Source organism: Falco rusticolus, chromosome Z, assembly GCF_015220075.1.
Source record: "Falco rusticolus isolate bFalRus1 chromosome Z, bFalRus1.pri, whole genome shotgun sequence".
Classification (NCBI taxonomy): domain Eukaryota; kingdom Metazoa; phylum Chordata; class Aves; order Falconiformes; family Falconidae; genus Falco; species Falco rusticolus.
In genome coordinates, this window is record NC_051210.1 from 78557038 (window position 1) to 78845395 (window position 288358).

Sequence of the window (288358 nt, forward strand, 5' to 3'; positions counted from 1 at the left end):
TTGCAGCACCTCTCTTCCTTCACCTGAAAGCCCCTTGCAGTGGCTCTGTAGATGCATGAGCTTAGAGAGAGATCAATATATCTGTAAATACCCTGGGATGGAACTGGTTTTGCTGAAAATGTAGCTTATAAAGCATATTCAGCTATCTATGAATATAGTTTTTTTTTTTTTTTAAAAATTACAGATTGAGGGTTTTATATCCTGACATTTGGGGCCCACAAGGCAATTTAATAGCTGACAGAGATCCCCTAGTCAAAAGATATGGTGAAAACTAGTGACAGGGATAAAATTAAAATTCCCAGCTTCTCCCATCCTCACAGACACAGAGAAATGTTTATGTGGGGCCAGGAAAGAAATATGTTGCAGCCTATGGAAACAATCAGCAACCATATATTTCACGTGTATTTTATAACATATGCCATACAGCATTTGTCACAGGTCCCTTGTACCGTAGTCAGAGTACAAAGTAAAGGGAAAGGGAAATATATTACCTTTCAAGTAGTTATTTCCATGTAATTGTCTGGTCTCAGCCAAAGTCTCCATCAGATAAAACCCACCAAATTTGCCATTGATCAAAGTCTCTTCAAGAGGCAATGCTATATTCAACATTGATCTTCCATTGATTTGGTGTTATTTAAAGGCAGCTACATTTAAGCCAGCATTTCAGACAGAACCAAGTTTATTTGGCCTCTTAATAAATTACAGGGAATAAAGAAACTCTGTTAATCAAAGTCAGCTCTATTCTTAAAAACAAGCCCAGAACTGTTGTCAAACGAGACACTGGTAAGATGTTCCAAACACGTTTTGAACAAGGTAGCTCTTTCTCAATGTTGAAACCTTGTTTATATTTTTATGAAGACATTTGTTTTTGCTATCAAGAAACCATGAAGGAAGAAATGGATGTAGTACAATATATACAGAAAAATCATGGAGTTAGACATCTCTTCTCTTTTACCTCCTCCATAAATATAAACCATCAGATAATATAAACCAATTCATGTGATGTACTGTGAGTCAGGTGCTATTAGAGTCAAAGGTGTTATCTGCCTTAGTAAACAGCTGCAATAATCTATAGCCTAATACACTGTAAACCATGGTAATAGATAAGAAGAAAGTCAGAAATATGTCTTACAAATAGTCTCTACTGTTTATTTGAGTTTTCAGGGAATAACATGGAAATCTTTTCCTACCCCATTACAACTCAAGGGGTGATTTACATTTCAACCTGTGCAAATTAAGAAAAGGAAATAACTGTTTAAAAAACATAAAGAAGTAACAGTCTGGAGAATTCAGTTTCTCTCAGAACGGTTTCCCTAATAACTCATCCTTTATGATACTAATAAACCAAAAACAAGGGGGAAGGGAATGACAAAGTTTCTTTTCCACCCATTAAATTTGAGGGAAGAGAAACAATACATTTAGAATCAAATTCTAAACTAGATATCCATAGAGACCAATACCGGCAGTTGCTGCATATTGGAATTAGGACTTTCTGATTCAGCAGCCTTGTGGAAGCTTCTCCTGACACTGTATTGGTGCCCCAGGTATTTATCCTATACATCCAATATACTGACAAGCAATCAAAGGACTAACAACGATTCACCTGGTGAAAAAGTGAAGCTGCTAGTGCAGCACACCCTAGCTAATCCTGATTTTTACATCCAAAGCTTTCCATTACCTGTAACCTGAACTGTTTCCATTTATTGATAGAAGGACATCTAGTGTTCTAAGCATTTATAATAATTTGGACAACACCCACAATTGTATCAGATATAGAAGACGTGTTTAAACACTAAATCAGGCATCTGGTTGTATCAGAGAGAGCCTAGTACAACTAAAAAGCTTAGGAATATTTGATCAAAAAAACCCCCAACAACCTCAAACCAAAACTAGGCTTCAAGAATAAATTGCACAAGACCAGACTCAAAGGTTTCATGTATGTTTTTTTAACACATTGTTTTAATTACATTTTTTTTCCCCACCTTCATTTATATATTCTCCAGTCCATTCAGTAAAATTCTGTATTTACATTTCAGTTCTTCAATGTGCACATCTTGCAGCATACACTTTCCTGAAATATAGGCAACTCTTATCAGTGGTTTCTTGTAATAATTTGAAAATGAACATGTTGAGCAGTTCTGGTACATTTCTTAGCTGTGATCCCTTTTTTATGAGTCCACTTTACCTGTCTAATATATTTTTAGAAGTTTTGTACCCTCTTCTCTTCCTGGTAATTCTTATATCTTTCATATAGCTGAAGTTAGGCTCACAAGATCGCTATTTCCTGCATAATCCCTTATTCCCTTTGAAGTATGCCTCAAAAGAGCTCAACATAATGTTACTGAGGATACCTAAGAGCAAACTAGCAAGAGGTTAACACATTGAAGTATGGTGGGACTTATGGGGGTGGGGGCGGGGTGTCACAGACATGGCTACAGAAAGGAAGGGCTACATTTGGATTGAATTCAGTGAAAAGAGAAGCTAAAATTGCAAGCAGATGGTTCTTCTTTTTTTTTTTTTTTTAACTGTAAGTCCAAATGACAGAGAACAGCATTCTCACTACAGTTCTGTTCCATGGTACTTCAGAGAATTATTAAGGCTCAGGGATGCAGAACATCTCTGAATATGGTATCTTTCATCCTACCTTTACCCAAGATAAAAAGAAGATTCTGCTGAGACTTTGACACATTCACATCACTTTGTATAATTGTAGAGACATCACTTTTAATTATCCATTTAATTATGCTTTTTTTGGTTTGGTTTGGTTTGTGTTTTTTTTTTGTTTGTTTTTTTGTTCTCAAGTAGGGGCACGTGGCTGTGACCAAAAAAGCCAAAACACCATAGAAAATGCTAGTTAAGACACTTTCTGATAGGAAGAGGAAAACCCCCATCATTATTTCTATTTGGCTTTCCAAATCCAATTGCAAAATAAGAAAATAAAATTAATAATCAGACAATTCATCTAAGGATCCACATTGCATCAGAGATCTATGAATGGATCTGGAGGCTTATTCCTTGCTAATTGGCCTGTGATGCTGTTGATCATTCATAAATATTTGTGGATATTGACCTTAACCATTTTTGATGTACGTTCTCATGATGTCCCATTTGGCCTAGCTTTGGTGAGTGTTGCAGCAGGACTTCTCAATAAGCGTGATTATGTTTGGTTGTCCATGGTACTTTCTTCTCAAACTGAGTTAAGAAACATAGAGAATACTTTCAGCGTCATGTTATGATTTATATATTGTTGTTTGAGATTTTGAACTGATAGCTGTTTTTTTTTCAGTTACATTTGATTTTAATAATAGTTGTTCAAACTTTTTTGTTGTTAAGCAACAACAAAAGTGATGCCTTAGTGCCACAAAAGCACCCCAAACCTGTGTGAGGTGCTATGACGCACAGTTCGAGCAGCATGCTCTGGAGAGACCCAGCTCTGAGCAGTCACTCTTCACTAATCAGCCTGGAGCAATTTAAAACACCCGTTATGGTGTGCAATACCAGTAACTCAAGATATTTAACCAAAAATGAAAAAAAATAAATGTTTAATCTTCACAAAAGAGAGAGATAATTAGTTACTATACATATTTTGTACAGCCATGTACTTTACAAAAGTGGTCCCTTTTGGACTGGAGGGTTCGGGTCCTTTCTTTTTATTTTGTTTTGGTTTTAAACTCAGAGTTCTCCAACCCAGTCCCAGTATACAGATAGCAGAGTTTTACACGTCCACAGGTAAAACGCAAAACAAATGATGCCTGGATTCTCAAATGATGCTATACGTGACTGTCTATCCTGCCAGCCCTTATAAATCCTTAACAAAGGGCCTTATAAAGACTAAATAGGCAGTTGAAATATTCATATACTTCATGGCTACTTTATTCTCTTATGGTCAAACTGCACAGAAATTGCCTATGTTTGTCTTTCTGGTTCAAAGTCAAAGTAAAAAAAAGAATAATAAAAAAAGAAAAATTGCCAAATTGCTTATCCCTGCCTGTCATATCAAACCCAACACTGAATTTGTTAACACAGAAATGAAAGCTTTCATCATCTTTCCACTTATTTTTCATTTCTTACAATTTCTGAAAGCCTCATCAGTTCATTTCTATTTATATTTAACAATGGTGGCTAAACTTTTAGGGAAAAAAAATCAGTTTATATAGGAAGGAATCATACAGTTTACTAGCATTTCATCTGGCAGGGACACCAAGCCATTGAGACAGCCAGCAGCTATTGAACGTGGTGAGGTTATAGTGGTGGGCCAAGAAACCAAAAGACCAATGAATGTGGTGAGCAGATGGTGAGTGAATCTCCCACACAGGTCATGCAAGGCAACTAATCTTGTCAACAAGCTTCTTCACAATTATTAAAACGATCTCTGTTTGTGACTACTAATTTCACCAACGACATTCACCCTGCATACCAAAAAAGGAAGGCCAGCATAAACACTAAACCCAAAGCTGTATGTAATGCCCTGGATAATCACAATTCACATTTCAGTCTTTTTAAGAGATATCTATTCACTGCTTTGAGTGGATTAAGGTTTTGTTGGGTTGTACGGTGTAGGCTGCCGGAGTCTGATCTTTCTGGCTGCTTCCACAGTGTTGTATGGGTGAAATGTCACAAGGATCCTTGATGCCTGCTTTTCCTGGCTGTTTGCATATGTTTAATAGGGTCTGGTTCATTTCCGATTCCTGACTGCAGTTTATTAGCTTTGCCATGAAGATTAAAATGTGAGGGAAATTCGTTAGAGCAGATGTGTTTGTTGAAAGAAAATGTCTGTCTTCCTGTTTTGCTCCCCTTGCTGGCCCAAAACCATAGATTTACAGGAATTTTTTAGGGAACACCAGGGAAATTAGATTGAAATATTTATAACTGACTTAGAATAATTGGTTGATTTAGAGGTAACGGGAAAGTTATCCCTTCTGTTTTTACACTATAACATGGAATGTCCTCACTGTGACAACCATTTTATATTCAGAAAAAATGCAGTCTTAGCAGATGACGGAAGACAGTGTCCACACCTAAGTATTTCATTTCAGTGTGCCACTGGACTGATTTTCTCTTTTTTGCTAAAGACTTCAACTCTGATTTTTCATGTAAATTATGTATATGACAAAAATGAAATTTCTTGAGTACCTCATATAAAAAACATGTAAATTAAATTGTTGTTGTTAGTGACCTCCTCTCTCTTCCTATTTCTAATTTTGGTATTGGAGGTGAAATGTTTAATTTTTGAATGTTTTATTCTTGTCTTCATTAGCATCTTCTGTGCAGTGATAGTGTATCAGCTGCTCTAGAGAAAGGCTTGACACACATGGCCTTGCTTGAAAAACTTGTAAAGTTGATAGCCAAAATGAACAGCTGATGTGTGAACACAAGAAATACCATTGGAGTTAAGGAGTCACAGATTGGTAGCTTCTCTCTGTCTTTACTTTAAGGAGACAAAAAAAAAATAATAGATCTACTCTTACAATTTCTAAACATTCCTTTAAGGATAGAATTGAGGAAGAAAGGACGTTGAAATTATTCACAATCAATGACTAAAGTGAAATAGGTGTCCATCTAGTTATAAAATGGCCTGAACCTTCAACGGATAAATTTTAAATTTATTTTTCCAGCTGAGGTCATATCAAACTCATATAACTGATAAAAGTGATCCCAGCAGAGTTTTTACCTTACCACTCTGAATAATCTACTTTCTTCCCTGTAGAATTTTTGTTACTGTATCTTGGAAAAAAGCCTCAAAATTAAAAAAAAAAAAAAAGAAAGAAAAAAAAAAGAAATAAAAGCTCTCTTGGATTTGACATAGAGTAATTACTTTTAATAACCAATGTAAATCATCACAGATTCTTGATTCAATATAGTGACTTCTGATTTACTTTGCGTGACTGATGGAGGAATCAGGCCAACTGCACTGCACTTTAAAAGGGCAGCGGTTTAATTTTCATAAGTAAAATAAAGGGATGCCTAAGAAGCAGCTGCAATTCTTTATTTCTGGGTGTTTGTGGGGAGGCACAAGGAACTATACAAATGTTGCAGTGTAAACCAGTCTGATGGATTGCTGGTGTAGAGTGCCCTTAATGTGAGATGTTCAGCTTTGCATCTCCCCTGCTCATACGTTACCAGTAACTTGGTTTTATGCTTCATTATTAATCTGTAAACTGTCTGCAGAACAACAGGAGACGAATGTCCAGGCTGAAATGGGCGGGGGTAGTCATTGATCAAACTGCCTAAGACAGTTCCCATTGATTTCTTGAAGATATGCATCCCTACAGGTCTGCATTAATATGGGAATGTATTTTGCATTGAAAAAAAAAAAGGAAAAAAAAATCCCATGGTTTTGAGTTTTGCTTAGAAGGTAGAAGATTTTATAACTATCTGTATATTGTAGTTTGTTTTATTGGTTACGTTGACATCAGTAAGTTCTCGGGACTTGGCTGCTAGCACCTTTTTAATTGTGGGTAAAAAAGACTGAACAGAACAGTGACTATACTGTTTGTAAGTGAAGAATGTAGATGATTGTTTTCATGTCTCTGAAAACAAGCTTCCAAAGGCCAGCATTTTATTGTAATGATGCAAATATAATGACTCAAATATTTGGACGAGTAGGCTATATAACTCATCAACCTCTACGTCTGTGAACATTTGTATATTATATGGGTAGACCATGATACAAATAGGTGTGGTTTTCTCCTGACAACATGTTCTCTTCATCAGGGAAAAACACCACCGCCCCACCACCCCACCATTTAAAGGATTTTGCTGGGACATTTTCCAGCTGTTACCTTTACTTTAAAAACAAAACCACAAAAAACCCCAAACAAAACCACCCACCCACCCACCCACCAACCAACCAAAAGAAAAGAAAACAAAAACCCACCTCCCACCCACCCACCCCCTCCCCCCCCCCCAAAAAAAAAAAAAAAAAAAAAAAGAAGAACAAATTTTGAAAAATATACTGAATTTGACTTAAAAGATGTCCAGGTTGGTTTCAATAGAGAGAGGTGTGTGTATATATGTGCATATGTGTGTATGTGTACACACACACACACATACATATAGTCATAGTATGATGAATTATCGAGAATTAGCTCTGCAGATTAATTCTGATGAAAAAACATTGAACAAGATTAATTAATTTTGTGGTACTCTTCATTTCTGTCTCTTGGCGATATCTAATTGGGGGTTTGATACAAAGGTGGAACAGAAGAAGTTAAATATTTCTCATCAAAATTTTATGACTTGCCATGTTGTACACACCCTCAAATTCTGAGGCATGAGGAATGTTAATAGGTGACAGAGATGGTAACTAGTGCCTTTGCAAAGTTCCTCCAGTCCACTCTACATGAAACATGAACCTATTATACCTTTTTATAAGGATTTCTCTTCTATGACTTTTCACCATTCTTTCCATCTGAACCAAAGTCAATTTAGGTAGAAGAATATGGAAAGCCATGTAAGAATTTCCTAGCATGGAAGGAAATTTACATGTTTTCTATACAAGAACTAACCATCATGGATCATATTAATGGTAGTGAGGAATACGGGGTGTGTTGATGTTATGATGCCACTTCCATCTTCCATTTCTTCCTCTTCAGCAGCTTTTTTAATTCATAATTTACTAGAAATAAAGATTTCAGCTTTGCCTTGCAGCATTGATCTGAAGGATAGCTGAACCAATTATTAAAACATTGAGCCTTCTGAGCCAAGGAAATAATCAAAATTCCAATTAATGCTGTTGCAGCATTACACTATTGTCATAGTAACAGTGGAGTGAAAGTTTACATCAAAAGCCTTGTTAGGAAGTGCCAGTCTAAAAGCAATCAAATCCCTGGGAAAGCATTCAGAAGTTCAAAAGAAAGTAATGAAAGAGGCCTTTAGGATGTAATTTCATTGACAGTTATTCTTAGTTAATAGAGGCAACCCAACCAGGGTCTTCTGTTACAAGGGAGCTCAGTGGTTAAAACAAAGATATTAGAGCAATAGCACTAAGATTAACTAAAACAAAGGTACACTGTGCAGAAACACCAAAGCACAAATTTGTGTTTGTGAAAGGTAAATCCACAAAACAGTAACTGCATTAGGAAGCTTCTGGAAAAAATGTTGAAAAAATGGGTAGGTAACTTGGGCTCAGAACACGTAGGAGAGAGGACTTCCAGGCTCTTGGAGATTGACCAAGTGTTTTAAATGCTGAGGTGAATGGTCCTTGCCTTGTGACCCGTGTATAATAAGCTGTTTGGCAGACCGTCTGATCTGTCTTGAGGGCACAGAGGGAGGTTAAAAATACCAAAAAAAAAAAATTGAACCAAACTGGGTGAGCACATTCTGATGTTGGGGGCATGCTAGCTTTTATGTGATTGTGAAATTAAGGACTGTGAAGTAAATGTATTTTCCTGTTTTATGTTTTCTGTGGGGTTTTGGTGGGGAAGTGGATTGTTGTTGATTACAGTTTGAAAGCAGCTAAAAGCCCACAAGAGAAGCTGTTCTTTCATCGCATTCCAGGAAAAGATAGAGGCATTGTCATAAAGATGGATATTCTCATGAGATTTCTTCCGCTGGCATGAAGGGAAGAAAAAAAAACCCACAAAACCAACGCTGCAGGATCAGAAATTCATTCCAATATCTCGTAAGCTCACTAGGCTGCCAGATTCAAACTGAGATAGAAGTCTTGATTTGCAATCTAACAAAAAAACTTAGTTCTTATTTGGAATCAAATTTAGACTCTGGTCAAATTTTGCAAGCTTGGACAGCAAAAACCAAGGACATGCCACATACTGAAATAATCATTGGTCACATCCCCAGTATGTGCAATGCAGTCCTGTCAAACCAAAAGCAGACAAGAAAGAATAGCAGATGTGAACTCACATTTAAAAGCGGAAAAGAGGAGTTGTGAGTCTTGGGAGGAAAGGGGGGTGTAAGAGATTCAGGTAATGTTCTTTTGATCTTCTCTCACTCCTCTATTTCACGTTCATCATTAATGCCTTCACAGAGGGAAGGAAAGAAGGAAAATCAGGTAATTAGTTACACATGTACTTTGATCAGTATTGCGTTTTTCTTTTTCAAGTTGTTTGCCAAAGTGCTCAGAGACAAAAGGTATGGTTTCATATCTGGCAATTGTTCAGTCAAGCACATTCCCAGGAATGTTTCCATAATCTTCACATTTAATCCTGTACTTCTTTAATGACAACTTAAAGGTGATTTGGACTTGGTTTGAATTCCACATCATCAATGCTTTCTCTCTGGTAGAGTTTCTGTGTTTCCATGTCCTTGATCTTAAGCCACTGCACACAGGTATGTAACCGGCATGCTTTTGCAGAAGGTCTGGAGAGATAAATAAATGGTGAGTAACTTGAAAATGTAGAATTAGATTTAGAATTCTGTTTAGTGGCTAGATGTTGACTTTTGAAAAAGGGGGAAAACTTTCTTTCCTGCTGGTAGCAGCTGGTGCTATACATTGTGCCTTGTGAAGGGACATAGTGCTTGTCATACAGATAGGGGCCCCATCACATCTTCAGCTTATCATATCCTCCCTTTAGCATTCAACAGGAGAGAGGTAAAAGAAATGAGTGGGGAAATATTTCTGTAAAAGCCTTTTACCTCAGATATTCTGCGGCCGTGAGCCATTTTTAGGCTAGTGTTGGCATTGAAATTAGGGTATGACCTACAGCAGGGCATGGCTGTACCCATTCAGCTGCTATCTGGAAGGGGAAGGGGAGCTATACAGCCTCAAATCTCTCGAGCGTGTGCAGCTTTGGTTTTGCCCTTCCCTCCAGCTGCAGGCAGGAAGCTGATGGGCTGGTGAGATGAGACACGGGTCATTTCCCTTCACATCCTGGCTGGGGGCAGCTTTTGAAATTGGGGTTGTGTGTTAACTATGACAATTCTCTATAGGAACTTTTACTGGAACTTTAAAAATGTGCCCTGTAATAGCCTCAGACAGCAGTCAGCACGGGTCTGGCTTTATGATCCTTTTCCTTTCCATCACAGGGTCCCAGGACACCTGTCCATAGAGCTCCTTGTAGTTTCTATAACTAATGAGGTTGTGGAGCACAACAGAACAGCATAGGTCACTCACTACCAACAGTATGACAAGTGTTGGTTCTGTATAAATTACCTTGTAGATACGTTTTGTAGAATATTTCATTATTTTTCGTGGCAGCTTCAATAGCAGTGGTATGGGACACATCTCCCATTAGCAGTGGACAATATATTTTCTTGTCAGTTAATCTTGAAAGCTGGCTACCGTTCGTCAAAAAAGCTGGATCTTTCATTTCCTTCTAATAAATACTTCACACTAAACGTGTTACTGCTAGAGAGATGTCAGTAAGGGAATGCTTATCTTCACATTTTCCTTGTGGCCTATGACAAAAATCTTTTCTGTAGTGGATGCAAAAAGAGAATAAGAGAGGCAATGGGAGTAAAATATGGAAAGGTCAAATCAAGTGTTAGGTGAATAGACCCCTGAAAAGCCAAATCTCCTGTAGACAACACAAGGACTGGAAGACTCCAAGACCTGGAAGAAAACAAAGAATATGATTCAGTGGCAAACCCAAAAATATCTGAAGAACAGAAGTATGCAAAGTATTAGTATCTCCTTGAATATTTTGTGAATCTTCTAGGATGCTTAGTCTTTTCCAAGTGCTTTATAACCCATCGGTCTGTGTAAAGTGTGAGTATTTAATCCCGGCATAATTACGTGCTTTAAAAGACAGTTATTGGAGACCTTTATGTTACCTATTTGGTAACATAAATGTGTAGGCCAGAGGAATGACCTACTATTTCTTTTGCATCATTATTTTTTGCAGCTTCTTACAAAGAATTAACCCTTTTAGATGTGCTGCATACATTTCGGTTTCATCTTGCACGCAGAAAAATAGCACAGCAGCAGCTTGTGTTATATTTATTCCAAGCAATTATCATGCAGCTGCCGTATGAGTACTGAGAACACAGACTCGTCAAAAATTGAAGTACATGAAGGAAAATACACAGGACTGCTACAAAAATGGTTGTGAGGAAGTGGTGAGTGGAAGAGTGAGAAGAAGCAGGCTTAGGGTGTTTATTTGCTTTTTGCTTAAAACATTTTGAAGATCAGAGATTCATGGAGGTTTCTAAAGAAATGAACCTGAAGATCATTTACTCTGCAAAGCAAGATTTCAGCTAGTAACTTCTTATTGACTGAATCCCGTTTTTCCACTTACCCTCCACCAGGAAAAAGCAGGTTTAGAACCTTTCTTAGCTGAAAATTCTGAAAGGCTCCAGAGAACCAGCTCTCCCTGGTCATGGCCAGTAACCAGCTCAATCCTCTCACAAGCCAAGCCCTGTGCCTTCCACGTCTCTAGCGTGTCCATCTATCGCAGCGCAGACCTCCATCCCTTCCAGCTAACCTGTGGTGCAAACCTCGGTGGTTCAGAGGGGAGATGTTGATGTGTTTGCATCTCAACTCTTTTACAGGTTGAGGAAATCACTTAGCCTTTCTACGCCTCTTTGTCCCTGATGATGGAGATAAAATCTCTGGTTACTTCTGCACTTTTTCTGGCCCATATCACATTTATATAAATGCTTAGGCTGAGTTGCTTATCAGTGATAAAATGGTACTTTCCAAATGAGGCCAATTCCAGTGTCAGAGGTCCTTGGTGAACTGTTGTACAGGTATTGATGAGGGAGTGAGGTGAACAGGGATATATGGTGTATACTGAACCTCAGAAGTTCAGAAGCTCCTTAATTGAAGAGGTTTTAGGTATGTTTTAAGCCCTTTTAAAGCCCATTGATACTTTTAAGGAAAATAAAAGTGAAATTTCAAACTGCTGCAATGTATCTGCCTGTCTATCTGTGTGTTGGTTCTACGTTACCATCCGATCACAGTATCTGAACAGTTTTCACACATGAAAAATAATAATAATGATGATTAAAAAAAATAATCAATAACAGTGGTGTTACCTCTCCCTGCCTGTGCTGGATTTCCTCCTTTTCGCTCCTTCTCTTAGGCTGGCTTTGAGTTTGTCACCTCCATGCTGTGAGCATCACCGCCACCCGTTAGCTAGCTCAGCTGAGGCAAGGAAACCATTCCACTTGGAATCAAGGCCCAGCAAGTGCCATTTATCCTTTTTATTGCCACCACCGTGTACCCTGCAGAGATGCAAAAGTCCGACTTGCCTGCGCTGGGCAGTTTGGGTGGATGGAAATCGATATCTGTGGTGCAGGAGGTCTGTGTCCTGCCAGGATAACATGTCCTGGGGGAAAGGACAACCAATACCTACACCTGTGGCTTTGCACCACGCCAGGGATGGTTTTATCTGCTCTGTTTGACTTCAGTCACCTGTTGAGCCTGAGCAGCCTGAAGTTCTTGTTGTTTTTCAGTTTTCCTTTCTCTCTCCCTCTCTTTTTTATTTATTTTTTTCTTCTTTTTTTTTCCTCCCCCCAAGCTCTCCTGACTTTTGAATTCTCTCTGTGTGCAATGGGGGCGGTGGTGTGAGTTGCTCAGAGAATAATTATCCTTGCTGAGACCTGAGGAGGCAATTCATCATGTCAGGCTAACAATGGCTGCAGATAGCACAAGGAAGCCTACAGAGCTAAGCATTTAAAACTAAGCGCAGAGTGCACTGAATTTCCCTGGTGAATATAGAATTTGAGGTCATTATCTCACATTTTTTGCTGAATATCAGTGGACGTATTTTGAGAGTAACAGATGCATCATTTTGGCTTTATTTCCATCTACCAGTAACACAGAGGATTTATGGCTATTTCACAGAGCCTACCAAGCAGTGCTATGCATAGTATCAAATAGCCTTTTTGCTAAATTTTTGCTTGCCTTGGGGATATGTGTAATTACCCCTTCTGATTTATTGCATATTGAATTGTATTTATATTTATTGTGATATACCATGGTAGGTTCCTGTTCCATTTATTGGCATCTTGCAGCTAGATCACAATTTTATATAAATTTATTTATTCCAGTGGAAGGCTGCAGTCTTCTCTGCATGTTTGGACCAGGGCAAATAAACTTCATTTCCATCTCTTGTAGCGATGGGCTTTTTCGTTCTTCAGATCTAGCATACAACACAAATACCCATGCCAGCACCATGCCTACTCCTGCTTATCTCAAGGCTGCAAATTCAAAGTCTGCTGGACTAAAGGGTGGGTATTTTCTATAAGCTGAAAGAGCTTTGTTTTGGGCTGCATGGAAGATAGATTTCAATTACTTACGTATGTCTGATTGCACTGGAAAGAAGGTGAGCCAAACCCTGCCAGAGATCTCCTTTATAAAGGCAACTAGGATACACATACAGACTTCCAGATACATACATAGATACATATATATGTATTCTGTGCTGTTTGTGAGTGCATGTGTATATTTAGTCTTTTACCAAAGCTTTGATAATTTTGTAGATAGAAACAGATTTTGAAAATGTTTTCAGCCAGATTTTCTGGGAGTAAATTCTCCTCTGTCAATAAGGAGGGAGGATGGGTAAATCAACTTGGAAATATTATAAGACAAACTGTTGTGAGATAAATAAGATATTTTTTTTTTTTCAATTTGGCTTCAATTTAATATGAAAAGATGTCTTGGAATTTTAAAGAATGTAATGAAAGGAATTTTGTTTTTCATCATTAATTTGAGACTGGAGCTTTAAAATAAAGCAATTAACTCACAGGAATCTTGTTCAAGATGTCCTCATAAGCTATTAGGTAGAAGGCAGGTCTTTTTTTCATGTCTTTTTGCAGAATACAGAATATTTTCACTTATTTCACAGCAATGAGACAAAAAAGGCAAAGATTTTTCAAAACCTTTGTGTGAAAAAAAAAAGAGCCAGATTTTGAACAATTAAAAAAAAAATCTCAAATGAAAACTGTATAAATACAGCTGGAAGTAAAGGCATTCTCACAACGTTTGTTACAATGGCCCAACAAAGTTCAGTAGGGGAAAGCTAAAATACAAAGTAGATTAAACATTGTAAAAAGATTACCTGTGCACTTGGGGTGGTCTGCACGTGAAAGAGAACTGTGCCAGGAAGGTATCCTTAGAAAATGTAATGACAGAAGAAGGAATTTAACCCACCTCCCTCTGCATTGCTGTCCACCTGGGTGACTCGTTCTTTAAAGGCTGGGCTGTAACACAAATTATCTGCCCGTGAAAGAGAGAGAAGACATGTCGTAGCTCTCACACTCCTCTACAGGGTCTGCAGAAGTAAGGTGAGCTCTTGGCTCTGTCTCCCCTCCTTGCTGCCTCGCCCAGGGTGCTGGCCAGGCTATCTGTAAATCACTAAACCACTAGGAAAAAAGGAAGAGTGATGCCTTAGAGAGGGGACCTCCAAAAGAGCTTTGTATTTGCACCTTGTTTTAAGATTGCACCTGATTCTGTCAACAAGTCCCCCCCAGGGTTTCTCACTGTTATCACGTCTAAAGCTGGTCTGTATGTATTGTCATGCCAGGGAGCAGACAGTGGGAGAGCTTCCACTCTGGCTTGGTTAAAGTGCGAGCAGTCAGAACTCTTTAACTTCCCAAAGCTTCATCTGTAGATTCACACAGTTCAATAGCTCCTTTGCTTCTTGCTGACCTGAGAGGCTTCTGTGCAGGGAAATAATTAATCTGCAATTCACACTGGTTTTCATCTTTTGCAAGAGTTTTTTTTTATTTTGTTGCACGGTGAGTTGGAGAGATTGGGCTATGAGTCTTCATACAACAAAATCAGAATTGGACAGGTACTAGAACTCTCATTCTTTTAATTTAGAAAGCACTCAAAACGTTAAATAATATTTCCTTGCAATAGGCTTATTGGAACACAGCAGGTGATGGATACCTTAAGAAATTCCACAACCATATTTACAAAACAAAAGTTGTGGTAATATTGCCTGTCAAGATGTTAAAACCTGTCTGAAGGCTGGACTAATTATGGGGTTAATGAGGAGTTACGCTTTCTGGAGAGATGCAAGCTCCAGAGCTCTGCATACCTTGCTGGGCAGCTCCTGATTTCCAGACAACCATGCAGGGTTACCGATCGGCCAAGCAGGGACAAAAAAAAGACCATCTGGTTCTGGATACTTTCGCATAGCAAGCAGCAAATACCCCCAGATCTTCCTGATTTTTGCTGGACTTATTTCTGATGGAGTAAACGATTCTCTTCTCTCTTTTACACAAAAGAGTTGGGTTCAAAAGTGGAAAACCAGTGGACACTCTCAGTTGTAGGTTAGGATATAGGGAGATGTGTGTGTCAAGCACCATCAGTGCCTGCTGTGAATGGACTGCCTTCGCTCAGTGAAGCAGCAGCTCTGAAACATGTTGAACACATTATTTGGGATTTTGTGGACAGTGAAAGAGAGCAGAAGGAATTAGCAAAATACGTACATCTTGTTACTAACCTGGAATAAAATTCTAAGAAAATTACCTGTTTAAAATAAACTTCTTGGCTGCAATAACTTCAACACCTTTCTCCATTCTGTGACTTCTGAAATTGCCAGCATGGTGTGAAAACCATGGTGATTTCAATGTTTCTCCTTAGCTGTGATGCAGAAAATACAGCTTCAATCTTTCTTCGCTGTTTTCAGACCCCCAGTTTAAAGAAGTTAATGGTCTGTTGTCATTCTGTTATGATCTGAGTTGAATTACCACACTCTCAAAATTCACAAAGCTGGGCTATATTTTCAGTTTCCCCCAAGAGATGGTAATTGTGGAAAGTCAGAGTAATGCCCAAACAGTATATTGAAAACAGCACCTGTTTCTCAGTTCATGCTCTGAAGTCCTAATTATACTTTAGCCCTTATCAATGCCCCATATAGGAATAAAGTGTGCTTTTGTGGTTTTTCTGTTTGAGTTTGGGGGTTTTTTTTTGGTTGTTTGGTTGTTTGGGTTTTTGTTTGGTTGGGTTTTGGGTTTTTTATGCATAAGATATTTTATTGTAGTTGAAAAGTTCTTAGCTTCAGAGAGAACCACCCTTTCTTCCCTTCAAAGCCCAGGGAATTACAGGAATCCCTCCCACAGTCATTTGCTGGCATAATTCATAAAATTCTTATGAATTAGTGTATCGAGGATTTGCTGCTAGACTGCAAGAATAATAAAGTTTACCAAGATGCTTTGGAGGACTGTACGTTTTTAGGAATATTTTATTAACATTTTCACTTCAGTGAAAATGACCGCAATTCTAGGATAAAGAAACAAAACTCCCTCAAAGAACAGACTTTTTGTCCTATGGTATTATCTACATCTATGTCACAACTCAACCAGCTTTCAGGCTTGTTGGCTTGAAACACATAGCAGTTATAAGAGGTTTTGAGCTCAGCTGAAACGAGAGTTCATGGCTGAAGATTTGACTGTTCAAGTGTGCCGCACCAACAGTCATGGTCAGAGGCCTCACCCTTCACCTAGCACCTAGGAACAGAAATAATCCAAGGCTGTACTCTGGAGTACAATGCTCTCCAATTCATATTTTATTCACATTGAAATCCTTCAAGCAAGGGAACATCATTGCTCTGTTTTCCACAATCCAGGAGTGACATGTCCTTATGAAGAGTGCTCGTCCTTGTCCTGTCCCCACCGCCTCTCCTACATGTGCCATTGCTACCCATCTGCTGTAAATACTGAAAATTAATGCAGTAAGTCATATTCACTCCAAACCAATGGATGATATGGATGGACAAGTGAAGCGTGGTTATTCCTGTTTAACAGCTGGGAAAGTTGAGACAGCAAGAAGTTCAGGAGCTTACCTAAAGCTGCAGAGGTAGTGGCAGAGAGGAAAATGTCAGTCTCACAGACCCAAGTGTTACATACCATGCAGAACCTACCTCAAGATTGTAGAAGTCCCATTTAATTGATGAGCTGATTTAGGATGAAGGAGAGTTTGCCATCAATTACAGAACATTATTGTGTCTAACTTTGCTAAGCTCCTGAATGAACTAAAGGTCTGGCAGGACCAAAAGGGCTCCAGTGAATTCTGCTAACTGTGTAATTCTTAAACAGAGCTGAATTCTCCTAAACTGTATTTATGCTAAATTTCATGGCACCTGATGACCTCAATTAAAACCTTTCAGAGGAATTCAGAAGTGCCAGCAATGTCCTGCAAGATGAATGTCTATGGCTTTCCCCGGCTAACTGCTGATAAAAACGTGGTGATTTTAAAGAAGATTTTATAGTGGTGCTGCTGCTGGTTTTATCAAAGGTGTCAGGATGGCAGTAGTGATAATGTCTCATTGAATGAGCAGCTTGCTTTCTCTGGTGCCTTTCCTAAAGCACATAACAGACATCATTAGCATCCATATAAATTTCTCTTTATGGTACATTTGCTTGCAGAGAAGAATAAAGTTGTGTTTTCCTCAAGCTCCCAAGATTATTTCTACTATGATCGAGGACAAGGACACAAACTTTTGTAGCTTTACTGGTCTTTATTTGAGAAGACAGTAATTAACCAGGAGAAAAGAATAGCTTGACAAACAAGATGCACGCCTGCATGCATCTTTAAAATACATATATACTATAACTTGTAGGGTACAGAAAACTGTACAGGGCAAATTCCAGGTGCAAGCATAAGCACCAAACCCCACACATAATTCTCATGCAACTGAATAAATGTATATACAAGAGCTGGAGAATAAAAAGCCAGATGCTTAATGTTCCTGAATATCATCTTGATAAGATAAATGCATGCATCTGCTGTTCTTCTGGTGACTTAGAGATTTCAACTTAAACTTTTTTAATGAATAAATATTTAAGCCCTGCCAAGGAGTTTAAAATTTTCTTTTTTAAAAAACATGAATGTGAAATCACACTGAAATGACCATAGAAATGTTTTTTTCATTTGCTTTGAATTCAGGTCAGGACTATTTTGAAGGTTCAATTTTTATTTTTATTTTTTTTTCCATTATTTTCATGCAAAGAATGATATTTCTTAATGCTTGTGATAAGCAAAAGCTTGGTAAAATATCCACCATGACATGAACATTTTCAGCAATGACAGAATTAAAAAAAAATGCAGTTTTGAGAATATTTTTACTTGCATATCTGCTGTAATATGTAGGACTTGAAAATTAATTGTTTAATTAGGATGCAGTTTAAGCACATTTTTAACTGCACTGACCCACAACATAAATATATTTTGGTTGAACATAGGATTTCCTTGAACAATTTTAAATCCCCGCAATCACAAGTATGCAGCAACTGCAGTCTCAAATTGTTCATTTAATGTTAATCACAGCCATTGTAATGCAGAGCCAACCAGCTCTAAGGGACATGACCTTATCACAGTGGACAGATGGCAAAAAATTTTCAAGCCGTGTTAAACCTTTTTCTTAACACTTTTTTGTTCTTAACATATTTATTGCTGACATCATATATCAGTGTTATAGCTTCTGTTCAGGTGAATACAATCAGTTGGGAGTAATAGGTTCAGGTCTGAGAACCTTTCAGCCACTGCTTCTTGAGCTGTTTCTGTAAACTCACCTCCTGGAAGAAACAAGGGGGGGGGGGGGTGCGGTAAACAAGAAAGGGAGGGAGAAAGGCTTTTGGAAACCCTTCAGCTTGGCTTAATTCCCATGCATAGAGGAGAATAAATTAATACAGACACCGTGTTTTCCTGGCTTGGATGTCATCTTTTCTCATGATTGGAAAGATGATCAGTGGCAGCACAGGGTGTGTGGAAGAGAGAGAGGGAAGCAGAAAATGCAAGAGGAAAAATACATTTGGAAATGTTAAACTCAGCTCTAGCAGTATCTGTTAAATGCCTTCTGCATTTGTAAGAGAGCTGTTTCCCTGCATTAGCCCTGAACCTCTGCTGCTCCTCTGATGTCTGTCATCCAGCTAAAAGAACTGAATATGGTTTGAAGACACAGTAGAAAACATGCCTTAATAAATTCATTTGCAATTGCATGACTTTAAGAATGCTCTGTGTAACTGTGCAAGTTACGAGCTTCTTTTATGTGTGTCAAATTTTCTACTTTCTTGCTTTTTTCCATATTTTGCATCTGTCCTTGAAGAAGAGAATAACATGGACACCTCTCCCACTATATTTTTGGGAAGAAGAATTATCCTTGCCTAGCTCTAATTCAACATGTCCGGGAAGGGCTTTCTGGGTGCAATAGCACTTTCCTCTTCTGTAGGCAGGTATCTTTATGATATGGCAAAAGATTTTTTTAAAGACATTATGTATTTTCTCTGTGCGAAAAACCAGCTCAGCTGCAACTACTTTTATTTCCTACTGGGTAAATATCTTGGCTGAGGGGACCTGGTATACTTTAGACATATGTTCCACATGAGAAATATGAATTTCAGTAGGAAAAAATAAGAACAACCCACCCAGAGTGTAATCACTCAGAGGGCCTCAGAGCAGATTTCCTGGGAAGAGGGTGGAAGGAGGTGTGAGAATTGCTTCTCTCAGCAGCAAGGAGCACTCATCCCTGATAAAGTAGCATCCCTGCGAAGTTGTGTGGCTGCAGATGTGTCAAACTGCAAGTGCACAGCACGTGTCCTGGGCTAAGAGGCTCCCCGTAATTAAGTTGTACGCTCAATTAAACCTAATGCCCCAATAACTTTGAAAAATGCAAAGGGCCCATGGATGTGGGAAGAAACAAAACCCTCAGGCTCCCTTTACTCGCCAATAAACCTACTGTAAATGCTCATGACTAGAGGTCCATATTTTTGTATATAGCTGAAAAGCAGCATTTCCATGAGCTTTAGCAGTGACAAGCTCGTTCCTTTTGGCTTTGGATTAGGTCCTGAGGACTCTAGATAGTGCTCCTGTGCCACTTGGGGAAAGAGGCAGGAGGCTTTTGTTCTTGGCTATGTTTTGGGAGTCAGGGACCAACTTTTAAGCTAAGTTCTAAGCATCTTTTAGTTCTTTTAAGGCCTTTAAAAAATAGACAGGGAAAAAGTTAAGTAGTCAACATTAATACCAGTTAGAAAGCATCATTCCAAGCTCTTTCGCTGAGGGTTCCTGGAGAATTTGCCAGGCTGATTCTGTTAAACAGGTGAGATTTTCTCACTTTATCTTTAGTCCTCTAGAAATTAAGAAAATTGACATGTGGCTGACTACAGAGAGAACCAAAGCACCTGCTTCAAAGTAAAAGCTTAATAATTAGACAGGTGCACCTACTGAATACATTAGCTGTAAAGAGAAGCTTACCTAAAGAACTTAAATCAGTTTGAGATGTTTATGTTTAGTGGAGTTGAACCTCACCCAAAAAGAGCTCCAAGGTCGTCTTTTCTTTTTGGCAAGTAACTCTGCCTTCTCCCTTCCTTGCCCCAAATCCTGTGCTTATGGGGCTCATCACAAATTGACCCATCAGCTGATGCTGGCTCTGGTGATGTAAGGGTACCAACACAGACATTGTCAGTATTTGTTGTTTTCTCATGCTGTATCTGTCTCTTTGTTTTCTCTCTGCGTCTCTTCTGTTTAGAAGACATATTGTAAGAAACAAGGCTTGTCCTTTTATTGTGTTTGCAAAGACTTCCCGGGAAATCTGAGCATACATTTGAATAAAGACCTGACTGCTCTGCTGTATATATTACTGCTCCTGTTGGTTTGTTTTCCTCAGACAAGTCATCGTTGGGTATGGAAAGTAGGAATCATTCATCACCCCCAATAAAACACAGCAAGTAAATGAAAATAACATTCAGACAGACAGCAGAGCAAAGCCAGAGCCTTGGCAGAGAGGTTTCATCTTGGAGGAGAAATCAGTGACCCGGGACATGGAGGACAGGGTGGGGGCGAGAGGAGGAGGAGACTGGTTTCTCAGGGCAGCCTTTGGGATGTGGTGTGACAGTTATTAGCCAGAAAACACAGCTGAATGCAAAGTGGCAAGGCAGGCTGGGGAACAACAACTGAAGGAAAAGGTGCTGGTGAGTGAACTGGAAAGATGAAATGTGTACCTGGCTGGAATGGGTAATAAAGCACACTGCCTTCGGCTTGGCAGTGGACACCGCCAGCTTATCAAAACCAACATATTCTCATGTAGCAGAAGGTGGTACAGTAACTACATGATTGCTGAGCAGACGATATAAAACTGTATAGAAACTTTCCTATTGTACTAAAGTCAGCAGGAGACAGGGATGATTGCTGGCCTTGCTGAAAGAGAAGAGACTGACAGAGTCATCTTGGCTTACACAAAGTAAGGCATGCAGGAAATGGGAATTTCACAGAGAAGCATTTTCTTTTTCATTATTCATTTACTTTATTTTAAAAGAGATTTTGACAGCTAAGTGCAAGCTATTCTGACAGATGACAACTATCCAAATGGTTTTTATAAAAATTAAAGCCAACAAAACTCTATAGCAATTATAGAATGAAGCATTTACAGAAACTTTTATACTAAGAAATAATTTCAAACACGTATATCCCCAGTCAGGATTTTATGGGTAAAATTGTAAGTGTATGAAAATCTTCCTAGCCTCTTTTAAAACAGCAGTATCAACCATAATAATTTAAATGTCCTAAACGAAAACACACAGTCAGCCACAAGTTCCATAACTGCAAGTCATCCACAATTTCTATACCTTGTCCTAGACTGTGGTTAAGATTGGAGAGGCGCTGTTCTCTCCTTGGCTTTGATTTCCTAGAAGGGAATCAAACAGAAAACACAAATAGAAAATTTTATTTTTCCTTGGTGAGATACTTTCTCAACCAGACGTATGAAGCAGATAAATTCCATTGGATTTGTTAAACAGAAACAAGTGCTTGATAACCATTAGTATTGAAAAAGATCAAAAGATTCAAGAATCCAGATTGAAAAGCAGCCTGATTGTTGGAGGTTCGTTTACTAGAAATTAACCTGACTTTGACCCTAGCCACAGACAGAGATCTAAACCAAAGCCAATTATTAGCATATACATGTATATGTTGTAGAAATAAATATGCACAATTTACTTACTCAACCTGCAGTGCCAGGAACTCCTTACCAAATACACTGACCAGCCAATACAAAACAGCACTAATTACCAAGTGGTGATTGCCTGTGATTTCATGACATGATTAATGAGCTTGATTTTCCACTGTGTGATTATTGATTGAAACTGTGTCTGGGAAGTTTGTATGGATTTAGTACTTCAGCTACTCAAACATAGACAAAGATACATATGAGATATGGAAAAAAAAAATGTTTGGCACATTAAAGTCAATGGCTTGCTGTTCAGCTCATGTGCAAAAAATTACACGGCTGATACTGAGCACAGAGGGGCGTTTGTTGCAATGGAGTGGCCTGCAAAAACTGCTGGCTGCTGAACGCTTCCAAAAGATAAGAAAGATCTTTCAAATCCTTCAAACCTGCTATGCAGTTACTGAGGATTTACAGGATATGTTTTTCATCTTTTGCAGAATAAGGTTTTACAATAGAGATGAAATTGGATTGGACCAGCAGCTGGCTCCGTCAGGCATACAAGCTGAATTAAAAAAGAGAAAAAGAAAAAAAAGTCTCCATAAGCTAAGCCAGATGCTTGGCAATCCAGGCTTGTGTCAGAGTAGAAATATATGGCTGATTTGTCCACACGGTTTTTGATTTATTAAGTAAATTTGCTTGTGGAATAAAGACAAGTGAGAAACGGTGATATGAAAACACAAGTTATCTAAACATTTGAAAAAGGAGCACACCAGAAAAGATCACTTGTACTGGCACCACACACAGCCCAGAGGAAGAGAAGCTGTAAATAGCCAAGAAAAATGTGTTGAAAAATGGATATGCAGCTGACTCTTTTTTTTAAAAATCATATATATGTTGCAAAAAGACAAAGAAGCCACGCCAGTGAGATTTCTACAGAAGAGAGAAGCTGAAAAAGAGGTGGCAAAGAGATAAAAGATGCTGCAGATGTTGTAAACAGTGAACTGGGTGGAAAGAGACAAGAGAAGGGCATCAGAGAATTGAAAGGAATAAAAAATGTAGGAGTAGAGGAAAGAAACATTAGAAAAGCATTGTGTTCTGTGTGTCATTAGGAGTTTCATCAGCTCTCAGGAAACGAGTTCACTTTGATGCAGCCCACACCACTACTTGTATAATGGGTAAAAGAAGTAAAGGGAAGGAAAAAAAAAAAAAAAAGAAAAAGATAGATGTTCAATCAGCAAGAGCTATATAAAGGGTACTGCATTTGAGGTAATGGTAAATGGAGAGAGGAGATGTCTGAGCTGTAAAAAAAAGGATGTTTAAAGAGAAAATCAGCAACCACATTTTGCTAGTCAACAAAGACTGGTTCAAGGCCCAGGAGAGACATTTTGGACTGGACACTGATAGAAACTGTCTCATTTCCTAGCAAGAGAAAAGTACTGAATAGTAGAAAACGTGAGTAATGCACATTGTGGAGTGTCTGGGAGGGATGTGATGGAATATAAACAACCGAATACAGGATACCAGGGCATGACAATGATGTTGATCACATCCTTGCAAAAAACATGTCTGTATAGCTCTGCACTTCCATAATGATCCACAGCCGGTACGAAAGGGAGAGGAAAATGGTCTTTTTATGACAGTCACTACCTCTTGTATGGGGGATCTTAACAAGCAAAAACCGGGTGTGACTGGTTTCTATGCTACCTCCCAACACCTGAAAAAAGTTCTTTCAGGAAAAAAAAACACACCACAAAACATAAAAGAAGCTGCCATAGCCAAATGCTGCTCAGCTTTTCCAGCTGATAAATAGCCTTTGATGTGGACTCTAGCAGAGGACCCAGGAGCATCAATCTACTTCTGATAGCTTCTCCCTTTAAGTGTGGAAGCAAATGATACACCCGGGTAGATAGTAGTAGTATTTTACCCCATCTGTTATATGTAAATTCATGGCCATCTTGATAAAACTATCCCTGCATTTAATATTGCACTAACAAAACCTCCCTACCAAAAGGTCATCGTGTTTAATTGTCTTATTTGTAGTTATAACAGGAAAATCCAATACAAATTATGTATTTGCAAATAAAATGCTTCAGCTCAACAGTTTTACTTAGCACAAGGATGAATTCTTGACTCGTGAAATAATGCAGATAGATCAGTGACGAAGTTATAGTGGTAAACTCTTTTTCAGAGTGGCCTTTCCCCAGTAGTACAAAATCATTTTTCTTTAGCATATTGTTTGTGCCACTTATTTACATCTACAGTAAATGTTAAAAATTTTTTACATATTTTCAACTTGTTAAAATTTTTCTCTTTTGTTTTCCACATCTCTGCTTTTTCCCTTCATCCCCTCTGCCATCCAATTACATTACTTACATAAATTTTCAGACATAATTTGTCTAATCTGCAGGAAAGAAGGTACTTTGGAAGAAGAGGCAGAAACGCTTGTTATCAAACAAGTTCCACAGCAGGTGGAAGTTGATCTGTGAGTAATGGACCCAATGAAACTAATGGGTGTATGTCCTTTGTCTCCTTTGCCATTTGTCCAGCAATAACCAAGTCCTTCCTCTGTTTCAAGTGATTCAATCTCTTATTTCCCTTAGTACTTCTAAACCTCATTGTAAGTGAGTACCATTAGGTTCTTCTTGTCTTCCCAAAATCTCCCAGTGTGTTATGCACATCTATCTCTTCCCCAGCCCCCTCTGACTCTGTGTAATGCCTTTGATTCTGTGTAACAGTCTTTGTACATAACTAACACTCTTTGTACATAATTCTGATTATTTCTCTTCACAGTGCCTAAGCTTATCCCCTTTCCTCTGTCTATATATTTTTTTGGCTTACACCTGGGAAAAAGTCGGAATATACTGTGGGCAACCTGCAAAAATGTGTATCTGTTGATTTGCCATCAGCTAACAACATCCCAATTTAAATGGATGAAACCCAAGATTTTTTTCTACCTTTTCTTCCATAGCAGCATTCAGTATTTTCTTTCCTTCACCCAGCTGTATAAGAACTTGATATCTTTCAGAATTCAGCCTTTCTTTCAGATTTCATTGAATCTGACAAGAAGATGAAAGATTATTAAAGGAAGTTAAATTTACTGACATCTGGACAGGCAAAATGAGACTACGACTGTGGGAAATCTTCTTTAGGAAACCAGGCTAAAAAACTGTCACCTCAGAAATGCAAGGCCTGACTTTTCTGGGTAGCTGGAGGTTTCTTCCAGAGATGAAGCACATTGTCATGATGGGGTCATGCTAATGCAACACTGGGAGGAGTGGCTGATGCACCAGATGGTTCTGCCTCCTTTCAGAGAGGCCTCAACAGGCTGGAGAAATGCATCCAAGGGAATCTTGTGAAGTTCACCAAAGGGAATTGCCAACTCCTGCATCGGGGGATTATTTTCCTCTGCAGAAAAGGATTTGAGGGTCCTGGTGGGTGGCAAAATGAACAGGAACCATCAATATGCCTTTGTAGCAAAAGATCTCCAACAGTCTCCTGGGCAACATGAGGACCATAAGAAAATAAAATTTGCTGTAGGTTCTATGGAGCTGCCAAGAAAACTAGAAAATACTGAGAAAATTTAATTCCCAAAATCATCAAATAGCAAATGCAGCCTTGGGAGTAAGGGTCCTTCCCAGCGAAAGGATTAGTTCCATAGAGCTAGAATATATATCTTGTCACAGTTCACTTAACATATTTCTGAAGAAGTCTGCTCCTACAAAGAAAAATAATTAGGAAATAATTTCAGCTTTTAATAAAATTTTCCCTCCCATCATACATCTGTGCTCTCAAATGTTTTAAATAAGCAGTTTTGGGTTTTCTCCTCATGCTGCCTTGCACACGTAGGAAGAGCTCAATGTAATGAATATTTGCTGAGACACACGAGCCTTCTTGAAACCATCTCAAAACTCACCCTGATGTAGAAATCTAAGAAGGCAACAGCTGCACATTGAACTGACTGCTGTAATTGTCTTGAACAGTCTTAAGTAAGGCTTACCAGTTGTGTCCTTTTCCTCAATGGCTGACATTTAAGCTTTTGGGGCAGATTATTCTCTCTTTTTCCATACTTCAGCCAAAAGTAATTATAATGATCATTATCATAATAAGCATAATAATAGATTTTCTGCAACTCGGCATTGTATAATTTTAAGCGTACCATTTGAAGGCACTCCCATTAATTTCCAAGAAGGTTGCAGTCAAAAAAATGCAAATACTGGTATGAATGAGCCCCTCTAATTGCTCTCTGTGCTCCACCATGCTTCCCCAGACCTACTTTTCACATTAGAATTACCAGGCCCTTTCATCTTCCTCCCGTGGCAGGCAGTGGCACATTTGCTCCACCATTTCTTTCTTGCACTATTTTCTCCCTTGTTGGCTCCTGGGGTTCCTGCCTTTGTCAGAGACACAATTTATGAAGCTTTTCACATGTCAGGTTAAAGCAATGTCCTTAAGGTTAAAAGTGTTATTGGGCTGTAGCACGAGGGGTAAAAAGACCTGTTTCCCAATCTCCCTTCGTTTAACTAGACATTCTTGGAAACCTCCTCATGTATCATTCTCCACTTAAAGGCTAGCTAGGAAAGGGTGCCTTGGTCTCGCAAGAAACACTGGCTCTTGGTCTTCATACGGAATATACCGGTTGAAAGGTATGTAGTGGTGACTGGCTGCTCCGCAGGATAGTAAGACTGATGATTAAAGCCTGAGAGTGTGAGGACCCAAACAGTTACATTTTGATGAAGACAGGTGAGGCCACCATGAGGCTGTAACTAACTGCATGACCTGGGGGTGCAATAGGGAACCATGGGAATCTTGTAAAAGATCCTAAAGTCCCCGTACCTCCAAAGCCAGGAAAGCAGAAGAGCCTGCTGTTTACATCCAAGGCATTTGTGCATGACTTGTACGCAGAAGAATCTTTGTACCCTTTTATATTAGAAAGGATACATATATTATGTTTTTTTTTCTTTAATTTTTTCTTTATTTTCTTTTTTTTTTCTTTTTTTTTTTAATGTTTTATTTTCTCTTCCTTGCTTTTATTAAGGTCCTGTGTTCTTAAATCACTACTGGAAAGGCACAGAGTTTGAGTAGGTGAGCTACAAACAATGACGGTAACTTAGGCTTTCTCTGCTTCTCTGTGGTATTCTTGTTTGAGGAAGATTCCATGTACGATCGCAGCACTCCCTGCTCTGGTAAAGCTTTCAGGGTGGGTTCCCCCCCCCCTCCAAATAAAGAACTATGAAATAGACTCTTGCCTTTCCGAGAAGTGGCTCCTTTGTCACTTCAGGGAGCAAAACCAGGAGGCTGGACCCCTGAGAAAGTGGCAGGGAAGGAAAGAAATTTCCCTGGGGGGAAGTGGGTAAAATTACAAGTCCAGACGTTGTAAGTTTTAGTTCCTTTTGTTTTATAGCTATTGATGATTTATTTTTTGCTTTTCTGTATGTTTCCATCACAAGCCTCTTTATAAGTAAATTATCCTCGCTTCTCCCTTTTAGAAGGTAAGTACCACCTCTCAGCTTCATGGTGAGAAAACATTAAGTCATTCCAGTGAGACCTGGGATGAGAACGCAGCTGGCTAATCAAACAGTTATTTTATCACTCAGGCTTTTGTCTGGCTTGATGCAAATTGGATGCTTCAGTAGGCCACATGGCAATACCCACGTGCAGGTAAGTGATAGACTGAGGCTTTCACCACTAAAGTGTCTCATATATATGCTTAGATGGCAAAGATCTGAGTTCTGAAGTTTGTCCTCCACAAATAATGTTTGGATGGTTTTCATCTGGAAGTGATTCATCCGAGTTTGCTTCTAAATTTAGGAAGCAGAGTAAAATGGAGCTGAAGTAAAAAAAGAAGACATCAATGTCGCGCTGTTCTTCATCCAACAATTTGGTGAGCCTTCTCCTTACAGGTCATGGGTCCCCCTGATGGATTTTGATCTTTGTGATTTTGTAGCACTGAGAATAATATCTGGAAATTGTGTTACCATAATATTTTAAATCTAAAACTCATTAAGTTTATCAGCAAGTTCTTGAAAACAAAACCAAAGCCAAAAACCCAACCAAAGAAACAAAAAAACAAAAACAAACCCTAAAACCAAACACAAACCACAAACCCAACCATCTTTGAATATCCAGATTTTGGATTTCTGATTTGAAACATCACTATGAGGTATCATTTTTTAACATTGGATGTCCTGGCCTGCATTCTGAAACAGGCAAAAACTTAATGGCTACAGGAAAAACTGAAATTCCAGGTTAACAAGTTAAATATATATAGATTCAAAAAAATTTATAACCATCTTTTTTAACCTCTCTGTATGGACATGGGCTATGGACTTTCCCTGAATTGACTATTGTGTGAATTAGAATTTAATTTTTAGGGAGAAAAATAAAACATTAAACCAAAACCACACCCAATCTCCATTAGAATTGCTGGTGATGGGATCTAAGGAACTAAATAAATCAGCGTGCAAGTGAGTATAAAAGGTTAGTCTTTTACATATATTCCTCAGGCTAAATAAGAAAGAAAAATGCAATGCCTTACTAATATAGAGATGGTATAGTATGTCTTGCACAAAATACACAATACTATATCTGAGAAAAAGGAAAACATTCCATTTTTTTACAACAGGCCATAGGCTTGGTAGCTTGCCCCTAGACATTTAACAAATAAGGACATAGAAAGAAGCCTTGTTATAATATTTAACTTCAGATTTGAACGAAGTTGAACTATCTGGGTATCTTTCACTGAGAGGATAATTGATTTCCTCCGGGGAATATGTTAGATGTCATTTGTTTAGACTTCAGTAAAACATTTGATATGGTGCACATAGGAAATGCCAGTGATATTTGAGAAGAAAGGGATGAATATTATAATTGCATGATGGATAAGGAGCTGGATACCTAGGCACCCATTAACTTTTTGAAAGCTGAACTGTATTACTGGAGAAGAGTTTTTAATGGTGTCTCCCCAAGACTAGTCAGGACAGGGATCGCTGGTTTGTTGTTTTTTTGGTGTTTGGTTTTGTTTTTTTTTTATAGTGTTTCCATTTTTTTATATTTCTTTTAAAGGGCTTTGTTATAAAATCAATCAAATTAATAATATATGACTAAGTTTAGTAAAACAGAGGTACAATTACTCTCTAGTAACACATAAGTATAATGTCTGGATGTTATATCTTTTTTAAGAGTAAAACTAGTTTTTCAGTAAGCACTAATTAATTTGTTAATAACAACCGATTCTCTAAGGATAAAATTTAATGAAATTCCTACTGATCTTAAATATAGCCTTTACTGCCTGTGGGTCCTGGGTCATGAAAAATGTACTCTGCAGCATACCAGGGAGGCAGAAGAAAGGTTTATGCAAAAGGACAATTATAAGCTGAAAATATATATTGAAAAATGAATATATTTAGACTGAAAATAAGAATGTTTCTAGCAATAAAACCAGTGAGGTTCAGGAAACAGTTGTTCATTTAGGTTAACAAGAACAGAAATATATCCCCTTTAAAAGGGGGCTGGATTATGAAAAAGATTATAGGAGAAGGCTGCTGGAAAACTGCGTTTATGGCAATCCTTAGGGCAAGTGAGCTGGGGAAGGGGCTGGAGCAAAAGTCTTATGAAAAGAAGCTGAGAGTACTGGGGTTGTTTCGCCTGGAGAAAAGGAGGCTCAAGGGGGACCTTATTGCTCTGTACAACTCCCTGACAGGAGGTTGTAGCCAGGTGGAGGTTGGTCTCTGCTCCCAGGTAACCGGTGACAGGAGAAGAGGAAATGGTTGTAAGTTGCACCAGGGGAGGTTTGGATTGGATATTAGGAAAAAAATTTCCTCCCTGAAAGGGTGGTGAAGCATTGGAACAGGCTGCCCAGGGAGGTGGTCGAATCCACCATCCCTGGAGGTGTTTAAGAAACACGTAGATGTGGTGCTTAGGGACTTGGCAGCGCTGGGTTAATGTTTGGACTTCATGATCTCAAAGGTCTTTTCCAACCTAAATGATTCTATGATTCTATGATTTCTAATGCCTGTGTCTTGCAGTTACTAAATTCTAAAATGTGTATAAAGAGGCTTATTTCTAGAGGACTCTTCTACACTGATTTACATCATGAGAGCTTCCCCATTATAATTACCCTGCCCCCGCCATTGCTGGAAATAAATTTCCACAGAGACATCCTATAGCTAATGGGGTCTCTGATCTTTTGCTGTGTGCTGGGCAGCCTTTGGCAAGCCGTCCACTCTGGGTACTTTCAGTAGAGGCAAGAAAAAGGCAGGTGATTTTATATTCTTTTGAGATTAGAAAGGTTTGGAGATCATAGGTGATTTTGCTCTCAATTCAAGGTAGCTTTACTGCCTCTGAAGCATGGTTTAATTATTCAAATGTGCCTTAAACAAAACCCAACTTTAGGCTTGGAGCTAATGTATGTATAAGCATAAATTATTACCTGCTTATTTCCTTACTGCTTGTTTGCAATAGTAATTCAAATTACTATAGTCAAAATTATTTCAATAAATATAACAAATTATGGAAGTAATTATTACAGTATGTATTTCAGAACAAGCTTTATTTACAAAGGACACAGCATTGATTAAAACAGCTTGAATTATGCTAACTACAACACTGAACTCTCTTTACAAAACATCTGAGAAGCACAGTAATTTCAGTTCAAGGGAGAGGTGGTATTACAAGAAGGCTAATGGTAATCGTGTTTAAGGTCATTGGCAACTAAAGTACTTACTGTACAGGAGCCTTCTGTCAGAGACAATTATAGTGAAGGGCCTTTGAATGGGGTCGAAACACTCGGAGTGTGTTTCTGTGACAGCTTTGTTCTTACAATATTTATTCTGTTTCTAGTTTATCTGTAGCGCAGTATTAAATTTACAGTGTCACGAGCCAAGCAGTTCATGCAAAACTAAATTGACAGAATGCAATGATGTTGTAGTTATACTGCAGCCTTTCTAATAATGGCAATGCCTTGTTAGATCAAAAGCATCCCTCAGGACCTAGGAGGCAGTACCAGTAATCCTGTTCACATGGATTATGAAAGCACTGTTGGCTGCACAAAGCTGTCGGAAATAAAAATCTTCTAGGATCACATTCTTTTGTAGCTGGTCTTCAGTCCATGCTAGATATTTTTTAATTGTGTCCTCTTTTCCTTTGTTGCAAATCTATTTTACTGTGGTTTACTTTTGTTTGTTGAAAAGAAAAATAGATGAGCTATTTTAACTTCACACACTCTGCTGTACCTCAGCTTCTCACAGTCTTCAATTTGTTTAATCTCACTACAAAACTTGACGGCACTGTGACTATTGCAGAGGGAAAACTGAGTCATGCAACACATCAAGGAACTTGAGTGGTGTTTCCTAAAGGGTCACAATGTCAGTGTCCACTCTCCACCACTGTGTCTTGGGGCCATGCTGCCACCCTGTCCCAAATAATACCAGTCTTACTGGGGGTTCATCAGCCCTTTGAAGTGGCAGAGGACTGAAATAACTTCAGTGCATGTAGTAAAAGCTTGTTTCACACAAAGACAGTGTTTAACCAGCCACTTGGGTCAGGGGTAACACACCACAAGGTGTGGAGTGGCACACATGACACCGGTGCCTGGTAGTGGGTGCCCGGTGCTGGGGGCGGGCTCAGCGATCCCTTCCCTCCCTATTTGTTCCTATGAGCCAATGATGGGCAATCAAAGTAGATCTTAAAGCTCATGGGCAGTCTTTCATGCATGCTAAACATCGGATACGATTGTTTATAATATTGGTTGTCTATCAAATTGTGTTAGTTGTCCATCGAATAATACTAGTTGTCTCAATATTGTATTATTATTTGTCTGTTAAAATTAAAAGCAGAGACAGAAAAGTGTTTTCATGGGAACCTCATTAGATGGCAGCTTGTCTTTTTCCATTTTTAGAGCAGCCTTTATGCAAACCTCAGTCTTTGTAATTTTCTTGAGAAAAATTAACTCATCTGGGTCCTATCCTCTGTGAGGATTAGCTAGAATTCAAAGGGAAGATTAAAAAAAATAAATCTATCATTTTGACAACAGTTTTTTAATTAACATCTGGATTTACGGATTAAAAACGTCTTAATATTTTAATGAAAAAAATAAGGAAACTCACAATAATGTTGATTCATCTTCAAATAGGTTTAGGATTAACTTTTAAACAAATAATGGAGTTAGTCAGATATTTGAAAATGCTGCTATCTTAATTTTTCTAAAGTATTCTGTGCAACCTAATGTAGTTTGAATTCCTTATTCCAAGCTGTCTTATCAAATAATAATTTTCATTATTTTACCCATTTACAGAAGAGAAAAATGTAACAGTAGATTAGGCATGGTATTTCCTTGAGTGTGTACTTGCCCACAGACTGTACCCAGAGAAGATGTGGGAAGACAGGAACCAACATAAACACCATTTCCAGAATGCAATGCAAATTTTTATTAAATTTGCCACCTACAGTATTCAGCCAGATTATTGGATGTTCATATAAAATATGGCAGGTTGGGTTAGTAAAATGATATTTTTTTCATCAGGGATATTTTCAATGGAAGAAACAGCTTCATGAAAAAAATAAATTTTCATCAAAGAAACATAGTGGTAGGCATTTTGTTACAGAATCTAATGCAAACACTTACTACTTTACAGCAAACATTGATCCTCTTAAGCATATGGATATGGTGAATTATGCTACTTATTTCATTTTAAGCGACAGACAAGAAAAACAAAATTTAAAGCACATACATTACAGTGTGCATTAACCACAGACATATCAAAAATCAGCCACTCCTACTTCAGCAAATTCATACAGAGTGCCAAGAATAAAAATGTGTGGGGTTTGGGTTTTTTTTTTCGGTTTTTTTTTTTCTTTCTTTTCTTTTCTTTTTTCTAATGTACATAGGAGAAAACCAGCTAGGTTTGCTGTACGCTGGTAAGTGAACATAATTTCCCTGTGTTTAAGTCTAGATACGTTTTATACATATGTATTAACATGGGCCATTCGCATGATTTTGAACAGATGTCAGACTTAAAAATAGTACACACAGCCATGGGTCGATTCATTTCCTTCTCTGATGGGGGAAAAATGAGGGGGGAGGGGGGGAAGAGGAAAAGGGAATGCCTGGAAAACCTGATAGTTTAGGACTTGGCCGTCAAGGCTGAGCTGTGAGGGCAGAGCCATTTGAGGAGGTGTCATGAAGAGGTTTCAGGCAGCTCGGGGATGCACACACAGCTACTGGCATTTGGTTTCACCCTTAATGGTACCATCTCCTCAGCACTGGCTGAGGGATGTTAAACATTCATGAGTTTCTTAAAGGCTTTTGGAAAGAAAGTGCTAGAAAGGAGCAGTAACTGCTGATCTTTTTACTGGCCTGCGTCAGCGAGGGGATATTAAATAATTAAGTAAATTTAAGCCATTTTTTGCACAGAAGGTGGTTAAGATTAGCAGCCCCTGCATGCTGGGAGATTGCCACCTTTCTCACTGCTGGTACTTTTAGGCCTAGGAAAAATAAAAGAGAACCAAACGGCAAGGTTGACTCCCAAGAAAAAAAAAAAAAATGCATGAAAGCACTGTTTGTTCCATGTTGTAGCCCCTGTGTGGGATTAGGAGCATCTTTTTATGGCTCCAGATGGAAGTGTAACCTCGTAAAGACATCTCTGTACACAATATGTTCTCTAACCTCTGCCTATGAAAAGGCTCACGCAAAAATTAAACAATCATGTAGAAGTGACTCTGCTTGTGAAAATACAGATTCTCAAAGGGCTATCCTCCCAAATCCTGCTTCCCGACACCCTATGTTATAATTTCCTTTTTGTGCACAGCCCCAGAGCGATGATGCAGATGGGTTTCATCAGCTGAACATCACCGTAGGTGAAGCTCCAGGGGGGTACTTCACCTTGGGACATTGGAATCAACAGAACAAGAGTAGTTTTAACTGAGTTGAAATGAGCATAACAAGCATATATAAGTAACGAGAACACATTTTTGGGATGTTTACTCACACACACCCAGATGCACACACTTAAAAGGGTCAGAACTACAGCTTGTAAACACCAGGCATCTTTGGGGAATATATTTTCGAGTTTGAAATTTGGGGCCCAGAATGGAATTGAGCTAAAAATTGCCAAAGATTGCCTTGGAATAATTTTCAAACCTTATCTCACATGAAGACCTGGGTTTAATTTCCATCTCTAATTAGTATTTAAGTGTTTGTCTAAACCGGGAACATTTCATCTGAGAGAGTGAGAAACCCCTTTCTTCTGCAACTCCTGTTTAGGAGTTTTTACCTCACATCAGAAGGTTCAAGGCTTTGATCTGTAAAAAGCAGAAAAGAAATGTAAAATAGCTCTCTGGCACGGCGGGTGATGGTTGGGCTATTAGCTGTTAAGGGCAGATGCAGGTGTCTCACCCTCATTTTTCATAGCAAATTTGACAGCTCTTGAAACAATCCTGAGACAGACTTGAGTGGGGGGAGGGAAATCATTGGATGGGAAATGCGTTTCCACACTACTCTTCCAAATGGTGTTCGGTATTTCCTATCGCAGAACAGAAAGCCTTTCAAGTCAATTAACACTTCTTCCTTTTTTTTCTTTTTCTCAAATACATTTTTAATACTTGCTTTATTTATATCCAACTCATTAATTTCCACATACTTAACTCAGAACACAACAGAAAACTTCACTTACAGGGACTGACTTTAACTTGATTTACACCAGACCAGAGGGAGAAAACAAAACCAAAGTAATTGTTGCTATAATAAATGCAATGTTAGGTGTAAAAACCTGCAACAATATCCTTTTTTTTAAGCAAGAGCAAAGCCAATGAAAGCCAACTTTGTGGTGTGGCTGCAGAATAAGTCTTTTTGTAACTGGGCTGCTTGCTGGAGAGATCGCTTCTGTGGGTGCTATTTTAATGTTTTCTAAACACGGGATTAAGTCTATACCAGCCACAGGAGCACAGGTGCATATTAATTGAGTTCCTTTTACCCAGCTTATGATTTTTATGCGGCATTGTTTCCTTCAGCTTTCTTTTTCATTAATATTTAAGAAGAAAGTCACTTCACTATGATATTCAGATTCCAGGGAGATCATTCCTAAAATATTTAAAGTGAATAATGCGAGTTTCCAGAAATAGTGATAAATATAACCTCAGCCTCCTGACCACGTAATACCTGCAGGTGGGGAAATATACTGGAGGCATTTTAAAGATCCACATGCCAGACTGACCCCATTTTTTATATCAAGAAAGAGAGACAAACAAGGACAAAGCCATCAGAGGGTTGTCTGATGTATTCTCCTGGCCACAGTGAAAGTCTTTACAATCTTTTTCTGAGAGAGTGTCTGCTAAGAAAGAAATCCTCTCCGTGACATTGGGCTAGAAATATAATCTCTCTGTGCTTAAGTTTTGCATCACAAGTTGGCGATAACTAGATCACGCTGGGAAATGTGCATTTATTTATTTTTTTCTTAGAATGAGAAGAAAATAATAAACTTTTTTAGAGATTACCTGTTCTGGATGATCTTCAAAGACATTTCAAAATACAGCTTTTCTTTATCAGAAAACCTCTCTTCCTTGCTTCTTCCCCTGAAGAGAGAGAAAAGAAAATAAAGAGAATATTTTATGTGCTAGTGGTACTTTTTGTGTTCTCTTACATTTGTCTCTCCTGGGCTTTTACTGTAACTCTCCCCACACACCTTTTACCTGATCACAGTGAAATCCAATGTATCAGAGTCACAAATGAAAGTTTCAGAGATGAGTCACCATCCACCCAAGAGGGTTTAAAGCCATGGAGCAGAGCTTGTTCCCTCTGGGGTATGCAGACTCTCAAGTAGCATCCTGAGATCTGAGCCTCACAAACTTTCCTAATGGGGATCATAGACCATGTCCTCGCACCCGTTCTGGTCTACATAAGAGAATGACATGATGTGTCGGTGGAAATGGTATAGAGGACAAACAAATAACCTGCTTTAAAATTACCTTTAAAAGCAAAAGAAAGTAAATAATATATTCTGGTAGATTTTCTTTCCCTGTGGCTAACCAAAAAGTGGTTGACTGAAACCTGTTCAGTTCTATAGTGTGTTCAGAGAATCAAGTGGTTAAAGACAAAGAATTAATTCCCTTTATCCTTCTCCTTATCAATGTTTCTCCAGTTTTTGATCCTTTCTGGTTTTTGATGACTTTTCTGGTTGCTGGGCTCTGGCTCAGTTTTACCAGCTGCAGGTGTGAGACGGTATGAAACCAGTAATGAACACATCTTTGGCTTGTGACTATACGGAGTATTTTGCACTCAGCAACATCTCATTTGGCTGAATAAATAAAAACCTCTAAACAAACATCCTTTCCAAAGGCAAAGTGCTTCTTGGACCCGGCACTTACTGCACTTAAAATATGCATCAGCGTGGCTTGAGGTATATACGATTAGATGCTACATGGGGAGCCTTATAGTTTTATAGTTACTGCAGCAGCAGCAGTGGAGCACGGAGTACATGAAATTTAGATAATTGTGGATGGGAACCAAGTAATTTTAGTTACAGCTATTCCCTTATCCATAAGTGAATCTATGTTATTTTCTTGTTTTGTTTGCAACAGTAACTTTAAAGAGAGCATAGCTGGGACTGTGCTACGTTCCCCTTCCACTCCTGTTTGAACATGCCAGTATATCCCATTGATAGGAAAATATGGGTCACTCTTCTCATGTAACATGAGGTTGACAAATGACCAGATACATACATAAATTGTTTAAATGACTAAAGAAAGCTCATTTTAAACTCTCAATTGACATCCTCATTACCGCTGTTCAACAACGCAAGGCTATTCATGCAATCTGGCTCACAGACCATTGTTTGAAAACCATCAAAACCACAGACAGCCGCACGCTGAGATACAATAACTGTCAAGTCTATAGTGCATATTTCCTAGAATTGTTTAATGCTGGCACAGTGTGTGTGCCAAAGACACATAATCAAACAGGCAGTGCTCTTCATTGTGGCCATCCCATCAGGGTTTGAAAATCGCTCAAATGCGACCCAGTAGCAGCAAATGCCAAAATGGGGACACATTAGGGCTTTGGATAGACGCTACCTAGCAGAAAGCAAATAAGTATAGCATTATGTCAGAAGGTTTTTGATCCATTTGTAGAAAAAGTCACCATTTTCTGTCAATAACATAAATTTCTAATAAGCAAGATTGAAGGCAAGTCTCACACTTCAAGTTTAAAAGAGCAGATGGAGGTCAGCCAAAAATATCACTTATTGTCACAAGTCCCCCAAGGTGTCTTGGTCAGGATTTTGTGGAGCATTTCAATGGTTAAAACCCACTGGCATCTGGTGTTACTGGTTGGTATGAGCAGATCTACTTGGGTTTTGCACACAGTTTGGTGTCTCTGGTTCATTTGTCCAGGACATATTAATATCAGTCCCAGAACATCTGAGCCCACACACAGCTGGGATAAAGGACAGAGCACCATTCATTCCACTCTTCTTTCTAAGACTGTCCTTTTTGTAATATATTCAATAAAAAATTGAAAAAATGATACATTTATTTATCCAGTCTGTGCAAAATCTAAGACAAAGGAGGTAGGAGCATGTGAGCATGCTTTCCTGAACAGCCGTGTTGACTAATAGGCTCCAGAGGTTTTTAGGATCCCTGGAAGAGGAGGAGCACATAGGGAGTAGGGATGGGAACTTTTTGGCAACAGGACTATGTTCCTGGGCTATATATTTCTCTACCTGAAAATACTGACGGGACATAAATGGAGATGCTGCTATTTGGATAGATTTTTCCCTGGGAGGAAAAATGTATTCAATAAGGCTGCCAGATATGCAGGAATCTGGGACACATGCACAGCATGTGTGAAAAACATCTCTGCACATTCACGGTTAGCCTGACACATCTGGGAAATGTCAGACTTTCTGAACAAACGATCTCTGCATCATGGATGTCTTGGGTTGACTGAACACAAAGAGAAGATGTAGGTAGTGAGTGTCACACAGCTTCAAACCATCGGATTCACTGAGCATCCTATGAATGAGCATACTTTTTTTTCTGGTATTAAAAATGGCACTTGGTGAGTCAAGAGATATTTTGAGATACTGTGTGCAGTCCTCAAGTGGGACATACCTGACCAAGATCCTTACTCAGCACAAATACAACTTCATCCAGCCCTTCTCAGCCTTTCCTCTCATTCAGCCTATTTCATCTTGTGTGATGTCAGAAACAAGAACTATTTACATCAGCATTGAGATTCTCCACAAAGTTGCTGTTTTGAACACCATTGATCTAATACCATAGCAAAAGTGACCTCCAAGGATGTGGACCAAGCTCCCTCTGACAGGGATATTACAGAGGCATGGGACTGAAATTGGAGAAGTTACTATTAGTATAAACTGGTAAATCAATTAACAAAAAGTAGTTTCCTTGCAGTGGATAGGTTTAATTCCTTTAATAAAGAAAATAGCTAACTTCCCCCCTGAAAAGTGATCGGTAAATGGAAGTAATAAGAAGTAAATGTATGTTTTCTGAGTTACTCACCTAGGCAGAAGTAGGTCAGAAGCTAAAATCATAGTGTCTGGAGCAGTGTTTCTCAGCCTTTTAAATCCAAGAGCCTTCTAGCTCCCCCAAAAATTAAAACACCCACTAACCATCCAAGTAACAATGCCAAACTTTATTTTCCATTTACAGCTGAATAAGAGCTGTGTTAACCTTTGTATATAATTGAATGGCTGAAGAAATAGGACTTCTATGTACAACTGCAAGATACGGTAAACCAGTTACTGAAAGGCAGAAATGATGGAAAGGGATTTTCTCTCTCATGTAGTGCGGCAGCTCTCTAGGAATAATCAGCACAGACATCTTGTTGGAAATGTGGATATTCTTTCCTTACATAAAGAACTACTGGGGAGGGTTCTTAATGGAAAACAAAACCCAAAACCACTAAAAACAAAAACAAAAAAGAGAGAGCATACACACATAGCAGTTTGAAGCCTTTCAGATAATTCAAAATATACTGGAACACAAGTATATATTGTTATAGGGGGCGAGAAATTAAAGTGCCTGTTCACCCACGTGTAGACGTGGTTAATAATTCATACTTGCTCCACACCATTCTTGCAGTGAGATGTGATTTATTAATATTTATAAAATACTTTACAATCATTGGGTTTCCAGAGCTATAGTATATATAAATCCAAGTGATGATGGAGATTACTATTGTTAATTTTCTACTGATGCTTTCTGTGTATGAGCTCAAGACACTTTGGAAATTTTAATCTCAAACTGAAATGTTAAGTGTATCATCTGATGTTGGCATTATTACACATGATTTGACCATAGTTTAGAGGGCACCAGAAAAACAGATGCAATTCCAAAAAGCTGAAATGACTCATATTAACACGGCAGTCCCAAAGCATGACAAATCTTTGTACAGAGCTGTGATAGGATGTTGACAACATGACAGTAAACTTATTTTTTCACTAAACTGTACTGTATCTCATTAAACTTCAAAACTGATGCTATCCGGGACCAGAAGTTGAAGATGCTTGTGAAATTCTGCTGTGGACCTCCAAAGGAAAATATATGACAGGACGTGCTATTTTCAGCAATTCTTTTTTCTTTTTCTTTTTCTTTTTCTTTTTTTTCTTTTTCTTTTTCTTTTTCTTTTCCTTTTTTTTTCTTTTTCTTTTTCTTTTTTTCTTTTTCTTTTTCTTTTTCTTTTTCTTTTTCTTTCTCTTTTTCTTTTTCTTTTTCTTTTTTTTTTCTTTTTCTTTTTCTTTTTCTTTTTTTTCAAATTTTTGCTTTATGTATCACAGGCTGAAAGAGGAGCTTGTAATTCACCAGTAACACATGATTTTTTTTTAAATAGTTAATGAAATCCTTAGTGTTACCATCTTGGAATAAAAAAATATGAATAAGATAGATAATAAAAATAGTAAGAGGAGCTGTCATTGGCTGAATTTCCTAAAGGCATGTGTGGTACAGCTCTGCATGACTGCACAGGTGTCTGTGTGCTTGTTGGTTTACCTTCTGCTCCAGTAACTTATAAATCAATTTGAAAAAAATTAACCATATTTGACAAATGAGTGGGCACCTTAAACACACAAGGTTTTAAGAAGGTTCATCAGAAGAGGTGAGCAGGGAGAAGCCAGAAATCCTGCCAGTATTCCGGCTGAATTTCAGGCTACGCTGAGAGCTTTGCTTTTCATCAACATCAGAAAATGCACATGAGGAGCAACACCAAAAATACCCTTGTGTTCAAGGAAAAAAATTAATTCATATATCCATTTTTTGAATGGAAGAATTAAAGAAATTAATTACCAACACCAAATAACACCAGAAAGTATAACTTTGAGACAGTAAACCTCCTTAGCTCTTATCCTCCCTCACGGACAGCTGTTTTGTTTTGTTTTGCTTTGTAAATTGGTGTGAAAAGTTGAAGTGAAGAAGGATGCAGAATAAAGGGATTTGAGGTGAATTCAATACCAATAAATTGAGTGTTCACGGGAGTGTTCTAGGAGGTGGAGGTCAACAGGAACCAAATACCCCATGCTTATGCCAAGAAATGAATCAAACTTTAAAAGTAGGGAGGCTGCATGTTAATTGTTCACAATTAAAGGCCCTTTAACTATTCTCACTACCAAATGATGTCCAAGAACTACATAGGGAAAGTGCTGACTGGAACAAGCTGGTAAATGTTCTGTCAGATCAGTAACATACAAGGTCATATTCCAGTGCCTATAAATATTTCCCAGCTCACCTCAACTTCTGTTACAGACAAAGACATGGCTTATTAACATATTTTAAAATTAATCTTCCATTTATTTATCTTGATGGCAATTTGCTTGGTTTTGACTGTTTTTGTTACCTTGAACGAAAAAGAGCAAAATAGGAGGATGGGAAAAAAACCCAAGATGTTAGGAAATCAAGATTTTGACATTCCTGCCACCACCATGACAATCCTTCATGGGAAGTGTGATTGCATTCCCTTCCCCTCCTTTGAAGCCTGGGTTTGCAGATGGGGAAAAGATAAGTATTATGGATTATGACCAGACACACTCAGAATACAGACTCGTTCTGTATAAATGAAGCTGGACTGTCCTCCTGAAAATAAAATGTAGATCAGGAGCTTTAGCACATTCTCCACAATCCTAGGAATCCAGTGCTGGGAATACACTAGCAGAGTGGTCTAAGCAATGCTGCTGAAATCACTGGGTAGTACCAATTTAAAGCATTCCCAAAGGTGATGAAAAGTGAGCCAGGATTGTGCAGAACTAATATTTGACTCAGCTTTATTATGTGATGTCTCAGACTTAGATGCCTTGTTGGAATTTAATCAAGATTATTGAATATTTTGGACGCAACAAAAATTAAGCTGAAATTTGAATGTCCTAAGAGATCTGATTCCATATAATTATTTGTATCAGCAACGAAGAGAATAAAATATATATTAAGGTGGTTTGGGATTATAACATCATAGTCTGCTTGGATAAGGTGATGAGAAAGCTGAATTTTCTCTGCATTTTTCGATTTATTGTTAATTATTATGATGTTTTGCTCTAATAAATCGTATTCACGCTTAGAATTTTCAAATGGATGCCAATTTTCTATAATAATTTATCAGAAAATGTGCAAAACTGCTTCATGGAGAAAAATGATAAAACTATTTAGAAAAGATTTATTGCACTGCTCGTGGTGTAGCATCTATGACTTAAGATCATTAGCATTTTGCCTTCCTGCTCCCAGATATGACAATACGTGCAGGCAGATTTAGAAGTGGGTATTTAGCAGCCAAGGATTATAAACCACATAGATCATTTCATGAAAGGCTGTTTTCCATGAAAAAAAAATAAATAAAAAGAATGCTGAAACCCATCTCTTTTTCTCCCAAAATTCTCTTGCATTTTCTCACATTTAAGTGCTTACCATAACAGCAGTGGACAGACAGACTAAGACATATGGGTGCACAATGGAACCCCATCATGCAAAATCCCATAGGGAAACTGTTCCTTAGCCATCTGATGGGGCTAGAGACATGATTTGTAAATAATATTTTATCACCACCATCAACCCCATAAAAAAGGCGGATCAAGATATAACTACAACCACATGAAGACGTTAAGGAAATAATGATAATAATGTCATTGATGACAGTGAAGTCCTGATGCTCCTGCTCAATATTCACTCATATTTTACTCAGAGAGGAAAAATAAGTAGAAAAAAAATTCTAGATAAATTTAGGAAAAAAAGGGTCAACTTGTGATAAAGATTTTAGGCTGAAATAGAGAAGAAAATGGTGGATTTTTCTATGCAGGAGACTTTGCACATCTTTCTGACCTTTACAGGCACAAAGCTCAGATGAAACACATCCGTACAGCGCTGCCCCATTTTGCATCCAGGTACAAAAACATGCAAAGTTCCCGGTGGATTTTCCTCACTTAATATGTTTCCTGCGCCTAATGTGCTTAATATATACTGTATTTTCTGTGCCTGAGAAATGAAACCTGTGGTTCCTAACCAATTTTTGTACTCCTTCAAAGCTGTGTCACCTCTACCCAGTGCCCACTTGTGGCCAATCTCTGTCACTTCAGACAGGTGACAAACACACTGACCTCAAAAACACACCCAGTCAAAGGAAAGCTTTTGAAAGGGCGGTTGCCTAAAGCACCTTAATTCCTTTCATACTGATGCCAATAGCAAACCACCTATTTAGCTGAGTGAAAACAGAATTAAACCACTTATCAAACCCTTATTATAGGAGCACAAAATATTTAGCCAACATCATCTACTACCAAGTGTTTGGTTTAGCATGTTGGCTGAGCTGCAGGAAGTATTCTAATGAAATTATTGTCATTTGAGAAACAACCCACTCTCTGGAAGCTTGCCTGGATGATTTGATCTCAATCCAACATAACTTGGATTTTTTTTAATTTTATTTTATTTTAAACTGAAACATACAGTAATGCAAATACGTTAACTAACACTATCTTATAGAAACCTGCTGCTGTGCTAAGATATTCCAGGCTGTGCAAGAATTTTCATTTTAAATCCATAGAAAAAAGCAACAATTTTTGGCCCTTTTACCTGAAGTTATCATAGTAATGAAAGTCCCAGTTTCTCAGCTGAGAGTTGAAGTGTAGCCTTTGTGCCCAGCAAGATGTAAGCCTTTGTATTACAGTGTTTTTGACTCACCATATGTTTAGAATATCACAAAAACCAGAATCACCTTGGCAACATTATTTTTACTGCTCCAGTGAGATAATGGCTTTATGTAACTGCTAGTACTGGTCAGTCCCTTAATTGCAGCACAGACCTGATAAAAATGAAGCACATGTTTATAGCAGGCAGCAGCATCCTTACAAAGTTCTCCTGATCTTCATTTGTGGATCTAATTATTTATGGTGGTGTCTTTAGGAGGATGCTAAATCCCAATAATGCATTTTGAAACTTTGACAGAACTCTATGGTAGAAATAACACACCCAAAATCAAGACATATGAAATGGAGGGTAACAAAATTCTGCTTCTAACCTGAAATTTAGAAATCAAAATTCAAGTACCAAAATCCCTGCCTTACTCCCTTGGCGGGTGCTACATTTTAATCACTTTCATAGTTGTATTAATGTGGCATATGCCCAGGCTTCTAAGAAACAAACATTGGGAGCCATCTCAGATGCATAAATTTGGACCTATGAATGGATGAACTCTGCCTCACAGCACCTGAATCCTGAATTCAGAGTTATCTCCACTTACCAACCTAATCTGATTTTCTCAATACATTTCAAGAAAGACCAAGCACCTTTAGGTGCCTCAATACAGAAGAATATGCCAGCCTAAGACAGGTGTTTAACTCAGAGTTTTAAGCAGGCCACTAAGTCACAAAATAAGCAGGATCTCATACACTCCCCTTGAACATTGCTTTCTGCTGACTAGCTCAATAATTTATCAGTGCTGGCCTTTAAATCCTGTTGTTCATCTCCCAGCACTGCTTACACTTTGATTAAAGAATTTAGAAATGCACTTTGGGTACTTGATTTAGCAGACTGGAAGTAAAATCTTCTCACAAATATCTTCAGCTTTTGTTTATATGTGCTGAGGATAGTTCTGATGTGAGGTGTTCATGGATATGGATGTGCGTGTGTGCTTTTATGTAAGTTATTTACCTCCATCAACTGGTAGAACTTGAAGAAGTGTGTCAACACATGCGTAGCTTTTTTTTTATTCCTTTTTTTTTTTCTTTTCCTTTTTGTCCTAATTAAGTAGGATGTATGAGTTATGGCAGGAAATAGGCAGAAAAAAATAATTGAAGCAGATTTCTCTATAACATATCTGGCTTTTTGTAATAAAATGAAAATATTTCATAAAATCATATCAAATCAGGTTATAAAATTTAAATCCAAGCCCCATGTAATTTAGGTTCTCATATTCGTTAACAATACTACAGATGCCACCAAGCGATACAGAAATATATTAATGCCACTTAAAAAACAACAACAAAACACACACAAAACTGTTAGCTAGTGTAAGTAGGAGGCTCCTCAAGGCATTTTTAAGCAGGAACAAATAAAGTTTCTATATATCTTCTTTCTTTTAGTGCTTAGCAAGATATCTTGTGTTCTCAGAGACAACACCATGGGATGATGGGTGCCTTGACTGATTTGGTGTAGGAGTGCACCTGTCTTTCTGGAAATTATAGCAGTTTCCATTAATTTTCTGTTATCCTGCTCATTGCAGATGACTTCATGCAACCTGTTGAAGGTTTCTCCAAATACTTAAGAGAAAGATTTTATAAGAGCTTAAGCAATTTGAATGCCCCCATACATGTTTTGAACAAAAGCTATGTAAAGATAAATGCATTTTGGACAACTTCAGCTTTATCATTTCTTTCTGCCTTCAGTGTATGAAGCTGAAAATGCACCTACAGCACTAGAAGATCCATTATAAACTCAACTATATTCCAGATTTGATAATTGAAAACTAGTGTGAAAAAATAGGGATGGTATGTAGTAAAAGCAATACTGTCCTTCTGAACAATGGCATAAAAATCTAAGGTATGTAATGTCAAGGATGGAAAAAGATATTCATAATAAGCTTCCACCATTATCTTGCATTTCAAATTGTCATTTAACCATATTTTTAGCTAAATTTCTAACAAGCCCAATTAGAAGACATCAGTATTTGTAAAAAAAAAAACCAAAACCACAACCCCTTCATAATTTCTTCATTTTCTTTAATATTTAAACACATTTCCAAGCACAGTATTACTTAGGGCCCAAAGGCTGTGTTTCTTAGGCAGTTGGAGGCAATCAAGTTAAAACTGCCGCAGCCCAGCCCTCCTCCATGTGCTGGCAGATTTTGAGTGCTAAACTGGCAGAAAATTCATCATTTTGCTGTTCTTGTTTTGCTGGGTGACATTTCTGCTCCACAGGTTTAGCTGAGGTGGTCCGGTTCACAAAGAGGGTCACTGGGTATCAGTTCTGCACAAAGCAGGAGGTAATTACCATTGCTTTAAGCCCTGGCTGGTCATGTAGGAACATGGGGAATATTACTGCCATAAAGACAGACTGTCCAGACAAAGTCCTGGTAAATATAAAGACAGATTTTGCTGATTCCATGGCAAACATCAGCCAGCTCAGTTTTTAAAAAAGAAAAACAAACAAAACCCCCCACCTCAACAAACAAACAAACAAACAAACAAACAAACAAACAAACAAACAAACAAACAAACAAACAAACAAACAAACAAACAAACAAACAAACAAACAAACAAACAAACAAAACAAAAACAAAAAAAGGAAGAAAGGAAAAGAAAAAGAGGGTTTTTTTCCCCCAAACCTTTAAATTCTGTTACGTTGGGTTTTAAGTTTCCGTCAAAGCTACCTTCAAGGGAACAAGAAAACAATTCTTCAGTGTTGACTACATAAAACTTGATCTGGAAAGAAGGAAAACATGCAAAGCATGCATTTTAATAATCAAAATTAATATTTTCTGTCCAGAAGTTACAGATCTAGTTGATGCATTAATATTATATATCAATAACCTGGCATGTTTGTAATTTTTTTATATTATGGTCTGCAAAAATTATTTATGTTCTTAAATTCAGATATGTCAGATAGCTCTAGAGTGTATTATTTCTGCTATGTTTAATCAGAGGAAAAGCCTCACTGAGCATGGTATAGCCATGGGAAACCTTCAAGACACCCATTTACTGCTCTTAACAATAATTTTTGAATCCTTTCTTTTTTTTCACATAGGTTTTCCTAATTTAAATGGTTTTTAAGTCATCAAGAGTTGATTAAACCTGAATATCCCAGCTTAATTTGTATTTTGTAAAATAAATAAATAAATAAATTCTCTTGCTGTGTTATGATATTGTTGTGTGTTGTTGTGTATGTATTTATGGTATTTCTGGGGGGGTGGGGGGTAGTAGCAGAGAGCATCCTTGTTCAGAATGACTTGGGAGGTGACCTTTTTTGACTATTGGCTTGACCTCTGGGAAAAGTTATCAATTCAATGACTCTCCTGGTTTTATTTTACAATTGAATTTGAAAAAGCCCTAGAAAATATGGTTTAGAGAAGATTCCAGAAATATCCCTCAAGCTTAAATTGCACAGTGCTTCATTTTGTAATTTCTATGCTCAGATGAGAAAACCAGGACTAAGGTAAAACAAACGTAACTGGAGAAAACCTGCAGTGTGACCCGATGTGGAACGTAAAGTCTTTCCTAAAAGTTCAAGATCCATTCAAGTAAATGAGTAACTGCTTTAAACATTTTTCTCTGTTGAGGACGGCCTTTTATCCCCCCCAAAAATGAGCTTGCTCAATGCATTGCTTCTTCTAGACTCTGTAGCACTCATTTCCACTGCAAACTCAAAGGTTACTCGTGCCTCTTCCTGATGGCTCATAGAACTGAACTTCTATCACATCCCGGAGCAGCTGCCACAATTCTCTCAGATTTGTTTTTACATTTGCAAGGCAACAGAACACACATAGAATCTCTAACATAGTCTAGTGATGAAAATATGCCAGTAATAATTTTGTTGACTGCGCTGGTCCCATGCTACTTTACTGTGTCACACACAGCGCTCAACATTCATCCAACAAACTGTTGTGAGAAACGTCAAATAGCTTGCTGTCTTTGGAGTGGGGAATTACAGATTTTTCTATCATGATTCCTTTAGACAGAAATCTTCTAAATTTGTGTTGCAGAATATGTAGCCCAAAGTGACAGAGCAAGGCATACATATATGGAACCTACCTGTAAAATGTATGTATCTAACATATCTCGGCATACTGAGGGTGTTACCTGGCTTTGTATTTCTTCAGGACAAACCCAACGACTCAGACGCAGTGTCCTGGTGCTGTTTGGACATTGGCGTGGGTCAGGAATCATCCTGTGCGAGTATTTCACAACTGGTGCATTATGGTGGGGTTGTGTTTGTCTCACGTATTCTCAGGAACAGCTACCTGCCCAAGGAGTCCTCATGCTGTTGGGATGTCCCAAGGTGTCCTGCAGGGTTTCTAGCTGCTGCTATGGAGAGGTTAGGGCTTCTTCATTGCGCCATACCTGCCAGCTCTCTGTAGGTCCTGCAAATGCCTTTGGGTCACTCAAGAGGCAAGAAAAGCCCACATTTAGCTAATAAAATCAAGCCCTAGCAGTCCAAATGCTTTTTCTACAGATAATATCCAGAGATAGTCTGCAAACTTTTATGGCATTTATAAAATACCCTTTCAACCATCAGAGAAGAAAGGGAAATCCATTTGTGTTTCTCTAGGTTTCTCAGGAAGATGCCAGGCAACTTAGCCTGGATGCTGTGGATGCAAAAGCTTACAGGCCCAAAAAAGCTTTCTAGAACAAATTAATGAAAGAGGTTTGAGGATCACTGAATTCATGAAAACAACTTCTGAGTCAGGAAGTTAAGTTTCACATGAATGGTGTCTGAGAGCCTACACAACATACCTGAGTATGTTTTAGTTCTCTTTCCTAGGATTCTGCTTTGGCCTCAGCAGGAAACAGGTATTTCATTGGCAGCAGTATAAAATGTATATTCTTCTGTATTGTAAAAATTCAGTTAAGATAAAGTAATAGGATGTATACCAAAACAATAATCTGTTTTCCTCCTATAAGAGCAGGGAAACCCATTACAGATGTTAGTTATGTTATCTTAGTCATTGCGAGTGCCTGAACTCAGAAATCTAACCAAATAATATCCCACAAAAAATACTATTAATTGATCAGAATGAAATAGATCCTTATCCCTTTCAAGTTATTATTTTCTAAACATAAAAGCATTTTATTTCTAGGTAAATAGTACTCATACTTCTTTCAGATTCAGGCATTGTTTTGCAGTCGGCAACACAGCAGCCCCCTGTGAAAGCTGTGGAGAGAAATGATCTATTAAGCTGGGACAGTTCTTAGTAGGGCAAGACATAGTGCTTTATCTTGTCTAAATATAAGTGACTTAAATGTAAAGACCTTTACCAATTCCCTTGGAAGACTGGCCTGCCGTGAAACGTGTCTTGCCATTGGAACTTAGCCAAATATTGAACTGCTATTTACCTCTTTCTATTACTGCTGATTAATGTACATAGCCAAAGCCATCCCGGTAGACTCCTCTCTCTCTCTGGCCCACTTTTATTTCAGAGATTAGAGCTCTCTAAGATAAGTCACATGCAAGTACTCCACCAAGTGCCAATAGCCTGCTCATCCGCATTGTGAACTATTATGCATTTGCACATGCTTAGTACTTCTTTTAGGTAAAAATGGCCAGATAAGTGTTGTACATTTAATTTAAGCTAATTTTCCTGGCTTTGTCTAAAATGAAAGTAAATATTCTAGCTTGTACATTTAAGAAAACAGTAATTGAAAGATACCAAAAGGAGGGTTGTGATTGAAAATAGATGCAGTGGGTGTAACCAGTAATACCATCAAGAGCATAGTGTCTCTTCTTTTCCTCTGGTGACACAATGATGTAGAGAAAATATATTTTTTTCTCACCCTAGCTTTTCTTCAGATGCAGGCTGTGTGATAGATAGGGACAGGTCAAATTCTGGAGTTTGAACAGTGTCTGTTGTGTGATTATACATGTGTGTCTCTGAGATTATTGAGGATGTATAGAGTATATATTTTCCAGTGAGAGAGCAGTCACATTGTGCCTGCCCTGCTTCACAAGATGAAAAGAATACATATAGCTCCAAAATGGTAGAAAGCATTTTATATTACTCTAGCATTTTGCCATTTTGTGCAGGAAAAAGTGTCGAGGAGACTTGTCATCACACTGCTGTTCGATCAGCACAGCTGCGGGGTGGTTGGGGAAGGACATATGCCTCCAGATGCCTTCCCAGTGGTGCTGATGCTCCTGCTGCTGCTCACACCCACCCTAGGGGAATGGACCAGCTGCAGCCCAGAGAGCTGTGATGGATGAAACAAGGGGAATTCCTCCTGAGGACTTCAGCTCTGTTAGCGTCCATTCCCTATGTGAGACCCACAGGTGACCACGGGCCCAACAGCAGCTTTGTAAGGCAGAACCTGAGGTTTAGCGCTCAGCATCAATGCAACACTACTGGTGATCGACACGGCACTGAACAAATATCTGGGGCTGCAATTTATATGGTATCTGGAAGGTGTTGTCCAAGGAGGAAAGTCCACTTCAGTATCAGGCTGAGGATTAGCACAGACACCTGTGTATCCGTGAAATTATTGACACTGGTTTATGTCCATAGTATATTTACATCCATAGTATACCAAGGGCTTTTAACAGTGGTCTTCAAACCTGTTCTTAACTAACAAAACCTGAAACAAGGTGGGCAGTCTGCAAGCCACTCAGACCTCTTTAGCCATGAAATGTGAAGATCCGTTTGTGTCTTAGCGTGTCTTTTCCTCTCTTGTCTATTTGAATCACTGTGATACCCTGTAAGGATTTTTATCACTCAGTGGCAAGTGTATTAAAAAGTCTTTGTCAGGTGAAAGAACTGATATGGTACTGACTGCTCTCAAATATCTCAGCAGTCCCTGGAGGTCTATCCTGGCTCAGAAGTTTTATCACAGCAATATTTTACAGCTTCTATAACTTAAGTCTTTCTGAAGTTAATTGTTGGCAGGTATAGCATATTCTCCTAGGCTTTGTGGTTTCATCTATTTTTCTTCTCATCTTTCATCCACATCATGGTAATCAACTTCACACAGGTCGAAGAACTCTTCAAAGTCCTCCTTTAAACAACTGCCTCCTTAAAGACATCCCTGCTGTATCCTCTGATAACTTGGATCTCATCCAATTTTGCTAGATAAAGACTTCGGCATAGTTTGTGAACACCTTATTAACTAAACAGGAGAACAGAAACAGGTTCTTACATTTTTCACTAACATCTGGTCTGAGAACAGTGGGAGGCAAAAAGCCAGCAGCAAATGATTTGCATGTACTGGTTGCAAACTGGTAGCTGCTGTCCCAGAGGAAACTACGTATTTGAAGTACCATTTAAAATCTTCAGCAGGGAGCTATCACACCATCTTTTGTGTTAGTTATGAGGCATATAAATTAGGAGTTTGCTACTATCCTTCCAAATCACAGAGCTGAGCATCCAACCTTTACCCCAACTGTTCAGTTGAAACCAGCTGCTCTCAGTTTCTGAAGCATACATGATACAGGGAGTCAGCAGATGCCACAGAGAGATTTGTTCTCCTAAGTATCCAAAGAAGATTCAGTGAAGGGGCAACTTATTCCATAGTCACCTGTAGTCGGATTCTCAGAAACCTGAAGCATAGCACAGGGAAGGAAATCCAAACTTCCCACTGACTTAAGTGAGTTTTGGTATTGGTTCTTCCTGTTAAATTTTCCATTCTGTGCTGTGTTTTCCATACTTTTTTTTCATGAAAATGTGTTCCCAAACTGTCTTGAAAATTCACATTCCTCTAACCTTTTCCCTTATTTTCTAGGCCAACCAAATTGCATCATTCACAGAATGAAGCAAACTATCATCAATTTCTATAGCTCTTAGTATCATCCATCTTGTCTTAATAGCCTCCATCAAACTTCTATGGCGTGTGAACTTGAATCAAATCTCTGGAGCTTGTCTTGTTCCTTTTTGCCATTATATCTGCTCTCAATCCCCTTCTAGAAGGCATTAAGACACATGTGGAGAACGGGTAAGACATCCCAGGTTCACTTGATTTTCATACATTCACTCATACTGTATTCTCCTTTACTGTTACTGCCTACCCTTCCCATTGGTAATAGTCTGTTTATTCTGTCTTCCTTAAATTGTCTTTTGCTTTGGGTTATGGCTTTTGTAAGTTTTCAGGGACAGAAACCTCACCTTCCTCTGTGTGACTGAGGTATATTCATCATCATGTGATAACGTGTAATTCTTTTCTGGAGACGGTTGTGAATCAACTGTAAGGTTTTCCATTGCCTTCAGAAGAGCTGCCCACTTACACTGACTGAATACGTTAAGTGTTCAAGCTTATTCATTCAACGTCCTAGCACAAGATTAATCAACATCCTGTGATTAGTCAGCAGTGGAGGCAAAGTCAGTTTGCCAGAGCTGTCAGCTTCTTATTCAGAAAGCTGAGTGACTTTGCAAAACTTTATAATTAAAAATATTACTCATTCTCCTCAGTAATCCTCCTGCTAATTTAATGGGAGATTTATGAAGAAGGCAATAGATGCAGTATCTTTAGTTTGTTAAAAGGAATCAAGGCCATCATTTACATCACTGAGAGTGATGCAATAGAACAAGTGAAATAAAAATGAAAAAGAGTGAGTTTGTCTGGATGGAGCTCAAGATGGAGAGGTTAGTGTTGATTTTTGAGGTTGTGGAGAAACTAACGGAAGAAACAGCTGAGGAATCTCTGTCAGGGTTGGAAGAGGATGAATAATGTCACAACCATCATTTACAAAACAAATCTTGAATCTAGAACTTCTATCCTTATTTATTCTTTCCAGGACCAGGAATTCCAAACTACCTTGTCTTCAGAACACATCAAGAACAAATAAATATTCACTTTTGTCCACTGAATTTCATAGATGTGAAATAGACTGCCTTCTTCTTGTATGACTTGTACTCAAACTATAAAGCTAAAATGATATTGTTTACTGTTATATAAATAAAGGTAATATAATAGTAATATAAAAGACTTGCTTTACTTTACCCTCCTAACATCATTCTTTAATGGGAATTCTGTTCCAACTGCAGCTTTTGGCTTTTGAGCTTGGCCATATAGTTGTTGAAACAATTGTGCATCTAAAAGCACTGTAAAAAAAATGATGCATGACAAAGTGCAAGAATGGAAAAAATCTCATTGTCACATTAATTATCTATTGACAGAAGATATACAGTAGGTGATGCAATGGCTTCAGATGTTCTTGTCTTTATTACCTCTTGGGGGAAAGGTTCAGATCATGAAATGAGTTTGGTGCTCTTGAGTGGACATTTGTCCTCATCACAAAACAACCTCATAATTCAGAGCGATGTAACAAAATTGGAGAGCTCAAATTGAGGAGGCTTAGAACCAGGAGCATCAGGGAGTGATAAATCAGGCTAGAGGTGCAGGCCAATGCCGCTTGGGGTGACTTTCACAGCATCTGTGAGACAATGCCATCCCCATTACAAATCATTTTGCCAGGCAGACATCCTAAGGAGCTCCATATACTTGAAGGAACAGATCAAGCTGGAAATAGTACTAAAAAGGCAGTGGATCAGACCTGGTCAAAGACACTATTCTGTTCAGCTGGTATTCAGTTTTGATATTGAGATTTTATGAGAAAAGAGATTTTAATATTTTGTTAAAGTCACATTCTGTAATTTTGCCTTTCTTCTGTTAATTTTCAGGGATTTTTTTCAGAATAATAAACAATGAGCAGCGTGCACGATGCACACTTATATAAATAAGAGTCCCTGAGGGGGATGTCTAAATATGGCTAATGACTCTAAGTATACTTAATTGAATTACATTAGCATAATTGTCTACATTAGACATCCATCTTTCAATTGCTAGTACAAATTAAGGCAAACAGTGGTGCATTCCTATATCCAGCTATAAACTTTGTGTGGTTTATATGAAATGAAATGATGTTCATCACAAAGTGATCAGTTTAATTTTTAGTATCTCTGTATCACCTTCTGAGGTGGCTGCAGCAGGTACCTTTCTTTACTGTCTCTAAAAGGTGGCCCACAAGGAGCTGGTCCACAGAGAGGAACTTTCAGCTTGGGAAAAGATGCTGACACAGTTGTAGGGTGTAAATTCTCGCTATGAGACACTAAACTCTGCTGAGATCCATCTTTTGCTTGTTGCATGATTTTTTCTATCTGTCATGATACAAGATGGGCTCAAATACCCAAGAAAGGCTAAGAATGGCAGGTGTATAGACTATATATGAGAGACATATAACTGTATATATTCATGTTTTTATATATTGTTTATATATATAGTATATATTATATAATACATACAGTGGACACAAGGAGAATTCCTTCTTTTCATTCTACATATGTGTTCTTACCACTCAGTCTCAAAATATACATTTGTTTGTGTGAGTAAAAAAAATGATTTTCTATCGTTTGTAAAGAGATCAGACCACTAATATAGTTCCTGAACTGACAATCTGAGGGAACACAGAAGGTTTCTGTGCTGAAGTCCCAAGGCCTGTATGAAAATCCATAAAAAAGGAAAACTTAAGTACTGCAATATTCCACCTCAATTTGCAGCCTCTCCCAGATTACTTCTCAACTCGATAGAACACGTGATTCGCCAGAACTGGGAAGGAGAATAATTAGCTGCAATGTATTATGTATTTGCAAGAGACGCCATGGATACAATTGTAAAATGTTATTTTGCTTTATTTTATTTATTAGCTGGCTTAAATTAGAATCCTGGAGGAAAGTGAATTATGATCCAGCTGCAACAGTCTGACAGTGGATTAAGTTATAGCTGCCACGTTCATGGGACTATAGGCAACACAGCAAAACAGAGTGATCAGTTTCCTTTTGCAAATCTTCCAGACATGCTTATATGAGAGACTAGTCGGAGATGGAAAAGTCTTTAGACACATTGCTGCTGGGTTTTAATTCTGTCAGCTAGTTTTGACAGCTAAATACAATCTTCTGTGATGGAATCATAATGATTAATTAGGTAAGCAGCTGCACCCAGGCTCTTGTGCAGTTATGACTTATGTTATCCTCACTGACTATAACCTCCATCAGCTCTGCTCAATTAACTGAGGTTAAGCATTATAGAGTATTGAGGAACTGGGTGATGGTAAATCAGTATGACTTTCCCAATTTAAAAATAAAGGATGGTTAGGTGTTTCAGAGACAAGATTCAATGCCAAGCATTTACAGCACCATTCTCTGTCATAGATATTGGGTGGACAAGTCATTAAAGATGGGTTTTATCACATCTGAATTCAGCCATCCAAAAGTCAGGATTATAGACCAAGTTGCTTTTTACAGAGTGACTGGCAAGAGGCAGCCATTGCAGGGGGTGATTCACTCTACGCTAACCGTCCAAGACAGACAGGACAAATCACCGACGAGAGGAACCTCTCTCTTCGTATTAACCAGAGACTCTCAATGACTAAACGTGCTCAGGTTTTATATGGTGAAAGTGGAGTGACAGAAATATGGACCTATCTGCCCAATACATATTCAGATGCCTGAAATCGTTCATGGAAGATGTAGCAGAAGATCCTCAGAGTGTATGATGCCTCATTCTTCTTGAAGAAACAAACCTAGTGCAAATATCTTTCAAAATGTGGCATGTAGAGGCTGGTTGTGGAGACACTCAGAACATGGAAATATCATAGGCTTGGTACACCTAAAAATACAACTAGGTAAGCTGTGTCTGTACCAGTAATTTGAACATACTCAGGCAGGCACCTGAGCACATATATACTGTTAAATTGTTAAAATGATCCCTAGCTTGGTTTCAGATCATGGCAGGCTGTCACTTTTGTAACCAGCTGCTGAGCATGGTGCAGAACCTAGTGTAGTCCAGGGACCACTTCCAACAGCAATTAGTGTGCGGTAACCCTGCTGTGAAGTCTGAGAGTTTAATAGTATGGAAAGATGTTGCTCCATGCCAGATGACCTTAATGTCAGAGAATGGGCATGCTTAATATATGAAGCCATTTAAGGCTTAACCTCAGACTGTATCTGTGCCCTCTTCTGCAAGCTTTTCTGTATTACAAACTGCCTTGGAGCAAGGTACCCCTGAAACTATGGAACCAAGCCAGTGTTGATACAGTATGTCCCTCAGTGGGTGAAATGACATAATAACCAATACTAAATGGTTTTCAATTGACTCAAAGCTTAGGCATCTGCCTGAAAAAGGCCAATGAGCATCCCTCAAGGTTTCTCAAGATAGTAATTTCTATGGTCTCTTATGCATGGAACGACTGCTTCTTTCCCCTCTATGCAGTGTGCAGTATTGGAACAGTCACAGATGTTTCCCCTTGTTATTTATTGTCTCATTGCTGCCATCTGTTCAGTGCAGCCTCCTGTTGTCTCTCCACCAATACTTAGCTCATAAACTCTTTGGACAAACACATCTCTTTGTCTCTAGGATGCTTGACCTAAAATCTGTGACAGTACAGGTTAAATAACAGTAATTACAATACTGTAAATGCAGACTTCAACTGTTGGAGGCAGGAAACAGAATATTTACCTTAAATGTGTGCATGTGTTTGCATTCCTCTGAAATAACCTTTCCAAAACAGAAATATAGACACATATTAATGAACTATATACATTAAAGTAGTACTTTTGTAGAGAATTTTTGACAAGTCAAAAGAATTTCACTGGATTTTGTTCAATGAAAGGGAAAGTGGAGAACAAAACATAAGATTGTAATGAAATTAAATTCATGAAACCATAAACTTTTTGAGTTTAACAGAGCAAGACAAATCAACTGCCCCCCAAATCATCCAAAATATAATTAGATGAAACCCTACAAAATAGTGAAAGGGAAGTGAAAAAATGAACATCAACTAACAAGCATACATATTTTTCTAATGATATTAACTGTCATTCCAGAACAAACACAAATGACACTAACTACTAGTATGGTTTCATGGAAATCACAATCTTTATTTTTTGACAAAATGTATGCATGTTTCAATTGTAAAATTTATAAATAAAGTCAATAGTAAAAGAAGCCCGGGGAAAAAAGTCGATGAGACTATACTTCATGGCAGCTTTAAAAATGGGTATTTAAAAGATCTGTCCAACTGCTTGATCAAATGGCTCACTTGGATGGTCAAGGCCTGTGAAATATGGTGACTGACCTCATGCAATTCTCTAGTAAGCAGAGGGCTGAATTCTATATTCCATATGTTACTACAGGCTGGGACAGAGCTTCGCTGCTCTGGGAAGCATCAGACAGACAGTGCCTTTGTGCGCTCCTTGGTGGGATGCAGGACGGTGGCCAATGCTGAAACCCTGACACAGGCTGCCCAGACAGGTGGTCAATGCCCCATCCCTGGCAACATTCAAGGTCAGGTTTTATGGGGCTCGGAGCAACCTGATCTAGATGAAGATGCTTATTGCAGGGGGGTTGGACTAGATGGCATTAAAATGTACTTTCCCACCCAAACTGTTCTATGATTCTAATGCACTGCATGTCTGTAGGATATGGCACCTCTGCCAGCCAGTCCTGGTGAGTGAGCAGAGGAGACAGAGCAGTAAGAAACCCGGGAGCCTCTGGATGGCTGGTGCATGACTTGTGCTATGCTTGCTAACCCTTCCTGCTAAATGAAAAAGAAACAATGAGGATAGGGCTCTCCTGGGTCAAATCTGGGAGCCCCCAGCATACCCTTTGGGCCTGGTTCACACATACATTTGCACACAGATACGCGCATGTGTGCTGAGTGCAGTCTAACCCTAAATCTACACGTGAATGCAAAGCTGAAGGTCAAATCCTAAAGTCCTTGAACAGTCAAAATGTCCATTGCTATCAATGTTATTAATTCCTGGAATGGTGCAATGTTCCATGCATGTAGAGAGGAGGCAATAAGTGCATCCCTTGTCCTACAGCTGGTGGAAGCTGGTTCTGCCTCGGATGCTGGCTTAACTCCTAGTGTTCAAAGACCAGCCAGGGACCACAGGTGAAAATACACAGTATTTTCTCCACTCAGATTTGCAGATAAGGGATGAAAGGGTGTGCTAAGTAACTTTATCTATAATACAGAGGAGCCACAGGGCAACCATGAATTGGGCCTTCAGGGAGCTACTTCTGGATGAGGGCTGAAGGGAAGGAACTCCAGGACCTAGTCTGGAAGATGCTGTGTCAATGCTGTCTTTTTTTAACTGTTACTGGTTACTGTGGTCAGCTCCTGATGGGTGGCTCATGGGGAACTGCCATCAGGTTGTACTTTCCTTTTTTTTCTTCAGAGATCCTTTCAGTTTCCGCCACAGACTATCCTTCCTTTTCATCTTCTTCTCTACCATAGGCAGTGAGGACTCTTTCCTTCGGATTTCCCTCACTAGTCCATGAAAGACATCATCAATGTAGAAGCGGAGGGCAGCTGACGTCTCAAAAAAGGAACAGGAGTATTCTCTGGCTAAGCTCATTCCTTCTTCGGTCGAGACCTACAAAGAAAAGAAAAGTCCATCAGTATTGCCTAATGCACAGAGCAAGAATCAATAAGAGAACATTACAGTACATACAGTCTTACTTTTTGGATACTGCAAATCACTAACCTTTAATTTTACAGGAAAATATTCTAACAGTACCTGACAGAGAAGATTCAAGAGTGAAAGGATCAGACTGAATCCATGAGATGTTTGAACAGAGCATACTGGCAATATTCACGTGCTGGGGTATATTATTTCCCTAATTCTGATGCATCAATTGTTCCATGCAATTCCTCTCTTTACTGAAGTAATCCTATAGTTTGATAGTGCTGGTACCTTTATTGCATAGATTGGTACAGCCTACACAGAATTACAGTGCTAGAAAATCCCTGTTCAGCATTAACCTAATCCTTGTGGCAACTTGACTTTTTAAGCAGAGCTTTCATAGCTTAAGATTTTTCAGTCACATTAATTTCTGAACATGCCTTGAAGTGTTCTGCTCTTGGCAAGCCTGTAATCTTACCACTTAGTTCATGCCTGAGCTGTATGAAGATCCAAAATCTATTTGTTTTTCAGCTCACTTCCCCTAAGTGGCTTCATGTAATTGTTCTCAGAGAACATGGAGGAAATGTGTCTTTGTATTTTGAGGAGCTGCAAGGGGAGAAATCACCAGAAATCTAGAGGGAACCAGGGCAGCTCTTTTTAAATCTCCCTGCATTTTGAAATAGGTATCTTACTCCTAGAACTTCCATATCACCTACCTCTTGGCTTTTGACCTGCCAGCCGGTGAAATGGAAGGGTGCTGAGCGTGCTGATTCATGTATGGTTTAAACAGAGTTTGAATGTTAATCATAAGGAGTACCACGGCCTACCACTTAAGGTACTTTTCACATTTCAGGAGTTCAATCAGTAACACGTAGCAATTCTGCAGCAAAACAGGGAGCAAACCCTATGAGTATCTAAATGTTAAGACAGCTTTCCAGCCAGCAGGCTATTCTTCCCTTTCAGTCTCTGAACATGAAATGGAATGAATAAACTGCAGGAATGACATATATGGTGTATATTTATCCATTACTGGATGTGGCAGGGAACATTGCCACACAGGAGGAGGAAAAAGTTCAGGTACTTAGTGTTTTCTTTGTCTCAGTCCTTAATAGTAAGAGCAGTTTCCCTCTGGGTACCCAGCCCCCTGAGCTGGAAGACGAGCAGAGAGCAGAATGGAGTCTCCACAGTCCAGGAGGAACCTGTTAGTGACCTGCTCCTCCACCTAGATGTGGGGCCAGGTGGGATCTACCCAAGGGTACTGAGGGAGCTGGTGGAGGATCTCACCAGGCTGGTTTGCATCATTTAACATCAGTCCTGGCTAACCATGGAGACTACGTGAAGGGCTGGAAGGAGGATCCAGGGAACTACAGGCCTGTCAGCATAACCTTGGTGCCATGGAAGGTGATGGAGCAGATCATCTTAAGCGACATCACACAGCATGTGCAGGACAACTGGAGGATCAGGCCCAGCCAGCATGGGTTTATGAAAGGCAGGTCCTGCTTGATGAACCTGACCTCCTTCTACAGCAAGGTGACCTGCCTAGTAGAAGAGGGAAATGCTGTGGATGTTGTCTACCTGGAACCTAGTAAAGCCTTTGACACCACCTCCCACACCTGCTGCTTATGGCTTGGATGGGTGCAGTCTGCACTGGGTAAGAAGCTGGCTGGACAGCTGAGCCCAAAGAGTGGAGAACAGAGTCACATCCAGCTGGCGGCCAGTCACAGGTGAAGTTCCCCAGGGCTCAGCGCTGGGGACAGTCCTGTTTAATGTCTTTATCCATGATCTGGATGAGGGGATCAAGTGCACCCTCAGTCAGTCTGCAGGTGACACCAAGTTGGAGGAGAGTGTTGATCTGCCAGAGGGCAGGAAGGTTCTGCAGCAGGACTAGGCAGCCTGGAGCGATGGGCCCAGGCCAGTTGTGTGAGGTTCAACCAGGCTCAGTGCCGGGCCCTGCCCGTGGGTCACACCAGCCCCCCGCAGCGCTGCGGGCTGGGGCAGGGGGCTGGGAACTGCCTGGGGGGAAAGGGCCTGGGGGGGCTGGTCGGCAGCCGGCTGGGCATGAGCCCCCCGTGTGCCCAGGTGGCCAAGGAGGCCAGCAGCATCCTGGCTGGTGCCAGCAGTGGTGTGGCCAGGGGGACTGCAACAGTAATTGTCCCCCTGTACTGGGCACTGTTGAGGCTGCACCTCAAAACCTGTGTTCGGTTCTGGGCCCCTCACTCCAAAACAGACCTTGAGGTACTGAAGCTGTCCAGAGATAGGCAACGAAGCTGGTGAAGGATCTGGAGCACAAGTCTTATGAGAAGCAGGTAAGGGAACTGGGGTTGTTTAGCCAGGAGAGGAGGCTCAAGGGGGGACCTTCTCACTCTCCACAACTGCCCAAAAGGGGGTTGTAGCCAGTGGGGGTCAGTCTCGTCTCCCAGATAACTGGTGATAGGACAAGAGGGAATGGCCTCAAGTTGCACCAGGGCGGGTTTATATTGGTTATTAGGAAAAAATTTTTCCTTGAAAGGGTTGTGAAACATTGGAACAGGCTGCCCAGGGAGGTGGTGTAATCACCATCCCTGGAGGTGTTTGAAAAATCCATAGATGTGGTGCTCAGGGACACGGTTGAGTGGTGGGCTTGGTCGCTTGATGACTTGATGATATCAAAGGTCATTTCCAGTCTAAATGTTTCTATGTTTCTATAATCAAATTCTAGGTCAGAAATTACAGCCTTTCATTTTATTTGTGTATCATGATTTATTCAAGTAACTTTCCAAATATATGAATAAAAAGGCAAAACGTAACTTTGGCATTGCCTTGTGAAAGGCTAAAGAATAGGCTATGAGAAGTCCTGATTGCTACTGTACACCGCAAGACTAATTATGGGTTTCTGTTTTCTTATTTCTATATATCTTGATGCTTGAAGATACAAACTCTTTCATACCTGCCATGAGGAAAATGCCATTTATGCTCAAGTTATGACACCAATTAATTTTTTTGCATCTGTCTGTAAAGCTGGACACAGAAACAGCATTTGGGATGAAACAGAAGATCAGCTCATTCCAGTCTGAAGGTAAGTCTGCAGTGAGCATCTATCTGCCTAACACAGACCACACAATTCCTACCCATCACCTTTGCATTGTCACACACGTTGTAACTTTAGTAGGATCATTCCTCTACATTACAGTCATAATCCTAATTTAATTAAGAATATTGTAAGGGTAAGCAGGGATGTTGTATGCCAACCTGAATAATACTGGCTGACACAATGAAAGATTGTTACCGCTTTCCAACTGCTGTAATTGCCAACCTTTAGCAAAAGGAGATGGGTAGCAATATGGTCCTTGTTTTCCTCTGGGCAGCTGTGTAAGCAAAATGCGTGATTCAATATCTCTATTGGGCACCATAGAGAAATTGATTGTCTGGATAGAAGACTATTTTGGTCTATTTCGGACTTTATAATCATTTTTTTTTCCTTGCTATGCCTTGTTTGAGCTGAAGATTTTTTTTTTTATTATTATTATTTTATTTAGTTAAAGACACTGCAGTTCTGAGCAAATGATTACACAGAGCTGCAGTTTCAATGAAGATTTTATACATTCATTACCAGAAAGGAAAAAAAAAAAAATTCCGCATAAATTGAAACATCCTTATGTTAAAGAATGGTAAGGTCGTAAATAGAGTGCAAGCACAGCAATACTAAAAAATAAAAAGTTGCCCCTCTTTTTGCACTGTGATTTTCCCTGTCTTTGTTCCTTTAATTCCTCCTTTTATTTTATTTTTTTTTCTTTTTGTTTCTTTTCTTTTCTAGGATCAAAACTATGTTTTCTCCCACCTGCATGGAAGAACAACTACAGGGAAGATATGCTATTCTCTGTAATGAAACAAGACTGCTAAGAGCTGTGAGGATGGGAGAATACTCAGGAGAAATAAATTGTGCAGAAAAACTTCCTCCCAGTCTCAGTGTGGCTGGAGGCTTGTAATGGCCAAATCTCGCTGAATTTCTGTAAAATATAAAAACAAAAACAAAACAACGAAAGTTCTGTTTTGGACTCCAGCTTCCTGCCAAATTACAGAGACAACATTGAAGTTATTAATAGCAATAGTTCATTTCAAAGCATGGTATTTTTCTAAAATCTTGCCCTCAGGAACTGATTAACTGCTTTGGTGAAATTTTATGAACTAATTCAGCATGAAGAGGACACCTGGCACAAACAATTCCAGGATGTTTAGCTGAAGTTTTTCAGCTTCAAGGCTGAAGACAGGCTTCTCTGAAATCTAATGCTGTCATAATTACCATTACTGCTTCCAGCACCAATGAAAATATAGCTATAGTGATTTAATTAATCTGTTTGCTCAAGCAACTTAAATATAGAGAGATGTCTAGAAGAAAAACACACATTTTTCTTTCTGTTCATAATTCGATCAAGAGGCTGGACACCTATGGAATGAGAAACAAGGGTCAAAGCCCTTGATGAGGTCACTGATGCCCACATAATTCCAGGTATTTACCTTGTTCCCATCTTATTGCCAGAAGAGAAACTATATCATAGAAATCCATCCCATATTTGCACAGCTCAGGGACTTGTTGACAAATTGCAGCTCCTGTGGGTCTGTATCAGTGGAAGATATGATCTGTCAGCACGACATGGACAGACAGGTCAGGGAATGAGGTCATGCTATTGAATACATATCTGGGAAGCAGAGCTTTATATCTCATCTTTGGAATAACCCTCTGTGATTGAATCTGGCATTGTTTCTCAGATCTCATGTAATACTGGTTATATTGATTCCAATTTAGCTTGTTCCTTTGCTGGTAAACCTTAAGAAGGGAATGAAAGTGGAAGGTGGAAGACTGGTGTAGTGACGATAATGAAAAATAAAAATTTAAGAACTGGCAGGAGCTTCCTGAGCTTGATCCAAACTTTTAAAACTGTGATTGGGTGGGGTCTGAATCAGGACTTACAGAAGCAGGGCATGAAGCATAACCAAAGAGCAAGATCCCCCCAAGAAGGCCAAGTCCATAAAATAGGCAATGAAGCCTCATGACCATGAAGTGTGAGCCCCAGGAAAACAGTCTTTTCACACCTTCCTTGCAAAGTGCATCATTCTGAGTACCCATTTGGGCACACGTGAGTTGAGGGAAGAAGATATACCAGTTACAACAGCATGTGGACTGTGGATAGCACATGGGACTGTAGGCTGAATTTGGGAGTTCTTCATCTTTGGGTAGTTCAGGGCAGCTGGAACACGGTGCAGCTTCATACAGACAGGAGGTATTCACTGGCTGCAAACTGCATTTTATTGCATCAAGATTCTGTTTGTGGTTTTTGCAAACCTCCCTTGGAAAATTACAAGTGAGATTAAATGCAACGCTGACAGCCTGTGAAAGCTGTGATGGATGAGCTGCCATCTTTAAGACAGCCGGTTCTCCTCTAAGGTCAGTTTCTGCACAACCACAAGTAGAGCACAAACCCATTTGGGCTGGGTGGTGGGTGGGGAGGCAGTGGCAATCATAGGCCCCCATAGGCAGAACATAAAAATATCTGTATCTGATAAGGAAAGTGCAAAGAAACTAAACAGATCAATAGTCGACCTCTGCCCTTGGACTGTCATTAGCTGGAAAATCTCCATCAGGATCAGACTATTTTGTGTTCAGCTTTGTCTCTCCTTTGGTCAAGGCAGCAAGAGAAGCATCCTAATGTAGCTTTCATAGACAGAGATCATATTAGCAGAGTCAACAGCATCACCTTGGGTGAGCTAGTGGTGGTCATCATGCAGGAAAGCAATGCACTACCACTCATGCCTCTCACCCCTGCAACAGCATGGTCTACTTCAAATGGCTTTTGCAGTTTTTCCCTCTGTGACTGGGACCTCCAGGTTGCCATGGAGAGGTCTGGAGGCTTTAGGTGGAGTGCTGAGGCTTGAAAGGATTCTCCTAAATTTTTGTAACAGACTTCCACCCTAGCAGTCCTCATTAACCTTGCAATGGGAAACTGATAATTATAGACCCAAAAGCTTTGTTCTATAACTTTCTTTTTGTGTGTGTGTGCTGAAGACATGTGGTCTTGATCACTAATTGGAGACAGAAGGGGACTGCTTATCTAAATCCCACTAAGGCTAATAGGAGGAATTCCAGTGTTTTTTTGAACAAGCTCTGTACTTTTGGCAGGTAATAACATATGTGAGCTATAAACAACAAAAGGTACTTTTTAAGAACACAGGGAGGACAGCAGCATTTTGAGCAGTCTTGTTTGCACCACAGTAAATAATAATAATAGTGGGAAAAGCTACAAGTACTCTGAATTATGTCTAGGAAGACCCTTGTCCTCTTCCTTATCTCTGGTGTTTTTTTTCTATTTCCCAATGGACCCCATTCAAGAAAACAAAAACCAGATGCCAGGTTGTGTATTAGCACCTGGATATCAGTTTAGAGACAGGCAGGCAAACCAGAAGAATCCACACAAATGTTTGGGTCCCTTCCCATCACAGTCCATTCCCTCAGCATATCAGTACAAAAATAACAAGCTTTTGGTACAAGTGTAAATCTATAATATAACACAGAAAAAAAATTGAGAGATCAAAGATATTCACAGTTTCCTTGGTCTTCAATAAATAAATTTGCCAGGAAAAAAAAAAAAATAGGAGTCATTGCATAGGTCTTCATAGACAGTGAATGTCTAGATGACATAGAAAGTGAATATCATCCCAGACAACAAAAAGCAAAAAAGGGTATTGCCTATCTGAAATGAATGATCATTTGTTTAATCCCAGCACTGACCACTGAGTTTATGCTGAAGGCACTCCCACACAGCACCTGCAAGTTTTCTCATTAATGATGAGCAGCAACCAGGAGGACTGACCAATTTTTGCTAGTCTCAGTTCATCCCTCTGTGTATAAGGCACCAGGAAGAAATTAGGTGGCTCCTGGCCACCCAGCACTGACAAGCGTCAGGGACCTCCCCAGCAATCAAAAAAGGGACAAGCTCGATATTTTGACAGATGGGTCTAGGTCTAGCAAAGGCTGAGCTGAGTGTTCCTACATTGCCATCTGTCTTTCCTACAGCCAAAGGCTTTCAGAGTAAGCATTTGATTCCCATTCCGAGAAACATGCAACCCAATCTATTAACCCCAAAGCAGGTCTATTACACCTATGTCATTTTTGACAGTTATTAATTTTTTCATTGCACAAGTGTTGTATCAACAGGCATGGTGGCAGAGACTTTCTACACGCTGGTAAAAGGATCTTTCCAAGTGTGAAATGCTATTGTTCAGGTCAAAGCTCAAATACTGCGATATTACAGCAGTAGCTAGTGTTGAAAACCTGAGCAGAACCAGACAAAACAGAAAACTCGATCTTTCTGTCTTTTTAAGAGAAGCAGCAATGTTGGTATTTGTTCACATAATATTTATCATGGAATATTTTTTAGAAAGAAGAAAAAAATGTTCCGAGCCCTTTCACCCTTCTCTTTCTTCAGATATTTACATTTATAAACTGCCTATCATATTCTTGCCACTAAGCAATGGCATTCCTGGAATGTCAGCCCTATCACTGTCTGGATGACTGCCCTCTGGAGACCAAAGCAGCAGCCTTCCTCGAAGACTCTCTATTTGTGGTTGGTTTTCTTTGTAATTCACACAGCTGTGCCTCCAGGAATGAAGTAGGTTTCCCACCCCATCTCATGTTTTCTCTGTGGTCCCACAGGTAAAACCACAGGGTACCCCATGGTGTGTATCTCCTATATTCTCCCTCCCAAACAGAAGCACTTCTATGATTGATAGCTGAAATGCGGGTCTGTACAGGTGGAGAGTAGGATACATCCTTGTCAAACTGCTGGACCAGTCTCTCCACAGCTGAGATGACGGAGGCAGAAATGCTATCTTCGTAGTCCTGGCGATGGCGAGCCACTTCATCCACTGTTGGTGGTGCGTCGTGTCTCCAGACCACTATTGCCAACGAGCTGGCATATGATGATGGTGCGCCTCATACCAATTTCTGCCACATGGGTCATGTGCATAGGATTTTGTCAGGATCTGTGGGTGACTGTGGATCATCCTGGTCATAATAAATAATCTTTCACAGTTAATTCTCTCAAGTATTGGATACTTTTATTGCAGTCCGCTTGCCTGGGCAAGATGTAATATCCTCTTTGTAGGGATATCTTTCTTTAAACCTAGACAGGAGACACTTTCAGAGGCTGAGAACCTGCATTCATTTTCCAATTTCCTTGTCAATGCCCCCTTCTTTAGTAATTGATCCTAGCTGCTTGGCTTCCCCACCCTCTAATTTTACACTATTGGTCCCATTATCCCAGTGTCAAAGCAACAGGTGTTCACTTGGTTGACAGGCATAATCTTTCCGCATATCCCACAGTTCATTCAGAGACAGGGAGTGAGAGGTTACCTATTGTTCATCATCTCCATCTTGTTCCTGTGATGGGCCCGCTTCATCCTCCTCCTGTACCAAACAAGCTGCTTTCCATTTCCATTTCTTCCTCTGTATCAGGGCCACTGATACTGCCATGGTCTGGTCTTCCGCATCACTTGTTGTGGGGGCCACGGCAACCACAGTGCCCACCACAGAGGCTGGAGTAGCCACAATGCCTGCCATGGGGGCTGGAGCAGCAACAGGGGCTGGAGCATCTGTTGTTTCTGCCACAGAGGCTGGAGTAGTTACAATTAGTCACTTAATTCTCCACCACACTGAGGATGTGAAAACCACATTCAGTATTCCTAGCAATAGAATCAGGACCTGCACTATGGTGGTTCCAAAAGTCCAAAGATAGTCAAAATATCCAAGAAATTCTAAATGCTTCAGTAATTTGGGGAGAAGAGGGAGGTGTAGACCTTACCCATAGGTCGACGTTCAGGAAAAGAACAACCAAAGGTGCAGTTGTCGGCATTCCTCATCAGGGACCACCCGACATACAGGGGTGACATCACCACTAAGTACACAGACCAGATCAGTCTTATGTCCAGCGAGTCCACCATAACATAAACCAGTACAATATAGTACAACACTATAATAACTTTAGCTCAGGTCCCAAAGACAACAAACAGCACAACAGGGAACACATACTGCAATTAAAGTAAATACCACCACCCTGAGACCATGGGCAGCAACTGTAAAAGCAGAGAAATCAGCCCTGTGGCCAGTAATTATCAATCCAATCCAATCAATACTGACAACAATTTTGTTCTAATGAGCTCCAGTTGGACTTGGCGCTATCTGAACCCTCAGTGCCCCATGTTTGGCACCAAAAATAACTGTTGTGGTTTAAACCCAGCTGGTAACTAACTACCACACAGCCACTCCCTCCCTCCCCCCTCACCCTGAGGGATGGGGAGGAGAATCAGAAAGGAATGTAAAACTCAAGAGTTGAGATAAGAACAAATTTAATAATCGAAATAAAATGAAACAACCACCACCACAACAACAATACTACTAATAACAATAATAATCAGTTATAATGAGTAGAAGGGAGAACGGGAGAGGTATGAAATCCAAAGGGAAGGGAGGAGGAAACAATTGATGCATAATGCAACTGCTCACCACCTGCAGACTGATGCCCAGCCAGTCCCCAGGCAATGTTCAGTGACCCCCAGCCAACCCCCTCCTACCCAGTTTATATACCGAGCATGACATCCCATGGCCTGGAATACCCCTTTGGCTAGTTGGGTCCTGGCTGTGTCCCCTCCCAGTTCCCTGTGCCCCTCCAGCCCTCTCGCTGGCAGGGCCCAGGAAACTGAAAAGTCCTTGACTTGGTATAAACATCACCCAGCAACAACTAAAAACATCCGTGTACTATCAACACTGTTCTAACACTGACTTCAAAACGCAGCACTGCACCAGGTGCTAAGAAGGCCATTAACTCTATTCCAGCTGAAACCAGGACAGGGGAAGTCAAGATCAAGTAGAAATCAATTCATGCTGAAAGGAGTGTTGTGGGCTAGGCTTTGTCAGAAACCAGTGTTTTCTTTTCCTGGCCAGACATTCAATATGACTACGTTTCAGGTCTAAACAAATGCACAGTAAATAAAAAAGCAATACAAAAATCCTTGGTGTTAAAATCTCCAGTTTCCATCTCCCTCAACATAAATATTCTGCTTTGTTTCAGAATTTAAAATGGATTTTAAACAGAATTATTGCTTAAAAATATAGTGATGACAGTTTTCCTTCTGCAAAAATAAACATTTTAATCTTATACATTTACAAATGTATACACTGTGGTTATCAATTTGATTTTGGCCAAGATTCCACTAGGATTCACAACTGTTTCCACTGGCACAAATCAGCATTTTTCATTCAACTAACTACATGCACCTTATGTTTTTTTTCCTTATTCACTAGGGAAGCAGGCACTTCTTTTCAGGGGCCTGAGCAACAAATGAGTAACATGCTGCAGAAACATGACAGGAGAATTTCATGTCAACACCATTACTCTTAAATCTATTTGGAAGGCTTCAGAAGTAATTAGTTGAACAAACCTCACTCGGACTTCATGGCAGGCAATTCTGCAGGCTCAGCTTTGTTGGCTTTCTAGATTACAAGGTTAGATTAGATAAAAGCTGCCATACAATTAATCATTATTGCACAGGTATTGCAATTAGTTCTGTTCCTCTTTCTCCCTCCCCAGAGTTACGTGGAAACTGGCATCTCAGAAGAGTTTTCCATGTTTTCCTTCCTGCCTTGTTGCTCTGTGACACTTTTTACTGGTTTCACACTTAAGAATTTTTGGTGACCAGAATGGGGTCTATCATGAATGGCCATGGGTGTAGGACAGGATTAGCAGGCTGGGCCAAGGAGAAGATGTGGTCTTGGTGTACTTACGCACTGACATACTGGATACCACAGAAATAGCACATGGCACATCCTCAGCTGTTCCAACCTGTCAAGTCACCTGCATCACAGAGCCTCAGGAATTCTTTCCTTCCCCTCATAACCTGGCCTTTGCATTTAGACAGGAAGGAAAATGTGGTGTTAGAAATGCAGAAAACAATAGGATTGTCTGGGGCTTGTATGATGGGCTCTGTGACTTATTTTTAGGGGATGGAGGATGGAAAGTGGGACTGTAAAATTAATTTTTTAATTTTTTTAAGGGAAAACAATATGATAGACTTGAGAAATATAAATTTCTAGACAACCAGAGAGTCTCATCTGTTTCAAATTATGCACTTCTCACCTGGTTAGTAACTGAGACAGCACATGAAACACAGCCTAAACTCTCTGTTCTGAGCCAGGAAGGATCATACTTTCATTCAGTCCAACGGAACTGTGAATTGTTCAGGGCTGGGGAAGTAATCTGAGGAAGCATCACTGAATACTTTTCTTAAGCTCCCCACTATTGACCACTGTTGGACATTTGCTCTGAGCTGCTATGGTCATTGTAACACTCTTATATGAAACCTCTAAGCTATTCCTAGCTATTTCATTAAATACATCTGTCTCTTTTTCATAAGATTAAAAAAAAAAAATAGATCCAAATCTAATTCACACGTGAATAATTTCTGGTGATTTTTAGCATCTTTTGTGATGGAGATTACTGCTCAGCACTGATTTCTGTCTACTTTTTCTCTCCCTTTTGGATTTTTTTTAATTTATTTTCCACATTTCAGATCCACACAGTAGCTATGCCACCAGGTAACGCCATTCCTGCTTTGGGCAAATGTTTTGAGTAAAAAGAAACATTCTTCACGCAGTTGCCTAGTTGCAAAGGAAGCAAAACACATGAGGCTCTCAGGTCTATTTTTTCCAGCTTGGGATAATGTTACTTTATTATTTCACAGAAGTAATGCTAAATAATTAAATCAACATCTCATTTCATGTACAAATCACTATGGTATCAGGGTGCTGTCTGAAGGTTAGGCTCTGAAGTTGTTCTGCTCTACTACAGACTGTACTCTTTTGGCTTTGTCTTGTCAAAAGCAAGACTGATGATTAGGTTAAAGCATCTTTATACCAGGAAATGTTTCTAGAGAGATGGCCTCAGGATCTGACTGAATTGGATACTCAAAACCACATGATCTTGCATCAGTCAGCAATAGCTCTGGGTCTAATTCAAAGAGAATGTGGAAGTGTTAGATACTTAGCATCAGTCTTCAAGATGAACAAGCACGAGTCAATTGCTCAAAGCATTTTTCAGAGATATGACAATTTTCTAAATTGTCCATCGTCTTTAAAGGTACTTTGATTGCAACACTCAGCTGAAGGCATAGATGGCCGTAAGATGTTTGCAAGAAACATATATTTCTACATCAGTTCAGCTTGGAACATCCACAGGAGAAGACCACGATTTTGCAGGGAAAAAAGAATAAAAATCTAGGGATTGCATCTTTAAGTTCACAAGGAAAAAGTTTTCAACTTTTTGTAAGCAACCCCCCAAAAAAATCAGTTGTCACCTGCTAACAACAGATGGCTATTAAAAAATTTACATGTAGAAGAAGCTGCAAATGTACCTGATAGACTTTTTTTTTTTTTTTTTTTTTTTTAAAAAAAAAAAAGAGCAAATACAAAGTTAGTACTGTGGAACTCAACACTGAAAGTGATTCCTCTTGCCTTGTGAGCACAAGTTAACTATCAGTCCAATACAGCCAGCTCCCATATCTTTGATCTACCTATAGACTGGTGTAGGCTATTTTCATTTATGTGTTAGACATTAAATTTCCACTAGTCACTTGAGTTCTTTTCTTCATTAGGACTCAGGCACTAAGCAGACTGGGTACCCAGTAAATCCACTTAATATCTGGTAATTTATGCATCTCTCTCTGTCATTATGTTACTTTGAAGGTAAGGGTAACACAGCGGGTAACAGCAATATTTTGTCCTGAAAACACTCCACTGACATGAGAAGATAAGAAAACAGAGCAGGAGTCAGCAAGGAGGGCAGACCAGGGCGCTGCTGTTGGTGTGCTATTTTCCACAGTTACCTGCTGAAGACTGGGAAATTCAGGAAATATGAAGGAAATCAGAAAAAAATCTGGAGAACTAAATAGAAAACAAGGAAGAGGCAGAAGCAGCTGTATAATTATTTGTGTGTGTGTACATATAATTAAAGAAGAACTGCAAATGAAGTTTAAAAAACCCAACAAAACAAAACAAAAACAACTCACACAAACAAACAAAAATACTGATTCACAGAACTGAAATAATCTTTTGATCCAAAGTATCCAAAGCTTGTGTTCAGCTAAATGTGTCATGTTTAGACATATGATCAGACTACTGGAATTAAGCTCTGAAAGTTCCTTTTTGCTAAGGTCAAATGTGAGTTTCCAACACTGGAAGAAAAAGGTCATAAAAAATATGTTCCAAATGCAGTAAACAGTGTTGTGTGTCCTGACACCCCATATTGCTTCACACTGTGTGGATTGCAATACCGATATATATTCGGTGTACAGTTTTCACGTCTAAACAGACTCCCAGGCACAGCTTGCAGGCAGATAGAGAACACCCTGCTAAATTTCTGGCAGTGAAAAGAAAATTGCAACAAATCTCTCCCTTCTCCCTTCGTCTCCTAGCAATTGTCATCTGCTGGGATTCAGGGATTCTGTTCAGGCTGCTGAAGTGGGTATTTGATAGAAGGGAGGCGGAGGAAGACTTTATAATGGATTTATAGAGATTTGGACTGCAATGGAATAATTTAATTTTTTTTTTTCAGAAGTTGTTTGCTGAAGTAGGCAAGTGTTGAAATGTATGAAGTATCAAAGTGCTTTATGTACAATTTACAGAACAATTTCACCTTTCCTATGCACCTATTACTTGGGTGTTTTTTCAAAGAAAAAAATACTCAATCCAATGAAAGGAGGATGTTGTATCAGGAAATGGGAGTGGTGAGCTGCTGTTGGTTTTTTTCCTGGTTCATGTAATTAATTTTGAAGGTTTAGTAATTCTGAAGTGTATTAGGACTGTTTGCCAAACAATCTCATTACAGGAAATACTTGCACAGTATCTTTATTAAACTAATGACATTGATCTTCCCCATGTCAGTATTAGTTTAGACAAAAAATTACACTTTTGCAGAATATGAATTGACTGAAAAATTTCATGGGAGCTTCACTGGAGTCTTCCTTTTGACTTTCTTTCCAGCGTGCTGAAAGGAGAGCTCATGGATAAGCAATAGGTCTTTTGTCAGTCACAGAAACTTGGAAAGAGGATCACGACATAGGAACCTTGAAATGGGAATGACAGCTGCATAAGGAGCAGCCACTTAGCTCCATCATAGGATGTGATCCACCAACATGGACAATGCATAATAAAATACTGAGTCTGAAGGACTGCATGTGGAAGAGATAACAATGAGAAATGAATGTGCTGAGGGAGAAAAATTAAAAATCCTTAATGGCCAGTGGGTAGGAAGAGCTGTAAGAATGCATTTAGCTAATTAGACATAACAAGCTCTCTTACTGCCTGCTAACCTCACTCAAATTACCTCACTTTTGCTGCCGGCTAAGAACATGCACTCAGATAGTTTCCGTGGTAACTTGTTCATACATCTGTGGTTAGCTTGCCCTGTTGGCAAGCTCCCTGTTCTGAGGGCAGTTTCTTTGGATAACCCTTCTGCATTTGCTGCCCAGGGGCTTTGAATTTCACTTGGAAGACTGAGCACGTCAAAGTAAGCAAAGTAACAGCTAACAGCTGGCAGAATCTTAACTTCGTTTAATATAGCCCCAAACTTTCTTGCATACATTGCCAAGATATCTTGGATACTTTACTAGTAAAAACTTGAGCAATGATGATGTTTGAGGATTAGTCAGTAAGGTTTTTTTTGGGAATCTGATTTTTCAACTGAAGCCATGTAGGTTGGCTGGGATGCTAGCTCTTCTTTATTGCCACAAAGGAAAGGATGTAGTGAAGAGAGACAAACAGAAGAGTGAAGGTGGAAGGATGGTGGAAAGGAGGAAGACAGATTATATCTTTATTATGCTAGCTGGGGAGCAGAACGAGAAAACAGACTTGACAAGCACAATGGTGGAAACTCCTTGCTAGAAGCATCTGTTTAACCTCCTCTGATCCATCCAATTATGCAGATATTCTTCTGATGTGTAAAATATGCTGTATTAATACACCCTAGGAGCCCAAATCATGATTACAGCTGATAAACTCATATCTTTATCCACAGTGCTAGACTTTTCAGTCCACCACTGGTAAAGCTGTAGCTCAGTTTACCTAGCTCATTACACATGCGAATGTTCATCTACGCACATAAACACACACACACACACAATAAATGCTGCTGGGATCAGGTCGAGCCTCTCCAATATTCCTGGCAGGAAAGGCTGACCTTACAGCAAAGCTTGCATGTGGATGCTGAGAAAACATTGCTCTAAAGAGTCTCTTCAGAACTGGGCAGCATTCAGCTCAGCTCCCCTGCAGATTAGAGCTGGTTTCTGACATTTATTTATTTCCCGTGTTTCAGTCAGCTAGCTAGTTCAAACCTGCAGTCTGGCCAGACTCTGAAAATGGAACCGAAAAGGTGAAAAGGCACCATGTGTAATGCAGATGCCACAAGCCAGGCTGCCCTCCTGTCTCTTCTCATGTTTTTTCCAGAAATTTTCAGAGAAAAAATAGCTGGTGGTAACCTGGAGTACAAGCAGCCAGGTGAACTGCTGCTTCTGCATCCTCCCAGGAAGAAAAGTTTGAAAATTAAGGATAGGAAAGAGGTAAAAGTTTTGATAAATACATTAATAATACTATGTGGGAAATAAATAATACCTTAAAACATAAGGAATATGAAGAGCAGGAGGGAAGAAAGGTACAGTTTCTCAGGAGTAACTTAATCTGGCCAATGAAATATTAACGGTATTTTATCACTGATGATCACAGTGGCTGGTAGCTAAATCTGGCAGTGGCAGAGATCACCATGCACACCTGAGTGAGCAACACCACAGCTCAGACTACAGAGTGGAAATATAACATCTTCACCCAGCCACACAGGTATAACAATGATAAAGACAGGCAATAACTCATTTGATTTCTCTCAGGAAACCAGCTCACAGTTTCCTAATGGCTGGGTTATTTTTTTTTTCTTAAATATGTAAATAAGCCTAGGTTTGGGGGAATAAAATTGCTGGTACTAAAAGCAACAGCTGGTGAAAAACAGTAAGTGCTTGAAGCCTTAACAGTTACTGTCACTAGCAATTCAGGACATGTTATCACCCCATTATTTTTTTACCCTTAGAAATAAAATGAGTGTTATTAAATGGTTTAGAAAATGACAACTGCCTGTGGTAAAGTTTTGAACTCTATGGAAAGAATATTAATAAGAGGATAGGTATGATATCTTCTGAGAAAAAAAAAAAAAAGATGTTGAAAAAGAAATGCAGATCCTGTTTCAGAGAGAAGAGGCAGTTGCTGCAGCTGACACCAATTTTTCAAGATGGAATGAAATTTATTCTTCTAAAAGATACATAGAAATCAGGGAATCATAGCATGGTTTAGGATGGAAGAGAACTCTGTAGGTCATCTACTCCAAACTCCTGCTCGTAGCGAGTACACCCAAAGCAGATTACTCATGTCACGTTCAGTCAAATTTTGAACCAGTCCAAGGAAGGAAATCTCACAGCCTTTCTGGGCACTTGTTCCACTGTTTATAACCACTTTCATGATGGGAAAAAGCCCTCATAATTAATCAGATTTTCTTGTGATGCAAATCTTTTTTCATTTATTCTCATCCTTTCACTGTGCACCTCAAAGAAAAATCTGGGTTTGTCTTCTGTTTATCGATTATCCTGTGGCTAAAGACAGCGAGATGATTCCCTTCGATCCATCAGGCTAAATAAATCCACAAACTCAGCTCTCTCAACCTTTTCCGTTACTTTTTGAGCTTTATCTACAAGACCATCTTGAGGTTTTCTGCTGAACTCACTGCAGTACATCAAATTAATTGTTGTAGTATGAAGACCAAACCAGACAATACTCCAGATGCATTCCCACAAGTGCTGAGTAAAGGCCCAAGGATCACTTCCTTGGACCTACTGGCTACTCTGTTACTAATATAACCCAGGATGCACCTTGTCACCTTCACTGTAAGGGCACATTATTGGTTCATGGTCAACTCATCCACGCAGACTTCCATGTCCTCTTCTGCAAAGCTGTTTTCTCTCCAGTAGCACTCACATGGTACTGCTGCACAACGTTGTTCATCCCAGGCACAGGCTTAGCACTTGTTTTTGCTGAACTTCATGTAGTTCCTCTCAGACTGTTTCTCTAGTCTGGCAATGTCCTGTCTGTGTATATACCCTACCAGCCAGCTGACCAACCACATCACTTAATTATGCACCACTCCTGAAGGAATCTTCCATCCCAGCTTTTTGTTGTTAGTGAAGATACTTAAAATACTGCCTTGCAACTGACCTCTGAGGAATGTTACTATAATTCACTCTTAGCTGAACTTTGGATGGCTCATCACATCCCTTTGAGCTTAGTGGTCCAGCTAATTCCCATCTACCTTGTAGTCTATCTATCGAAACCATATCTCACTTGTTGGGCTACAAGGACACTATGAGAAATTAAGTTTAAAGTCTTGTTAAAGTCAAGGTAAACATAATCCGCTTCATTCATCCAGAGTCACTCATCTGAAGGTGATCACAGAACACAGTCAGCTTTTCAGGCACGATTTGCTGTTGGTAAATCCGTGCCAGCTGATCCCAGGCACTTTCTTATCCTTCATATACCTGGATGTGGCTTTTGGGGAGGATTTGCTTCATAAATTAACCATCTGTTTCTTTTAAGACAACTGAGATTTAAATTATTTACTGACATAATTGATTTAGCTTTAAATTACTTAGCTCAGATATTGATATTTAAAAATATAGGCTATACAGTCTGATCCAGGAACCCTGAGTGTACACTCACCAGCTGAGCCCCCATCACTTCAGCCTCGCTGAAGTTTCTTCCAAGGCTGCTCAAAAAATGTATATGCAAGTGTAACTGCAGAGTTGAGATAAACACAGCAAGAGATAACCCTGTCCTCTGTAAGTAATAACAGGTGGAAGTTTTTGACAATTACAGGTTTGGGGTCTCAGTTTGAATTTTTCTACCTGCTGAATTTCTGCTTCGCCTCTTTTGGATTTTGTTTTTGTTTTTCTAACCACTTTTAAAAGCTTGATTAGATACTTCCAATCTTATTTTTCTTTTTTCTTACTTGTATTTTATTGAAAAAAAATGCAAAACCAAAGTAGACGACATATTATCAAGGAGGGCAGAATACAGCCTCACAGCCTGAGACAATGAGAAATAGAGTGGGGGTACTCAATTCTCATGCCATATAGGTAAAAGGGTTGAGCAAATAAAACAAAGTTACTGAAGAAAATGGAAAAAAAATCCATATCACACCTCAGTTCAGGCCCTAAAGAAACAGTCTGGCAACAAGCAGCCACCCATCTCTGAACAGGTGGTATACCTGAGTATAAAACATAACAAGTGGGTGAAGGTGTGGACCAGTGAAAGAAGGGAACAGCTTAGACCACAGATGGCTTAAAATGATCCAAGAGAATATTTGTTTTTAATCCAGAATGACCGCACCTTTTAATATACACTCTGGATACCAAGACCTACCCATGAAAAAGGTGGTTTGCTGCTGCTTTCCTATGTAGATTTAACATTTATGGCAATGGCTACTTTTCTTTGATGTCTCTAGTGAAAGATGAAGTGTTTTGATCTATACCCACTATTCCAAACTGCTTTCGTTCTGGAACATATGCTGAACTTGCACTCCATAAAAATTACACTACAGCTCATCCAAAATATGATTTAACAGTTTCCAATTTCTTTGGTCTTCTAGGGATTAAGTGTCTGATGTTGACTCACTTTTCTGTTACTTTTGCTCTGTGCATTTGTAAGTCATGTAGTCCTATGAAATCAATAGGGTTACTCATAGCAAATACAAATGTTTAACTCTGGTCATCAGTTGTAATCATTCACTTACTTAGGTAAGGATCTCTATTCTTGGGTGCAAGCAAAACCAAAGGTTGAGAGCACTGCTAACAGCAGACCATCAGATGTATCTCAGTGGCATTCCACCTGCCTAAGGTACCTTGCTCTCATACAAGCAAGTGGGTGGGCTGGAAAGGTCACAGCTGCGCGGGCACATAGCCACAGATAAAACCTGAACACTCCAGAATTTATAGGGCTTTTTGATGCCCGGTGAAATGTTTCAAGTAAAATATGCTAAATACAGCCTCTCTTCCTAGCTTTCTCTTCCTCTTTATTAATTAAATGTGTAGTTTAATAGTTGTAAAGCAACATTTTTAAATGTTATAAAAGTTTTTCTGGAAGCCCCCCAGAAATTAGGAGACCAAATAAAGAACAAGATGAATAGTGGAGAAAAAATAATTATTAAAGGGAAGGGTTTTGAAGGTAATCCTACTAGGACTGGTGGTCATGGCTATATGAAAAGCTATATTTAGAATGCTATTCTAACACCCACTGATAGAGTCCAGAAAGCAATGTAGACACGGTATTTTATCTGTCAAATCAATTGATATAACTGGGGGGGGGGGGGGGGGGGGGGGGAGAAAAAAAAAAACATAGGCAAACTTTTATCTATACAATCTGGTTTTCAGTTCTAAATCAGAAGCTGAAAACTTCAAGTTACAACTGAGTAATTGCTCTGATTTTAACTTAATGAAATCAATTATTCGCACACTCTAGAGAAACAGGTACGGTAACACCTGTGGAGGATGCTCAGATGTATAACACAGACCTTCAGGAGCTCATTGTCTTTATTTCAGTTCTACAAAATTTCTGGCCATGACATTATATACCCTATTTGAGCAAGGAAGAGGAGGTGAGGGGAGGGGAAATGGGGGGAGAAGCTCGTACCACATTCATTCCCGCTGAACAGCTGTTCTGGAGCCTCTGTGCTGTCATGAGATGATCAGTAACCATCATCTAACTTCTAGGCAGAGTGTGTTACTTGGTACTTAATACCCATTACAAGTTTTCCCATCACTGCTCTTTATTTTAAATGGTTCTTCCTCACAATTCTTTATGTCCCCTTGCTTCTTAGCAATATATGCACAGTACTTTTATCAACTCTCCACTTTCATTTACCTAGGCTAAAGAAATTAAGCTGTCTCTTATTTCCTGATAGGACCAGCCTGATACACATGGTCTGTACCTGATCCAATCTGAATTTGCCATTATCACCCATAAGCAACTACAGCTGATCTTAACTGAGATTTCACTTGTATCTTCTGTAATACCTTCAATACTTCCATGCCACTGATAAACATGTCATTCGGAATACCTCTTGAAGTGACACTTATTTTATGCACAATTGCATGACATTTGTGGTTTATAATCACCCTGTAAGTGGCTGATATAACCAAGACTTTCTCTCCCGTCTTCCAGCTGATGTGTTATATCGAGTCCTGCTATTAGTCCTTAAGGGCATGGCCTTGCACTTTTCATGATTACATTTAATTCCTCTTCTATCACTCCTCTGGGTCACACAGCTTTTCCTTTACAATAATCCTGTCTCTTCTAGACAGAAAATGTTCCCACTTTGTGTTATCAGCAAATTGTGTCAGTACACTCCTGCATTTTTATGCCTAGGTCATTAATGAAAATGTTAGATGTCAGCAAATTGAAGGGTAAGACCTAATATTCTTAGGGGGTAGATCCAGTTCCAACTGGTGAGGTCAGAACTAACACCCCCCTTTCTAAAACGTTACTTAAATTTAAGAGTGTGGTGATTGTATATGTGTGCAATCCAGCTGACATAATTTTTTGCCAATAAATCACTCGACTCTGTTGGCCCATCACAACTAACCCATCTGTTACGGTTATACGGTACATAGAGGAGAAAAGGCTGATTTATGAAATGCTGGATGATTATCCCTATTTTTATTAATGTGTGATTATGACTTCCGAGCTACATTGGGTGAAAATAGCCTAATGGCATCACTTTCCATCTGAAAGTCTGGAGCTGACAGACAGTGAACGCCCCGTGGCAAGGAGCCATGAAGCTGTGCTGCTCCAGACACCCCACTCTGTGAACATCCATCCCTCTATGCGGCTCGTTGCATGGCAGGGGGGGTGTCCTGGTTCCTGACCCATGCCAGTCGGCGGCACAGTTTTAATTCCAATAATCCAGCGCCTCAAGGCTTCTATATGAATTAACTGCACAGGGTTGCTTCTAAGTGCCATTTTTTGGAGTTGTGGATGAAGCAGATGGGGATTTGTACAGGCCAAACTGTTGGAAGCCAGCGGTAAGGAGGATGGGGGGAAAAAAGGAAAAAAAAAAAAAAAATAAAGCGTGAAAGACAATCCTTTGGTTTGTGTGCTTTGCATCGCCACCTGCCAACCTCAGGCCTTCTGATCTCCTCTCAAGTGAACCGTAGAGGCAGCAGTTGGAGGGATCAGATATATGCTCAGGGCAATCTGTCAGAAACTACTTTGTCACATTCCCCAACACTAAAACCTGTGGAAATAAAATCTATGTGTTTAAACTTGTAACTGCCCCATATATGGAAGAACTACTCCTTCAACACAGGGAAAAGCACTGAACAGATCTGCTGCCCTTACTTTTTTTTTTTTTAAATATTTTTAACATCAATAGATTATTAACATATTTTTTTTATCTCCCTTAAGCATCTGTACCTTGTTTGTCTGCCTCTGGCAACACAGTTGTAATGTCACTCTCAAGAGAGTACACTGAATTCCATTATACAACAACTGAAATAAAAAAAGGCAGAAAAAACCCAACAAAGGTAACTTCAACAATTATTACTTAAGTCATTTAAAGATATTATTTGTCTGTGTTTTTTCCACAGTATCAGCCCATTTTGGCCACTAATTTGGCTATACTTTGTTTTTTTCTAAAAGATGAGACAGATAAATGGTGTGCAGTTGTTTGTTGTTTTTTGTGGTTTTTTTTATGTGAGTGCTGAAGTTTTGCTTTTTTATTTTTGTAAGATATATCTAAATATGGATAGACTGTCCTTGATAAGAATTTGTGAGTAAATTTCTAATGTTTTTGTTCTATAATACTTCTATGTACCACATAGAATATGCTATAAAGCATATCTCTCTTCAAGTTTAAAGCACTCTGCTGATATCCAATTAAGTTTTATACCAACCTGTTATATGGTGTAATCTTATAATACCTGTCAAATCCAGTGATAAGTATCCAAAGCATATTTGGATAATGAGGAACATATAGAAGGAAATAAAGTATTTTTTTCAATCTATAGTTATCCTTAAAATAATTAATAAACTATACTAAATTGAATACTCCAGCTACCATTGTAACCACCACACAAAATTACAGGAGAATGTTATCCCTGCAGAGTCAACACATTCACCCTTTTTTTTTTTTTTTTTTTTTTATTTAGCCTATGGGGCAGATATCCTATCTACCCTACCATGTACTAAAGGGGCTATTGGAGTATTTTCATTCAAACCTTGTTTCACATGGGTCACACACAGGATTAAGCCTGGCACCTTGTCTGAGTCCATGAAACCACCACATACTGGCAGAACCTGGCAGACTTGGGCTGTTTTTGCTGGACAGAAGCTAGGCATCATAATGAGGTCAGGACTGAATTGTACTGGCAAGGCTTTACGTTGGGATGTTTTTACAGCCTTTCTCCAAACTGCTCTTGAGTACAGATGTTTCAATAAGTCTCAGTACTTCCAGGATGCCTAGCTATACTTGCATCTTTTGAAAGACACATTTAAAAATGAATAAGTAATTACCCAGGCAATGCAGCCTCCTTGGCATTCCTCTCTATACAATGCTCTTCGATGGTGCTCAGAGATTCATAAAGGTACTGACTGGCCAGTTTGCCTAATATAGTTTCAGTAATATGATTTCTTTCATTTTGTGCTAGAGAGTAGCAGGTTGTTAAAATAATTATCAAGTCTAGCCATCCTTCAGAATGCCTTGGCCTCTGAATAATGCATTTTCATTCAGATTTATGCAAGGTGAATCCAGCAATGCGAGCACACCACTGTAATTCCCGCTCATTACTGAAGAAAAATATAACATACATTTTGAAAGCACTATCTTTTTTTTTTTTTTTTTTTTCCCTTTCATCTCCATGTCTTGCCAATACTTTCACAACTGACTGTTTCAGGTATCTCCATTGCTTGGTTTATGACTGCAGAACCACTGACTGGCCCTAATTTTCAAAGATCAGGTTCTACAGTCTACAGTCTTTTCTTTTCTAAATAAGATATGCTTTCTAAATATTCCCGGGGTAAAAGGGGGGGGGGGGGGGGGGAGGGGGGGATAAAAACCCAACCCAACCCAACCCAAAGGCAAAAAAAATCCCCAACCCCCCCAAAAAACGAAACACACACACCCCCAACCCCCAAAATCTACCATACATGGTTGTTTTTTTTCTTTCATTTACTCATTGGTGCTTTTACTCTCACTCCAATTGTATTACTGACCTATAATACTCAGAGCAGGGCTAATAAGAAGTGCTGTTGAAAATCAAGCCACACATCACTCATACATCATCATCAGAGTCACTTTAAAATCAATGACAGTCATCAGTCATCCAAAGAAAACCTAATCAACCAAACAAAGGTCAAAAAGACACTCACTTGTATCTGGCCAGCTCCATGTGATGTCATGCATATTGTTAAAAAAAAATGAAAATGATAGAGGCAATTAGGTAGCAATATTAAGTCCTTTATCAGAAAATATGTAATCTTTACCATGTTTTCTTTTTGTTTTGTGCAGTCTTTGTGATGCATTTTGCAGAAGAGTATTTTCACTTGCCTATTCCTCCTCCCTTCCATCTTTTCAGATATTTAGAGGTATGGAGCACAAGAAAAGAGCAAAGTATTTTAGAGGTAATGTAGATCATCTCTGGATCTGGTGAGTCCGCATAACATAGAAACATATTGCCCTCCATTTGCCATTGTAAATAATTGTGGTTATCAGATAAAACTGGCATCAAAGGGTCTTTTCTAAACTGTCTATTGTGTTTATATAAAGCAAGCCGCTGCTTTCATGCTGAAAGGAATTCACAACCATCCATTTTATATAACTAGCCATAATAAGTTTCTTCACAGTCTTCAGATATGCTTTCTAAGACTTGCAAGTATCTCCCTCAAAGCAAAAACCTCTGTCCCACAAAGGCAAAGGGGATGAATTTTGACCTCCAAGACTGTGCTTGCAGCAATAGCAAAGCCAATACCAAGAAGCAGCTCCTTCCACTACCACACCTTGCAGAGTTTTGGCCTCATTAAGCCTCAGCTTGCACCTATTTATTTATTATGGATGCCCCTATTCAATGACTAAGAAATAGAGCTGCTGACAGACATATAATCTACCTCAGTATTTTTCTCATTACCACAGTCTCAATTTATATATTGTTATCTAGACATAACAATATATAATATTTATAGACTTTAAGGTGCAATTAACTAATGAGACCTCCTCCAGGGTAACACAGGCTATAGATTTTAATTTGTCTCAGTACCTTGTGCTAAAAACCATCTGCAAAGGAAAGTGTCCAACCTTGGCAGGAAGGAGACAAGAGAAGGAAAAGCTTCTGCGGTGGCATGCTGCAGTGGTCAAGCACGGCTGAAAATGGTGAGCCCCCTTTCAAATATGAATAAGCTTTGACTCTAATTGAATTTAGCTCCTAGCCATTGCTACTTCTTTCAGTGCTGGCTACAGTAAACATGATTGTGGATTTTGCCCCCATCTCTATTCCCCCAGGGGTATTTAAACTCTGCAATTAAGTCACCTCTCAACCTTCTGTTTAATAAGGCAGACAGACTGAGCTCTTTAAGTCTTTCATAGTAATGCATGTCCTGCAGGCCTCATCCTTGGGATACTATATATTTTATGAAATGAAAAAAGAAAAAAAAAAAAACAAAAAAAACCCCACTCTGGTTCAACAGCAGTGTGATACAGAGGCTGTTCTAGTAGTCAATAAAAAAAAAAAGGGACAGAGTAGTACCAGACTATTGGACTGAAGACAACTTGATTTTGAAGCAAAGCACAATGAGAAAATGGGCAGATCTTTTATTACAGCAGTATCTAGAGACTGTAGCCAGTGCTGGGCTGACTTCATACTCCATAATCAGACACAGCCTAGAGATCGGTGGACTTAGTCTATAGAGGCCAAAGAAAAGAAAGGCAAGCTAGAAAAAGACACAAAGAGGTAAAATGGCATGTTTAATTCACAGAAAGGGTCTAAAAGACGGCTAAGAATTAAAAAAAAAAAAAAAAAAAAAGCTCACTTGACTCTTTGTGGATTGCCCCACCTGCTTCCCTTTTGCTTTAAATTAATTTATGAATGTGGTTTATAAATGCTGATGCCTGAGATCAAGATCTCTTTTGTTTAGTCACTGTGCTGGCGTATAGCCCTTTGGATTTTGCTAGTGGGTATTTCTGTTGGTGCTCTGAGAGCTGCAGTTTTGACTGGTCTTGGATATACTCCCTGTATATATCTCTGCGGCACAAATGAGGACAGCACAGAAAGAGCACCGGTGATCGACTCTCCTTCCTCACCAAGGCCAGCATCTTCTCTGCAGTAGTAGCCAGCTGCTATCAGATGACGACCTAGAAACCCCACATTACACAGGCTGGATGTATTAAATTGTGCATTGTTAGGTATGCGGGGGGTGTGTGTGTGTGTGTTCTTTTTTTCTGTTTAAAATATAAAACACAGGTTGCTCCTGACACCTATGCTGGGGCTTCACTGCCTTTAGCCTCCTCCCCAGATTGTGACCTACTACATGGGTATGGGAAAACAACTGGAAGGTAAAAGACTAATTAACTTCCCCAGAAAACCAACTTAGACTAATACTTGTTTCGTAAACTACCTGCCTGTACTATCTCTCTGAGGTGGAGAGGACTTCACGAAATGGCTTGTACTGGAGACTATCCCCATTAACAAAACTTCCAAATGACAAGAATAGCAATTTTTTTTATTGTTAATGCACAACCACAGAAGATACATCCAGAGGCTAACTATGTCAGGCAGCCCCTGAGGCAGGGAACAAACTGTATCCACATTTATTGACTTATATAGACTGTCTTTTAGGTAAGCTTTTTGTTTGAGAAATTACTTGCACAGTCTAAATCTATCCCAAATAATAAAATGGACTGGAGACCACTCTCTAATCCTGAATTTCTATAGCTAAATTTTCTCCGTACCCCAAAATTACCCGCTCAGTAGGACTCAGGATTGTTATATATCTCAGGATCGTGCTATCATCAGTAGACACAGGGACAGAGCACCCTCCGGAGATGCCTTCCCCACCTGCGAAGACGCTGAGAGCCAGGCTGCCTCCCAGCCTCAATTACCACATTACGAATAGGAAGAATTACTGCTAGAGAGTGATGTGTGCCGTGGAGTGCCTTGGATTGTTGCAGCAGATATTTTGGTGGCTTTTCTGTAGTTTGTTACTGTGGGGAGAGAGGGCAAAAGAAAGCTGCAGGCACATGGATGGTATGTGGTGATGTGCAGACTCGCTCTTTAGTCCAGGCAGGGAGGTCTCTGAGCATTTCCCAAGAGTATCTTCCACTCAGGAGACCTAGTATTACTAAGATTGTTGCCATTAGTATTATTATTACTATCCCTGTTGTTATTATTACTAATTTATTCTAGTTAAAATAGTCACTTTTGTGACATAACTGTAGACACTATCATGCACTTCTTTTCTGCCAAGGGAGTTTTTATTCCTGGTATTTGCAGTTATAAAGCAGATCCTTGCTTTAAATCCACGACATTTTTCCTCACTCCTCTGTTACACTGTATCAGCTGTTTCCGCTGCTTGCTATAGCTTTCTTGCAACTTAATTCTGCCCTATTCTTACCTTCTCCTATAAAAACAGGTGCTGAAAGCTTAGGGGTGTGTATTTCACAGCTGTACTGGATTTGATGGGTGCTCTAAGAGACCCGTTTAACATAAAAATCTGAGCAACTCTAGTAACAACCAATATCCAATAAAGCTGATGATAGAATTATTATTTGTTGCACTTTTACTATGGGAGAATATTTCACAATGTGCGATATACCCTGATTCATATCCTGTCATTTATCAAGAGACATCTTCTTACCAGACCTTGTTAACGAGAAAATAAACCTCTTTTTTTTTTTTTTTTTTTTTTTCCCCACTTTATGAAGAGTAAAACATGATAAATAATAATGGGAGAAATAACTGTCAAGCAATTTACAAATGATATGTTGTGAAAATATGGAACCTTGATGGTTTCTCCTGGGAAGACATGCTGCAGCAATACCATGGTTCACAAGGGGCTTTGCTTATTGGGGATAAAATGAATGTGGATGGACAGATATCAGCTTAAGGCTCAAGTTCAAGTTGAATGACTCTAATGTCAAACATAGTGTTAAAATCTTGTGCTAGGCAGCCAAGAAAAGTTATGCAGAGAGGAGTCAGGAGATGGTTGAAGCAGACACCTTTGTTAGCCTAAAGACTTCTCATTGCTTCGGCATGCAGAAGCCACCCCAGACCCCCATGGTGTGCCACAAAACCACCTCCCATCTCACAGCATTCTCCCTGGGTAAGTGATGCTTACCCAGTCCCTTAGGGTTTGCACAGTGCTTGGGAAAAAATATTGAAAATCTTATTCTGGATAACTAATCAAATTATATAAGATTTTTTATTAGCTAAATAATGAGAAGTAGCGAAGAAATTCATTCAATTAAATAAAAAGTATGAAGAATGTCAAGAAACTTGTACATTTAGGCTCTGTTTTTGATTACCTGGGCAATGATTCAGGTATTGGAAGTCTTAAAGAGGTCATTTGAATATAACCTGTGACATTTTTTAAGAATTCTTCAAACATCTTTAGTACAAAAATGCAATCTGTTGGCATTTTTCAGATATGCTCTACATACGCACACATATCCCTTTGTAAGCATTTTTCTTCTGTTTTATAGAGGAGGAGAGAGGGAAGGAGAGAAAAAAGCTGAAAAGCAAGCCAATGAGAAAGTAAACGTGTGAAAAAGTAATCAAACAAAGCAATTTGGAGCTTGCTGAAAAGTTGGAGGTTGTGGTTTGTATCTGTTGATTGCTTCCATAGTATCCAAGTAGAATATCAAAAATAGATTTTCTTCTGTCTTGTTTAGTGGCAATTTTCAAACCACGCTGAAGATAACTTGAGTTCCCCAAAGCACAAGATGATCCTGACAATTTACCCTTACAAAAAAGCTGCATGACCTGAAAGTGCAACAACAAAATTAGAATCTTATTATAGACTTGGGACCAGTTTAGGGTGTAATGCTATTATACCAAATCTCTTCTCTGCAGGATAACAGTGAACTAAGAAAATATTATCTATTGTCTTCAAGCCTGCAGTACAGCAGAAAGGAGAGGAAAAAAATCAGCAAAAAAGATAGCTTTGTTAGGAGGTAAGAGTTCGCGTGGCTTTCATTACCTGTAGTTTAGTACAGAAATTAAAAAATACTCTAGATTTTAATGAAAGAAAAACATTTCAGTTTCTCAATCTTCAGCCTGGTATTTAAGTGTTTTAATTTTAATTGATGCCATTACTTTGTTACCCTCTGTCTTTCTGAAGATCTCATCTTCATTTTACATTTGAACTTCAATATTTCCTGTATTTCCGTCTTACATATGAGAGGACTTTTTTTGTGCTTTAGAGTTGACCAGAAATTGAACCTCAGAGGTCTTTGGAGATATAGAATATTTAGATTAAATCTCAGCGAAGGACCCAAAATTGAGAATGTTCTTGATTCAGAACGCATACCGAACACAAAGATCTGTTTTCATCCCATGACCTTTAAACACTTAACCCAGTTAATGGCATGATCACCTCTTGCTGCCTGTACTGTTAGCAACAGGTAACAGTCAGTTCACCAAACATCTGATTGCTTTTTGAAGGATCTAGGCTTCCCCTCTGGTGGTGAGGAAGCCACAATGACTTCATCCTTAATTATGTACACTATTTTAATTACCTAAAAAATTATCTAATCTAGGCTGAAGCTCATGTTTATTTACACCATTATGAACACTCATTAAAATAGCTACTATCAGGAGATTATATTATGAAATTTGGATGCACATATTATTCATCCTTTGGATTGCTGTCACTTATCCTGAATATCAGCTGGGATATACTGATGTTTTTGTATGGACTTTGGGAATGAATAATGATGGATTTAAAGAGGTTTCAGTTAGATTTCTTTACTTTCACGTGTGTGAAAACATCGCCTTCTGAAGTGTGCCTCTAATTTATTTATAAAATTGCTGGAAACATTTTGAGCAGGTATTTTTATTTTTTTGCAAAGGATGTATTCAGCAGTGACAAATAGAAAGCTTGAGTCAAATGTCTTCACCTGGATCATAAAGAAGTAGCTATATATTTCTCAGATCTTTATCTGAAAAGGGGAGCTCACTCTGATTTCTGAAACATATTTAATTAGATTAACTGGTAGGGAAGGGAAAAAGAGAAAATTAGAAAACTTTTTAAATGTATAATTCTGGTGATTCTATACTCTGTAAATATTTTTAATGTCATGTCTACTCAATCTAGAAATTCATATTGCAACCCACGTATATAACTTTCTTTGCCTTTACACTTCCAATCCTCCCTTTTCATTTATTAATATCACTGAATGAAATTAATCTAATACCTAGCTTCTAAGAAAAAGGGAATAGATATTGTCATATTTGTTAAAAAAAAATAAATCTAATACACTTCTGGAGCTATTTAAATAATGGGAGAAGTTAAAATAATATATGCAACAATCTTGACCCAGATCAGAGTACACTAGACTAGAATTTTACTACAAATGTACTTTGCAGTTTTGCTGGAGATTCTTATTCCAAACAAAAAGGTATTAAATGTGATTCCAACTTCCAGATCTGTTCTACTAATCCTGTGGGATGAACTTTTATGGTGATGCTGTTCAGCATCTATAAAATAGGACAAGTATGTCTTTCTTGCCCCTTTGAAATTAGATTCCTATTGATCTGCTGATATTTATGCTTGTGCCACACACATAGTTTTCACATGTATCACAACAGTTATGAAATTTCAAGTTCCTTATGACATGGGTTGTCTCATAGCAAAAACAAGTAGGGAATCCAAACCTGAAAGACTTCAATTCAGTTGTTAAAATAAGGATTTGACATGGGTTTTATATCTAGAAATAATATTCTTTTATCCTATCACCTTTGAAATATCATTCCAAAATAGATTGGAATTACAGCATCGTTTGGAATGATGGAGGAAAGTTATCAAGGTGGTTCCCTCAAAATTCTGACCATTGCCAAATTAGCTTTCTCCCACCTTTATCTGTATCTCAATTTATTATTTTTTTATCTGAGTCTGAATCAACTCCACTGGACACGAAACAATTTGCCCAGAGGAACTGTGGATGCTCTATCCTTGTAGATATTCAAAACTGGACACAACCCTGAGCAACCTACTCTAGTTGACTCTGCTTTGTGTAGGGATGTTAAACTTGACAATCACCAGAGGTCCTTACAAGTCTTAAGTAATCTTTGTCTTTGATTCCATGTTTCTATCAATAAAATAAAATTTCTTTTTATTAAATTAGTCACCTGTTCAGAAAGAAACACATTTTATAATAGTTCATTGTACTACTCTGTTTAGGACAATGAATTCCCCATACATAAAGTAGTAAGTCGTTGTAAGGATAATTTGCCAACAGACAGACTTCTGCAAAGTACAATCTTTATTCCAGCTGAGAACAACTTGCTTCAGTTGCATCTGGACACAGAGAAGTCAGTTTTTCCACAGTGGCAGCAAGATTCAAGCCTGCTGAGCTACAGGGGTTCCTATGTTCTGAGTTTTATTTGTGTAGGGATTTTATGCACCATGTAATTGTGCTTTGAATCTGAAGACAAAGGATAAGTATATGCAGAACCAGACACCAGTACATATTTGGATGAAGATAACTCTCCAAGTCTCAACGTAGACTTGAAAAAAAAAATCCCTGAGGGCATCCCACTAAAGTGCTGCACCGGAAATTTACAGTCTGGTATTATTCATAATCTTTGAAGAATGTAAAATTAGGAATGGGCCACTTGCAAAGAGTAAAATTAATCTAGTGTGAACAAAGAGATGGATTTTTTGCATTCACAAGGTAAGAAGAAATCTCCCATTAATCTTGCTAATTTACTGCTATAGTGTCAAACATCTCAGTTCATTTCTACGGAGATTATGGGGATGTATGGCTTTGACATATTCAGTTTAATTTCCCTGTATAAAATAATACACAAACAGCGAGTTAAACATGGCAACCATACAAATACACAAATCACAGAAGGTAACAGGAGCTGAAGAGCTATATCCTGACTTTCAGCACATATTGGGTCTGGCTGAGCCCCACAGCAGCCCCCCTAGTGCTGTGTATGTGTAGCCGGAGGGGCGGTGGCAGCACAGCCTGTCCTGGGCTCTGCTGAGCACCGCCTGCACAGCACCAGGGCTGTCCCTCCGACCCCCCTCACCAGCAGGCTGGGGGTGGGCAAGGTCTTGGGAGGGGACACAGCCAGGGCAGATGGACCAGACTGACCAACGGGGCATTCTCTGCCATATGATGTCTGCCTAGCAGAAAAAGCTAGGGGAGAGGAGGAGGAAGGGGGGCATTCGTTATTTACAACATTTGTCTTCTGGAGTGACCACTGTGTGCCCTTCCAGGGAAGCGGCCGTGCATCGCCTGCTGGTGGGAAATAGAGAATAACATCTTCTGGTTTCGGTTGCTTCTGCATGTGCATCTTTTGCTATTGCTTCATTAAACTGTCTTTGTCTTGACCCACAAAGTTTTATTCATCTTATTTTCTCCCCCACCCTGTCCAGCTGAGGCAGGCAGTGACAGAGCGGCTTGGTGGGCACCTGGCAACCACCCAAGGTCAACCCACCACACAGCAACATACATGCAACATTTTAAAGAAAATCTGAGTGACTTCTGTTCAAGTAACAGCACAAGAATATCTCAAAAAATGTATCTGAAATTAAAAGGTGCCTGTTTCCAAGCTGCCACATGGCAATGATTGTTAACGATGTATAGCCCAACAGCTAACAGTGATGTCCAGCTGCACAATTTGCCTGAGTTTTCTACCCTGTGTGGGCCAGTATACACAGAAAGAAAAAAAATGGCCCCTTCCCTAAAGAATTTACACAGAGTGGTATCCCAAGGAAGGAAAGAGAAAGCAAAGAAATGAGACTAAGAAAATGCTGTACTAAGTGTACATAAGGCACTGACATTTTCAAAGGTCTACGGCATAAGCTGTTCTATTCTTTTTATTGTCATCATTGAGTGGAAAAATACTGAGATGAACACAGAAAGTTTATTCAATAAGAATATCTTTGTTACTGCTTTTCTCTTAAATAATCCATTTCTCTGTGTGCATTGTGTGAGTAATGCCACAATTTATCTCGCTCAGGTCAATTCTGAAACCTGTTTTCTCTTACATATGACTTTCGAGTTCACTCACTATATTCACCCTTTATTTTACATAAATGAGGGATTTACATTAGCTCAGCACTCTGCAGCAGTTCGCTAGCAACACCACTTTTCTTGTCATTTGTTTTCCATGAAGCAAAGCAAAACTGTCAGGATATTAAAAGAACTGTTTTAAGTTTCATTTTGTAAAGTTACCATTGTTTAATGTTTTTAAGTACTTATAAAATACTTCGTATAAGCTTGATGTAGAAGAATGAGGTAACTAAAAGTCTGACAGCTATTTTTAGAACTCTCTGATAAATACACTTAGCTGTCAAATAAACCAAAAAAGAATATGTTCACCTTTTATATAAAAAAGGTCAAAATATATTCTGGTCAATAAAGTATGTATCCAAAGGTATAAATATTTAGCTGTTAAAAATATTTTAATCTTATTATTTCCTTCCCTCTATATTTTCTGTTCACTTGAAAGTTTTAAATTGCTGATATCACTGGTTAGTCTGGCACTATGGTGGTGTTTGAGGTTGTACCCTCGTGGTTGGAGATGTTTGGTGATGGAGGGTACTAACATAAATTATCTGGTTCCAAGAGTGAACCTCAAGTCCAACCATGTGTTTTTGTTGCAAGGGTTCATTTGCTGGCACCATCTCTGCTAATAAGCCCCATTTCATGAATTAAAGTGCTTCAGCCCATGCTATTTCAGTGACCACTGCTTTCATGCTGTGAAGATACAGCTCCAGTAACTTCTCCTTAAAACTAATAGTTTTTATTGTCCTTCCATCTCTTATGTTGTACCCCTCCTGCTGTTCTTGTTCTTCTGCAAATGCTTCAAGCTTTTAACTCTGCATATACACTTCCAAGCCTTACAGCCCTTCTTTGTCTTATATTGTGTCATTCTTTTCACTCTGTGAAACCACTGACTCCTTTTTTTCTGATGGTTTCTACTTACTATTGACTACAGCCAGTCACATTATTCAATGCAATTTAAGTGTTTGATGCACGTAGCCGTCCTCTTATTTCTCTGCTTGCAAACGCATCCTGAGCAGAGTCATCATTTGTCATTGTACACCAGCAATTTCCAAGGTAAGGTTGGCTCCTGAATTGTTTATCTCAGCAATTACATACTTTGAATTCAAGGAGTGTAATTTCTAACTCACAGGAAAGAAATTGAGTTTCACAAGGAAAAATTTTGGGGCCCTTGGGCTAGGAATCTGGCTCCCAGGTCCCTCTCTGAGATAAAGGGAGTTTTTGCTGTTTCTGTTCATATTTCTCCTTTGTCAAAGCAGCTTGACTGAATTAATATATTTTACACTGAATCTTCTTTGCAACAAGGTATCGGTGATTTTTATTTGAACAGTGTCAGGATAATTAACAGTACCTGGTTTTCTACATTACGACTGACTACCTGCAGGAAACCAACACCAAAATTTCCTGGGTTCTGAACATCTTTTTTTTTTTTTTTTTTTTTTTTTTTTCCTTTTTGGCACTAAAAACAGTCACCATTAAGAATGTATATCTTAAAAGCTTTTAAAGCCTAAAATCAGAATTTAAATTCCTAACCCATGAGTGCACCCACCTGAAGTTCAGACCATCATTTAATATGAGCAGCTGGTGTGACTGAAACAATGTTAAATTCTGACTACATTTCTGTCAAGAAATTTTCTGTAAAGAAAATCTGTTTGGGAAACATGTACATATGAGAAAGAAAAAAACTATTTCCAATTAACGGTATTAATTCTTTCTGGTCTGTTTTCTCTCCCCCCCTTTTTTTTTTTTTTTGGTACACATTGTGAGAGAAAAACTTATACCAAATCAAAGAAATCAGTAAATTAATAAATCATCTGGCAAGAAATAATGGTTTATCAAAATAACTGAAATTGCTTTTAGATTTTATTCCAGTAAAACAATTCACAGTTTTGTTTTGTTACATGTCTAAAAGTCAGCCTTGAGGATTTGAAGTTATGAGGCTGCTGTATACCCAAAACATACATTAATTGCCCTGTAAAAGAAACTCTTGTCTCACAGCTTAAATTAAGACTTATTACCGTGAAAATTTTTGAGTCACATCATTCATGAGATATTGTTTTTGGTGGGATTCTTCTGATCAAATTAATGGGGACCTCAACATCAGAATTAGGCTTACAAGACTCCTTGTCTATTAATAGAGATGTAAGCCCTTCTAGCATGGGTTTCATCCCACCATAAAATAGATATGTAAAACAGTTAAAGAAAAGGATGTGTAGTACTGTCCTTTTTTGACAGTAACCTACTTTAAAAAGTCACCCTAGCTTTTTTTCCCTCTAAAGTATGTGATACACAATTGGCAACACTTAACTGTACAGGAATTTTGATATGTAGTCCAATGAGTCAGGATTATTGCTCATATCTATTGCAAAAAGAGCTAAATCATCCCCTCACTTTCCCTTTCTTCATTGTATAGTGCCATCCTTCATGGCATCAAATTGAACTGGAATTCATAGCCCTGTTTAGGTCCTTTATTATTACGTTTTTTCTCCGGAAATACTAAATAACAAAAAATTTAGAAAGACTAATTACTAAAAAACTCCCTCCTGTACACAGGGAAAATACACTTTGACACAATACCTGTGGTGAAAACAAATATATTGATGCACAAATTAGGATCAGAATTTATACAGGAACAAATTATATTTTTTTGTTCTGTATCATACTATAATAAAAATACCAGTAATTAAAGATAACATATATTTCATGTTCACACACATACACACACTCCTATATATTTATTTATTTTTCATCTTTCAATTACTCATGTAGAAAGTACTTAGTAGAACAATCAGATATGTCTTGACAGGAAAAAAGAGCCGATTTTAGTTTTACAATGCTATCAGGCTTCTCTGATGAACTTCTAAAGTAATCTAGGAGAGACATGTTCATTAGAGTCTCATTACTTGGCTGGGTAATTGCTGTTCGTATCAGAAACACAAATCACAAGAAAGGCTTATTAAAACAACCTATTAAAAATCCCAGACAGACAGACTGCTCTGCAGTATCTGCCACTAAGTCATGTAAACAGTACCAAGGAAATTACCAAATTGGAAAGCCTTGTTAAGGTTATTTTGTTGTCTTTCTGCTTGTAAGAACAGGATTTCCCCCCCCACCCCCACCCCCACCCCGCCCCCTGCCCCCCTACTATTGTCTATTTGCGAATACCTTATCCCATCTAGTGTGCAGTGAGTCAAATAATAGAATATCTATCATTTCCTACAGCAGATAATTTCATGTACTAATAGACTTTAGCACTAGGAACTTTATTATTGCTGTTGAGTCTTTCTTTTTCTCAGTTTTATCCTCTCACTTCTTAACTTTTTTATTTTTATCTATCTGCCTGCTTTCAACTGATCATCCATTGCCACAGCTGATCACTGCCCATCACCAGTCCTCCTCCTGACCTAACCAGTTCTCCTTCCTCACCCTTCTCCTAGGTGCACAAACAACGATAGTTCTGATCCAGCAAAGCAGACTGACAATGCTTCATATTAAGGAGATACTCCTTATATTCTTTAATATTAAGGGGAAGTTGGATATAATATTTGACTTAATATTAAGGAGATATTTTTGTCTGCCCCTTGTCATTAAAGTACTAAAGCAAGTGACACTAATCATGCAATGCAAATGACCCTCCTACCCAGTATTCCCCAGTACCACCCCAGTACTTTGGGCAAAGAGGAGACCTGGCACTTGTGAAATCAAACTTTTAACCCAATAACCTCAAATACCTGTTCAGAAAATCCCAGAGGGACCTGCTCTCCTTTTTTCCTGCATAAGAATGCTTTAGTGCATGATGGCAACATTTATAGGCAATGTAATGATTTTGCAGTCAAACATAAATATACTGCTGTTGACAGCTTTTAAATGTTTCATCAGTTACATACTAAGATGATGTGGAAGGACACATCTGGTAAATATTTGATGAATGTCATCAAGACAAGGGCAGGGTTAAATTTCTAAGAATTTTTTAAATTAGTAAAAGATCATTGCAGGATATTTTTTTCCCTTTCTTTCCTAAGCACCATTCTTCTATTTCCTAAAAGGTCCTAAGGGGTACCCTAGGGAACATTTACAAAGACAGTCACACAGAACTAAATTCATACTGTTACTTTAGAAAGGAAAATGCTGTTATTTTAATCACAGTTTTGGACACTTTAATGCAATTTAAAATGTCTCGGGTAATATATACTCTTCATAATTTCAGGATAAAAGGTTTGCATGGCATTATGTTTATCATAAACCTAGAGGCAGAATTTTACTACTACAGTTACTGCCCTGATAAAAAATAGTAAAAGCAAAAAATTTAGAATTTTATTTGTCATTTAAAATGACCTTTTTTACTCTACAGCAAGCAAAATATGGTTCTGATATTTGCACTTGCTAACAACAGTCATTACTTATAGATAAAAATAATTTTAAAAATAACTATAACAAATTATAATCACATCAGCAAAAATAAAAAGTAAGAGCGGATGCAGTTAGTACAGAATAAAGTTAAAGATCTCAATATGAGATCAATAAAACAAATTAGAAGATACAAATTGTTATCCTTAAGTTATAGCTCATAATCATGTGTTCCACTTGGTATATGGTCCCCTTTCCCACAGTGTCTGACAATTATGTCTGATTTTATGTATGTAATACAAAGGATTTAAAAAAGAACATTCCTATGTGAAAAATTACCACTAATAAACTGCTTATTCTCATACATTCAGTTCTGTGTATACATTATATATATTTCCCATGCAGTCTTAATTCTGCCCATCTATCTGTGCAATCTTGTTATAGAAATCACTAATACTTTCTTAGCCAGACTTTCTAAATTTTTACTAAGTAGTAATGACTTAATTTTAATAATGCCTGTACTGGCGTACTATCAGTCTTCTTGTAGCATTACACACTTACCACTTGTGGCATTGCACAGAATGGGGTTCTCCAGCTACCAGTCAAGAAATATAAATTCCTCTGTCATCCTTACTTGTCTGATCCTCTCTTCCATCATCCATAAAGCAGAAAGAGAGGTTACTGACAGTGATCCTTATTTTGTATGAAGAAAGCAAACCTGCCCAGGAAAATGTCACTCCATTTTGACTTCACTGCTTGCCCTCTTTCAACAGCAAGCAAGGTAGGAAAGGGAACGTGCCCTGCAGATTCACCAACACCATTAGCTAAGGTATGGCTTCTGCTTTTGTGGACAGGCAGATTGGTCTCCAGAGTTGAGGAAAATAGGGTCCAGGCTGTAGGAAGCCTCCCTCTTTCTCTTGGAGAATTATCTCTTATCAATGAGGAGATACAATGCCAGCTCCAAACTTCTCTTGCTTGGTCCCAGGCTGAGACAAAAGGATCTTTGCCTCACCAGTTGGGTCCGTAAATAATATGGAAAGGTATCACAGCAACAAAGAGCCAAAATATGAGGAAGGATGAGCTCTCCGTGACACTGCATGTATCTGCCTTGGGTAGTTTATGAAGAAAGTTGGTTTGAATTGTCTCTGTATCTGGCTGCAGAGAAAAAAACCTGTCATCTGCAAGTTGTTGTTCAGTAGGTAGATGTTAAATTTCACCACAACTGTTATTTTGCAATAATTATTTTACTAACTTGAGCAATTATTCTGTATAGCGCCCATGGTTGAAATTAAAAAGAGACAAATTGAAATGAAGAGCTGACTCTTAGCCAACGCTGAAGGGATGCTGCTGATACCATCTGCTAGTACAGCCCACAGGAACCAGCAAACCACGGAATTAGCTTTATGTGAGGAATTATGTTTGATCTGCTTTTTAGGGAAGATTAACAGGAGCCTGTTGTCCAATTGCAATATTAGTACCCGTTTAACATTGCTTCTGATTTTGCTAGGAGTGATTTTACATCTCTGTTGAGAAGTGTAAATGCTTTATCCAAATGACACAACTTTTGCTGTATTGGAAAAATAGGTGAAATCATTGTCATCACAGGTTTTCTTGTGCATTTTCCAGATGTGCTACTAACGATCCAGTCCTAGGGTAGCAAGAATGATTTTTTAAATTTTCATTTTGCACTTCTAAGTCCTGCTCTTTCTCTAGTAAGCTGCATCCTTATGTGAGGAGGGGTCTTGAGGATTTTGGGCCTGGCCATCCAGGCAGCTTTTTGTGGCACAGCTGTCAGACCTGGTGGATCAGATGTGGCACCCTGTGCAGATGGAATAATGTTATCCTGGGATGGAAAGGGAAACAATCTCCAGTGATCTTGGAGCCCAGAAGAACATTAACATAAAAAGGATGTGGTATAAAAAAAATAAAAATAGCTCTTGCTGTATCTGTGAAATGAGTGGGAGAAGGACTGGAAGAGATTTTTTTATTATTATTATTATTAGTGTTTTTTATGGAAGATGTAAAATTAACTGTGCACGTGCAGAATGTTTCCAATAAATACCTGTTGTTGAGCCTGAACAACAAACTAGTGGATTCTCTGCCTGATGGCTCCGCGATCTACAATGGAGCCTGAATTAGGAGCAGAGGTAGTTATCATCCTTGGTCTTAGCTACAGAAAAGCTACGTAGCTTGACTCTAGAGATATGCAGGGGGTGAGAGAGGCTTATAACATTCAGTGCTGAGCTTTATGTTTTCCTAACTGTGCTAATATCATGCGGTTACCAAAAAAAGCCACTGACACAAGGTAGAGTGGAGTTAGGCTTTCTGTATCAGTCATTGCCAGAGTCTAACTTCTCAGCTAAATGTGAACTCCTGCTAGCTCCACAGCTGATTTTGTGAATTGCAATAGCAGTATTGATGTGCTTTTCTTCCAGAGATAGGCCCTAAGGCTCATTTTGTTATTCCCTGTGTTGTGCTTTTTCTTTTTCTTGAAAATTAAAAAATAATAATAAAAAACAAACAAAAAAACCCAACAACAACGACAAAAATCCAAAAAAAACCCAAAAAAACCCCAACCACCAAAACCCCCAAGTTATTTAAAAATAACTTTACTTCTTTGTATGCATGTGGGGTGGGAAGGATTTTGAAAATCACTTTTCAGGGTGTTTTCCATCAGGGAATGCCCTGCGTCTTTATGGACTATGGGATAAAGCAACCTCATGCCCTTTGTTAGAAACCCCAGTGGTGTTGGCAGGGGAGAAAATAGTTTTCAGCAAAGAACACAGTCATGGTTTGTAGAATCACTTTTTGCTTAGCTAATAAGTTTACACATAGGAATCCCATCAGGAATTAATGCATTTTCTCTACAAGGGCTGTATTCCCAGTGCACTATATTTTAGAGCAAAGCAGGACAAGTACTGAATGAGAATAGTTTCACTAAAGAAAATTAGGTTTAAAAGAAAGTGTTATGTCAAGAATAGGATAAGTTCAGGATGCCAGTGAAGTCAGTTGCTAAATTTTGTAAATTATGAATTAACCAGCACAGCAGAGGGTTCTTTTCTGCTCATTCTCCCTGTGAAAAGGATCTCTAGCAGTAAGAGGCAGGCTCCTGATATTCATGCTGTATGAAGAGGACTACATCTGCAGTAATTACCAACCCCATGATCTATCAGTAACCAAAAAAAAAAAAAAAAAAAAAAAATGCACTGACAGTGATTTTGTTCTTACTGCCCAACATCACGTCAAGATTTTATTATCCACAAAGCAATTTTTCTTAATGTACAGACTTTAGGATAAGTATCTTTATGTTGTTCTATGGACAATAGGTTTGTTTTGATTTATTTATTAACAGAATATGCATCACAATGACTAAGACTCCTGCTGAAACAGTCTTTGTATTGTAAATTATTTCTGATGTACCCAGTTCTTGGATTTCCATTAAACAGGAAATGACTCTTGTAAATGAAACTATTTACCATGCCAATTACTAACACTATGATGTCTTATTTCAGATTATGTTAATCAGAGAAAATGTAACCTTGAGTGTTATTCTCCGGTCTGGAAATCTAATTGAAATGGTGGCCAGAAAATTCTTATTTCTCTTCCTTTTGAACATATTCTAGAAGCTGCATAAAATTATATAACAATCTAAGCATTAAGCAGGGAGATAATAACTGACATTTCAAATCTTCTAATACATAGTTATAAATCAGATAATTTTATATCTCAGCAGATTTATTAATCTGAAAAAATCATTTGAAGCAGTGGGATTTTAATAATGATATTCATATTAAATTACTTTCTGAGGCTAACCTCTTGCTAACGCTACTCTAAATCTTTTTTATTTTTTTAATAAGTGAGAAAGGTGCACTGGAAAAAAAATATCCTTAACAACATCACATAAGAACTATTTTGCCATTTTTATGATTAAAGTACACCCTTGTTTTGCTAGATTCTCTGTGCTATTTTAAGCTCATTAAATATTTGGAACAGATACTTCCCATCACACTGTGCAGGTGCCAGCTATGAAATATTGGATCAATTTATGCAGTGGGACTCTTTTCACTGACTTCAGTGGGGCTAGGATTTCTCACCATGAATTCAGCTTTCAGTATCTTCTTGTTTTGACTTCATATAGAGCCAAAAGCAAGGGTTGATGTATGAGTAGCATTTAGCCAGCAGGAGCCCTAGGTAGTACCATAACACATCTAAATCGTGACATCATTCCTATTTCTTCTTTGCTTTCAGGGCTTGTAATATGCTGGTCATCTACAACAATATTAAATTGCTTTACCTTTCCTACATATGCACTTAGCAACTCAAGTTCACTACATTGAATAGCAGAGACATAAAGTAGTTTGAAACTTATTTCCAGCCTATTCCTCATGTCAGTCTTTTCGCTTTCTGGGAAAGCAATAAGTGAGCTCTGTGTGCTTTATGCTATAGAGACATAAAAGAAATTCTGTTTCTCATGAATGCCATGGTGGGAGATATAGCCTGATCAGCCTCTTCCAACCAGGTTAGAACTGTGAAGTATCCTTTACCATCAAAAATGTATTATGTATGACTTAAAAGTGAAAATATATTTTTCTTTTTTGCCAAAAATTTAAGATTCTCACCCAGGCTCTTTTGCCTCCCTTTTTCTTATCTCCAGTTATTTCACAGGAATAGGGAAAAGATGTGAGATAATAGTATTTCTAATCAAACTTTGGGCTTAAGGGTTCATACTAAATTTCCTAGTTTGCATTTTCTGTTATTGCTGAAAGCAGCCAGATTGACATCCCTAGAACTGAAACTATAGCACCAGTAAAATACTCTGACTGGTTTTCAATCTTTGCTGTGTTTTCTCTTCTACATGTTTCTTGACCAAATATTTAGTCTACAGACACTGGTTTTAAATACCTATTGTCTTAAATAAAAGTCTTGTGGAACTTCATAAAAAATATACAGAACAAATGTGAAGTCTTCAAAGCCAAATGAAGATTTGGGTCAAAATATTCAAGGAACATTCTCCCTTTCTCCTACTGCAAAAATTTTCCAGAATTTAAGAACACAATGGTTTCTTAACAGTTTAAATACCTTGATGCCATTTCTTAAAGGAAATGAAAGGAAACAAGACCAGCCTTTTCCTGGATTAAGAAAAATTCACCAACAGTGAAAGAAAAGTATATGGAAATTTTTTAACCACTCTTATTTTTGTGGATCTGGTAGTGACTCTTACAAGTTAGTGACAACACTTAATATGATGTGGAAACTGCTTCAGAGGGAGCCTGTAATTCTCCCCGAAGTATTTCTTTTTCCTTGATACACTGTCTAAGATGAAGAATTACCAGTTTCAGAATATTGGGTTTCTAATTTAGTGTCCGAATCTAAGGTAGGTAATTAGGATCAATAGTACCTATCACGGCTCACAAACACATGATAATGTCTGTCCCATTTTAATCCTTTTGCATCCAAAACCTTTCTGACCTCATGGATTCATGACAGTGCACAATACATAATGTACATTCATGTGTTCAGCTCAGTATTGTAACCGCCAAAGCCACACTGATGAGAAATACTTTCTTCAGTTTTGAAGAGAGGTAGCTCATTTTAATGTTGTATTTATTGAATACAATGACCTAAAGAGAAAAATAGCAAAGGCATAATTTGAAGCTGGTATTGAAGTTACCCAATTTCTCTTTAATAGAGAAGCAGCTGGAAGAGCAGATGATTTTGGAGAATGATGTGGTACTTCAAACATCAGGGAAGTCTCGGAGGCATTGCACTACAAACTGACCTAGTATTCCTCAGGCTGTTTGCAACGGCATAGTTTTATTACATGTTTTGGTACCTAGGACTACACTGCCAATAAAGTCCTCCAGTGGTTTATGAAGGCATCAGAATAGCCAAAAATGAATAAACTTCTTCATCTTCATCCCCTGTGTCTGTTCCCTGGGTGTTAGAGAAATGGTATTTCCATTGCAGATGACAAGGAGACAGGTATCTTACATGAATTAAACACATACCATCATCAGATATTTTTTAAAATATCTTTCAGCTAACATGTGTTTTCAGATACTTTTAAGTACCTACTAACCTTTGAAAAAAACCTTTCAGCTGAGAGCCTGGATCTTGCTGTATGACCATTTTTTATAAATGGTGCTGATGCATTTAGATCCCATTGATGTTCTTGCAAATATTAACCACAGCTAAAAAACAGCTACAGTCCAAGTGAAATAATTCACAGCCAAGTCGTAACACCTTATGTGGGATACCACACTGCACTTCAGGACAGTGATCACAACGTTATAAATGCCAGCTCACAGTTATCTTATACATTGGCACATGTTTATTTGATTGACACATTACAAATTCTCACTAGGTCTTGTCTTCTCCCTACCCGAACAGAACAAAAAAAAAAATGAGTTATCTGTTATTATACCATAAAATAAAATTGCAATAAGGGATGCAGAAAGACAGGAAATTACAATGAGTTTTCAAGAAAAGTACTTTGTACATTGAGGTGGTGCTATGTCTTTCCTTCGGGTGGATTTTCTCAGTAGAAATGCTTCAGGTCTGATAGATATGTGTAATGCTTTGTTCACTTAGCTAGCTGCTCACGGCGGCTAGCTGATGCCATGCTGGATGCAGTACATCTGGAAAACCACTCCTGACATGTTTGACATAAATTAGTCATATAAAAGGCATCATGGCTAAACTGTCTGAACATAAAACAAAGTTCACTTAATATTGCTGAACGAGCTGATCAGGTAAGAGTCCTCTAGCTGTCCTTATTCCATCAGTAAATGAAACTAGAAGAAGAATTATAGGGAGAGACCAGGCAAAATGCAATATGCCTTTCAGCAGAGCAGAACTTAGTGGACCCAGTAAGGGTCTGATTCTTCATTTTTGAAAGTGCTTGAAATCAATGGCAGTTTTGGCTTAATAACAGTTATCAGACTTTTAGCACTTAACTATATGAAAATCACAGTTGAAGCTGAATAGATGCATTTACTAACAAAAATCTAGACTTTTGGAAGTGTGATCGTGATAGTCTGATAGAAAATCCTAAAAGGAACAAGGCTCCATTTCACACCTGAAATGAGACAACATGAAAGGGTGGCTGAACCAGTTCATCAGGGAAAAAAGGGGATGGAAAGGGGTCAATATTTTCAAAACACATTGCAAATTGAATAATGTCTCTTAAGTCTAGTCAGCCGGAAGTTAGGAAGCACTTATTAACTCATTCTCTAGCTTCCTTTTATACTCAAGAGAAGAGGTAGATGCCCCGGGACATGTGTACCACCTGCCTTTAATTTCTACTTTTGGGATTGTTGGATTGCTTTCTGATTGTGTTCATATTTACTGGTTACAGAAAGGGTCTGCAAGCAACCAACTTGTTTTGAAGCTTATTTTTAACCTTAAGTGTAGTGTGATGAATCCCCCTCAAGCATTTTAAAACTGCTTTCTTGAAATGACAGAAGTGTAAGATAATATAACTAATGAAAATGCAGTGAAATTGTATTTTGCAAATGTCCAGAGTTGGCCACCATCATCGGCTGATTTTTTTCAAAACTACTTAGAAAGCTAAGACACATTCCATTTTGTAGCACAGTCCTAATTCTAAAAGAAGTTACTAACTGCTGAACTCAGATTGATTCTTAGTCCTTTCAAAAATCTTTACAGCCAGCATGTCAGCTGATATCATATATAAGTGTGATAACTGGAAGACATCTTCAGTGTAATAAAATCTGTTTTATTTTATAGAAGACATTTTCTTCTCTTGAGTGGCTCTATTAGCATGCACTTATTCACCTATGACCACTTTCTGCCTTTTTTTTTTACCTACTTTTCTGAAGTTTCTGCTTTTCTTTTTGCTTTTGAGGTCTAATATTATCAGTTCATTAGAGCTCAATCAAGTCCTGAAACTAAAGTAGTAGAATATGGCTATTGAGCAAAACGGAAAAGCGTGATTCTACCACGCCACACTGAACAATGTGCTACCTCTGGCCCACGTGTTAAACACCAGAAATAATATTATTTTCCACAAAATTTCCCCCAGGCCTGTTTGGTTTGTTTTCACAGGAGGCTGTTACGTAGCAGCAGACACTGCATGTTCAGATAGCCGATGAGAAGTCATACGCTAATTCTGCTCTTTCTTTGAATTACCAAGGCTAACATCAGTTCTGGTCTGGAAAACATGTAGCTGTGGGCAAAATTTCAAGTTAATGTGCTCTTTGAAGAGGAGTTTGGTTGTTCTTTACCAGCTACAAGTGCATGTCTGTGTGTGGCTTTATAGCTACCCTCCCAGGGTAAGCTCTTCATGCATAGCTATTTCATGGCAAAACTATCTTAAGATAAGCGAATCATAGGGCAAGTCAAATGGCACAGTTTAATCTTAGGGCTAGGGTAACAGAGCTATATAAATCTGTAAAGCTTTATGGTTTGTTTTGCTTTGTTTTGTGCATAGTAGCAGCACTAAATACCTGGAATGTTTTTCATAGCTTTTATAAGAGAATACAACATTTCAGCCTTCCTCAAGAACCACATTCTCATGTGATTTGTCATGTCACAAAGATTCACAAAAGGCATGACATGGCCTTAAAGGACAAATTAGAAAGAACTCAGTTTGATTGACAAAGAGGAAAGGAGCTTTCGTCTGCCTGACCCATGTCAAGTATGGACAATGAGCCAATGTAAAGGTCAGTGTGACCAACAGCCATGGGGAATTTCACAATTCCAAAGACAAATCAGCACGGCCAGTAGTCGTGAGGTCTGTAAAGCCTGAAATGAGTGAAACATATTCTGAAAGCCATTTGACACTTAGTAAAGACTCAAGAGTCTAACGTGTTTCAACACATCTTTTGCAGACTTTTTGAGTTTAAATCACTAATGGTATTTTAGGTCAGCATATACTTACTAACAAAATTACACACTTTGTTTTAATCTATGTGGCAGGCATCTTTTATCAGGGATAATTTTAGAAGTGTGTCTCCTAATTTACGGAGATGGATTCAATGTTCCCACAAACATGTCCTAACTGCTTAGTCACTCATTAACCAGCTAATATGATTGCTATGAGCTGCCTGGAGAAGGAGACAATTAGAATTCCATTAGCTTCAGAAGTTATGTGAACATATTCATAGAATAGAGTTAGCTAAAAGGCAATCCAGAGAAGAAGAAAAAAAAAAGTATATATTTTATGCAAACAAAAAAGCAGTTTGGGGGGAAGTTAAGCAGTTTGGGGTGATATTTGAGATATACATGTGCCATGAAATGCAAATGTCCTTTGCGGGCATGAAAATTGACTTAAACACAGAAGTCTATAAAAAAGCAAAATACTAGCTGATTAGCTTTACTGCCACCCAATTGTCTGCTCGAATGTCACCCACATTTGTTGCAATTTGATGACTGAATAAACTCTATCAGTGCTTGTCATAACTTCTGTGGCTGTGTCATCTCAAAGACAAACAGTGAGAATCAGCAGCCCCCTGGTGTGCTAGGTTCTGTGAAAGTGAATTGGAAGATATGACCTCTTCCTGGAACAGCTCAAGATTCAATTTCAGACCTAGCAGACAAGTGTAACACACAACAGACCCATCTCACAGTTTCATCTCTAATTATTTGCTTGCAGAGTGCAATAATTCACTGTGTACCCACACTTCAGTAGTAAATTAATACTCCCACTCCTTGTGCTGGCTCAGCTACTTTGACTATAAAACCAGAATTAAAGTTCTGACCCATGTTTTCAAACATACTTCCACACCTTAGTTACACTTCCAGTAGCTTCTACAAGAAGGTAAATTCATTATGCATTCTGAAGAAGACATGCAATATGGGTTACAGTCTACCAGTGTTCCAAAGGAAAACAAATAAAAACATTTTTTTTCTGAGTTATATTGCATTTTTACAGTAATTATTTTCAATTTAGATTTTACTCAGGAAAATGTATACATAATCTTGAAGACTAACATATAATAACTGTGGAAATAAATATTCCTCAGACAAATGACAAAGTTGAAAGTTCTTCACAGTCTGTAAACAACTTAAATATTGCATGGCATGTAAAAAGGCACAAAAAAAGGAAATCAATCCCAAAACTGAAAATGAGAAAAACAAAATCCCAATAAACTAAATTAACAAAAATCAAGAAGGGCAAGTTTGTACCAGTGACCTTAGCTGACCTACATTAGAGGGTAATTACTACCCAATCAATAGTCCTTACGCGAAACTACGGACACAAATGGTCAATGGAAAGTGATAAAAGAATGGTAATCAATAAACATTAGTCTGGCACAGAATTGTCCTAGAAGTGGGGGGATATATATTGCTTTTTGACTTTGGAAAGCCAATGTATGAACCAGGATTCATCAAAGTTTAGGATTTGACCACTTTCCACAAAATACTACATCACTATTCTTGTTTAAATCCTTCCTATAAAACCGAGTTTAAATGACCTGGTTACAACGTGGCTACTCAATGATCAGCTTCAGTGCAACTCCATTTTTTTGGTATACGGATTGCCAACACTCCTGAAGGATCCCTACAAACCTTGCATGATGCTTATAAAAATGAACATGCTCCACTTAGCTGTTTGAGATCAGAATCAAATCAAAATATTGTTTCTTTGCCAGGACAACAGGAGAGGGAAGCAAGGCTGTAAGCTTGAGGGCTTGTGTTGAGATGCTGAACCTCCTGTTGATGGTGGATATACAATTTCAGGGGCCTAAACCAAAGTGCAATGAAATATCTGATGAAAGGGAGGAAGAAACTCTTTTTTATTGAATCCATGCAATCTTGAATCTGGCCCTTGATGAAGACCCAGCTGCAAAAAATAATTTAGCATTATTCCCTGATCACTGCTAGCAAATCAGTCATGAGCAGTCCTTCAGAGTTGTATTTTACATTTCAGAAAATGTTCCGAATTTGTAATTTTTGCAGTCTAATTTACATTCACTGAGAGACAGCAGTCACTCAGCTATATAATACAAAATACATTTACTGCAGCTTTGCTCATATTCACTTCTCCTCCTGCAGTCAAAGAATGTTGATGAAAATTATCCCTGGAACGTGGTTTCTACAGACAGTATGTGAATTTTTATACAGCAAAGTTTAACTATTCCTTGTGATCCTGGCTAGGATCCACTCCTAAATGGGTGGTTGGTCAGAATCAAAAATAGAATCCAAAAGTATTCATGTAAGAGGACTATGATTTTGGTAATTTAAAATTGCATTAGGAAGATCTTCCCCACAAAGAGAAAGATAACAGACTTACTGTTGCAGAAATACAGCAATCTCTCCGATAGCTCTTCCTAAACCCAGTTAATTTCACTGTCCTGAAAGGTGTTTAGATGATCTCAGAGTGGATACACTGCTTTAAGCCAAGAGAATGTGCAACTTCTTGATTCCCTCAAAAATTCATTTATAGACTTTTACCTATTCTAATATTAACCACAAAGAGTAGTATAAATCTAATTACAATGATATTGCTAATACTGCTTTTAGACCTCATCCCTGTGAATGCCCAGAGCGGATTACCCTGATTCTTTAGTGATATCAATGACATACTCCTCATTCAAGTTAGTGGGTGCTGACACACCAGTACGGTTCCAAGAACTTCATCAAGATTAGTTGCCTGAAGAAGTGCTACAGAGTAAGAGTTACAAGGTTCCAGTATCAAACAAAGCAAACTAAAGTTATCTTCTTCCTCACATTTTTTTCCCTACACATTTCTCACTAAGTAGTAGGATTGCTTAAGATGGTTTGGTGTGAATGGATTTGGATTTCAGAATACGACACCACCTTTGATTGCCATTCCTGCATCCTTTTGCTTTCCCGTGATTAATTTGCTATTATGAATCGTCAGTTTACATATGGACATGAAGCTCAGAGTGACACCAGCCTCTGAATCATTTCACCCTGGGGTAGCGCTATCGTCTGCTCCACCATTACCCGCATTATCTAAATTGCTTGAACATGTTTATGCACAGCTAATGGATTGTATTGTAAGGAATAATGTTTTGGCTAGACATAAATCAGGTTTTAGACCTCATTCCATGATAAATATGTTAATAGCCTTTACGCACGATTTGTTTGTACCTCTGCACTGTACGCAACTGGCAGGCAGTATTGTTGGTGACTGATAGTAACGTTATAACATTAGATTTAGATGATTGTGGCCTTCAATTAAAACTCATTAAACTTTCTATTATTCCCTTGTTTGGGATTGATTAAAGAGATTATGATGTGCTTTCTTGGGTAGGGCTGCATGACTAATTACTGGTGGTTCTCCTTGGAACAACCAGATTCATGGAACTGATTGACCACGCCTTATGGACCTCAGTTCTGTGATTTTTACTCAGTAAAACAGCACTTAATCCTGCAAAGCCAATGGGACTGCTCCCATGAACAGCTCTGGATAGCTTACCCATTCAGTTTACTCTCTTCAGTTAAAAACTGGCAAAGGTTTGAGTGAGAGCTGCATACATATTTCATGCCCTTGAAACAGCTCATCAAAGGATCTGCTATATATCATCTTCTCATTTACAGCAAAAGATCTGCTAAATAATCTTGAAGGAAATATTCTTCTTTGTTTTCTACTCATCCTAAAGGTAAACAGTCTTAGTGCCTGCAAGATTTCTCCAGTGCATTAGCTCCGTTCTACTGATGGGGAGAACCTGTCTGATTCTTCAGATAAAACCATTCTTGATTAAAAGGAATAGATTTGCATGAACCATAGCAGTTGGCCTCAGAGCCAGGGAACAGACCATGGGGACATTTCTTTCCTGATGTAGCTGTGTTCTTTATACCTCACTGTGGAATTTCATGCTTCCAGCACTGAAGGTCCCTGTTCATTGCCTGGTATTGGATTAGAGTATCACCACTATATTTATTAATTAAAATTATAGGTGCATATATGTAGGTAGGTATGTATACATTATATATTCCACTATATATTTACTTCATCCTGTATTTCATGTGTGTGTGTTGTTTGAGTAGCAGCTGAAACCCCTTGCAGTTCCTCAAGTTATGCACATGTCTTCCATGTGAACTTGCAAAGCTGGGTTAACATGATGTTACCTACCATCCTCTAAGCATTGGTAGGTTCTACAGAAACGACAAAGTTCCAGATGTGTGTTTTCTGAAGAGCCGACTTGGCTTTGATGTCCTCTGTTAGCGCTGACTAGTGTAGTGTGTTCCTTTAACATTTTTACTTGTGTGACTGTAACTTCACAGGGTCTTCATTTATACTGGGACTGCATTCATCCCATGTGTCCTGTAACTTGGTTATTAACAACATGTAACAGTTATTTGTTACTTGTTTGTATATTGAGAGCCTTAATGTAATGGACATTATTATCATTAACAGTAGTATAGAGGAGGAATTATTTGTAATATGGTAACAGCTGTAATGTGTGACATAAGGGACTGTGTGTTCCTTGAACACCTATAAAGTAAAATCAATCCTTCCTTCCCCGCTCCCCATGTATTAAACGCAGTAAGCCTAGCTGCAGGTGAATTATAAGGGGAAAAGAAAATATACAACCTAGGAAAATCTATCTGCTTTTTGCTGTCCCTCTTTCCTAGGTATTGTAGTTTGATAATGTTCTGGGAAGTATCCTGGAAACAGCAGAAAAGTAGAAGGTGATGGTCCTCTTGACATAAAACCTCATGAGAAAACCATCAAATGACGATGTTTCTTGTGAGCAATAATACCCCTTGTGCTTGCTAATATTTTCAGCACAGAGGCAAAAGACCAAATACATTGTAGAGAATCAACATCCTGGAGGTTAGAATTCAGGCACAGGCAAAACTATGCTAAGCACTTCTGCAGCCACACTTGCAATGTTTTTCTTTAATTTTGCAAGATCACTGCACGAGGCTAACATGGCCTGATCACGATGTGTGCTTAAATGGGATCTAACTTTGCTCCTTGCTCTGTTGAAGAGAGTCATCTTTGCCTTTGTATGCAAAGGAATAATGCACTGAATTCCCGCGTACCACCTTCCATGCCCAGGAACAGTCAGTCAATCAAACCACACAATATTGAAAGAGGTTAAATGTCCTCTGCACACTGTCATAATTCACCAAATATATCAGGCAATAAAATCCTGTGATAACTCACTTTTCATGACAAACCTCGTAATGAGAACTGAAAATGGGACAAATTCATCTATTCACTTGACATGGATTGTAACTAGAAGGAGAAAAACTAGCCCAGAATTAACCCATTCTTGTAATGATCACACAGCTGAAAAGAGATATTTCCCCATGGCTATATTCTTGAGTGGTGGTTCTTGATCTTATTTACATTATTTTCTCTCAAGTACCTCTCTAGCAGCATGGCTAGAAAGCAGTAGCTACAAATGAATAAAAAGAAACATTTGAAAGTGTCTGCCGTGCTCATGCCTATTGCCATGCAACAGAAAAACAAGGCAGACTTCCACCGAATTTAGATGGTTAGTTGAGCCACCGTCTAATAGTTATACTCCCTTAAAGAAACCTGACTTCTTCTTTTAGAATTTTTAAATCACTAAATTTATATATGCTCAGCTGTCACAAACAGATAACTTCTTCCTGTTGTATGGAAACACATGATACATTTAATAATAAATTGCAAGGTAATAAGAAAATCAAGGAAATTAATTAGTCCCATTATCAAGAAGATGGTGCCATGATCCAAGTGCCTACAGCCAGATCCTAAGATTAATGCTTTTTTACTTCTTTGGTAGATGATGAGACTAAAAATGCTGGAAATCAACAGATACGAGTAACGCAAATTCTCCATGTATTTGCAAGAAACCATGCAAGAAACTGTTGAAACAAGGCTGATTCTGACACCTCTGCTGTACCCAGTATTTAAAGGCTCTCATGAAGGGTCTCAAGTGACTAGAGGGCTTTTTGCACCTTGATCTTTATAAAGAAGAAGCCTAAATACCTTAGACATTTCAGGAGAGTAGAGCAAAATGGTACACAGCAAATCACAAAAATGTGGAGGTGGAGAGGTGGCTCAACTACATAAAATCATACGAAAGCAGAAAGCTTAAAAATGTAAAGACTATGGCATTGCTGACACATTCTGGAAAACTACATCATGTAGTACCAAAGTGACCTTTGCCCATCTCGTCACACCACATCAGCTTGCCTTTTGTTACTGTCTGTTGACAGCACATTTGTGATGAAGCACAACATAATACGGAGGACAATACAAAATGAAAAGGTCACCTTTTGTGACACATATTGCATGAAAACACCAATAATACAGGTAACCAGTAACATCCCGATGTCCTCGAAGGATTAGAATGAATGTCTCCCAATGTTATACAGGAGCACGTGTTTACAGATTCGAGTTGAAATGAGTTTTCAAGTAAATGGACCAATGTCCTTTTGAAGTGAAATCCTCATATTGAGGATCATTTTCTCTCACAATATATAGCACTCTGTTCTCTTGTATGGTGTCAGTAGTGAGAACATCTCCCTGGCTAGTCCCTTTTCAGGAGAGAATGGAAGTAATTCCATATCTGCTGTAATAGGTACAAGAAACTTGTGAAGGGGAACCACAGGAAAAAGTCTTCCCCTCTCCAGAGAGCTGGAGTCCATAGAGAAGCAGAGCAACTCCCTCTGCCTTTCACACGCAGCTAAAGAGTGTCCTTAGATGGAAAGGAGTATGGACATAAGGAGAGGGAGAAAAAAAAAAAAAAAAAAAAAAAAAAAAGATGGTAGAGGAAGCAATACAGAAGAAATGGCAGGGAAAGGCTCATGGCAAAGCAGCAACAAGGAGAACGAATTGCTAAGCATTTACTATTAAGAATGACACAGAATAAGGAAGGGACATATGATAGAGGTGGGAAACCATGGTAAAATATGCTTGGAAGCAGACAATTCCAACAAAAGCACTGATGTGGAAAAGAAAGCTGGAAAACAAAAAGAAATAGGAAAGACTGTAATATTCAGAAAAGAAAAAGACCGGGGTGGCATGCAGCCCAGAGGTTAGTATTTCAACTGTTACACTTCATCACATCTCTGTAACTGCAAGCAATAGATTATTTTTAATTTCTGTGTTTCTTGACTATGAAACAGAACACTGGGACAGAGTATTCTGTCATGAAATATTACATTTATTACTAGATGAAAAGTTTTCTAGATTTTCTTGTCACAGTCCACCAGAAATTGTTTTGGTGTTTTTTAGGTTTGGGTTTGTTGGTTTTGTTTTTTTCTTTTCATAGTACCTCTTCCAGATACAGTTAACTACCTTTTATTTCTATCCTTACACTACATACATTAATATTTAGTGTAAAACCTACATAACATTTTCTTCTGTTTCTGAGAAACTTGGAGCCTAAACTTTTTCATACTTCATAACTGGCCCTAAAAAGACTTTTCTGAAGATCCTTGATCTTTAGCTAAGGCAATGGCACAGCTTTTAGTATCTAATCTCTCTTTTCATTTGTTTGCATTATTAAGCTTTTTTAATGCCAGTGCTGTTAGTACTTTGAAACTGTTGTCGACAGGTATTTATAAAAATGAGTGGTAGGAACGAGGTGAATGGCGCACAGTTTTTCACTTTCAAAAGGGAAACATGAAACAAGAAAATAAACCAAGATGCTTATTATGTCGCAGAACCAAACATCAAATGTTAAAGAGTTTACATAAGCCTAAAAAGGGATTGAATAAATTCCTAGCAGAAAAATTTGCTGAGGACTAGTAAACACAAAGATTTCACCTCTGGCTCAAGAAGCTTTTAGGCCAGAAGCTAACTGAGGCTTAGACTGTGTCCTGAAAAAAAAAAGGGGATCATCTGTTTTCCTGACCTCCCTCAGGTGGTGCGGGTGGGACTGTCAGAGAGTGAAGGCTGGAGGACCATGATCCACCTCGCAAGGCCGCATCATGTGCTCTGCCACGGGCAGCAGCGGCTGGCACCGCTTGAAATTAAGATACGTACCTTGCAATGCGGACCCCCCCCCCATGGATCCTAGGAGTTAGCTCCAGCATCGGGAAGAGTATGGCTGTACCAACATGGTTCTGAGCAGAGTCTAATTAAGCAAGACTAATTAGCGCTTTGAACAGTGTCTTACAGAAGACACTAAACTCTTTCTGGCCTACAAATTATCTCTGTATTTCTCATCTGCATAGTTTTGTGTATTTTATATCAGCTCTGGGATCTCTGTATTATGGCATGTAGAGATATATACAGTACCCTTGTTATGACATTTGTTTTTCTTATTTTTCTACCAGTGCTTAAAATAAATGAAGAAGGGATTAATTTAAAATTGTAGATCTATATATTTTACATTGTATATACACTTAACATTATCTTGCACAGATTCCTCTTCAGGCAACTTTCCAAGCTGCATTAACTAAAATTGTCATACATAACACGTTTTTCAGATGTTCTTTCATATTTGCAGCATCAGTCAAACTATTTATCAAACCAAGAATGGATCCCTTTCATGTCAACAGAATTGGCATTCATTTCTTTTTAACAGACTGGCTGAACAACCAATCACTTCTAGGAAATGGATTTTTTTCTAAATTGTTTTCTACTAAGTTTCAGTTTCAGGATTTATTAATGTGATATTTTTTCTCTTTTCCTTTATTGAAAGATTTCTTTGTATTAATTAATTAGTGTTGATTTAATAATTAATATGACCTAGGCAGGCATGAGGTAAAAATCATCCTTCCTCCAAATAAGGATTTAGTTACAATTTGGAAATATATTAACCTTTGCTTTCTGGATTCTTTATTTCTTCATAAAAGAAAGAAAGCCAGCTGTTAAACTATAATGAATCGGCAATGTCTTTTGACAAGCTATAGCTGTACTTCTATAATTTTATTTTTTGTTTTGCACATCAGTCTTCTCTAGATGAACAAGAAGTGAAGGTGACAAAAGTAGAAAAATCAGTCATCGAAAAAAATGTACTATTGAGAAATACAGCACATTTTTCCCGTGACTTTTGCTTCGGGGAAGGCTCCTTTATTTTGCATTTCAAAGCAAGATGGTGTAGACTACTATAAATTCTCACTTTGAAAGGAAAAAAAAAAAAAAGTTCTAAACAGAGGAGGAGATACCCCCCCAGTACTTATTCTGTGTGAGTTCTACACCTCTACTGCCATCATTTTTCACAAGGTATCCTGAGCTCTGTGGTAGATCTCCACTCCTCTTTTAACTAAGACGTCAGGTTCCCTTGCAGCTGTGGTTTTCAAACTGAAGATTTGGTAGCTCTTCCTTAGCATGCACAAATCCACTCCAATGACTGAGAACTATATTTTTACAAAACACGCTGAGTTAAAAGCATCCAGAAGGAAATAAACCCACACTGAATGAAAGGACTGGAGAACAGCCAATCTATCCCACTTCTAATAATGAAACAGCGCTAATAATACTTCTAATAATGAAGTAGCATCTGCTGGACCCAACCCAGGCCCAGAGTTTTATTACCCTAGGCCCTTTAAGCACATGTATTATGCTAAGCTGTGCATGTTATTGCAATCCTTATTAAGTTGTTTAACATGCAGTGAAATAAAGAGTTATTGTACATAGTTTTGAAGTTGTGAGAGAAGGATGGGGAAAAAATAAATTACCTATGGCTGCTGAGCCAGTGAGGTGGTAGAAATGAGAGTATAACATCCCTAAAAATGGAATCAAAATATCACAAGTTCTCTGAACAGTTCTTTTGCATTAATACTTTGCTTTTTTACCTTCCCACAGTCCCTTAGTAGTCTCTTCCTTTAAATACAGCAGGGATAGTTCCCTCTGTTTTTCTCTCCCTTCTTCCCTTCGTATTACAGTAATGAAACAACACTATTGCTGGCCTCAAGCTGCAAAAGGCGGGACTGGCAGGGTAGGAATATACAGGCCCTGTGAGCACAGAAATTTTTGAAAACACCATTTAGTACTGAGGTTCCCGTTTTGCATCATTAAGAACTGATGCTTGGGTGGCATTATGTGATCAATGTCCCTCTCCAAATTGTAATTAGTGTTATAACTGAAAGAAGCAAACTCAAGTCATCATAAAACTCAATCATCCAAGATCTCATCTTTTGAGAAGCTACAAAATAGACGGTTGTTTTTCTTCTATATGAAGGTTTCAAATAAACTTTGTTAAGGGAATTCAGGTACTTTCATCAGCTCATTTTGTTCTTTTTAAAAGAGGTGTTTGGTTTTGTACTTTTTGTACCCCATGAGCGGTTGTTCTGATGAAGTCAGTGGAAGTGCTCCCAAGACTTTCTGAGGGAGCAACTGAGCACCTTTTTTTTTTTTTTTTTGTGCCAGTATAGCCTATCCAGAGAAATTTCCTCCTGCTGCCTTAGCTCACAGTGCTTCAGTGCTATAAGGCAGGGGATGGCTGCTATAACTTTGCCATTTACCCCTCTGTTTACAAATCCTTGGCCTTTTAGATTTTTCTGAGGAAAAATGTAGTTTCAAGGATGATTCCAGTCTGGCAAAGTGTTCTTCCTTAAAACTTTAATAGTGTTATCCCATTCTGTATTGGTTAAGGAAGCATTGTCAAATACTTTTCTGTGGGACTGTAGATGTCAGCGATCTCTAAGTGTCCTATTCAATTTTTTTTTAATTCTTTTTTGATAAAGTGGTATGCAATTTCTTTTTTTTTAAAACACTCCTTTTTCCATGGAGACACTGTCATTACATTATATGCAGCTATCAGCATACCAAAATATGTGATATCCCATCTGATGTCCACTGTACGTACAGGAAACGTTCCCAGTTACTGCAGCAGTGGATGAGCAATAATGTGTTGATTAGAAAAGCCTACATGTATTAAAGCCCTTTGAAAAGATATTATAGGTTTCAGTCTAAACCTGGGATGGTGGAAAAAGCACATAATTAGAATAGGTTTCATCTATCAGCCAGAGATGGAAACAGCAAACACGATTGTGGTATAATTAATTAACTGATTGTGGTAACATATTTAAGCTTGACTGTGAAGCTGTTTACTAGCAGACACAGGGTATGATGAAAGTCACTGGAAATCCTTTAATTTATTTTGATGAGCTTTCTGTCAAGTTCATAATATTTACAGCTTTTGAAATTACATGATTCAGTCATAACTATAGCTGGTCAGAATATATGACTTTGTTTCCAAAGGACTTTCAAAAGCAATGGGTTTTGGTAAATGCTGTTCATGGAAAATCCAATATATCAAAGTACTATAAATAGAATTGTTTTAACGTTTTGATGTACAATTTTCGATGTATCAATACTGTGAAAGGAAATGAACAGTTTAGAAAAAGATAGTTGAAACTTCCGTGAATGTCAAAAAAAATCCAGCTCAGGTAGCAATATCCCAGCCATACCTGGTCATTCTAATGACAACAAACTATCACATAAACATATTGGCAGGCCATGGTCCCAGATGACCTGTTAACAGCCATGGGAACATTTGTTATAGGGTTAGATAGCTTTTCAAATGATCTCTGGGCTTTTCACTAATTCCCTGGCCTATACCACCTGAATAGAAAATGCTTCTTCCCAACCCAACTGTGTTTCTCTGGCAGTCATTCTCTACAGATGTCCTTTGTCTTATAAAGCTGGCAGTTGCAAAGGGATCCAGCCATGTGCCCTGTAGGTGCATGGTTAGCAGGAGCAGTTAATGTGATTTTCAATTTGCTTTTCAATTTTTTGGGTATATTTTTTCCACCTTAGGAATCTAAATAATTGAAAAATTTTTGTGATTTATAAATCCCATTGAAACCTCTGTATACAGTAATAATTAATTATTCAAGTCTTTCTACTGTTATCGTTGATGCAGTAATTGGAATTTCTTTTGCACTGTCTATGCTGTTATATTCCTAAGAGAAGGGAAATCCCTTTATTTCAAATTTTTTCTTCTCTTTTCAATTATTCTTTTGGTTTTTTGTTTTGTGGTTTGTTTTTCGTTTTTTATTTTTTCAAATGGAAGAATAGTTGCAATCTTTCTGAAGCTATCAGGAGAGCTAACCCATATCACTATGCAGAAGGCTAAATCTCCAGCCTATTCATCTGAAGTTTTTCAGAAATGTTGCAACAGGAATGCTGTTACTGCTTTGCCAGGATCAGGGAATACAGTCACAAGGTGGGGTTTTTTTTGCACCGGTATGTCTCCTTCAGTTGCCAGAGGTTGTCCATACATGGTAATATGTTAGAATGAACAAGAGGGTATCCTCTGGGTCAGAGGACAGAAGATTGTCAGTAAATGTTAATACTTCTTAGGAGTACTTTCACATCTTTCCAAAGATGCATTTCCCCTTACATTTGACTCCACAGGAGGTCTGGAACATGTAAACAACTACAGACAAGAAAAAGAACTCAAAAAGCACATTTGCAATGTGTCGTGGCTTATTCTGTAAAACACTGGATGCATACCATGCTGCTGAGCTCCCTGAATTGGCATCTTAATTAGCTATTTGTATTTACGCATAGTCATCTTCCATTAATATGGGAGTTTTGTAACATCGGGATCAATGAAGCAAAAGTTGATTGTAAAATGACTAAGACATGGAAAAGGGTATATATGAGACAGACGATAATGTGCTAATCTGATTACTGTTGCACAGTAATGCTATCAACACTGTTAATGGAATGGCATGGAAACATCCGCCCCACGCAACGGACTCCAGAATATATTTACTGTTTTATCACAAAATTACAAAACTGTGGAGTTGCACCCACATGGTCTCTGTCTGATTCAGTCACCTCATTTCTAAAAAGCAACATATCCTGCAAAGCCCAGGTGACTGTCTCAGCCCCATGTTGGCCGAGTCCTGGGTTGTGCCGGCTTGAATACATCTGCTCTTGGAGACTTCTGCCCAGCACACCAGCACATAGTGGACATAGCCACTGTGTTCAGGGAGCATCATTCTATAATTAGAATAAACAATATTCACACTGGCCATGTGAAGCAGATAACCTTATTAAGCTAGCAAACTGAACATGTGTGGGTGTTTGTTTTTTAAAAACAGTTCTTTTGTGAGCAATATTAACTTTATGAGCTGCCGGGGGGTGGGGGAGGTAGGGGGGGCTAGTCTATAAAATTAAACCCTATCTATAGGTTTGACTGATATATTTGACATTTAAAAATAGAGTACCCATCCAAGGGCTGAATATATTAAAAACATTTAAAATATCATGAGACTCTATTAATATGTGAAAATTAAAACATTCATGAAAAAATAAAGAAATCACTTTGCCAGAACTATATGACATGGTCTTGATCCCACAGTGGTCCTGGAGGAAGGTCTTTCTTGTGCAAATTACTGGTACACAAACAAAACCCCTTAGAGATGTATATCATTAAATGTGGCATGGAAATAACAATCATGATGATATAACACAGCCTAGATACTGGCATAGATCCTTTCGCTTTCTGTAGGTTTTTTGAATTCACAGCTTTCGTATTTTTGACAAGAGTTAATTCAGGTTTATCAGATTCTCCTAAAACTTGGGAACTGTTGGTAAAAACCTCATGAGACTAAAGTGAAATGTAAATACGTTTTTTCTGTTTCCCACATCTAGGTCTACCCAACGTTGCTTTATACAAAAAATGAATACCAACCTATTCAGTTATAAAAATTCAATTAAAAAAATCCCCAAGAACAACAGCAACAAAAAACCTCAAAACAAACAACAAAACCCCCTAAAAACTACAAAAGCAATAACTATGAAATAATTGCTCGTTGTGGACCAAAAGCAGTTATAGTAGTTCGTAAAATTAAGTCCTGAAACAACTGGAAGGAGGGAAAAAATCTCTTTTCATTGTTCAGGTGATTTGAGCAGAAAACTCATTTGTGCTTGGAGCATGGTCAGTTTTGAGGATGAGTTATTTCTTTTTAAGTTCGAGTCTAAAGAACAGAACATGAAAGAAAGAACAAAAAATGAGGCCAGATACTGTACTACAGCATTGTCTGTAAGAAAAACTGATGGTAACAAATTATAAATCAACATATCCCCTCTCTCACCTCTGAATTACTGAGTACAGAACTAAAACCTTTGAGAGGCTTGAACAATCTATCACTTGCTAAGCTTTCGTTAGAAAATTACCTCATGATATCTAATGATCTTTCCTATACATTTTAATTCCTTTGAACTATTTAAATATAATTTGAATAATAACTTCTTAATGTTCACCACAGAAGGTAACTAAATCTTTTATGAACTCCTGGTGCAACCAGTTTTGTGTTGTAAATTAATTGAGGCTTATGCAAAAAAAAAAAAAAAAACCAAACCAAAAAACCCCAAAAAACCCACACAAAAAAATCACAAAAAAACCCCAGAAAAGAGACCTTCCTTCTTTAATGTGTAAAATGGCTATTATATTCTATTTTACAAAACAGAAAATATTTTGAAGCGAACTCTGTGTTCTAGTTCATCACATAGAGTAGCTTTAGCCAATTAATTTTGAGAACTTCTCTTTCAAAATACTTTGCTTTCTTATATATACTAATTGAAGTCAGACAATTATCCTTCAAGTGTACAGAACCTTCTCCCTTGTCTCTTTTGCTTAAACACAGACACCATGATTGTTATCCTTTGTAAGGTATTTACTGAAACCTGCTTTGAACCAGACCTGCAATTCCATCTTCCATTCCATTCTGAATTCTAGGATGTACATCGTCCCATTCTTCTGATTTAAGGATATTTTACTTTGAAGATTTAACTCTAACCTGGACCATGGCAACTTTCACTTCTGCTCCATCACCTCCTGCGCACATCTGGCCATTGCTCATTTTCAACACAACCTCCTTTAAAACACAAACAAGGTATTCTTTTAACCCAAAGTGGCCCCAAAGGCCACAATTCAACAGCCTGTTGTGTCAGCCACAGCCTCTCTGGATGGTTTATCCCCTTCATCCTCTCATATTCTCTTGTCATATATCTTGAATTGGTATTTTTTTACTATTTAGTTTGAGGTCTTTTTTTTTAAGAAAAAAAAAAAAAAAAGTCTAACAAAATACAGGTTTTGGTGGTTTTCCCTTTACTTGCTCCTTGGCTTCTTCTCACTGATACCTGGACAGATTCTCATCTCTTGGATTAGTTTTTAAACCAGAATATCTCCCTTCCTTCCAGCCACACACCTCTGTCAATTCATTTTGAAGCCGAAGACATCTCAAGGTTTCCCTATGCTTTTTCACCATCTAGGTTTGTTGGTTAGCGCTCTCAGTACTGAGGTACTTCAAGAAGCCTGGTAAATCCATATACCAGATCGCAAAGCCTTGCAGAGACAATATAGATGCAGAAGCATCATGCTTATTTAGCTTCTCTGTGATGAAGGCATGTGCCTCATTTCTTAACGCTCACCTAACTAGATTTTCAAGAATAACTCTAGCTATAGGTAAATCCTAAGGGTTTTGTCTAGTTGAGACTTAAGTGGTGACCCACTGAGCATACAGTCATCTGGAACAGCTGCCTTTCAAAGGCTTCATGGCCCACCTCATATAATAAATTTAAAAGATCAGACTACATGTGATTTCTGGTGGGCCATGCACATGTTCGTCAGGGAAATCAGGGACAGGTTTTTATAGCCAAAAATCATGTTCCCACTTCATGCTTACAACACAGTAAACTTTGGCATGAAGTCATCAAACACCACGCTCTGACAGGTATGCCCCTTTCTTGTACAAGGATTACATTAGACCTGGTTCCTAGCGCATGACATCACCTTGTCAGAAATATTCACAATCTCTGATATTATACCTAAGGTGTTTAATGACCCAGATTTATTTCTCAAACATTATCTGAAGTGCCTCAATAAGGACTACGGTTGATAACTTTACTTCTCAAATGCAATAAGGATTTTTAAGCCATCGAGCTTCTCTCCAGACACAACAAAAATTTATCCAAATCTTTCTTAAAACCAGCTCTAATAATAACCTGTTTTAAGGATCTAAAACTGAACTCTTATGTTTCATTTCAAGGCAAAGATTATTTTTCTTTAAACTACATTTTCAAAGATAAATATACAGCAGAATGTATTTAAACCCCAAATAGAACAAAATATTGCCAAAACAAAACACTTAGCTGATCATAGATCACTCCTCCTCTGCTGAGAATGAGCCACATGTGACAGATGGTGAACATTTTGCTTATTGTCCTACAGAAAATCACTCAGACAATATATCAGTGAGAGTCATATAAACATGTACTTGAAAATAACTGAAGTTAATGTAATAAATTAAATAAATAAATAAATACAGAATAAGCAATTTCCTATTATTATTGAAGAGTCTGTTTACCTTCAGGTTCCTAAAATAGTTATTCTGAGGCTTATTTCAAAGCTCAGAGTATATCCTGGTAAGAGATCAAACCCTGAAACAATATTGCCCCTGTGACAACTGTGAAAATTTGAGGTCATCTTCAGAATTAAACAAACAAACCAAAACCAACCAACCAAACAAAAAAGTCTGTATACAGATCATCCATATTTCCCAAAGTTACCCTACAAGGACTACCAGCAACAAAGGGGATAAGCAGGAGGCCAACACCTCCATAGCTTTAACTTTATTGGAAGTGCTGTATAACAGTTTTCACTTTGGTCAGAATGGCTTATTTAATATACACTTTTGGTTGGATATAATATTTAAAAAATGCATTAATTTGAGATCATAGTAAATAATTAATTCACCTTCCATTTGGACACTCAATAAAACCCCACAGTTGTTACTTGTCTGACATCACAAACAACTGTAAGAAGAGCAAACCCTTTTCCTTGGAATGGAGGTTTTCACTGGCTAGGACCTTTTAATTAGAAGTCCTTGCAAACTTCAGATTGTTCAAGGGTCACTTTAAATATTAACAGAGAAACCTAATGTGTTTTTTTTTTTTCTCCTTTGATCCACAAGACTTCCCATTTTTATTACGCAACCTCCTTACTGTGGTTTTGAAAAATTTCACTGTATTTATGAAGTGCTTGTGATTCCCAAATGTTTGACTCAGTATAAATATGCACTGTCATAATTACCATGATCCACATCTGTGGATCTTTTCCTAAAAATCTAGTTATATCTCCAGATGGTGATTGACTCTGCAAGAAAGTTCTGTAGGAAGCAATTAATGAATAGCATTTTCATCAGTGTCTTTCTTAAAACATAGGTGCATCTGGTAGGAAATTAGCCACAAAGGATTTCCACTTTATCAGTTTATGATTTCTAATCCTATTTAACAGATTTTTTCTGTATACATTCAGAGTGTCCCAGATTTATCTCTATCTATTACGGATGCTCTTGATTAAACACCTATTTTTTTGTATTCTTAAAACTGCTTTGTTTAAGCACACCCCATGTAAAAACACAAACACAAACCCCCATGAAGAATGATACAGCAGTTTCTATCTGTAGACTCTGATAGATGGGCTGCTGTGAATTTCATTGTCACTGGGATTTTATACGGACATATCCTCGCTTTTAAGAATACTTAAAACAGACGAGATTTTCAACTGCCATAAACCATAATAATCTTCCATCTGAGCTAGTCATCTTGACTACATTTTCTCTTTACCAGTGAAAAGAAATCAACATCTTCATGTATGGTTCAGTCTGAGATTCTCTTTAAGATTATGCTCATCCTGCTGTAGAGATCTACATTTTAGGTTTCCAAAGGTAGGAGAGATTAGTCCGAACCCTGATGTTAATGGATGTGAATTTAAGATCTGACCCTGTGAGCAAAATATAGGACATGTGTCTACTTGGGCAGACATCAGCTTCATTCTGTGTGCTGCCAGATGCATGTCAGGGAAGAATGAGAATTTGCCTGGAATCTAAACACAGGTGTTAACAAAGCAGGACATGGTGTCTGTCGTGTAGATGAAACTATACGATTCCCAGACAGGAGACTTTGTCTGGCTATCTGGCAACTAAGCAAATTCAGCTATCTTTCTTTGAAACCACACAGTTAGACACGTTCTCTTAATTTGCTGGTATCCAAAAGAAAAGAGGGAAAATACTTTCTAATAATAATAATTTAGTAAATAATAGAAGCTCCATTGCTTAATGCATGCATACATAACAAGATTACCTGATTACAGCCTTACAGATTATGACTTCTATAAAAGATACATAAAATAGAGCTTGTGGTGAAAGAGGAGAAGACTTTCTGGCAGACATAGACCCACACGTCTCTTATTGAAAAAGTGAAAGTCATCTGTCTGTAATAAACCCAAATGTCTCTTTGTTCCCAATTTCCTGATGGGAGCTCTGTAATATTAGTTTCACTAACCTGAACTGAATTTTAGGTGAAAAAGTGCTAGTTTTACTGGGGTGAAAAACCTTTAATCTGCAATAGAGACTGCAGGGGATATATATCTAATCTATATATCTATATCTATATCTATCTTTTCTTCCTTTGTTTTCTCTTAAATGATAGAAAAGTGACCGTCCTGCAGAGGAGCTTCATTCCTTCAAGCCTATGTTAAAGGATGTACCTCTGAGTCTAATGGACTTTCTCTTCGAAAGTAATTGCAACACAATGAAATTGCATAGCCGCTGTTATTAATCTGTTTTTAACTTCTATTTCTACTGTTCTAAAACCCCCAGGTTCTACATATTATTGAGCCAAAGACACATAGATCTCAATAGCTGTCTTTAAAATATAAATATTGTATTAACCAACATGACAGAACTGTGAAGAAAACTTGGAAAGAAAAACAGGAGAGTCCCTTCTGAATGTTTTTTAATAGTTCCAGAAAAGTTACGCTGTCACTTTCACACTATATGATTCAGAATGAAAAGAAAATCATCATTATGTTGAAGTTACAGCTTCTTTGTAAAGATTTTGATTCAGTCATAGGTATTAATTGCCATTAAAGACTGAAGCAATCAAGAACACCACAAATGTGCAAAGTACAACCACAAAACAAATGCCCGTCTTCCACAGTCCTTAGCATTCAACCCATTGCCCCAGCATACACAGTCTAGGTGACTGCCTATTATAGCTGTACTGCAACATCTTGGATCATTCACATTCTAATGTATTAAATAAGTTTGAAAACAGAGGAGAGAAAGATGATTTGACTTCATATGTCTGAGATCCTTTTCCCTCCACTAACCTTTATGAAACCAAGCTGCAATCTTGCTGGTTACAAAGTGTTCTGAGAAGTTTCCTCACCCACGCTACTTGCACATTTGAAATCTTCACAAATTAAATGCAGGTATGCTATGATGCTAAGCAAAAAAACCCTAATTTTAAACTCTTCAGAGAGCTGGAGAAAGTAAAAAGCTGATCAGAACACTGGGGTTGGTATAGTCTTTGGAATATGGTTTTACCTGTAACATCCATAACTGATAGAAGGTTATTAACAATTGTTGATTTCACATATGAAATGGTCTCATCTCTATGGACTAGCTCGATGATCCCTGGACCATGGCTGGTGTTGGGTGCTGTCACCAGACCTGATCATGACCCTGCCTTTGTGGTTCCTATTCCTGGCTGCTTCTCAGATGTGCCTCTTCACCACAGACTCCTCCGAGGACCCGACTCCACCAGCCCTGGTTCCCATGGCTGGGTGTGCTCTGCTCACCCCACCCGGGTGTTGCGGGACCACCTCGTGGTGGTGAAGCCGCTGCCTTGTCACCATGTTTATCTCCCAGATCCTGGCTCCCCTGTCCTGACACAGCAGCCAGCACCTCCTGCTCTCCAGAGGACACACCAGCCACCAGCCCAGTGCTGGGTTTTACACTGAAGTCACTGATGTATGTAATGATCTTTCTTTTACTTCAATAACCAGAATGTGTTCATGGGTGAATACTTTCCTTGCTTGTAGAAAACTTATTACCTGGATCCTCATCAGCTTAGAAAATGAGGGGAATTGACTGGTTATTTCCACTGTGAGGCTTCTGAAAATGAGATAGGAGCCTAGTAGGACAGTATCTCCCTAGGTCCCAGCAGTGGGGACATGCATGTCTGCTTCTGCTTTGGCTCCTGCTTACACATCTCTTAATGAGGAAATAAACAAGAAGCAGAACCAGAAACTTGTGAGTGATGCAATCCATTAAGCAGCATGAATTGCAAATTACGATGAGCCAGTATTCTTTGTAATAGTCTTGGAGCAAAACTGATGAACAATCTCTAAAATAAACTGCATTCTTATCTTTATGGAGATTTTGAATAATAAAGAGATTCATGCAAAGAAAAGCATGTTCTCTGATAAATTACAGCCAGAAAGAGAGATAAATTTACTGAAAAATCCACTGTTGATAAAAGCTGTTTGAGAACATTATTTGTTGTGAAATTTATATATGAAATAAATTTACATACTCAGTGAAAGCAACAATTAAACTACAAAGATAGATTCTGTCAGTCACTCCTGGGGTGGAGCAGGGACCTCTGCAGAGTAGTCCCTTTAGGAACCATTTCCTTTGGGCAAAATTTCCACCTAGTGAGACTGTTTTGTTTACTAAACCTATACCATCTGCAGAACATGCAATGCTCCCAAATACCAAACCCCCTCCACAGCTGATACCCCTCAGAACAGACTTGTGATCCATCCATAATTTTAGTTTTACTTATGTAATTTCCCCTGCACCATGTTTGTTCAATTCCCAAAATCACAAGCCAGAAAGGGAACCAAAGTCCAGTATACTTTGTTGACCTTGTTCTTTCTATCTGGATGCCAAGTGTAGGGCAGTCACAGCTTGATTTAGTCCAGATGTTCTCATCTAAAAAGCCATACAAAGGAGGCTTCCTACTAATTCCTTTGAATCTTCTAACGCACAAGTTTGACATAAGCCAGCAGCGAACCAAGTGTCTGACCTTTCTGCCTTCTCTTAAATGTGTGATATTCCTTGAAGGCAGATGCATTATATAAGATGTCTAAAAGCCTCTAAGACTGAACCAGTCACAGATGTTATATAAACACCAGAATAAAACAGTCAGTGTCAGGTAAGTATTCACCATATCATCCCAAGAAAAGATTCTTAACAGGACAGATAATCATCTGATTGCACAAAACCTTTGTTTCTCCTTTTGAACAAGTGAATGGGTGACCAGGTCAAATTTAGACAAATGAATTGTAGCTTTCTTAGGTTGGGCAGATGAGGGAAAACCTAACCCCATGGGAATATACTTCTAACAGGACCTTTTACGTTGGTGTTGACGCGTTAAGGGAACAAATCCTAATTCTTCCCCAGCTGTCTTTCAGTACACCTGGAAATTTTCCTGAAGTTCCCATCTGAGAATAAGCTTGCATGCAAACAGCATGTGCACACAGCAAGTTTGTGCTCGAGACTGGTGTCCAATTTGTGCTCAGAATACAACTATATCCATCCACTGCTTCTGGTAATTACTAGTTTCACGGGGATCATTGTTTCAGTCATCTTCTTGCATTTTGAGATGAATGGAATACAAATTTGCCTAACATTACTTACACCATAAAACTTAGAATAAATGCAGGGACTTTGTGTCATTGCTTCTGACAATCTAGCAACATTTTTCATTTCAATTTAGAAGAAAAACCTAACTGCTTCTTTGAGGGGTAGGGTTTTTTACTGAGAAACAAATGATCATATTGTTTCATGGAAGTGCAATGACAATGTAACAGCTAATATTCATCTATACTAAAACTACTCCAGCCCAAATAATTTTGGTTTCAGCCAATCATCTCTGTACTATTAGCCATGGGATAATTAGAATACAACCAATCTTAGTATTATAATTACTTGCAGCTTAATTCTCACATTGACCTGATATTGCACACCACTATGGCTCATTACACTTGTTTTATTAACGCAGTGTACCAAAAATTATGTGAACATTCTTGCTAGCTACAACATAATCTTCTGGTTCACCCACACACAAAATAGCCTCCATTAAAGGTGAAATAATAATAATAAAAATATCACACTAAAACTTAAATGCTTACTTATACTCTGCTTTCTAAGAATCACAACAATTTACATAATTGTTCGGATATTTTTCACTGCATATTCCTAACCATTCTATTTTGCATAGAAAATTATATTTATATATGCTTCTGCAACACTCAAAGATACTGTCTTGTATGACAGCAGGAACTGAAATAAAATGAGTTCATAAAATCAGTGATGCCAGTGTATTAGCAGTTTACCCTCAATATTTTGCTATAATGGTTATCAAAACTGCATTAATCTTTCTTATTGAGAACTATTTATATACCCCTAATTATCATTAAAATGTTATTTTGTCTTCAGCGCAACAAATTAATCTTCTATTAAAAAGAAATAATCTGGTTGTTGTTGGTTTGTTGTTTTTGGTTTTTTTTTTCCCCAGGTTTTGCCTGTTAATGATGCTTCTCTGAAGCAAACACAAGAGAAAGCTCAAAGAAAAAGAATTAAAAGAAAAACTGAAAGGAAGAACTAGAAACTTGTTAACAGAAATTACAGACAAGGTTTATCTGTTTCCTCATTAATGGTCTATTGTTGCTGAAGGGTTTGTTAAGTGCATTTTTTTCAGTGAAATACCTACAGTTATTTACTGATAATTAATAAAATTGATTAGAGTGCAGGCCACAAAAACAAAATCTGTGGATCAGTCATGGGAAAAGCCACACTACCCACATGTCTAGAGGAAAACAGGACTCGGGCAACAGCTGGGTAAGAGACTCCAACACAAACAGTCCAAAAGAATGTGTTTTAGTTGTTACTGACGTCTTTTGATAATTTCCAGTTCATGACTTAGAATTAGAGGCTGAAATCAAGCACACCCTCCAGAAAAGCCTTATGTAACCTGGAGTGATACCTAATACTTGGGGGAGACCCTTTTGGTAGGAAAGGCTGCTCTCTGGAGTTGTCTGAATGGCACATTTAGTGATTTTTGTTGAAGGGAGTTGTATAGCTTCCTGAGTTTTTCCAGAATGCATGGGACTCTAGAAATGGGATTACAAGATGCAATTCTGACATGGGAATCAAAATATTAGGGCATTCAAAGGAAGCCAATTGACTCCTTGGGGTGTTTTGAGGAGAAGGCAACATCACAGTTACATTACTGCTGCCAGTTCATAGGAACCTCATTTATACTGACCAGAAGACCATTCTGCAATAAATAAAAATACATGAAACACAAACAATTCACGAAAGACATGACTCTGACCTCAGACAACACAATCTCAGAAAGTATTAAATTCACAGGTCATTAATATTCAAGGGTAAAGAAATAGACTTATTTAACCCCAAGTCATGGATATTTATGCAGACTTCCAGCCTTTATTTTGAGAGGCTAGGGCAAAATTTAGTGAGATCTAGTACATTAGAGTACATGGCAGCACATCTTGTGATACCTGGAATTATTCAGTATGACTAGCAACTTCAGAACTTCATCTTGGATTTCAATGGCTTTCTAATGAACTAAATGCTGTAACATATATCTGGAGTTTACCTCATAAAATGACTACAGGCTGGTAAATATTAGGAAAAGAAACTGCATTAAGAAATTGGTACTCGGGGTAGAATGAACATCTCGTTTGCTTGAAATATTAACATTTTTTCAGAAAAAGTAGTCTGCTTTAAAAACACAGCATTTCACACTGGGATAATAATTCAAATCATAGAGATACTTCCTGAACAGTCAAATATGGTGGTGATGTTTGCAGCTTTGGGAAACAAGAATGAAGTGGCAGTTGCCAACTGCCTCTAATATGTCTCTGGTGTCAAAGCAGCAGCTCAAAGGCAATAAAAAGTTTGTATCTTTTAATTTGGTAACTAGGCCAAGCCCACTGTGCATTATGATACCAAAGACACAGTTCTGCTGACTTTATTCATTATTCCTCCTGACTGAAGGAGCAATACTGTTGAAGGAAACAACGGGAATCAATTCTGACTTGCTGAAGCATCATCTGGAAGTATACTGAAGCTAAAGGAAAGCCCTACATGAACTTCATTATCTTTGGAGAAGGGCATCTAGAAAGTAGCAATATTAAAAACAGAGACTATACAGTTTGTTCAAAAGAAAGACAATGCATAGAAGGACATTGTTCTTCATTTATTTCTAGATGTGCACAAGTTAAGTACTTAAAATTGTGGGGACTGTAAGATTGAACTTGCAAGGTTTTCAATTCTGTAACGTTGGCTTTGAAAGTTCAGCTCACCTCTTGATATGTAACAGAAATCAAGGATTTTTCCTCAAAGTAAGCACCATCTTAATCTTTTAACAATGCCCAATCCCTAAGCATCCAGCTTCAAAGGCAATCCTACCCAGCCTCCTCTTCTTGGGAGAAAGGTGAGTGTATTTCTGAGCGAACAGGAAAAATTTTTCAATTTTCCTTCTTGGCACACCAGATAATTGGGATAATACCTCTGCCTGTGAACCTTGTGTTTTCCTCACATTGCCATAAACATCTCAGCTCTGTGCTACAGAAAACAAACACTTTTTATGTTTCCCTATATTAGCCCTTAGATTCCAATTTGTCCCTCACTATCTTTGACAAATGGGGTCACGTAAATCCTTTGCCTTCTATCTGACTAGTCTTAATTATTTATTTTCTGTCATTCAGGTTTATGACCATGCAATAAAAGACAGGTTTAATGGGCCACTAGTCCAGGATGGGAAATCATCCAGCTAGTGAAGCATTGAGGACATCAAATTAGTGGCACTTCTGATCAGTTTTTTTCCCCAGCTTGACATCTGTTTGCAAACACTCATAGCCAAAATTGTTTTGAAAGGCAATGCCTTAGGCTTTGGAGCTTGCCTCCTCAGATGCATCAGTGAATCTCTCCACCCCTTACTACTTGTTATTTTCTGCTGTGAAATGACACAAAGCACATAACCATGCACAAGGGAGACAACATTATCTGGTGTTTGATCTGATGAGTAGAAGTCATGATTCCTGGGTTCTATCTCTGACACCATTCTCAATTCTCTTGTGACTCCTGTCTTATGTGCATATTTAATATATACATTAAATTAGAGAACAGAACCACACGTGTAAGAAAAGTTTCTGGAAACCTCTAGCTTGAATTGAATTAGCTGTCATCCTGTGATGATTCTTTGACTTTCCTTTACAGTAACTAGTCTAGTAAATGTGACTACTGGTAAAAAACTTCCTACAGTTAAACACAAAATAAAGAATATTAAAAGATGCATAGGCTCTTGAAAAGTAGTCAACATGGATTTGCCAAGGGAAAATCATGCTTGACCAACCTAACAGCTTTCTGCAGTGGAATGGCTGACTGGGGAGACAAAGGGAGAGTGGTGGATGTTGTCTGCCTTGACCTCAGCAAGGCTTTTGACACCATCTCCCATGATATTCTCATAGGTAAGCTCAGGACTTGTGGTCATATGAGTGGGCAGCGGGGTGGATTGAGAACTGGCTGCATGGCAGAGCTCAGGGGGCTGTGGTCAGCAGCACAGCGTCTCGGTGGAGGCCTGTAGCCAGCGGTGTTCCCCAGGGGTCAGCGCTGGGTCCAGCCCTGTTCAACTTCTTCATCAGTGACCTGGATGAAGCGACTGAGTTCTCCTTCAGAAAGTTTGTTGATGATACAAAACCGGGAGGAGTGGCCGACAGGTCAGATGGTTGCACTGCCATTTGGCCAGACCTGGGCAGGCTGGAGAGTTGGGCAGAAGAACCTCATGAAGTTCAACCAAGGCAAGTGTTAAGATCCTGAACCTGGGGAGGAACAGTCCACACACCACCACAGGCTTGGGGTTGACTGGCTGCAGGGCAGCTCTGCGGAGAAATGTCTGGGAGTGCTGTTGAGCAGCAGGTTGCCCATGGGCCAGCAGCATGACCTGGTGGCCAAGAAGGCCAGTGGAGTCCTGGGGTGCACTGGGATGAGCATGACCAGCAGGTCGAGGGAGGGGATCCTCCTCTTCTGCTCTGCCCTGGTGAGGCACATCTGGAGTTCTGTGTCCAGTTCTGGGCTCCCCAGTTCTAGAGGGACAGGGAGCTACTGGAGAGGGGCCAACGGAGGGCGACCGAGCATCGCCCTGATGAGGAAAGGCTGAGGGATCTGGGCCTGTTTAGTCTGGAGAGGAGAAGACTGAGAGGGGACCTCATCAGTGCATACAAATACCTTAAGGGTGAGTGCCAGGAGGACTGGGCCAAGCTCTCTTTGGTGGTGCCCAGCAACAGGGTGAGGGGCAACGGGCACAAAATGCAGCACAGGCAGTTCCTTCTGAATGTGAGGAAGAGCTTCACCTTGAGGGTGGCAGAGCCCTGGGACAGGCTGCCCAGAGAGGCTGTGGCGTCTCCTCTGGAGACATTAAAAATGCACCTGGATGCAGCTCTGTGCGACCTGCTGTAGGTGACCCTGCTTTAGCAGGGGTTTGGGCTGGGTGACCTCCAGGGGTCCCTTCCAACCCTGACTGTTCTGCAATTCTGTATTAAGAAAGGACTCTTGGGACCATTGTTCTGGACTGCTTTCTAGTGCAGACTGAACATCTTTATCCAGCGATGTCTGCTTCAAGCTAACATTTGCTTGGAAAATCTAGTACCTTAGTAGAACAGTATGTTAATACTGCTGTACATATTAACATAGAAGTGTATACAAATCTAAATATTTATGTAAATGAATGTTTTCATGAGACCTCCCTGTGTCTGCTGCATCAAAATTAAATTTTGTCATTCATTTTTATACACATATTACAGCAGAAGTGCAGTAACACTAAATCAGCCCACAGTTCTGCCTTGTCCCCCCATGCTATCATCAACAGCAGCAACTTGCTTAGGGACAGGACATGAAATCTAACCAAGCATAGCAAATACTGGGAATCTAAGGCTCGGGCACTTCCTGAGCTAGAAATGTCATGTTTTTCTCTAATACGCCTTGGATGCCTGGTTGAATTACTTTTAAACCTGTCGAAAAAAGCTTTTACATTTATAATTCCTGCAGCAATGAGTTCCATAGCTTAGTTTTGTACTGTGTAAGAGAGCATTTTCAATTGTTTATCATATAATGTTTAATTTAATTCTTCCCAATTCCTGTATTGTTAGGAACAATGAATACTCTTCATTTATTCCTCTTTTCCCTGATTTTTTCTCTTCCTATCAAAATTCCCCCCTTTTGTGACTAACACATCACCACTTATTTGATGTAGCCACATATGAAAGATATTTAGTGCCCCTGATTATCTTTGCCTACTTACTTTCATATTTTCAAAATCTGCTATATCACTTTTGAGAAGAACGGAGGACAGTACAACTCAGGGTACTGAAACAATGCTTAATGACATGTAGCACTTGCTTTGTTCTGCTCTATTCTTTATTCCCTTGCTAACATCCCACTTTGCTTTTTTGCTGGTACAGAGCATTGAGCTGACAGAAATCACCCAACAGTAATCCTGAAGTGACTTTTTTCAGTGGTGATAGCTTGTTTGCAGACCTTTGTCATGTGTTTATTGTCATGGCTGTCCCTTTACTACTTTCCAATCTTCAGCATTGAATTTCATCTTACCATCCAGGCTTTAAATATATTAAGAATTAATCCTAAACTTCATCATGGTCAACTGTATTTTTTACTACCCCAAAAAGTTAAATAACTTGGAAAATGTTTCATCTTATTGTCCAGTTACTGATGAATATATTTAAAACAGGAATATCTATATCTACATGGAGTTACAGTGATAGTCTGTTCATTGATAAACTGACCATTTACTCTTGCCTTTGCTTCTTTTTTTGACACTTACTAACATGTTACATGTCTTCCTTCAATTTTATTTTCGTTATTTGCATAAACCTCTTTGGAAATTTAAAGAAACTGGAACCCTGTTCCTTGTATGTTTGGTGACTTAATTAAAGAGCTGTAAAAGACTTGTTAAGCATAAGTAACCTTTGTGAAAAGCATGTTGGCTTTTGTCTTTAGAACCATATTTATTCAGGTACTCGTTATTTCTGTTCTTTCTTTTAGTAACTATCGATTTACTCAGCAAAACTCGGATTTACCGTCCTGTAGCTCCCTGGACTGTTCTGAACTTGCCATCTTCCATTTCCCTGGTGCTGATTCAACTTTAAGCATATTTAATAGTTCAGCAATTCTATACTTGAATTCTTTTAGAACTCTTGGGTGAATACCATCTGTTCATGATGCTTTGTTACCATTCATATGATCAGTTAGCTCTGAACTCTCTGATTTCTTACATTTTGTAAGCTGCACAAGTACTGAATTTAGACAGTCTGCTAGAGAAACCCTCAAACATGAAGTCCTAATTCTAAATTTTGGGAAGCTTATGTTCAGACTGCAGATCTTCTGTAACTGTCATTCTTATTCTGATATAAATGATGAATAAACAATGCCATAATCCCATTTTTCAGTTTAACTGCCCATGTATCTATCAAAGTCACCTCAGAATTCTCCATCTTTTCTGTGATTTTTCAGATTACAAGTATCACAAAATCCTTTCATTTAAGTACATTATTCATCGAGATAAAACCACAGATATGGAGGCAGGTAAAGGCAAAACATTACTGACTTTGTTCAGACCTTAGATAGAATTTCAATGAGAATCACAAACAGGAGGAGAAAAGACGTGATATAGGCGCTGTTGATACTTTCATCAATATGGAAAAATTGAGATGTTCTAAAATATCTGTCTATTTTCTATCACTATCTGGACAAATAAAACCATACACTGAAGAAGCAGAATAATACATTTTAATGGATAGTGGCATTACGGAGTTTCTGAGTAATAGCGTATTAATTTCAGGTAGCATGTGATGTTTTCTTCTTTATTATTGCTTTGTCTTAAGTTTTTCTCTAAGTATCACTGGTTTTTAAACAACCATTTTCTACCAGAGATTGCAATACTATGAAGCTTTCTGTTGTTTATTTTTATTTTTATTTTTGAAGGAAAATAGCCATTCCGATCCTATTTTGCTTTAATGAAACATACTTCCAAAGAACAGCAGTTGTTCTACTCACAAGTTTAAGGAACTTGCTAATTACAAAAATAAAGATTTCTATACTACTGTGTAAGTTTGACATAACAGTAAGCCTTTGACTTAAGTGTATGCGGGAAATAAAAAAATAATTCCGATCAGAACTATTCTGTGGGGGTTTATGATTTTTTTTTTATTAATTATCTTCCTTTTCCCTCATGGCCTCTTTACCTGTGCTCCATAAAAAGCAATTTCTCTTTTATGGACATTGCATATTGAAAATGTCAGGCAATCAGGACAAATAAAATTTTTTGTTTTATGTGATATAGTTCTAAAATTAGTAAAAGCAGTATTTTTTATTTTTTGTGTGTTACATTTAAATGACATAAATGGGGCTAGGTTAACAGCCCTGGAGAATGAAGAACTGCTTCTGTCCACACACCAGTGGTACAAACGGTTGTAGTTTCTGTAGCATGTTCTGAAAAACTAACTGCAGGCATTGGCACAGAAGAAAATTCAGTTCTTGTTACCTTTAAATTTTCTGAACTAAGACTGTCAGGAAAGATTTTCAGAAAAGAGCACAAGGACACTTTTACCATTGTCCCCATCTAGCCATGGCTTCGTACTCCAGATTCCACAGAATAAACTGAGATCTGTGAACCCTTTCCGCATTTTGCTGCTTCCTCCTCATAAGCTCAAATGTTTACAGAATGAGGTACAGAACTCTAGCAAGAGCAAAGACATCATATGTAGGAGTGATATACTCCTTGACTCAAAATTCAGAACTACAGTTACATTAAATATTTTTAAAGTCTTATACAGTAATTATTTAAGGGCTCAAGAATTATTATTATTTTTTTGCAGCCACCATTTTTGAATTTCTGCCTGTTGTTTCCCAAAGGACTTTCAGGCTTCATTCTCATCGATCACAAAGCATTTCTGACCCATCTATGATACCTATAGTTCTTCCATTCCTCTTTTGTTTTGTTTTGTTTTGTTTTTTCTTTTCTGACAAATCTCAAGGATTCTCACAGTTGCAGTTCCTCACAATCAAGTCAAACTGGTGTCAAGTTCTAACTCACTGCTGATTTTTCGAACTTTATAATCCTGAAAAGGTTAACTGGCATCACCAGTCACCTTGTAGTCACAGGCAATCACTAGTGAAATAATTTCAATCACTTCAGATGGGAAAGAAAATGGGATCAAAAGGGAATACAACTTCTCCATAAGCAACATTTCTTCAGTGGAGTGCACTGGGAAATTAGCTATGCAGATCTGTAGCCCAAATCCAGTCAGATGCCACTAGGTCTGATGACTGCTCAATGTAAATTTCACTCCAAGGAATGCATAGATCAACATTTTGACTCTCTCTTCCAACCTCCTGCTCCTCCACCTTCTCTTCTGACTCCACCAAACACACAATCACCTGCAACCCATTCTCAACCAGTAACAAAGAACCTATTTACAGAATTATTAAAAAAAAATAACCTCCATTTTTAATTAAATATAGAAAATCCACATGATTTTCTTTACATGATATGTTAAGAATAGAGCAAAAGAGATCAGGAATCACACCTGAAGCCCACATTCCTGCATCTGTTGAGAACTCATTAAGTGAAAATGCCCAGATAATTCTGAGAATGTGGCCATGCCTCCCAGCCTGGTCACCTGCAACCGGTATAAACTTGTGTTTGACTTCAGTGGAAAATCTACAAGGACTTGGCAACAATATCTCATGTGTGGATCGAAGCAATTGTTAGGAAGGTTTGACACAACGATAGGAAGGTGACTAGGTTTAGTCTGTACTTTCAGTGAGCTAGGACTAAGCATGTCTGGAGTAATACCACTCAGATTTCAGAGGGGGAGAAAAATCGACAACTTATTTTTCTTATGCATTCCTCAGGTTTAAAAATCCAAGAACCCATGAGCTGTAGGAATGAAAGGAGTCTCAGAAGCAAAGGCAAGCTTTATTTTTTTTAATAATAATGAAAGAAGATATTATATTGATTCACAGCTAGGAAAAGAATGGAAGAATTATCCCATGGTTGTGGTAATGACAAAGATCCTTAAATGTAAAGACACTGTCCTCCCCACCACCTCAGAGGAGGTGTAAAGCAAATTCAAAATGTCAATGACTGACTATATAAAACAGCAATACCAAAGGATGGCCTGTAGTGCTGATGAATATCCTATAATAAGCACATTGTTGGTGTTAGATCACAATGTTAAAACGTGCAGACACACACAACAGGCACACACAAAATCCTCTGCATTTGTGTCAGTTTTTGTACCAGACAATTTAAAAAATTTGCAAGACATATTATTTCTCTCCTTATTAACTTTTTTGGATTGTAGTAGGTGGTAAAAATGACATAGATGGGAACAAAGGAAAAGAGCATTCCCTGAGACACAGAAGAAATAAATGCAACAATGTCAGAAGTGAAGCCCATCCTTTTTTCTTCTTGAAATAACACCCATTAGTACAAGGTGGATTAAGATATTACACTGTATCAACTCAAATACTGATTGATTTCAAATAAACAACACACCATACCTTGACTCCCATACTGGGTCTGGAGTTCTGATCACTAAAACTGAGATTAATACCATAAAGGACTAACATTGAAACCTGAATTGTGACATTTTATAGATATTTAAGATCTTCAGTTTCAACTGTAGTAATGTGCTTTAATGTAATTTTATCATAAGTAATTTCCTGGACCTTCTTAAATTAACTGTGCTATATCAAACAATTTATTCAGAGATTTAGGAGCAGACGTTATACATAGATCTTATACTGTAAAATTTGGAGACTATGGATAAGAGATTGAAAGTTTAACACAGAGACACTTCTTTCGTTTTCTTTTTCAGATTGGTTTGTTTGGGTAAGAATTTTTGGGGCTTTTTTTCCCCTTTTTTTTTTTTTTTTTCCTGATTGTCATGACTGCACAGCTTAAACATCGCACTGAGTGAAGCTAACATGCTGCTATTCTTAGCCAAGTTGTTAGATCTGGATAAAAACAAACCTCTCTAACTTCCTAATTCATCTGGGGGGGGGTGCTGGGGGGGGGGAAGTGAGTGATTAAGACAAAAACACAAGGAAATCTTCAAAAACAAAGATGATTAAAGTGATTAATCTTCTTTAAATGCTAGGTCATGCTCTTATTATTTGTGACACCGTGATGAGCTGTAATTAAATTCTGGCAAAATTTCTTTCAAGTAATTTGAGCTACTACTGCAAAAACACAAAGGAAACTATCCTTGCTTCCAGGAATTCATGTTTTTATACAGACAATGCACTCAGTAAATGTTGCCTCCTATATTAATCTGCTACTTTTCCAAAGTACTTTCATTTTTACAAAGTTGCTCATTACTGTCTCAGTTTCAGGACAGCATCTTTGCTCAAGTGCAGATTAACATGAAGAACATACATTAGTTCCACTCTAATTAGGCATAAGCTTAAACAGTTTCCTGAACTGGAGTTGTAGTAAATAATATATGTTAGGCTAAAACCTTGATTTTGCTGATGTAAAAATAGCAACATGTATATAAAATAATGCCTTCACATTGCACACCATTCTCTTTCACCTATATGTGCCCCAGTGGAGAAAATGAGAGGATAAATCTTGAGAGATGGGAGGTCATATTGCTTCAGGCATAGATGGTGGAGAGGCAAGACTGTGCCCCAATTAGTACTGCCTGATGAGGTATGTTCATGCCTCTCCTCTTTCCGCATTAAGAATAGGGTGATATCTGGCTTGTGCACAGTGTGCAAGAAGAAGATTCACAGATAGGAAAATGAAGGTTTCAGCAAAAAACCTGAAAATTAATAAAATGGAATTTTGCAACTAGACTTGTAGAGCACAGTCCCTGGAGAAGGGCAGGAGCCAGAATGAGACTTTATTCTTCCTTATACCTTTCTCTGCCGGTAAAAACTGAATGATGGAATTCCTTCAGCCATAATTAGCTTTCTCACAAATTTTTCTTTCGTGCAAATCTGTACAGACTGCTAACTAAAAGCTAACCACCAACAGATGACACGACTGTCATTTTCCTTGTAAGCTGTACTTCTTTGTGTCATCTTTTTGTCACCAGCAGTTCCTTCTGAGAGGCTCTGAGAAAATCACTGGCATCCTGAATGTACAAACAAGCCCTACAAAAGGCTGTTTTGCAGAAGACCCGTGCAGGTACTTTTCCAACAGCAGTTTCTTGCTTTATCTAAGAAGAAAGATTCTGCTGGCATGGCTGCCAAATGAAAAGTGCATTTAAAGTCTTCACAACAGCTCATCTCCCAGTATACAGATCAAACAGAGAAATATCATAGTCCAAGCTGACCTTGAGGAGCAATCTAGATCAAGAAGACGAGGTGGAGTATCTCTGTAGCTTCACACCTCTCCTCCAAGGCATTCTCCCATGGAAGCCAAACATGGACACACCAAGTCAAGATTTGCCACGTGGGGAGGAAACGATCTCCGAGGTAAAGGGTGAAGGTAAAGCAGGTGGAGGTAACAAGCACTCTACCAGCTACTGGGAAGAAAATTAACTCTATCCTAGCTGAAACCAGGAAGAAAGTACTGGGACCCTTTTAAAACAATATAAAGTGTGTCGCTGTTTAATATGCCTGGCTGCGAAGTCACCTTGCAGCACTCTCCCATTGGTGTACATCCCAATTGGCTACAAGCAATTAGTTACTTCTGTTTTTATCTCTGAATATCCAGGTTTTCTGTTACAAACATTTTTTATCCGCATTTCGGCTATTCTTTCTCAGTTGTTTCTTCTCTTCTAGAGCAGGTTGTTATCTGCATCTTAGTCCCATTCAAATGTCTCCTGCTCTGTGTTGAAGGGATTACAGGGCTTACTGGATGTTTCACCACAGGTTAACACAATTATAAATCAATAAATGAGCCAAGAGTTTCATTACAATTGTCTGTGTGTCTGATTGCATTTTTTGCAGCCTGGGTAACATGAAGGTGTGGTTTGGGGAGGTTGTGGAGATATAAAAGTATTGTCATGACAAGGAGGTAACCTATCCATAAATCTATAGCGACAGTTAAGTTGATAATAATAGAATTTCCTTCCAAGAGACTACAACTGCCAAATTGATTTCTACAATCACATTGGCATGGAAAAGCACACCTTTTTGTTTTTGGTTTTGGTTTTTTTTTTGGTTTTTTTTTTTGGGGGGGGGAGCGGGGATCAAACATTGAATAGATTTTATTTAAACGGTATAAGAAGGACTACTTAAGACAGTGAACAATGAGAAAAAATGTTGAAAAATCAAACTAAATTAAAAACAAAGGGAAATGAGAAGCATAGAGGAACATGACAGCATCCAGATACATATTTTGGTAATGTAATAAAGTCATTATAAAGGGTCTGACAGTTTTCTAAGATAATAAAACATCATGACAACTTCAGTGGTTTCAATTCCAAATATTCAGACAACTGTCATCATTCCATCAAAACATCAAAAATGGCTTATATTATTCAGAATTTGAGGAGCAAACAATGAATATGTGATGTCATGAGGGAAAGGCAATATGTAGGCGAGCAAATGGAAGAGATGGTGGCAACTCTTTACCAATGTAACTCATTTTCAGCAGGCATTCATGCTAACAAAATGGAACTGCATGGATGTCCATGGAAAATGAACAGCCAAGATGACATAAGATGGATGAATGGCTTAATCTAAAAATTCATTGCAACATTCAAAAAAATAGTATTGAAGAATTTGCTTTTCTGTGCCACATTCTCCTCTGGGGCTTTTTCCATTAAGGATACCACTACATTTTTTGTAGCCATTATTTAGGGTACGCTTGCTTGAATAAATCTGAGATATTTTAAGATCACAGCCCACACTGATCTTTAGAGGAAAGCACCACTTCAGAATGACTATTTAATAGATTTTATTCATTCAAAGCCAAAGGTAAGCTAGGCATGCTTCAAATGTCTGGCCTGCAGTTAGCAGGAATAGTTATAACAGAATGAATCAGTAAGTTTAGATTCTCAACTGAAAAGATATCGTAAACAACTCTGTTACTCTTTGCCTCCCCCATGTATTGCTGTATAAAGGCTAGCAGATATCTCTCTATATATAAAGTTAGCTGCCCATGCTGCCCTCTGCGGTCAACAGACGGGCAGATGTCTTCATGGGCAGATACATCTCACTTGATGATACACTTTTGTGATATGTGATAAATCCTGTTTTTCTGTATAGATTTTACAGAGAATCTGACCAACTCATTTAGCCTAATTACCATGTCTATAGTTCAGTCAAATATGTACTATTCTTTGGCAGTAAATGGCAGAAGATGCATTTCCCTTGACTTGCAGTTACAAAGTTCAGGAGAAACAACAAAACCTTTCCTTGTTTGTGCAGGGCAACAGCCTGGGGAATGGGAAACCAGAGGCTTCAGCAGACACATGCTTCCACCCAAATGTCTTTAAGCGAAAATGAAACTGCTAGTAATAAAGGATATTTCCAAATGTGAGAGCAGTTTTAATCACAAAAGCAAAGGAATTCAGCCTGTAGCTAAGGTAAGAAGTTCAGAATACTGCAGTTTCATGAATCAGACGAGTAGAAGAGCATCTAGCAATTAATACTTCATAGTCATGCACTGGCAAAATGAAATAAAATATAATGTCATATTCTTTAAGTATTTTCAGTGTCTCAGCCAGGCACCAGAAGGTATAGACTGGCAATGTTTGAAATATACTGAACAGTTATTCATACAACAGAAACCAAACCAAACCAAATTTTAAACAAACAAACAACAATAACAACAACAAAACCAACAACAAAAGAAGCAAACAAACAAAACCCCCAAACAACAACAAAAAAAACCCCAACACCACATTAGCTGTCTCAGACTCAATAGATATTTCAAGATTTTTAGCCAGCATGAAATAGAGCAACTGCCAAAATGAGAAATCTAAAAGTTGATGCTCCCAATATCTGATAACCAGTCAGCTCATCTTGAACAAATTCCGGAGCAAAGCCACACCAAAGTGAATATGTTCTGGGGGCAGCTGGTTCAGATGACGAGAATATATTGAGCTGCTGTAATCCTGCTTGAGAATTATCTGGTGGTATAATAAAACCTTAGAAAGGAAATATAAAGAAGCCCCTGTAATTAGTTTGTGCTGCAAATAAGACACTGTTCCATGTTAAAGACAGATTTCATATTGATTTCATATTTCCTGCTGAAGGAGAAAGGCTAGCAAAGAGAAGGAAGGCAATGCTTTCAAAAGCACTGCTGCTGCTCAGGTTTGTGCTTGAAGCCAAGACAGCTCACGGGTGGAAGGGTAAACAATTGCATAAGTCTTTTCAGGATGAAGACAGTTCTGGCAAAGCTAACAGCTTTGATGACAGGCTTCCCAGAGAGGCCAAGAGCTGAACCAAGCGTGAGCTGCCTTCTTAACCTCGGACTCAATGGGCATCAACGTGTTATCCATGGACTCGACTGTGCCCACAACTTATTCCTCTGGGGTCAAACACAAATGTACAGAAAAAGCTGCTCCATGAAGGTTCTGCAATTTCTACATAGGTAGAATTTCCAGAAGGGTTCTCACATCCACATTAAAAGTTTGAAAAAGATACTAGCAAGTGTCTATTCTTTCCAGCTCAGAACTACAACACATTCTGCAAAGGAGCTTATTTAGTTAGTTCCCCTCTGAGCTGCTGAATGTAATATATTGCAATGATCAGTAGGAAAAGTCTTCTGGATATTTCTTTCTTTCAAACAACCTTTCAGCAGTGCCATGTGTCTTTATTATAAAATATTTTAATTAAAAGCTGCAATTTAACATTAGCATGGCATGAGCTCAAATAGGATCAGTTGTTTATTGTATTTTTAAAAGATGAATACATTTTAATTAGATATTTATCTATTATACAGATTTAAAATTTCAGTAAGAACCCGATGTTCGTCTGCCCTAAAGTGATAAAGCTTACCTGAAGTAAAAGGATCTATGGTACTTCATATCGGGTGATTCTAAGTGTTTCCGAAACTCTAGTGACATTAAAAGACATACAGCCTATCTTTATTAATCTAATGACTTTAATGCTAGAAAACACTGAAATTAAAATGGTATCTAATCAAGCAGTTAGTGTTCTATTTTTTACATCAAATAGCTATGGGATAAGTTACTTCTAATACTTAAATACTGCTTAAAGCAATGGCTGAATACAAAGAATGGAGGCAGAATGACTTAACCATTCATGCCCATTTGCTCTCCCAGTGAATCTCTAAACACAAAACAGGACAAGTTCAGAAAGGACTGGACACAGCTGCAGTACAAATGGGTGGAAAGGAATGGAGGATGGAGGGAGCCTTGCCACCAGATTGGATATGAACACCAAGATAAGGAGTTATTTTTTTTTTTTCCTACAGTTTTTACACACTTGTTCCCCTACATTGTTTCAGAGAAAATGGGAAATGTTTATTCTTTATGTTGATGAATGTAATTAAAACCTGTTTTAAGAAAAAATACAGACAATCACATTTCTTAAGAGGTTAAAAATTACAGGCATACTTTAAAGACAACTATAATTTCCCTGAAGCTATCAGAAAATAAAAACATTATTTTAAAATAATAAATGTGTTGGTTTTGTTTTTCAGTAGTGTTTCTCCTAACAGAAAAAATTAATTGCAGATTAGTTTCATTCTTGTCATGCTGTTGATGGATTTGAGGCAAGTGACACACATCATTAAATGTATTGTGTAGGGGATCACATTTCAAACAAGAGCTTTATCTGACCGAGCTACTACAGCCTGTCTGATTGTTGCAGAATTGTCATTAAATGGAAATGATGCCTAGGAATGCTGAACTTAATGTTATGTTTCCAAATATCATGAATAACATTACAGTAGCTTTAATGAATTTCATAGGAGAAAAATGTCATTGAAAAAAAGCAACAGTATTAGCCCTTGGTGCCCTGGTTAAATTACAGTCTGGCTAATTGCATACTGACACTTACTATTTCTCAGCTGTTTGAATTTGATATGTGACAAAGTATATTGTCCATGGATATGTTAGTGCTGTACAGGGTCAGCTCACGGCTGGCTGTCACCCCAGAGTTAGCTGGTTACCGCTCTTGACCATCCAAGCCATAACTACATACATGACCTTGAAAAGCTTCCTTTCAATCTACCTTCCCACAGTTCATCAGGTTACTTAGATGTTGCTTAAGCTAACATGTAAGCATAGATATAACTTGTTTCAGTGTTTGTTAAACATATAGCACAACCTCACGTCCCAGTTCTGAAACAATTAGCTGCTGAAATGCATTAAACATTTGCTTAAAGCTGGCCATGGAGATGACCTCCCCCACCCTAGTATTTTCATTTAGGTCAGAGGCACTCTGAGCAATATCTTATAATCACCTCCATTTAACCGTGCATTGCTTTGAATAGAGGAGCCATAGCTGAGAACGTGACCCGAACTACGGATGGTATTTAAGTGAAGATATGCCCCAGGAGCACAACTAATCCATCTCAGCACCAAATTATCATGGAGACAAGGGGCCTGGAGTAGAGCTAGCCCAAAGTTAAAAATCAATTCCTGAATTGGGACTTCAGAATAAACTTTTGTTCTACAGCTCTGCTCCTGTTGATCCACACTACGTGCTTCTGTAGACATAGTCATATTCAAGTGCTTCATTCAAAGCAGCAGATCTGCACTGTGTCATCTTATTAGTCTGATGTAAGGGTGCCCCATGGCCCAGTGTATGGATTGCAGAATATTTGAGAAAACTATTCTGACATTGCTGTACTTTACAGTTGTAAAGGGCTTATGGAGGAAAAGATTCTGAAGACCAAAATCCTGGCTCATTGAAAGCTTTTAAAAAAATATAGGACCATGATTTGGAATTGCCTTGAGACACGTTCAGGCAGGGTCTTCAGTGACAACCCTGAACAGTAGCTTTTTGTGTGTCTGTCACATCTCAAAGACACAATTTCTAATATCATACCCAAGAGCCTCCCCATGTCCCTTAATCTTGAGTGCTGTTTGTGATATCCAATTTGAGCATTCACTCACACTAGTTTTCCTGTTTGGGAGAACTGACAATACCATCAAGGACCATGTAAAACATTTTAATCAAGCATAAATTATTATATGCATTGACGATGATTAAAATGTAAAAGCCCAACAGCACCAAATATCACTGGAAGAGCGTCTTCATATCCCTTAGTCAACAGAGTATTCCTGAAATCTCATCTATAGGTAACTCTAGGTAATCTATCATATCCCATTTCTGATGGGTTCAGGTGTAATGTCCTGTTTTCTCAGCACAACAACTGAATCCACCTCCCTCCCCATCTGTATATAAGTAGCCCAGAAGCTGCACAGATTGCATTGCACTTTGCATATGGCACTGTTGTTTGAAGCCTCAAGCTGCGTATTAAACTGCAGCTGGATTGTCACCATTAAGGCTCTGTCACAGTCTGATTTAGGGAGAAAATCGATGATCTGGAAACAGACATGAAGTTTTAAATGTACATCATCAGATCTTCAGGACTAATTCAGGCTTAACAGTGCCTGGGATTTTCTTTAGGTAGATGAAAGAAGACAAAGAAATGGGGAGAAGAGTGACAGGATAAGTGGAAAAGAGTAGACAGGATCATGTGAGCACAGATGCTAATGAACTGAAAAACACCATTTTATTTAACCATTACATATGTCTGCACAGAAGCCAGTCATTTGAAAGCAATCGTAGTGTGTATAAAGAGCCTTTTAAGACTTCCATATAGGAAAACCTTCCCAGCCTCACGCCCCCCCCACCCCCCCACCCCCCCGCCTTTTTCAAAGTTTCTGCTTAAGAATAAAGATATTAAGATATTTTCTGTTCAGTACTGTGTCACAGCCAAGCCATTTCTAAGATGGTCTGTCTGTAACTCACTCCCTTGCACAAACACACACATCAACAGAAACAGCCATGGGGAAGTGGAGAGGAAGCGAAAGGAAAAGGGAGCAAAGATTGCTACAGACTTTGGGAACACCACAGTCAGTGCCCCTACAGTCAATGAAATCTACTGCTTTATGGGTGGTGGTGGCTAAAAGCTTCTATATCAATCAAAGTGAACTCAAGTCTTGCATGTTCCCATCTTACCTGAACACTAATAACACAGCCACTGGTTTTTCAGGCAAAGATAATGCCATATGTATTTCTTTATTTTAACTAGATTTTTTTTCACTATGAGTTAGAGAAATGTTTAATTAAATCTAGTACATTTATAAAAAAGAAAAATAATTTAAAAAAATCAGTATTTAATGGCTGGTAACTTCCAAAGAAAACAGGGGTTTTTTTGCCACAAAGATCCTAACTGCATCTTTTCCCATGTTGACCGTAAAGATAACCTTCAAAAAAAAAAAAAAAAAAAAAAAAAAAAAAAAAAAGTGGAATCCCTTTTCAAGTGAAAACAAAGAACATTTGGATGTGATCAGCCAAGCCTACTTTAAGATCCATAAGATATGAATGAAAAGTACTGCTAAGTCCTTAATTTATTACCAATCCTAGCATGTTGCTCTTTGATTAAACCACATCTTGTGCTTTAATTCTCTGTAGTACTCCACAACATATGCTACAGAAACCTCTGAGGTAGCTAAGGAAAATCCAGCCAAAACCAGCAGAGAAGTTGCTTACCTGTCTGAACTCTTCCAGATCTATTTTGTTTCCCACCAGCACCAAGGGGATGTCGTAGGTGTGCCGGACACGATAAATCAGTTCCTTAAACTCAGCAGCTTCTTGAAAGGATTGGCGGTCCGTGATGGAATAGCAGATAATGAAGCCTTCTCCGCCTCGCATGTATTGGTCCCTCATGGCTGTGAATTCTGCCTGTGGAATAGGGTAAGCATGCTCAGTAATTTCGCAAACAAAATTATCCATCTGTAAATAAAGAAGTTGCTGAAAACGTCTCCCATTCCCTGCATAATTTCACATTGCTTGTTTTATTGTCTTAAATACTGCTTGCTGAAACTTGTGCATCCTTCTGGGGTCATCATCCTGGATAATACATCACTAGGATTTCTCTTAGGATCTTCTTTTTCCTTTTCCCATCAAGGGAACTCTAAGAATACGAACTTATTACGCCAGTGCCTGCATACTGAAAATACTGTCTTAAGTAGTTCTAGAACCATCTGCAGCACTTTTGGTACACAAAGATGAATTGCAGCTAAATTAATACTAACAGGCATAAAAGAAGAGATATATTATTGTCTGTGGATCAGAGATAGGTAGAAATTCCTTATTACACACTCAATTCAAAAGCACAGGAATATCAAAAAGATGTTTATTGAATCCCATCAGCTTTGGAATAGTGCCTAGCAAAACAGGAATATAATCTGCAAAAAGTCCTGCTCTTTCCAATGCTCTCAGAGAAGTGAGGGGTTTCAGTTCAGTGTGGGATTATACCACTAAATGAAAACAAACAATTTTAAATACTGTGAGAACTGGCCCAATTTTCTTCTTCTGCATTTTCTCTATTTATGTATGTATTTATGTCACAGCAACACTTCTGGTGACCAGTATTGTTTTTCAGAAGTATTTAACAACTGCCACGTTATAAAAAAAATCAAGATATAGTTTTCAAAAACTAGTCTCAGGCACTGTGGCTGGAGAATATGTTTTAAAGCCATTTTCTTCTTAAGGTTTGTTTGCTCTTCTTGATCCCAGCCCAGAATAACCCAATACCATGGCAACAGTCGGTCAGGATCAGAATCCTCCTGACAGAATCAGTTCTCCAGAGATATTAAGATGCAGGAAGGTCTGATAAAGCAAGGAATACACATATCAACATTGGACCTTTTCTATGAGCAGCAGGATGCAATATCAAGTCCTGTATTTTTTACTCAGTTGAGACTTTAGGCTAGGATTTTTTAAACAGTTTATGTTTTATATGTATATATACATATATCTCCTCAGTTCTTGCTGAAAATTGAAGGGAAATTAGATTGCTTATGCTCTTTTAAAAGTCTCAGCCTTAAATCACTCTCAATCATCACTCATGTTGATTGATAATACTTCCTGTGAATAGACTTCCATGTTGACCATTATCATTTATTCATGATGTATCTTTACCCAAGGGCTTTCTTATATATCATTCAAAATATTTCACCTGCTACAGGAAAAAGTTCATAGACTAAGCTCCAAAATAGCAGACTAATAGGCAATTTAAGGGTAGGATTTTTCTTTGGTATTTACTCAGAATTTCAAAATCTCAAAACTATCACCACTGGCCTCCCAGAGAGTTTATTAACTACCAAGCTATAGCACAGAATGGATCAAGCCACATTCTATCCCATCCTCTTGAAACTGGATGTGTAAAGAGTAAGGCAATGGTGGGGAGAAACGCAGAAAATATCAAACAAAAAGGGTTCTCCACTCTGCTGGTTTGGGTGAAACAAAAAATGGAACTCTGTCTCTGTTCCCAGGTCCTCAGCTGCCACCTACATTAGAGAGCCACTGGGTTTATAAACTGTGCAATACCAGACTGGAGACCATACCCAAGGTCTCCAAGCTATGGGCAGGGGGTGTTACTTATTAAATACAGAGACATACTACCTCTCTCTTACTCACCCTTAGATCTCAGGCGTTCGTGCCAGAACAAGGGTCTCTCCGAAGTCCACCAACCTCCACCCCCCTGATGTTCTTCTCTTTGCATCAGTCACCTAGAACTGTTCTGCGACACAATAAGTAGGGTACTCTCCTTCACAGGAGGAGCTGAAAAAGGCCAGGATCCCTTCAGGCTGGACAGGCAATGAAAACCTTATGTGGAGATACACTTGTGGGTTAAGGGTCCTGAATTTAGCTGCCTGTAGCTGCAGGCCACTATCTCAGACTCCCTTATAGATAATGGTAAGCTAGTCAATGCAATTAATGGACTGCAGATGGCTTCTGCTGATGAGAAGTAGTTATCACTTTAGTTATCTAGTATCTATTCCTTTATCTGTTTTAAAGTATGCTGACTATTTATACAGCTGAATGGAGCGATTACCTCCTGTTTAGACATGTTTGAGTATGGAACCTAAATTCCAGCCCAGATGACCTGTCTTCCTGGGTTAGGGATTTCATGAGTCAGCTGCTGTAACACTGTACAATAATTCTGCACAGCCTTTTACAAGAAAGAGTTCTTAAGCGAGATGATCCACTTCTAGGAAGTGCTCAGAGCTTTGCACACTCCTTTATAGATGGCAAACTAAGAAGGAATTGGGTCACATATCCCTGTTTAAGTCACAGTAAGTGACTTTCTGCAGCAGAAGGACTCCCCAGATCACTTCACAGGAACGCTTAATGGCTTTCCTTGACTGCCAGGAGACTCTGGGTTCCTAATTTTACACACGGAATCAGTCCAAAGGGACAAAGTGTTCAGCTTTTAGGCACTGCCATTCCTGCGTCAGTCATTTACCTACGCTTTCTGGTTCATGCCTGGGCATAGTTATGACTTTAAGGATATGAAATTAATCTACTTCTGCAATTTTTTATTATGACATGTTATTGCTGCTGATGTATTAAACTAAGCAGCCAAAATATTTTTGTGTCATGTTTGCAGTGATCCATTTTCAGAGGCATTAATTACTCTATAGAAACGGAATTGGGTTTTCTTGGTTTTCTGTTGTTAACTCAGTTAGTCATTGCTGTTCTTACTTTTTGATGTTGAGTTTCACTTCTCAGCTTTTTCCTCTTGGCATGATTGCTCAGTACAGAGTCAAGGTCTGCAAGGTCAAACATAGATAACCCTTTTCTTGGATTTCAATAAAAAGTGGATTGTTTTTTTCTCTGTTCACCAAGAACCTCAACATAATACATACTAAGAAAAAATATAAAAAATACAATTTCCAATAAACATACTATAATGTTTGTAATCATGTATGCATAATATATATACAAGACAAAGGACTAAGATGGAAATAAATCTCTTTTTTCATTTCTTAGTTCAAGTCCGACTTGATTTCAGAGTTGACTTGTGTATCTACAGTAAGCAGAACCAAAATCCAAGTTCACCTGAGTTTTGTGAATGTTCAGAGGCAAATGGACATGAACCCAAAGGTTTTACAGATATTTCAGTGGTTTCATTTTTATATTTTGCCTCATTCTCTTATAAAATAAGCAACACTTTATCTGTGCAGCTGGCACACTAATATCTTCCTTAATTGTTTCCTGATGTAAAAATGGCTTTAAAAAAAAAATATTCAGGAATAGTACTAGATGCCATTTGCTACTTAATAAGGGGAAAATATGAAACATTCCCAAGTCGGTAACTGCTAAAGGGAAGAGACAGAAGGAAATCACACCTCCTCAAAGGGAAATCAATTCCAAGAATTAAAGTGAAGATTTGTCATGCTTATAGCACTTCGCAGCTTGACATCAGGCTCTAATACTCTCTTGTGTATTATGAGTAAGACGTAACTGAAAAGTGTGGTAAGAAATCTTGTGAAACAGAATCACCATTCTTCTTGAGAGAGATGTTATACTTGAGAACAAGCATCAAGTCCGGATAGAAACAAAATAAAACTTTTCTAAAAGTTGAAAGAAGGCAGCATAACCTTTTCCTTTTTCCATTATAATTGCACGCAAAAACCCCCTGATACTAGTCCTTATATGATTATATATGTCTACTTGTTGAAAGTTAGCAAGAAAATGTCTGAATAATTATTTTACTCCTAAATAGATGTCACATTTGCCTTTCATCAGTTATGAGGCATCTCACATGATTTTTCAGAGGACAGAATAGCCTCACAGTGACACAGAGCAGCTCTCTCAACACACTCAGATGCATCCCATCTTGTATCAAATTGCACACACCCAGCTTAATTAACTTGTCCTTTGTTGATGCCCTCTACTAAAGGTAGCATATCTCTTCCTCAAACTCTCCTGCGAGGCATGAAGACCTGGAAGGTGTAAGAGCCCGGATTGCCTGTAAAGGCTGGGAAAGCCTTAAGTATGTCAGTCTTTTCCGTGTTCCTCATTGTTAGTCCACTCACTCATTCCAGCAGCAGACCTGTTTTTTCTGGTGTTCATTTCGTTGCCAGTGTACCTGTAATAAACCCATCTCATTGCCTTTTACCTATATCAAAAGTTTCAACTCTAGCAACAAATAACTTCCATACTCATACTTGAGAGGCTTTACCTGTTTCCACATTTCTTCCTCCTGGATACGCTTGCTTTTTCTATTAGCTTTTAGGAGAACAACTTGGCAAAGAAGAAAATGCTTGTCCTTTGTTTTCTCCCTGTCACCTTGCTTTATCCTTTTTTATCCCACTTTTCATAAAAAGCAATTTTAAAATTATTATTAAAATTAATATTGTTTTCATAGAAATATAAATGGAACTTGTATGCTTTCTTTTTTTTTTTTTTTCATTAGAGTTTAGAATTCTTTCCAAATAAGATCAGTACCTTAATGTCTCCAGAAGACGAAGTGTAGGCATTGAGCAGCAAAGTCAGATAGCCTACACTTAGATACCTAGATCCTCATGAGGATTAATTTATGGGTTGCTATCTAACAGAGGGGTTTGGATCTAATGTTTAGCTCAGGACAACCCTACCTTGCTGACTGAAGGAATCTAGGAAGGTCTATCACAGAGTTCACTGAAACCAAGCCTAATATATGGTTTCCTAAGTATTTCCTGCTGAACAATGCCAGAGAAAAACCTCTGGGCTAGAAAAGGTGGGGTTTTTTTCCAACCTAGAACAGAAATTGTTAAAAAACAATCACTTCCACATCACCATTTTACATCAGCAGAACTCAAAACTGAAGCCAGTTCTCAGGGATGCCCACATTACGCATTGCTAATAGACAGCCTTTCTAAAAGGAGAAGAGAAAGCGGCAGGGGGGGAAGAGAAGAACTAATAAAATAAAAGGACACAGGCAATGAACAGGGGAGCATCATATCTGTCCCTTCTTTTTCATTGCCTTGTGATGTGTTTGAGGAGTAAATACAGCACAATGGTTAGATGTGCAGTCCTTCTCTGCACTCTTCAGAAGTGTAGAGCTTAGAAATTTAAAGATGCCGCACCTCAGAAACAAAGGTGTCATGTTTTTCAAACTACACACACCCCACACATTTTGATGTCTGTTCTGGTTTTTTTTTTTATGATCTTGGCTTGTATATCTGGAAGAGGTCAGAGTCTCCCCAGGGAGGCCAGCCTCACAGTTTGAGAAATGCCACTTTCTATATCTTCTTGTCTTATGTTCTGCTTGACTTTAGAACTGGGAATCTGCTAACAGATGTTCTTAATCAAAGCTGTCTCCCTGATTACCACAGGGGTCATTCTTATTATGACGGCTTTTTTCACATTTCTAGTGAACACTGGTGAAGGGGGTGGGGGGGTAGCTATGATCTTGGAAACAGGCAGTATATTGTTCATCTATGAAAATCAATAAACAAGGGTAACATGAACAAAAAGGACACATGAAACTCAGTGGGGATAAACCCCCCTATTTCGAATAGTGAGATAATCAAAAGTAAAGACTGTACAACATACAAGAAATAAAGGAAAATACATTGTTCACTTAAGAAAAAGAAATTTTGGTTACAAAATTTGGGAATTCCTTCTACCTCAGGAAAGTTTTTGCCAATACGGTCAAAGATTATTTTTTAGCAGCAAATGATTTTTTTTAAAGGCAAAATGCAATCCTCCCATATCCCTGTTAATAAATTGTCTCATGCACATAAACATCACAGTTAACTTCACTGGTATTACACTTCATTCACTGAACACTGCTTGTCATAAAGTGTGCTTTGCTTTTCGTTTGTCTCCTCAAATAGATTTACCTAAGAAAAGTACCCTGGTGAGTAGTGCTGTGATAATTATTTGGTTTTCACTTTTTTTTCTTTTTTGAGGGGGTGGGGTGGGACAAGGTATAGAAGCAAGTAGCCTTTAAAAGGTCAGCTGTAAAAGCAAGCAGCAAGAAACCTGCAGCAGTTACATTTCGAATGAGAAAGCTTCCAGATAGGAAGTTGGGTGGATTATACCTTATAACCACCATAACACCACTGCTAATCTAGATGCAAATGGTGGGACTTGTTTCATCTGGTTTCTGCCACTGAACAGGTAGTCACCTGTTCTACATTAGTCTTCAAGTTTCTCTCTGAATTCAGGACAGAGATATGATCACCTCAAGAGTAATTCAACCCATCTTCAGAGAAGTGTTTAAGACACAAGGGATGTCTCTCCTTAGTCATCGAAGTCACTCCTAGGTAGTGTAGCTCTCTCACTACCTCAAAGGAAGCTAAATACAAATCCTCTGAGGTCCACAATATAAGCCACAGCTCACTTGTTCTCCTCTTCATTTTAAACTTTTCATTTAGTTTCTGCAAGGCAGTTTTATTTCCCATGGAGTTCAAAAGGTCGAGAGGATGTAACATCTAGTGCCTAAAGCCAATAAAGAATTTTTCCATTCGCAACACTCAGCAGCGAGAAATGTTATCCCTCAGCATGGGCTAAGTTACTTAGGAGATAATAAACAGATACATCTTTTCAATCTCAGAAGTCACAGTTCCAAATCTCCTGCCTTTGCTCACAGGATTCCAGCATGCATCATCTGTAGGATCTCAGCAACAACAGAAAACAAGAAAACACTGAAAAATATCAGCATCACTCCACATTCTCTTCTTGCTTCCCTCTTATTTCCAGTCATCCTTTGCGAACAGCAACAACAAAAGGAGCTGTATACCAAAAGATACAGAAAAATTTGCAGCAGGTGGTACCCAGCCACCTGTGCCAGCCTAAACCATCTGCCACATCACTGGGAGGAAGGAAGAGAGCTGAAAAAACAGCTCAGTCACAGACCAAAGGAAATTCAAGGGCTCTGGCTTAAATACTGGAGGACAGGGATTGATTCTTCTCTGCATCGAGTCTCTACACTGTTCTGGCTGTAAACCAGACCCCTCTCTTACAACCCTTTTTGCCTGCTCTAGTTATGATCCAGGAACTGTTCAAAATGGGATTAGTATAAATGAGAATTAGCCCATAAGCCTGCAGTGGAAGTGGATTATTATTATAATCAGTCCCTTGATTAATGATCAGTCAGTGTCTCACGCCTTATAATTACAGGAAGGAATCCTTGCTTCTGTTATAAAACAGCAATATCCCTTTCTTTCCGTGAATTTGTACGAAGGACAAAATGCACATCACTGATGATGGGCACAGTATAAAGATAACATAAAAGATGCAGTCCATGTTCCTAGTAGACTAGTGCCTGTCTGAACTTAATCTGACAGCCTTCCAAGGCAATATTACAATCTCCACATTGTACAAAATCAGTAGGCTTTTTCTTAACTCTGGTAGTGTACAATTAAAAAAGCAGAGATACTGAAATTAATCCATAATGTAGAAGACAACCAGCAGCAAAATATGAAGGCTGTTGAAATCAGTGCCTATTCATCTGGCCACTCCCAGTTAAAGCTAATTTATTTACCTGGAAAGGGACATGGGCAGAAGGAGAATATTCATGACAGGTGATCTTTGGTGGAAGACACAGACATGATTTACACTTTTGTGATAATAGCAACATTACTTCTTAGCTGCTCACTTCCAGGGTTTTCTGGAGCTCAGTGTACAGTCTGGAAATGGAGGAGATAAGCTCACCACCTAGGTAGGCTGAATGACAGAGAGTAGCTCAAAACCTTGCCTATGGGCAAGAAGATGGTCCAAGCTGAGTGAGTCATCTGAATGGATCATTGGCAATTTGAGAAACACGACTAGACTCACACTGAACATGAAATGCAAGCAGAGTCTTACATCTCTAATTTACACTAAATTTTGGATGAAAACTTTTTTAAAAAAAAGGAAGTTTTCCCTTCCTACCCTTCCCCCACACTTACATTCCTCAGCATCAGCCTGCTCCCTCTAGAAACAAGTCTTCAACCCCAAACAGGAGCTGGTATTACACCAGACCTCAGGTCAGGATTCCTTCTGAAGACTAATGTATTTGCAGAGAAAGAGATGGATTCCTTCACATCTGTTAATACATCTTTAAGCTCTGACTACTGGAGAGACTTAATGAACCTTTAAAGTCCTAAATAGAAAGAAAGGATTAATCAAAAATAAATCCTTTCATTTCTTAATCTCAGTTACTAGATCTAGTTAATTCATGAGGACATTAGTCTCATCTTCATTCAGATGAGTCTGAGACTGTATTAGTATGTCCAAATTCTCTCCCTTTTGGAAAACCACCAGTTTGTGAGGTTAGTTTGGTTACTGACTTCCTTAAATCATTGTGGGACACAATCTGTTTTCATCATTTGTGAATTCATGACATTTTCTACCTGTGGGCTTAAAGACTGATGTTCACCTTCTCTTTTCAGCTCTGCTACCTCTTCTCATCGTATATGGTATTGCTCACAGTCACAGACTGTGCAGAATCAAATCTTATGAAAGGCAGCTGTAGATGTTCCTTCACACCCTGAACGCTGCTGGATCACTGTTGCACTGCCCCATTCGCTAACTGCAGAACACTTTATATGCACTTGCTATTCTGTATTCACATACTGTTCTGCATCATGGCTGGCTTATGAAGTGAGATTGAACCACATCAGCCTGGTAGAAAAAAATAAGGAAAGACAAATTAATAATTAAAAAAAGACAAGTGAGAACATCTTCCAATAAAATAACTCAGGAATTCCTAAAACAGAATCACATGGTGACTCTCCCCTCTCACTAAGGAACTACTAAATAACCTGCAGTAGTACTCAGACTCTCCCTCCAGGAGTAGCTTCTCTGCACTAATGTTCCCAATGTTCCCACTCCAATTGCCCTCCTGCCTTCAGGTGATAATATATTTGCCAGTTAGCCGCCACTGTGCTTTTGTTAACTTTATTAATCCTACTCTTCCAAAGATGGTTTGTCATAGGTAGTAATGAAAATACGCAGTCCATCACCTAGGAGATGATATCTACTTTTCATTCACCCCTAAATATGGATGAAATCACCATATCAGTTCTCCACAATGCCAGTAAAAATGCCTCAGTGCAACAATCCCTAACTCAGAGAACTATCTTTTTCTTTCATATTAATGCTAATGGTTTCTCTCTTAAACACCTTAGTAATTTTCTTCTAAATGCAGGCAGTGAAGCAATCTTCATTGTTAACTACCTCTAAAACCCCCAACTGCATTTGGTTTATCGCACACCATATAATACTTTCCCCCCCTCCTCATTGGTATGCAAGAAAGAATAAAGCCAGTTTTCACCTTTTATCACAAATGCATCATAAATGGTAAAGGGAAAGAATTAATAGCTCAGTAATTACATTTTAGTAAACAGCAGAGGGGGGGAAAAAAGACAACAACCCACTAGTGAAGAGGTAATGACTGCAGCTGCAAGCAAGGGCTCACCAGGGATTTAAACAAGCTCTTGTCAGCTTACACGGGCACCGTAGACTTGCCATCTTCCCCACTGAGGCTTGTGCAGCCTTGCAGAAGTGAAGCAAGAGGCTGTGGAGTCAGACACCTCATTGCTCTGATAAACGACTGCAAATGAGATTCTGGCTTGCATATATATTCTCTCGTGATGACTTCCATAACAAGTGTTCTTACCTTAAAATTCCACAACGCAGGCATTTCTTTCCCCTCCCCTGTGCCCTACTCATCACCAGAGGTGTAATATAAGCTAAGAATATGAAAAGGGCGGGGGGGGGGGGGGGGGGGGGAGGGGAGGGAGGGAAGAAGCAAAGTATCTGCTGAGTGGCTATTTTAGACTTTTGTAGCATTTAATCAATTGTGCACTCACTTCTGCCACTGAAATTTAGCTCACCGTTTGTCTAAGGGATGTGCTCCCTGCGGACTACACAAACCATCACTAATACAAATGCAAACCAGCTGTTACAGCTGTGCTTATTTTGTATTGCTTGCAATATTAAAACCTGGTAGGATTCTGTGGCACAGATGGGCTAAGTTGTCATGCCCCTGTGACTGGCAGCACGAAGGAGATCCCACTGTTCTTTTTTCTTCACATTTGCACAAATGTTTTCTGTTGCAAGACAGGTGGCTAAGGTAGCATTAAGGGCACAGCGATAAGCACTGGATTGGTATCTATATATACAGTCCTGTATATATACATCTATATATACAGTCCTACAAGGCTGTTCTCAGTGACCTTCTGGGGGCTTGTGGGAACACAGCCTTAGCTGAAACAGCAGGGATGTGTGACGCTGCCACTGTGAGCAGTTCACAGAATGTCTCTAAGGTAACTTTGTATGATGTGAACATCAGATGTTCAGTAAGACCAAATCTTTTCTAATAATTCAAATAAATGTCTAACTTTTTAAGGAGTTGAATATTGCTTCATACATTGAACATAGACTGAAGATTGCATCCAGAGCCATTTGCTACATTATCCAGCCTTTAAAGTAAATCAGAAATAATTTAACTGAAGCTAATTCACTTCTGGTGGGGAGAATGACACCCATTTTCAGATCCATAGCCTCTGTGCCTGCCTATAAAACAGGAAAACAGTTATTATTTCATTAGAAAAAAAACCCCAACTTTAAGGACAAAGGGAGAGCTCCAAAACTGTAAGTTATGAAGTATCTAGCTTAGAGCAATAGATCCTGAAAATGCTGAGTAGCTTCTGACATACCCCAAGACTGTCCAGCACAAGGACACAACTCATCTGCAATTCAGAAGTTCAGTGGAATCTGACTTCTTCAGCTTGCTTCATGGTGTGAAGTAAGAGAAGATCTGATTTCCTACACAGGTACAACTATGCAGCTACTTGCTAAGCTTTTGGGGTTTGTCTTTTTGAAAGAAAAGTCTGTGCCCTGGCTTGGTTTGCTTCACATCATCCCGCTGCTCTGATAATGACATGGAACTCCCATGGCAACAATTCATTCTCCTCAGCCATTAGGACAAAATAAAAGCAGGCACAAAAATCTATGCAATCTATGCAAGATTTCTCCTGTGGAATTAAGAAAAAAACATATCTGAAATACATTCAGTTTAAAAAAAGAAAACAGAAAATGTTCCATATTTTACCTAATTATTTTCTTCAATTTTTGCTTTGTTCTTAATTTCCTCCTTTTAATATCTGGATAGATGCAATAACATTCCTCAGATTACAAAGGAGAGGTGACAAGCAATGGAGTTCAAAATTTACTGAGGTTTACTTTTTATGTTCTTTGTTGGTTTTGTAGGCTTTTGGAGTTTGCTTTTTTTGTGGGGGTTGATGCCACTTCCAGGTTCTGGGGCAAAGTTATTGTAACTTCAGCTATGAAAGATGTCTTTCATTTTTAGTTTTTTTCACCTCCTACTAGTGTGAAATGGAAATAACATCTTTAGAAAGCCTATTCCAGCCAAATATTTCATTCAGTTCAAAGGTTTGGGTAATTTAGATAAAACTCTGTAACTTTTTGCTTTCTTGTTTTTTCCTATTGTTTGGTGTCTCTAGTCTGGAGACACCACCGTTCAATGCATTGGTAGAGTATCCAGCAGTTACAGAATAGAAGAAAGGAGAAATAAGTTTTGAAAATTATGGTTCTTTGGGACAACCCACTTTTCCTGAGAAGCATGAACACCCCACTCAGCAAAAGACCTTTGTCTTGGTCATTTGTTATTGTCAAGTCAAATGGCAGCAGGAGGTCGCTGTTACACGTGCTATTTTTCTCAGCATGCAAGCCAAGTTTTTAGTCCTGGAAATACCTTTCTGATACGAATTTTGTGACAATTGATACAGGTAGAAAACAATTTTCTGTCCACTGGAGTCCCAGCTCTGTGTACGGCTGCTTGGTAACAAGTATCTTTTGATAGATGAACCTCTGTGGAATGGAATTCCTACTGAGATTATCTAGGACGGTTGCTTATATATATATATAGAAATCAGGACACACTTAGAGCATGTCTAATGTCTGCTGGAAGTAACTCCAGAGGGCTTCAGTGCCATCCAATAGTGGAAAGAAGTATACAATATAGTATATAATGTTAGAAGAAAAGACAAATTTATATAACCACAGTCTTGTGGAGGATCTGGACAAAGTTTAATCATATGGGATGTTTTTATATAGATGTTTTCCATACAATGTACATCAGAACACAAGCTCCCACCTCGCCAAAGAAATACTACAAGGAAAGACCTGGAAAGAAGAAAAAGGGGGGTTTCTACTTTAATCAGAATATGTAATGAAGTCTCTTTTTTTTCCCCCTTTTAAAGGTTCTTATTTAAAAAGTCATAAATCATTCAGCAGTATCACTGTATATCTATTTTTGGAAGTTATTAGTTAAAGAAAGAAAAAGAGCAGCAGGAGAGAAAGCATTTCAAAAGAAAAAAAAAAAAATGGAGAAAGAACAGCCAACACTGGAAAATATTCCTTCACCTGTAATATGGAACCACTCACACTGACTTTACTGACGCGGAACGGTGACAAGGGGCAGGAGATCAGCATTGCTAGACTCAACAAACCCTGATGTTCACCCTAAATGCCTGCTCCCTGCAACAGCTTATTGCACCGGTTCATCAGAATGCAGACCTAGAAATACAAACTGATTCATCCTTTATTGCCCCATGATCCACTCATTGACAAGGACCAGAAAGGAATTTAGGAATCTGAGTTGCCAGTTGCCTGGTCTTGTTAAAATAGTGTATCTTTTTTTGACAGCATAAGCTTAGACCTTTTCCCACTGAAGCCAAAGAATATTTTGCCCATAATTTGAAAGAAATTGGAGTCAGGTCTGCAATCTCATCTACGATTTACTGGAACTGTTTTTTCATTAATATGTGCCAGATAATTTTTTCTTCAAAATTTGTCTATTCCCAAATAAAATGACTTGGTCATGGCAGAGATGTTACTTCTTCCTAGAAAGTACCGAACAGCTTGCCTTGAGAATCCACCAAATTTTCAGTGCTATGGTTTGACTTTCTAAGTATGTCATCATCAGCCTGTGAAACAAGAACACATAAAGAAAATAAAATTAATGTTCTTCACCTAATACAGTGTTAATGGTTGCTACTTAGTTCACTACCACTATGCTTTAAAAATAAAATGGCTTTCATTTACTCACTACAACACCTAGCAGAAAGTGCACTAAAATTATTTTCCCCTTAAAAGTGCTGTAAAGGGCCATTAAAATATAATTACCACCGAAAAGGCATTTTACATTTCCTTGAGATAAGCTGCACTAGTGTAGTCTGAGATTTGACTTCCATTGATTCAGGATTAGAGCAGCATGTTTAGATAATAAGCAGAAGGATCTCAGGTAACAGCCTGAGTGAGTCATCGGACTATAGTGTTGAGGCTGAGCAAGAGTGTTTATCTGAAGGGCTCTTGGGACTAATATGGTCCCTCTTCAAAGCTTGAAGCAGGGGGCGAAAATCATAGTCCTGGAGGCTGGCAGGATAAACATGTCCTGTGATTTGCTAGCAATTTGAGAGATGGATTTCACTACAGAGCGCACTGTTGTTGTCAGGTTGAAAAGTGTCTGCCTGGAAATGAATTCATGTGCACACCACTCCAGACAAAGGAAAATCTCCCTGAAATGGCATGCCATCACATTTTAAGACCAATTTTTCAAGACTCTGGCTCACACCTGGGAAATATACTGGTGCACTAAGTTTATCATAAAAAGCTCATGTTTTAACAAGCAAAAATTTGTGCAATAATCTTGAAATGTACTGTCTCGCTGACAGGTACAGAAATCCATTTTCCTGCATACTTACCTACTTCATGTCTGAGAACAATTTTGCCTTTTCTACATCGGGTCATCTCAGATTGTTTTTTGGTGAAGAGAACCCTGATGCTCTTTTAAAGTTTGGTAAAAGGTCTAAACAGGGGGGTTGGGTAACGTGTCGTCAGGAGAAAAGATGTGTAAGACTGAAAGCACCTGTGTCAGTCAACAGTTTATAAATACAGCAGGAGAGGGAACCGCTGGGTCTGCTCCACGAGGAGGGATTCAAACTGGGCTCCAGAAGCAGCAACATATTTTTAAGTGAGACGAGAGAGGGGGAAAGCTTAAATGAGTGAACAGAAGGTTTCTGTAACTCTGTGTGGAGGCTTTTTGTGCATGGCTAGCAGCCGGGGGTTGTCACTTTCTGAGAATAATTGTGAAGGGAACTGAATGCAGCCTTGAGGTCTGAGTGTCATTTCATGTACACCACAACTTTCCTGGAAAGCAAAGAGTTTACACTAGTTTAAATCAACTATAGGTAAAAGCAGATAGGGTTTATGACACATTGGATAAGAAAAGGGGCATCCTATATATACTTCCCCCTGCCACAACACCTCTCCCAACCTTAAGGGAGAGAGAGAGGCTCATGGGTGAATTTCAAGGGAAAGTTACTCAAAAAATGTCCCATCAACATTGTTGAACAAGGAAGGTCAAGCTTTACAGGTAATATTTTCACATGAAGGTTTTATTCTTTATTCCACATGCTAAATCGTAGCTAGCCTAGAGGGTTAAAAACTAACTACACAAAATTCCTCCTGAATCTCAATCTCACATTGTCTCTCTGTTTCTGTCTGCTTTTTGGTTTTGCTTTAATTGAAATGTAGACACAAAAAGAAAATTTTAGGTTTAAGAAGAGAACTTCTGGTTAAGCAAAGCCAAAGACATCATTGATAGTGTCTTCTATTAGCAAATGTGAGGCTAAGGATAAACATCTTTTAGATTCAGTTGTGTCGTTGAAAAAGAAAACAAAATCAATTTTTTGTTCATTTCCTTCTTGCTGCACGTCATGTTTTCAAGCCTTATGGTACAAACTGTTTATGACAATTGGGCTACAAGCAGCTCTATTACCAATACCTACTCTTGAAAATCTCCAAGGTAAATGTAACCTTATTCTGTCTGAAGTTGATTGTGGTGAGCACAGACAGGCTACCCTGCTGGCAGGGGTAGCAGGTGGTGAAAAGCAGGGGTAGTGAGTTCAGTGAAGTGTAACTACTTACATTAGCCCTACATACATTAAGAACATGCCTCCTGTTGCATCTGCAGTGGAAAAACAATATTGGCGGAGCACTAGAGGACAAATGATGATGTAGAAAATATCTATCCAGAGTCCATGGAACATCAGGCTGCTTCCTGAGAGGAGCGATCTGTTGTATTTAATAGTGTCTATGTATGCATATGAGAAGAGAAAGATCAATAACTAGATGAGAAACACCAAGGGTTTATTCATGTTTCTGTTTTTCACTTTGAATGTTTTTTAACTTCAGAAAGTTGAGAATCAGAATATTTCTGAAGCTCCACTTACATTTTGGTGCTCCAAACTGTATCTATTAGTTAAAATAGCAAAGATTTTTACCCATTCGTGTGTGAAATCAGATGTGGATTTTTAACCCTGGAATTGACAATGAAAAAAATAGATTAATTACTAGCAAATCACAATATGTAGTCAGTGTTGAAGTGTTCAATTAGTGCATAGGTACAGCAAGGAAAGGAGAAGCATATTTGGTGGCACATATTCTCAAGAACAGCAACAAAATACATTAACTTTGGTCAGTTTTTCTACTGACTTCCTGTGTTTCCCAAATAGGGAAGAATTACAATTTTAGCTCCTGGAACTTCTGAAGTGATTAAAGTCATTATTCAAAGTTGACTTTGAAGTATTTATGACTGCAAGGACTTCCACTACATGATTTAGAAGCTGTAACACCATCTCTGCTTTAACATGAAACCTGGCAAGGTACCATCAGAGCGCACCGTCACGAGCGTAACTGGGCACTTTCAGTATTCACCCTGAGTCATCAAAGCTCCAGCAAGATTTCAGTTTGAACTTCAGTGAGAGCACCATTAAACCCTCTGTGAGGAAAGAGGCTATTTTAGCTTTTGACTTCAATGGGAGTTGGATTAGGTATTGATTTATTTGGGAGCTGTGTAGGTAAGAGAGGCAGCAAATTCAAAGACATCTGCAAAGACAATCAGCTAAATCCAGGATGCTTAGAATGGACTTATGAAAAATAGGGGTGTAGGGAGAGCTTCCTAGCACAGATACATGGAGACATGTTTCAGTGATGAGAGTCTGCACTGGAAAAACAGGGAAATTTAAAGCAGAGATTTTCTCATATCAACTCAAACTCGACCCTGAGGTGGAATAGCTACACCCAGGCTGTCTGGTGTCCTAGGCTGATGGTCTGCAGTGTGGTGCTGCTGCCACCGGTCTCTGCTTGCTCCAAAATCTCTGGTCATTACATGCCATATTATGGATGTTTTGGTCCCTTCTTGAAATAAAACTTTATAGTCTCCAACCTTTCTCTACTATTGAAATTAAAAAGAAAAAAATATGTAAAAATTGTACAGTTTTGTGGAGAATTTTTCCTAAAAAGTGAACATAAGTGACAAAAGATGAGCTTTGTTTAAATTGGAAAGCATAATATTTTCAGCTACTTAAAAGTTCAATGCATAGGAATATTTTTATCTTTTTTCCTGAATCTAAAACGACCTTTCAAAAGGATTGAAATTGCCACTTTTTTTTTTAATTTAAAAAAATAATTTCAAACATTAAAAAAAATACTTTTTCTAATTAAGAAAAAATTCAAAATAGAGTTTTTAATTTTGGTGGGTGCGAGGAGAAAAATTTTATCAATATCTGAGTATTTTTTTTCTCAACACAACAAACATTTATTTTTCTAGTAACAAAAACAAATGAGAAAAAAAAATCAAAGTAAAATAAATTATTCCTCTTGGTTTTACAGCGTATTACAAGAAATCCTGTACAGCATTTTGCTCCTCTTTCCCCTAGTAAAAAGCTGCACACATAAACTCTGAATCACCATTTCTCTTCAGCTCTGGGAAAGAAAGTATTTCACTTTTTAGCATTTTAACTCTACAAAACAAGACTAAAGTGAATTTAGGAGTAGAATGAAGTAGATGTAGACAGTGAACTATATGAAAGGATAACACAGGAGGTCCCTAACCCATAAAGCCTTACAAGGCTAAGCAAACAGCTAGAGGTGTAATTCCCCTGGTGATTTTGCACTAATGACCACATAGGGCTGAAGTTACTTGCCTCAGTGGGCAAAGATGATGTTTCTTCCCCTTCTCAAACACAAGCACAGATATGTTCAGACATTACCAAATAACAGCTATGATGTTCCTTCTTTCCCCCAGCCAAATCACTGCTGAAGCTATGTGAGGACTATTATGCGCTGAACTCCTTTATGTTATTCTTCTGTTACAATAAAAAATTTTAGGTCACTTAAATTCACCACTTTGAATACGTGTCTTGAAATTCAGCTTAAATTTTCTGGGGAATCAAACACTTTTATAGGAGACGCAGCAGCAAGGCACTGGTTAACTGCTGAGACTGTGTAATTTTGGGTCAAGGAAGAATAATTCAGAGCACCCTTTGATTCCTGAAACTAGGTTGGGTTCACTTTGAAATTGGCCTATATTTCGTTCACATGTAAAACTCAGGCCACAATCCCCCTGAACTATGTTCTGCTTTCTGTACCTTGATGCCATTCTAATTCCTGGCAGCAAACTGTATTTCCCACCATTTGCAGTGCCCAGCAAAGGTGTGTTCAGACCTTTCAGAAGTTGAGATCAAGGTTTCCATGCCTATACTTCCTGAATCTTGTTTGTTGGAAGGATCTTCTGTCCTTGTTGATTAACTCATTCCCGTACAAGTTGCACACCCCCTATGGAAACTCATGAAACTATCAAAACCTTCAAACAGAACCTGACACGTACCTCAGGAAAAGATCAACCAGCTGCAATGCTTTCATTAAACAACAAAAATGTTCAGAGATGGAAAGGGGATGAACTGAGTCAAGTAGAAGAAATTCTTGCATTTAACTCCTTCCTTTGCCTTACTGTATGTGAAACAATTCTCTGACTGATGCTCACACATGCATATACATGTCAGACATACACTGTGTGCTACTTTTGACATGAAGATATGTTCCTTGTGGCTGAGCAGTTGATGTTTAAATATAACATAGTAAGGAAAAGACTGGTAATAAAACACTTGATCTACAAGTAGACCAGCAGATACCTGTAATATATAGAAAAACAGGAATGATAAACACATAAACCAAACCAACAACTGCATGTATTCATTCCACTATTGTGATAGATGTTTTTACATACAAGAGAAAAAGAAACAAACAGCTTTTTATCTTCTACTTGATTATATTTGTCTGTCTATTCTGGTCTGATTTCGAAGTTACAATATACTGCTGAAGCATTTCTTTAAACTTCTTTGTTAATTCGTCAATGTTATTCTGCTACTGCTCCCTTTATGTTTGAATAGGGAAGCTTGCTTCTAGCTCTGTGACCCGTATATCTGAGGTTAAAATCTTTAGGTTTATGTCTGATTGACTGATTCACATCGGCAAACTACTCACCTGTCCAGCAGTGTCTAGAATGTCCAAATAAGCTGGCTCGTCATCAATTCGGACTTGAGTTTTATAAGCATCCTCTGAAAAACACAGTGCAGTAAGGGCTAAGCATTGGTTTGGCTCAGAGAACAGAAAATGAAAAATAACTTTGCTAGTTTGGAGTAGACTTTTCAAAAGCTCTCCAGTCTGATCTAACTTTGTTTTCTTTCAAGCAAAAAGACACTTTCTGAAATCCTACCAACACTGCAACGTATTAGCAAAAGAGAGTGATCCAGTCTTTTCTATGACACTACTTCAAAATATTAAAGAAGTAAATTTGCCTCCCTTGGAAAGGGTAGCACAGACCGCAGGTAGTGTTTAAGTCACAGATGTTCAGAGGTGGTGTGCTGGTGCTATGCAGTGCAATGACACTTTCACAGAGCTTTTCCAGCAAATAGTTTCAAACCAAACATCATCTAAATTACTGGGATACTCTCCTGTGGCTAAAAGGGGCTTCTGACTCAGATATGTCAGAACAATTTACTAGACCTCTGTGTATCTCTGCAGATAATGTAAACAGATTTTTTAAAAATAAATTCTGTAATCAGTGTCTTCACACTCATCATGGCTGGAGGGGGAGAGGAGGAAAAAACTGTGCCTGGTGGAGAGTTCCCTTAGCTCATGATTTTCTCAACCTATATTTAGAAGGAGAAAAACAAAAAAGGTGAACTGTTTGCATGAATTGTTTTCCTCACATTTCAGTTTAATTCCTTTCTCAACATTTATACTTTCTTCCTAAGATTAAACAGAGCTTAGATACCAGGCCATGTTTATACTTGAAGTAGTCTTGGAAATTATCCATGTTGTTTAATTAAATAATAATGCATAGCACCCTGAGTGGGTTTGGTGGCTGATATTATTCTTTGACTGTGCACTGAGGTGTGAAGACAAGACAAGTGCATTTAATGCATCTGAGAAGTTTCATTAATCATTATGAACATATGGGTGGCCCTGTGCAAAGATTCAATCCTGCAAGCCTGGCTGCCAGAGACCCTCAGGACTAGGCTCACAATAACTATTGAGATAATATTTGGATTATAGTATTCTCAGGACATTCCAATTTGTCACACACACACACACATATATAGATTGCATCACATGACACTTTATGAAAGTATGTAAAAACCTGCTTCCTACCTCCACAAAGGAACAACTAAAGCATTCAGATATGAAGGATTCAGGATGGCCTAAACTCAGCCCACTCCTGCACAAGTGACAAGCTGTCTATAATGTCACATCCAGTAGTTTCAATAATTGTCTTGCTTCTTATAGAATCATAGATAATTTTAGGTTGTAAAAGGCCTTTAAGATCATCAAGTCCAATTGTTAACCCAGCGCTGCCAAGCCCACTAAACCATGTCCCTAAGCACCACATCCACATTCCTTCTAAATACCTCCAAGGATGGTGACTCCACCACATCCATGAGCAGCATGTTCCAGTGCCTGACAGCCCTTTATGTGAAGACTTTTTTCCTAAAAACCAATCTAAACTTCCCCTGGCACAACCTGGGACTGTTTTTAATTATCCTGTCGGTTGTTATCTGGGAGAAGAGACCTAACCTTCCTGCCTACAACCTCAATTCAGGTATTTGTAGAGAGCAAGGTCTCCCCTCAGCCCCCCCTCTCCAGGCTGACCCCCCAGCTCCCCCAGCTGCTCCCCACAGCACTTGTGCCCCAGCCCCTTCCCCAGCCCCCTGCCCGGCTCTGGGCACGCTCCAGCCCCTCAGGGTCTGTCTGGGAGCGAGGGGCCCAGAGCCCACCGCGCCATTCCAGGGGCGGCCTCCCCAGTGCCGAGGGCAGGGGGACGGGCACTGCCCTGCTCCCGCTGGCCACACCACTGCTGGCACCAGCCAGGATGCTGCTGGCCTCCTTGGCCACCTGGGCACACGGGGGGCTCATGCCCAGCCGGCTGCCGACCAGCGCCCCCAGGCCCTTTCCCCCCAGGTAGTTCCCAGCCCCCTGCCCCAGCCCGCAGCGCTGCGGGGTCTGGTGTGACCCACGGGCAGGGCCCGGCACTGAGCCTGGTTGAACCTCACACAACTGGCCTGGGCCCATCGCTCCAGCCTGCCCAGATCCCTCTGCAGAACCTTCCTGCCCTCCGGCAGACCCTGCTTGATGTTGTCTACAAACTGACCGAGGGTGCACTTGATCCCCTCATTCTGATCATCAACAAAGACATTAAACAGCACTGGCCCCAGCACCGAGCCCTGGGGAACACCACCTGTGACCAGCCACCAGCTGGCTGTAACTCCATTCCCCACCACTCTTTGGGCTCGACCATCCAGCCAGGGTTTTACCCAGCAAAGAGTACATCTGTTGAAGCCATATGCAGCCAGTTTCTCCAGGAGATGCTGTGGTAGATGGTGTCAAAGGCCTAAGAGAATAAAGCCTAGGTTGATGAGATCCAGTCTTTCCCTCGTCCACTAGATGGGTCACCTTGCTGTAGAAGGAGGTCAGGTTCATCAAGCAGGACCTGCCTTTCATAAACCCATGCTGGCTGGGCCTGATCCTCCAGTTGTCCTGCACATGCCTTAGCTCAGCAAATTACTAAGGCACATACCTTGCTTCAAACAAATACCTAATTTCATTGATAATAGGATGACCCAGAGACTTAATTAATTGTATGATACATTGCCTTGCTGAGAAAGCCAGAGCTCTCCAAACAATGTAAATTTCAGTTAATAGACCTCTTTCTAGAGATTGCTGAACAAGAAACTCAATGCCAAAGAGGGACTATATGGAGTGAATTAGTCTAGTTACAATATAAGTAATCTATTATGACATTACAATAATACATGCAGTAGATTTTTTCTTTTTTTTTTTTAATCTTTTTCCCTAACTAAAAATGAAAAGATAAATATAAAAATATGTAAAATAAATTATGGTATTTCCTTCATATTAATTCTATTAATACTATAAGGTATTATTAATATATATCCATGCAGGTGGGTGCCCATTTGCATTACATTCATGCATACATAATTAACATATGACTTGCATAAATTTAGCCTGTATTCTTGGCTTTGCAGCTGGGTACTTTAAAGCTGATATGCTGTGGTCCTGTCTGTCTACTTGGTCTAAGTTTTAATGCAGTAGCTTTAAAACAGTGCAATGCAGAAAGACATTTGTATACTTAAATGGTACTTGGGATAAAAATGAAGCTGGAACCTAAATAAATCATTCTTATTTGTTAAGGAAATGAATTGGGTTAGTTATATCTAAAAGACCCACCGACCTCTGGGTGTAAGTCATAGCTTTCAGTAAGTAGTTGTAAGATATCTACATCGAATACCCTCCTGAGCAGCTCCAGGTTTACCCTGATACCACAACACTGTAATCAGTAAAGTTTCAGCTTAAAGCTGGAGCAGAGTAAGGCTGTTTGTAACCCTTTTAATTTGCAAAGATAACACAGAATGTACAAACCCATGTTATTTTGTTTTGTTCTCTCAAACTACTGACCTTAAAACACTTCCACAAAGATGTGCCAGAATCACTGTTCCATTTTCATTATTAATATATGCTAACATCTTCTGTTAGCAGTAGTGAAAAATATTCTGTTTAGCATTTGCCAAATACATGAATATGAATGGTTTTCTAGGCAACTGATTTCGGAAGATGCTTTTCACTTGTAGTATTTGCCTTTTTCCCAAGAAATGATGGGATCCCAAGGGATGAAACAAGGAGATATGACTTTCCTTTGCAATATTCCTTCTCTGCACATGTGCAAAAAGCAGGATAGTATAGATATTAGAAAAGCTTAACAATATCTTCAATTGGGGTGTGAAAAGCAGGGATATCCTCAACCTGTATTTGAATGGAAAATATATGGGAGATTTAAGGACCACTTTTCTCATGGTGCTCATTTAAAAGGAAGTCCTAAAGCCCACACTTATCAAGGCAATTGATATCTTGAGCCAACACGCTCATACCAGAGACCAGACCATAACACCCATTTATGACCTATCAGCTTTTAATGCTCAAACACAACTAAGTCTTTTGAGAGGCACTATTTTTCCATTTACCATGTGTATTGACTCATCTCCTGGGCTACTAGGATAATGAATTTTTCCAGCAAGGGAGGTAGAAGGAAGACACATAAATGGAAAACCAGGTCTCCCACCTCATGTCATATGGACCCAGAAGACAAGCGAGAAGTGGAAGAGCTGTGCCATTTAGTTCTGGTCTACAGACAACATTTTTAAACTGGGACCTTTAGTAGGGGCTGTAGCAATAGAGCAAAGGGTGATGTTTTTAAACTAAAGGTGGGTAGATTTAGAATAGATATAAGGAAGAAATTCTTCCCTGTGAGGGTGGTGAGACACTGGCACAGGCTGTCCAGAGCAGCTGTGCGTGCCCCATCCCTGGCAGTGCCCATGGCCAGGTTGAGTAGGGCTTAGAGCAACCTGATAGAGTGGAAGGTGTCTCTGCCCATCATGGCAGGGGGTTGGAACTAGATGGTCTTTGAAGGTCCCTTCCAACCAAAACCATTCTGTGATTCTATGCTTCTATTATTTCCTCTAGGGAAGTAATGGAAATACATCTAAGTGAGGGATTACATGGACAAACGTCTTTATTGTACTCAGTTGGACAACGGAGTGGAAGCATTAACTGGAAAAAAAAAGCCTCCTAGAGACCAAGAGCTGGGTATGTCTCTATGCCAGGCCCAGTTAATTATTTTTTTAAAAAAATATTTTATTAGCAGCTATAATGCTAAGCAGAAACCTGGTGTCTTCACATACTCCCTACAGAATTTCAGAAGGGACTACAATGTGGCTAGCCTTTTTAGTCCAGACATAGTACACATGATGGCCACATTAAGGAAACAGAAACTTGAGATCTGAGACAAGCACAGTTTTACATGTGGGCTGAGAACAGAAGGAAAGATGTTCCACTGAAATAGCATCTGAGTGTATATAAAACACAGCAGGAAAGTCTTCATCAGGAGCACTAGCAAACTCACAGTCTAATTGCCTCTCCTTAAAAATTATTCACATTATTACAAATGCTGTTGGGTATATTTACACTAGTCACAGTGTTTGAGTACATTACGTTTTCTTTCACCTAATTAATTTGTAATAGTAACATAATGTTCCCTTTAAACTTAATTGGGAGCTGCTAAGCCATGTGTATCTGGACTTTACATCCTGCAGTTCTAAGGACTGAAATTTATTAAAAGGCCAAACTCCAGCTGCCATTTCAGTAAAGCATTAAGGTAACATACAAAAAAAAGACAAGAATAATAATCAGACATCAGACAATAAATCAGACAATAACTATATTTCTTTTATTAATTTCAGTATTAGTCTTTTTCTGGGGCTAACTGTAAGGCCTCAGCTTTTCGTTTAGGTAAAATGTATCAGAAAGATTCAATATAATAACAACCAAAAGAAAAAAGTGGAATGATTTTATTGACATTGCCATAAGATATAACCATGGTTAAAACATAGAGTTCAAGAATGAACATTTTATAGGGTACCAAAGAGAAAACTGAAATAAAAACTCCTGCATCCTTATAATCTGTATAATATGTGAATGCATAAATATATGAGATGGATACTTAAAATATCTGGTAAAACATTTTTTTTTTTACATGATCATTTACCTTTTTCATAGAGAATATGGACTGAGGAATTTTGTATCTTAGAAACATTAAAAATAAAAATTAAAAGAGATACAAATTTCAGATTAAAAAAATTATACTGCTTGCCTTGAATTGTTACTGACCATTTACTTTTTTCCAGGATGGGAAAAAAAACCCAAACCCCAGCCTTCCAAATGTTTTCTGAATGACACCTTTTCTTTTTTATTATTAATTCTTTCCTCCTTTACTGAATATCTTACTGATATCAACAAAGAATGTTTTTTTCAAAAGGCATTTTTTAACTGTTTTTTTTTTTCTTAATTGATTGTCCTTTATAGTACTTTGTAAGAAAAGAAAAAATTTCTTCCTTAAGCCTTTTTTTATCTGGCTCTTTTTTTGTAAAATGACTAAATCCTTGTTTTTCAGCTTTCCTTTTTTTATAGGATAGCATTCTGGAGACAGAAGTACAATAATTAATGCACGATTGTGTTGCGATCAGTTATCTTAGTGCTGGAGAAGCTAGATTCATAAAAAATATATCAAAGCACTTTTTCAGCTATGAGCAGGTAACTGCTTCATGACAAATAGATTTGGATGGTGTACGATTTAAAGGGGAGTTGGAATGGGCTTTTCATCTGCATTACAGACATGTTCCAGTACCTGAAATATAGGTCAGCTGCCTCTTTCTTCCGTTTCTTAATTCTGCTCTATATTCCTTCCAAATAAATACTCTCTTCTCTGTCTTAGACACTATCAATTGCAGATAAACCCAATCGGATTCTCACATATGTAGATGAGCCAAAAGATATTTGATTTGGCTAAGGAGGTGCCAAACTAGTGAAAGGAAGTCCAAGCTCTGTCAGCCACACCTGGAGTTCTGCCTTGTTATTCTCTCTGTGTGCCAGAGAGAGCAGGAGACCCAGCTCTTGATGTGCTTAGATTATTTGCTACATACGCATTTTAATCCAGAGATGCTCCTGAATGTAGGGTTATCATGAGCCTTTGTCTCGATGTGTGCTGTTTCTATTTATAACAGAGAATTTTTAAATAAAAAGAGAGTGGATGAACAGCAACTTAAACCACTGTACCAACTACTACAGGTAAACTCTGTCTATGTGAGATAAAAATATGCATGTCATAGGAATTGCCCATCAAAATACATTGGTCTAACAATTTCCCTTAGCATATAATTATTTTCCTGGAGTATGAGTGCGTTATAATTTGGGTGAGCATTGCTATCAGCATTTTGCAGACAAGGACACCAAGTCACAGAGGTTGCCTTCCTATGAGCTATGCACACATGATAAGCAACGAATGGCTTATAATAGTAGAACTGACAGCTTTGATTGCCTGGTATTCTGTAAATCCATAGGTAGCTGTACCCTGAAAATAAGGCAAGTAGGGAAATTAGTACTAGACTAGTAGCTAGGATACTTAAATATCCCATTTCCAGTTCTGTCTAGTTTTACGTAATTCTACATTATAACAGCAATTAAAGAGACTTCAGATTATTCTTTCCAGTGCTGCTGCTTTTTATTTCTCAGCGTTGAGCTGTGTTTGCCATTATGCTGTCATTTGTTTAGCTTGGTAAGGTCTTTGTCAGGTCTTTCAGGCTTTGCTCAGTTTTACGTTAACAGCAGAAGTTGCCTGCTCCCACATATACAAGTGATGGTAACAGACATCATCATTCCAGGTAGAAGAATCCTGATAATGCTTTTCAGGACAGAGCACAAATGACTGCTGCCTTGCCAAATGCATGGACAGAAACCCTTCCTTCAGTAACCACATGCTTTGAACATCTCTGCTGTTTCTATGAAAGAGAAGTAGCTAAGTAATGCAGCATTTATTACAGATGGTACCTGTCTGCTAGCTTTACTCCTATAGAAAGACTATAGCTAAGGCCTTGAGAAAATTAAAATAATCTAAGAAAAAAACAAAGTCATGTTAAGTGCGTATCATAAAAGGAATGCATATATTTATTCATTATACATTCAGCTGCATGATGAGAAACACAGACCTTCCTATCTTTCAGTTTTCGCTTTAGCATTCAAATTACCATAAACATATTTTCAGATAAAATATTAAACCAAGGTCTCAGCTACATATGTCTTCTGAAAAGATTCTGTAACATTGTTTCCAAACAGCCCTGATAAATTCAAATGTATATTACTGTTATACATTCCAATTCTCCTTATTAATTTCAGGTGAAGATGCAATTCTTCGTTTCTTTTATTTAGCCTTTCTTCAGTATTATGACATGCTCTTAACTACTGCATTCTGTCTTGGAGGTTCCTGTATCTTCAATGACACATAAATCTTTCATTGTTCATGAGATAATTCACAATTTCAAGAACTAACAATGAAAACAGAAATGCAACAAAGTACTTCTATTTTCTAAGTCTGAAAATAAAAGAGCAGAACAACTAAAATAACTTTTAGTTGATTTTGTCCTCCTGAAACAAACACTGGTAATATCTTCAGTGGAAAGCAGAAGCATAGCTAGACTATGCCTGGATCCTCAAATAAACTTCTGCACTTAATCCTGCTACCATCAAGGAAAACCGGTATCTAAATACCTGGAGGTGACAGGGCCGATATTACCAGTTGAGCATCCAGAATCGCTGCAACAGAATAAATATTTGAGTTTAAGTCCAGTAAGTCCCTTGAAGGCTGACTATTTGTTATTAGTTGTTTTTAACTGAGCCACCTTCATTGCAATATGCTTGTCTCCCTCCTCTGACTTAGGCTGTGACTGTCATTGCCTGCACTCTGTCTGCATCTGGTTACAATAATAAAGCTAAAAGCTTCCTCAGCCTAATGAGAATTCTGTTTGGTTCTCACCTCACCGCAGTCCTCCTCTTCTAACACCATTATGTATCTGTCTTAAAACAGCTGCTCTCAAATTAAGTTTCCCCTTCTTGTTGGGCTGCCTAATGTTTCAGATCTGTGCTCTGCAGGGCAAGACTGATAACACAAAGCTGCTGAAGGAGCCTGATTGATTTTCAGCTTTGGGTACTTACGTGGCAGGTTTCTTGGTGACCTGAAATGCACCCAGTGCCTTCCAACCTGGGAAATGGCTTATCCATTGCACTTCCGTTGTCTTCTTTATTATTTTTTTTCTTTTCTTTTTTTTTTTTTCCCTCTAGTTGTACCTATAGATATGTAGAAGCACCTCTTTTTCAATGTCAGCTTGCAGTTCCGTTATTGTGGTACCCTTTCATTCTCTGCTGAAAAGCAGTGGAAGCAAGAGCAACTTAATCTCAGTTCAGTGGTAAGCACACAAAAACGAAGCATCACCTGTGCTTTACAAGGTTGTGTGTGAACAGAAATCTGAATGAATTGAACTTTTGGGTCTGTTAAATCTGGTTTGTCTTCTCCCTTTGGGTCCTTATTATCATGATGTTTACTAACAAGACAGTTGGAAAAGGAGGCAATGGCCTGGGTGGCTTTCAAGAACCAGAATTAGAGTAATTTTGTTGCACAAAGTATTTCAGGGAAGAGGTTTTCATCTACATGCACTTGTCAAGAAATAGGCAAAGCACAACATACAACAGAAAATCAAGATAAGATACCAATTTCAGGCAAAGAAGGTCAAACGTGTAAGACCTAAGTGGCCAGCAATGCAAACTCATTGCATACATACATATAAAGTGTCAGGTGTGTGTCAGGGCTTGAAGCTTTTATATGGTGCAAATAAATTGTAACAGTATATGTGAACATAACGCCCTCAACCTGTATTCATAGTAGCAAATGCTCCACAGAAATCAACCAAAGCCACCCACCATTCACAACATTACTGATTACAGGAACCACCTCTCCACTGCTGCTTGCCCCCCCTACAGTGACCACTTTCTCGCTGTTGACTTGTATGCCTCAGTTCATTTACTTGGTTCCCAACTCAGTATTCTGATGCAATAAGCCAAGAGATCTTTCTAAACTGACTACTGATATTTATCCATTCCCATGAGGTACTTCATTGTAGGGAGATTAGCCATATACAGATATATATATATCTGTGTGGGGGTTTATGTGTTTGTGCATGTACCTGTGTATACAAACACAAAGAGGCTTATAAGGCTGAGAGTATCTGAAAGTGCAAAAAGAAAGCGTTGTAAATTAATGCCTATATGGAGTACCTGCAATGTCTCAAACTACTTACCTAGTCCTGAAAATAAACAAGTCCAGGAGCAGATTGAAAATTAAACACAAAAAATCCACTACAAATCTCTTCTGTTATAGAAATGTAGGCTTTTTTTTTTATTATTCTACTACAGTATATTATTTTTTTTGCTATTTGCAACTTTCTCCTAGTTGCAAATATGCATTTTCCCCCTTGAAAATGTAATTATTAATAAAAGAAAAATGCATGTTCACAAGAGCCCATGAAAACAGAATCCATAGGAGTTCTAATCAAGTTTTAACTACAATTCATATAAAAAAAAATGAATTCCTTCCTTCTTATAGACTTATGGATTGAGAAGCTGATTGCATTCTTATATAACAACATATTGTGAAATGTAGGATTCCGTGGGATGTAGTATAGGTCACCTCCTATAAATGATGGGATTCTGTAGAGAGGCTGGGAAACAGCAGAGAATTGGGTAAAAGACTGACAAAGTCTTATAATCTGAATAGTTTGGCCTAGTACAGTAACTATCAGCCATGGAGCAAATGCTGTTATCAACAAAGCCACCATTTATGATTTTAATCTGCAAGCATGCACAGATGTGACTAAATTTGTATGAACAGCTACACAGGCTATGACTTGCTGCCCAAAAAATTCACTGAGCTATTCTTTAGGCTGTACTGTAGTCCTTCTAAATAGCTAAATGTTGCTTATAAAGTGTTCCACCCATGTGAATAAGACTATTTGAGTAAAAAATATTTTTCTCAGAACGAGTTCTCAAATAGAAAATAGGATTTCTTACAAACGTTAGCATTTTCGCAAATCAAGGCTAAAGATAACTCGGGCAAACCTTTCCTGCAGCATTTGCTTTTCTGTTAGAAGCCACTTTAATTTAGATAATGCTACTAATATTTAATAAAGGCATATCATTACTTTCTCTGCTTCCAGAAAAAAATGTCATTTACTTCAAAGTTGTACATGAACAAAGCGAGCAAAGTACTCCTGTTTAATCAAAACATGATAATTAACAGGAGTCCAAGTACCCTTATCTTGGGGAACAAGAATAGCAGGTAGCAATTTCACTACTCTTTCAAGTCCATGGTTGTGCTACTGAGTGGGAGGATGTGACTTCACTTCTTATCATGTCAGGAGGAGTAATTAACAAGTTGACTACATCTGCATGGCTATTAGCAGCGATGTTGCCTTGGATTTAGTAAGGTGTAGATGGCTGCTGGCTTCCATGAAAGAAAGGTTAATGGAAACATTTGTCCTGTGATGAAGAATTTTGAATAGAGCATGATAAATCATCCAATTCTAGAAAATGATAGCATCTGTGCCTCTTCCAATTTCAAAAATCACTTAAGGAGTATTTTTACAAATCATGATATACAAGGAATAAGTAAGCACGTTTTCCACCGATGACCCTATTTATGGGTTGCAAGCTGCTTCTAAGTTCATGATCCTAATAATTATTATCATCACAGTATGTGGGTTGTGATATCTATGACAGAACTACCGGGCTAAAGCCACAGAGTGACTTAGGTGTTCACTGTAACTTCAGTCATCTAATTCCTAGGACCTTTGAATCCCCTCAGTTGCCACATAACATTCCACCCTGCTTTAGCCCTAAGAAGCTAAACTTTCCTTTAAAGTATTTCACATTTGAAAGCATTATTTATCTGACTAACCTGAGATGCACATGTTAGGGTGAGATGAATCATGCTATAGAACTTCAGCACATTTACATTATGAATTAAAACCCACAACCTGCGTGTGACTTCACTGTGGTTTAATATTCCAGATAAACTTAAAAAGTCTCCTGCCTTAACGTCACCAGCCAGATGCACACTTTGCTCACGGTTAAACCCAGTCAGGATCTACAGGCTAGGAACTGAATTCCTCAGATTATATTAGTGGTTCAATCCAATGAGAATATGAAACTCTACTAAAAAATGTACAATAGCTAAGAACCTAAGAATGAGATGCTGTCCCAGTTTTCTATGACAGGTCAATGTTTGGAGTATCACTGTAGGCCTGAAAAGCTCTGCTCTGAGGACAAGCTCTTCTGTGATAAGAAGCACCCTTCAACTCCTTTTCCCACTCCAATTTATTAGGTGGATCAATTAGAGACTTGATGAACCAAAGCATGGGGAACTGAGGGTTGTTGCACTGAGTCAAATCAAAAACACCTGTTGCTGAGATAAAGGTCTTCTACCTGTATGAAGCTTAGAGTAAAAAAAAAAATATAAAATGGCCTATTTTGTGTAGAAGAGGAAAAAATATTTTTACAATGGTTTATAATCTTAGTGGATTCTATATTTTTAATATGGTATATATAATTATGAAATAATTTCCATTAAATTATTTCATTATTATCATTATTACTAGTATTAATACTATTAAAAGATTTACCACATACATGCTTTTATATTGTTACAGTTATAAGAAAAGGCTTTTTCTTTCCTTCCTAAATTTTGACCTGGCTAATCAGCGCATAAGTATAAAAGCCACCAGGTCACACTTCTATACAGTTTTTGGTTGTTTTCCTTCTCTCTCTGTTTAACAGATATACAATTAAAAGTCAGAGGTCTCTAGAAGGAATAGAAGGGCTCTACACTATGCTCTAATCTTGACACTCTATTCAGTGGAGAAGATGGCCAAGTCAGGATTGTACCTTACCTCTAACACAAAAAGAGTTAATGGACGATAGGAAATAATAAGTATTAACCGTTAAGAGTTAATGTGAACAAGCAACACAGGTCTCATGGCAACATGCAGGAGAAACACTTTTGTCTCATGTTCTAGCCATGGTAAGCAGATGTTGGGAAGAGATGTTTGAGAAATAAAGAGTCATTCACCTGTTTGTTTGCTTTCTGAAACATGGGAGAAAAGGAAGTCAGATCACTGACCAGATTATCATTTAAAGTCATTCCGATTAAATAAATGCTCCAAATGAAAATACAAAAAGTAGAGCCGCAAAAGTTCAACAGTCCTTTTAATCCATTTTCCTCTTTTGGAGAGTGACCAGTAGCCCAAGGAATCCTACACAATGAGTTTTGCTTGACATATTTTGTCAGCTTCGAGTTGGTTGCACTTCAAAGACCTTTCTGAGGTGGAAGCAAAATCTTCGTTTTCAACAGCCTTTGATGGATATCTACAGTTTTGGCACAGGTCGTTATCGGTATTCTTTTTGATAAAAAACTTTGACCCGAGAAGAAATTTGGGCTCAGGAGCTGGTCTCTGATAGTGACCCTGCATCAGATGGTTGACTCAGTTTTCACGTATTGCCTGTCCCAGAAATAAAAGGATCTCTTCTCTCCTCTCATTCTTGCTTATGGTCCCATTTCCCCCTATGTGGTTTTACACTATCCCTTTTGCCACTTTTTGAGCTTGCAGAATTGTTTTTACCGCAGTGATTAAACTCACTACCCTGGTAGACGTCTATTCTGTGTTGGGGTGGCTTAGTTTTCTTCTGGACTACTGTTGAATCAGCTTAAAAAAAATTGTCAGATGAATGCCAGAGAGCCAACAAGGCTGGGAGAAGGGCAGAGATGAAGAGTGGGACCTCGTCCTTCTCCACAGAAATGAGTTGTTAGATTTGTCTCACCTCATCTGACAAAACTACAGTCTGTTGCAGAGCCACCAAAGTCTGTTCATAGCTGGTGAAGGTTTGTGCATCATTCTTTGTCCACGGTTTAGGGTAACGAAATTAGATAGCTCTACACCGGGTTTCCTCTATGCACTATTTCTTTGCCTGACACCTCACAGTATACTACAGACTCATAACTAGCTACTGCTTGGTACCACCATGGCTGAAGCAAATGTGTTAGTGTAGCCGCTTCGGTAAATTTTCTAAGGGCATGAGTGACACAGACAAACAACTGCATTTCCAAGACTAAATGGCAAGTCTAAATGTTTTTCAAAGTGTTCTGCTTAACCTCTAACCTCTGAGCAGATGTTTGGTGAAATGATAAGGGAGAAAATGACAACTTTAGGAACAGCTTTCAGACGCACCTACTCCCTAGGAAGATACAGACTGTGTTTGCTTGTCTGCTAGTGTTTATTATCAGAGATATTAGCAAAGGAAAATTCCTGGATTACGCACTGTTTCCCGAGTCTTTGAAAATGCTAAAAGACAGCAAGTTGTCACCTGGTATAAACAGTCCTGAAATAATTGCATGATGAGTTGCATTTCTAAGAAAATATGAATGTGACAAAGCAGTAGCAGATATAAGTGTGTGTCCAGGATTTTAGAGGTGATTAATCTTGAGTATGGACAGGGAAATGTAATTGTTTGCTTTGGTTTTTTCTTACATGAACTCTGCAAACTGTTTTGAACTGAATAATTGACTTGTTAAAGCAAAGTCCCAAGAAAGGAAGCTTAACAGCAGAGCTGGAGATCATGTATTTGCATGACACCGCATATTTAGAATGTGGCCAGGCTGTTTCATTAATGAGGAAAATACTGAAGTTCTCAGCAGAAGAAGGAGTAAAGAATCAAAGTTCGTCTTGAGTTGAGAATGCATCTAAAGTTAGAGGATATATCTCAGACTGAAATGTTGAGAGATGATCCATTAATCTACTCTTTAGACAGAATCTACCACCTTTAAAAAAAAAATATTTCCAAGAGAAATGGGATTTTATTATTTTTTTTAATCAAATTGTTTCCATCACAGAGAATAAAGATCTGCTATGATCTTCCAGGCTCCATTCTCCATGGCTTCGAATAATTTCTATTTCCCTTCATGGTGGGATATAACAACAACCTTAAACAGAAGGTATTTTGCTGCCTCATTGAAATCTAAACTAACTGAGCAGCTTAGGTGCCTTTTGCATTGTCGGTTTCCTAATACTCCTCCTCCTCCTCTATTCATGGGGGTTTTTTTCAGTCTTACAGTGGGAGCGCCTATGCTGCCAGACACATGCCAATGTTCCCTATTCTTTTGTCACTTAACAAGGATTCTGCATGGCAAGTCCTACTCTGCATTTTCCTCCCTTCACTGCAGGGCATCATACAGGCATTCTGAAAGATATCATGCTGCTCTGTGAAAGTCCCTGCTCTGGCAAGCCATCAGGGAAGGCACTGCAATTCAGCTTCAGGCACTTACATTTAGACAGCTACACACTATATGTCTACGTGCAAGGTAAGTATCTAAAATCCCCTTACCCTTCATGGAAGTATAGACACTATTCAGTTGCCTGTACATGACACTTGCCTTTTGATGTGGTCTCAGGAACCCTGTCTGGCTTTCATTTACTGGACTAGAAGAGATCTGGTCCACCTGATCCTATGTCACACACACTGGGGACCAGGTGACGATGACACAAGACCTGTGGGAGATCCACAGCCTTCTAGATCAGGATCCAGGACCAAAGCAAGATAGTGTAGGACACCCCGAATGGCTCTCAAAGCCTGTTATAAGGGAAGTGAGCAAAGACCTAGATCTCCACTCCTAAATATCCCTGAACCCCACATAACTGGAACCTAGATACACAGCTTTTGTGTAGACATTTTAATTCAGGTGTCTGAATTAATTATGTAAGTCTTGAATCTGAAATCTTGAAATATGAATTAATGAAGTGAGTCTTACTCCTAACATAGCAGGCATAATCACTGTTTGCTCTTCATGTAGGTTAGGTCAGAATGCTTTATACCGAAAGTGAGTATTAACATCTTAATGTGACATATAAAGTGGATAATATCAACAGATAGGAAAAACAAACAAGCAAACAACTAATAATAAAACATGGGTTTAAGAATATCATTCAAATGCAGACACCAGTAGTCCTACATAATCTTCATTGCTCATTTTAAATGATGATGAATATGGAACACAAATGTAGCTATGTCCATACAATCAGTCTGAATAGCCTTGGAGACAGTGTTTAGAGACAAATAGTACTGCTTCCAGATCATTTGATAAGAGTTGTTTATGCAGTCTCAGATAAGGCTAATAAACATATGGAGAATGATGAATGAAAGGTGATTGTGACTATTTAGCTACTGATTGTATGATTTTAAATAATAATAATAATTTTGGAGCTCAAATCCAGTTGTGGTTTGTTCAGTCCATCATAAATACTTTATCTACTCTGGGAAAATGGGAATGACAATATGAGAATGAAATTAGGGATGGAATATATACATATATATGTTCTAGGTGACTAGAAATGATCTAGAAAATTTTGTACCCTAAAAATGCATTTGAATAGAATTTTTGTGGCAAGATGCCCCTCTCCTGCTCTAGGAGATATGTCTCATCTTAGTCTTTTTTCATTCTGTCATTACTAATGAGTTTGCATTTCCCTTGCTTTATCCTTTTTCATTATTGTACCTTGAAAACAGTTAGAATATTCTTTATAACACAGACATTTTTTTGTACGTATTTTATAACCTCAGAATATTTTCAGTCACATTTTATCTTTTATTTTTTTTCTCAAATTCACCCACGCATTTCCACTGTCTTATTAAAGATGAGTTTAAATGTGTTTTATTTGATGCATTGGTGAATGCATTACTTCGTTAGGAAACCTCATGGAAATTCATGTGCTTAATGCTAGAGTGCCTCCCATCCCACACCCATTTCAATTAAAGTTTGACATTGACACAGTCTTAATGCCCTCAACTGCTCATTTGACACAATCTTATTCAGTGGTATCTCACCAAAACAGGAAGCTGCTTTCGCATCTCGTTTGCATTATGTATTCATTTTAAGATTAGTCACATGGTTAATGAGCATCTTGGAGGCTGTCCAGTTTGCTACACTATGTCATGGTTCCTTTCCTGCCACTCTACTCACATTAACTCTCTGTGATATTGCCAAAGACTGTACAGAGTGTAAATTGCTCTTATCCATTTGTTCCAGAAAACGATCACATCCACTGCCACTTGGAAATTGTTCCCATTGTTGACTACAATTAAATATTAAATGTGAGCTGAAATCATTTCATTTTCATGAAGTACTAACCTTTGAAATTTTGCCCAGTTACAGCCTAATACTAAAAGAATTTCATCCTTCCCCTCCCCATTTACTTACAAAACAAATACATATCTGTCTCAAAATTCTGAACTGCAACATCTGTAGCAAGCCTGAAACAAAATCATTATTCCTGTTTTATCTTGAAGTGGCATTAACTCAAAGTGACAGCATTAAAATTAGCACTTCAGGTAGCACTTAATTTTTTAATCAATGTTTACTTTATATTTTAAACAAATACTGACACCTATTTGTGTATTTATTTGTATGAATATTTATTTATATCTATATATAATGTCTGGAGTTTGAGGTTCTCAAGATCTTAGCAGCTTTTCCAAAGACAACCAGCAAAAACAAAAGACAGTTTCATCCCTCAGAAGGTATCATTTATTGTCATCATTTATTTTGACACGATATGTCTGATCCACACTGTACATATGACTTCTCTGAATAAATTCCTAAGTAAACAAAAATGCACCACTTAAAAAACAAACAAACAAAACAAACAAACAAACAAACCAGAACAAAAAGCAGCCTCTTCCCTCAAATAACCCCATACTAGTCTTTAAAAATTTCGTGGACTTTAAAAAGTATTGGACTAAGCATCACAACATCCAGAAAATTCATCAGAAGTGTATATATCCCTTCTATAACTTATAAACACAGAAAGAAAAACATGTAAATAATTCTATTTGCAAAGCTCTTTTAGGATCAAAGTTAGCATGTTTGAAATATATGTATGTATGACATACATATCTATGAGCACATGCATCACATAATACAGCAACTGAAATGTCCTTTCAACAAAAAATTCTATATCATCTCATAGCAGCAGCAGCTTTCTGTGATCAGGATTCCCTGTAATATTTCAAAAACGTCAGTGGATAACAGAAAAAAAGTTGTAAGAACAAAGCACCATTATATTCCAATTGTTTATTTCTACTGTATTACTACAGATATGAGTCGCTGTAGCAAAAGGAATCTCCATTGCATTGGCAGCGTAACTTGAAACCACAATAAAAAAGAGTGATAGGGAAAGAGTGTGACATTCCTAGAGACTGTCACAAAAAAGGGAAAAACAATGCCTCTGGATTTTTAAAGCTACGGAATTATTAGAATAAATTCCTAGCCCTGTGTTTGGAGGGAAGCAGAAGTGGGAAGGGGAAGCACATTTGGCAGCATATTGAAGTGAAAGGACTTATCTGTATTCTCTGATCAGAAATAGCAAGCAATTTTCACTACATCCCCATGCTGGACTAGACAAAAGAGAAACATATTCTCATCTTTAGACTCCCCTTAAAGCTTACTGTCTTATCAGTTTGCAGATGAAATATAAAATAAAAATAGAATAAGGAGAAAAAAACCCTCCAACTTCTAAAAATCTTCAAAAGTCAATTGCCCATGGGTATGATTCTATGGACCAAGGAGTAGGCTGGGACATAAAGTGTACCCTTTATAGCAAAAAAATCAAACTTCAAAACATTTCTTAGGATTGAAAGGACTTCGGCTTTTAGGAAATAAAACATGGAAACCAGTTGGCAGCCATTTATTTCTAAACCAAAGCAAAGCCAGCTTCCTTGTTTCAGGTTTTTTATGTGTTCCTAACTGACCATACAAGATGGTTTTGTGGATCCCCTGTGTGAACTGAGTATGGCTTGGTTCAGCTTTTCAAGTAGAATGCCAACCAAATTATATCAGTCCTCTGGTCATGTGCTCTGGGAACGGTTTAGTGTCCCCTGTCTTTTTGCCCAGATGTTAATATATTTCACAAGAATCTACAGAAATAGAAAACCAATTGAATTTATTATTCCGCTCCTATGTCGATGCTTAAGGTGGACAAAGAAAAGTGAAAATGGTCAAAATGATCGTAAACATTTAGTAGCCCCAGGGGTCACTTAAGTCTTGCCAATAAAACGGAAAGGCTTCTGGAATTTCAAAGACAATGATGTTATTTACAAAGGCCCCTCCATTTCACAGCTCTCTGCCTATCTGTTTCTATTAGGACAGCTCTTACAGAAAGCCCCATCAAGCACAAGGAGGTACAGCACCAATTCTGTCAATGCTAACTACTTAAGTCATGGTTAAATTTGCACAGTTGAGCATTGTGTTCACTGCTGCCACAATTACACATCACAGAAAACATAGAGAATAGAGTAGCTAGTGCAAGAACTTTAGGAAAAATAAAAAATATATAGGTAGTTATTAGATTCTTATGTCCCTGTAAAACAAAAATAGCCAAACCACAATAGACCTTATCTTAAAGCTCAATTAGAGAACAGTACTCAGCCAGCTGGTAATGCTGGAAGTCTTTGAATTATCACTTAATCTCATCATAGAACATTTTTTATTATTTCCAGGGAATACCACCCTCTCAGTGATACCTGAAGGAACAGAAACTTGTTCCTTTAAGTGACCAAAGACAAATAAAACCATGGGTAAGCAGAACAAGTTATGTTCAAAGTGCACTAAAACCTGAGGTCAGAATGACCAGGATGTTCAGGATAGCTCATGAATTCCCCAAACGGGATAGAAATTGCTGAGGAGCGAAAGTGGCCTAAAATGTATGACACAAAGGAAAAACAATATTTTGATGTCGGTGAGATCAGTGATGCCAGACACCACTGAAAAGCTGTTCAATATTCTGCTTTGCCACTTGGCCAGAGTGAAGGTACATTTCATATGTGGCCTGGGTTTTTTTCTTTCCTCATGACCTGCTGCTGGGTTACGGTGAAGAAACAAACCCCTGGCTAGACAGATCTACCTGTCCCAACACGGTAACTTCTCCATGACACAAAGTATGTTTGTGACTACCTTCTTGCAACCTTTGAGAAATAACCCCTCCTCTGACAACTCCTGGCATCAGCATAGTCTTGGCATTGGATATGCTCATTCTGGTTTACCTAATATTTTTTTTAGCTGATGGAAAATAGTTAAAATATGCCTACCACTGGAAGGGAAAAAAAGAAAAAAAAAAAGAAAAAAAGAAAAAAAAACACTAGAAGGAAAAAAAATAAAGAAAAAAAAAAGATTAATTCTGTGATGAGACTCGAAGCTCAAAAATAGTAAAAGCAGTCTCAACAGTATAGACTTTTTCAAGTGTGCTGAGAGTTTCAAATGTGTTTGTTTCTTATTACAGATCAGATAACAAATGATTGTTTCTATCTGTTCTTTGGGTTTATGTCCAGTTTTAAGGGGTCATATCACAAATTTACCCAGGAGGAAACGTATGTACTTAGCCCAAGATTGTACTCCTCTGCTGTTTAGTACCTGTTTTAGAGAATGAATAGAAATAAACCTTTCTCAGGATGTCCTCAGCATGTTCTGAGAGACAGAAGTGCTGAGCAGAGAAAACTCAAGAGTCATACTTCCAGTTTTGCCTCTAGCCAGCTGTGTGAGCTTGAATCCAATATTCCATTTCCCTGTTCTTTATCTCCCCCTCTTTTCTCTCTTTAGAGTGTTGGTTTAACTGAGCAGAAGCTCTCTCTTACTCAAGGAGACCTTCATCCTGATTAGGTCCTCCAGGCATTCCTGCAGTATGTACTTACAATGCATCATAAGCTTTCCTTCTCTTTATGATTATCTATTATTCATATTGTGGTAGTGTCTAGAGACCAATAAGTTAGAGATTATGACGAGATACAATATATGGATAAATACAGCTGGGAGGTGGATAGTTAATAATAAAGATGGGTGTATGTACATAACTTAATGTTGTCAGTAATTACTAATGTTCCTTTTTTCCAATTAGATATAACGATTATTTTTTCCTGAGTGAAACAAATGGATTGGTAGCAATTTCATAGTAGTTTTATCTTCTTTAGAGTTGACAGATTTCAGTTTTATTCTGCAATATTTTTAATGGTTATAAAATTACCAGTGGCACAAAAAGTTTATGCATTTTATTATTATTTTTTTCATCATTAAAATATTACAATTTACCAGGAGTTACTATTCAGGAAACGTGGAATACTATAGAAAGAATTTTATAAAAAGAAATCGTATCGTTAGATGCTCTATTTAGCAAAGCAGTAATTTTATAGAGTGTAAACTTTAGTTTGAAATATTTGAAAATTGTAAATATAACAAATAATCATTTTCACTGAGGGGGTGGATAAACTTTTTTTTTCTTTTAAGTATTCTTTGTACATATTGATATTTTCAGTGCCTCTGATTTATCAGGCCCAGATTCTGACATCTTCTCTTCGGTATAGCTAAATATTACACATGGAAAGTCCCTAAACATGCAAGGACTTTTTAGTATAAGTACCACTAATAAACCCGCTCAAATGAACAAACATTCAATGATGCCTAGCTCTACCTTGATGTCACATATTCTTTTATATTAATAATTATAGTAGTGCCCAAATGATGCTCAGTAGCAAGGACAGAATTCTTTTGACAACCATTCTTAACATTACAGACATAGAATTTTTGAGGCTGGGAGGGACCTCTGGAGGTCACCTGGTCCAAACCTCTGCTCAAACAGGGCCACCTAAACCAAGCTGCCCAGAACTATGTCTATACAGTTGTAAGTATCTCCAAGGATAGAGGCTCCACAGACTCTCTGGCCAAACTATGCCAATGTTCTCATGTACTGGATAGCCCATAGCCAGATATGGCCTCAGCAGTACTGAGCAAAGAGGATAAGGATCACCTCCCTCCACCTGCTCTCAGCCGTCCTAATACAGTCCAGGATACCATGAGCTTTCTTTGCCTCAAGGGCACCTTGCTGGCTCATGCTCAACTTAGTGTTCACCAGGTCTCTGGCAAGACGTGCATAGATGCTACCTGATACAACAACAGCAACACAGGGCTGCTCAAGGCATTAAATTACTTGGGGTTATTCCCTGTAAATATTTTCCAAATGTGTACACAATTTAAAAAGGAAAAAAAAAACATTTCAAATATTTCAGAGACAAATTTTTTCCACAGCTTATTTGAATTAACTGGTTTAGAAATTGAAACTCATTCAACTAGAATTCCAGATCTCTCTTTCAGCTCAGACTGTACCATTGTACTCCAGCCTTATAGTCATATAATGGCCAGCAGCTAAGATGTATCTCAGTGTATTGCAGGTGCATGTGAATATTTCTCATTATTTAAGATTATAATGCAGGTAAACCTGATGGAGTCAGCAGAGTATGTGATTGCAAAGCACAAATGTAGTATATTAAAATCAGTAGTCACTTGATTTTTCTAGAGAAAGTTAATAGTGGAAAACAGTACTAAAATAACAAAATGTTGAAAAACACACCATAAAGACTATTTTCTGTCTTGTAACATTTGTGGTTTGTATTCTGTGCTGATAATTGCCCACTCATCAATAATTTTAAGGCATGAAGCCACAAATCTGTTGTTGTACAACACATTTCAGGAAGAAGTAACTATGGTATGACCATGACACAGTTTAATCATCATCACAAAATTAAGGTTTAATCTAAAGTGTACAAATCTGTTTTTTGTCTAAGTGATATTTAGGAGCAGCTTCTCACTGTATGGCAACCTTGAATAGGCAGAGATTGAAAGGGATAAAGAGGAGAAATAATCTCTACTCACCTATAGTTGGATCATGATAGTCAGGGAACCGATGGCTTATGAACTGCATTGTCATTGCTGGTGAGAAGAAACACAGAGGGAAGATAAAAGAATGACATTACTGTCTTTAAATTACAATAGGGAGAAGAAATACTTATCCAAGTGTCAGCTTGGAAAGTCAGTCAAAAGTCTGGTCTACAGCTGCACGAATGCACTAACATTGCAGCGTTAACTAAGAACTGATTAAACGTCCTTATTTATCTTAATTTCTTCCTTTTAAAACCTCATTTTATCAATTGACATTTTAAAATATTATGTTTTTCTATCACTTGGTAAATACTGTTAATACCTGATAGTGTATACAGATGAAAATTGCCCTGAAGAAAGCATAAAATACAATTTACATGGCTGTTTCATAAATGTTTTCATGATGTTACAAAATGCCACTAACGGCAGTATCTGATTTGATTTCTGGTGTGTTTTAGAAATATCTAACCCATTGAACTTGATGCAGCAGACAAATTCTTCTGTTAACCACCTAAAGCTTGGTTTCTTCTGAACAGACTGTTTTATAGCTGGGTATTACCTGCTTTCAGAAATTTTAGGAAAGTCACATCAGTCTTCAAGAATACTGCTTTGCATCATTTGCAACAGGTGGCATTCTGGAAGTGAAAATCCAGTTTATGTGGAAAGCCAGAAACATTCATATCCTGACCAATCGTATGTTTCCAACATGACATCTAAAGTTCATGGACTTTGAATAACCACACAAGTAGGCTTAGATATTCAGAGGTCACAGGAATACCATCAGTTATCAGAACAACATGGGAAATTATGTTACTTTGTTGGTTTTCTTCAGGAGTTTGAAGCTCAGCTCATTTGTAAAGAAAAGATATCTACCTAACACTGAAAGGTGTGACAAGACCTTCAGAAGTGAAACAGGTGAATTCCAGTTGAACAGATGGAGGAAAAAACCCCCACAATCTACCATTATTTTTTTTATTATTCCTTGATTGGTAAGCCAATTTCATCATTTTAATTTTTCATGTTTTTTTTTAATGCCTGCATTAAAATTCTTTTATAGCTGCTATGTGGGCATTTGTTTAAAAAAAGCACCCCACCTGAATGATAACTATCAGTCACAACACATTCAATCAAACATAAGATTCTGCCTTACGACTTGAACATCTCTGTTACCTTTGACAGCAGAGATTATGAGCAAGAAGTGCAACATTTTAAAAAATCTGCCTATAAATACACCCTGTTTTTAAAACAACATTGTTTTAGTTTGTTTGTCCTCCTTATATTTTCAAGAATCAGCGGGTTAAGGAGATCGTTTTACAAAATGACACAGAGAAGGAGTATTAAACATTTATTACCATGTTAATAAATTATTCCATCTTTAGTGTAGACAAATATAAATGTTAAGAAGCAGCATTATAAATTCATAGTAACTCAGAGAGGGTAACTGTAAAAAAAGCTCATTCACTCTATACATATTATAGGGGAATAAATCTATGTACAGTGACACTCAGGTCTTCTATATTATCTGTTGTTGGATGCATTACTTTTAAGTACTATGTATGTTTCGGCACTTTCATTTCCAGAACACCTGGTTTTTTAATCACGACAGATTTTTAGGCACCTCGATCTGTTAACGGTTAGTGGTTTATGAAGAATAAATTGATGCCTAATGTAATGTAGCTAGTTTTCTCTGAGAAGCAGAGGCAGCTAACAGAGATATTCATGTGGTTTATGCCTACACATTTTGAGCTTTCTGAGGGCCTGTATCATAAATAAATACAATTTGTTTCACTACCTGCTGCTTTTTCTTGCTGATTTTTTTTATTATTATTATTTTTATTTTTAAAAGCTAACTACTCTACATCTCTACATCTGATCTCATTCTGTTTCCTTTTGGAGCTATGCCTGCATCACAAAATATGTTGCAACTGAAATAGAAAGTCTCAGAGGACACCCAGAACTCATGGTAAACATTTTTCCTCTCTCCTGAGACAGCCCCAAATCAATACATCATTTATATCCTCATCAGATCCACAGGATCTAAGAGGACTGAGATAATATGGAACCATCATACTTTCTATGGTAACATGCAAAATGTCAGACACTGGGACATGTCAAATTTACATCTCCCAGATCATTCTATGTGTGTGAATATGCATCATCAAAACTTTCACAGGAACCTGGGCTGCACACTGTGTTTTAGAGGTGGATCAGAAGAAGAACTTACATCTTGTAATGTCAAGAGCAACAACACTGACTTGTGCCTGCCTGATCCTAGTCCTGGTCCAGAGCTATGCATGAACTGATTTGGTTATGTATAAAATGGATCTGGAAAGGTTCAGAATTAGAGAAATGTGTTCCGAAAAGCACTCTGCATAATGAAATGTAGATATCTTACAGTCAGCTGGCCAGGGAAACAGTGAATACAAACTTCCTTGTACAAGCATTTTGTCCCCCAACTGCTTCCATGACAGCCCTCTGTTAAGGGCTCCTCCCAGTCACCGGGGTAAGGAACATCTTTGGCCTCTTTAGTGCTTGTCACCTCTTGCACAGGGATTAGCATCCTCTCCCAGAAACAGGTAATATGGCTTTGGGTTTTTTCAGGTGGAAGGAATTGAGGTACAATGATCTTTTAAATCACTGAATTACAATGTAAAAAAAGGAAATGAGGATATAAGAGATGGGCAGTGCAACCCATCATCCTCTGTGTGTTCTTTAGAATAAGAATTCACAATTTCTCTTAAATCCTACTGCCTGTTAGTATGGCAAGCATTTTCAGAGCAGACATAACAGGCCACTTCTTCTAAAAGGAAAGGCACAACCAGGTTTTGGCTTCAAACAAACCCTTTAGTCCTTGAGGATGGGAGACAAAGTCTCAAAGAATCAGGTGTGACATACAACATCAGTTGTGTCTGGATATACCAGATATTCCACAGCCGTGGCTGCTGAATATGCAGAAATTAGGAATGATTTTCAGAAGTTGGTGGAATGATTCCCAAAGCAAAAGAAGGCTCAGTCACCACTGGCATGAAACCACGCAACTCATCTGGAGCCTCAGGAGTTAGACCTTATAACCAACTGTGTCTGGTCTCCCAGTGGGGCAGCTGCCTCAGCTGGAATAAACTGGCTTCTTAACTGATACTAACATCAGCTGCAAAGTCATTTTCCAGAGCAAATTAATTTTGAAAACTAATACAAAAATGGCATGTGTGTTCCATGCTGCTTTATGAAAATATTATCCTTGGTTCCTCCTTTCTTCTTTATTCATTATCCTTTTTTTTCCAAATAAATTAACACTCACACCTAACAAATCCAAACCATCATCAGGTATTGTTGTAACCATTTTCCTTTGGAAATCCAAATAATACTACTCCAGATTTTTGCAGATCTAGAAATTAGGGATCTTTAACTCTAATTTATGCCACATACAAAACACTGGATCACAATGTGGCTTTAAAGCAGTATATTAAACCAGAATAAATGGATAAGACTGATATTTGAATAAATACATATAGATGTAAAAGCAGAGTCAGTTAAAAAATGGTAAAACATCCCAAACCAAAACAAAAGCTTTTAATCCATAGCAGATATTGTGAATTGCAAGTTGCCTGAAAAAAATTAATGAATATTTTATAACACTGTGAAGATCATTCCATTTAAATGGGAAAAGTACATCACATGGCAACTACAATAAGTAAAAGGATCATTGTTTCAGATGAATAGTATCTACTTTATATCCGTCTGTGGCTAAGCAAGTGCAGATTGTCCCAGCTGAATAAGTGTAAGCCTGATATGCATGATAAAGTACCTAACTTTAAAGTTCTCTTGTGTGTTCTTTGTTTTGTTTTGTTTTGTTTTGTTTTGTTTTGTTTTGTTTTAAATAGAAAAGGTGTTCAGATCCTATATTTAATTTTGAGTTGTTTCCAATCATGCTTACCCACTGTTCATTAACTATCTAGAAAGGCATACATGATACTTATGCTGGTAATGAAATGTGTATGTTTGCTACGAATACTAAACTTAGTCCTGTCTGCTACTTTCAATGTAATACTCACCCCCTTCCTAATAATATTTTACTTACCTCCTAGTAAGAAATGCCATGCTTAGAAAAAAGCTGAGGTTATATTACTTATTCTAAAGCATCCTTTTGATCAGTGCAGCAATATTAAATGTCATGTAAAGAAGGTACCAACTTTTTAAAATATATGTGTGGGCCCACAGGCCAATAGAAAAAATGCTTCAATACCCATGCAGTTGTAAAAGTAGATAGAGTAGAATCCCACTGTTCTTTTAATTTGCTCTAAATTTGATTTATACTGAAATTTTTGAAAATAGTCCAATACTTAATTTTCAAGGTTGCAGTGTACATTGCAGGCTTACCAAAAAAAAAAATAAAATTATGGTATTAGTATCCCTGATGAGAATACCTCATCCTGAGCTTTCTATCCTTCTTTCTTCACCCAAGCACTTCTACATATTCACACTTTCCTGGATACTATGTATGATTCTATATTAATCCATTTCCAAAAGAATCTTTACCCTCATCTCGAGATCCTATACTTTCAGTAGTATAACACAACAACCACAGCAGTTGCAACTCAGAGATCTGTGATTCCATGTGGCTAATTCACTTTAGATCCACTATTCCAGTGGATCTTTAACATGTGTTTTGATAAACATTGAGGTTTCAAAGGTACCAGCACAGAAGACAGACTTAAAAATAATACAATATGATGTGGTAAAGTCAGTGGACTTATATGTTAGTTCATTAAGTTCTTGAAAAAAAGAAGACAGCATATAGGGATTATTAGCACAGAGAAGGTGGCAGAGATGCTACAGAGTCTAAAAACAGAGCAGTAGATCATATTAACAAAGTGTGTACCATAGGAAGAGACTCACAGAAAAGAAAAAGTGATAAATATGGTAAAAGTTTAAGGGACATGCTTGCCTCTATCAATCTGTAAAATTAAATAACTTTATAAAAAACATGGTGAGGACATGTTGAACATACCTGACTTTATTCTTATGATAACATGTTTTTATATAACTAAGTATGTAAAAATGTTACAATATCAAAGTTAAGCTATTTCAGCAACTAGAAGAGCATTTTATTACAACTATTTAATCTCTGAAATACTGGATAGTTTGAACAGTTCTGGTCTTTCTGGTAGTTTCAAGCCTGCAAGCCCCTAGGTTTCATCTTCTAAAATGTATGATCTTTTCAAATGTTCATGCCTGAGAACTGGAATGTTGAGTTCTGTTTCATTGGCTGGAAAAATGACAAGCATCCTTATAACTAACTCCTCTAGAGCTCATTCCTGAATTTTTAGATTGGCTTGTCAAGTAAAAAGTCATTTGCAATCATTCTTCTGCCCATTGGATCTTATCGAATAGACTTTGCAGTAACAATGTGCAAACATATACATGATGAACAGCAAGAGGTGAAGACTGTAGGGTTTTTTCCAAAATCTTATCCACTCTCTGAATTGCGTTAACACTCACAGCAACTTTGAATGGCTAAAGACACCAATAATGCTACAATATATTGAAGGGAGAAGAGGGGAAAAAAGAAAAAAGTTTAAAATAATTTAAATACAGTCTGAGGAGATCTTCATGTATGTTCAGTTTATGCAAGTTTAATAAATCAAAGACAACCAAGAAAAAGAAAAGCTATTAAGGTTAAAAGGAAATTTTGCTGTGAAACAAATGAGAGACACTAGCTATAACAAATTTAGGCTACAAATTATAAAATATTTCTAGCCACCAGATGAGGGATTTTGTGAAACAGAATTCAAACATGTATGAAAGATGCAAGAAACCTCTTTGATTTTAAGGTGCTTCCTACGTGGGAGTGATTCGGTGACACAGAAGGTTTTTTAGAGATTTTTCCCCTGTATTCTTAATCTGAGGTGGGGAAAACGTCTATGTAATGTATGATATTTTGATATAGATAACATCTATAAACAAGTCTTCAAAAAATATCAGAGGTGGAAATGAATGTTTGCTTTCCTAACATACTAAGTACTTTTGATCTCAAACATTTCATAAACCAGAGAGAAGTTTCCATATGGAAAACATTGTTTTGTAATAATCAGGGATAACTTAAATGACCCTATGTTTATGATATACTTGGGGGTGGGGGAATCTGACAGAGCTTCATATGCAATTCATGCAGTCAAAAGCAGCCCATCTGCAGCCTCTTCTGCTTTGAACAAAATGTGTTGCATTTCTGAAGTACTGCACTGTTATCCTTGTTCCTACCCCTTCCTAAGAAATAGTAGGAAGCAGCAGACATCTCTATGAGATGACAGCTTTCCAGGTCACAAAGAACTATGTGGTTTGGCTATACAGTATATTTCCTGGTTCATTTCTACTTATTTTATCTGTGCATGTTGCATTTAGATCACAATACGCTTTAGAATAAACAACTGACAGCAGTAGTCACCTGAACCTAACCAAAAGGAGTCAGAATGACAAAATACTGTAGATACATTCAAGGGCTTCAGATCAGTGCAAGCCAAAATCGCCAAACAACAGATACCAATGTCAAAGGTGAGAGAGGCTGTTCGATGTCAGTGGACAGAAGATCATCCAAACCAGCAGTCTTCCTTGACGACATGTAGCTTGATTAGATGGAGACCAAAATCCTTACCCAGAAAAGAATGTGAATGACCTGCCTTACACTGAAGTCCACGGAGTTACCCATTTCCCATTGTGGAGGTGTTGTGTTAGGTTCGAGCATCAAACATAAACACTGAAGGTAATGTCTACTAGAAGGTGTAAGGTGACTACCTGAGGAGTATCTATTTTGGTCAAAAAGATGAATGAGAAGAATAGTGATGTCTAATGCAGGGTATTACATAATCTCATGAAATTTTAAGAGTACAGGGAAAGTAAGTATAGATACAAGGCAATATTATCTAGCAATAAGATATTTTTGCAGAGTATAGTTAACCATATGATTGTTACATGACATGGCAAATTGCAAAACATATTGCTGGATTAAAAACTTGTGTTTTAACAAGATTGGTTATAAACTCAAAGATCTCACCCTAGGATGAGACATTTTTCACACTGCTGGAGAAGTTTCAATATATTTTTCCTAGAACAACCACTATAGACCAGATTCATTTATGGGATACCAGCCTGAAATCACCTTTATTCTGACCCAGTACAGCTGGTTTTACGTTGTTATACCCTGTAAGAAACAAGAGTAAGATGTTTGCCACAGCATTTCAGGAAGGAACACTGCAAAGTCTGTGAGCTGCAATTATTAATTTTTCAGGTGTTACAATTTATTATTTATAGAGCCTTGGCTGTGAAATGAAGGCAAGCAAAATTTTGTTTCTCTTTCTTAAACCCCTCTTGATGTACTAGAAAAATACAGAGGCTTGCTGTACAACAATCTACTGTGTATGCTAGGCTGCTGATACAGCATTGCTTTTTACGCTGGGTTTTGTTAAAGTGATACGTGTTTTGTTCCCCTATCAAATCTGAAGCCCACAGCAAAGAGTAGTAAGCATCAGAAGGGCAGACTCTTAACAGCCAAAACTCTTTCAAATTAAATCTATCTTCTTAGAATAAAAATCAAACACACAACCCCCCAGAACACATTAATTTTAATCAGAGAAAACAGTAGTTCTTAGGACAACCAGAACAGAAACAGGTAACTCCTCCTTGTCCATGACAGATCCTTCTGCTACCTTCTGTTGGTATGGTCTTGGCTGAAGGCTGAGTTGAAGAAAGCACTGCACAGGCTTCTGTGGTCCCCTGGAAAATTATTTCCATCACCTCCAAATCCTATTCATCTTCTATTTGCTCCTGTCAGTTCTCTCACTGTCTTGCATCCCATTTTCTCTCTGGGATTCCACACTCTCTTGCCAGGAAGGTGATGGCCTTTCTCTCCCTCCAGAGGGTACCAGTTAGATCCCTTATTTTCTTGTTCATAAGCATAACACAAAACTACTAGGGAAATATGTTAAAGTAAGCCTCAAGAGAAAACAAAACAAACAAACAAACAAAAAAAACCCCAAAAAACCAAAATACTACACCGAAAGTTAACATTTATAGTGACTGAAAGAGGGGAGCCAGTTGTGTTATTTGGACTGGAGAACAAGAGAAAGGCTTCTTTGTATAGTTTTGTGCCCCCTACCATTATAGGATAAGAGCAGACTAATCAAAATATGTTGGAGTTGGTGGTGATAGAGCAAGGCAGAAATAAAGGTTTCTTTGGAGAATATTCTTGCATCAGAAGGAAACAAAGGATGCAGAAATCTATGCATTGTGGCAGTATGAGCCCCCAGACTAAAAGCAAAGACTTAGGAAGCAGATGAGAATTGCTTCCTCAAAGAGAAGAGACGGGCAGAATCTGTTTTGTTTTGGGAGCCATCTTGAATGAATACATAAAAAAAAATCATGAATCTCAGAGCATCTCTCAAGAGAAAGGTCTGCACTTTCTCACAAGCATTAAAGACATGAGTTCTCACTATTTCTCCTTGAAGTGTGACCAGTGGAACAATGACATATGCTAGGTACTGGTCACAGCTTTCCAGCAGGGACTGAAGGATAAAAAGAACAACTGCAAAAAAATTCATCCTAGACTTGAGAAAATTTCAGGAAACTTTCAGCAAAAGTGCTCTCACTGCAGAAAACTTCCATGTCTTCTGAGTCAGCACATGCTAGTGAGAAATGGTTGTCCTAAAAGCTTCTGACTACCATTAATATCTACATCCAGACTCCGTTTATGGTGCAATATAGGAAGGCAGAATGTACTGCATTGTAAAATTCATGTTAAAAACTCTGTTCAGTGTTTCAGGAAATAGGGAAGCAGGTAAGAGTTCTATTTACTCCCCATATAAGAAATCATCATAATGTATTCTAAATTAACAATAATGACAAGGTAGATTGCTACCACTTATCCAGCATTTCCTCTGTAGTATATCCTTGACCCTTTCTAGAAAGTTCTCCCACAAAAATACCAAATGTTCTGTACCCTGCTTAGCTTACGTAACTTGACAAGATACATTACTAAACAGAAATTACTTCTGGTAAATGCTGCTATTAGCGCATTTTCCCACTGTGTTTCTTCCATTAAGTTAAAATTGGTGGGAAAACTCAATGTGTCTTCTACCGTACTTCGGCTAGAAAATCCAACGGTAACTTAAGCCTTCCATTAGCGAGCAATCCAAAGTGTAATGACATAAAAAGGTTTTAAAACAGACTCCAATATAATGCGATTTTTAAAACAGAATACATTAAATAAAGATAGAAAGACTCCATTTTCACATATTATTTCAGGGAACAATAGAGCCAATATTGAGCCATTACAAATCGACACTTCTCAATTAAAGTCAATGGATAAATATTCTAATTTTGCAAAGTACAGCAAACAAGTAGGCCCTGGCTTGCAGCTGCCCATCTCAAGTATGATTAGCTCACTGTGAGAAAAACTTTCAAGAAAGGATTAAGTCGTTTTGTTCGATGGAAAGGAACCTCTCAGCAGCCACATGTATTTCTCTCCCTTTTTTTGAACTGCTGACATGTTTCCATGTAATGATAAGGTGAGATGCTCTGGCTTGGTTTACTGCTGTTTCAGGTAGTGGTAAATTGGCGTTGTTTGTAGGCTTCCTAACATAAACTAGTGGTTAGCTCCTGCGATACCTTCCATGGGAAATTATACCCCAGACGTCAAGCAGTGATGAATGGGCAGTGACAGCAGCTGTATTTTGTGGTGAGTGGGAGAACAGCTGCTGTTCTGTAATGTGGTACCAACATTCCTGTACTTCAAACCTATGGTCTAGAAAATTGATGACACATCAGAGAGGAAGATACAACTCTTACATTTAATGCCTCACAGAAGTCTTATTCAGCATTAAAGTGCAGCTCAGCTTTTATTTATTTTTTTTTTTCTTAGTCGGTGCTAGGGTTTCTCAATACATCAGTTATAGTGAAGCAGAGAATAACATCCAAATTGGCAGATACCGTTGGCATCCAGTTGCCTGTAACTTCCCAAGGTTTAAGTGCTTATCCTTGCTGATCTGAACAATAACCTTCTGTCTCTCTCAAAAACTCTGATCTGGTTTTTAAAGGTGTTGATGATTAAAATGATAAACTTGCTTCCTGCTGCTGAATGAACTTCCACTGAAATGAAAATGCTTCATGGAGAGAAAATCAATTAGTATGAAATTCAGGAAAAAACCTAAACCAAGTCATGGTAAATTTACTGTTTTGGATTGATGGTATCAAAACTATTCAAAATACAGAACTGATTTATTAATGTTACTGATAAATATTTTATAACATATCACCTATATTTACACTTCTGTTCTAAAATCTATGATTTATAGATAATTTCTCATCACTTTCATGGTATATTTTTTGGAAATTTTAATTTATTTGTATTTACAAGGGTAGCTTAATATGTTGGCTTTCTCTTTCAATGTAAAATGTAAATACAATCTAAAATATTGTATTTTGCTCAGAAATTCTCTGATCCATTCTCTTAACATCCCACCCAATTTTTCCAGCAATAACAATGGTGTTCAAAATATATTTAATGGAAATAGACTAAGAAAGAAGGAAGCATTCCTGAAGATAGGTAGATCTAAAGCCAGAAAATTAATACCAGGACATTGTTAAAATCCCTATAAAAATTTAAATTCATCAAAGACATTTGATTATGCTATCCTCAACAGTTTATTTCCTACTCATATATTTAAATTTATATTTATATTGGTGGAGTTAAATGCCACATGATTTGCATTATATGAGCTGAAAAATGTTCTTCACTACCAACATGATTTTGAACTAAACATGTTTTCCCTGTCAGGTCTCAGAGATGTTTCTCTCTCAGCTAATTAGGGAACATTTCACAATGAAGTCAAACCTAACACATCATCACTTATACCAACATGAGTTCTTAATTTCTTTTCTGCTGTATTAGAAGAATTAGAAGAATTTCCATAAGATTAGGAAACGTGAGGCTCTTTGGTTGTCTCCTCTGTGTACACACGTGCATGTACAAACCAAAAAGCCTGATTAATTATGAACTGTTACCCAAAAAGCAAATCAAACAGTTGAGAAAGTCTTCAACTGAGGATAACAAGGTCTTCTGGATGGGGAAGAAGTAGTTCTTTTTTACTGCCAGTAACACTTAGAACACGGTTAAGCAGAATAAAATGAAAATCACAAAGGTAACAATATAGAAAAGAAGTAAGACTTGGGTTCTGGGGCAATCTTTTTCCATTGTAAATCAACTCCTAGATTTATTACACTTATTAAATACTCTGACCATATTCAAACACACATCACACATGCATGCAAAAGAAAAGCTATGGGTTTGCACTAGCAGACTCTAAAAGGCTGCATGTTTTGTGTTTTGGCTTTCAGTGGCTCCCAGCCATGATTTCTGCCTTTCTACTCCCTCTGTGGGACATCAGACTCTTCCTGGTGACAGCTGACGTATCTCTTTCACAGAAGATTCTCAATATTGCTCAGAGGCAAGACACCTGAAAGACCCTAAACATTCAGTTGTTAGGATCTGACATCCACAAATGTTAAAACAGCCTGAAATAGACATCCTTACAGTTCTAAACACTGGCTTTAACTTTTTAACGGCATGGAAAGGAATATAGGAACTAAACATCTGGAGGCTTCAGATGCTCAAGTTGATTGGGAAGAAGAGAGCTTCTAGTTCTAGAAAACATGTAGTTTGGGAACATCATGATAAGAAATAATGAGCTATCTCAGAGGAAAGTACTAGCCCTAGGATTTCTGTTACTTTTACTTTGCAAAGACTTAATCACTGTAAAATTACTGAAGAAGCTTTATGTGATCATATGAATCTGGGGAAAGGTGTTTCTAGCTTTTGGCTCTGCTATCGGCTTTTTCTGCTTTGGTTATTACCAGCATCTTATTTGCCTCAGTTTCCACACCTGACAAAAAGAAAAAAACCAAAACCAAACACCCAAAAACCCAACCAAGGCAGCAGCAATATGAACAGAGAGCTCTGAGATTTACAGGATTGCTGCCTAATATCTGGCTGTGAATGCATTCCTTGATTCTTCATCTCAAAGAAGTTAGTAAAACCATGACATTTTTAAGAACTGACTTAACCAATCCCTTCAACGTGAAGTTATCTGAATGAAAGGAAGCAGGAGACGTGAGATCAACATCTTTCACACAATGAAGATGTTACTAATACAGTGGAGATGAAAAGACTACAAAGTACAAGGACAATAACATAAAATAGCTACATAGCTTTTCAGCCTCTCCCCCCTCTCACAGTACAAACTCAACTGGAAGTTTACATCTGCCAAAAGCACGTTCGTATTGCTTGACACATGTACACGCTACATTATGATGATATATTGACAGTGGGCACGGTTGCTAGACATGTCTGGAGGTGAAAGGTAGCACTTCAGGCACTAAAAAAGGTGATTTATTATAGCATTAACGTGGTGCTGAAAAGGTCAGAAAGCTTCAACACACATACAAAAGTTGTAGAGGAGTGATTGTGTTTTCACAGAGAAAATCTGCATTGGCCTGCTTGGGTTTGTACGCTCAGTGTGAATACGAAATATCAAAGCTATATCAATACTAACAACATGGAAACAGTTTAGCATGTTTTTTTGTCCTACAGCTGGAAGGGGATGGCTTGGGACCCAGCAATGAGCTTCAGAATATTTACACTCCTAGAACAGAAAGACTAAGGCTTAGTCTTTCATCCTTCTGGGGTAAACTTACTTTCATGTATTTCATAATCCAATTTCTGCCCTTGATGCACTTGTCATTTATTCTGGTGCAAACCTAGCTGTCTCAGGGGTTTATGGTGCTATGTACCACCTTAGCTTGACAGGTGACAGAAGCCGTATTTGGTGACCCTAGACCTTTCCAGGCAAAACCAGCAGCAGGTAAAACAAAATAAAGCAAAAAGCACATCCCCACCAAACTCTTCACCCCCATCCCCCAAATAAGCAAACAAATACCACAGAGTGGACTTGTGTCTCAAAAACTTCCCTTGTATTAGAGGAAAAATGCTTCTCAGCATTTCTGAAACTTAACTGGAAACACAATATATTGGGATGGGCCTGATTAGTAAAACCAGTTCTTTGAACTGTGGAAAAAAACCCACAATCCTTAAAATCAAAATTATCTTCTTATTCATAAAAGGCTACAGAAGACATGGATATATTTAGCCATATCTGGATTTTCCTAATTACTCTAGAAAATTGTTCTGTAATCATATCTCCTTCACAGAAATCATTTTGTCCTGGGGTTAGGAGCTGTATTTCATTTCCTTTATCATAGGACTAGGATTTTCTTTTTCCTAATCCCTGCAATAATTCTAATTTTGTCTTGGTGGTGCAGTGGCATCAGAACTCAGTTCCCTGAAGATAAAGATTTGGGAGCTGACTGTGAAAGAGTAGGGGAATTTTTTTAAGACCCTGATAAGCGTATGACTACCTAAACCACAAAACAACATACAGCTTTAGGTTAAAAGAACTGGAAATGTCTCCTCATGCACATCAAAAAGGATTCGGGAGGACTTTTAGGGGCTCAGTGAAGAAAACGGTATGGAAGTACTCCGTATCCCGACAGCGTGATGACATTGTGCTGTGCTGATTCAGAAATGAGTCAGCTCAGTTACCAGAAAAGAGGAGAATCAGGTCTTTTTTTGAAGGTACTTGCAGTGATAGAGATGTGACAGGATGACTCATCTGTCATCAGTGGTTTAGTCAGCAAAGTCTTTGGCTCAATGGCAAGTATTTATAACTTGAAAATAAATGGAGGCAAGCAAAATGAAGAAAGCAAAAAAGATCTGGATGTTAAGTTTGTTCTATAACATTTAACTATGAGGTCATTATATCCATAACCCTAAACACCATTTTAACACCGGTATCTGTCGAAGTCCAACCCACTGCACAATGTGCTTTGTGTGTTTCTGTCTGCTCCTCATTCAGAGGATGTTTGCTGCAGCACTCACCTAAGCACAGAGTGAAAAATCTCAGCCCATTTTCTGGCGAAAATTATTTTTTCATCTGCAATATTTCCTTCAGTACAGGTTTTACTTCACTTTTAGGTGGCATGCTTGATAGGGCTTGGAAACTTTTCCTTTGACAGATCCTTGAGAGCTTTTGAAGGACATGATTTGAGATCCACAGAAGTCAATGGGAGTTTTCCATTGATATTAGTAGGCGTTTGATTATTGGTTTTTTCCTTCCACAATGCTCTTTCTATAATGTTCTTGAGGAGAGGTAATCAAATATCTTCAGAAGATATTATAGTGGGTGAAATTGTGGCTCTTTGAAATGAGTGCCAAAGCTGTCTTTTATTTGGATTGGAATTTCTCTGATATTAGTGTACAACTGTGATTATTTGTTTTACGTGGTATAAGTGACCGCATTCACTATCTGTAATTCTGCAAATATATTTTCACACCTCAAAATCTGGATTATTTTCTACATGGGAAAAAAAAAAAAAAGAAGAAACAACAAAGCACAGCCTTCTTTGTCCAGTTTTTAATTAAAGCAATAAATCAAGTAATAATCTCCATTATTTTTAACTGGGAAATGTTTTTTCTCATAAATAAAGATAATTTTATGAACATCAGGTCTAGAACACAGATATCTCTAGGAAGCTGTATTCTTAATAGGATCTGAAATTTGGATGATCTGTGGAAAGACAGTGTAAAGTCTAAATATAACAACGTATTTTTCAATAGTTTTTTAAATCCTTTTGGAACATTGCCATCAACCTGCATCTCAAACACATTCATGAAAGCCTCTCTGTGCATTAAGACCCAAGGTTTGTCTAGTGCAGCACCTTATCTCCAGCAGTAGGTAGGAATGAAAGCAACTCAGCAGGTATAAAACCATCTTTCCCAGTACATTTTTACTACCAGAATTCAGTGGTTTAGGCACTTCCTTAACTAGGTATCACATCTGGCCCAAAGTACTGCACTCAAATCCCATATGTGAGCTATAAAGTTGAGTCTGGAATTTTCTTTGGCCCAACTGTCTGTCCTCCATGGGAACAGTTCTAATTCAGGCTATTAGAGACACATTCAGCTAAAACAAAAAAGAGTTACAATTCTGCAAGATCTTCAAATCTGTGCATAGGTGAAACCAAAGCAAATACTGACTATTTATGGCAGGTTAAAATTATTTGCTGGCAACTGCAAACTGACTGATTTCACTTTATGTCCAAATGAGAAGAGCTGTTAATGGCATTCAGGAGGCCTTGGTTCCCAGCTAGGTTTTTTTACTTAATAGGTCATCCCTTTTCTCAAAAGCTTTTTAACAATAAGAGGTTTTGTTTGTTGTTGTTGTTTTTGGTTTTGTTTTTTAATATATAGGTCAATATTTGCTGGGGAAAAAAATATTAAAAGATTCCTACAAAATGACTTCACCTTCCAGTTTGTCATCAAAGTGATCTAACCTGTTAGACACTCCATCAGGTAGGAGCTGGGGAAGCTACCGGTCCCATGGGTGCCTCTGGTTTTATCACAGTGTGATACACCCACTCTGTAGGCTGTATTTTTCTAAAGTATGAGATGGGCACAGTGATACTGTTCTTTGCAAGATGAGTTTTATGTTGTACTAGAAAAAGAGCTCTAGGATAATCAAATTTTACAAAAAAAAAAAAAAAAAAAAAAAAAAAGCCGTATTATATTTTTCATCCTACACGGCTGGTCTGCATTTTTGTTTATGGAAATTATGATGAAAGAAATCCTGACTGCAGTAAGGCCAGTGAGGGTGCACATGAATTTATCTTATATTTTATGTGATACCCTTCCCTTTTGAGAGCCATTTGGTAAGATATTTCTCCTTATTCTGACACATTTGAACAATAAGTTCATTTAAGATCTTAATACTCTCCAAGTTGACAAAATGTCTGGAAAACAGATGGAAAAATTCAAGAAAGCAGAAATAATGCAAAAATAAGACATGGTAGAAGTGAACTAAACAAAATTCTAGTTATCTGTATAAATGTGTCAAAATGTATGTATTTTATAATCTATGTTCATTGTTACCTCTATTCATATATGTTTCTGAAGTCAAAACTCGAGCAATTGCTTTACTTTAAAGGCAATGAGGCTATTTGTAAGTTTAAAGATAAAACTACGCTCATGTGAATTGTCAAAATTAGGTATAATCTGCTAATTTGCGAAATTCAGAAATCCTCAGTGAGTTCTGTTATTTTCATTTTGAATTGGCAAAAATTTACACTGTTGAAAATCAAATCAAACTAGAAACTATTCTTGATAGCATAAGATATTTAGAGAGACTGTTATAAAAAATATGTATATTGAAACCAAAGACTAAGATGTATTTAATATATTTCTGTATTTTTAATCTTTATATATGCAATATATTTCTGTTTAGAGAAACTAAACTTTTAAATAAATTAAGGATTGAAAGGTACTACCAGTCTTGCATATTATCTTGATAAATGGTTAATACGGTGGTATAACTAAAACTGTCAGGTCTTTAACTTATTGTAGCTGGAACAAACTGGATCAAACATACTATGAAACAAAACTGAATTTTGCAAAATCCACAATCAAGATGAGAGTTTACATCTCAGGAAGATGGTCTCTGAATTGGTGCATGGAGGCCAGTGGTCCTTCAGGGCATTATTTGAACAACTAAATGCAGTACAGTGTAAGGAAAAGCATAGGGTTCTTTTTCACGTCTGTCAAAAACAAATGCTTGCACAGCTGAATGGAGGATAGTTTCGCCTTCTTGGCAGTTTCAGTGCAAATAACTTTTTTGTTGTTGTTGTTGTTTTTGGGTTTTTTTGTACCATAACAGAGGTCAGACAAACAGAAGGTCTGACTAACCAAATAAAGATAAATAACCCAGGGAGCGGGATGAGGAGGAAAGCTTTATCATTAGTTTAAAGACTTCTGGAGCAGAGTTTATAGGGAAGCTAACAAGTAGCAAACAACATGAAATGTTTATGCATGTCTGTGGAACCCAGTTATTCTTCTCTGTCTTTCTGTCTGCTTCTAATTTACTGTTCTAATCAACAGACCTATTTTCTGCCCTCTTGGATACTACCACCCCCCTTACGGGTTGACGTAAATAACATACAGCTCTAGCCCATGGCTTCACCAATATGAAACACTATATACAAAATGAGTTACTGCAAATAAGGCAAGGGCTACTGTCGTAAAGCTGTCACCTTTACCTCCAGGATTTTCCCTCCTAATAGACCTACACGCTTTCTTGTTATCACCCACAGTAATTTTTTTCTAAAACGCTGAAGCTGCTATTAGTCAGATACAAAATCATTTAGGGGCAGCAAGCAAAGACATGTTTCCTTAATAAATAGCAAGGTAGACAATAAATGTCGGGAATTTTGGAACTTTTTCTGCCAAAGTCAGATTCTGGAGTCCTTGGCGTTAGTGATAAAACTTGTGAATTCTGGGGAGCTGGGAAGGATCTGACTAAACTCTTTACTGAGTACTCTTAGGTCACTGGGATGCTGAAGCAACTGTATCCCAATATAGTGCTGAGGATTTATCTAGATGGGTGTATCTCTGCTGCCACCCTACCTCTTTTTTAAATTACAACTTGAGTCAAATTTACCAGCTATAAATAACAGCAAAATGAACGAAAAATTGCATGCAGTACAGTCTAATATGTACAGCATACCAGTTGGAAGTTGACATTTGATTTACTAAGGGGGACATCTCAGATGATTTTTCAGGTCTGGTTGCATAAAACAATCAAAAGTTCAAAGGCATTATGATGAAGTGTGGCATTAAGAGTCTATTACATCCAAATGCATACGTTCAGGCCTTATTCCAGTGGATGAGTTGTTTCAGCTCTATGAGGTCTTTATGGTTCTTTGACTTTTTTTTTTTAATATTTACAGTCACACTGAAATTCATGTTTATACTAGGGAGATACTCTGCAATTCCAGCCTTTGCCTTTATAGAGACATCTGTGTTCAGTCCTAGAGCTGGATGACTTTCAACTTTATTTTCTAGCTTACAGTCTCTATCTGCTGCTCACTGAAGTCAACAGATCAATTAAATAAGCTATCACTGGGTTATACACACAACCCTAAAGTGAACATTCATTTCAGCAGATTGGGTGCACATATTTGAGAAGGCACATGTTTATTCCTGTGTTAAACAGAACGAGTATCCTAAATGTTGTAGTTGCCTGCAGCTGCCAGGTTTTATGGAAGAATCTGCAACCAACAACCACACCTTTAGAATAGGTGCAGCTGCTTACACACAATATTTACATTTTAGTTGCATGAGCACTCTGAGCACAACAAACTTTACAGCAAAACCCTGACACTCCAAACAGTGCTTATAACTGAGAATCACCACCTGGCCCAGCACCAATGTTTTGACCATTTCTGGGAAGAGACAATTTACAGACCAGGCACAATTCATAAACTTTGTGTCTTTTATAATAAGAGACCTATGCTGAAGGTGCGCTGACTTATGGGTTAGAAAAACAATGAAGAAATGCTAACCTTTTGCATCTCCTCTACTAATCATCACCTTAACCCAAGCTAATTGCTCAAAATTCTGTTCAATTTTCTTCTATAGACCAAGTTAATTCAAAATTTGTAACTCATATTCAATGATCTCAGCACAATTCCCTTTCATTTCAGCAACATTGCATTATGATAGCGTTATTTAGATCTTCTTTAATGCTTTGAAGAAGTCACAAATGAACTGTGTCCTGGACATCTGCAAGGAGCTGAATTTCAACTGCTTACCTAGGAATAAGCACTATCTCACAATTCTTCAGAAGAATTATTTGTATTCCATTTTTACCAATGTAATGCTCAAGAAACATGAAATAAATGTCTAGGCACATGAGGAAGACTATTAACAGGATACAGCTCTGATTTCTTACCCCTTACTACAAGTCCACACTACCTAGAAGTTGCTGTGGAACTTCATGGTGACAACGGACTAAGTTTCTCCTGGTATCAAATGAAAAAATGTCATTTATTTTACCTACTTTTAGAATAACTATGTGAATGGAATATTACATATCAGTAACTCATAGAGAAGAAGTTCTGTTTGTTTTGGGTCTATCCCAATATATTTGAGAAATGTAGACAAAACTAACCATTCCATTTGTTATCTGAAGTTCTTCTTTAGCATTAATCTCATGGTTGAATTTCACTGGGTGCTGCAAAAAATCTCAAATGATGAATACTGAATAAGTAGCTAGTCACATCATCCAATAATAAATCATAATTCTACCTGCCCAATTTTGCACTGTATACAGAAATGCTAATCACAGAGTGAAAAACAGTGTTTATTATAAATGACAATTTAATTCTATGCTCTGGTCACTTCCTAAAAGTAGTTATGAAAAGACCATATGGTCTAAATGGTAAATAGACACGCAAATGTATATATACAGATGTATGTGTGTGTACGTAGTTCTGCTTGCACATATAGATACATATACTTATACATTTCTTTTTCTCTGGAGTTGACAACACTCTATGACCTGTCAACCATGGCATATGAACTACATGGTAGATTTATCATATTTTACATGGTCTTATGATGTCTTTTAATTCTTCAGATTTTCAGCTTCTTGTATGTCTGTATTATGTATGTATTTACATACACACTTGTACATACACACACACACGTACATATTTATGTTCTGGAGCTGCAGGCAATTTATTTCTGCACGGCCATAATACCCCATCTGAGCAACTAGCTATTGAAAAGTTAATGTAATCTGTGGTGTTCAGGTTAACTTAAGGGGACAGAATTAAAATCCATTAGTGTGCAACAGAAAAAAGAAAAACTTGTCTTTCTTCAACCCCGGTACTACTACAAAAATCCATATGGTGTGCCTAAGGGGAATATTAAAATACAATTTATGAGACACAATAGGTAAACAAACACATCTTCCTTTAGGGCTCTGTAGAACATACACAAATTGTACACTAAAATCAACCACCCTAAATCCATTGTAGTTTGCATACCACAAAATTTTCCTCTTAAGGTGGCAGCTTGCATCTAACATTCTATCAATTAGATTTCCTGACAAAGACATTATTTTAAGACAATTATTTAGGAAAAATGAAAATTTATGAACTTGTGTTTTATGATAAATGAAATTGAAATATTACTTCATCTGATATCTGGGAAAGCGTAAAATTTTGCATTTTAACTTATGACAGTATTTATATGTGAAATATTTTTATTACTGTAAAGTAAAATATATAACTTGCAGAATAATGAAAATATAGTGAACTACATCAACATCAAGTTTCTTGTACTTGAAATATTTACATACTTCCCTGAGAATGATGTAAATTTTGGTAGAATATAAGAATTAAAACCAAAATTTCATGCAATATACAAGAAAGGAAATCTGGAGTTAAAATATCTACTGACAAAATACCTTCTGCATAGTCCACAGGCTTCCTTCTGTTCAAGAGGTGCTTTGAAGTCAGGCTTCATGAGTCTTTCATAAAACAAATGAAAAAGCCCTCAAGATAACTTCATTTTGTATTTCAATTAGACATATTCTTAGCACTTTACTACCCTTGACACAGTGATGTGCCACTTATATTTTAGCCCCGGCCACAGTGCTGGTAGGTTGTTTCTAATTATGTCTTGTTTTAATGGTCATTACAGTCATATCAATGTAACTATATATATCAGAAACTAAAGAATTAAGTACTTTACTGCAGTCTGAAATTACAGAACTTGCCAGGTTAGCTTGCTGCTGGTTAATAATGCAGGCCTTTAAGTCAACAAGATTTTCTTGGAGTGTTGTCTCAAGGTAGTAACTGCTATAAACAATGATGGATGTGCAGTGATTTCATAGTTTGTGTACCATTAAGTTTCATAGAATCACATCGTCATAGAATGGTTTGGGTTGGAAGGGACTTTTTCAGATCATCTAGTGGAATTCCCCTGCCAAGGGCAGGGCCCCCTCCCCCCAGCCCAGGCGGGTCCCAGCCCCATCCAGCCTGGCCTTGGGCACTGCCAGGGATGGGGCACCCACAGATGCTCTGGGCAGCCTCTGCCAGCACCTCACCACTTGCATCATAAAAAATTTCTTCCTTAGATTTAATCTAAATCTATCCTTTCAGTTTAAAACTTACTCCTTGTCCTATAACTACAGGCCCTGGTAAAAAGTCTCTCTCCATCTTTCTTGTAAGTCACCTTTAAGTATTGAAAGGCTACAATAAGGTCTCCTCCCCACAGACTTCCTTTTTCCATGCTGAAGAACAACAATTTTCTCAGGCTTTCTTCATAAGGAGAGGTGCTCCAGCTCTCTGATAATTGTTGTGGTTTATACATGAATAACTTTCCTTTTTTTTTTTTTTTTTTTTTTTTTTTGGAAGCATTCTGGCAACCTCTGGTGATTTTATAATACAAGACTGACTGCCAGAAGAGATTTACTCAAACTTAGAAAAGACAAAAAAAATTCTGATTTGCCATATATAACAGTTTATCAAAATATTATCTAGAAGAGTCTATGCTAGCTGTAAACTTTTGTGGTTTTATAGAATTTAATACCTAGTTGGGTTCCTGTTTACTGTCTGACACTGCTTGCTTAGCAAATATACATCAATGCTGGACATGATAGCTACAAACTGCTTGTTACTAAATATACTCATTTTCTGCATTAAAAGAAGAAAATGGAAATAAGGAAATTTATTGCTGAAGAACGCTTGTGTGGGAACTTGCTGCACAGGAGCTGTAATTGTCCCATTAGGTTTCTAATATCTGTTGGATATTTTTCTGTTGTTGTTGGATTCTTCTAGCAAAGCCAGAAAAGACTGAGTGCATTTCCTTTATCTCCATGTTCCAGTTTCCTAAGAGTGGCATTTTCGAGCCACTTGTTTTAATTCCATACCAACCCCTCAGGCTGTCTTGAGTACCCTTAAGTCACGTGTGCTTACTGAGGCGATGTATCCAAGAGGAAAATAACTTGCTGAATAAGCAGATGCTGCATTTCTGACCACTGCTTTCTGGGCTTCAGCCAGCTGAGAGAGGAGTGAAGGGATTTAGCTGACTAATCCAAAACACTAGCACCCATGGCTTGCCACATGGACTTCACATACAGTCAAATAAAACAAGCAATTCTTCTATACAATATCACTTAATTTCACTGAACAGATGATAAAAGAGCTCTGCTGGATCACACCCTGGAATTCCAAGACTCTCCATTGAGTGTAAAGGCAATTAGATTACAGAATTTATGAAAAGCTACATTTTACATGTTTAAAGTGAATTCCATATGGGTAAAAACCTGCACAAAGAGCCACATAGACTGTTCCTTTCAATTCTTAATATTTAAAATATTCCCATAACATCAGCCTAAGAAATTACCTAAGAGCAACAGCTAGGCAGCTGCTGGAGTGTCACCACTGCTTATTATGCTCCTCAGCCTCAGAGTCTCTTGGCTGGACAGATAATGGACCAAGAGCAGCCTTGGGGAGAAAGACTTGGGAGTGTTGGTTGCTGAGAAGCTCAGCATGGTCCTACAATGTGTGCTCATAATCAAAAAAGCCAGCCGTATCCTGGTCTGCATCAAAGGCAGCGTGGCCAGCAGGGCAAGGGAGGGGATTCTTCCCCACTACTTTACTCTGGTAAGTCCCGCCGCTGCAATGCTGTGTTCAGCTCTGGAGTTCCCAGCACAAGAAGGACATGGACCTGTTGAAGACAGTCCAGAGGAGGGCCATGAAAATGATGAGGAGGCTCGATCACCTCTCCTGTGAGGACAGGCTGAGGGAGTTGGGGTGGTTCAGCCTGGAGAAGAGAAGGCTCTGGGGAGACCTTATAGCAGCCTGGCAGTACATAAAGGGGGCCTACAAGAAAGCTTGGAGGGATTATTTACAAGGGCCTGTAGTGATAGGACCAGGGGGAATGGCTTTAAACTGGAAAAGGAGAGATTTAAATTAGATATTAGGAGGAAATTCTTCCCTGTGAGGGAGGTGAGGCACCAGCACAGGCTGCCCAGAGCAGCTGTGGGTGCCCCGTCCCTGGCAGTGCCCATGGCCAGGTTGGATGGGGCTTGAAGCAACCTGGGCTGGTGAAAAGTGTCCTTGCCCATCATGGCAGGGAGGCTGGAACTAACTGTCTTTAAGGTCTCTTCCAACCCAAACCATTCTATAATTTTACGATTACTTGTTGGCTTTTTCCCTTCTTCACTGCTTGTTATACCTTGTCTATTATTTAGGTAATTACGTGATTGTTTCTTGCAGACAGAGTTCCCTGTAGAACACAGCCCTAATTCTTCCTAGGAATTACTCCAACACAAAATAATCAGCAACAGATATGATAAAAGCAGTGATATCAAGTGGAATAAAGAACAGATAAACTCCCTGGGACTAAGAGTTCAGATGAACCTGAAAGAACTAGAGTGACTGATTTCCACACTGTAGGCTGATTACAGAAGGCCTGTCCTGGCTACAGTTTCTAATAAACATAATGTAGATATTTACCTTTAGATATTTCTTGTCAGAGGAAACTGGAAAGAGGAGAAACAAAATCTCTATGTAACCACCGATACGAATTTAGAAGAATTATCAGGTTCCTATGCTGTGGTGGAGGTTATAGCGTTAACAGGAATTTAATGAGGCAACAAATAGTTCCCTTTATTTCTAATAAATTATTTGCTTCAAAATTGAGATACAACTATTGGCAGTGCTGGTGGAGCTGTTTAAGATGGAAACAACAAAAAAAGTCAAAACTGAAAAGATCATTGGTGGAGCAAATGAGATAAAAGCTGCCAACACAAACCAGAAACTTTTAAAAATATATGCATTTGAGGTTATTTTCTGCCACATTCTCACTAAAATAATTAAACAATTTGTCCTCTAGACATCAGACCTAAGCAACATTGGCATAAACCTGTGGTACAAATTTAAAATTGGCAGAATTATGGACCTTCCGGATCTTGGCAGGACCTAATCCTGAAAAGAGTCTTTGCTATAAAGATTATTCAAAAAAACTTTTGAAGAATTGATTATGCAAGTATAAAAACATGTATTTATGAAATTGTTTTCAGTAAAATTTAGACATACACTTACAGTTGACCGTGTGTTTAAGTGTTTTAGAGAGTTCGTTCTGAAGCATGGAGAATTCATCCCATAAAAAAGTTTATAAGACAGTTTTGAATCACTGAAAACAGGATCGTAACAGACTTTTCATTTTAAGGTCATTGTTTTCCAGCATTAAATATTGGACTAGGCAAAATTTGAAGATGCATATACTGAAAATTAGAATCCAGCCTTTTCAGGGTGAATTTGGTATTCAAAAAAGGTCTTTCTGATAAACATTATTCTTTTTTCTGTTACCGAAGCATTTCCAGCTAATGTGCACTTATTTTGTAGATAACAAATCTTTTCTTAGCTCCCATTACTAAATGATGCCATTTTACTCAGCCTAACAAATTAATTACATAACAAGATATAGTTTCAGAAAAATACTTAACATTGTCAAATCTGATAGCACTGTGCCTCTTGAAGCTTTTATAGAAGATAGGTGCATGATCCTCAGTGTGACTGCTTTTCCTGCTTCAGTTTATTTATGCTCACTTCACTGCTGAAACAGATTTCAAAATAAAGAATTCACCAAATTAAGAAAATTATGTTTCTGCATGCTATTTTGGTTTTATTTCTAACACAGTAATATCATGGGTGTTTATAGGGCTAATATTACACATGTATATAACCATTTTCATAGTAAAAACATCTTCAGAAATATTAAAGACTGTGATGTACAAATTCACACTTAAATAAAAACCCAGGCAAGTTTTTGGTTTGTAGGCCACTTGATTACACAGTAAACTTGGAGGATTAGCCTAATATTAGTAGGAAATACCTTCTAGAGTACGTAGAGCTCTGAAAATCTGATGATTTAGCAACTCAATACCTTCCAGCAGCTTAGCATTTCACTAGAATGTGCTGGACTGGTGTTCGCTGACAATTCAAGAAACATATGGGGCTCTTCTAATGCTGTGAGGTACATGAATCAGGTCCGAAGAGACATATATATGATTATGTTTACACAGGTACCAGTGATAGCTTTCCAGTGGGATCCATGAACAGTATGGTGAGATAAGTATTTTTTCTCTGCTTGTTACTTTCATGACTGTGTACATCTGAATATGTGTGTGTGCTGTGCATAATCTTCCTTTATTAATAACTTTTTCTGTCTAGGAAAGAAGATGACTCCTAATCTGTCAGGTAACTCCTTTGACTAGTTTCAAAAACAAAGAACAAAAATCCTGCTTTCTTCTTCAAGTAACCTACTACCCAAGAATATGATAACACAGAGTACACAATAAGAGATAAGTTGGATGTGGAAACAATGAGGAAATAACAGATTTTTAATGCTGACAATATTATATCATACATCAGGAACTGGGTATGTCTCTGTTTTACATATCAGTCCATGCAAGACCTTGTTGCCATAAAATTCACCTTGAAAATTATATTCGAATCTTAACTTTGTCTTTAAGAACATCAGTGATAAATAAATGACAAAATTTATGACAACATGGCAAGTCTTTTGATGTATATCCTCAATATTTAAAACAGCAATACAAGATGACATATGCCAATGCTGATCCATTTTACCCTCTGTCATTACTCTGTCATGATGTAGCACATCAGTCAATAGAAAAGAGATACATAGGACCATTTTACAGGTGATCAGATTGATCCAATTGATTGGCATATATAGAACAATTGACCATGTTGTGTCTGATGGGTCAACGTTTGTCTATCAGTTTTATTCTGTGTGCTATTAATATGATTGCATCCAAGGCTATCTGGATTATGGTGAATATAGTGTGCTATACTTCAAGAAGACCAAACTGAAAAACAAAATAATGAAAAGACAAAATAAGGAAAGATTTTCCTCGTGTATTAGCAGCTCAGAATATGCAAAGATAGACGGCATGTGTCTTGGATAAGTGCCCAAGCTTAAAATATGCCACTCTGGAGTACTCGCAGTATAATCAGTGAAGTGCAAGAAGTAAATTAAGAAATAAGAGTTAAGCAGTCCAAATGCATACCAGCATATACAATGGTTACTGTTCCTAACGATCAGCTATCTGTCTGGGAAAGGTTACAAGATGGAAAGTTGTTGGCTGGTAGATTAGCAGGCAGCATCTGCGCTGTGCTTAGGAACAGCTGAGTTGATCGGTGCTGCACACAGCTGTTCCTTCCTTCTTCCTCCAAGAATGGAAGAATTTCCCCTTTCTGACTGAACAAAGCAAACACATTCCTTCGGTGCTTGGAGAGGAACTCTCTGTAAGCTGATCTACTTTACATTTTCTGCAGGGGTATATCTCACTATGTAATTATAGTTTGTCCCTGCCTTAGCACATTATTAGTCTGGGTTAGTGATGCTCCTTCAGAATAGTTCAGACAGAAGAAAATGGTGTGAAAGATTAATGAGTCTATAGAACAACAATTTTACAGAATTATTCCTCTCTGATCCTTCTAGGTTTTGATCCTGTTATTAAAGACTACATGACCATTTTCATGGCAAGGCAAGCAATGCAACATGAAAGACATAAAATCTTCAGGCCCGCTGAGCTGCACAGGCTGATGACAATTGCAAAGTTGTAGATGTCCAAGACTTGAAAAAGTGAGATAGATACCTCCATTTTAGGACACATGTCATAAGATAGCTAAAAACGTCATGAGATACCTAAGAAAGGCCAGATTCTGAAATATAAAGAAATTGTTCATTATGAAGGTGACAGGGTAAGTGATTGAAAACAGACTCATCTGCAATATCAGGAAATTCTAATCATGTACATACCTTCCAAAAATTAGTAAGTTAAGACAATTTATATAAGCTATATAATATTTATATATATATATATGTGCCTGTATGAGTTTTAAAACGTTATTTAATGACCATTTTCAAAGATTTTCCACTTCCTTGCTAAAAGTCTGCTATGAAGATACGCAGCACATTTCTCTTGAGACCTGAAAAGATCCACAGACAAATTTTCATACATTCATTTTACTTTCTCTCTCACAAGATAACTGAGTAGTTTGGTTTGGGGTTTATGTAGTTTTGGGTTTTTTTGTTTGTTTGTTTGGGGTTTTTTTAATATTTGTGAAGAATCTTCACTGTAAGAGGTATAGCCAAAGAGAAGACATAGATGATCATCTAGCAACAAAACATAGTCACCAGGACAAACTAGATTCCTGAAGTTTCATTATCAGTCTTTGGACATGCTGTACTAGATATGTTGCCTTTCCCTGTATTTAGAATTATCAAATCATTCTGTTTGGAAGATGCCTCAGGAAGAACAGTCAACATCCTGCTCAAAGCAGCAGCATTGTATAATCATACTCATTTTATAAAGAATAGATTACAAATCATGCAGTCTAGCTCCTGAGCATCGCTCTTGAGTCTCATGTGTCCTTTTAACAGTTACTGTGGTAATTTCTGTTATAATTAATTTTTAGTTATGCAGAGTTTAGTTGAAAAGAAAGTTGGAGACATAATAAGTGCTGCCAATTAAATACAGATACTGCTGTATATCTTAACCCCATATACAAAGTTAGGACATAAAAAAAACCCAAACAACCAAAAAACCAAGAAAACAACAACCAAAAAAAAACCCACCACATATAAATAATTTAGGCAACAGGAACTGCTCAGGCACAGTTTCAATAGATGTTTGTACCAAGCGCACATCAATGAAGTCTTTAGCACCAAACAACACAGCCTGTAAAGCTGCTTTCAAACACCAGGAGCTTACGGCTGTCCACGGTTATGCTCTAGGCCAAAAGGTCCCAGATACCAGTCACAAGGTTAATGAGCTCTGAGCTGCTTATCCATGCCAGAAGCTAATATGTTCCTGTCAGCAAGCTCAATTATCAATGAGAAGATAAAATAGCAAGTGGAAAGTGCAATATCACTCTCTTGCCTCGTAAAAAACACAGAAAAAATGTTTTCATTTCCATAAGCAAAAAATCTGTTTCAAAATGGGTCTGAAGAAGGGATGGTCTAGAGCTTCTGCCACACTATTAAAATGTCTGTTTAAAAAGGCAATTGTTTTGTGGAAAAACAATTAACAAATCCTGGACTTTTACAGGAGCAATTTTCATCTCTCATAAACAGAATCGAAGAATGAGAAAGTGACCATGGTGTATCTGACTAGGAAGAAAAGAATGAGTAGTTCATAAGAAAGGAAATAATTTTTTTTCCTTGGTTTCAAGTGTTGGTCACTGTCAATCAATGTCATTTCAGTTTAGCTGTAAGTTTGCTTGTTAATCATAGCCTTCTCTTCTGCTAACTCTCTGTGGAGTGTTAGAGAGGCTTTCTCTCCATCAGATGCTTGAAATCAGCTCAAAATAACGATTGCTCCTGGCTCACACAGAGCCAATTTATTTTTAAGAAGGATGAGCTTGTCCCAAGAGCAGAGCAATAACTACCACTGACCATTATATTTATAGAAACATGATTACATTTCTTTAATGATTACTTATGAAATAGATCAGTGATTAGCTAATGTGTCCCTTACCTTGCAATGTAAAGACAAAGCATTCATGTCAAAATCAGCTGGCATATACTCTTTCATACAATGCTCTGAAAAAGAGATAATCAACTAGGAAAGCAGAAGTTTATCTTGCTTGGTTTTATTTTCATTTATTGTGTTGAGTACCTTACAGTAGGTACCTTTTTGCTTTCTATCATATGTAGTTGGACAACTATCACTGTCTTTACATGCAGAATAATATTTATTTTTCCCCAGTTTAGATGCTGAGCTGATTTAACAGAGGAGGTTTCAACCATCCCATTATTTTAATCGATGGGCTTCTTGTCCAAAGCCTTTCCCTAATTTAGGATCTGCTCCATATTCATTCAAGTCTATGGAATCACCTCTATTTATTCCATTGAGCAGCAGATGAAAAGTACTATAAATCATTTCTTATTTCAATTGTTGGATTTTTTGAGTGCTTGGTCTGAAGATCAGTTTTCAGTAGATGTATAAACTGTGTATGAACAGGTATTCATATGCAGAGCATGTGGCATATATCTAAAAGAATAAAGGCTCATAGATTTACTCCCATAAAGCACTTGTGCTCATAAACGTTAGTACAAGTCATCACTTTAATTTTCAGAGAAGGTAGGCCTGAATGCCACTTTAAATGCTTGTGCCCAAAATTTCAACTTTTCAAACCCTATCTCAGTTGCCTGGAGAAACATCCATTCCCAATATCTGAAGTTTTTTTCATTCAGTTTCCCTTTTAATATATCTGCTCAAACACATCTGCTTCTGGACCTTTTGAGAAGTAAGTGGTTCTGGAATTGATTCTCATCTAAGTTCTTTGGTGATTCATAACTTCAGAACTACTTCAGCAAAGGACATAGGAAGGATTTTAGAAGTCATACTTTAACAACTCTGGACACTCCTAAGAAGAATGTAGCAGTGCTATTTTACGACTTAGTTATGAAGTCCCTTCAAATCAATGGATTTCAGCTGATTTCAAATTTCTTGAATCAGATCTCTTAAGTGGCAGAGGCAACAGTAGGTACTGTTCCTGCCTGGGAAACATGCCTCTTGAGACTTGTCATTTGGGTGCCTCTCCATTGCTTCAAAATGGGACAGAGGCACAATTTACACTTGATGCACACTTAAGAACAATCCAAGCAACATTCAGGGAATGAAATGCATAAAATCTGCTTGGCTTAATTCTCCTTCAGGTAGGATAGCCTTGGTAAACTCTTATGTCACAGAGCAAATTCTTCAAGTATTCACACTGCAACTTCATACATTTTATGTGTCAGCACCTTGTCATTTGAAAATTGTCTCATGAAGAATGGTCCCATGCAGAGAGTAGTAGAATTTGACTTAGGAGATCTATGTCAAGTTACTTCCTTTGAGCAGAAACCTTGGGTAAATTGATTAGCCACTTACTTTCTTACTCCTTACTGGGTTTACCTACATAGGAAGCATAAAGGGATGAATTATTAAATATTGCAAATAAATAAATATAAATGTTCCTTAAATAGAAAAGGGTGTGAATCATGTGAACTGTTCCTTCCCCCTGCCATTTTTGTTCAGTCTTTCCTCTCTTTACCCCTCTTTTTAAAAGCAAGTTGTTCGAAGATTGTGTTCATATGAAATAAGAACACAGCTTTCAGGAAAATGATTTATTTCATTTCTTTGAAACAATCTGTGCATTTTATTCAGCTTTTTCTTTTTAATACTCTCTCTGATTTAACTTTTTACTTTCATATGATAATTACCAGAGTGCTGCTCTTGTATTTTTAATTTATTATTTTGTTTAGCATTCTATCAGTCCCACACTGATATCTCCATTTTCCACCCCGCTTTCTCCAACCATTATGTACTTTGGGAAAGTGATTCAGCTTCCCATAAAATCTTTGACCATGGTTTGACCAACTCTTCCAAACTGCAGACAGCTGACAGTGGATTCATTAGTATAGAAACTACACATTAAAGTGGTGTCATCTGATCTAAAACACTTGCATTTCATGACCAAAAGCTGTTTTCTTATATGATATCTATTCTAATAGAAGATAACATCTTGCAGTAACACTTTATCCAAAGCCTGTTGGAACCTACAGGGATTTTTCAACTGATCAATTAGATTTTGAATAAGGGCACAGCAGCCCAGTTCAAGAAATACCAAACCCCCACCTCTAGCCAGCATAAAATATGCTTAAAGAGATCAGTCTTTTTCTAAATAGGGACAGACTTCTGAATCTTAACCTAAAACCTTCTGAAAGAATTACGTAGACTTCATCGTCTTACCCTTCAAAATGAATTCTCAATGACTAAATTGTCTTTTTGCGGTATTGTTGGATTCTCAAAATGGACAAATTTTACTTCTATTAATTCCAAGTAGTTATACAAAGCTTGTACAACTCATAAAGAAAAATTAGTCTTTTGAAGGTCACTGAATTTCACATAAGCCTGTAACTTGTTTCCTATCTGGTGTTAGCGTACAAAGGACAGCAGCAAAATCCTGTAGTATTTCTGCTGTGTATTTATCACTGCATGGGAAAAACTTTTGAGAATGAAGAAAGATTAAGAGTAATTATACATACAGAAAGATAAGTGAAGCTTCTGGTGCAGTTAAATATAGAGAAGTTCAGCATTACATCTTTGTTCATAGCCCAGAGAAGCTGACATAAATCTTGTAACTATCTTCAGCTGGCCTTTGAGACCAACATGTTAACCACAAGTTTATATAACAGAAAGGAAAATCAAACAAACAGCTTCTCAGACATTCAGTCAGACTGATCCAGACACTCACAGAATATTCAGAAGAGCACAGTCACCTTTTCAATTTATTTTTTAACATGGAGTGTCATATTATTGATTCTTTACATTATTGCTTTAAAAGAATTACTATTAGAGTTTGTTTCTTTTTACGTTCCTTTGAAAGTCTGATATTCTCAAGTGGATAATGATAAGACAGGTTCACAGTGTATTTTTATGCATTTTGCAATTACTGAATTGATTTTTGTAAGGAGCTGTTTTTCAAGCAACTGTGCATCAGTTTTGAAACTTACAATATTTATCAGAGATTGGGCTTTAGTTTATTTTTATACATTTCAAGAGACTTGACAGTAGCAATCTCTTATCTCATAAAGGGACCTTCTTGACCCTAATGTTCTCCACATGTTTTGTAGCTGTATCAACGTTCTATTAAACAGCATTTGGAACAGACTTCATCTGCTTTGAGTCTGGAGGCTTGCAAAGGATAGGTGGTTTGAATTTCTCTTCCCTGGAGCCTTCTGGAAACCTGTGTAGTCACTCTGTATAAAAGCATGCACATGATCTGATTCAGGCTATCTTTCTGCTAATCAGCTTTATGTGGTGCCAAGTGTGAAGATTAAATGCTGATACCTTTCTCAATGCTAGTCCCATTTTAGAGGGCCTTAGCTTTTCCATGTTTTTGTCCTGAGCTCTGGCTATGCACTGAATGTTGGGGTCTGATATGGTTGGCCAGGAATAGATACAGACAAAAAGTCAGGGAAATCCTTATGATTGGTCCAATAGCTGCTGTAGAGAAAAAAAAAAAATAAAATAGAAAAATCAGCAAATTGTACTTACAGTTAATTTTTATCATTTATTTTTAAGGTGGGGTTTGGTGGATGAGTAGAGACTAAATTTTGGATACTATGAGAAGATACATCTTGGTTAACTTTCTCAAGGGATGAGGACTTGCAGAGTGATCTAGATAGACTGGAGAATTGGGCAATTATCAATGTCATGAATTTTAACATGAAAAAATGCCAGATTGTGCACTTGGGGCAGAGTAATGCTGGACAAAAGTCCAAATTGGGAGAGGAGTGGGTGGAGAGAAGCCCTGAAGAGGCACCTAGGGGTGCTGGTTGGTAGCAGGCTTGATGTGAGGTAGCAGCCTCAGCCAAGAGGGCAAGCAGCATCCTGGGATGCTTCAAATGCCATCAAGAAATTCAGTGACAGAACTGATCTATCACTGAAAATTTAAATAGAGAAAATGTATATTCAGATACAGGCAGACTTCAAATATAGGTGACCAAATAGAAACCTGAATCTGTTTGACCCATTTCACTGGTATGGCTACGGGTATTCCTTTTTGGAGGTGATCACGTTTAAAAGAGTGACAGGCATGACATCATATCATATTTTGAAAAGCCAGTCACCTCATGAAGTATCCATTTATTTAGTAATGATATTTAGTAATGATATTTAGTAATGATTATTTAGAAATTTTAGTAGGATACTGCTCATGCTAACCATAGTATTGGTCAAGGAGGACTGGAAGTGATCTGTAGTGTCCCTAACAGAACTGCATAGATTCATGCCATCTCCAGAGCCGCCACATTAAGAACATTGCTTCCTTTTCCCTCAACATATGTAAAACACATGTAAAGATCAATTATTTTCCAATAAATTATTCTCATAAGACTTAGAGAAACTTTGTGAAAAATAAACAGGAGCAGTTCTGCACAAATATATATATGAAAAAAAAAAGCAATATTAATTCTTAGAACGCATTAGAGATGTAGTATGAGGCAAAAAGTATAAGGCAAAAGAACATCACAAGAGCTGTCCTATCTTTCAGTGACAGAAGCACTTTAATGTGACACAGCTTTTGAAATGTAAAGAGAAATATTCCTCTTCTTCACACAATAGAAAAAAACTGACAAGATTTATCTGTTTAACCTGAATATATTGAGACAAAGAGAAGCATGGACAAAGAGGTGATGTAATGAGAGTCTAGGAATGAGCAGATGCATGATTTGGGCTCCCTTACCTCAGTTATGCACCACATGTTCAGCTCTGACACATGTGCACTAGCTATTTACTCATATTGCACCAGATGACTCCACCACTTGTTTTCAGGGAAGTAATTTGTTCAACTCAATTACTGTAGTCAGCCACTAGATAGTTTAAATTACGTATCATCTGTTTCTTATGCAAAGTTCTCACTTCATTTGTCTCTTTGATTGTTTCAGATGCCACTTTGTCTTACAGGAGATAACATAAAAGCCATCAGACAACATTTATCAAATACCACAATGTCTAAGTCTGATAATGTGCAAATTGAACTCCCAGAAAGGGAAGGTAAATTTGGAGATAAGGTTATGTCCTGTGGCTTGGGAGCTCTGTATTCATTTCTTGGACATAATAATGGCTGATAGTCTAGTTTTCATTTCAGATTCTCCAAAGTATCTACAGTCACAACACTACCCCACTGCTTTAAGTTGAAAACTGGTGAAAAAACTGGATCTCAACTGCAAGTTTAGAAACAAATACACACTGTGGATCCCTTCTGCTTATGGAACATCAGTTTTTTATGTAGATGAGTAGGTATCATAATAACTAAAGGCACAGTGACACCAAGACAGGCTGGAATTTATTTATCTAAGTAAGACAGGTAGTTTAAAATGGGAATTTTCTTTAAAAAGAAAATTGTTGTTGATATAGGTCTTTACATCTTTCTGGAAATTCAGTATTAAGTGGTTCTTACCATCAGGGCAGGAATAAATTCTTTTGCAAAACCTACTCCCTTAGACAAATTACTTTTTGTTATTATTTGGAAAATTCAGCTTTGTAACACATTATCTTTATTCTTGCATGAGAAAATGGAGACATGATTGTACTTGCTCTCTCCACAGAAATGCCAGGATTTCTATACTCCATAAGTTTTCTGCTCTCTGGAGGAATTAATTGGCTTGAGTCCAAAGGGAAAGAAATATCATAAACTACAAAGTATTTGTTGTCTTGGGATGAATTTTTCATGCCCTTGGATCACTGACCGTGATGAATCAAGTGGCACAGAGCAAGAGATCAATCAAGAACAAGTGCCAGCGAAAGTGAGAAGCACAGCAGACAAAATGCTATCGATGTCAGAAGATACGCCTGCTCCATGAAGCACTGACTCATTTTTCACCAAACTCTCTAAATATGGTGATACCATTTTGAAACTGTTGACTTGCTTCAGTGAAACTATGAATATCAAGTACCTATCTGGTAAGAATTCTCTGCCTGAATGTAAGCAAAGAAAAGCCTTGCATCCTGTCAGCTACCTTCAGTCCTACACTGCTGGAATACTTCACTACCCTGTGATTAGAAGCATTCCTTACAGAGATGTTTTTTTGTGATGATGCTTCTCCTTTATGAGATCCTTGAAGGAATTTGCAGTAACATATGTTTTGTAAAGTATTCTACAAAAATCTAAGGTGTCTCCTGCGGACAAAATTAACACTCTCGAAATAATAACTGATTCATGGTTTTCTCATGTTTAGAAGCTAAACTGGTCAGTTGGAAAATGGATTAAAAGAAGATAGCAGGAAGACAGAAATTGCTTAACTGTTTGCCTCACTGAAAATAATAATAATAATAAAACATAAATCTAACTTGCTTCAATAAAAGTGAAGTGTAACTGGAAGCTTCACCTCTGGGCATGTTAAAGGCTATTGTATTAGAGCAGGGAACTCCAAAGTGAAATTCATCAGTCTGCATGAGCTAAAAGAAGCAAGCTGCTTAAACTGGGGACTGAAAATGTCTCCCATACCTGGTGGATTAAAGTCTGAGAAAGAGATATACCACACCAACCAGCAGACTATATGTTTTCAATTTAAAGGGGAGCATTATTATCACTGAAGTTATAGATGGTTTTAATAGAGGAAAAAATCTTCAAAACAAATTTAAATGAAACCATCATATACAATTTACATAAAAAAGAGGAAAAATTGATAAATTCTACAATAATAGGAACTGGTCCTGAACACCAAAATTTATTATGTTCAAGCACTCTTCACAGCAATTACAGCCACCTTTACCAACATTTGAACTCTGGCCATTCCCAGGTATCCTTTCAGTACTAGTTACCCTAGTTGCCTGGGCATCCAGGCTTCTCTCAAACAATGGAAAGCATTAAGTACCTAGGATTGTGCACCTCGCTTCACCAGGTATAAAAAAGCGCCTACATATCTAGACTTAGATAATGCTTTCAGAAGCTGAAATTAGGCAAGGTGAATTTCAGCACTAGTACCTAAATTTCTGCCCACGGAATTTCCTGGATGTTTCTTTCTGGCAAATCCCAATGCTACCTGAATCTCAAACACTTAATTAGTCATTTCACATTTAAGTCTGTCAAGCAAAAAAAAAAAAAAAAAAAAAAAAAACAATTTCTCAGAGAAGAGGCATAGTACTGGGCCCTGCCCAAAACATGGCCAAGAAGCAGCTGGCTGTGCTCATCACTGCCCCCACCTCCCCCACCCCCACCCCCATTTGTTCAATAATTCAATATTTGTAGCAAGTAGGCATTCCCAGTTTATTTTCTATTTGAGGAGATACACACTGATTTCACTGATTGCTTAGTTTACCAAAATGTATGATAGACTCTCTTTCCTTGAATCATCATTTCTAGTTGTAACATCTTTACAGAATGTTTATCACATTTTATTAATTTGTTCATGGAGATGACATGGACTCTGAAGAAATTGCTAGAAAACGTTCAAAGAACTTGTCACCTGGTACAAGTCACAGAACTGTGCTGCACATAATGACCCCTTGTGGCTTAAATATCTACTAAGGTGCATCATTTAATAGTTTTCAAAGAGTATCCTGCAGCCTAAAGTTGCCTACTTACAAAACAAGGCAAATATTCCTGGTCTCATTCTACAGATGGGAAACAGAAACAGAGAGGTGAGGTATACACTAGACTGTAAAACACAGTATAAAATACAGAAATCAGATGAAAGGTTAAGCTTCTGTGTTCCAATGGAATTTTTTGCCATTAGACAATCAGTAGCAATGTGGCCTCATGTTCAGGGGATTAGGAAGCTTGAACCAGAAAGATATTTGCATTTATGCATGTATTAAGCTTGCAATATCTGAATTCCACCAGCTTATGCATCAGCTGCCACGATAGCAGTACCAGTGATTTGATTGCCACACATCATGCAGCTTAAATTTATTTTTATTTATAAGCAAATTATAAGATCATTAATCATACAGATTTATGTATTTAAAAACTGAAAACTAAAATCCCGTCTTAGATTGGGGGACTACTAATTCACTCAAATTTTTTGTGAATTCTCAAGGCCCAAAAACTAACAAAAAGACACCCAGTTTTTTAAAACATGTATGAACCAAGATGTTGTCAGAGGAATCAACACAGAAATACACAGCCTCAAGCTACAGTGATAAGCAGCACATTAGATCAAATGAAATAGTGAAAAAAAAATTATTATTTATATATTTTATTGCATTTATGTCTATCAAATTAACTTAAACAAAAGAGAAACAAAATCTCCTCTACCTTTGAAACAGGCACTCCAGTCAGTCTTGTCCACTGCATACTTTGATACTGACAACTGGGAGGGGTGAGAACGTGCCTTTGGGAATCACCATTCAGAACTGGCCATTCCCTGCCATGGAACAGATCTGAAGATTTGTCAAGAATCCTAATGAGACCAAGAAACCATCACACTGAAAAAATACCACCTGGGCATTGAGAACTGCAGCCAGTATGACAGAGCTGATGAGGGCTGCTGTGTGAAGGCAACCTTGCTGTCCTGCTCTGGTGTCTGTTCTGCATGGCACCAGCATTGCCTGGGAGACTGCTGCTGACCCGTGCCACTGCCTCAGCCCCGCTGCACTGTGTCTGATTTCTGTGTGTGTTTGATACAGGCTCAGAGTTACTGAACTGCAACAGGACAGCTGAACTCAATAGTCTCAGACTTCAAAAGCATTTTGGCTTCCCAGAGGGACTTCCATATACTGTGCAATAGCAGAAAGCTGAGGCTGAGAACTGAAGATCTGGTGTGGAGAATGACTGCCATGCTGGCCTGCAGCATCGGCTTCAACAGATTCCTTCCAGGAAAGACAGTTCAAACTGGTTTAAGTCTCCATGGAATGATAGGTACTCTAGCAGTGGCGTTAAATATCATGGATACTGACACACCTTTTGCCAGTGATGAATTAATGATGCTATAAATATGCCATTCCTTGTTTCAACTGCAAGTACTATGCCATAAACATATGTATGGTAGAAAAGTAGTACGCCGTGAACTTCCTCCTGTGAGAAAAAGCTACAGGAACTCCATAAGTTCCTCAGCATCTGGCCATCAGACTCAGCTGGATTCAGTCGTGGTGTTCCCCAGGAACATGTGAGGCAGCTGGATGGCAAATATTTCTAAACCACCACGTGTGCACTGCGGAGGTGTCCTGCAATAACCCACCGGTGTAAGGTGTACAGCAGAAACACCCCCACGCCACCGAGATGCCCATCGCTAGTTAGATTCCAGCTACAATGCTTCTAAAACAAGTTTAGAAACAAAGAAACAACAGATTGATTTTCAGCCAAATTATAAACAAATAGAAAAAAAGAAGGAAAATAGCCACAGCCCCCACTGGCTTTGTGGCCTCCAACATCAATTCAACAACAGAGCATGGCAGTACCAACACAGGGTTAACAGGACATAAACACAGACACAAACAACAACGAAGAAATAAACCTTCACTTCTTTTCAGACCATAAATTGCTGTACTTGGGCTGGTTTTCTTCATAGCAGCCCGTATGGTGCTATGTTTTGGTGTTGATCACACACCACCTTTTTGGCTATTGCTGAACAGCACTTGCACAGCAGCAGGCCTGTTTTCTTTTTCCCACTCTGCCCCCTGCAAACAGTAGGCAAGAAACTGGGAGGAGATGGCTGAGACAGCTGATCCAAAGTGACTGAAGAGATATTCCCTATCATATGGTGTCACGCTCAGAAATAAAAGCTCAAGGAAAGCAGCAGGATTCATTCACGCTTACGGCAGTTGTATTCCCAAGTAACCATCCTGTGTGCTGAGGCCCCGCTTTTCAGGAAGTGGGTAAAAATCTGCCTGCCAATAGGAAGTAGTGAATAAATTCCTTATTTTTCTTTGCTTCTGTGCGCGGTTTTTGCCTCATCTATTAAACTGTTACCTAAAGCCACAAGTCTGCTCGCTTTCCCCTTTCTCCCTTTGCTGTACAAAAGGGGAGTGAACAAGTGGTTGGGTGGGTGTTTGGCTGTTGGCTGGGGTCAACCCTCCGTAATTGCTTCCCCAAAGACTTACATCTTAAACTTTAGAAACTTTTTTGTAACCCAGGAACATTTATTCTGTCAACTGTTCTCTTCCATAATGTATCAAGCTTGAAACAGGCATGAGGTTATTTGTCCTGCAAATACTGTTACAAATTCTGCAATATTTGATGGACACAAAACTATTGGATACTTCTCCCTAGATCTCAGAAATTACTGGAGTAATTCCTACATCTTCCCGTCTCTGCTCCATCCCATTTAGCCATGCACTGCTTTAACTGTTTTAACACAGATATTTAAGTGGGTAGGGCAGAAAATGGGGGTTAAGGCATTCTGTGGTAATTTCAAAGAGACAACAGGAACAAATGCAGATTTTTTTTTTAACTGCATCTTTTTTCGCTGTTTCCCTCCCCTCTGCACGTACTCCAATGTGAGCGGCTTCCCTTTTAAGATGCATTCATTAGAATGGAACTCTCAGTATAAGAAAAAAAGAGCTGTATTCTTTCTGCTCTACTGCTAAGGTCAAAAAAAGATCCTGCATTAAGCTGCCAGTTTTCTTTGTGATATGTGAGGCAGCACAGAACACAAATTGCATTTCTACTCTCTCTTCAGCCCTTCTTTTAAATGCCACAATACTGACAGTAATCACTGAGCTGAACAGATATGACACAGAAGACACAGAGGAAACAAATAAGACCCATCCGATCTTGGTTTTCCAGTGCAAAAGTAAACAAATAGGTATTTGGTTATCAGTTTAGCTAGAGATGGTTCTGCAGATAGGTAAGTTTCCCAAATCTGCCATGGTGGAAAACTCACCATATGTTAAACATTCTGAAATTAATACAAATACAGAAATAAATTAGAAATAAAAAAAAAAAAAAAAAAAAAAAAAACCAAAACCAACCAACCAAACAAACAAAAAAAACCACCAAAAAACAAAACAAAAAACACAAAAAAACAAAACCAAAAAACAAACAAACCACAAAAAACAAACAAACCACAAAAAACCACCAAACAAAAAAAACAAACAAAAAAACCCCAACAGAGCCTCAACTGGGAACAGATAAGGTATTTCACATTAGATTATCAATCTAAGCCTTCCAACACTGTCATATTCCTGGTAAAATATTTTATTAGCAGCGAATACACTTAAAGTGAGTTTACGAGAAAGATAAAAAGAATTTTGAAAGATAGCATGGGCTCCACACAATGTACTAATATAAACAGGTGGCATTTTACATTTCCCACATCCCTCATAAATTCTACCATATGCTTGAAGGGAGAGCCTGCAAGAAAAAAGTGGGAGGAACGAATTAGAACTCAGAGGCCAGTAATTCTATCACCAAACTCTTAATGATTTTTTAGCAACCCATTATGCACTAAACCTGAAAAGAATTATTCATGGTATTTGTTTATTGCATTGAACTTGAACTGTGAGCCACAGAAACCTTTGATTCCCTCAGGAACTTCCATCACAGTGCAAGCTGGTATTCTATCTACCTAGGTCGTTTCCTGAGCAATCATGTCTACTACAGCCTATCTAATATGTTCCCAGTCCACATCCTGCTATTTGTTTTGACTAAATTAACATCCGTGGTGCCAAAGATATTTCCATGAGTTCCAACCCTGTGAAGTATTTGCTGCCTACAATTTTTATCAACCTCGTTTGAGATAGTCTGAGTCCAGAAGAGAACGGTTCAAAATTTCTTGGAACAGACGTTTTAATTTCTACATTTTTCCTGCTTGTACACAAACAGAAATACACTTATTTCACAAGCTTATTAATGTTTTTGAATTGCACCACTCTAAGGTAACCCAACATACAAAACTGGTTTAACAAATACTTGAAACTTTATATACTAATACTCATCCAGCAAGTACGGTGTGGCTTTAGAAACTTATGATGCAGCTTCGCAAACTAGTTTGATCCATAGTCCATTTTACATAAATGACATTGAGGAATAAAGGCTTTCAATCACCAAATTCTGTTCTGGAAATACACTGTCACCGTCAATCAGTAGAAGTGGTTATCTCACTGGGCTTTGCAGAGCTTTCTAAAATTCTTTGAATAACACTTTGGCACAAACAACTATTTCCCTTAAAGAGTGAAAATGTGTGTTACTTTACACTTAAATCTTACATGACCATGTTTCAACGATATGTGCATTTAGATCTGTTTATAATCACTGGCATTTTGTTTTGATTTTTCCTCCTACCGCTATTTGTCCACACTTGATTACAGGGATGTAGCCATTTTTTTATAGGCAGGTGTGAAGAGCAATAAAAGCTAGGGAATGCGGGTGAAGGTAACAGCTGGGTCACAAAGAATAAGCAAAAATATATAAATATATACATTTTTGCCTTGCATCTTGATATTTTGTTCCCAGATAGGGGAAAAACAGACCTTTTTTTTTTTTTTTTTTTTTTTTTTTTTCCCCCACTGGTACCGAGTGAATTGTATCTTTGGTACCACTGTGATTTGTTGTTTTATTGGAGGTTTTGGTGTATGGATGGATCTAATTCCTCAAAGAACAGAGAAGAATTTGACAAAAGCTTGGTGTCCCACTGTTTTCACTCAGTGCTAGGTATGCTAAGGCTGGGGCCCACAGAATCCTCTCAGTTCTGGATGATTCTAAGACCACCACACAAGAGAAGCACTGCTTTGCCTAACACTCTATAAATTTATATCAATGTTAGACTTACGCAGCCTTGCCCATGGCTAAAGCAAGCAACCTGAAGAGCTGAGGGAAAAAGGGCAGTGCCAAGATTTGTGCTGCAGCCTACCTAGTTTCCTATTTTAGAAAACCAGTGGGTGAGAAACATGAGATTGGAAGTCAGAGAGACAGAAGAAAGATGTACTGATGTAACCTCTCTTCACTTTGGACACCAGTACCTGCAGAAGATGTTGGGATATAACCACGGGCCAGTAGCATCTAGTAGGATAAACACAGTGAAAAGCAGCGTCTGAAATCAATGCTCTTTGAAGCATGAACTACTGCCCTTTCCTTCTGTCTTTTTACTCTTTTACAATTGCTTTTACTCATCTTTGTCTAGTTGTTCCATTTTCTCCACCTTTTCCTACGCCTCTGGTTTTTCTATTTCTTGTTCTCTATTCTCAGTTGTTCACCTCTGTTGCATTTCCCTCTCCCACTACTTGGTTTGTTTCCTTTGTATCTTCTGTTTTGCTCTTTTCCTAACCACTTCTCCAACTTCAAAATATCAAAGCCAGTTGTTGATTTGAGCACGTTATCGGGGGGGGGGGGGGGGGGGGGGCGGAAATCCCGCCGGGGGGGAGGGGAATCCCGCCCCCCCAAAAAAAAAAAAAGTGAAAGCTTCTATGCTTTACTACTTGTTATGTCAGACATTTAATAACTTCTAAGTATCTTGGTCCATTTTCATGGAGGAAAGATTTTTAAAAAATGGGTCTTTTGACTTCACTTTTATAAAAACAGATGAGTAAACACAGCACACACCGAGAGAGAGACTATGATGCAAATGCACAGCTATTATTAGACACTGGAAAATCCACTGAAACTGCTCTACATGAAAGAAATGCTTAGGAAACCAGGTTTCTGGAGCTCTTGGGGAGCTACTTGATTACTGTGATAGATAATTCCTTCTTCTTTATTCCCAGTAGAGAAATAAAGTGTCTCTGGAGCATATCTACAAACATAAGGAGACTTCATGAGCCCCAGAAATACATTCTTTGGCTGTATGCAGTGGCAGATATTGTACAAAGCAGACCTCTGGTATACTCTGTATCATGAAAGAACAGATGACCCTGTCAACAGGCAACCCAAGTGAGATTATTCACTGTGTAGAAAATGTCTAACGATTATTTTTTATTGAAATTGAGAAAGGGACATCATTTCTAGGTAAGAGAGTTCCAGACAGAATTTTAGAGAAGAGGAAAGGTTTTTTCTGGCATTATTCATCATTTAAGCTAGAGTTCTGCTGATCTGAAACAATCAAGAATTTGACAATACTGGGGTTTGAACATTCTGAGTAAAAATCTGAAATGATGGTACATATTTTGCAGCTGCTAAATGGACATTTCTGTGAAGACACTGCAGATCCAGTTCAGCAGACAACAGTTCAGTGTAACACAACCTGCTGCCATGCAGGTAGTAGACTAGTAAAGTTACTAAAAGAATCACAGGATCTGACAGAAAACATGAATTTCAGCTAGAGTTCCTTAATCTTGTGTATATGAAAAGGGACAAGAATTAGAGAATTACAAAGCTGCATAGCACTTCAATAAGTTTGCAAGGAAAAGAATCAAACAATAGCTCTTCTCATAACTGTAGTCACTATAAACTGAAGAACTACATGCACCAATCTGTCAGATGATTATAGCTTTTTACTTTGAAAAAGCTTATGAAATTAATTTTTAAAACTTATAACCATTTGTGGGTCCACCTTTGAGTAGCCTGAAATAGTTATCTGAATGGATAGATTAAAAAAAATGGGTTTATCTGAATGAAAATATAAAACACTGCTTTACAGCAGGTAGCTGAGTTGAAAACACACCTCTTTTGAAGGCCAGAATCACAATAACCCAACTTGGCAACTCCTCCACACAATTTGAAATAAAGTGGGTTTAGCCAGTGCCGCCGCTGGGATCCGGTTAGTGTGAGGGTAAGGCATGAGGAAATCACTACCGTTTGCAGCAATGTGTCTTCCTAAGCCAGTGAGACCTCTGAAACCGGGACCCTGCGCAAGGCTTTGGTAACACTCGATACCCGTCAGTGGAGCTGTGTGAGCATGATGAGTCTTCTAGCTTCTAGGAAAGAAAATTAGAAAGGCTTGCAGGCATAAAGGGAGACTAATTAAAGTCAATGAACAAATTACAAGTGGAAAAGGATTACTAGAGGAATGGAAGGAAATAAAATTGGAAGTATGGAAGGGAAGGAAATGAAAGCAGCAACAGAAGGGGGGGGGGGGGGTAGGGGGGATTTTTCCTAATTGTGTTTTCAAGAGTGTCCCTAATGGATTTAATCTCATCCAAATTCTAGCAGATAGCATGTGCCCAAAATGCTGCAGATGGCTCAGCTCGGCAGCAGGGATGGCTTGGAAGGGAAACAGTTCCTGTGGCTGCCTCAACAGATTGTTTACAGCAAAGATACCGACAGTGCCCAGTTATTGTCATGAAACAGTGTTTATTCCCTTATCTGAGACTTCTATCTGGGCATTTTAAATGGCAGATTTGTGTGTGGTTGCAACTAGGAGGGTCCTTGATAGTTCCTGTTGTTGAGGAACAGGCCAGAAGGTTTCCCATCTCTTAATAGCAAGCAGTTTTCCATGAGTTCTAATCACTTGACAACATTGTTCACATAGAAGTTTAGATGAAGGTCTGAAACAGATAAATGCCATTTTTCTCAGTGGAACTGAGAATAGGGTTGGTTTTTTTTTTTGCAAGGTGTGAGCTAACATATCTACTCACCTTCCACCTGCGCCGCTACCCAACATACGCATTAGGTGGCCATTACCGTTAGGCTGCCATCTTGGCATGTTCCCACTTATACGGGAGCCCTTTTACTCTAAAGTATGTTCTTTAGCTGTGTGTGAGGCAACTTAAATGACTATTTTAGTACACAACAAACAAGTCCAGTCTTGTGATCAGCCTTAGGATCGCTCTTAAGCAGTCTGAACATAACGATGATGTTTATATGCATTAGTAATGCCACATCAGCCACAAGTCTTGATGACTTTCAACACATTTTGAGGATGACAGCATTCCTTCTCCTCTGTAAAAGAATTTGAAGACTGTAAATGCTTTTTCTGTACAGGTATATTTGCTCATTGATGCTCAACTACTATGACGTTTTCTTCTATCTTAAATTAGCATAAACCAATAACATTAATACAACTTTCACCAACCTGTTTGTTTCAAAGACTATTCCACAATCTGTTCCACTTTGCTTTTAAGCAAATGGTTAAGAACATATACTGCTCCTATTGGCCAAAGGAAGTCTGGCCTGAAGCATGTATCTCTGATTATACATGTTTTAATTCTAATTTTATCACTTAACAGATTACTCTCCATTAAGCAATTCTGGTCCCTTTTCTCCTCGAATTTTGGAAAACATACTGTCTTTTCTTGATATTTTTTACCTTCAAACATTGCAAATTTTTTGTCCCCTGTGCTAAAGTGGCACAAGCAGTGACCAGCCCATTTACTGGCCTTATCCAAGTGGGTATTCATCATCTGGATATTATGATGGGAAAAGCTGGATAGATAACCCTTGCAGCTGCATTCAGTCCCATTTACATTATATCACTATATACATATGCAAGTTGCACAATTAAGAATCATGAACTACTGGTTGACAGAGCTGTTTGGATATAGTCATAGTCATATGTCATCATAAATCATATTGCATCAGCCCTTTTATCATCTTGGCTGGTCTTTTCTGAACTCTTTCCTATTTATTAGATGGCTTCTAGTATTGAAGAAACCAGAACTGCAGACAGCTTTCTCAGTAGCCAATTGGTATCTCACATGCTGAAACCATCCTATTAAATGCAGGAGCCCTAATTGAAATAACCCAATAACCCACCCCTCCAGCCACTGAATTATGTGAACTGGTGAAATAATGAAAACATCTTTAACTCATTTCCCCAAGGCAAGTAATTCTGGCCACAAGGTCTGCCCATAGTCAAGAAAATTAATGAATAAGCAATGTGTTTAATCCTTTCAAGTGGATAACAAACACACTACAGATAAATGAAGACCATAGGAAATGGGTCCAGAATTATTTGAATTATCAGCTTCAATGGCCTCAACCCAGAAAAATACTTCCAAAATAGGATAACATATATGGAAGTGCAGAATTCAGGTCATCACTAGAGATGTGATAGCACAGGCGACTGAGTTGCGGGAAAGAGCAACTTAAGGGTTACTGCTGATATTTCTCTGTATGTGATCCCTGTGAACTATACCTGAACAAAAGAATTCATTATTCTCAAAGGAACAAAAAAAGACTGTCAGGAGGAAACCAGTAAGCAATCTTGCTTCTAGTAAGACCGTTAATAGAACTGCATGTGAATTTTTGGAATTCATATTCAGAAAATGATGTGGAAATAGTAGGGTACTCAAGGATACAAAATGCTCTAGGCAGGAAAATAATCTTCTACAAGTGAGGTTCAAGATGTTCTATGTATTGAAGAAGAAGACGACCAAGGTGTGAACTAATCGTTGTCTACAGGTGCTAACAGACAGGAAAGCAGGAGAATATGGAGTTTTTCAAAGCTGTTAACACAAGTCATGAGATAAAATGGCTAGAAGTTGGAATTACACAAGATCAAGCTTGAAATGAATTCAATAACCTGTCTATGAAGGTAATTAAAACATAGTAACAGTTCTGTTAGCAAAGATCAAATTATACAAGAACTCTGCATTTATGAAGTCTCTAGGTGCTTAATCTGGTTTACGAGAAAAACTGGAACTTGCCCTTATCCAGGGATGTGGTTGTCTGGCATTGGTAGGCCTTACCTATAAAGTTTGGGGTTTTTTTATGGAGAAAATACAACCTGCACCACCATCAATCTGCATGCAACATTTGTCATTCTTCATTAGAACTATGACTGTAGTTTAATTTACAGCATCCCAAACATGACAAACATAGCTGGTGGCTTACAGTGTTCAGTTAGGACTTTTTCCTCCGTGGATACATAATTGTCAAGAAATATTACTATGTTTTGGGGGCTGTAGCACTGTTAGTATTCTGCTGTCTCTTCCTTTCCTTTCCCAGCCTTGCACTGACACTTCCACATCAGGTCACCATTGCTAACAGGTTACGGTCAGTACTATGAAGTGGCCAAGGGAATGTATATATCATTTTGACTGATGGGTACCCTTATGCTTCCAGAACTATTAGCAAGCAGGGAAGTTTTTCTCTGGTCAACAAATAGATATTGTTTCTTCCTTCACATTTTTAAAATTCTTTTTCTTCATTTAAGTGTAATTATTTCCCTGAAATTCCCAGGGTCTTATATTTGGCCTTAAAAATTCAAATTACCTTTCTATAGACAGAGGATGATGAAGGAACAAACATTTCTTTTTCAGAGGAATGCAGATATGTGTCTTTATTAACTGTGTATCTTAATTTCTACTCCAATTAAAAAAAGACGGGGTTTTGTGTCATCACAGGAGAAGCAACAAATCACACACCAAAAACTATACTTATATTGACTTTGGTGGGAAAAAAGTAATTTGGTTTGCCTCAGCTGTGATCCACAGCATGCCCAGATACCCAAAAGGCTACTTTTTCCACCTTGACTCATCATGATCACTAATTTAATTCTCCAGCTGTATTTTGTTGATTGGTTTGTCTCAGAAGACAATAGAAAGCCAGACTCTTTCCCTTGATCCACCTACCAGGCATTTAGGGAAGCACAGCTGTACCTGAAAGTGTACTGGGAAAAAAGAAAAATAAAACTGACAAGCAAACCCCCCCCCCAACCAAACAAAAACAACAAAACCAACCTCTCCCAGACAAAAAAGAACTACTGAGAAGGTGTTTGATCAATGAGTGAAGTGTGTTTTACAGTACTGAGCCTTGTGATGGTCTGAGAACAGTAACAAATGGTACTTTTCAACCTCAGCCTTTTCAATGCCAGTGAAATCTTATCTTTGCTCTTCACGCTTTTCCAGTGTAGCTGGGATCATATGCAAAATCTGAGGATAATTAGTTGACAATCCCTTCAGTCTCTTTAAGGTGGCAACAAAAAACCAAACAGAAACCAATATGAGAAATAACTCTTGAAATAACTCCAAGATAAAAAAAAAAAACCAACAACTTATCAACAAATACTATTTTTTGAATTCTTTATAAAAAGTCATCTTCTCATCTGAAATGTAACTTTCACAGAATGGGTAGTTTACCCATAGGTAAACCTTATGTCAGGCAACTTGGGGTAGATTTGAACAGTACTGAGCTGACCTGAGATTTGTCATTGAATCAGAGAAGACTGAGTGTCAAAATCTCTTTTTTTCATTTAAGTTTAGCTTTCCTTAGAAATGTGTAATTTAAGTATGGACTATAATGAGGTAAAAGTTAAAATTTACTTGTATTTTATTTTATTTCATTTCAGGTTAATTCCTGGTTCTAGCCTACATTTGCTCGGAACTTGCAGCAGAGTGTATAGCTGTTCTTGATGTCAGACACAATCTACAAAGTAATAAATTAGCATATTGCTCTGAAAACAAAAACAGTTCTATATTCAGAAGTCTTAGAATGGATAGCTCATTCTAGGGAATTATAATCTATATTTACTGTACAGGAATCAATTCCTAGGAAAATTTACATATAGCTTTGTACATTTTAATTAAACAAAACTATTACCTGTTTTTTACAAACTCTGGGGTTTGGAATAGTGTTTTTTCCTCCTATAAAATAGTGGCGTTTTTTTGTTTTTTTGTTTTGGTTTTGTTTTTTTTTTTTTTGGCTGGCACTGATTTTGAAACTTGAAGACACTTAAGTAACAATTTTTTAAACCATTTCATGCATCATTACTCTCAATATGATGGGTATCAAACTTGGATGTGACGAGCTTATTTTCTGTTACCAATTCTTATGAAATTTCTACTAGACTGAATAGCCCAAATAACAGGAGGTTGGCTGTCCTCCTCGATCGTGTGCCATCTTGGAGCACAGATCTGAAGAGACAAGCCTGACAACCCAAAGCAAATATTCTATAAACACCAGCGTCTAAAGAACATCTATGTCATCTTCCTCATTCCTCCCTGTCCACAAACACAATCACCACCCTCGACCCCTTGTAATGAGCATGGAATTTTCAATGCAAAGACCTCCATGCATACAGTATGAAGTGGCACATTAGAGAGCAGAGAAGGGTGGGAAACAGAACATCAAAATGCCCAAGGGATCTCTAGAAATGAACTATGTTCAGGGCAGAAAGAAATCTAGCTTTTCTGCAGCTCAGCTCCTAAGGAAAATCCTTTCCAAACCTGAATTATTTACTATTGAACAAAATGAGGAATGGAAAGGCTTTCATCCAAAAGAGGTTTCCCACTCAGCAACTTAACCTCAGCTGTTACTGCTTTTATCATGACTTAAAAAGCAAAGGAGGAGGGAGAAGAAGGGGAAAGAAGCCAGGATATTATCAATCTATCATTCCATATTTTGCTTATCTGTCAAACTACAAATTGGAATTTGAACTTTTTAAAATCTTTCATCTTTATTCTACCCTGGCCCTTTTTAATAGTTAAATTCATTATTTCCTGGACAGAGTGAATCTAGGTCATGAGGGGAAAGCAGAGCTTGTCTTGGAGAATGGAAGTAGTCGTTCAGGCCTTTTTCTGCTTTTAGTTCAGTGTAAATTAACCCTGTCTATACAACAGTCAGAATGAATTAATGATTTATGGAATTACATCAATTTGTCCTTTTCTCTATCAGAATTCTATCAATTGGACTATCTCTCAGGATTTCTACTGAAATATTTCATGCCTATTCCACATTGGAAATTCATAGCCAGTAAATGATAAACTGCCCATCTCCTCTTTTCTAGATGCTTAATTCTCAGTTGCTGTCTTTTTCCCCCAGAATTTTCACTTTTGTGAAAACAATAGAAGGTTTTCATGAATCCCATTGAATGTCACAGCTATCCACTTCATCCTATTTCTGCTTGATACCCAATTCTGCTTGAATAATTATGTGGTTCTCAGCTCTGGAGCTGTATCCTTACCTTGTATGATCCAGAGATTTGCAGCTTTTATTCTCATGAAATGAACAGCTAATATTTTCTGAACAAGGAGATCTGAATAAACTTCATTTGTGTTTTAAACCTCCTATCTGATAGTAAATGAGAACTCTAACATTTCCTCAATGTGTATATAAAATGAGGCTGTTATGATGCAGTTATACTATAAATATGGTATAATGGTAGAGTCTGTAATATCTTCTGTTTTGGTGACATTATTCTTATAATAATATATTTGGGAAAAATTGTTGTCATCTTTTGGATGCACTTAGGGGAGAAAAAAAAGGAAAAAAAAAAAGAAAAAAAGTTTCATTTTGCTGAATGTTCCAGCTGACACATCCTAGATACCTGCTTTACCATGGAAAAGATAATTCTAAATTTCAGAAAGTTACTCTGAGATAACCAGTATTTTCTTCTTTCCTATTTTATATAGTGATCATAGCATAACATCTGTGCAAGAATTGTTTGCTTGGTTAAGCAATACTGATGGGAAACAGCTTTCACAGAAAGACGTGCCACTGAAGTTGAAGCCAAACATAACAAGAAAAAAGAAATTATGGGTACAGAGAGGAAATTATATCCACTCCCACTACTTAATTTTTTTGCATCTATACCTTGTCTTGCTGGTTGAATAGGAAATGAAACTTGTTTGATCTTCAAAATTATTACAGTTCAGTTTCACAGGTTATTTATCCTGAAATTTCTTTGGAATCTAGCCTGGATATATTATCTTTGTTGTTGTTGTTGTTGTTATTGTTTGTTTTCTTCTCCTCCTTCCCTGTTTTATTTCCAGAAGGTGTAATTGAATCCTTGTTGTGTGGCCAGCTCAATACACTAGCTTCTGAGACAAACACTGCACGTTCAGCAAAGTCTTTTTAAGAACAGAGAATGCTAGTGTCAATGAGAATAAATCAAAGGTGATAATATCTGGGAAAAAGAAAACATTGTCCGGAGAAAATAATGACTCCTCTGAAGAGTTACTATTGTCAGACACTAGCATATCTTGCCAGCGCTGGACAGTGATATTAAAATATGCTGCAAATCTACCTTATCACCTGCAGTGAGACTCAGAAATGCATTCTGTAACTGTCCGGCCAGGAGAGAAAGCTAACACCAGCTGAGCCATAAAGACACCCAGCACAAAAGTCAAAAGAAGGTGTGGGGAAGCAAACAAGAGTCACTGTAGGCATTCTCCACACTTTGCACTGTACAGCTGACTTTGCAGTTAGTTTCATCTCTGCCTGAGCACAGGACTGGCAGGCCAACAAGTTACAGCCACATTGTCCAGTAAAACACCACCCCTCGCCAAGTCTGAGAGTGCCACGGACACTTGCTGTTGCACTAACAGCAGCACGCTGACCGCTTTCTCCTCATATACCACGGAGCGAAGGCTACTTTTCAAAACTATCCGATTAAAATGCTTTATAACATTTCAGTCTCTAACAAATTAAGCTGACTCATTGTCCCAGTCACAAATTACAGTCTTTTATCCAAGCCATGCGCAAAAGAAAGAGGAATGAAACCTGTCATTACACAATGTCCTTGTTCTGTGAACTTTAAGCTCCCAATTCACCCCTTCTCCCCAAAAATGTTGTTGCTGAAACTTACCGCTTTTGCCAACTCCCCCTGCTCCTAGCATCACCACCTTGTACTCTCTGGAGCCTGCTGAAGAATTGCTGGAGGAGCTGATTATTTCATTTTCTAGCTCCATCTTGCACGAGGCAGAAGGGAGCAAAAGGGATGAAAAAGCAACTGGCAGGTGCTTTCTCTGATCTTAAACAACTATAAAACTGCGTTGGGGGGGGGGGGAAGCAGAAAGGAAAGGTATAATGCAAGAGGTATGATTTATCAGCCTCACGCTGCTGTGCCTGTGTTAGCTGGAGAAGGTCTCATAGCAACCACTTTAACAGCTTCCAATAAAAATCTCTCTCTGCCCCCTCCCAGCTCTGTATCGTTCTCTGTGTTTCTCTTCCTGGACAGAAGCAGTTTTGTGAGGCTCAAGAGCCCTGGTACCTCTGGGTGTTGCTGTGTCATTGAAATCAAATTGAGCAGAGCCTCCAGAAAAAAGCAAATGGAACAAACTTCTTAATTATGATGCTCATTATTCCACTTAGTACTTGCTTGAATCTTAAACAACAATAAAAGAGACCAGACAACCTCCTTGCTACCTTGGAGTTAAATAGTCATCTTATATTCAGCAAGTTTTGTAGATTTATATTTAATACTATTAGAAGTGGAAGAAGCAACAATTTGTAAGACCCTTTGTTCTTCATGGAGCATTCTGCAAAGCAGGGAAGATTTCTCAGGTCAGCTTTGCCCCCAGATCAATTCTTTTTTAGTTCAGTTTGCATCAATTATTTGCAGAAATAAACCAGATATTTTAAAAAACAGTTTGTTGTTTTTCTTTTTTTCAGGCACAGAATTTCAGAAGGAGATTGGGACTGAAGGGAGGGGAAAAGATCTATTAATCCAAAAAATATCCATGTAAGCAAAGAAGAAAAAAAATGTTATAAGTATTTCACACTATAATGAGTGATTATCTAACCAAACTGTTCATCCCAAATAAATAAAAATAAAGCAAAAAAATTGTGAATGACATCCAGTGTGAAAATCTCCCATTAGACTTATTCTGTGAAAACTTACAACAAAAGACTGCAGCTCTTCATTGATTTCTGATGATGTCCTTAACAGATCTAGTATATTTAAAGAATGTTATAAGTAATAAGATACTTGCCCAGCTTTAACTGTTACGCAATATTTCTGAGGACCAAAACACATCTACTGCAAAAGGAGTGGAAAGTGAAAACTTGTTGTCCTTTGAAAAGTCCTGGGCTTTCATGACAGGTGAAACTACTGAAGAAACAGGGAAATGGAAGCAGGAGGGGCAACTAACTAGTAAAGTATCTTGGAAGGCAGATGGCTTTATCTGTCCACTGCTCCAATTTCATAGAGAGTAAAAGTATGACATTACACAGGAATACAGAATAAAGTTTAAAGCTAAAGAAAAAACGAAAAAACAAAACTAAACAAAAAAACCCCCAAAAACAAAAAAACACCCAACAAAAAATCATAGCCTGATGAGGACATGATTAAAAAAAATTAGGAAACAGAAAAAAAACATATAGAAGGGTACATGTGTGAAAGATAGTTTAATGGATGAAGAAAATGCATGATTAAGAAGAGATACATATGTATGATAATAACATTACAATTAGAATGGACAATGTGAACAGAAATGAATACTCATTTTCCCTACTGATAGAAAAATGAGGAAACTTCAGATGAAACAGTGAGTAACAGGGATCAGAATCAAAGTACTTGTAAGAGTTGTGGCTGACTTAAGAAACTTCTTGCCACTTGATGTTTTGGACAGTAAAAATGAACTTTTAATGAAAAAGAATTTAAATACAGAGTAATACTAAAGCTATCTTGGACTACTAAAGTCACCACCTCTTGCCTAAGAAGTACTCAAGAGTCACACCAACGGACTCTGGGCACTGAAGAATGTATGACGGCCTGTTTTCAGCTACATAGATAAAGACAACACAGGGAGAGCCACCATGTTCTGAGAACTTGTCAGGCCTGGGTGGCTGTATTGATGCCTGGATGCAAACCCCAGAACTCAGAAGGATTTGGTCATCAGAGCATAAAACAGGACTTAAACAGGAAATTCTGAACATAATAATGTGATGCCTAAATATTGAACTTCAACAGAAAGAGACAGGTAGGTCAGTAAATCCCTGTTGTGATTATAATTTCATTTGCATTAAAATCATTCTCAAGTGCTCAGTATTGACACATTAGCTAAGACTAATAATGATACCAAGCACATTGCTCAGAACAGCTGGATTTTGCTCGTAATCTCCCAACAACACAGCAACCTCCTCCTCAGGAGCTTTTAAACCCATAGCTGGCAGTAACATCTGGCTGACATTAAAACCTCACGAAAGTGAATGACAGTAAGTATGACTCAAAAGACAAACCAAGCAAAATATTCCAAGATATATTAGTGAAAATTATGTACATGTAATAGACAAGAATCAGTCAGATATTTTTCCAGCTGTTGGTGTTTGCCAGAGAAAAGTGGCAAGGGTATTTTTGGGTTTTGGTTTTGGTTTTGGTTTTGTTTTCCTTCTTCTGTTTAGAGCTGGAACATGGGTAAGGAATATAAGAAAGGGAAGAGGCCACAGAAGGGAATTATGTGAGAGCAGAAAGCAGAGTAAGAACTAAATGGAAAGCTACTTCATCTTTTCAGAAAATCTAGAAATATGAAGACAGCATTTTTATGTCTGAAAAAGTGGATTTTTTTTCTGTTGATTGAAGATTAAGCGTTAAAAATACCCACTTTAAAGACTGATTCATGTTACTTAACCTTCAACTGTTTATTAAGTACTATTAAATTATATAAACACTTAGACAAACATATCCTTTGAACTTTCACAGGTTTGTCCAGAGCCTAAAAAGGTGATCCTGCATTCACATTTACAATGCAGGACTTCTTCTAATCGGTTTTCATCATAACTCCCTATTCACAAACAACCTACTTTGCCCTAATTTCATTCAGTTCAGTAGTGGAGGACAAGTATTTAGCTTAATTCCCATTTACTATAACATCAATTAGTCTCCTCCTCCCACCTGAGCAGGAAAGTACAAGGTTTTGCTTTCACTCTGCTGCCAACAAAACTAATACTGAGACGATCTGAAATTACTCAGCTTAAAACACTTCATAATATAGGGTGGAAATCACCACTGTAAATGCTTTATGGACATCAGGAAGAAACTGTACAAAATACAACCGAACCTTAGATACTAGAGTTTTTCAATGAGTCATTTATTCTACCACAAATTCCAACCCTTTATTTTACCTCTTTGTTTCCCTGCTTTAAGGACACCATTATGTAAATTCACAGAAAACTGTTATCAAGCAAACAAAAGCAACTGCAAAGGTGGGAAAAAAAGCTTGGAGTACTAGCCTGTATCCAATCATTAATTTAGCCAGTTTGGATTCTATTGCTGTTTACGCACTGCTTATGACTATACAGCAAATCTGCTGGGTTTTTTGTTTGTTTGTTTTTTCTTTAAAAATTCTATTGAAACTCACTGCAAAATACCGCTATTGACTGAAACCATTCAGTATTCAAAATCTAGCAGCTGCTTTGTTTGGATTCATATTTTACTGGTTCATATTGAAATAGCTGTATGCTCAGATCTTTAAGGATGGTCAGCTCTTAAGCAAAACACCATACACAGATATCTATGGTAGAAGTAGACGAGCTATTTCTAGAGAAAAAGCCATTAGAAAACACATTCCATTCATCCTACATTCTTACTTGCTCTGAGGGTGTTGAATAAAATAATGAGATGTTAATATAAGATGTAAATGTTCTGAAATTGTTTCCTAGAGCACTTTATGTTGAGGAGATTTTATCAGTTAACCTGGATAAATATTCTTGTCATTAGGCAGGGAGCTCATGAGTTTTAAAAATTTGAATAGCAAGCAAAATGCAAATTTTGACTGGTTTATGCTCCATTAACTTATGGGTTAAAGGTATGTGAACCATTTAATAATAAGTGAATATGCATGAGCCCACTGGGGTCCATGGCATTATGGAAACAATGACCACTCTTTTGTACCTCATGTTTACATATTAGGCACAGCAGAGAGAGGAAACGTAAAAAAGCATCCTTCATAAAACGGCATACAAGCCCACCTTGCTGAACTGCTGAAGTGCTGCTATGGCAAGAAAAGGGTCTAATGCAGAAGTCATTGCACAGCACTGGAGAACTGATTCAATCTGCTCCTGAGGAAAAAAAAAAAAGCATTTGGCACACTAGCTTAACTTGATCAATGCAGAGTCGAGCTAGCATAGTAAAGTAAATGCTGGGGGACTTCAAAAACATTTAAACTTTAATTTTACATTAAGAGATTTGACATTGTCCTGGTTTTGGCTGTGATAGAGTTCATTTTTCTTCCCAGTGCTGTGTTTTGGATTTGGTGTGAGAATGATGTTGATAACACAGGGATGTTTTACTTGTTGCTCAGTGGTGCCTACCCTGAGTCAAGGGCTTTTTGGTTTCCCGTGCTCTGCCCATGAGGAGGGGCACAAGGGGCCGGGAGGGGACACAGCCAGGACAGCTGACCCGAACTAGCCAAAGGGATATTCCATAGCACAGAACATCGTGCTCAGTGTATAAACTGGGGGAGCTGGCTGGGGGGGTGACTGCTGCTGGGGGACTGGCTGGGCATCGGTCAGAAGAAGGTGAGAAATTCTATTGTGGATCACTTGTCTGTCTTGGGGGTTATTCTTTCTCTTTTTCTTGTCTCCCTTTTAATTCTCTATTATTAACAATAACAATAACAATTATTATTATTATTAATTATTAGTGTTAGTATTAGTATTATATTTTACTTTATTTCAATTACTAAACTGTTATCTCAGTTCATGGGTTTTACCTTTTTCTGATTCTTCTCCCCACCCCTCCAGGAGTAGGGGGAATTGAGTGAGCAGCTGTGCGGTACTTAGTTGATGGCTGGCGTTAAGCTGCAAGTAACATTAATTCTTAAATATGCTGAGCACCTCTGAATCTATTGCTAAGGGACCTCCAACACACTACAGAAGCAGCTCTGCATTTTTGGAATTCAGATTCCTATTACAAATACCCAGTGGTTCAATCACCCATCTGCCACTGGCACCGTGACTTCCTTAGGCAATCCCCATCCTTTTTCTTTTCTCCAAATTATTCATCTGTAGGATGACTCAGTGTGTCATACACAGTATACTTGATAGGACACTTGACAACCTCCCACCTTGAAGTCGGCTCTTCAGCTCAAGCTGTTAAGACATATGCTTTTTTGTTTCAAAGTTCTTATTTCTGTCCCTGGTGTCAGACAACATACTGTCCCTGGCCTCTGCTGTAATGCATTTTAATCTAAGCCTTATTTGTACATTGAATGGGAAAAGCAAATGAAAGAAAAGATGCGAGACTGTTAACATGGAACAACTTCAGAGTCCATACAGCAAAGAAGCAATGTGGGTTTGGTCTTGTCAAAGAAAGAAGGTTCACCATGAGCAACACCTTCCCTTTTGATTATCCCCAGTCAAACAGTGCAACCACGTACCTGCTGTACAAAGATTTAAGAAACAGTTTATCATATTCCCAAGAACACTTAAATGGTGTTAACTCTCAAATTCTTGCAAGTGACTGCTCTAACTTCTTATAGAACAGAAACATTGAAGGTCATGTCCTAGACTGTGTCAAAGGGAAAAGCTTTTTTCTCTGGGTTTCCAGTAAGGTTTCACAAATGATTTATGATCTTCCTGTCAAGAAGTACTAATGATTGCAGGTCATTTATGTATTTCTGTTGAATTTTAATTATATTCATAGATAAGACTTACATACTTTAAAATGCAATACTGATATTCAGAATGTGACAATCTTAAAGATCTCAGAGCCTTAACTCCACATAAACATGTTCTCTGTGAGCATGAATATATGCTTATTCTAAATCCATTCACCTTCCAGTGGTTTAGCTAGGAAGGAAAATTATAAGCATGAATATCATATGAAATAGTATAAAAATAGTGTTAGAAGAGCTCTGAAGAGGTCATCTTTTTCATCTCTGCCCCACTCCACAAATCCATTTAAATAAATTGAACAATATTTGTTTAACCCTACTTTAAAGTCTTCCGGAGACAGAAATTACCCAGTTTCTCAAACACTGAAATGAATTGTCTCACTATCCTGTTAGAAATGTCTTTGAAACCCAGATGTCCTTTATTACACAATAAGATTATCACTTCTCATCCTACCTGGTACAGCTGTTGTGAAAGGCATAGTGAACATAGCAAACACATATTTAGATAGTTAACCAGTGAATCAAATGATAAAAGGTAAATACAGAGAATATTGTTCTCAGCCTTCATATCTCTTCTTTTTCTTTCATGCTTCCTCTTTTTCACCAGAAAGGCCACTCTATCAATCCTCCTTTACAGGTCATTTATTAACCTTTTGTTTGTTGTATTCCACCACCTGCTTTGAAGTGTGCTTCCTAAATCGGGCCACATTAAAGGCTTCATACAATATGGATTTACACCTATTGTGCACTTCAAGCTTAGTATAGTTACAATAAACATAGACAATCAACAATAACAGATGTAATTCCCCACCCCACCCCCACCCCCATCTGTATTTGAGTGCTCTCTGTGACAAATCACAATCTACTGGGATTGTGCCAGTTTCTCACTTTTAGCTTTTTGTACTCTCTTTTTTACACTCTTTTTAAAGTCATCCTTGTCATATTGGTTCCTGGGAAAAGAAGATTCTTACAATTTTGACTGTTACAAAAAAAGAAGATAGTCTCATTTTGACAGTTACCTTAAAAGTGTTTATAGATGATGGTAATGGCTGCATCCCAAAAGTCCTTGCACTTGAACACAGTTTCCTGAACTTCAGTTCAAGCATGTGAATTTTAACACTGAATCATATCATATGATGTATCAGTTAAAAAAAAAAATAAAAAATATATATATATATAAAGACTCTTGAATTTGATCTGCTATCATTTAGATGTTTTCCACTTTGCTGTCCATACTGAGCAAACCTACAGAGGCTAGCTTCAGCTTCATCAGGGAAACACCATACAAAATAAATCTGGAATTTTGTGTCCCAGACATTCCTAGTACTATGGATTATTTCCCATGTTGAGATAGTTCTATTCTAGAAATCAAATTGTTTATTGATATTCTGTTGTTTGAAAAGAAGTGAGTGCTTTTGCAGTTCTTAAATCTGACGCAATTAACAATAATCTTCTAAGTGCATAATTAAGCTGAACAACTTTACCAGCAATAAGAAAAACAAAGTCAGTTCCTTTAAACTCATCAGTGAAAGGTTTCTTCAAGAAAATTCAGACTTTTGGTTAGCTGAATCTCCCACTGGACATATTGTTTCCTATGTTGAATAGAGGAAAATTTAACAATTTTAGAGTAATGAAGCCTTGGAGTCAGCTATCTAGTGGGCTGAATAATGAACTACAAAAAATGACACAAAAATAAATATGCATACGGTTGTTTTCAGAAGCAGTAATGCAATCTCTTCTTGACTAGAAGTTTCTGTTGTCATTCTGTTCATACCTGTGCTTGAATTCTGATGTGCCTACCCATTTTGATAGCTTCCAATCTGTTTAAAGGGACCAGTTTCAAAAGTCAAAATACCACTGAAAACACTATGAATCCTGCATGGAAGATATCACTACATTTTACAACTCTGAGATAAACTCTTGCATTTAAACCGTACCAAATGGATTATGAGCTAGGTAAGTAGGTAAATGCATTTATCTGGAAAATTCTTACAGAGTTGTGTTTTAAAAGATTACAAATATCCCACCTGTGACTTCCACTGCAATCAAATCGAGATCTGCTTCTACCAAAAACACTAGACATGGCAGTCTGTCACTAATTAGTCTGTTAATCAGTTTAAAGAAGTTATTCTTACAAAATATTGTAAGATCAATAGGCTTACATGTTGCGAAAAGGACTGATCTAAGCTCTGTATAGCATGAAAAACAAAGCAGTGCAGTAATTTAACAATGTTGTTCATTAATCATAAGCAAAAGAAAATCCATCACTGTAGGCTTCATTTTACTAGTAACTGTTTAACTTTAAAAACCTCAGCTTTAGAAAAAAAAAAATCATTTGAAAACTGGTGCTAAATCAGAACCCCAGCTCTTTACATTGGAAATGCTTAATATCCCTTACTGGAAACAAATTTGTGTATTAGATTCATATTCTGTTTCCATGCTTTAATGTTAGTTTTCATATCAGGTGTGGTTTTCACGGTTCTGTAAGGAAAGAAAAACACTTTGCAACCTGGAGGAAGAAGGATAAAGATGTGACAGCTCTGAAAGTCAAAATTCTGAACTGATTGAGGGGTTAAATTCACCAAGCGATGACTTTCTTGCGCTTAGGAGCATACTGCAATCACCAAAAGTAGACTCTTTAGATACCCAAAAACCCTCTAAATATAGCATGGAGGGGGAAGAAAAAATAAAAAATAAAAAAGGGCAAAGAAAATCCTAAATCTGTTACTTGTGACTAAGTTATTAAAAAAAAAAAGAAAAAAAAAAGAGAGAGAAAACAGTAAAGAGTAGTCAGCTAGATAAAATCTTCCATACTTCTGTGATGTACTTTCAGCAATGACTGCATAACCAAATACTTTCTTCTCTTAGAAGGACAGATTTCTTTTGACAAGGAAAACGTATTTTTCAAATTGTGTATTAAGGACAACCTCAAAAGGCCATAGTTAATAAACCCTGTAGAGAGTACTTAGAGGGTGTTTAAGTAAAACTGAATTCCCTTATGTTTTTCTTACTCCAACTTAGAAAGCTCAAAAATGGGTCAAGTCCTGTGGAGTTTAAGAAGTTAGCTACATTGCTTACTGAAATTATGTACCTACATATATATATTTATATTTCCACAAGTCTCCAAGCAGGCATGCTGCTGCCACAAGGTAATTTTACGTTCAAAAGAAGTCCCACAATTTCTCTGTGTTTACCAAAGTTAATTTATGTTTCTTTCCTAGACATACCCAGTCTGACTCTAAACAACCTGGAAGTTCACAGAGGCTGTTAGTACTATCAGCTGTAGCTATCTGGAAATACAATCACTTAAAGAAAGGAAAAAAAAATCCTGTTGTTTTTGCCTTGATTCATCTTTAGTCAGTGATGAGGAAATGTTTCATGGGTAGGCCCATACCTAAATTCTTTCAAGCAACTGAGCTGAGATTTTTGAGATGAAGAACCATACGTCTCTGTCCAAAATAAATATATCTTATGCATTAATCTTGGTGACAAGCAATAATAAAATGCTAAAAAATACATCTACCTCCCAAATTCTACTCTATTATGTCAACAAATCTCTACTAAGACATTCTCCTTCTGATGTTTTTTTTAAATTTGGAATCAAATGTATACACACATATATATACAAACTCATGCATAGTAACACTTATACAGACAGTATAATGTAAACAATGTATTTTAAAACAAGACTTAAAAAGCTTCCCTACAACTTTACTTCCAAGCGTGCATTGAACTGATATGAAGTGTTACCATTTTCTTACTGGCTGTGTTTTTCCAGAGCTCTAAGAGGTGAGAATGATGTTATTGAGAAGCCACTTAATTTGCTGCCTGGAAGAACAAAGTAGTAAAAACAAATGTCCTGCGTGATTTTCTCATGGGGAAAAACAAAAACAAAAACAAACAAAAAAAAAAGATGGGAGCCACATCTGTTCAGGTCTCAAGTCCCAGATACTTTTTACTTCCATAAGATCAGGTTCAGAGTTCTGACACAAAACCCCTGAGGATTAGAACACCTGTGTTAGACTCAAGTTTGGAAAGAAACAGAATTTTATATGTGTCCATGAGACAGTTTTTGGTACTTTTTGCTGTCTATGGCTATTAATGTGCCTGGAAGACTTATGCACAGTTATTCATGAAGAGGGCTAGACTGCAAAATTTATTTTCCTTAGTTGTGCTGTAGCTGTTTGTTGAAGAGGGACCTTAACAATATAACAAAAGCAAAAGGCTGAGACAATAATGGATCTTTAATGGGAAGGAGTACACAAATACCATGTTAGGCAAAGGCCAACAAAGAGATCATAGGAATTTATGTTCCTCCTATTAACTACAGACTATAAAGGATTCTTGAATACTGGCAACCAGCCAAGCCCCTGATACATTCAGATGAAAAACGCAGCTCTTCCAGGACCATGAGTGGATTTCAGGAATCCTTTATCAGCTGAGTGCCAACTTAGGACAGCCCTTGTAATAGCCTCATTTAAAAAATATTAAGTAAGCTAGTCTGTTTGCATTTCTGTTTTGTCTGCATCTCCTTCAATCTCTGGGACAAGAAGTTTTCAAAATTTAATTTGAAAAACAAATGATAATTCTTACTGAGGCTGTTTTTTTAAAGTATATTTTACTTATATGTGGCATTAATTAGAATTCCACGTCTCTTTCAAATCAAGCAAAACATGTATTTTCCTATGGAAAGATCTTTCAGCTCTTAAAGTTTGTATTTTCATTCACACTTACATGATTTTAAAGAATTACAGCTTCTAATGGTATTAGAATCAACTGCTTTCTCTCTCCTACAATACCTGGAAAGGTCCTCCTTCTGAGCTGTAGCGTGCCTTCCATTTTTCCATAAATTCCTCTGAAGCATACTGATTCTTTCTTTTTCCTTGAGCAACAACTGTTTTTATAATCACATTGCCTAAGGTTTTAGTAAAGCATATACTTCTCAATAACAATACAGTAACTCATGCTCGCACCTAAAGGCACGCTTTTAGATCAGTATTGCCAAAAAATCTCTCTCAGCATCTTTACCACCAGATAAGAAGCAGAATAGGGCTTTGATATAACTGTTGCCTGTCAGCTGTCAATATTCTCTACAGCATTTAAACCCCTCATGTTCCATAAAGATTATAAGATACATTAGCTTTAGCGAGTCTGTAAAATTATGTAAATTTAAAATGGGAGGTTTACTTCTCTTTCATTTCTTTTTTTTTTTTTCTTTTCCACAGAGAAGTGGAAAAGACAATCTTCTTCATGACATATCACTCTGATTATCCCCAAAACAATTACCCTCTACCCTGAAGAGAACGTTCTCACATGCTTTATTAAATCAGCTTCTCTTTTAAGATAAAGACCATAGCTATGTCTTACATTTTTAAATAAAGGAATAGATGTTCCGCTCTTTTAGAAGATAGCCTAGTTCCAAGTTTGCCTCAAGTAAATGGTGCCTAGATTTATCATGCACCTCATTAAATACAGTTAAATTCTTCCATCAATTACGTGATATTTCTTTGTGAAATACTGACTTGGAAAAATGTTAGGAGTTAGCAAAAAACGAAATGGAAAGAGAAAGCAAAATACCGTGATAAGGATTCATTGACTGTAAAGATGGATTTGAGATATTGTAAATACACTTACAGGTAAGAAAGAAAGATATTATTCCTTTGCAGTTGCAGTAATTACTACTTAAATAGTGACATAGCTTAGTAATTCCTTAATTAACTTTGACATCTTTTTCATTTGGTTATTAGTAACATAAATTTATTTGATCATGTAGACAGTATCACTGACAATAGCTGTATTACATAAACACACTAATGACTCAAAATGAGTTTTGATTAGGATTTTTATACTGTGTTCATCTCCACTCACAGTAGTGCAGAAGCGCCACTAAAATTTTCTCAGCAAAACCTTTCTATTTTACAAAAGGGAATCACAGTCTTGGTCTTATTTTTTAATAGTCTTCCCTCTCCCAGGTTTTTTTTGTTTCTCGATGATTTCTAAAAAAAAAAAGTTGAAGGATTCTCTGACCCATTTCTCTAGAATCTGTAGCTACCTCCATTGGATCTTTGTCTAATGCTACTATTACAGCATGTCACTTACAACTGCTGAATGCTGAAATGTTCACCTTTCCAGCATATTTTTTTCCTATATTTGCTCAATGTCAGCATTCATTTTTCATGAAAAAATGACAGGATTATCTCATTTAAATCTTCCTATAAATGCTATTCATACAAACAGGTGCATGCAACTTCATTCTATATAAAGGAATTTTTAATGGCCAAGCTCACATACAGAGTTGAAAAAGCCCTCCGGAGAAACTTCTTTCCTTGAGCCCTCAGCATCCCAGAGAAAACATTCCCAAAGCAAATCTGGAATACTGAATTTGCCAGCCTGCATTTCTTTTTCTGCTCATGTATATGTAATAGTGATTCATCTGGCAGGTATGGGCCATGATCCATGCTAAAGAATCTTACAATTGCCGCAGAAATGCACTATAATGAGTCCCATAAAAATCACTAAGTCTGACATTGGAAGGACATTGGGAATATTAAAAATTGAGATTCAGGTGTCTGGAGAGCATGGGTGCACATTGCCATACATTTCCCTAAGCCGGTAAACTATTCTTGTCCTGCTGCAATTTGCAGAGTATAGCAATTAATTGTGGATTATCTTTATAGGATAATGGTGAGTGTAATCAGTCAAATTTAATTGACAGCCCACTGGAACTTAAGGAGATTTGATTTTCTAGAGTTCTGAATCTTTGGAAACCTCAAGTTACACACAGACAATTAAGACTGATACTGTCAAAGATTGTCCTATTAATCACAATTTGTTTACCAATGCAGTTTGCAAGACGGTGATTGCCTCACATCCTGTTGGACCAAAGACAATAATGTCAAACATGTTTTGTTGTCGCATTTTACTTTTTAGATGGGTTTTCATTTTCTTTCCTAAACACTGGCAATATGAGTAGTTCCTTCTGACTTGCTGTTCTTTTTCATTCATGTGCAAAGCTTCAGCTATATTATGTATTAATTAATATAGATAATTACATATATTTTTTTGGGGTTTAACATACTTTATTTTACGTGGATATCATACATAATCATTATAAAATCTCTTTCACAAATATTCATAATGTTCTATCCACAGAATCTTACCCAGTTTATGACCAAAATGACATCTTTATTTCATCTACTACTCTGTTATTTGTTTGCAATGAATTAATTAAAGCACGTAGTAGAAGGATATCTAATTTGCCTGTTGCTTGTTACTTCGCCCAATCTTTAGGCAGAATTATTCAGTCATTTAGATTTCAGTAACAAAAATCCAGGTTTTCTTTCTTTTTCCCAAATTCTGGGTTTGGTTTATATGAGGTAAGAATAATCATAAACTGCGAAAACTAGAAGTGGGGTCTGAGTCATGAAGTTATTCAAGTTGTTTGGGCTTCTCCCATCTACTTACTTCTTTTCAAACTGATGAATAGTAACAGACATCTGTCTGATCAATTAATATCCTCCATAACAATCACTGGCATCACATTTCTTCCTTAAAATCTTTTGTAATCACAGAAGACTTTTGCACTGATGTTACCTCAGTGTAATCTTCAACAAAATTATTATGTGAGATGTGTGTGTGCACTTATGCATATGTGTGCATGTACATATGCCTAATGCAGAAAAGATGATAGTGGGTCCTTAAGGTATTTACATAAGCTAGGCAGAGGTTTTCTGAAAAGACGTCGTACATCTGACAACAATAATTCCTCAGGGAACTTCTGTTTTTATTCAACCTAAAGGAAATCTTTACCTACAATGGTCATGTTTGAATGAGACCTTACTATGAGTATCATGCTGCTCTAGATTTCCGTTATATATCCCTTCAGTGCTTCTATCGGAATGAAGAGAAGCGTAAATAGTTCAAAGGCCGAACCCAAAAAACTCCTTTCAAACAACAAAAATAATTTATAACTTCAGGAATCCTTCCACTGGAGTCCACACCCTGTTTCTCCTTTTTGCTGTCAAATGGGGCACTTCTCCTTGAAGTTTCACATCATCCTGGCTCCTTTCAACTTTAGTGCATCACTGCACCCCTGGAGCACCCTGAAAGATGATGTGCTTCAGTTCAACATTCAAGGCTTCATTAACCGAAGGTCAAATTATTTCCTTATCTCACATTCCAACAAAATGCTTGGAGACAACTTTGCAGGAGAACAAGTAGGATCTATTTTACTTGCCAAGTTGCACTGTTTGGGGAAATGAAGTGCCAGGTCTCCAGCTGCATGATTCTGCATACCTTCATTAGCATGATTCATGTATTAATGGTGAGTTATACTACTGTTTGTTGGGTTTAGTATTTCTAGGATGAAGGCCTTACAAAATTCCTTATTTAAAAAAGTCTTCATTTCATAAGTCATTGGAAGTGACAGATGACAAGACAGAGAGGCAGGCTGATCTTTTGTAGGCTAGTAAGGTCACAGAGCTGCACAATTTGTTGTGCAGAACCATCTACATCTGAGACCTGCATGAGAGATGTGTTTCAATGACAGCCAATCCCTAACCTGAGTACAGATGTTATGCCTTCAAAAACATGACACCACCCTGTTTTGACAGCCGACATACTCTAGCATGCCATGAAATTGATTTTTATTCTACTGGTAAATGGTCAAAAAAAAGGGAAATTATACCCATCTGAATTTACCACATATCATTTAGATGATTTTTCTATTTTGGCTTATTTTTTTAGGATTGTGAAGTATTTTGTCTTCTGCTTTTGTGCTTCCCTTGCAGTCAGTTCCTTTGTATATTATAACTTTGTCTTTGCTTTTGTTGTCCTTGTCACCCAATTTAGTTGTTTTGATCTTACTCACCATACCAGATCACAGCAGACAGACTGGGAAGAAACATTTGGGATCTTTACATTCTTGTTTTACCTTTCTTACCATGAAGTTCATGATAAAAATTGTACCGCATTGATTCTGATCCTACCTGAACTAGACGAGTATTTTGTTTCGGTTTTTATCATAGACTTACTGGGGTCCAAAAATGAAAGCTGTTGGACCCCAGCATTGGTGCAGCCTCACCTTGAATGCTGTGTGCAGTTCTTCACCCCACAATTTAAGAAGAATTTGAGAGTCCTTGAATGTGTCCAGAGGAGCACAACAAAGCTGGTGAAAGGGCTGGAAGGACAGTCCTATGTGGAAGGGCTAAGGACTTTGGGCTTGTCTAGTTTGGAAAGGAGACTGAGGGGCAACCTTATCACTCTCTGCAGCTTCCTGAGGAGGGGAAGTGGAGAGGGAGGTGCTGAGCTCTTCTCCCTGGTATCCAGTGATAAGACATGTGGGAATGGTTCAAAGCTACACCAGGGGATATTTAGACTGGACATTAGGAAGCATTTCTTTACCGAGCGGGTGATCAAACACTGGAACGGGCTTCCTACAGAAGCAGTGGATGCCTCAAGCCTGTTTTAAAGAGGCTTTAGGTAACATCCTTAACATGCTTTAACTTGGTCAGCCCTGAATTGGTCAGGCAGTTGGACTAGATGATTGTTGTAGGTCAGTTCCAACTGAAACAGTCTAGTCTATTCAAAACCCTTTAAAGGTGAATCCAAACTGGCACGTTAGCTTGGACTAGGAGTGTGTTTTGGAAGAAAATTAGGTGACTGCCCTCAGTAATGAGCTTAGTAAGGATGCTTTGTCCATAGCACCAGGTAATTCATTCTACAGATGCACTCTTTTGGACTAATAATTGCTGTCTAGTGTCACTTTCAAGAGCTAAAAAACAGAGTGGGAAAGGACATGGAAGTGTAATGAGTTTTCTGAAGGTAATTAATAATTGAGTTGAGTGTGTTTTTTGACTCTCACCACAACATTTAATAGTCCACTTTCACAAATCTCAAAAAACTAACAGATGAAAACATTCAACGAGGCTGGAAAAAGTGATGAGAGAAAACTGGACATATGTGTTGAGTTGGCAGTTTTGGGTACAACAGGTTCACTGGTGCTGTGTGAAAGGTTGATAAGAGTATAATTCCAACTCCAGAAAAAAGATTTTAATATTCTTCAGAAGAAGGAAAATTACACTAATTACAAAAATTCTTTATGTAATATTGCTTAAAACAGAGTTTTAAGAAAGAAATTCTTCTTGAAGGAAGGGCAGAGAGCTTCAAGGTGCCTGATGCTATCAAATGTAAAATAAAAAACATTTTTGTTTACATCTTGTATCCAGTTAAAGCTTTAGCACCATCCTTTTCTGTATACCTTGTTACGTGCAAAAGCAGAGACCCTTTACACTTCACAAAAGTACTGCATGGCCTATTTCAGTAACAGCATTTGTGGCGTGCTGTAAGACTAAACCTGTTACGCAGCTTTTAGATCCGGACAGCTCATCCAAAGTTCCCCAAACCCTAGTAAATCAGTCTAGTGGAAAATCTTTTACCAATGGGAAGAAATCGGTAGTAAGTCCTGTAGTAATACCTATAGTATTTTGGTCTCTAGGAGAGGAAAAATCACATAGATTTTTCTTAACTCTCTCCTTGATTCATGGCTTCCTGACATTGTGTGAGGAGTCTCTGAGAAGCATTTTATTTTAGTAAAACCCTCCGACTGGAGAAATCTACTTCAGGAAGTCAGTCAGAAAAGCTCTGAGAAATCTGGATGGCTTTTAAGCTAGCATGAAATCACTTTTACCCTCATTCTTCTTTACTCTCGTTCTGGGACAAGACCATTCAAACCAATACAAGCCACTGATTATTACAAAAGTTTTGACATTTCACAGGCACGTCCTTCCTAAGAAAATGCATTTCAATGTCCACAACCAGTTAGTTTCAAACTTACAGCATGTTTACCTCAAGTACTTAAAAAACTCCTAATAAAGACAAGAGCCAGACACATCCATAAATCATAAGCCTATATAGTACTTTCAAAGCCTGAAACTAGTTTTTAAGGATTTCTAGCAAACAGGTGTCTCTGGAATTACCTAAAGTGTTCAGGGACCCAAAAACATGACGGGTATAGATTTCAAACTGGAGTTTCATTTTACATCTGACACTGGAGGCTATGCACCAGAGCTGAACAGTATCCACAGAGCAGTCAGAGCATATGGCCTAACATAATGTATGACAAGCCCTGATTTTAAATAACATCCCTTGAGGGCAGAAAAGAATGCCCTATAGCAACACTCCTATAATGTTTCACTGCCACTCTGGTTGGGCATGTTTATGTCTATTAATCAACACAACGGTCGTAGCAATAGTAACTGGAATTTGCAAGGGAATTTGAGAGCTACCAGCAGAAGAAAACTATGGTAAAGTAATATTAGAGTTAGTACTGTTTCTTAGCTTGCTGCAGTGTGAATGGCAGCAATCACTCCAAATAATATATCAGGAATAGCACAATTCCAACTTGATCTAAAACATATAGGCAGTTAGGTTTTTAAGGAAAAGATATAGATGGAGACAGAAGACAGAAAGGGAGCAAAGGAAGAAGGAAGAAAAAAAACCAAAGGAGGACAGGAAGACAGAAAACCAGAAAAAGACAAGGGGAAGGAGGGAGAGAAGGATGATTCCAATTCTTCACAGCTAAAAATCCAGCTTGTCTAAATGCCATAGTTACATATAGGCCAGCAAGTTAGTACCCAACACTACCTATTTCCAGGACAACTGAAAAGTAATTGCTTCTGTGGCCGGTTTAGAAGTTTCACATGGTGCTTATCATGACCAGAAACACTGTGGGCTGGACAAGGCTATCTGAAAACTCCACATTTTGGTTTCACTCGAGGTATTTCTCTTCAGTTTCTCCACCCAATCAGCATGCTTAAAGTGGGCCTATAACACACTAGGAAAAGCAATTTATTTTCAAAATACCATCATAGCTATAACTCATTTTGTTCAAAGAACCCTTTTTCCCATTACAGTTCTGAATCTTGTCGAAATTACATTTTCTATACCATACAAGAAGGCCTTTACTTTCAGTCCATAAGCAATTGAGGGAAAAGAGAGATACAGGGCACTTCCACTTATGGTCCCAACACTCTACACCATCAAAAATGCAAGAGAAAAAGAACTGAAAGTGTCATTCCAGCTGCACAGATCTCTTTAAAGAATTGAGAAACTTAATCATGTAGCTCACATCTTGCATGGGAACATATTAAACCTCTGGATATTGGCTGTTAGGACAGACGCCATTTCCCCTGCTGCAACTTTGCCACTATGCAGACAAATAGGATGGACAGGACAGTGTTGTAAGAACACAGCTCTGACCTACTTGTTGGGTCAGTTAGCTGAGTATGAGCCCTGGATTTCAGCTGATGGTTTCTGAAGATCCAAGGTAATAATATTAGAAGTAGCAGCCTCTTACTGTGAACTGGCAGAAACAGAAAGAGAGTGTGTCTGCTTTCAGAATGGGATAATACTTCAGCCATCTGCCACCTACCTCAGCAGCATGTAAATTTATCCTCATTTCAGCAACCTCCAAAACTTCACAGAGCAATTATACTCCATTTACACAGGAAATTTCCTTAACTTCTGTAGAAATAATCACCACTCCTGACACAGTATTCTACTGGGTTTACGTAGCTCTAGCTGCAGTCTCATGCCTTTCCACCTGCATTGCATCAAAAAGCACATTTTCACTCATTATAACCATTTCAGATAATCATAATGATACTGCACTTCTTAAATGCTCTGTGTACTAGGCTCCCCCTCCTCATTCCCCATTTTTCTGAGATAGCATAGAGTTGTCAGGAAGTCTAGATTTTTATTATCACGGGTGACATGGATATGAATGATACCGACGCGATAAGCTGGACATCACCTTCAGCATCATTTCCCTGTGCAGAGAACATCCATTAAATAACATGATGATAGAAGGTGCAAAAGTTATGTACACTTGTAGCAAAAATCTTTCAGCCATTGGCATTCAAGCAGAAAAAATCAATTAAACTTAACCAGATGAAAGCTAGCATTCCCCACCATCACAAAAGAAACAGGCATCAATGAACTCTTGAATCTGTGTAGTCATATAAGAAAACTAGTTCCCAGAAAGTTGCACTCCTTCCTTTCCTTTCATTAAGCAGAATGGCAAATATTAATAGCTAGTGGCTAACTATTCCTCATCTAACAGTTTGTGGATTTGGTACAGAATGAGTTTTCAGAAACTCAGGTCTCAACTCAGGGTAAAAACATTAAGGAACATGGCAACCCACTTTATTATTAGTCACTGAAGTCTGGGGCAGTATTCACCCTTGTGACTTTCAGTTCTCCCTGTGTAACATTTTTGGTAGCATGAAGGAACAAGAAGACAAGGCAACATGCAGATACTTGAGCAGTAATTCTTACAACAGCTCTGAGCAAACACCAGAATCAGTAACATGATGTGCTCTTCTCCCATCTTTGACTCAGAGCTAAGTTCACCCTGCTAGTGAGTGCATATGGCAGTAGATCAGATTCTTGCCTGGGTGTTCACACAACCCAGCCACCACAACCAAAACTAGAGCGTGCAGCAAGGCTTACCAGGAGGGGTAACTTCCATCTTTGTTCTCCAATTTCCACTGGCATACCCTTACCATGCCCTTTTATGCGTATTCCATGCATGTTCATTCCATTGTGCCTTAATCTAAGATGCAAATTGACTATTGTGGGAGGCCGTACTGTGAGCTGAGTGTCTCAAAGCTTGTGCTTATCCCTGCTGAGCTCAGTGCAAGGCTCCCTGGTGGGAGCTCGGCAGCTGCAAGGGACGAGCAGCCACTGCCCCCCAGAACCCCAGGCCCCGGCTGGGCCCAGGCGCAGCCCCACTGTCTCAGAGGCCATGTCTGAACACCACCACCCATCTCAGCCCACAACGGGCTCCCCCAGCACCCTCGGCAGCCGTGGCACCCAGCGGAGAGGGGCCGGCTGGGGACCCCCACCACCGCTGGGCAAGGGGCCTGCAGGCTGCCGGGCCATGGTGGTGACCGGCCATGGTGGCTCTGTCCCGACAGCTGCGGGGCTCCCTCTGTTCCATCCTCCCTCTCCTTTCCTGCCGCTCTGCTCTTACCAACACTCTGCGCCGAGAAACATTCCTGACTGGCGGCGTTTGGCCTCCTTTGCGTCTTCACCTCACTTGGGTGTAACAGCAAGTACCCCGGGCTGGAAAACCTACAAAACTATTAACGTTACAGGTATTCATCCTTCAAAACACAAATCTCATTTCAGCTGTATCATTGTGTTTAAGGAATTGCAGATGGTGAAGAATGCACACAGGGAAACGATCATTACAAAATCCTCGGTTCAGTGCCACAGAAGGTATCTAGTGTCTTGAGATCCACCCAAAAATCTTAACAACAGAAACCGAAGACACAATGCTTTGTGACCTCTTTAAGAGGGTACTCACTATTATTGTTAATTCTAATACGCACTTGACTAATTTCCTTGCAGAAGTACATCGACAGGAAATGCGGAATCTGTAAAGAATACAGCCACTTAAAATATAAGAATAAAATACTGGTCCTCATATAGGGAGAAAGCTGAGAGTTTACTGTGGGAATTATAGAGAGAATGAGATTCAAAATGCACAAATGAAGAAAAATGTTACATAACAAAGCAGAACAATATGCACATAAAGCAAGTGATGACTGTTATTGTCCAAGAGAGACGGCTGGTGCTAAATGGTAGCGGAAATGGATCTTTACTTTCTCCTGTAAATCTGTATCCCTAATTAATACAAATTAAAAGCCTAGCAGAATCCTGTGTTTACAATTGTAAACCATCACAGCAACATCTTTCAGCCCCTGACAAACCTGTTTCTTTTCTTCCATTATAAACAATAACTGCACAGATCTACAGGCTTCATTTTATTTGAGGTTAGACAGTTGCATGGCCTTTCCTTCCAGAAGAGACAAAGCAGATGAAGCAAGGGTGAGAAGTCACAGAGAACACTGTAGCTACTTAATTTTTTGTACTGGCTGGAGAGAGAAAGCGGATGTTTACCCATGGTTTCAGACACATCAAGGGAAAGAGCTGTGCTCTCTTCCAGTCCTAGAGCTTGTTAAAGGTGGTGGCTTACGTCTTCAGTTGTGGTGTGGTTAGTTGCCCCGTGAATGGCAGTGTTGTGAAACACAATTTTGGAAGCAGGAACAGAAGTCTAGATTCCTCTTACCTAGTTTCAGAATATGAAAGAAGATTAGGAGGCTAACTCGTGTAGATTTAGAGTCAATGAAAGCGAATATGTCCCTACACCTTATTTTAAGAACCTCAGTCATTCCCAGTGGCCATGAATGAAATTTTTCCAGATGGAAGCTTTTTCTAGTACATCTGTAGTGGTTACTTCTTGGTCTTATCTGAGGATTTACACAGTGTTAACCACAGGCACTAACTGGGAGTGTCCCTACCTTTCAAATTGCCTTTTGTTATTTTAGTTGAGCTTGTGGCTGGTTTAGTCAGAAGGAATAAATCTGCAATGGTTAGAAATGGTGGGGAAGAAAACTATATATCGTGTTGACATTCCATTCCATTTGTAAAACAAACCTGGTGGCATTTAGCAGGGCAATAATTGATTAATGAAAAATATACCAGCCAGATGTGCTAAATTATATGTTCGGGTGTTTAGTGATGGGGCAGCTGATTTTTTTTTTTTTTAACACTGACTTACACGTTACAGTTGGGGTAGATGCAATCATGACATACTGAGGACAAGTGCAGAAGCATGGCAAGTCTTTTGCCATGTGAACTTCTCTGAACAATGTTTACAGAGACATCATTCCCACTACCTTCCTATTAACTCTCTCAAGGAATCCTCCCATGAACTGTGAGAGAACTAACTTTCACATACTGTAATGAGAATCAAAACCTATTAAACAACCCCAAGAACAAAGTATTTCCATGTAATTTGTTTGGCTCTTTTTACAGAAAATTCAAGTTAAAAAAAAAAGAAGAAAAAAAAAAGGAAGAGGTTGTTGGTTTGGTTTGGTTTGGTTTTTTTCCTCCTTCCTCCACCCCAATTAACAGCAATAATAAAAAGCACTGGCAAGATATAAATTGTCAGAACAGAGCTCTCTTTCATAAAAGAATTCTGCATGCTCATAAATGGGTATTATTATTTCCTTTTCTTCTTGTCTAATGGAAAACATAAAAAGTTTCTTATAACCTAGTAATTAATCTCTGTGATTCAGCTCCTGTATGTACCATACTTGTTATTCTTAAATACTTGTTATGATTTTTGCATTGGCCTAGGAAACACCCTTTCATTAACAACACCTTTCCTCATATGTCGAGGAAAAAACCCTGTCACTTTTGCTTTTACACTGTCTGATCTCTCTTTCTCTACTAAAATATTTGTGTGGCTGTCCTGTAATGGATTTTTTAGGGATGCTGCCTGAAAAAGATACACTCTTCATGAGTGGCCTGTTCACGGCACAGTGAAATCAAGAGGAATCTCTATTCCACTCTCCCCCTCCCCCCCCCCCCAACCCCCCCCCAAGTCAGCTTCAGAGAGCTCTGCATAAAAAATAAATTTTCAAAGCATGGTTTGGGGATATATGGAAATCCTATTGACTGTTAGGATTCATGTGACTAAGACCCATATACACTGATTTGAACACTTAGGGCTAAGTCATTGATTTTCTTTTGCAGGCTTGGTTTATAAACTGCTGTAAGGTTTCAGCACCCCATGTCAAGCCTTATGCCTTACTATTAGCATATTTTTCTGTCCTTTGTTAAATCAAATAGATTTTTCAGGCTACCCAGCTGCTTCAAATTAAGGCTATGATTCCCTCATGGACTTTAGCTCACCATATATTTTCTTAAAAATGTTGACAAACTCCTTTGCTCTGAACAGATGAGGTTAGGCAAGATAACCTTTGCACAGACAAAGTACCTGTATTTGCTGAACATTAGTCCAGAATCATCTGTAAACTGCACCTAGGAAACCCTAAGTGTTTTTCATTTGTTCTGGACAGCAGACAGAAAACATTCTGGTACCTTTCAACTGTGTAAGAATTATTACAGTTTAAACAACAACAAAAAAATATATTTCTTTTTTACCTGTTTCTCTAGATAATCTCTGGTATGACAAAAAAACCCGCCCCAATTTCACCTATGTTCAGTTCAGTAAAAACTCAAATCTGGAAGATTGAAAATTAAAAATAATTGCCATATTTGAGTCTGATATTCTGGGGAAGGATCCTTATTGCACAATAATAAGGTTTATTCTTCACAGAGATGCTAATAACGATGTAAGCTGCCAGAGAGCAAACCCATACAGAATAACAAAGACACAACTTAAATCTAGCAGCTGTGAAGGCTGCAAAGGAAACACACCCCATCCATCCCAAACATTACAAAACCATGACACCAAAGAAAAGTTGTGTTCAATCACAGACAAATGTGTATGAAATACAAAGCTAGCAGTAACTGAAAAACAAATTTAGAAAAGACTATGCAGGATTCCAGTGCTTCCTTAGGTTAACACAGCTAACTCTCAGAACACTCAAAAGTAGGTCTGTGTGAATAACTGACTTTTATTTAATTTAGCGGCCAAATCTACAAATCACATGAAAGGTACCACTTTGAAAAAAAAAAAAAAAAAAAAAAAAAAAAAAAGTACTCGTATAAGAATAGTTGAATTTTGTTTAAAAGTGTTAATATCTTCAGACTGGCTGAAACCAATGTTTTGTAAGAGAAATGACACAACCATGAACATTATTAGCCAATCAGAAGCAAAATACTTCCCAAAGCCATGCATTCAGCCTTAGTTAACACCTTTATAACCTTATATGACTTCACCCCATAGTGCATCTGATATTAGCGATTTGATTAATATTATTTTTAGCTTTTTATTAAGGAGGCCTCCATTTAGTTTTGCTTTAAATACACATTTTATAAGCTGAAGTATGGATCACTTTTGGTATTTGCTGGAGATGGAAACAAAATCCTTGCAAAACGCATCACTGATAACATTGACAACTGAGTATGAAAATCTGAACAACACTGCTACTGCTGGTACAAATCCAGGGGAAAGGGTCCTGTTTTACTTTAAGGGATGACTGATGAAAGACTTAACTATATTAACTTTTTTAACATTGGTGCAAAAACCTAGCATTTTTGTGCGATAGTTCACAATTAGAAAATGTCATATTGATTGAACACAGTTAATCAAACTAATTTCCCCTTAAAAAAAAGAGAAAAAAAAAAAAAAAAAAAAGATTCAGAAGCCAGCTAGTATTTGCAATTGTTCTTAAGACTTATAAAAAAAGATATTATTTTGGAAAATGGAATACTTATAGAATGTAATTTATTAAAACCCTTCATGAAATTAGTACTTTAAGGGCTTTTTTTAAAAAAAAAAACTTAGTGTAGTTAACACTATGTAAAATTGGAGAGAGAAAGTGATCTCTGGACATAAACCTTGTAAATAAGAGCCCTAGCCACAAAATAATTTTGTCCAAGACTCAAAATCCACTTGTACTAAGAAGCACAAAAGCCACTGGCACCACTTAAACTCAAAATACAATAAATAAATAAATACAAAAATAAATAAATAACTTGGGCGCTGAATTAATTTACAGTATTTTACACTGCAGCTGGAAAACTGTGTGATGGATTCTGGCATAGCGTCACTGGAAATAAATCAAAAGAGAAAAGAATCCTGGTGAAAACAAGCCTAGCTAGGTAGCTACAGAGCAGAAAGCTGGAGTATGACAACTCTTGAAAATCAGCTGCCTTCCAGTCTTCAAAACCCTTGACCTTCCATGGATTATATAAAGTTGACCCACCTGAAACAGAGGAGAACGTAAACTTTGACCAGCATTGCTATCAATATGTTTTGTTCCAATGTTCTCATAATCTTTCTACCTGGGAAAATAGACGAGGTTAATTAACAATTCAGTGGTTCGTGATCACGCAGCTGTCAAAACCAGATTTAGCTACAACATGTAATGTAGCTGGCCAACAACAAAAATGCAGACCATATTGTTACAACAGGTTGACTACATTGACAAGAAGCAAGGCTTGATTTTTGTTGGGGGTTTTTTGTTTGTTTGTTTATTTTTATTTTTCTATTTAACTTTTGCAACTATTTAGAAATTGTTTCTCTGCTAAATTTTTTTTTTTCAAATTTTTATTTGCCAGCTGGATGAGTCCACTGCTATCAAATTAGCAAATTAAGGTTACCTTTGGAAGAATTCTCTGCTCCCAGTCTATTTCTCTGAATCAGAAGTATCCCCAGTAGATACTGATAGCTATTAATTTGTAATTTTAGGGTAGAATGACCGTTACTTCAAGTATCAGAAGCAGAATTGGCAAATTATTATCCATCATAAATATAGTAACCTTGGAAAGTTGTAGAGCCATAAAACGCACATCACAAAGACAACTCTCTGGATGAAAAAGGACCTGGTATTAACAAGCAGCAGAGCACCATCCGTCTTCCTGATAGATGGACATAGATTAATCTGCTGTTCAGTGGTTCATAGCAAATCATGGAATGTCTACTTTTCTTTACACTGAAAGTGCTACTTCCTTTACTTGTCAGGTTTTTCTCTTAAACACAGATTAATCTCTTCCTTTCTGTGGTGGTAAACTCAGTCTGTCTTTGCTGAACTCTAATAATGACCTCCTAATTTTGTTCTACTGTATTTTTTGCTAAAAATTTCCATGCAATAGGATATCAGTGTATTGTTCTACCATTTATTTTAAATAGATTAATTGAAGAAAACAGTAGTCTGACTGTATTTTAATAAAAAACAATGACAATTGCCTTTTTAAAACATACAGCATATTTTTTTTAAAAAACACATCTATTTATTTAGAACGTAGTTCTTGAATGTATCATGTCAATCAGATCTGGAACACAAGTTTTAAAAGTAACTGCAAAAAAGCTTACATCTTACACTTAAGTTCCAGAATACAACTGAAGCTGTCAAACTACCTTTTATCAGATTTGATCTTGAGTTCTGTACATTAATGCCAATTTGGAGTTGAATGTGAATTTGAATTTCTCCAGAGGATTCATTGATTTTCCACTGGCAATTAAGCCTGGACTGCTGAGCTGCTTCCACATTATTTCATTGTCATACAACGTTTCTAAAAATTAAATTTCAATTGGCTAAACTTGATTTGGCTTATTTTATTCTTATATTTATTTCCACCTACTTAGCTCTCCACTTCTACTGGTCATTCTAAATTATATCCATGCATACAACTATTTTGAGTATTTTTTTTTCATAAACCTGTGCAAACACTAATGAACTACCTTTGCTACCTTTGCTAAACTGCAAGATGAAATTAAATTATTTGTTTTATTGCAGCAACTGTTGCTGTCTAATGACACCCAGCTTTTTTTTTTTTTTTTTTGCACATTTCCTTTCCTACTGTGAAGTTAATTCTGAGAATGTTCCCTATGTATTAAGCAAAGTTCATGTATCTAGTTAGGGCAACACTAATCTGTCTGCATCTTAACAAAAATTTGTGCTTAAGCAATAGAATCATTTGGGAAGATGTGTGTTTTCATATTTAAGAAAGGAGTAACACCTTAGTGAAGAATTAAATTTATTGCAACTTACAGCTTAGGTACAAAATTGAGGATTAACTTTTCTTCAAAATGTGTAGAGTTTTTACTTTGTTGGGGGGTTTTGTTTGTTTGTTTTTCCAAATGAGATTTGGCTTTTAAACAAATAGGAGTGTTTTGTTGTTGTTTTTGTTTTTCTAAGGGGAAAGACATTTCTAACCCAATAGATTGGTATATTTAAAGAAAGTAGTTAAAAAACTGAACATTCCTAAATCTGAGGTGATAAATCCATCCAAAAAAAGAAGAAAAGGGGTGGAAGGGGGAATTATTAAAATATTGCAGAAATAAATTTTCTATACTGGCTTCCCAGTTTGTTAGCCAACATAATGAAGGATTTTCCTATTTTTCCTATTTCCATTTTCTTTCAAAGTGAAGTAGAGTTTCTGTGACAATATGAATGATGAGTAATCATCTTGTGTCATTTTTTTTCCACTATATTTTTTTTTCTGTGTTGGCCTGCTGTGGGCATTTCTGAGAAAGACCATCTTCTCCATATAAAGTTCTACCATGCCTGATAATTGTGTCTTTTTTATAATTTTAACTCTTCCATTTTATCTCATCCCTTAAGAACAACGATGATAGCAATACTATTGCATAATTTAAGCATAAACCAAATCAAATTACATTAAAAAGAAATAAAGTCTTTGGTACTTTCACAGTTGTTGTGAGTATTTGAAATCATAAATGTCCAACTAAAGTTGAGTACCTTGAACCTTCAATAGCAGCACAACTGAACAGTGTTTATGGTACTTAAGAATGTTTCAAGCACTGATCTGACACAATCTGCGAGTCTGCCACAGGCTTCCTGCATAGCATCTTAATATTACTGCTGCTTCTCTCCAGTGCCAAATGTAGCACTATGTCACATTCACGAAGCAAAAATTATGGCCTTTTCCAACTGTTTATTTTACTTTAATCAGACTCACAATCATTTGATGTTAGTTGCATGACTACTTGAGGTGTTACGTCAAAGTATCACTCATATATTAACAAGATAGTGTAATTCTGCTCACTTAAGTCATTTAATGCTGTTGAATTGTCAAAATGAGGACATTAAAAGAATTTATATAAAATTGTGTTCCTACAGTAGAGTTAATTTGGACAAAAGAGTTAGAAGTACATTAGAGTTTTTTTGAAGACTATTTGGGAGAAGCAGGGAAAAAGGTGGAATAATTGAAAACCAAGTGATAATGATTACTTGTTCTGTCTAATGATAATGGTTAGTTATTCTATCAATTGCATGAAGAATAACTTGTATGATTTGAAAGCACATGTTAGAAAACTAAAGAGTTTAAAGAATTATAAGCATTGATGCTTTCTCCTTTCCTTTGTGTTTACCAAGCAAAAAGAGGTCAGCTGTTTTGTTTGGTTTTTTCCCTAGGAAACACTAAACCACAAGAAAATGCCGCAAGAAGGGTTTGTGTGTCTGTGTGTCTGTTAATTTTCAATTGTTATAAAGAAATAAGTTTTAAAACTTATTTATTTAAAAAAGGGAAATTCGTCAAAAATATTCTGCATGAAAATAATCTCCCATGTCCAATTATAATATTAGGGTACATTTAGTTATGTCATGCTATGAGTTCCATAAAGTTCCATAAGACCTTGAAAGCCTTATAATGCCTTTTACGTTATAGTTCTATGCATAAAATTCTGATAAGCATTTCTTTGCTGAGTAGCTCTATAGCAAGCCAGGGTGAAAAACTGTTTAAGGCCATGTTACTACCCCTCAGAAAAGCTCTACCAAATTTCTATTGTTTCCTATTCTTGTGATTCAAACGACTATGTATTACATTCAGTTTGATAGACTCCCTGCTATTCCATTTTAAGCATTTCAATGAGTAATTTCTCCAAGCACCAAAACAGAAATACCTGTTAAAATATTTATATCACTTTACTGCCTTAGTGATAGAGGCAAGATTCTTACTGTAACTGTTAATACAACAGCAGATTTAACATACCAGGGTTTCACTTCCATGGAGTCTTGTAATGCTTCCTTACAGTGGGTTAGAATTACTTTCTGTTTTATTTATAATCTGTAGTAAAATATACTTCAAACTGATAGCACAATTAGAGTTCTAACAGCCAAAGGTTCTTTCCAGTAATTTAAACCCAAGAAACAATCCTTTTCCAGGCTTTATTGCCAACGCTCATGAATGGACTAGTTTTTGCTCGCATGGGTAACAATCCTGCTAAGGATCACAAAATTCTGACTGTAGTACTAAAACACTCCTGACATCAACCACTGAAGCAGCAAATAACCTCAAATTTGCCAAACCCTCCAGACCCACCTGCAAACTTTTTCAGGCATCTCCTTAGCACCTATATACTTCTGAATGATAAATAATAATTTGGAAATACATTGTATTTTTGCTTAGAATAGCAGTAGCTGAAAGTCTAGGGTTTCATAAGTCCCCGCCATCCAATACTTTTCAGCCTTATAAATATCAGTGAACATAAAAGAAATCAACCTCTCATTTTCTCTAAAAAAATGTTTTCAAATATTGATCCTCTGCTCTGTTTTGTTTGTTTGTTTTTTTAATTATTAGTATTTTACAGAAAGTTTAGCTGTCTTTTCTTCCTACTCCTGTCTCTTAACAATAATCTTTTGTCAAAACCTGCACCAAGATATAAGCAGATACGAGACAATCAACTAGCCAGCTACTCCCTAGCATGCCTTAAGGCATGGGGCTGATTCTGTCCCCAGTAGAGGACTTTAGATTTGTTGAAATTCTTAGGTTTGTTATCAACCCCCTACTTCAGCCTGGTCAACTGCCCCTGACAGCCCTGAGGAGTGTTATTTATACCTGACAGCCAGTTAGACTTGCAATGACACCTGCCCTTTAAGTCCCACAGTTCTTCCAGCTTTCACCCACCTCCTAACACACCAACGCAGTCCATACCTCGTCACTCCAAACTGGAAAGATACTGTGTCATACTGTCAGAAGCCTTGCTAGTGTCAAGGTAAGCCACTTTCTCAGCCTTCCTCTTGTCCACAAAGCTAGTAATTTCACACTAAAAAGGCATTCAGGTTGTTCTAGCCTAATTTAGCCCTTGTAAATCCATGCTGTCTGTTCTCAATCACTTCCCTGTCCTTTCTGTGCCTGGAAATTTGTTCCCAGAGACAGAGATGAGACTGACCAACCAAACCGTAGTTCCCTGTATCATTATTTGCCTTTTCAGGATATGGCTGAAATATTTGCCTTTTTCTATCACCAGGGTTACCTTAACTCTTCAAATGGCAAAGAACAGCCTCAGAATGCAGCTCCTTCAAGCTATTCTAATTGGTTGAAGGTAGTTCCTTCAACCCATTCTATCTGGTTCCAAGGACTTCTGTGTATCCAGGTTAACTGTCATTCCCTTACTTGCTTCTCCTTTACTGTGGGTAATATGTCTTTCCTCCAATATTTGCAACCATACAGAGAAACCAGAGAGGCTAAGCAGCAGACCTGGTCTAATAAAGACAGGTAAAGAAGCCACTGAGTACCTTAGCTAAGTTATTTACATGTAGAAGTTCTTTTATTTTTGTCCTCCTTACCCTTGTCCCATGTCAACTCCCATGTAGCTTTGATCTTTCTTAATTCCATCCCAACATGTCTGGGTGACACTTCCATATTTCCTTTTGGTAGTCTTTTCCTATTTTCACTTACTATATGCTTCCTTTTTCGTGTTTGATATCTGTGTGGAATTCCCTGTTAAAGCAATCTGGTGAGTCAAGAAGGGCAGTTCTGGGGCTTTGGAGTAGTTGCCTCTGACAATCAGGATTCTTCTGGGTCCTGCTGTCCTTCAGAGCAGCTTCCCTAAGGAACCTGTCTACCCAGTCACTTAGCAGGACAGTTTACTTCCTTCAGTTCCTGGGTCAACACTCTCCCCTTGTCTACTGATGTAGCCACTCCATCATAAAATGCCACCAAGTTGGTCAAGCAAGACTTGACCTTTGTGAAGCCACAATAACTTTCTCGAGTCGCCTTCCTTGTTTTGCTTTGTCAAGTCAATGGAGAAATGCTGACATCTCATCCCTTCTAAAGCAAGATTGACTGACTCAGATAGATATCTACCTGGCCTCACTCATCAGTGGGGAGCAAGATGATTATCACTCTTTAGACAGGTAAATTCAGGCAACCTGAATTCCAGCTGTTACATTGGAACCTCAGCCTATGAGGCAGACTTTCTGCTTGTCATCTCAAAGCTTTTTCTAATGCTTGACATATATCTTATAAGCAGGCTAGAACTTGACTTTCAGTGGACTTCCATACTTCGGGAGAAAGATGAGAATTTGAAAAAATTCTGAACCCTAATTAAAATTACATTTTTTTTTCTTTTTTTACTATAGTTAAAATCCAGTATCTTCATCAGTCCTCAGTCTTCTGTGTTTAGATTGATGCTATCACTGTCATCACCATCTCCTCTACTTTTTCCCCACAGTTTATTGAGACCTCTATTCCCTCTCACACAAATCCATCCAAGATGTAATCCAGATGTTTTTACCCTGCAGTTTAAAATGGGCATACTCAGTTTTAAAGACATTTATAAAACTGAAGGTAGCAGTTCCCATCCATATACTGCCACGATTAACATCTTGGCTAACACTGTTCTGGTCCTTTTCCACTGGCACTCTCAAAGAAATGGCTTCAAAATTCAGAATCTCATTCAAGCTTTTGTTCTTCAGTCATTATTTTTGCTCTGTGCTGGGGTTCTATTCAGGTACAGAAATTTCCATAATGGTTATTTTGTACCTGTTTCATTATCATGCTCTTTTCTATCATTTAAACTGCACCAGCGACCTGTCAGCACAGAAACTCAATGAATTTAAATCCTTTTAGATTTGTTTGCTCTGTGTTGTGTGTAAATTCTGTGTCCAAAGAAGCACTTTTCAAATTCTAAGCTTTTGGCAAAGTAAACAAAAGCTTAGTTCCTTCACTTTTGATGCTCTGAGTATTTTCTATATGACTAACACTATTCTTTCCTACCCTGAAGCTGTTACTCATAGGCAGACGACACAGGTGTGAATCCTGTCAGTGACAGGATTGCTGCACTAGAAGTCAGATGTCAAAACAGAAAACTGTGCCATATAGTCTTGACAGAAGGAGCTTATTAGCCTGTGATAATACAGAAGTAATTCCTTGGAATTTACCCATAGAACTAATATAAAACATGAAAAATTCTGAAAAGAAGGTTTTACTCTAAATTGTTGCAAGGCAAGGGATGCGTTAAAGATTTTTTGGGGGGATAGATTTTGGAAATGCTTCTTCTGACACATCATGTTATGATATTACACATCTTTTGGCATTAGTCACATCATCACTTCTTGCATGGAGAAGCATGTTCAACACAACAGAATGTGAAATGTCCAAAGCAATATAGAATCTGTAAAATAAAACTTGTAGATGCTTTCTGATCTCGGAAACACAACTTCTTCCTTTTGATTCAAAAAAAAAGTCTTTTTTTCTGGATGTTTTCCTCCCTGACACTGCCTTCTTCCCATATGTCTCCCACATTGCTCAAAATTGAGCAAGGTATTGATGAAAATATTCACTGCATCAATGGCAATAGGGAAGAAAATTTTGTGAGAGGGACAGAAACTGACATTTGTTTTCTTGCTTGTTTTGTATGGCAGAAGAACTTTTTAGCTTTTGGATGAGCTCAGTATGAACAGCTCTTATATCTTCAGACTTTAAGGAACTTTAAATACAGCTGAAGTCTGGGAACATTTGATAGTTTTGTTTTCTCCATTGAACAGAGGAGCCTAAAAATGGTATTTTCAGCCCTCTGATCTTGCATAGCTGAAGTTACAACTTATCCTGGTGATAAGTTATGATATTTCTTGCAATAACAGAGACAGAAAGAAAGTAAATTTTAGTATATCTGCTGAGCAATAGCTGGTTCTTTACTGAAAGTTGAGTTTTTTTCTTTTTTAGAAGGGTAACTGAGATCCACAGTCCAATCAGCATAGATAGGTAAAGTCCTGTCTAAAAATCTTTGTAATAAGACTCATAAAAAATCCAGAATGGGAGTATCTAGACAATTAAATACCTGAAGAATAATTGTTTTTCAGACTGATAGGAATACAACGTACAATGTGACAACTTACCTCAGTCCAAGAGACACCATTATTCTGTCCTGTATTCCACAGGATTATTAATAATTTCTTGGTAAAAATAACACATATATAAAAGTTATAAAACCAAACAGTTCCTGGTGTGATACCATTTATGTGAAGATGCAACAGCAAATGTACGCTTTGATATTAATACAAAGTGAACACGATTTCCATCTGTACATTCATAATTTAATTATAATAGGTAAAATTCAATTTATCTAGGAATGATAAATCCCTAGTTTCAAAATACAGTTCAGAAAGTGCCATCTTAGTGCAGTATCTGAGAAAAGGACTGTTATTACTATTTTGAGAGGTATTTTTAAATGGCTATTGTAAAAGAAAATACAGAAACAGCATTTGCTATCACAGCCTCCTGGACTACAACACAGCAAAGGTAGCATTTTGTTAAGTGTCTAAACAAGAGAAAATGATGCTGAATTTAAGAAAGCAGGAAAAAGAAAAGTATCAGGGAGAAAGAAAGGTGTACGGCTTGAGGAAAAAACCATAGAATTCTAAAAAGTGATAAGAATATGTTCCCATTTTCCACCAGCTTTATTCTGGGCTTATTCCAGTTTTACAGTGATATGCATGAGCACCATATCCAAGGGCTTGATTTTAAAGTGAACTACTTAAAACAGCCCCATCCATACCCCTTTGTGCCCCAAGGATTGTAGGTGGCTGTGTGTGTATAAGTGGACCTAAGAGGCAGAGAGATTTCAGAAAACGTGTTTCTGTATTGCAAAGGGCAATTAATTCTTACTGGATAAAGACTACTTCACTTAGCCTGATAATATTGTGTTCCTTGGTTGCTAGGAAAAGGGAAGAAAAAAACTACCATAAACAAGCAAGCAAGCAAGCACCCAGCTTTGTAACTCAAGATACCATCTCACTTTATGAAATTACTCTGAAATCCTCTTCTGCCATAAAGAAAAAACTATGTCTTTTCCAATCCATGTAATAATACTGATTTTTTTTTCTTTTTTATGAGGAGCTGGCTCTTCAAAAATGTAGTGACATAGAATATCACTCATCTCAGGCAGCTACAGAGCTTAATCATGTGGAATAGACCCAAATCATATGAAACAAATCCAATATATTCACCTAAACCAACAATCAGTTCTGGAATGTCTTGAGGAAAAAAAAGATACATAGTCACAACAACAACAACAAAAAAATCCTTGAACAATTATCTGTGTTATACAATCCATATAGCTTTTAGCCTATCCTCTGAACCAGACCACTAGGAGTGTTGCATTTTTCTTCCTCTTTACTTCTACCTATAGGAGAGCTACTCAAAATCTTCATGCCCCCATGCCCCAGCTCACATCCAGGCACTTCCAACTGTCCAGCTTACAGCCACCTTTTTCTTTGTGTGAAATGTTTCCTACACACAGAGATGTGAGCTCAAAAGGCTCCATAGGGTATGTTTATACATGGACCTAATAAACAAAAAGTGCAGTTTCTGGAAAGTGTTTGTCAAATCTAGAGTGGTGCTGCAAAGCCTTGCCTCAGGCACATTGATTGCCTCAGATCTGCAACATTTTCTCAGCTGCAGAACAATCTTTCAATTGCAAGACCATCAAAAGTCATTCTTGATTTTTTTTTTTTCTAAGTACAAGTCAGGATCACAGTTTTATTTGTTACGGTCATCATATCCAGTTGGTCACTGACATGTTAGCTGTTCTTCTAGTCAATCCACTGAGATCACTTCTATGACTCAGTGCCATCTATATGGAAATTGTTTTTAAGACGCCAGTTCAACCATGTGGTTTAACTTCCACCAAATAATGTGTCTGCCCTGCCAGGCTGGGCTGCTTTCAGCTCTACTCCTGCTCCTACATCTTGGTCAAACATTTAGCAGCCAAGGGTCACAGCTCTCAGAACTGGTGGTTGTACAGTCATTCAGCAGGGAGTAGGACCGTACAGCACTAACAGGAGAGCCACACTTTTTGGCTTTCCACGTGACTGGCCAACTATATAGAGTGATTTCTGGGAATTATTTAACAGTTGAAAGTGCAAAAGATGAAGCTTGGTTACTGCAGTCAAGAGGAAATAAGTCCTGGGGAGGAAGGAATACTGAATAATGAAAGAGAAGGGGTGATCTGGAAGCGTGCCAGATAGTGTGGAAAGTACTGAATAAGAAGGTTGCAGAGGAATATTGATGTCAAGAGAACTTTAAAGAGAGAGAAGGGTATTAAACAAGGCTCTTTTGACTAATTCTCACCATTCTTCCACTGAAGTTATAATAATATAAGAGCCCTATAACAATGTCTGGGTGAGGCTTTGATTCATGTCAGATATACAGGTCACTTCTGATCAGCTGCTTTGCTGTTGCTGTATTGGTTACGGTAGGTTGCCTTCTCTCTGAGGATATCTCTGCCTTACCCAACTCTACAGGCACCTCAAAACTCAGTGAAAGGCAGGAGCTGCTACCTTGCAAAGGTACAATAGGTAGTGATTTTTATGTAAGATAGTGGCCTCTTCAACAACACGCTGTGGAGTGCTGCCCTACTCCAAGGACTGGGTGTGCACCCCTGTATCCCTGTGAACTCTGACTCTCCCCATCCTTTTTTTTCCTGCATCTATCATTTTCTTGTTCACAAACCACAGCATGTTGTGTCCTTAACAGGAGATTGCCTGGATGATTAGGGAACCGGAATCTTCCCCTAGGTGCCCTGCACTTTTCATCAAAAGGCTAAAAGAAATGCTGATCAAGTCTTTAATAGAAGCCACTCCGCATGGAAGTAAAATACCTGCACATGGAAGGAAAATACAGATAAATACTCTAAATTAGTGTTTCAGTAGCTTCTGGCTTTTGCTGAGAAAGAGAAAGCAAGCTGAAATCATCAGTGACTCACCCCTTATGTGATACTTTCACCCTGACAGAGACACCATACAGCAGCTAGTTAACCCTCCCAAGCTTTATGTGGTTGCAGCTTACTGCAAGGGTTCCAGTTCCAAAAACAGCTTCCAGTTCTGCACGGGGTTTTGCCTCAAGGCTTGTTTCCACCAAACAATCAAAAAATCAGTAATCCACAAGAAACTGGCCAATTATTTCTAAGTTTCTCAGTAGGGGAAAAAAAAAAAAAAAAAAAAAAAAAAAAAAAAAAAAAAAAAAAAGAAAAAAAGAGGAAAAAATACATGAAACTTATCTTTCAGGTTCTCTATCTTATTTTATCCCCCCCTGGATATTCCTACCAGCTGGGCAGTGAGCTCTGTTAACCATCTGTAAGTTGTCTTGTGAGGTTTTAGTCTCACTCTGAGGGATGGCTATTTCCAACCAAGAAATCCCACAAGATGGGTTTGCAACATGCAGCAGTTTCTAATATAATTGCTGCTGCTGAGCAGATCACATACTTTTTTGCTCAACAATAGATTTTAGTCATATTTATTTAGCTAGTTTCATGAAGAAGCTAAAAAAGGTAATCTGTACTCCTTGAAAGAAAATAACACAAATCTTCTCACTGTGATATTAAATTTAATATACAAAGCACAACAGGACACTCAAAAATCAAATCTTCCTCATGTTCCAGAAAACATCTACCAATCCATTCTGCTCTTTGAGATATTTATCCAGTACTGACAAATGAAGGATGCAGAACTTGTAATTCCAATCTCCTGAAAATCTTGTTATTTAAATATATTTTTCCCCCATTAGTTATTAACCATGACAGTGCATTTATGACATTTTCCAAGTTCTTCTCCACGAACTGAAAGATTATAATTTTTTTTTAAATGATAATACAAAAAATAATGTTGTGATCCACAAGAAAACTTTTATCTACAGGATGTGGAATTTCTGGAAGAAAATACCAAGTAGCACAAGTTGTTACAGTTTTTTAATCATTTCCTAAGATTTATGCATTAGAGATGTTGATGTATGTGTTAAAACAGAAGACAGATATACCTATTTCTTGTCATTTTTTGACCCTTTCTGGGCTAAACTGTTGCATAATAAGCAAAGAAATGAAAAAAACAAACAAACAAACAACAACAACAACAAAAAAACCACAACAGGAAACCAACCAAAAAAACAAAGCAAAACAAGCAAAACAAAAAATCCTCAAACCCCAAAAAACCCAAACAAACTTCAGCTGAAATCCTTCACTGTTAATAGATTTCTCCTCTCCGATTTTGGTAGACTTTGATCTGGGTCTTGGGAGACAACTTTAATTCTGTAATTTAATGAAGCACTACAATGTATCAAAATACTGTACAAAATATATCAAAGTAATGTACAAAATGTATCAAAATAATATTAGCTCTTATTATGGACCTGCAAGTAATTTTGTGATCTAGCCAGGAAAGGGGGATGTGTCCCTGTTTTTTTTGTTTTGGTTTGGTTTGGTTTGGTTTTTTGGCAGAAGTTAAAGACCTTTTTGCAGGATTTAATCTTCTTTAGAATATCAGATTTAATATTTCCCATTAATTTTTTTTGAATTTGCATGTTATGAAAATCAAACTATTTTTAAGTTTCAGTAGCACATTATGTTCCAAAATTTATATCAAAATCTTTCAGTTTGGTGAAGAGAATTATGTTATCAGTGCATAAGGGTGTTATACTTTTGCTGCTTAAGCACTCCTTTGAAACTTCACTGCCAATACTTTGATGGGGATTTGTGTAGTATAGCTGCTAAGCAAAGGAGATACAGGTAATGCAGATGTGAAGTACAACTTGTAACTGATTTGCCATATACTTTAGCAAGCCATAAAAATTTTGACAAATACATGAAAAGACAAAATAGATTGTTCAACAGCTATTGTAATTTATACTAACACTGAGGTTTAGAAATCAGAGTTCCATGTTTATATCCTATCAGGCAATGAAGGGGATTTTTAAAAAATTATTATTATTCTTTTGAAATAACTTTAGAAATTAGAAATTTACATTCTGAACTAAGGAAAAGAGCAACTGAGATCTTTAGCAAGAATGACCAGCCTCCCTGTTTTCTCCGTTTCCAAAAATAAGATTAAAATGTAATGGATCAGTTTCCTACATTTGGAGGAGAGTTCCATTGAGAACATGCAACATTAAAATTCAAAGCAATCCACCCCTCAGAGAAGGTAAGATTTAAGGGGCAGTCCTATCCCCCTTGTTTCCTTAGTAAATAGCTGCAGTAACCTACCCTCAGTATTTATTTTGCATTCCATCTACTCTCATTCACAGAACTTTCCTCATGTAGTGGCTAAAAAACTGAAATAAGACTTCAGGTCTGTAATTCAACCCGAAAAATATTAATCTAGTTGCACATGAAAACTTTTCTATGTTTCAAGTAGAAAAGGAAAACAGAACTTTCTGATTTTTCGAGGGCTGTGAAAATCACATTCTTCTTTTCTTCCAGCAAGACCTTAGCCCCTTCCATTGCCCTGGCATTTCATTCTTTCTTTTCTCAAGGGTGATGAAATTTAGAAGCAATAATCCTTTAGAAGCATATATGTGAATCATGAGTATTCAAATTTACCAGCAGTATCAGAACTAAGGGTCCAGTGGATCTTTATCACTTTCTGCTATTCTGGAAAATCTCTCTGAGCCATATGAACAGATGTAGAGCAGTTTTAGCAAAAGGGTCCCAGGTACCTGAACAACTACAAATCTGTGTATCAAAATGAATTGAAATATGGATACCATCTTGAAATGGGGAAAGCTCTTATCATTGTCTCAGCTCTTCGTGAATCTGTTACAGGAATTCCCATGGACCTCAGAGATGCCTACCTGTTTAAAGAAGAGCTGATGAACTGAAGGCTTCCCAGCTGCTAAGCTCAGCCACAAAGTCACTGATGACTTCAACAGATGGTCCTGCTTTTAGGCCGTTGAGAACTTTATGAGCCATTTATCCTCCTTCAGGCAACTCATCATTTGAAATAAGGAACAGAATGATGTACTAATGTGTTTTGTAGCCAAATGCTCTGGGACATGTCTTTCCTGAGTGGCATCCAAATATGCTCAACTTGAACATAATTGCTATAGACAAAAAATTAGGAGAGTTAAATAAAATAAAAAAATAAATAAAAATTAAAAAATATCTGTGAAGTACTTTGAATAGTATTGCAGATAAAGTGAGAGAAATCATGTTCTCATCTGAAATAAAGCTAGGTTTGGATAGTTTCTATAAAAGGGACTTTAGAGAGGTTGTGAGGAAGCCAGATCTTTTTCCACTCTCTTTTTATTTAATTTCATAGCCACAACAAGACTGTTCAATAAACATCATCTTACTTCAAAAGAAGTCCCTGGGTTTGAGCATAACTACAGTTGTTCTTGCCTAGAGTCAAGTGATCTGACAGCATCATGACAAAATCTTCCCATGCAGTTTTTCATAGCATGTTTTTTCTGCTGACATAAGAGAAAGTTAATGAGACAGAGGACAAACCCTTAAACAGCCTGTACTGTAATAAATTCTCCTTTGTGAAGGATTTGCTTTCTTTCTGAAAAAATCAATTAAAACCACTCTAACTTTAGTCCAATAATATTTGAAGATATATGTGTCACGTGAATATAGTATATGTTCTAGAAAAATCTGTTGGAACACATCTAGTCTCAGTTCTACCAAATAGTACCATGGGGTTCCCCAGACAGGACGTTTTAACCAATGACTTGGTTTTCCAAAATGTGTATTAGTATTGAGGAGTGGTCTCTTCAGTGCATAGAAAGGAGGCTTCCATGTGTTCTGGAACCATAATAATTAGGGAGGTGTGTCTAAATTAACAGTTCTAAGGGCTTACTAAAAAAGGACTGAAAGAAGGTGGGGAAAATATTATTTTTAATTAATTGATACATTATTTGCCACTGTTGTTAACCCAATCACAGTATGAAATAGTAGTAAGGAATGCAATCAATTTATCCCTGCACACTTCTTGCCACGCTAGCTACTTGGGCAAATGGACAATAAAAGATACTCTACATCCCATACAAGATACTAATTTCATTATCTATTTTAGATCAGGTCTTAATTAATCTTTTCTAGTTGTAAAAAGTTTATTCATCTAAGAAGATGCTACAAGCTCAGAAAGTAGTAGCACAGAATCTAACTTCTGTGGTTTTTCAGGCACTTAAAATGCATTATTATAATGATTTTAGTTTAGGATGACTATCCTGTAATGCTTTTGCAAAAGCATGTGTTGTAAATGTCCAGTCCCATATCATCAGTTGTTTTGTTATGCTTATTATTATGGCCTCTGCTGAACCTGTCACAGTAGCTAAGGGTTGATATAGAGGGATCAACAACTCTCAGTAGGAAAACTGTGACTTTCAGTGAAACCACAAGAGCTTGTTAGTTGTGGGTGGTAAAACTGCTGATTTTTAATGTTATATTGAAGTTGCAGGTCAGCATTTCAAGTCTGTATTTTCATAAATAATTCATTTCCTATTATTGAGCATTTAGGAAAAAAAGGAAAGAAAAATGAAATCAGCAGGGATGGCAACGTGCTCCAGTCTTGGATGAAAAAATCCCAAATATTATTCTCTGTCTCTAGAGTATGTTTGTAATAGTGTAACCCTCATCAAACTTGCAATGAGGTTTCTGACAAGCTATTTATTGCTTAATTCTTTTTCCTTTCTGCATCAATAAAAGTTTTATTCTAAACATTTGCTATTGAACAATAGAAGCCTGCTGTGAGATCATTCCCACTGACTGAAGGCTGGTTATTTTCATATAGCAGCTGTCACTAGGTATTCCACGTTCTTAAGCTCTGTCATTAGAGTGGAATCACAGATCCATTTCTGACTGTAGATCGTGGCATTCTGGTGACTGTGAGCCCGCTGAGCTAATTTTCTACAGAAGGGATGTAGGAGCTCAGCTTAACAAATACAAAATTTGTTCAAGTTCTAACAGTATTTAAGTGAATACATGAAAGTTATGCTTCCTATCATTGTAGGGATATTGCAATCCAGACTTCCTCGTGAGGGCAGACAGTTGGAAAAAGAGGGATAGAGCTATCAAGTGGTTATTGTAATCAAAGTCTATTTAGTTTGTTTGATTAGATAACATTTAGTAGGTCTTGCATTTTGTACTTACACTTTCTTGGCTTGGACTATCCTTCCTGTACTTGATTAGACTTGTAAACATTCTTATTAACAGTATTAAAATGATCACTAATAATGATCTACTAATGAGAAGTTATTTCTAACCACTTTACATGAATACACTAATATGTATCTTAACAGGCTACAACGTGTTTCAGCAGAATACAGATTGTTATAGCTCTAACAGTAAAGAATTTTTGGTTCAGTATAAGCACGCACCTTATAAATCCTCATGTACGTGGGAAAAAAAGGAGCTTCTGAAATCATTCGGTTTCAGTTCTGTAGGAAAGTGTCAATATACCTCTTTGAAGTGGTAATGACCTTGCATAGCCCATTTTAATGATGATAAATAGGTGTATGCACACTATGGAAAAAATCTGAGAAGTTACAAATTGTATACTAAATTGCTTATGAGCCAAAATTTGGTATGCCATAGGTTTGCATTCATTTAACCTTTTCAGCTGCAATTATGCATTCCTTTTCAGTTGTGATTATACATTTAAGTCTTATGGTACTGAAATCCTTTCAGAGAGAAAGCTATGTCCAAGCCTCAAAGGAGAGAGCAAAGAAATGCATCTTTTTGTGGAGATTTGTTCAATTTATTTTGTCAAGGCAAGTGAAGTTTAGATAATGTGGCAGGTACCTCAGATCTGCACGGAGATATTGACCCTGTGTGGCTGGTAACCAGTGTCGGTGGCTGACAACAGAGACAGTGTCACCAAAAAGCAGCCTCCATATTTTCTGCTTTAATCAATAACCTCAATGCAATTCTCCACTTCCCTTTCCAATCTCACCTCATCTCAGAGGAAATGATAAAAAACAGGAATACAAAGAGTACAAGGAGGTGTCCAGCCTATACAGCTTCTGATAGCACAATGCATCTTCTGGTTTGAATCTGTAACTTCAGATCTGGAAATGAACCTTCAAGGGAGCTTCAGTGGAAGAGAAGTAGCTATTAGTGAGTAAATGTTCTATCAGTGACTTTTGTCCCAAATACCACTTTGACAAGTTCTGTAACACTCCTGTGTATTGGTATTCCCATGTTGTGAATAAAAGCAGTAAACCACACAGGAGCACTAAGTGCTCCAAGACAGACATTACATGGAAGAATTTACTTAATTCTGTTGGCAAAATCCACTGTTTTCAGAATAAAAAAACTCAGTCCTTTGGCATACAGCTATTGTCTCAGCTACATGGCTACATGGCATGTGTACATGTGGTATGTACATACAGATGCAGAAATGGATACCTGTTATTGGAGGACAAGGTATGATGCGGATCACTTATGTGATCCATTAACATAACTCTGCTAGTGATGAATGTGTTCACGATGTGCTGAGGCTCTGCTTCATGTCAAAATACTGAAAGTGGGAGATGACTTTCTGTGCTATGTTTTTCAATTAAAAAAAAAAAAAACAAACCAAACAAACCTAAAAAACCCCAAACAAACAAACAAAAAAAACCCCCAAACAACCAGGCTTTTATTTAAGACTATAAAATTGTAGCCTGAAGCCTGAAAGTTTCGAAAAGTTATGAACAATAAAGCAGACAAAAGTATGATGGAAATGTCTGCTGACTATAAGTGTAGCTCTCGCTAGCTCTCCAGTTGCAGTGCCTGTGTGGAACAATACAATTTGTATGTCTTCCTTTTAAAAAGTTGTGGCAGATAATAAGAAGACATAGGAAAGTAACAGTTTTAAAAATACACAAAAGAAACTAAAACAAATACAGAACAGCAACACAAAAATCATAATAGATTTGAATTATAAATAAAGCTATGTAATTAGCAATAGTATACTTGCAATTTATACTTTCATGAAACAACATTAATAGCAAATTATTTTTATGTCGGGATGTTGTTGAATTACTGTTTATTCAGAAAGCCAGAAAGCTGGGTGTGAGATTTCCACCCACCTGGCACGTCATAAAACCTATCCTGAAAACTTCTCTGGGTAACCAAGAGCAAAGTCATGGAGTTCAATAAGATTCTCTTCCCACATACCTTTCTACATTTCTTTTGCTCTCTTTCTCTGAGGGGTGGGGGGGGAAAAAAAAAAAAAAAGTTATGGCTGGGATTTATCTCATTTGAACCTCACTGCTCAGTGTGTGATAGTGGTGTTTACTTCCTTTAGAGTCAAAAAGGCAGACAGACATCAAAGGAGAGTTATGCTATCTTAAAGTACATTTTGAAGATAAACTTGTCACATTTTTCTGTTAGTTAAGAAGGAAGATTGGCTGACTAAGTTCTACTGGACAGGTGAGTCAGATCTTTCTAAGCATTCAGTGCATCGATGGATGCAATCACAGCAAGTGTGAAGATCAATATAATGGCATCAAGCAACCTAAGGTAAATGAAATTGAAAAATCATGCCTGAAATATCAGTAAGAACTAAAAACGCAGTGTAGCTTGGGTCCAGACTATCCAGTACCATCAACTCCAGAGTCCTCCAGAGCAATTTCAGCACATTCTGAAGCAACTGCTACATCCAAGAAGCCCTCTAGCTCCACAGAGTCAATCAACAACCCTCAGCAGTTTTCAGGACAGCTTAGTCCATTAGGATACATGAAGACCTCTAAATGGACTCTGGGGAGGATCCCATATGCTGTATTTAAATTCAGCACGGGAAGAATCTATCACACTAGCTCTAACCAGCTTGGTATTCTACTGAAAGAGTTTAAAAGAAATGACTACAATCAATAAATTTACTCTTTTTGAATTGTAGAATTCAAAAAGTTTCCAGGAGAGGTACAAATGTACAGAAAATATGAGATTCTAGGAAACAGACTTACCATGTACCTGTCTTTAATATTGCCCATTTCTCCCAAACACCTATAGTTTACATGTTGAAAACCACTGAACTGGTAAACTGGGCACTGTTGGTTGGGGGTTTTTTTCCACTGTTAAAGCCTATAGCCTGTGACTAGTGGCTTTCAGGTGTTTCTCTGTGCATTTCTTTCCTTTGACTTCTAAACAAGAAGCTTGTCAAGACACTCTTTGTTTTGCCTACTTTTTATACAGTCTAGACAATGGAATATTTTGAGGCTATATGATGCTTCAATATTATTTCACCCACCAATGTCTTTTTATTGAAATCAAAACTAAAAAAAAAAGTGTAGAAGGGCAGATCTGGACTTAATATATTTAAATACTTTTTGAACACAGTTTATTTCACAATGTACCAGAAAACTGCACCAAGTGAAATAATTTGATTTGAAGCACAATAACTGTTCTGTAAGGAATGTCATAAATCAATCAGATAATTTCCAAACAATTAAACACTTCTTCATTTATGGCCTCTGTATCATTGCTTTTGCTCTGTCTAGGATGCTCCTGAGCACTAAAAATATCCCGAAAAACAAAAAAATCCACAAAGAAACCATACACTAAATAAAACCAAAAGCTCAGAAAGAACTAAGTGAGAAAAGTTAAGTTTCAATATAAAATCTTGTCCATTAGGAAGAGACTTGAGTTTGCTGAACTGGGTGGCAAGATAGGGAACAACATGGAGGGCAAGAGAATTTTAAACAGTGAAGAATGATTCTTGGGCACAGGGTGGAAAAGGAAATGTTTTCTCTGCATGGGTGCCTCTACTAGGTTGGTGTGAGATGAAGAGGAAAAAGGAAGACTATGATCTACTTTCTTGCACAGAAGATATGAAGAATCCCACAGCCACTTTTTGAACATAATTGCTTTTGTGGTTTAAAAAACAAACCAAACCAAAACAAAAACATACCACAAAATATTGCAATGAGGTAGGCAAGGCTGCAGCGAGAACTACACAGTTATTACTCAACCTTCTTTTACTGTATGAAAATAAAAATGAAGGCGGGGGAAGTTAGACTACACTTAGAGGAGCTATGAATTAAAGGTAATAAAGTGCAACTGATAAATATTCAGATTTCACGTTCTTCCTAGTGAAAGATTAAGTATGACTAAACTGAATGGACTATTGATCAATTCTATAGGGAAGACAAAGATTTGAGCAGGAAGGTTCTGGAAGCTCTGGATCTCTGTTTTCCCCAAAGGCGTATTTCTAATGTGCAATTCAACTCACAATTAGACAAAACATCAAACACTTTAATGAAGCTGCACTAAAGCAGGAAAAAAATACTACATTACTTAGCCAATATCTAGGCCAGTGCACTGAGAACCTCTGTACGACTTTCCTGAGGTCTCTGTTGGTTCAGCAAGCAGTCTAGATGAGAAGTGCAACAAAGAACAGCTCAGCCACAGCACGGGCTCTGTGACTGTTTACTTATCCAGAAAGTTACAGTGGAATTTTTAAGAACTCATATGGCAACAGCACTGTGTCTGTCTAGCTACAAGGGACACATTCATGTACCCTTTTCCCCAGTCAGTTGTGTAGGACCCGTAGCTTTCTGAATTCTTTATTTACAAACATTAAAATCATTCAAAACCATCCTCTACTGAAACTCTTTTTGTGTTTGTTCCTCTATCCAAGTAGAGAGGGTGGCATTAGGCCGAACACATAATCCATAATGTGTTAGGCACAATTTAAGCCATTTTACAGTTTGGTTCCATTTGAGTTTAACACAAACATAGCTGCTGTTTGTCATTCTAATGATTTGCTTGGCTGTTACGCAGAGAAACATTATAGCTCCATGAGCATTAAAACCAAAAATGTTAATCTTAATGTAGTTAATTAAGAGAGAAAATATTTCTCTTTGCAACTTTGATTCTTACCTTCAGCCCTTAAGATGCAAAATTACTGTTTGTTTCAGGTAGCAACCAGAACAGACTTCTATTGGAGGGGGGGCGCTTTTTAACCTTGGAACATAAACTAATGGTACACTATTAAAATCACTAAAAAATTAGGAACAATCCATAGCGTGATGGAAATCCTTTCTCTCTGCACATTAGAATGGGTTTGTTAACAATACCAGGCATTTCCAGTTCTGTATTTTCATTTTGCACATTTCCAGGTTTTTATTTTAACAAATAATTCTCAGCATTGGCATGGATGAATAAATCAGATCAGTACATGAACACCTGCCTGAGCATATAAATATGAGTCTCTGATTTTGCAGTAAAGTCTGACAATCAGATTACACAGCCTTCCAGATTTCCCTCTAAAGGTCACCCTAGTACCAATTTTGTTTTGCTATAAAGACCACTGAGCTTTCGTCAGATTACCCTCGTCTTTTTTCTCTTCCTGGTAATTACAAGTAAAGGGATGATTTTTATGGAGGGGAGGTAGTTATAAATTAGGACTGTAAGTAAAGTCAGGACTTAGAATTCTGATGTAGTTACAAAAATCCATCTTGTCTATCACATTCTATTATAACTTTCTTACATATCAAATTGCTGCTACAATAAAGCCACTATGAACCTATTGTTTTTAATGAACTCATTTCAGCTCAGCAAATTCAAATTTCATTATATTATTACTGCCATGTCTTTTTAGTGCCAATATATTGGTAAAATTACAGAAATTTCAAGCACTAATAACTTTTCTGTGTCATATTTTGAGAATAATTCCTCCAGCCAAATTATATTTTAATTACAACTCCTTTGATCTTCTCTGGAACTAAGGGCTGGAAGGCCCTTTTTGGGTCACTGAATATCACTTCCCATCAAAGGATCCTGTACTGGATATGGCTTCTCCTGCTTCTTCAGCCTGTTGCCTTTTATTCTGTTTATCATAACTAAATATAGAGTGTAAATTGGATGTTCAATGACTGTTCGTAGCAGAAAAGTCTAATATAATTTCATATTAGTTTGTCACATGTACACAATTGACTTTTTCTGTCTGAATCCGAATTGCCTGTCAAACACTGGGAGAATATTTTAGATATACTTTTCTTCTTGATACATAGCTTCTAAATACTCTTCCTTATAAGCCTGAAAACCTTCAACCTCTGCTGAATTCTTCGCTGCTGTTTCATTAAGCTTGTGCAATGTGGGCGGGGAGCAACAAAAGGCTAGAGGTAGTGACCTGTCCTGTCCAGTGGAAGACATAACAGACACTTAGATTAGAGGAAGGTATGAACTATATCTTGTCCTTTGTGATCCCAATTATACTAAAAGAACGAGGATCTACTTATCCTTAGGACAGTGCAGACTGTTCTACACCAACTTGCTTTTTATTAATAAAAGGCAGACAGCTGCGTACCTCTCAGCTGTCTGTGCTGCAGTACCTTTTTTCCTTATGGGTACAACTAGAGTGTAAAATGAGGCACCTTTTAACAACATGGCTTCTCCCAGTTCATCCAAGCAATGACATGAATGTTGGACCCATCTGACCTGAAAAAGTTGAGTCTTGGCTACTCCACAGAAAGTCATAAAAACAGTGTGATACAAGCATTTCTCGTTAAAAGATTACTTAGTAGCATTCCTATAAAAGCTTTATTAGATTATCCTTGATATTTTTCTCTTGTAGTATTAAATACTTGTTCACTCCACAATCCCACTGAAAGGAGCCCAAGTGAATCAAAATCTCTGAGACACTCATGACTAGTATCAACTCCCTACTATAAGGAAGCTGGTTAAGCATGACCCTGTAAATCATAGAAACATTAAGGTTGGAAAACACCTTTGAGACCATCAAGTCCAACTGCTAACCCAGCACTGCCAAGTCCACCACTAAACCATGTCCCTAAGCAACACATCTACAGGATTTTTAAATGCTTCCAGGGATAGCGACTCCGCCACATCCTTGGGCAACCTGTTCCAGTGCTTGACAACCCTTTCACTGAAGAAATTTTTCCCAATACCCAATTTAAACCTCCTCTGTCACAACTTGAGGCTGTTTCCTCTTGTCCTGTCGCTTGTTATCTGGGAGAAGAGACTGACCCCATCTGGCTACGGTCTCCTCTCAAGTAGTTGTAGTGAGCAATAAGGTTCCCCCTGAGTGTCCTCCTCTCCAGACTGACCCCCTCAGCTCCCCCAGCCGCTCCCCACAGCACTTGTGCCCCAGCCCCTTCCCCAGCCCCCTGCCCGGCTCTGGGCACGCTCCAGCCCCTCAGGGTCTGTCTGGGAGCGAGGGGCCCAGAGCCCACCGCGCCATTCCAGGGGCGGCCTCCCCAGTGCCGAGGGCAGGGGGACGGGCACTGCCCTGCTCCCGCTGGCCACACCACTGCTGGCACCAGCCAGGATGCTGCTGGCCTCCTTGGCCACCTGGGCACACGGGGGGCTCATGCCCAGCTGGCTGCCCACCAGCACCTCCAGGCCCTTTTCCACCAGATAGCTTTCCAGCTGCTCTTCCCTAAGCCAAATGTCACATGACTCATATAAAAAGGGAATCTATATAAAGGGGATGCTTAAAGGAGGATCCTGATCACACACTCATTAAAGGGAGCAGAAAAAACTCTAAAGTCCTTCACATTATCCTGCAACAGCTTTGATCAAAATATATTTAAATGGGAATATGGCCCTTGCAATAAAATATTTAACATTTTAAATATCATTAATCAAGTATGTTCATTTTAAGATGCAAATTCTCACACTGTGATAGTCTATAATATTTCTATGTTCCACAATATTCCCATATTGTACCTATTATATCTTTTGCAAAAAATAACTGTTATGGTTCCCAGCTTTCCACTGTATTAAGTGGTTTTCTCATTTTTATGAAGGGTTCATGTAGCCATGATAACTAGTTCAAATGTAATTTTTATCTTTTAGCCATCTCTTCAGTCAAAATATCACTCTAAATGGAGCTAATTTTCTAGATTATTGATTTGTGGGTGAAAAAAATGAAACTGTTCTTAAAAACAATGACAACTTGCAATATCATCCTTTTATTGCTTTTTAAGTGTCTTTTTTCTTGCTGTCCCTTATTCCCTTTCAAATACATCATTCTGGAAAATAAATGTAGTATTTTTTTAAATATTATCAATAGTTACTTTGTAAAACCAGAAAAGTATGGTTTTCTATTTAATTAAAATATCAAGTGCTATTTCTCATACTGAGTGGCACCCAGTGTATATGTTATCTTTCTAGTAAATGGGAAAGGAGATTAATCTAAGATGCAAAAGTTAAAAGATTTTGTCTTACTTTTCTGATGCATTATGTAGACAATTACCATAACTATTCTGTCTGATGTTGGTGCCTGGGTTATAGCCGAATTCCTCCTCTGAGGAGGGGCTAAAGAATGAATGAGCTTGTAAAGAGAACTTAATTTCCAATTTGGCATTGGCTTAGTCCCCTGTGATTACTGGGAACACTTCAAATGTAGAGACTCCTGTAAGTTCAGGCAGAAAGCCAGCAAAGGAAGTTGAGGAGTTTGTAAGTTCATTTTAATACTATACTTGTGTTTAAGCGATAGTGAGCTACAGAGAGTAAGTGTATTTGGGTCATGAATGCTTTCCCTTTTAAAGTTCATAAAAAATAGGAGGTTTGCTACTCTCCTTGTCTCTAATATCCAATAACTCTTCAGGTTCATGGTTGCCTAATGCATTATTCTTTCCAAGGATCTGGTCTGATGATATTAAGGGAGAGCAACATCCATGTATTTGTGGTAAATTTCAACAATGCTGCCTTTTAATAAATGAAGGCTAATAAAGTTTTAAATTGTCAGACAGAAACACCAAGAGAAACCATGGTCTGTGCTGCTGATTTTGCTCTATAGTGCACTGTCTTGCTCCTATTCAGCTCATATTATCAAATCCTTAAGCGGGGCAATCAAGAATGTCTGCATTTTCTTCCTTGTATAAAGTTTTGTATATAATATAAAAACCAAAAACATTGATGCAGCAATTTGGGAGTCCAGTGCTTTATTAGAAGTAACAACATAACCCGTGTAAGTAACGTTTCTTTCTGGCAAGGTGTTGCTAGCGTACACTCTATTGTTAGAGTGCAATGCCTGAGGAAAAAAAACACAGCCCTTCATTTTGAACTCTAAAATGTAGAACACTCCTGACAATCTGAAAGCACCACCTGAAAAGTTTCCAGTTCTGTTTTCAGATACCTATCTGGTATAGCTCTGCTGGCTTCTATTCATCTATTTCATGATAGAGTGTTAGAAATTTATGTTTATTACTGCTCTATTATACGGAAGAAATTTGCATAACAATTTCATATTAACTCCTATCTTGTACCCCCTGAGGCTCCGAGTCCTATTTCATCACAGCATCACAGGGCTGAACACAAGGACAACACAGCATCTCCTTAGTAAGCCACTGGGCTTCAAATAGTCAAGAGCCTATGCTCAGCAATCCCTGAAAATTTTGCAGAATAATTCATGTCTCCTTCCCCTTTACCCTTAAGGAGAAGATAAGGGAACAGTTAGGTTTCTTAACCACAACAGCAAAACAAGCTTGAGTTCAAAGATACAAAAAACTATCAGTATTACAGCCCTGAACTCTGCAAGAGATTTCTGTGTTGCCCCTGGGAAACACACCCATCAGAAGAGTGGTCTGTAAAGCGTAGGGCTGTAATCACCTGAAAACCTCGAGCCAAAAATTCTCTATTTCTGTTTTTACTACATACAGGGCAATAGATAAGAAGCCTTCTAATCTGGATGTTCTTCTCTTCCCTTTTAGACCACAGTGCACAAATGTGGGAAAATGTTCTTGGAAAAGCCCTGGATACTAAGAAATTACTTCAGGCTCATTCGCGTCTATAAACTGGGTTTAATCTGTCTTGCTTTGAACATGTTAAAGTTGCAGAACTGAACTCCTACCAACAGAGATGCTGAGAACATGTAATTTCTGTTTTACAAGAAAAAACAGTATTCCAAAACTGTTACAATTTGAAACTAGACAATGATCCAAAATTTCATATCTTTGCATCTGCATCATTGTTAGGACAAATAAATAGGAAAGTAATTTTATTCTGAACAATCTTTATATAGTGTCAAAGTGACTGTGGTATAGAAATACAATATTGAAAATGTTGTAAAACCTTAGTAAATTACTCAAAACAATGAAGCTGGAGTGAGATATTAATACTTCCTCAAACAGATAATCCTCATCTTGGCAAATCAAATAGTTTCAATATTATTTTAAAAAAGAAAAAAAAAGTTCACTTCTGAAAATTTCAGCAGAATAGATTATGTTTCCCAAAACCTGCTTCTTCTTTCTTTTTCCTGACAGAATTTTATCCCTATTTCTTCTGAGCAGCTCCATATATGGACTCTGGTGTAATTCAGCTTGAGGCGCTCCTGCTTTCCACTCTCCCACACAGCACAATGTGAAGCAAAGACCTCTTCCCTTCTCTGGCCTTATTCAGAACTGGTCAGCAAATTTCTGAATACAGATCACCCCTGAAGCACTGTAGAAGGTATGGACTACGCATCACAGGAGCTTCTTTGGCACATGTGCTGGACATAATCTCTATTTCTTGTATTACTGCATTGTCCCATTTGTCAGAGAACACATTTCTCATCATTGTAATGACACCCTGGTTTGTGCCTTCCAGTGCCTTCTTACTGGTGAAGTCATACCTGATACCTAGGTTAAGTGAGAACCATGCATAATAGATTTTCTTAAAGAAAATTTCCTGGTAGCAGGAAGTACATCCACTTGATAAATAGCACCTGTGTCTTTATACTACTGAAAGTGTTTGCTTTCAAAACCTGTATATCTTTTTTTTTTTTTTTTCCTAAACACCTGCTTCCTTAGAATCAGAGAATCATTAGGGTTGGAAAACACCTTTGAGACCATCAAGTCCAACTGCTAACCCAGCACTGCCAAGTCCACCACTAAACCATGTCCCTAAGCAACACATCTACAGGATTTTTAAATGCTTCCAGGGATGGTGACTCCACCACATCCCTGGGCAGCCTTTTCTAGTGCTTGACAACCCTTTCACTGAAGAAATTTTTCCCAGTACCCAATCTAAACCTTCTCTGGCACAACTTGAGGCTGTTTCCTCTTGTCCTGTCGCTTGTTATCTGGGAGAAGAGACTGACCCCTCCTGCCCACAACCTCTTTTTAGGTAGTTGTAGAGAGTGAGAAGATCTCCCCTCAGCCTCCTTTTCTCCAAGCTAAACAACCCCAGTTCCCTCAGCCGCTCCTTGTGAGACTTGTTCCTTCTCTTGAGACTCTCATGAGACTTTTCACCTTCTGGCAATTTATTGAACTAGCTGACTGGTCTGATTCAGCATGACTCTTCCCAGGTATGTTCAGGAAACAAACCCAGGTAGCAGCATATCTGCCCAGCCAGGCAAGATGCCAGATACAATGCTGCAGGGGGCTGGTTCCAGTGGGTAGAAATTAACTGCCCCATTCACAGTCTGACACCCACATGGTTGATCTAAAGGGAATTACTTTCCATCAGTTTTTAGGGTGTTTAGAATAATTCCTGTACCTTGACGCAATCAGAATTTAGGAGTTCAGGCTGATCACGGTGATTCCAGAAAAGGCTGTGCAGATACCATTTTTAGATGCTTTTGATCTCAAGGGAGGGGAAAATGACAAGTATGAAGCACAAATGGGGCAATATAGCATGAAGATTATAGGAGGACATGTTTGTTTTCAGCTCAGATAGCAGATACCAATTCAGATAATGCACATTTCATTTAAATTTATTGCACAGAATGAAAGTGATATGAACACTATATACCATATCATAATTCTCTCATTTATTCACTATATAGGCCAGTTTTGGCTCTTAGCACAAAAGTACCATGGGAAAAATGATAGGAAATTGGTATTATAGGCCTAAATGGCCTACTGTAAATATTTTAGTTACATTGACTTTGTTCCTGTTTTGTATCAATTTTATGGACCATATTTCACAGAGGATTCATGTCAAGCATTGTCTGCTTTATATAGGTAGTATATATTGTAGATTTAGGCAAAGGGCAAATTCAGTTATGTGCCTGTGGATGAATGTTCTTTTGCAGTGCATATATAAATAACAAAGATATCAGCAAGAGGATTCTAGGACCGGCATTATTTTTGCATCAGGATTTGATTGCAATAATTGATGCCAACTGACAGTATAATCTTTTTGCAGATATTTCTTAGCTCCAGGTATCATAACTCTTACATTTCTACATTGCAAATTACCATTGAGAGAGCAAAAAATGTGAAGCGAGCACAAGTTCCACCCTGATCACTTTCATAGCAATTCTGAGTGATACTCATCTACACATGGCTTGCAAATGTGCATTCATTGAGCTTTAAAATCAATCTGAAACGTATATAGCGTTGTCACCTTCTTCCCACTGAAAGCAGATTGACCCATGAAAGCAGTCCGTTATCCCCAAAATAAAGCAAAGATCATCAGATGCATGCATGCTGTGCATGTATGGACACTGGAGATAAGTTCCCACCATTTCTTTGTACTCCTTTCTCTGAGGATTCTGCACACACTCAGTTATAACCAAGAATAAAATACTAGGATACCTGGGGTCACTACTGTTCTCAAGTCCAGAGATGTATCACCTGTCAATTTATACTTAGACTTAGCCTCTTACTTTATAAGATCAATTACTCAACTTTACAATGTAGAAACTTCAAGGCCTTAATGTTGCTTTTCTTATTCTACTTTCTAAAGACTGCAATGGCAAACCTCAGTATAATCTGATTTTACTCTCTGTTCTGAACCAAGTACTCTAAAAAAGCTGTTTGGGTTTGGAGTTGGCGTTTTTGTTTGTTTGTTTCACTTTGTTGTTTGTTTTTGGTTTTGTTCTTTACTTTGGTGTGAATTGAACTATTTTCTTCGCCCATAGCATCTTGAGGCGGAA

At 37.9% G+C, this 288358-nt stretch overlaps 1 protein-coding gene across 1 annotated transcript; it reads right to left on the minus strand.

The window, feature by feature from the left end:
* Positions 1-56732: 56732 nt before the first annotated feature.
* On the minus strand, positions 56733-235486 carry RIT2 (Ras like without CAAX 2). The gene is made up of 5 exons (XM_037373951.1): positions 235298-235486; positions 184420-184476; positions 162147-162220; positions 143520-143711; positions 56733-57345 (listed from the first exon to the last, which is right to left on the minus strand). Exons 1-5 carry the CDS (start codon positions 235398-235400, stop codon positions 57118-57120), a joined length of 654 nt encoding a protein of 217 aa, XP_037229848.1. The 5' UTR covers positions 235401-235486; the 3' UTR covers positions 56733-57117.
* Positions 235487-288358: the final 52872 nt, after the last annotated feature.

Excerpts from the sequence above, each read along its gene's own strand:
- RIT2 (XM_037373951.1), bottom strand. The coding sequence starts at position 235,400 with ATGGAGCTAGAAAATGAAATAATCAGCTCCTCCAGCAATTCTTCAGCA. Across the intron at positions 184,477-235,297 it reads AGGGGGAGTTGGCAAAAGCG|CAATGACAATGCAGTTCATA; the intron begins GTAAGTTTCAGC and ends TCTTCTCACCAG. Across the intron at positions 57,346-143,519 it reads ATCTGGAAGAGTTCAGACAG|GTCTCGACCGAAGAAGGAAT; the intron begins GTAAGCAACTTC and ends TTTTCTTTGTAG.